Here is a 224,499-nt window from a genome sequence, read left to right as displayed (position 1 = left end):
TTCTAAAACTACAACAAAGATAACACTACTTTGAAACTAATAAGATAAGGAATGGTGGTAGGAGATTATTGAAAGTATTTTCCACAGAGCAGAAAACTGCAGTAAGATCACTGCATTTTGCAACACACAGTAGTCTTGAGTCTGACAAAGTGCTTCGGGCAGCATTCATTGGCATGAGGCACAGTGGTGTGCTCGGAATGTAGTACGTGTATTGTATGTTCAGACCAAGGCTTGGGTGAGGTTGCACAAAGCAGTATGGGGGCACTTGCCAAAACATCGTCATTCCCTTGTGTATTTGATTTTGAATTAAGTTTTGGCCATTGTGAATTCAGAAACCAGTTAGTGCTTATCAGATTTTTAATAGCCCCCACATTTCAGTTTATATGCCTACCAGTGACTAAGTCTTCCTGTCTGCACACAGCCTCCCTGGGATTTGTGATCATTTGTTTCAGCAAGTCTGACTTGACTGAAATGGACTTTTCAGCTAAAGTTAATTTGCATTACTCCAGTGGTTAAGAATGTTGAACACTTGTTCAGATATTTACTGGTCACCTATATTTCTTTGTAAAGAAAATCTGTTATAAACGTCATCTGTCAATAGGAAAGCTGATGACCAATGAACTTAGGCAGGAAATAGGAGATGGGACACTTGCAGGAAGAGAGAAAATTCTGGGAGATAATAAGAGGTGAAAAAGAGACACAGGGAGTGCCATGAGAGACGTGGTGGGAGACAGACCAAGAAAGTGGGCATTAACCTTGGGGGAGGTATGGAGGAGACACTAAGGAAAGAACAGCCCGGGACTAAAGGAGAGGGAACTAATCACATGGTAGCCATAGAATAGTTTAATGGGTTAAGTAAGTTATAAGCTAGTCAAGGAATGAGCCAAAGCTTATGGCCTAGACATTTGATAATAACCAATTAGTTCTCAGAGTCATTATTGATGGGGCCAGAAGAAAAAACAGTTAAAAATTAATTTTGCATTTCTTCCCTTGAAAGCTGTCTAGTCAGCTCATTTTTGGTTGGGTGGTGGCATTCATGTTTTGGAGTCCTTAGTATATTGTGGACCTCAACCCTTGTTCTGCTATATAGTGCCATAGGTTTCTCTTGCTCTGTAGGCTACCTCCTCCTACCAATCATTTCCCTTGCTATGCAGACGCTCTGTAATTTCATGCAGTACCACGTTTTAGTTCTTGGAGTCTGTCTTGGAAGTTCTTGCCTCTGTCTGTGCTTTATGTTGCTTCCAAAGCAGTCTCACATCTTACAGGAAGGTCTTTGGTCTTCCAATATTACTATATTAAATATTACTATATTAGAGTAATATTTGTGCACTGTGAGAGGTGCAGACTTAGTCTCATTATTTCACACATGAATACCCAGCCTTCCTAGCACCATTTGTTGAAGACTCTCCCCCCATCTCTGTTTGATTTTGGTACCGTGCTAAAGATTAGGTGGCTGAAGCTAGGTGGGTTCGTGTGTTTGTTGAGACTTCGCTTGTGGTCTGTTTTAGAGTGCGCTGCTTAGAGGATATGTATCCCATATTTGTTGGGTGGAACATCTTGTGGGTGTTTGGTGCATTTAACCATGAGGTCTTTGTTGACTTTTACTTTGGATGACCTATACAGTGGTGAGCTTGGGGTCTTGAAATACCACTGTGATTTCAGGACCCATGGTGACCTTTTATGCCCACTTGTATATATTTTATGGAATTGGGAACCCCAGCATCTGGTGAGCATATGTTTATAATTGTTGTATCTTGGTAAGATTTTCTTCTGGCTCGTTTTAATTTGAAGTCTGTATAACAAGAAGTCAGAAGAGCTATACACATTCGTTTGGGGGTTTCATTTGATAAGCAGACTTCATCCTGTGATGTTCAGTCTGTATCTTTGCTAGTGAAGGTTTTTGTTTTAGAGACAGCCAGCAGGTGGATCTTGCCTTTCAATCTAGTTGGCATCGGCATGGTCATTGTTGAGACATGTTTACCAGTTGCTTTGATTTTCTTGTTTGCTTTTCTGGTTGGTTGGGCTTTGATTTTTGACTCACTCCCTCTCCCCATCCCTCCTTCCCCATCCCCCCTCCCCTCTCCTCTCCTTTCTTCTCTTCCCTGTTAATATTATGCGTCTGCTGGTTTACCGTGTCAGGCATGATATAGTTCTATCCTAGCTCTCCTTTGCCTTTGTTCATTTGAAGAAACCAATTCTTTCCTGTGCTGTCTTGCTCCTCTGTATGTAATGTCCCTTTAAGTATCTTCAGAAGGGTGGGCCTAGTGGCCATGAACTGCCATAGTTTGTGCTTGCCTTAACCATGTTCCCATTTTTCTGTCAGTTAAAAGGCAGCTGCCCACTCAGCACAGCAAGCAGATGTCACTCTCATGTAGTTGTAACAATAGCCTCGCTGGGTATTACACCCTTAGTTGAGAGTGACTTTTAAGGCTTGAACCATCATTCCAAGCTTTTCTGGTTTTTCTAATTGCTCATTAGAAATCTAATGTTACTTCTTTAGTCAGCGTCTTGATGTTTTCCTCTTGCAGCTTTTAATATTGTTGAAACAGGTTTCGGGGCCCTTGAAAATTGGAGACTGACAGTTGCTCAGGGAGGGGAAGGAAGTGGAGGCCACCTGTCTTACCTTTCCTGTTGTTCATAGTGGTGCTGAGCCTTTTGTGGCGTCTGATGGGTGTCAGAGCTGTCTTTACTTCAGTAGCTTCCCTTCTCCATGAGATCCTGTCCAGAAACTCTCCAGATCCTTCCTACTGGGGTTTCTAATATTACACTAAAGGGTTCTTTCAAGATTTTTAGAGCTAGGGAAGTAGCCAGAATGTTGTGATGTGTACAAGTGTCGGGCCTGACTTCCTATCCACACCTCTTAAATATTGGCCTTCCTGCTCGAGGGGTCAGCTGGAGTTTCCGAGTTGTCAGGTTCCACAGGTTGACCCTGCTGGCCTTGGGCCCAGGCTCTCAGACTCCAGGTTATTCTCAGCTGAAGGTGTCTGCTCCAAGGCACGAAGATCAAGGCTACCTTTTCCTCTTACTTCACTAGCCTGAGCTGAACCTCCCGTCAGTCACCTGCACTTGTTGACTTGTCCATATCTAGCTCTATCATTCTCTATACACCTGTCTCCCGGGGGCTGCTTCACCCAACAGCTCTGACAGAAGAGATGCCACCTTCCTGACCTGTGGTGTCCTTGTTCCCAGCCCCCACGGTAGCTCAGCTTTAAATAATAGGCTCCCATAGGATGGGATTCCTCTTCACTTGCAGACCCATTGGCCAAAGGAATCAGACTCACCAAAACAAAGCCTGACGGTGTGCTGCCAGCCTCTTCACCAGGGCTCCCTGGCTTTCCTTTTTTGACTTCTGATTCTCCCCTTCCAGGAAGCCCTGTCTAGAGGTGTACTTGGCTTGGCTCACACATCGCTCTCTCTTCACTGCTCAGCTGTTCTGGCACCACCTTTGTGGGTTTATTTTTTCCCTCAAAGTTTCACCTTCCTTTGGTATAGTCTGTTTTTCTCATTGTAATTCTTTACTAGGTCCTATGGAAGCAGCATCCAGTCTACTGTTTTACCCAGATAGTCCATGGCGGTACGTGTGCATATGTGTGTTCATGCGTGTGTGTGTGTGTGTGTGTGTGTGTGTGTGTGTGTGTGTGTGTCAGAGTCCTTCCACCAGGTGAGTCTCAGATAGAACTCAGAACTCAGGTTGTCAGACTTGGTGACAAGTGCCTCTACCTGCTGAGCCGTCTCAGTGGCCCATGAGTGGGGTTTCTGATCCAGATTAAAGATATTCCATGTGTGAAGATTTTATTTGTTTTTATTTTATGTGTTCTTACACAGTATACACACAGTACCTGTAGAGTCCAGAAGAGGGTGTCAGATCCCCAGGAGCTGGAGTTAGAGTTGTCAGCTGCCATGTGGGTGCTGAGAATCAAACGCAGGTCCTCACTGGAAGAACTCAGTCACTGTTCGTAACCACTGAGCTGTCCTCTTTAGCCCTAAGATGCACCATTAGTGAAATCCGTGAAAATACTCCTTAATCCATAACACCATTGAATATAAAACATTCTTTGTCTCACCATTCTGTCCACAGTGGTGGTGAAGGGTAGTGAGCAGGTTGTCTGGTAGGTAGACCCTCCGTGCCCACTTGGGTATTGTTGCCAGTAGTGCCGCAGAGACTGTGGGTACACAACTTGAGGGAATCAGTTCCTACCGTGTGGGTTCTGGGAATTGAACTTGGGCCATAGGCTGGCAGCAGGTACCTTTACCTGCTACGCCATCTTTCCAGCCAAAATGGGTTTTTAATAAAGCAAGTGAAAATGTAGATGGTTCTGGTAACTCTACACAGCAGGAGCTCCATGGTGAAGTTAAATGTATTTTGTAATGTAAATCATTTGGTTGCTAGGTATGTTTCCAGTTTCCATGCTGTTCTTTCTGCCTCCCTCCCTGATCCCCTCCTTCTTCCCCTCATCCTAGTTCTGTCTCACCACCTTTGCCGAACACCTGTTGTCTTACAGGCTAGAGATGTGCGTGGCTCGCGATATATAGGCTAGGGGTGCCTACCTACCATGCTTAAGGCCAGATTTGATCCCCACTTGTACTTGGGGAAAGAAGAACAGATTAAGATAGAAAAGGAAGAGGGGGAGAAAGATGAAAAGATATTTATTGGAAAGGAAAACAAAGCATAGGAAAAGGAGAAGTGAGGACAGATACTGATTCCTTAACATGAGCCTTAACAGATGGCGCTCAACACCCTTAGGCTTCTAGGTAGCACCGGGGAGCGGGCACTGCATACTTGGCACAGCCGTGTCAAGCTACTGCCTGAGCTCCTGCTGCTGCTGGAGCTGAGCAGCAAAGACTGATGCGTGGGACGGTCCTGGGTGATAGGATAAGAATCCAATTTGACAGATGTCCAGATCTGAATAGCACCTCTCCCTGGTACCTGGGATTGGGTATCTGGCCCTTTTGGGCTAGATCTACAATGAGACTGGAAGCTTCAACCTGTTGATATTTCAGAATTACTTTTTTTAAAAAAGAAAGATTATTCTGGGTTGAACCTAAAACCTGCTGCTTGCTTGACAAACATTCACTCCTGTGCTTTACAGAGCCCTGTTAGGGATGCTTCACCACAAGAGAGTGTAACCGAATGTCCAGACTCACTTTGTACTTTGTCTCAGAAGAATTAAAGCACAGAATCCATAAACTTGTATTAGCAAGTGTGGTGCGTACAGGAGGTATCTGCGTCTGCTCTGTCTGTCTGTCTGTCTACCCATCTATCTACCTGTCTGTCTACCTATTTGCCTGTCTGTTTGTCTATCTCTATTCCTTCCATCCATCCATCCATCCATCCATCCATCCATCATTCTGTTTCTGTATCCAGAGGGTTTAACTTGGGATCTTAACATCCCATGCAGGGACTCTTAAGCAATATTACAGGCAAAATCATATCTCCTGCTGGATTATTGTTGTTTGTTTGTTTTTTAAATACAGTCTCTCCATGTAACTCAGGCCGGTCTTGAACTTGGTATGTAGCCCATGTTGGCCTGCACTCCAGATCCTCCTGCCTAAGTCTGAATACTGTAATTACAGGCCAGAACCACCAAACTTTGCTAGAATTCCAGCATCATTGGCCCAGTGATGCTGGGCTGCATTTAGGAAGGACCATAATAGGAAATGCTGGTTCTGGCTAGCCCTCCTATCTATGCATATGCAGAACCTAGAGGCACAAAGTTGTCTGTTTGGTTTGGTGGCATGTTGACCTCACTGAGTCACTGGAGCGCTGAGGATGCCTTGGTTAAGACAGCGCCTTGACTCAGCCTTTCCACATGCAAATTAAGGGTAAGGACATTGGCTGTTTAATCTTTCCTTAGGGCAGGTGCAGCCTAAAATAGTCCCTCGCTAGTTGAAGCAGTTGGTGGCTGGGTGTGCTCATCATTTCTGAGGAGTGTAATGGGTCCACATCTCCACCCTTACCCTGGGCACTGTGGAGGTGACAGAGAAGAATCAGGAAGCATCCTGGCAGGGGACCTGGCACCTTCAAAGGGAGTGGAGGAGGAGGGCTGGGAAATGTGGCTTCCCAGATAGATAGACTTCCTGACCTGGATCTTCCCCAGAGAGCAGTGTGTCTTGTGAACTGGCAGAAATGTTGACCAAGTGTTGCCTCACACAGGGCTGAACATGGAGTTGTGCATGGAAGGCAGTAAGTAGCCTGTTTGATGAAACAGTCAGGATGGAGCTGCCAGTGTGGAGCTGACTGCCTTCCAAACCCCAAGGGTCAGCAAAGCCCTTCTAGACCAGGCCCCACCTTGATTTCTATTTCTCGTGGGCCCTGCTTCAGTGAAAGACACATTTCCCTGGAGATCATGTGTTTCCTTAAAACTTTACCCAGTGCAGTGCCAAGCAGGCTTTGCTAGTGTTACTTAGCCCCCGAGGAATCAGGCTGCACTGGGTGAAATAAATGACATGGAGTGTGTCCAGCCCCACCCCACCCCACCCCATGTGCCCAGGCTGCTGTTTGTACTTCTTTGTCCTCTCTAAGACACACTGAGGGACCCGCCCCACGCAGCTCAGTTCCTCCCTTATACCCCCCAGACATGTCTATGAACTAGAGAGCCTCTGGTCAACCCATACATTCACATACAGCCTTGAGAGAGCCACCAGTGTTCAGGTCTATGACTTCTCTGGAGACTGTTCTCTGGCAGCAGAGGTGCTGTGCACTATTTACACCCTGAAGTAAACCCAGAACGTAGGGCAGTAATGATGGTAGGTGATATTAATTCTCCAGTTCTATTACCTCTTCCGGTTTCTCTGGTGGTCTCCACTCTTCCCTAGCGTTCAGGCCCCTGCTCTGCAAAATTCACACGTCATTGTAAGAGGGAGAAAAGGATCAGGATTCTCGGCGGAGGATATTAATAACTCATTAGAGCTGGTTAGACAGAAGGGTCAGTTTTAACAAATATTCCTGTCGTCTTTTTCAATCTACTAAGCCCCACTCCTACATCTCGCTACTCAGTCCAGATAGGAGCTCTGCTAAGGAAGACCAATGAGATCTGGTACTGTCCCTAGCTGAAGCCACCAGCACTCACCCACGGGACCTCCCAGCCGTAAGATACCTTCAGCTTCCCAACAGCATGGCTGCGTAAAGCCAGACAGACCAAGAGACCTCTTGTTGCCAAGGCTTCAGGGCCATACAAGCTCCTGACTCCCGCATCCACTAGGTTAAGCAAGCCACTGGGCCAACCAAGACTGCATCCCTGTGATGCCTAGAAGAGAGGAAAGTCATTCTGTAGGGAGGTGTGTGGATGGGAAGGGAGCTCGAGGCCGATGGAGAACCCAACCACCTCATTGCAGGAACTGCACTGGTTAGGGATGTCCCTGTGAGCTTGGAGATGTAACACAGTGATAGAACTTGCTTGGTGTGCAGGAGACAAGGGCTCTATCCTGAGCACCGGGGGTGGGGTAATGTTGGTTTTTTTCCCCAATTACAGAACCTGTTTGCAGAAGAACTGTGCTTGAAGTTCAAAAGGAAGGAAGCCTCCTGTTTCTGTCCTTTCCCAACTACTGTCTAGCTTATTTATATCACTTGGGGTGGATTTTCCCACAGTGACCCATTCTCCAGTGCCAGCTGGTCAACATGTGACTGAAATCAGCTCAATACTACACCGAGTTGACACAGATCCCAGCAGTCTGCCCCCAGCTTCAAAGCTCAGTGTCAGCTTCTGACTGACTGACTGTAATCAGAGGTTCCCAGAGATGACTCCACTCCCCCCCATGGCCTGAGCATGCAAAGCACACACTATTGAGGTATGTTCCCAGCCCCAGATGCCCATTTATTTTAAAGGCTGCATCACCAGGCCTGATGGCAAGGCCTGTCATCCCAGGTACTTTGGAGGCTGAAGCAGGAAGATCACAAGTTCAAGGGCACTCTGAACTGTAGAACGAGTTCAAGGCCAGCCTGGAAAACGTATACCTTATTTCAAAGTGAAAGAATGGTGGGGTGGTGAGACAGCTTAGACAGTGGTTCTCAACCTGTGGGTTGTGACCGCATTGAAGTTGCATATCAGATATCCTGCATCTCAAATATTTACATTATTATTCATTATAGTAGCAAAATTACAGTTGTGAAAGCAACAAAATAATTTTATGGTTGTGGGTCACCACAACACTGAGGAGCTGTATTAAAGGATGGCCATGTTAGGAAGGTGGAGAACCACTGGCTTAGCACAAAAGATACCTGCTGGCCAACCTGAGTTTGGTCCATAAATTTGAAGGAGAGAACCAACTCCCACAAGTTGTCTTCTGACTGCCACTAGTGTGTTTGTTCACACCCAGTGGGAAGTTACTTTTCAAAAGCTCCGGACATTGCCAGTCCAGCCACAGGGTGATCCCTCAGCATTTAAGGGCCGTGGCACTGCCGCTCTGGAGTTCCTGCCAGCACCCCATGTGCTCATCTGAAGGCTGAACCCTTCCTTTGGGGAGACTCATTCCCTGATCATGAGTCACTAGCTTCTTGGCCCCTGGAAAGTTGACTCAGCCTGCCTACCTCTACCATCCCAGTCGCGGGTTGGGGTGGACCTTCCAGTCTTCCCAGGACCCAGCTCCATACTTCAGGAGTCACTCATTAGCATACTCTGGGGTTCAGAGGGCTTATTATGAATAATTTAGGGAATTCCAAGCATCTTACGAGCTCTGCACTGGGAATGGGGTGATATATGTGTCATTATAAATCACAGTATCACAAAGTGGTTCCTCAAGGTTCCTGAGGCAGGAAAGAAAATAGCAGCTGTCACTGTGAAGCTTACCTCTGGGCTCCATACTTGGCCTCCATACTCCATACTCTGCTGCCCCATACTTGGCCTGAGCTCTGCATTCTGTCCCTGTGCAAACATACTTTTACCCTCCTGAGGTGTGGAGGGGGCTCTGGCATCCACACTTAGAGCCCTCTGGACTCCTACTTCTCTCGGACTTGGCAGGTTGGCTGGGATAGAGACACTTAGGCTGGGTATAAGAAGGCGATGGCTCCTCTGCAGTAGAGTGGCTGGAGACCCATACGAGTAATGCGTGATGTGCTTTCTCAGTGCATCTACTGACACCATGGGTAGCGTTCATATTCGTGTGGTCGTTGGGCAGGAGTCTGTCTGTCTGTCTCAGTCTTCCTGTTGTCGTCATCATTGTTGTCGCCCCCTCCCCCACTTCTTTGAGACAAGGATTCATGTACCTCAGCAGGCTGGGAACTCGCATCCTCTTCCCTCAGCCTCCCAAGTGCTAGAACTAAAGGTACACACCCACTTTCTTTCCTCTCCTCCCTCTCCTCCGCCTTGTTTTAGTTTTTTGGGACAGTGTCTCACTAACTATATAGCTCAGACTAGCCTGGAACTTATAGTCCTCCTGCCTCAGCTTCCTGTGTGTTGGGATCATCTAGCATGCCCATGATGACTTTCTTAAGAAAATAGCCATTTGGCCCAGTAACAGTGACACACCCCTTTAGTCCAGCACTCAGGAGTCAGAGGCAGGTAAATCTCTGGTTCTAGGCCAGCCTGGTCTACAGAGTGAGATCCAGGACAGCCAGAGCTACACAGAGAAACCCTGTTTAGAAAAACAAAAGCAAAGAAGAAGCTATCTGTCATTATACCAAGTTAAATACATAAGGGCAGAGTGGTGACTGATGGGAATGTTCTGGTAAATGACTGGTAGTCTGCCTCTTCTGTCAGGGTTGTGTGATGTGAAAAGCTTACACTAGGTAGGCAAGCTCACCCACTGTCCCCTCAGCACTGAGGTAGCTGAAGAGGGAGGATCTGGGCTTGGATCTGTCTGGGCTATACAGTGAGACCTCCGATGACGCTCAAGATTCAACTGGCAGAGTCAGCAGACCAGCAGCTGGTGGTGCCATTTCTGCTTCAGGGTGGCCTGACAGGCCGTGAGTGGTCCTCACGTGTCTCTGAGGAAGGAATTCCTCAGCCATACCTCCTCAGCTTGTGGTTTGTTTACTCACCCAGGGATGGCAGGGCCTGGCCTCTCCTGGTACTGCAGCTGAGGCAAAGGTGACAAACCCAAGTAGGGGAGGGAGTGTCTGGTTTCCCCAGGTCCAGACACATCAGTCTCCTCCCTGACAGCAGCCTGGTGTAGGAGCCTGGCCTCAGGAGGACAGGCATAGCTCTGTCGAGGTTGTACCCAGGTGTGGGTTCACTCCTTCATTCACTCAGTTTAGACCACTAATTTTACACAATATTATTATTATTATTAATTAAATGCCTAATGTGTCAGGCACTGCCGTATGCACTGGGCTGTAATCTCTAAAAAGCAATTAGTAAAAAGGCTGATGCAGCAGGGCATGGTAGCCCGTTCCTGTACCTTCTTCCCAGGCACAAGAAAAGTATGGAGTAATAGAACCTAAGTTTGATGGTCGTTAGGGGAAGCTCTTGTTCTGAGTGGGTGTGCATGCAGCTCAAGGCAGGTAGGATCTCGGGCAGGTCAGAGTGGGGTGTAAATGACCCAGTTAAGGAGTGTCCCCTGCTGCTGAACTATTCTCTATACTTGCCTAACTTCCATACAAGCCTGATTTTCTTTAAGATTATTTTTTATTTTTAATTATGGCTGTGTGGCGGTGTGTGTGCACATGTGAATGCAGTGTCATTGGAGGCCAGGAGAGGGCGTTGTATCCCCTAGAGCTGGGATTAGAGGCATTTGTGAACTGTCTGATGGGTCCTCTGAGCCAATTCTCTTTAAACTTCATGATATGTTCCGTCTCTGGGCCTCTCCTTCTGTGCATGAGGTACACACCTTGTTAAACTTCTCTTTGCTTTACTCTCAGTCTAATTGTTCTTACAAAGCTCTGCCCATCTAAAAACTGAAGGATAGAGAGAACATACTTTGCAGTTCTTCATGCCTCTAAATTGTGCACTTAACTATGCTTTAATTTCATATGCATTTATTTCACTGTGTTTTTGTTTTGAATAGACATTAAATGTACAAAATAATGAGTTTTGTTATGATACTTCATCCTTATATGTATGTAACCGACTTTGATGATACCTTCCCTCGTCCTTCCCATCCTCCTTGTGGTATCCTCCCCATCCTCCTCTCCTGCAGCAGTGCTCCTCCCCATCCTCCTCTCCTGCAACAGATTACTCCCCATCCTCCTGTCCTGCAGCAGTGCTCCTCCCCATCCTCCTGTCCTGCAGCAGTGCTCCTCCCCATCCTCCTCTCCTGCAACAGATTACTCCCCATCCTCCTCTCCTGCAGCAGTGCTCCTCCCCATCCTCCTCTCCTGCAACAGATTACTCCCCATCCTCCTCTCCTGCAGCAGTGCTCCTCCCCATCCTCCTGTCCTGCAGCAGTGCTCCTCCTCATCCTCCTCTCCTGCAACAGATTACTCCCCATCCTCCTCTCCTGCAGCAGTGCTCCTCCACATCCTCCTCTCCTGCAGCAGTGCTCCTCCCCATCCTCCTCTCCTGCAGCAGAGCTCCTCCCCATCCTCTTCTCCTGCAGCAGAGCTCCTCCCCATCCTCCTGTCCTGCAGCAGTGCTCCTCCCCATCCTCCTCTCCTGCAGCAGTGCTCCTCCCCATCCTCCTGTCCTGCAACAGAGCTCCTCCCCATCCTCTTCTCCTGCAGCAGAGCTCCTCCCTATCCTCCTGTCCTGCAGCAGTGCTCCTCCCCATCCTCCTGTCCTGCAACAGTGCTCCTCCCCGTCCTCCTCTCCTGCAACAGATTCCTCCCCATCCTCCTCTCCTGCAGCAGTGCTCCTCCCCATCCTCCTGTCCTGCAACAGTGCTCCTCCCCATCCTCCTCTCCTGCAACAGATTCCTCCCCATCCTCCTCTCCTGCAGCAGTGCTCCTCCCCATCCTCCTGCCCTGCAGCAGAGCTCCTCCTGCTTTCATCCTTCCCCTCGCAGATCACACACGTCAAAGAAAGCAGCATAATTCATCCCTTCTTTTGTTTATTTATGTGAGAGGTTCTCACTCTATAATCCTGGCTGACCTGGAACTCTCTATGTAGACAAGGCTGGCATCAGGTTTACAGAGCTCCACCTGCTTCTGCCTTCTCAGTACTGGGTTTAAAGGTGCATGCTACCATACCAGGCAGCACTTGTCTTTCCAAATCTGCCTCTTGCATTTGTTTTGTTGTTTTTTGTTTTGGGAGTTCATTTTGTTTTCAGGTTGTTTTTTTTTTTTCCATGAACTTCCTTTAAATAGATAAGGAGCCAAATGAGGTAGGTGAGCTGGAAAGATCAGCAACACCATCAGTCACTAGGGAAATTCAGCGTAGACACACAGTGTGAGTCCATTGTATACATGGTATGGTGACTGCAGGTAACACTGGGGACAGTGTGAACACAAATGTAGAACAAATAAAGCCCTTGAGCACCACTGGCAGGAACAAATGGGCACACCCACCTTGGGAAGCAGTTTTACAGTGAAAATGCGAGCTCATTCCACTGTGTGGCATAGCCAGCAGCCCTAGGCCTGTCGCCATGAGAAATGAAGGCATTCTCCCTCAAGGAGGCAGCACTGAGGCCTGTCAACAGGACCGGGGAGGTAGACTCTGTCAGTAGCCATATTACTAGAGTCCTGGCCAAAGTCTTGGCTGAGGCTCTAGGTGGGTCAACAAAATGAGGTCTGGTCACCTGCCTCAGAAGTTCAAGTGGAAAAAGTGGTGGCTATGGTGGCTAGGAGGAGAGAGCTATTCTCAGGGAGGCTGCGCTGGGAGATAGATTCTAGAGACTGAGTGTTGTCTTTGGGGTGTTGCCCATAGCTGGGAGCTTTGGGAGGTTAGAACACAGGTAAGAGGGGATATGGGAGCTTAGCTCTGATTACCACTTGGAAGTGATGGTTCAGGTATTTGTTGGCCTCAAAGGCATCTCCACTGCTTGGTGGGTAGTTCTGATTTCTGTCACAACTTTCTCTGTCAGACCTGTAATCCTAGAAGTCAGATTAAAGTAACAGAAAGAGAAGCCTAGGAGAATAACATAGAAAGAATGAAGTGGAGTTGGTGACACAGTATCTCTGGTTACTAGGAATAAAACGAGAGTTGAGCGTGACACCATTGTACACCTACTGCAGCAGCTAAAATGAAAAGGAGAAATAGTGTCAAGTGTTGAAGAGAATGGAGAGCAACTGAAAAAGATACACACCAGATGTTTGCATCCTGCACAAATGCAGGCCTGTGCGAGGATAGAGCAGGCTGGAAATTGACTGCAAGTAAGAGAGAACGGATGTCTGAAGGGCACAGAGGTTGAATTCATTGTCTTGACTGTGTTGACTCTTTCACAGGTATGCAGGTCTGTATGTGCATCTGAGCTCATCAAAATGCCCACTTACTCATTTTCTTCTTTCATTGTTCCACTCCAGGGGATTGAACCCAGGGCATCGTGGGTGCGAGGCTGGCACTCTACCACTGAGCTGCAGCCCAGCGCCAAGTATACACTTATATGTAGTTTATTATACTCTAATGAAGCCAAAATAAAAAAATAAAATTTGAATAGATGTGTCTGCAAAGCTGCACTTAATAAGGAAATGAAATCTATTGGGTCCCATGGCAACATAAAGTCTGGCTGTGACTACAACTGGCATGGCCAGAAAAGGCGGGGGTACGGATGGTGTCTGTGGAGGAAGGGACGCCGCACAGGTTAACAGGCTGGAGCGAGCCTGAGATGGAACAGAGTAGTGAGGAAGTACTTCCCCGGGGGCTCCTCTGAAGGACTATCCCTGGCACTTCCTGTCCCTCTGCTTCCTCTCTCCCTTGAGGTGAGCAGTTTTCCTCTGCCATGACATTTCTGCCTTGCCACAGGCCTAAAAGCAACGGAGCCAGATAGCCATGGTTTACCCAGCCCAGAATTCCTTAACAAAATTGACTCGCTGCTGAAGCTACCGCCTCATAGTCTGATCAGCTCTCAGAATGTCACCCTTCCACAGGCTGGGGTCCTAGACTGGATCTCTCTACCTCCTGACTGGACACCATGACTAGCTGTTCACAGCCCTGCTGCTGCGATTTCCTCACTGTGAGTTGTTGTGTGGGCCACTGCGAGCCAAAATAAACCACTTGTTAGCCGATGTGTGCCAGGTGTCTTGCCCCAGCAGCGAGGAAAGAGACTGGTCCAGCACCCCACGCACTTTATTAACCAGAGGGCTCTAGTCCTTGCTCACTCTGTCTAGGAAGATACTCGGATTGCAAACTGGGAAATGAACCGAGGAAGAAGTAGAATCCACTGGAGTGAGTGTCCAGGAAAGAGCAGGGTGGAGATGTGATGGTGGGGTCGGGTGTGACTGTAGGCTCCTGGGACAGGGCCCCTCCTGTACCACTTCCTCTCCTCATTTCAACATCCTGATGGTTAAGAAATGTACCTTCAGCCCACAGGGAAGAAAGAGCAACTCAGCTGCTTGATGACTTGCTTCTGGGCACACAGCTGGTGAAGCCAGCTGGGTGACTTACCCTACAGGTTCTGAGACCCAAGTCCTTGCCCACAAGCTCCCTCTAATCTAAACAAAGTCACCTGATCACATCAGCCTTCACTGAAACACCTCTCCTCACTTACGTTTGTCCCATGACTGTCTTCCCTTGGGAGGAGGCTGCTCTGGGCAGTTCGGAAAGGCTTCCCTGAAGAAGGAGCGTGTGGGTGGAGCCTGTTGGGGGTACAGAGAAATCTCCCCTGTATTCTCTGAGGATCTGCAAGAACTAATTATAAGTTGAGGAATAAATGTATACACATTCAGGAATGTCACAAGGGGAGCTATGCAAGGCCCTGGGTTAGGTGGGCAGCACCAACAGACAACAAAAGGGCCAAGAGTCACCGGGCAGAGAGAAATCAGACAAGTATGGCAGCCACCTATTCCAGGAGGCACAGAGGCTTATGCTTAGCCTGTTTTATGGAAGAGGGGAGAACACAGGTCAGGGAAATGTGGGCCTGGGGTATGGTGTCTGGAGAACTAAGATGGGAAGTGGCTCTCTGTGGAGCCAAAACACAGGACAGCGGGAGCAGGAGAGATGGGAGTCTGTCTAGGATGGACTTCCATCTTCCCATGATTGAAGGTTAGTCCTGTCTGGTTAAGATCCCAGTGAGAGCTGAAGGCCTTGCTGCCTCTCTTTGGCAGATCTTGTCTCAGGAAAGGTCAGTCACACGTGAGCCCTCCTTGGGCTTGGAGAAGAGAAATGGAGGACAGAGGAGCCAAGACTGGAGGAGCTCTTTGCATGTGGTGTTGGCCAGCCTTGAATTCCCTGTGCAGCTGACAATGACCTTGGATTCCTGATCCTTCTGCCTCAACCTGCCACGGGCTGTGATTACAACATACCACTCACCCAGCTCTCTCAGTGATCTATAACCTGTTAGACTTTCAAGGAACCCATAGGGCAGGGTAGGGCAGTGTCTGCACCCCAGCAGCCCTGATGAATGTGAAGGAGGAGGAGGAGCTAGGAAAGGGTGGAGGTAGGAAATGGGAGGAGGGGAAGCTGCTGCAGAGTAGAGAGGAGAGCATGAGAGACTTGGAAGCCAGAGAGCATGGCACCTGAGCTTCAGAGTCCCTAGACTGAGATGGAGGCCAGAGATGGGCGCTGGGCTTCCTCGGGTGCTAGCTTAGAGTGGATAATGTGTGTATGGAAGACCATTGCAGTGACATTGATGATTTGATGATGAGATCCTGCCTGCCAGGCATCTGCCTGTGTGGTTGCCATGGAAACAGACTGCAGATGCAGAAGCCCCAGGTCCAGCCCCTCTTATTAAAGATGATGAGACTCTAAAGGCCAGGGATTTCTGTCTCTGTGAAGGTGGCCTAGAAATCTTCCTTTTGGAATATTGCAGTAGAACATAACAATGTTTCATAGTCAGATTTTAAACAGGTTTTCCTTTCTTTAGTTTTTCGTTTTTAGATAGAGTCTTGTGGCTGACCAGAGAGCTCCGCAGGTTTTGCTGCCCAAACTGATGACGACCTGAGTTCAGTCCCAGGGATCCACGTGGTATAAGGAGAGCAGCTCAAACGTTTTCTGACCGTCACATGTGCACAAGCAGTAAACAGATAAACAATAAAAATTCAAAGGTTACTATGTAACCCAGGTTAGCTTCAGCTTCAGCTTCCTGCTTCCCAAGTTCCAGATCACAGGCGAGATGACACTCAGCCATTTTAACCATTTTTTAAGTCACACAGCACCCTCACATTGCTGTGTGAGCATCCCCGCCCCACTTTCTTCTTACGGATCTGACTCCTCGGGAGCCTAGGGGAAGTGGAATTTTTCAGCATCCGTCCATTTGCCGCTGACTCCTTTCATTCAACATAAAGCCATCAGGGTTCACTCATAGTGGAAGGTTCAATTCCATTCCAGCTAAGCCCAGATAGCATTCAGGGGAACCACATTTTGCACCTCCATTCACTGATGGAGTTGCTGTGAACACGTGTGCTGGAAATGACCTTCATAGATGCCATTTGTTAGTACCTAGTGAAGTGAAGACATTTGCTGATAACCTTTAAGTTATTTATTTGCACGTATGTGCACACATGTATAAGTATACATGTGGAGGTCAGAGGAGAGCTGCCCAGAGTCAGTTCTGTCCTCCTCGACTTTGGGCCGACCCAGAATGCAGAGCAATTGCTGGCTGAGCTTATCACTTACTTTTCTCATCTCTGTGAACTGGATATCTGGCGGGAAGGAACTTGATGGGGGAGGGTGTTCTTGGCTCACAGTCTAAGGAGGATACTGTCCCTCTCTGCAGGACAAATGTGGTGATGTGGTGGCAGACGGGGAGACTGCTGGTCATGCTGCCTCTGCAGCTGGGAACCCGAGAAGGAACAGAGATGGGAGGGAGATATAAGGCCTCAAGGCTTACCCCATCCCAGTGACCCAACTCAGAGACACAATAGTGAGGCACAGAGCCGCCCTTAGGTGCTTCCTGGGAGTCCTTGAGCTTCTGGCATCACTGCCCCAAGGTCAGCTGCTCTGTTGGCCCCTTACAGGAAGCAGGCTCCATGGTGGTGGGAGTGTCCATCTTTGTTAACTAGTGGGTACTGCCTGCCACTCAGAAAACAGCTTGTCAGAGAATGAAGGAGACTGCATTGAGTAGAATCTCATGTGCCCTGAGGCAGTTTTCATATCAAGTGAGGAATAAGCCAGCCTGAGGTGAACCACCTACATCTCATCCCTCACTGGGCTTTCTAGGTCATCCCACAGCTGGTCTCTGGGACCTGATACTGTCTCACAGTCTCTGTCCTCTCCCAGCTGTTTATCTGACCTGGTTTGTGCCCAACACCCTTGCCTCTGGGCCTTTGCTAGCTGCTGCCCAGAGCCACAGCACCAGCCCTCACCCGACCCTTGTGTCTATAGACCTCTTCTGCTTCCTGTCTCTCCTTTGATGCCGCACTGTTATTTCTGCCTACTGCACATCCTGCTGTGGGGAGACTGTCCGCTTGCATTCCTTTCCAGGATCCCCACCAGCCTGAGGGCTGAGACAGGGTATCTTGTTTCTACTCCTGCTGTAGATGGTAGTTCAGCCCCAGCATCAGTGAGCCAGTGGCTGCTTTGGGGTGGGGGTGGGAAGCAGGATCTGCTTTTTCCTCTTTCTTAGGTCTAATGAGCTAATTTTCTTGAAGGACAAAGCCTGGGGTGTTGTTTGCATGTTTTAGGGCACTCGGCCCCATGCTGGGTATGGGGTGTGTGGCATGCAGTCTTTGACGGTTATAGCTTCTTCATTGCCTCTCTGAGTGTAGCCATCTTGGCAGAAGTGAAGATATTCTAAAGAGAACCTTGTGCCCCTCTCCTTTGGCTAGCAGATCATTGAACAATGGGCCACAAGAAATTAGAATTTCCCCAGAAATCTCCTGCGGGGAGAGGGTTGTTAGCCATGGGGAGCATGTCTCTTGGAAGGAGAGTTCACACAGTTCTGGCCACTTGTCAGACCTGCAAGACAGACCAGAGCTGCATGGCCTGATGATTGGTAGGGTCAAACCTTGACCAAGATTGCTTATGCATACCTCTCACCTTCTTAAACCAAAGTCATATCAGGGTTCCAATAATGGGTGTTGGCATTCTGTCTAAGCTCCACCCCCACAGCTGCCTGGCAGCAGCCAGGTATGCTCTGCCCCACAGCTGCCTGACAGCAGCCAGCTGTGCCTGACACCATAGAAGGGGCTGCTGCCCCCTCCTCCCTCTCTTATTCCCTCTCAACCTCTTCCCCCCCTTGCTCTTTGCTCTTCTCTGTCCTTGCCCCCATACCCCCTCCACGTGCCCATGGCCGGCCACCTTTCCTCTCTTCTTCTACTCTTCTCTCATAAACCTCTCCACGTGGAACCATGGTGTTTCAGTGTCTTCTGTCCAGGCATGGGGCGAGATTTAAATCCTAACGATGGGCTTTTATGGGGTGTCACTGAGCCTGGTTAAAAAAAAATAGACGTATTTTTATTCATGTATGTGAGTATCTATATGAGTGTATGTTCTCTGTGTGTGCGTGTGTGTGCACTCACCTGAGGAAGCCACAAGCATTTGGATCCACTGGAGCTCGAGTTAAGGCATCTGTGAGCGCCCTTATGAGGGTGCTGGGAAACTGAACTTGAGCCAAATCCAGGACTCTTGACCCCTGAGCTGGTCTCTCCAGCTGCCTCTTGCTGATTTACATGGTCATGTTGAGTGCATCCCCTTTTTCTGTTTTTCCCTGTTAACTGCATCTTTTAACTGACCCCATTGATGGCCGAGGACAGAGCTTAGCTTGTCAGAGCCCACCAGGCCCCAAACTCTCACCACCATAACTCTGGTAACAGGATAGAAAGCCCAGATGGCATGGCCACTGCCCTCCGTGCTCCTGCCCTCTATGAGTTCCAGCCATCCTGGAATTCAGAATTCTCTACCCTGCAACAAAATACAGCTGACAAGAGAGGGACAGCAATGCCTCTGGCATCTCGGAGGACGCTTCTTGTTTTCAGGGAGGTCGGATGCAGGCTCTCAGCAGCCTTGGCTTTCTGTCCCTGTGAACTCTGTTTAATGTCTCAGCTGGACTTGGCTGAGTGGGAGGCTTCAAGGGGCATGCTCTCTGTTGTCCTGTGTGGGTTTCTGCAGGCTGGGCAGCCTGTCTTCCTGTCTTCCCTGGAAGCTTGCCAGCAGGGGGAGCTGGCCCGTCAACTGCAGAATAGAAAGCAGGCATCAGCACACCGAGTAGGAGGCCAACTGGCCGGACTTTTCTGGTTTAGCTCAGATCTTTTTGTTGTTTGGTTCATCAAAATGGAGATGAGCTTCTACGTGTGACAGTTCGATGTGATACAGGTTGCCTATATTCGTGAGATTTTCCACGTAAATTCACTAAGAGTACCTTTTGTAGCGGGATAGTGGTAGCATTTAATCCCAGCACCCAGAGGCAGACAAATCTCTTGAGTTCAAGGCCAGACTGGTGTACAGATAGAGTTCCAGGACAGCTAGAGCTACACAGAGAAACCCTGTGTCGAAAAACCAACCAACCAAAACCAAGCAAACAAAACCCAAAATCACAATAATGCCAACCCTTTTGAAGGCATTTGTTCTTGTGTTACTATTACATGACCTGAAGCCAAGAGGCTGGGCGCTCCTGCCAGGGATGCAATTCTGTCCCTGGACAAAGAGCTGACTTCTTTTTTTTTTTTTTTTTTTTTAAAGATTTATTTTATTTATTATATAAGTACACTGTAGCTGTCTTCAGACACACCAGAAGAGGGCATCAGATCTCCCTACAGATGGTTGTGAGCCACCATGTGGCCGCTGGGAATCGAACTCATGACCCCTGGAAGAGCAGTCGGGTGCTCCCAACCGCCGAGCCATCTCTCCAGCCCAAGAGCTGACTTCTTGACTTTGGTCCTTTGTGGGCTGGTGTGTGTGTGTGTGTGTGTGTGTGTGTGTGTGTGTGTGTGTGTGTGTGTGTGTGATGTCTGTCTGTATTTGCGTAGGTGCCTGTCTCCATGTGGAGGTCAGAGGTCAAGCTTGGGTCATTCCTCATGGCTTACCCATTTTGTGTTTTGACAGGGTCTCTCACTGCTTTGAGTATCACCACTTAGGCTAGGTCAGTTAGCCAGCAATCCCAGGTCTCTGGAGCTGCGATTACAAACACACACCAGCACATCTGTTTTCTTACAATGTGGGTTCCTGAGGGTGAAACTCAGGTCCTCATGCTTATGAGGCAAGTAGTTTACCAAGGGCCATCTCAGCCCCTGTGGGCTACCTTTTACTATATCCCACAGATAGTTTTTTGAGACTAAGTAGACTCCCACCATAGCCAGTTTTACTTCCTCCGTGCCTCACCTTTGCCTGCTCCTGTCTCCCTGTTAGCCTTTCCACTTTAATGAGAGTTTTAGAGTAACTGCACTTTCTTATTTCTGGATGGTGCTACATCTGGGGCCTTGATCCAGAAAGGCTGTTCTCTGCGCCAGCTGCTCCCTAAAGACAGTACATGTTTGGTTTCATGTTAAAACCAGTTGATCCAAAGTCCATATGCCTTCAGCCAGTGCTCACTGGTAGTTACCCAGCTCTGCCTTAATCATGCCTAGGCCGGACCCTAGGCAGAGGGAACACCCCTGGGCCCCAAGCCCATGCAGCTGCCCATGCAGCTGCCCATGCTTTGCCAGTTCTCAGCATGTGCTGCTGAGTTTCTCACATAACCACAGTAAAGCACTTTGCCTTCATGTCCCTCTCCTCCTGACCCACCCCAGTGTTTGACCCGATGGCCTCGGGTGACATGCCATTGGAGGAAGACCCTTCTTCCCGACAGGCATTTCCTCATTTGTGCCTCCCATGCCACATTAAAACAAGCTTGAGTACAGCCGCCAACAGCTTGTGGCCGGGCTTCAGTTCTGGCCTCAGTAATTCCTGTAGCCTCCTGGTGGTTCCTGGCTCCTGGCCACCCTGACCCCACTTGTTAGCCAGAAGGCAAACCTGCCGTCTGACTCCTGGTTCTTTCTTTTTTCATTTTGCCGACTGACAGCCCAGACGCTATGAGGTGTATGTTAGCCTGACTGTATAGCTTGAGTCTTTAGAAAGGTCTAAGTCTCTGACAGCTGCACCCCAACATTTGGCATCGCCAAAACAACCCCTCCTCTGAGAACAATGCCTTTCTCCTGAGCTTTTGTTTTGGAATGAGTTTTCTTGGCTACTTTCCCTCACCGTAGGGGAAGCCGCTGAGAACCACACTCCAGGCACAGTCATCTTTGCTCAGGATGCTCCTTTCCCTGCAGTCCACAGGCAGGACACCGAAGAGAATGGGCACACTTTGATCAGCACTAGATTCTGATTTAAAACAAAACACCCCTGAGTATAAATGAGAGGGCACCAGCACAAAACTGAAACCATAACACAGAATGTTCAAGTCATGGGAAGAACATTGTAATCTGACCAAAGTCAGAAAATAGAGAGAAAAAAAAGTGCAGTAGGTGTAAAACGTAAAAGAAAATTAGAAATACGCTAACCACACCAGTAATCTCAATAAATGGAAGTGAGTTTAAATGTTTTCTTAAATGTCTCTCTGAAATCCAAGAATATCCGACTGCAGAAGGCATTTCCACTGAAAAATGCCATAGAAAAATTCTATATCAACATGACAGAGTACCTCACAGTATCATGCACCAAAATGTCACATGGTACCCCATATAACCTATAATTGCATTTGTCACTTGGTGGGAGCTGCGTGTGTAGCTCAGAAGAAGAGTGCTTGCCTGCATATGCATAGCTTTGGGTTTTTCCCAGCATGGCAAAAAAATAAAAATAAAGATTTGAAATGTATGAAAAAGATATTTCAAGGAAATCTTAATAAACATATGGATATTATACCAGTCAAAATAGAATTCAAGGTGAAAATATAAAATATGAAATTGAAAATATATTTTTAAAACACTTTTAAAAACTATACATTTTGGGGTTATAGAGATTTATCATTAAAGGACCACAGGTTGCTCTACCAGAGGACCAGGGTTAATATATTCCCAGCACCCCTATTGTGACTGTCACCTATAACTCCAGGTCACAGGTCCAGTGGATCTGATGCCCTCTTCTGGCCGTGGACACCCCTTCATATGCACATACATACATACACATAAATAAAAGCAAAACTAAATCTATTTTTAAAAAGAAGTCAATCACCATATATCAAAGAAAATCTCAATTCTAAAAATGCAAGATGATCACAACAGAACAGCAAGTAAAAAAAAAAAAAATAACGAAAATGTCCAGAGTAATTTATCAAGAAGCCTGTAAGAATTTGTAGTGATTGCTTCTTGTAAAAAGAATTGGAGGTAGACGTGAAATTTTTGTATTTAGCCACACAAATGAGATACTGGCTTGATTTTTTTTTTTTTACTATTGAGTGTATAATTTTGAGTTGTTTAAAATAACAAGTATATAAAACAATAAATGAATATCAAATAAAAGCTCTTACCAACTGATAGGGGTTGGGGAGAGCCTTAAAAATGGATTTCTTAGAAATAAAGTCACAACAGCTGTTACATATCATAAACCTCTGCTCAGGGGCAAAACAGTAGCCAGTTCTGGTATATATATATGGCCTAGAGTGCACAGGTCAGGGGAGAGCACAGCTGCCTCAAATGTAAGGAGAAGGCTCCTGAGAAAAGGTCAGGACAGCACTGAAGTGAGACGGAGCTGTTACTTTCTACTGCAGTGAACAGCCAGGAGAGCTTACTGAGCCACCAGTAAGCCAGTAAAACAGTGTGATCTTCTTGCTCTTTCTTAGGCAGAGGTTAGTGCCTCCTGCTGGTGGGCGTGTTTGGGGAAAAGGCCCTTGCATTATGTTGAGAGGGCAGTAAATTGCTTTATCCAAGAGAGAGCAGTCAGGCTCTGCAGGACAGCCTGTCGTCCATGGACACGTAGCCTCACCGTTAGCTCCTCTAGAGCAAGACTTTCACAGTCGAGTTCAGAAGAGTCTCCATGGAACCTGGGAAAGGCCAAGAACTGGCATGAGAATTGACCAACTCCACTCAAGCTGGGGAGGTGGCCCAGTGGGTAAATCACTTCCTGTGCAAGTGTGACGACTCGAGTTTGGATCCCAGGACCCACACAAAGCAGGACACCACAGTGTATGGGTAATTGCAGAACTCCCAAGGCAAGATGGTAGGCAGCCACAAGGGATTCCCTGGAAGTGTGTGGGCCAGCTAGTCACCAGTAAGCAAGCACTATGTATCACACAGTGTGGAAGGTATGAACCAACCCCAGACTGTGTGATTTTCACACATGCACTGTGACACATATGAACTCACACACATGAGCATGAGTGCACACACACGATGAGAGTGTACAAACAACACTGAAAAGAAACTAGGCCGAAAAACACAGGGGCAGGAGGCACAGAGAAGAGCTTAGCAAGCAGTAGTCATCAGCAGAGCAAACTCTGAATTTGACAACCCTCAGCCAGAGGTTAGGTTATGCTGTCTGCGGCATAATACTCTACGCCTACCACTGACCTCGCCCCGGGGAGATCAGTACCTGGCGAGTTGTGAACCAGGAAGATGAGGTCTCTGCTAGAACACATCTCTGCTGTGGTCGCTCTCCCACCACAGCATACTCGGGAGATACCCCACAGCTAGAACAGCAGTCACCCCAGGGGCTGCAGTCTAGGCGGTGTGGGAGCACAGATGCCTGCACAGCTCCTACACTGCAAAGCTAAGTGTGGCCAGCAGAGGCCACCAGTGTACAAAGAAGGCAAGCCATAAAGAGGAGGCAGCTCCGGGAGCCATCAGACCTGCAGGGTAGAGGCTCAGTACAAGCAAGGACTATACTTTATTACATTAAAACAGCTCATACACGTTTTTATTCTTTATGCTGTTTTATAGCTCAATCTTATCAATGCATTTTTCTTTTTCAAGTTAAAAAAAGATTCCCTTTAAAAATGTTTATTGTATGTATGTAGGTGTTTTGCTTGCATTCATGTCTGTGTGCCACATCCATGCCTGTTGGCTGTGGAGGCCAGAAGAGGACATTTGGAGTTACAGATGGTTGTGAGCTGCCCTGCTGAGAATTGAACCCAAGTCCTCTGGAAGAGCAGCAAGTGGTCTCAACCTTTGAGCCATCTCTTCAGCCCTCACAGTTTTTTTTTTCTTGTTATTGGGCAATTGTTGTTTTTTTTTTTTTTCACTCCATCCCATCCCCCCAATTATTTCTCACATAAGAAAGTTTATTCCAGTCCCTTGCTGCAATGTCTCCAGGGAGTTTCTCCCTCTCACTATCACTTCTAAGACTGTGCAGTTGGGCAGATGTCCGTGTTGAATAGAATCTTAGAGGCCCTCCAATCCCTCAGTGCCTAACTAATATTCATTCTGCGGGCTATTGCAGCTTCACTGCAATCTCCTGGAAGGAACAGTCAAACCCAAGCCAATCCACCTGTGGCTCACACTTTGGACCCGGGTGGCTAGGATAAGAAGTGTGGTACAGCCCAGAGCCTGCCTCCGGCGTGACTGGTTCAACAGATCCGTGGTCAGAACCAGACGGTGAGGCCTGTGGCCCAGGTCTGTTTCTGCAGCTGTCCACACCAGTCACAGCACAAGCTGAGCTTTGCTCTGCCCGTTCAGTGCAAGGCTCACACTGTGAGCAGCTTAGTCACACATCCTGAACACACATCTCTTCTACCTCCTCTTGAGTATTCGGGCTCTTGAATGACTTTGGCCAGCCAACAGCTGAGAAGGCTCGGTCCCACAGCCAGGGTTCAGGGGGTATCCGATCTTCACAGGGCAGACAGCCTCTTCCTCCAGCTGCCCGCTGAAACAGCAGTCATGCTGTAGTGCTGCTGGGTGATGCCTTCTTTAAAACATTTTGCTCCGTCTGCATTTCTCCTTTCTTAAAATTTCATTTACATTCATTATGCATGCCACTGCACTAGGACGGAGGTCAGAGGACAACCTTACAAAGTCAAAGCTGTCCTACTCTGTGGGTCTCAGGGATTGAACTCAGGCCATCAGCCTTGGTGGCAAGCCCTTCTCCCGGCTAAGCTCTCCCTTTTCCTTTCCACTCTATGTTTACAGCTCTTTTGAAGTATCTTGTTAGTTTCATTTTATTTTTAAAGTTCCAGCACTTTTTCATTTCCCTTCTTCCATGGGTGTAATTTTATTTTTTAAACTTTTGGATCACTGGGAAATCCTGTGCTTTTGAAGTATCTTGTTAGTTTCATTTTATTTTTAAAGTTCTAGCACTTTTTCATTTCCCTTCTTCCATGGGTGTAATTTTATTTTTTAAACTTTTGGACCACTGGGAAATCCTGTGTTTCTTTTTTCTTTTTCTGCTTTGCTCATCATTTGCTCTCCAATGCAATCTTCTCTACTCGACTCCCCACCCCTTTTACTTGCTCCCCTGTTGTCTTCCCTTCCTTCTCTCCACGTCTTTCCTTCATCTCATTTACTGTCTCCGAGTTCACTCTAACTTTCTAACTTGACAGCACGTTCTGCATCACCTTAGACATTTCCGGGCTTAGATCGGTTTTGGTCCGCTCGGGGCGCTGACTGATCTCAGTCATTCTGTGTGCTGCAGGGTTTGCGGTTGTTGCTACAATAATTTGCTTTTGTGGCTCTGAGCAGTGTTGAGGAGTCAGCCCTCTAGACTAGACTGCTCAGCAGGAGATTCCCCAAGCAAAGCTGGAAGAGAGACCTCACTAACAAATGTGCAAACCACAGCACAGAAGCACAGGGGAAAGCCAGGTAAAGCCCCAGCCATTGAGTTCAAAGGCACCAAGTAGGCAAGAGACAGAGGGTTCTGAACTTTACTTGTTAGACTGATTGGTGACCCCAGAGATGACAACAGATGGGCTGAATCCAGGACCTACAGAAGATGGTCAGACCAGGACATGGAAGAAAATGTCAGCAAAATGGATGAGAGAGTCATCAGTATGTATGCACAAGTTAGCGGCATGGCAGGAAAAGTCAACAAGGAGTATGAGATTTTGAAAACAAAACAGAAATGTAGGAAATGAAAAACTTGAGGGGAAAAAAAAGCCAAACCAACAAACTCACCCATGGTAGAAAACATGGAACAATCCTGAACCAAGCAGAAGAAAGAACGCCAAGAATGGATGATGGAGTTGAGGAAACATGGAGTTCAAGTGTCAGTATCCAAAAAGAAACTGAGTTGTGATGAACAGACCAAAGGCAGAGACCAGCCAGCAGGAGCAGTGCTACAACCAGAAGGCAGAGCCTGTTCAGTAAAGTCAGAGCAGGCAACTTCCCTAACTACACAGAGTGGATGCCTGGATTTGAGCCCAGATTTGAGCAGAGAGCGGAGTTCAGGTGCCAGTGTGCAAAACTGTGAAGAGCTGGAAGGGAAAGCACAACTCACCTTGTAAACGCTAGGAAGGCAGGCCAGTGGCACGCTCAGCCTGCAGAGCACTCTGGCCACACCAAAGTCTCTCTTCTCTAGCACCCATGGTAGGAGAGAGCTGACATCAGAAAGTTATCTTCTGGTGCACACACACACACACACACACACACACACACACACACACACACACACACAAATGAGGATGAGAGAGAATGAGCCTCTCCTTTCACCTTATGGATTCTGGAGCTCAAACTCAGGACATCAGGCATGACAAATACCTTTACCAGCTGAGTCATCTTGCCAGCCTTGTTTTTCTAGTTTTTTTTTTTCATTAACAGAACAGGGTCTCATTGTGTTGCCAAGGCTAGACTTGAACTCTTGAGCACCATTGATCTTCCTGACTCCTCAGGTGTGGAGATCTGGGCAAGCACCCCATGCCTGGCCTGTGGGGAACGTCTTGCCTTAACAGTGTACATTGTTTTCCATCCATGGGCCAGTGTCAGCGCACTCTCATTTGAGGTTCGTAGTTGACATTAGGTCCATGCTGCGCTACATACATAGGTTCACTGGGTCTTGACATGGTTCATCACTGCAGTGCCATACAGCGTTTCACTGCCCTAAAACCCCCTGCGGTGCACCTGCCATGTTGACATCTCACCTCAAGGCCCTGCTGAGCCTTGATACTTTATTGTTCCATAATTTTGCCCTTCTGGATAGTCCTGATGGGCCTCACACATTGTAGGGTTTACCCATTCACCTCCCCCTTTTATTGATACAAATGCACCTCTGTAAGCATCTGTGTACAGCTTTTGTGTGGACATGGTTTCCAGCAAATGTTTCCAAGGGTGACTCCTGAATCGTGGCCCGACTGTTTAGTTTTGTACAGAGCCACTGAGCTGTCTTCAGGCCTGCGTTCATCCGTCCAAGCAAGCAGCAATGAGAGCTGCCGCCGCCCCACCCTCATTTGTGACCGTGAGATCCTTGGATGTCAGCCATTCTAAGAGGTGTGCCCCGTCCCTGCTTGGCTTCCATCTGTGCCTGCCTCCCTAGTGACACGTGATGTCTCACATCTGCTCTGCGCACGTTTGCCATCTGCCAGTCCTCATAAGATGTGCGGCCCAGGTGACAGCTGGGGGCCCCTGGCCCCTCAAGAGTCAGATAAGATTTATTAAGTGCAGTATTTCAGACCTGCGAGAGGGCTAATGCCTCCTGGAGACAAATGAAGGCTAGGAGAAGCTTCTAGAAGTGGAGGCATTTCCCTCTTCCGGTTTCTATGGAGCATAGAGTGCCCTCCAGTCTACATCACGTGCCTTGGTGAGGCGATCTCCAGTAGGCACTACTTACTACTACTATTACTTGGAAAGTGAAAATGCTGAGAGAGATCATTCCATCTTACAAACAGGCAGCAGAGTGGGACAGGAGCTCAGGCCATTGTCACTCAGCCCTAAGGGCCTTAGGCTGGCAGAGTCCACCGCTTGGGGGAAACTGCTGACGCTGGTAAGTATTGCAGCCACCATTTGGCTTCCTTCTTTCTTTTCTTCCTTCCTTCGTTCCTTCGATCACTCATTCCTTCCTCCCTCCTTCCTTCCCTTCCTTTCTTTTTAAAAAATATTTGTTTCTTTATTTCGTATGAGGACAGGCGTTGTGAGAGCCAGAGGACAGCTTTCAAGAGTCCGCTCCCCTTCCACCCTGTGGGTTCTGGGGGGTCAAGCTCAGGTAAGCAGCCTTGGGGGCCACTGCCCTTACCTGATGACCGCAGCTGACCTTGCCAGCTCCTCGTTTTTATTTTCTTTTAAGACTGGATCTTGCCCAGGTGCTCCTCAAGCTCTATCCTCCTGCCTCCGGCCACTGCATGCTGGTATTACAGGCTTAGGCCTCCACACCTGGCTTGTGTTGCAAAGGCCTTTAACTTGTCTGAGCTGTGCACACAGTCAGGAAGTAGGAACAGGGTCTCACTGCATCTAGGAGCTTGGTTCCAGGCAGAGCTGGAGTCTGGGGTCTCCCCAGTCTCTCTGGTGGGGCTCTGGAAAGATTTGGCATCCAGCAGTTCAGGAAGACTCAGCATCCGCCAGCCATGTGTGATTGTCAGACACTGAACCACCGCAGATAGCAGATTTTAAAACTTCTCACGTTTTGACAACTTGAGTCCGTGATGCCCTCCATGTGTGGGCCAGCTGCCGTCAGATAATAACACCCCCTGAGGAGAGTGCCCTCCCCATACACATCAGCCATGCCTGCCCTTCCTCTATGGGGCTCTTACACTTGAGGCCACCATTCTTCTAGCCTAACCACTCATTCACATGTGCCAAGCCTGCCCCATGCCTGCCTGCCTCTCCAAGTTTCCCCTCTGCCTCCCAACCCACCTCATGGCTGCTCTGCGTGGCAGTGGGGGGCACCTTCTTGCTGGGGACTGCAAATAGCAACCAGATCCCTATCTGTTGACCCACTCCTGGTTATTTTTGTTTGTTTTTATTTTTGTTTTTAAAGGTGATCTCATATAGCACAGGCTGGCCTCAAACTTGTGGGATAGTGAGAATGACTTTGAACTTCTGATCCTCCTGCTTCCACCTCCAGGTGTTGGAATTAGATGTGTGCACTACCATGTCTAGTTTACATGGTTCTGGGGCTCAAACCAGGGCCTTGTATGCTAGGCAGTACTCTACCACTGAGCTATATCCTAGCCCAAATCAACATATCTTAGAACAGCGAGCGTGGTGTATTTAACCCTCACCCAGGCGGGCAATTTCCAGAAATACGGCAGTGTGACCCTTACTGGAGGCTGTGACCTGGGTTATGCCATAGGCCCTTGTGCTGAAAGGCAGACTGTGAAGACCAGAAGACCAGTATGTCTTCTGTGAGATAATTTTTGGGATCTCCAAGATATCCTTTTTCCACTTCTGAAATTCCATAAAGAATTCATGCCACCTTATGCAGTGCTTGGCAGAAGTGAACATACCCCAGCAATCTACCTAAAGATGGGTCCAGACAAAGCCTAGAATCTGAGCCAAAATTTCCCCTAGAGCCCCAGGAGAATCTAGGGAGGCAAGTCAAGACATGAAGACACCATCATCTGCATTGGAGTGAGGACCAGAAGGTGCTTAGTTCTCATGCCTTGCAGGGAAAGCTGTGGGGCTCTTGTGGACATGGATAGACAACAGCCAAGTTTACACTTGGACTCCACAGTGAAATTCACTCTTATTCACTGTTGACAATGCAGCCCTCTCCCTTTCAGCTTTTTTCCTATTCAGATCCTCCAAGAATAGAATGCGGTGGTGCCTCGTGCCTCTGTGTGTGTGTGTGTCTGTCTGTCTGAGTATCTGTGTTTCTTTAATATGTGGTCTTCTGTTACCTGTTCATGTCTCTTACCCTTACTTGGGCCCCCCATCCATCTGGCCTGCTTAATGCTGCATATATAACCATGCCAAGCTCCTGACAGTGCTAAACCCCACAGCCTGTGTAGGCTCCAGTCTCTGCAGCAACAGTCTAGCTCTGCCACTCCAGCAATCGCCATTGTGGACAACACATTGGCATTGAGCAGCCCTGGTCCAATAAAACTTTATAGGGTACTGAAGTCGCTCAGTGCTAAGGCACTTGCCCGGCAGATGCTAAGACCCCGAGTTCAGTCCTTAACACCACAAAATAAACAAAGCTTTACTTACGGACATCGAAAGCCAAACTTCATAAAATTTCCACAGACCACAAAATATTCTTTTGTATTCTAGCAATTCAGAAATGTGGAAAACTTCCTTAGCCCATGGGATGGGCAAAGGGGCAGTCGGTTGGGTTGGACTGCACGACCCCTTGACTTTCTGCCAACTCTTTGGTTTCTAACCCTCTCCTATTTCTTCTCTTCTCCCCTCCCCCTGCCTTGGAGAGCTGATCTCACTGAGGCGAGAGATACAAGAGAATCAATAAGCCAGTGCTACTGTGTGGTGGGAGCTTGCAGAACAAGCCCTCAAGTGGAGGCTGGGAAGGCATGGTCCATACCCTGCAGCCATGGTGGGTGTTCTGGGTTCACATGGCTGAGCTAGAGGAACCCGCAGACTCCTGCTTGGTCTGCTTTCCTTTCCAAGAGCAGGCCTTTATTTCCTGACTAGTTTTCCTGGAAATACTTCATAATAAACCACTTAAAAAGTCCTTCTCCTCATGGTCTCTGTTATGGTTTGAGTGTGCAGTATCCCCCATAGACTCGTGTGCTTGGACACTTGGTTCTTGGCTGGTCTGGAGAGGTTGTGAAACCTCACTGCACAAAGTGGGGCACCTGTTGGGGCCTGCAGTGTTTATCGCTGGGGCTTACTTCCTGCCCTATTTTCTGATGGTGACAAGATGTGACCTGTTGTCCCATGGTCTTGCTGCCATCCCTTCCCTCCAGAATGGCTCAGTGTGTCTTCCTTTTTCATTTGCGTCAAGGTGCTGGAGAAATGACTCAGTGGTCATGAGCATGTACTGCTCTTGCAAAGGACCCAAGTTCAGGTCCCAGCATCCACATTTGGCAGCCTGTACTCCCAACTGCCTATACTCCAGTTCCAGGGGAATATGATCGCTCTGGCCTTTGTGGACCCCTGCATTTATGTGCACATATACATGGTTAAAAATAAATCTATAAAAAGAATTAAAACAAAACTTGAAATAGTAAACAAAAACATCCCCCTTTCCTCATTAATTTATTTATTTACTTTTCATTCAGATTGCTGTCCCCTCTCCTCCTGCCCCGCCCCCCCCCCCCACAGAGTCCCTACTTCCGTCCCCACCATCCCTTCTCCTATGAGAGAGTAGAAGCCTTCACTGGGTATCCCCCACTCCCGCCATATCAAGTCTCTTCAGGACTAGGTGCATCCTCTCCCATTGAGGTCAGACAAGACAGCCGAAGTTAGGGGAGTAGATGCTACAGACAGACAACAGCCTTAGTCTCTGCTCCAGTTGCTGGGGGCCCCATATGAAGATCCAGCTACCCATCTGTTACATATATGATGGTAGGGTAGGGTAGGTTTAGCCCGTGATCCCTCTTTGGTGATTCAGTCTCTGAGAGCCCCCAAGGGTTCATGATAGTTGATTCTCTCAGTATTCTGTGGAGCCCCTATCCCGTTTGGGGTCCTTAGTCATTCCCCCAACTCTTCCATAAGTCCCCAAGCTCCATCCGGTGTCTGGCTGTGAGTCTCTGCATCTGTTTTAGTCAGCTGCTGGAGCCTCTCAGAGGGCAGTCATGCTAGGCTGTCTGCAAGCATAACCGAGTATCATTAATAGTGTCAGAGATTGGTGCTTGCCCATGGGATGGGTCTCAAGTTGGGCTGGTGATTGTTGGCCATTCCCTTAGTTTCTGCTGCATCTTTTTCCCTGCATTTTTTTTTGTAGACAAGAAAAATGCATCTATTAAAAAATAAACAGGGGGTTGGGGATTTAGCTCAGTGGTAGAGCGCTTGCCTAGGAAGCGCAAGGGCCTGAGTTCGGTCCCCAGCTCCGAAAAAAAAGAACCAAAAAAAAAAATAAATAAAATAAACAGGATTATGAATTTTGCAGGCAAATGGATGGAACTAGAAAATATTTCTGAGTGAGGTAACCCAGAGCTAAAAGTATATACATGGTATGTATTTACTTATAAGTGGATATTAGCTCTAACTTTAGAGCTAATACTCTTATACTTTAAGAGACCCACGTGACACTCCACCTACCTGAAGGGGATAAACAATAAGGAAGGCCCAAAAGAGGGCTAGAATCTCACTTTAGAAGGGGGAATAAAACAGTCATAGGAGGCAGGTGGAGGGAGGAAACTGGGTGGGAGAGGGGAAGGGAGGGGGGTTGCTCAGGATCAGGTGTAGGGAGAGACAGGACAGAGGGCCAGAAGAGTGAATGGAGAGCTCCAGACAGCAGGCGTGTGTGTGTGTGTGTGTGTGTGTGTATGTATGTATGTGTGTGTGTTGGTGTGTGTGTGTGTGTGTGTGTGTGTGTGTGTGTGTGTGTTGGAGTGGCGGTGTCTCTAGGATATGTCAGGACCTGGATGAGGGAGGCCCCCAGGAGTCTGAGGCGACTTTAGCTGAGACTTACAGCAGTGGTGATTTGGAACCTTCTGTAGCCAGGCAGGAGCCCCAGGGAGAAATAAGGACACCAACCCATCCATAAAAACTTTCTACCCCCAAATATTCCCCCTTTTAAAGTTTTTGTCACACCAACAAGAAAGGGAACTAACATAGTCCCCATGGGGAATCCAACATGAAACAGATCTGAAGGGGTGACTGTGTCTCTGTGTTGTGGCAGTTTGAATGCCATGTGGACACACGAAACATCCCTGGATCCTGAAGGGGTGGAAAACTAGGACTTAGCCTCACAAGTTAGGACGGCTGCGCAGTCTAAGACACTGCATTCAGGAGTGAGACCTGGACCTTTAGGGAAAGACGGGGGGAGCAATGCAGAGGTGCTGGACTAGTCAGGGTTTCAGAACCAACAGAGTGTGTGCATGTCATAAAAGGTGATTTATTAGATTGGTTTATGTCCTCAATGGTCCCAATCTGATACTGAAGGCCTGGCAGTTCCCTGAGAGGTGGTGCTATGTTGGAATATTGAAGAAACTGGAGGCCAGTGTTAGTTGACTACCCCAGCCATTGTCATACTCAGAAGATGGGGCCTTGCATACTGTCTGTGGACACTGCCATCCTCCCATGTCTCCACGATGCCAGCCTGTTGAAGGATGCCACTCACAATTGGGGGGAGTGTCTTTTCTTCCAATTACTGTCCCATGTGTCAGTTGTCTCCAGAAACACCCCTAGAGACAGACATTCAAAAGTGAATGTCCATCGTGTTAGATATTAATTCAGTCACATTGGCATCCAAGACCAACCAAGCAATGTCAGGGAAAAAAGTGGGCATGAGGAGGAAGAGACGATCCCAGAGGCTCTGACAGCAGTTTCTAAGGGTGTTGGTCTCTGGGTGATGTGGGGACACCAGAATGGGAAGAATGTGAAGCTAGACGGTGGTATGAAAGGCTTTCTTGACTACGATAGTGGGAATAAATATGGGAGTGGAGGTAGACACAGGAAGAGGCTGACACCAATATTGTAAAAGGAAACAGGTTAATGAGCCTCCATAGAGGGGATGGAAGATGGCCGGATGCTGCACACGTAGAAGTGACAGGGCTCCTGAAGACGGATATGGAATGTGAAGAAAGACGGGTCTTGGGTGACAACCAGAAGATGTAACAGGAGACAGCATGGTGACAGTGGTTCATTTTACGTGTAGGTCTGGCTGGGCCATGAGATGCCTAGGTGGCTGGTCAGACATCATCTCTAGAGCTTCTGTGGAGAACCTCAGGAAGAGATTAGGATTTGAATCAGTAGACAGCAAAGGTTCAAGTCACCCATGGGGGGACACCATCCACTAAGCCAAGAGACCCAAACAGAACACAAAGGCAGAGGAAGGGTGGATTCACACTCTGCTGGAGCTGAGATGTCCATTTTCCCTTGTCCTCTGACTTCTGTTGACTGACACCATTGGCTCTTCTGGGTCTCTGTCTCTCAGGAGTCCTTCCTGCCACATGGGTCACATCTTTCAGATGATGAGACCTTTCCTACATGTTGACATGTCTGATACGGTTTCTATGTATCCCCTAAACGGCTCGCACTGAAAGCTGAGCTACCTACCGGTGATGGTGCTACTGAAAGATGGTTGGATCCTGAGGTCCATCGACAAGTTCAGAGCAAAATGGGCTCTTAGAAGGTTAAGGTTGGAAGGAATGACTCAATGAGGCCCCAACTCTAAGGTTGTGTCTGGTTCCTAGAGCCTTCCCCTAGCATTCTCCCTGGCCCCTGTAGCTGTGACACAAACAACTCACTCTAGCTTTCCTGCTGAGGCTCTGCCTCACAAAGGCCAGAAACAAAGAAGCCAAGTGACTTCAGACTGAAACCATGAATCAAAATAATTTCTCCTCAAAATTGATTTCTCCAAGGATTTTTTTTTTCCTCAGTAAGAAAAAACTGTGACAATGCCCCAAACCAAAGCCATGCCTTTCACCCCAGTCCTGGTCCTCACTAACCACCAGCAGCACTGGTGGGATCCTGTGGCTGCCCTTCAGTCTCCTGTCCCTCAGCCCCATACCCACTTGACCCGCATGTCCTGTCAGTGGGAGCTCACAAGTCTTCGCAGTTCATTTGCATCTCCCTACAGCCACCGCCCACAAAGAGCAGTCATCTAGTCATCCTCATGACCTGAGCGGCTTGTGGAAAGTGGGACCTCATCATGCTGTTGTGGTCTGTTCCTTCCAGAGCAGGCAACACCCCATCATGGTCTCTGCCCCTTTACGCTGAGTTGACTGGTGCCCCCTGCTTTTCCAGTCTCTGATACCACAGGCCTTGTGCACATTCTGGATCCTCCTGCTGCATCCTGTCCAGGTCTCCATTCTCGGGAAGCTCAATATTCATACATGGGCCCCAACATGGCTTATCAAGGAAGCTGACTCTGACAGGGAGAAAGCCCCTAGCACAGCTTCTTCCTCCCATTGGGGCACAGGCCATAGTCATAGTTCCATGTGGCGTGTGGCACTTCTTCAGTGCACATGTCAGCATTAGCCTGCATTCCTGCAACTGCGTGGCAGTTCATACACTGTCAGCCTGTCCTAGGTGTTGAGAAGTCTGTAGATGAGTGAGTGAATGCCTGCCCAAACCACTTCCTGGAAGGACCTCCCACAAGGTGGGTGCTTCCGGCTGCCTTGTTCTTACACTGGCAGTAAGATGCAGAAGATGAACAATGGGAAAACACGAGTAACCCTGAAGTCAGATGAATCCTGCTCAGCTCTGCGGCAGAGCATGGCTTTTGGCTTTCTGTCTCCAGCACGCAGCTGCATCTCTAGCAAGCTGTGTCTTAACATTTTCCTGAGAAAGCTCTGGGTCTTCCACATGCCACGTGGACAGTCTTTCAGTTTGAATTTCTGCACTAGACCACATGACTGACAGAAAGTCCCTGAATTTGGCTCTGCCAGCCTTCCTTCACATATGGATGATGTGGGCATTTGACAACTCCGATGGGAATCCGGGTCCTCCAGGAACTGGCAGCAGTGTCCTTCAGGACTGGACCTATGGGCCAGTAAACCGCCTGCTAAGTACTCCAAAGACTTTGGGGCAAGTCCGTCAAGGTGGGTTGGGGAATTAAGAAAGATGAAACTTAGGTGCTTCTGGTCTGTGGCCTCTCCTCTGAGAATCCCTTGTTAAAGAAGCGTCTAGCTTTAGTACCATCTCCATAAGAGCTCAGTAGAACAGGAGCACCTCACGAGATACGGCTAAGTAAGATGGCCTTCTTGGAACTGGCTGCCTGCCGCAGAGAATATCTAGTACATAACGAACAGGTCAATTTGGAGGCCAAGTGCAGTGAGAGCTGACCTGATCGTGGCTTCTCGATGCACACAGAGGCACAGCAAGCTGACATGCCACAGGGGACAGGCTAAAGTATAGTAGGCAAGAAGCCATGTGACCCTGATAAGGTAGGGTTCTTAGCCTCAGTCCATATTTCCTTCCAGTAGATTGTAATTTATCCCTAAGCTTGTTCCTTCTGCAGAGGCAGAGATGGGGGAGGGGGGTACGACAAGAGATAGTCTAAAGGGTAAAACAAACATCAGATCTCTCCACTGGCCGGAAGTCAGTATGAGAATGGAAAGGAGGAAAAACTGTGATTGGCTGGGTGTTAATTCTAGCCCCTTGCTGGAGACTGCTTACATGTCACCTGTTCTTTGAAAGAAAAGAACATTTATGCAGCAAATTTTATTATCTCCATCCACTGGATAAGGAAACAGGCTCAGAGAGGTACCTTGTCACTGACAGGTAGGTGCTGCAGAAGTGGGTATAGGATTACCAGAGGGAGCAAAGATGGCAGCCACACTGCCTCTCGCCTTCAACACCTACCTGCAGTGAGCCATTGTCTCCCTAGCCAAGAAAGCAGCAGCATGTGGTCTGCCTAGTTTAAGCCCGTTCACCACGTGTCCACACTGCAAAATGCATCATAGATGTCACCCCCGAGGAAAATCCCTCCTGTGCCTTCAGCCATGTCTTATTTCCCCCTGTGACATGACAGGGTGAAATTAACATTGTAACCTTTCTAGGTAGATGTCTATCTCACCCATCACCAAGGCCGGGAAGTCTGTGCTCAGGGTCACAGGGGGCTGGCACATTTCCCAGGAAGGGGAAGTGGCAGCTAATGGAGTATGGGGAGAAAGAAGATGTGTTTTCTGGCTGTGAGGCAGCAGATGTTTTGTGCCCCTGCCCTTTCCTTATTTGCAGGCTCCTACTTTGGGCACCACATTGTCTCAGGAGCCACGCCAGGCGGATGGTGCTTGAAGCTGCCCTTCTGTATGCATAGCACATGCATGGTTTCCATGGGAACATCTTAGAAGGAGGATGCTACATTTCCAGCTCTTGGTGGCCTTGGATAAACAATGGTGTTGGATGTTGCTGAGAAGTCCAGAACCTTCCTTCTGCCTCCTCTAGCAATATCTCTAAGCACCCCCTGAACCGTACGAAAATCAGCTGAAATGGAAAATCAGGTCCATTAACCTCTTACTAGGTAGGATAAAACTTCATGTTTATTTAATAGCTTCCTCCCTGCACCCCCGTGTGTGTGTGTGTGTGTGTGTGTGTGTGTGTGTGTGTGTGTGTCTAAACCATGTCCATCAAGCTGGTTTATGAATACAAAGGATCTGAGGACCTTCATCCTGGTGAGGGGCTGCTGAGGTTTTTCTCGGTATTGGGGGGGGGGCCCTGCCTCTCTCTGGTGTGTCATCTCTGCAGGTGCCTTAGCATTGTTAATGCCAGAGCTTGATCAGTTTGGTCCTCAGCTCTCCAGCCCGCTCACTCGCTCACTGTCTCTCGCTCACACAGCCCTCTATTCGTGAGACACATCCATTCCGTGCTAGGTGCTGTAAGGCCACCTGAGAACACAGAGGACACACATGGACACGCTACGGCTGCCTTTCTTGTTGGAAGCAGTCAGTCCAGGAAAACCAGCTGAAAGCATGGGTGTAAGAATCTAGGGGCGCAGGGGCTGTGGGTACAGGACAGATATTCTCTAACGTAAGGAAACTAGTTAGAGACCATGGCGATGTTTGACCCTAAGGCCAGGAGGGTGACCTGTGCTCTGTGGAAGCAGTTCACAAAGGACTTGAGAGTAAAGTGCCTTACTTACTTTTCCTACTGGGACAGAGTATCTGTCAAAAGAGTCTATTTTGGATCACACTTTGAGGGGACATCATGGTAGTGGGGCCTGAGGTAGCTGGTCACATTGTATGTGTGGAGGAAGCAGACAGAGATGACTGTTCAGCCTACTTTCTCCTTTATTTATTAGGGAACATAACCCATGCAACAGTGTAGCCTATATTTAGAGTGGATCTCCCCACCATAGCTAACTGAGTTTAGGTAATTCCATATCATAACTGTTCTGGCTAATAATGTCTTGAGAAAGAATGCTGTGCTCTCTCTGGCCCACAACCTTAATTTCCTTTGGGTATCACTCAGTAGTGGGGTCTGATGGGTGGGTGGATTGTGTGCATATTTGTTTTGGTATTAGGGATAGAACCCAGGCTTTATGCATGCTAGGCAAGTACTCAACCAGTGAGCCATATCCCCAGCGTGGAGGCCCCGCCAGTCTGTTTGCCATGATGGTTATCAGTCCCGCATACATGCATTTTCTCCACGTTCTTACCCAGAATTATTTTTCCAATAATAGGCCATCCTTACAGTTACAGGCCAGTATTTCGTTGTGTTTGCTTTTAGACTTTCTTAACTTTCTAATCATGTGCACAGATGCTTTCCGAGTCCAAAGGGGACTCAGATCCTTGGAGTTGGACTTTCAGGTGGTTATGAGCTACCAGCACATGGTGCTGGGAGTGAACAGGGTTTTCTGGAAGAGCAGTGCCTGGTCTTTACTGCTGAGCCATCTTTCCAACCCCTTCATTTCCCTGAGGACGAATGATATAGAACACCCTTTATCTGTTGGTTCACCATTTGCCTCTCTTTTAAAGAACATCTGCTCCCATTTTAAAATCAGGTAGAATCCTCCCCCTTTTTCTTTTTCTGAGTCCCTTATATATTTTTATTATCAACCCTGGACCAATCTTTTCTCAAAGGGATATGTGAACAATGAGTGCCCAGATCTGCTGTCCTAATCTGATCCCAGGTAAAGTCCTAGGCCCTCAGTGATGAATGTCTGGGGTCTCAGAGTCTGTCCATTTAGAACGCATGTGCACACCAAAGAGGGCCTCTGCATGGGGCTCAGCCAACACTGCACACTGGCTTCTGTGGTCTCTCATTTCCTGAGTGTTTGCCTGCTTCCCCAGTCAGCTTGCTGGCCCTCCAAGGGCTACAGAGCTCGCCTGACTTTAGCATAGCAACAGAGTCTAGCACAGGGCTGAGAACGGAGGTGGGCCTTGGGAACACTTTCTAGTTTAGAGAGGAGGCCTCCTTTGCTCTTTCATCATGGGTGCTGTGTGCCCCCCCCCGCACCCCACAAGCCCCTGAGCATTGCAGTTGGAAGGGACCAGCTCACCCTCAGGGTGACTTCCATCAGATGAGAGCTTTCCTCCCCTCCCCCATCACCCATCACTGTTCATGTCACAAACTGAAGACAAAGCCACGTTTAGCAAATCCCCGCAGCAGTCCCACTCTGACACCTCCCGCACAGAAAAGCATTTGACAACTGGTTCCTATGGCAACGGGCTTTCTTTGAAATAATTTCTTGTTCACTGTGTGAACCCCCCCCACTTGCTCTTCTTGAGAGTAAATGGCCAGTGTTGAAAATGTGACAAGGAGAGAATATTCTGCTAGCAAAGCTAGTGGTGAAGGTGGGGGGGTGGGGACTCTGACTGGCCTAGAGAAAGGGCTCATACAGGTTACTGTCCTTGGAGCTACGCTGGTGCTCAGCAACCGGGTTAAAGTCTACCAAAAGCGAAGTCTCCAGAAAGCTGACAGCAGCATTAACAGGCGCTATTTAGAGCAACACTGAAGTGTGGCGCACTCTAATTTTGGAGAAGAGCCATTTTCACACGTTCTGAGCAACAGTGCCTGTCCTGGAAGCTAATGGCTCCCCTTCCTGTTGCTTGCCAACCTCAGCACACAGGCAAGGTTCTGTTCTTCACAGGGGAGTTGACCTTGCCCCTCATCTTTGTCCCTATGGTGCCAAGCAGCAGAAGACCAAACTTCAGTTCTGTTATGGACTGAACTGCATAAACCCCATCCTGTGTTCAAACCCTGGCCACCCAGTACAACTGCATATAACCGTGTGTGGTGAGCTGCCGGGGTTTTGAAGAGGCGATTAAGATACACTGAAACTGATAGGATGAGCCCTGATCCAGTATGACCAGGGACCTCAGAAGAGAAGATCAGAACACACAGAGACCCTGGGGACATATGTGCACAGCGAATGACCAAGTAAGCACAGAGGGGAGGACAGCTGTCTTAGAAGAGATCCTGTAACATCGTGTTTCAGGTCAGGCAGGGGCTACAGCTTACCTAGCACGCTTGCTTTGATCTCCAGCACTACATAAAAGCAGGCGTGGGATGCACACCAGTAATCCCAGCACTTGGAAGATGGAGGCAGGGGGAATCAGAGGTCCAAGGTCATTCCTAGGTTATATAGCAAGTTTGAGGCCAGCATGGGCTGCAGGAATGCTATCTAGTTGTTTTTTTAAAGCTAGACTGTCATAAACCACTAACATTTATTTCTCAAGCTTTTATAGGCTGCAAAATCCAAGATCAAGGTGCTAGCTGATTCAGCTATCAGTGAAGGTGCACTTTCTGGTTCATAGATGGCATCATCCCATGGTGTCCCCAGAGGACAGAAGGGCCAAGGGTGCTCTCCAGGGTTTCTTTTATAAAAGCCACTAATCCAATCCACGATGCTTCTACCTTCCTGACTTTGTTACCTCCTAAGGACCCCACATTCAAATTAATGCCACTATACTGAACGTTTGAATGGAAGAGTAAGTGAATGAATTTTTTTTCCTCCTCCTCCCCTTCCTCCTCCCCCCCCCCCCCCGCCCTCTTCTTTTGGGAAATGATCCTAAGTAGCCTGGGGCTGGCCTTTAACTTGCTACATACCCTAGGCCCTTGAATTCCTGGTCCTTCTTCCTCCAGCTCCCAGTGTTGAGATTACAGGCATGTGCCACCATACTGATCCTTGGAATTTCAACATAGAAGTTTGGGCAGAGGCTCAAACGTTTAGTCTTTGATAGTGCACAGTAAAGAGAGTAGGCTCAGCAGAAAGCGACTCTGCTGACCCCTTATCTTAGGCTTCCACCCTCCAGAATTGTAGGAGAATAAATGCTTCGTGTGGAAGCCCCTCTGTGGTGTTTCGTTACATCTGTCTAAGGGAAATAATGCAGCTTCCCCAGAAGCCACAGTCTCCATTTTCCAGACCAGCGTGTGGGACCATGTCTGTGGTCATTTTTACTTTTGAGTCCCTCTCAGGAATGGACAGTTTCTACCAGGCACTGGGAAAACCCATGGCCTTTGCCTCCTGATGTTCTGTGGCTTGATGTACTGAAAGGCCTTGTCCCATGAGATGCTCACTGTATTTAATGAAGCCACTTGCAGTCACCCTGCTGCTGACTACAATTTCATGATGCCTCTTAGTGATATGGGGCCGTGTGCTTGAGCACCTTCTACACACCTACCTCGCCACACTGTTATCATTATCTATCCCACACTGTTATCATTATCTATCCCATGTGGGGTCCCCTGAGACTGCGAACCACCTTGGTTTTCTTTGTATCTCAATCACCGGCTGATGTTGAATAAATATTTCTGAATAAATCAATATATTTCAACTAAGGGATGTTTTAAAAAGAAGACAAAGGCTTATTTGGTGAATTTGCCCAGCTAGGGTCATAGACCATGAACATTCAGGGCATATCCTTTTGTGGAGAGAAACCAGAGGTGAACTCCTAGGTGTTCCAGAGGCCATCACAGCACAGGGCTCATTTGCATTTGCAAGTATTCACCTCTTTCTTTCTTTACCCCAGTCTCCCCCTTTTTATTCACTTCTTTCCTCCCTTCCTTCTCTCCAGCAGGAATCTCTGCAGGTCCCACTGTCTGCAGCTTTGAGCCCAGAGCCGACATAGCATCAGCATTCAGCACATTTTTAGAAATGAAGTAATGAATAAATGAAAGCAGAAACCATTCTTAATTCCTACTTCTGGCGCTCAAAGCCTTCCACAATCTGGTCTCTTCGTCTCCACTGCTCTGAGATGTAACCCTTTATGGCTCATCTCTGACGTGTTTACAAAGACATAGGTAGCTTGGAGCTCAGCTCGGGCCCAGGGTCTGCTGCTCCACCCCCACTGTTTTATGTGCTGAGGTTGAACTCAAGCCTCATGCGTACTGAGCGCATACGTGTCCCAGCTCCACTCCAGTCCACTTGCTCCCCTGTTGCCCATCATCTTTGAGTCTAATCAACCCTCCCTCTCTTGAGGCTGGAAGGAGTAGGCAACAGAAGAGATTGGAAAGAGCCTTCAGTGTGGGCTTCATGTTAGAAAGAAAACCTGGAGAGAAAGAAACAGAGGTTCGCTCCTTTGCCAACCACCATAGCCATGACTTAGGGTGAATCCCACAGCTTGAAATCCCTCCAGTTTTGTGCTGGGATTTCAGAGTAGATAGTAAGTTGCTTTCTGACCCGAACACTGAACATACATTAGCCCATGGTCTGCTGTCAATTTGTGTAGAGCACCCAATCCCTCTTCTTTCCTTCTGGTGCAGGAGCCAGAAACACAGTTCACCTTGTATATCCTCTGCTTTCCTCTCCAGTGTTCTTACCTGTCAGCTTTTAATGTGTTATTTATTTACTGAGAGACAGAGTCCTGTGAATCCCAGGCTGACCTCAAATTTACTGTGTAGGAGAGGCTGACCCAGAATATCTGATCCTCCTGCTTCTGTCTTCAGAGTGTCAGGACCACAGGCTCTGCCACTCTGATCGGTTTCTGTGCTACTGGGGACCAAGCCCAGAGCTCCTGCATGCTGGGTAAGCACTTACCAACATGGCCAGCCCAGTACTATTTTTATGCTTTCAAACCTGAAGGGTGGACTTTTACTTTGCCTATAATGGATTTAGAAGTAAGACTTGTCTTATTTCTGTAAACATGAACATACTGGGCAAAAGACAGGGGAAGGTGTTTTCTGGCCCAAGACAGCAGGCAGTGTTGGATTGTGACTCCTGATAGGAAGGAACACAAGCCTCATCTGTGCATTCGCTGTGGCCTGAAGACCCCCATCTTGACCATGGTGAAGGCTGGAGGTATCCAGTACAGACAATGGTATCTATTTCTGACTTAAAGGAGCACCCAGGGCACTGGATTTCCCAGGAAAGTGTAGGAGAACAGGAAGCTATGTAGGAAACAGAGCTTGGAGCATCCACTCAGGAGCTATGCACGTTCTGAGAGAACAATCAAGACTCTGAAAATGGTCATTCGTGCATAGGATAAATTTTCTTTACCAGACAAACCAGGGGAACTGAGGAGGGTTTCCCACTGAAAGCTGAGTGTGGGACTGGAGCTCACATGGGCTGATGATATTTGAAATGTGACTGGCCAGAAGAGGGAAACCTCTTCAAACATCTTCATTGCTCAGTTGAGACTATACAAGGATCATGTACAAATAGTAGACTAGTACTATATTAGCAGTGAGACTATTACTGTTAGTAGTAAGACGACTACTACTATTACTGCTACTACTATTACCATAATGATTAGTAATTAATCCCGTTTATCTCATTCTAATTCACCTTAAAAACAAACCACAAAAGGTTGAAGCTGTTTCACAAATAATTTAACCGTAAACTAGAACTAACCTCAACATTCTTTAGAGGAAGAAAACAACCCAAACACGTAACCTGGCGTTTACAGTGACCAGTGTCACTCCCAGGCCAGTCAGGGTTCAAAAATGGAAGTACATAGAAAATGAGAATTGACTTACGTAAATGTGAGAGGCTCATTAAGCAGACTCAAAGTCTATAGGGTAAAAAGTCATGGATCAGTCATGAGTGTGCTGCAAAGACAAGTGAGAGAAGAGACTCAGCACTCAGGAGAGGTCTGAATTATCTTCCCTTTCCCTTTTTCTTTCTCCTCCCTCCTCCTTTCCTCCTTCCTCCCTCTCTCTCTCTCTCTCTCTCTCTCTCTCTCTCTCTCTCTCTCTCTCTCTTCCTCTCTTCAGGCTCTCACTGTGTATCCCTGGCTGGCCTTGAACTCACAGAGATCCACATGTCTCTGCCTTCCAAGTGCCCAGATCCTCCTTTAAAGACTTTCAACTGTGGCTGGATAGTAAGCCAAATTGTTAAGGTTGTGTACTGCTCTTCCAAAGGACCACAGTTCAGTTCCTAGCACCTTACAACAATTTATCACTCCCATTCTGGGGACGGAGGTCCTTCTCTGGGGTCACATACAGACATGCATATGCACATAATTAAAAATAAAAAGTTAAAATCATTGGAAAGACTGCCAGCTGATTAAGTCAGGCAGGCATACTTTAAATAAACTTCATTTCAGTAACTTGAAAACTGACATGTGTGAGGTTCTGAATTTGATCCCAACACTGCAAAAACAATCAGACTAAAATGAACTTAACTGGGAACAGTGAATTATGGACGTCGATGACACATGAAACAATCTCCAAATCTGCACATCAGCTTGTATCTGTTCACTACTGGGAAGGGACCCGTGCTGCAGAATGGCTTCTCCCTCCTCCTGTGCTTAGCTCAGACAGAGTAACTTTTGTACTTCACCTGTGATGGTTTGCCTGTGCTTGGCCCAGGGAGTGGCACTTTTAGAAGGTGTGGCCTTGTTGGAGGAAGTGTGTCACTGTCCGGGTGGGCTTGGAGACCTCCTCCTAGCTGCCTGGGGATAATCAGTCCGCTCTGGCTTCCTTCTGGTGATGATGGAGAACTCAGCTCCTCCCACACCATGCCTGCCTGGATGCTGCCATGCTTCCGCCTTGATAATGGACTGAACCTCTGAACCTGTAAGTCAGCCCCAATTAAATGTTGTCCTTTATAAAACTTATATTGGTCATGGTGTCTGTTCACAGCAATAAGGCCCTAACTAAGACATCACCCAAACCAGAAACACACTAGAAAGGGAATTCTGGGCTGCGGTGGGGCTCAGTGGTACAACATTGCCTGGGCATGCTCAGGCCCTGGGTTTGACCTAAGATTGTGGCGACAACCTAGAAAAGGAATCTGGGGCCACAGTTAGTGCAAGCGACACATCACCAAGTCAGCGCATCCCACATCTCACAGAAGACCATGCAGACATACAATAGAGCTGAGAAATGGAACCAGGGTCGGGAGCAAAGGGGAATAGACCGAGACTTGCATTAGCAGGGAAGGGTGTTAGAGGGGCATCAGAGTATGTTCTAGAATCCAGAGGAAACTGTGAGGATAGTAAGTGGATAGTGGGGAGCATGATGAGTAGCCGAGAGCGATGTTGGAGTGGGAACAGAATATCAGGACCAAGAAGTTCTCTAGGCTTCATTTCAGATTATGTTCCACAGCATAGCAACAACAGAAGCAAGGTCAGTGAGGTGGAAGACCCAGCAATAGCAACTGCCCAGGGCACACACAGAGAACGGGAGAGGAAGAAAGGAGCACTTCCCCTCGGGGATACTAGAACAGTGTCAAGCTGCAGGAACTGGGCATGACTGGCATCTCCTAACAAGGGCAACATCAGATAGTTATCTAAAGAGGAAAATATTTTCCAAACTTGATGAAAACTACAATCTTGATGTTCAAGAAACCAGTGAACACTAAGCAAGCTGTTAAAAGTCACACCAAGGTGTGTCTAACTTAGTGAAAACAAGTTAGGAAAAGAAATTCTAGAAAAATTTCAACTAGATAAAGACACAAGGTGTACAAAAGGATAAAAACTAGAACTGCACATATTTTTTCAGAAACAGTACAAGCAGAAGGATAAAACAATCTTTGGTGTTCAGAATTTTAAAAATTTTTGGTTGTAGCTGGGCATGGTGGCACATGCCTTTAAGCCCAGCAGTTGGGAGGCAGAGGCAGGCGGCAGATCTCTGAGTTTGAGGCCAGCCTAGTCTACAGAGCAAGTTTCAGGACAGCCAGGGCTACACAGAGAAACCCCATGTCTAAAAATTTTTAAAGGACAAAAAAAGAGAAAGTTTTAATTAATTAAATTTGTGGGATGAGGTATGTCTTTTGCCTTAGCATACATGTAGAGGGCAGGAAACTGCTTGCAGCAGTTCACTCTGTCCTTCCATCATATGCAAGTTGGGGACCAAACTCTGGCCACCAGGCTTGGCTGCAAGCACCTGCGGAGGTCTGACCTGTTGCTATGCATCATTGAGGAGGTCTGACCTGTTGCTATGCGTCATGATGCTAAGTGCATCCACCTCCGCCCCCTTCCCAGACCTGGTTGCCCTATCTGCACATAAGCCCAAGTGACATTTTGTGACCTTGTCCCCAAGTTATTTCTGGTTGGCGAATAAAGATGTCTACAGCCTATAGCTGGGCATAATTGAGATAGGCGAGGTTTGGTGTTCCTGGCGTTGGGGTGGGAGGAGAGGAGACAGCGGAGAGAGGAGAAAGAGATACCATGGGTTAGGAATCAAGAAAGCATGGCCAAGAGGGATTTGGTGTTCAGAGCAGCCCGGAAAAAACATAGTAAGTAATAAATAACTTGGCGTTATTGTTCGGAAAGTAGATTCTAATAGCATAGAGGGTGGATATCTGCCCAGCTCCAGTGCTGATTAAGGCTTATTGTAAATAATAAAAGATGTGTGTCTTTTATCCAGGGACTGGATTTAAAAAAAAGCCCCAGACTGAGATGAAATATTTTCTACAATAAGTAACCCGACCTGCTGAGTCATGTTACCAGCCCACACAGAGAACTTTCAAAAAGCCAACCTGGAACAACTCTGTATCCGGGGAAGATATCCTTAAACAATGGAGAGAAGTCAGATTCCACACAAACAGGCTGTGCTGAATCTTCGCCACAGTCTGTGAGGAGTTATCGAAAGAGTCTCTTGGCAGAGAGAACTGGAAATATTAAAGTAAGGGTAAATCTGAGGCACATTTGCTCGCATTTTCCAAGTCCTCAGAAAAAATCAACAACGCCAGAACACTTCCATTTCCAGCTATGGAGTCTGGTAGATTTACAGGCACACACGGATGGGCAAGTGTGGGAAAAGCATATTAAGGAATTCAGTATGAAGATACTGAACAATAGGCAAAAAAGCCTGTGATCTCCCAGACGGGATAACAGCGATAAGAGCCCTCCCCGGCTACTCCAGATTAGCGACTGGAGGGAACTTCAGCCACAGTGATGAGGAGGGGCTGGCACAGGCTGGCAATCCTGGCACTTGGGAGGTGGAGGCAGGGTAAAAGCAAAGTGCATGGAGGATAGAGATGATTTTTCAAAGCACATGAGATAGTTATAAAAATGAAGCAACAAAATATTAAAAACAAAATATTTATGTTTGCCAGATGTGGCGGTGCAGAAGGATTTCTATGCTTGGGGCCATCCAGGGCTGTATAGTGAGGTCCTGTCTCAAACAAGAAAACGTATCCATTCACTGCATTGCAACTACTTAGAACTATCTTAAATGATGAGGTGTAATACTGTTCTGTCCCCCCACTGAACACATATTTAATAAAGAAGACTACACAATATTTAACAGGCTAGAGAGACAGTTCAGCATTCAAGAGGGTTTGCAGCTCTTGCAAAGAACACAACTTCAGTTCCCAGCACCCATTTTGACCACCTGTCAAACTGTAGCTCCAGTTCCGGGGTGTCTGGTGCCCTCTTCTGGCTTCTGCGGGCACTGCACTCACGTGCATATGCCTGTTCACACAGACAAAGACAAACAAGTACAGACAAGAATTTTAAAACACATACAAATATATAAAAAATACACACATTATTTGATTACACACACCTCTAATGAGAAACTGGAGAGTGTTGCTCAGTAATAGAGTGCTTGCCTAGCAGCTGTGATATCCCAGGTTCCATCTTCAGTATTGCCAAGGAATTAAAAGGGAGATATAACAAATCCTGGTACCTCGACATACATTTCTGTGCTTAAATATATTCATGAAAGACAGATGATAAAGCCCAGGGTTGTGATGAAGCTCAGTGTTGTGAAACCCTGGGTCACTGTGATGGTGTGTATATGCTTGGCTGAGGGAGTGGCACTGTTTGCAGGTGTGACCTTGTTGAAGTAGGTATAGTCTTGTTGAAGGAAGTGTGTCACTGTGGGTGTGAGCTTTAAGACCCTCATCCTAGCTGCCTGGAAGCCAGTCTGCTCCTGTTTGCCTTTGGAACAAGATGTTGAACTCTTAGCCTGCCTGGGCACTGCCATGCTCCCTCCTTGATGATACTGGACTGAGCCTCTGACCCTGTAAGCCAGCCCCAATTAAATGCTGTCTTTTATAAGAGTTGCCTTGGTCATGGCGTCTGTTCACAGCAGTAAGACCCTAACTAAGTCAGTCTTATACCCAGCATTTAAAAATAAAAAGACAAGGAATTGTCCTAAAAAATCTAGAAATGAAGTAGTGTGTTAATTATAAGCCTGATGAAAGGAAAGACAGAATGAAACTCAGAGTGGAAGTTAGTGCAGGGAAGATGATGATGAGACTGAAAGGGCTGGTTCTCCACAAAACATCAACAAAATAGCTAAACTTATGGAAAATGAAGAGAGAGGAGGGGTGGAGCGGGGAAGAGACTCAGAATGGAAACAAAGCTGTAGCCATAAAGTATTAACATTTTAAAACAAGAAAAGGAGACTGACAAGTGTATGTCTTTCCATTTGGAAACCTGTAAAAATGGTAAAACAAAAATCTGAATGATCAAAATTGGTCCTGAAGGACATGGAAAATCCTGAATGGTCCAGTAGCCATTAAAGAATCCATTCTGTAGGCCTCCTCCCAGTGTTAGATTGCTCCCCTGGCAAGCACCTCCGTGTCTCTCCCAGCTTCAGATGACTCTGAAGGCACATTTCACTGAATCCTCTGAGCTAATAGTCTTCCTTACCCGATGTCTTAATAGCATTATTGCCTGTCTTTTGCCTGCATGTGCTGTTATTATGTGATATTAGCAGTTGTTTCTACTATCATCCTTCTGTGTAAATACCATTTCCCCATGGCTGCTTCGAGGGTTCTTTATGTGCTTATGTGGATGGATGGGTGAGTGCCACAGCCTGCAGTGGGCATCGGAGGACAGCTGGAGAAGTGGGCTCTCTCTTTCTAGCACATGGATTCTGGGGCTTGGACTCGGGTCTTCTGGCTTGTTGGCAAACCACCCTTCCTTGCTGAGCAGTCTCATTGACCCTGTTCTTACGTTTTCTTGTGGTCTCTGGCTCTCTTCTGTTTTAAACTTGTTATTTGAGTTGTTCTTAATGTGTGTGCAGGATGTGTGTAGGAGTCCTTATGCCACAGTACATGTGTGGAGTTCAGAGGACAGCTTTGTAGAGTCAGTGCTCTTTTCCCATCATGAGTTCTCTGGATGGAGCTCAGGCTGTCACACTTGTGTGGTTGTCACTTTACCCACAGAGACATCTCCATGATCCCTGCCTCTCCCCTCATTCTTCAACGCATATCAAGTCCCATTCCTATCCCTGGGCTGGGCCTGGGTGCCTTTTCCACTGGAGACACTTAGCTTAGGTCTGTATAACCTGCTCACTCCAGAAAAACAGTCCAGCCCCTCCTGGGGAAGAGGAAGCAGCTGTGTCAACCTCCCTCCTTAAACAGAAGCTTCTAAATTGATCCAAATTATGAGCCACTGGAATGTTTTTTTTTTCTCAAAGATTAATTTGTTTTCATTTGATGTGCGTGGTTATCTTTCCTACATGTTTGTATGCCGTGTGTGTGCAGTGATCTCCAAGACCAGAAGAGGGGCATCAGATCTGATGGCACTGGAGTTAAGAGATGGCTGTGAGCCACCACGTGAATGCTGGAAACTGAACCTGAGTCCCCTGCTACTCTAGTTGGTCCTCTTAAGTGTCGAGCATCTCTCCCGTCACTGGAATACATTTTAGATTATTTCATCTATAACTTTGAAGCATGAAAGGACTTGGGAACTGTGATGGTTTGCATATGCTTGGCCCAGGGAGTGGCATTATTAGAAGGTGTGGCCTTTTTGGAGAAGTGTGTCACTGTGGGGGTGGGCTTGAAGACCCTCCTCCTAGATGCCTAAGGATGCTCAGTCTGTTCCTGGCTTCCTTCGGGTGAAGATGTAGAACTCAGCTCCTCCTGTACCATGCCTGCCCGGATGCTGTGATGCTGCCATGCTCCCGCCTTGATGATAATGGACTGAACCTCTGAACCTGTAAGCCAGCCCCAATTAAATATTGTCCTTTATAAAACTCATGTTGATCATGGTGTCTGTTCACAGCAATAAGAGCCCAAGACAGGGACCGGCTCAGACTCCATGATACATTATCCTGATTCCATTGTCTTTCTTTTGTTTAGTAACAATACAAAATGGGCTTTTGTGACAATGTCTGTTCAAGAAAGCTTTTGTTTCGGTAATAAAGTTTGTTTGGAAAGACCCATGAACACTGCTAGAGATTTGCACTGGGCAGACTTTCTGGAGGAGGGACAGGTCTGAGCAGGATGGGGTGGGGGGTGTACAACCTTCCCTTCCCTTTCTGTGGTGCCTCTCACAGTGACTTCCAGCCCAGCCCAGCTCATCCCACTGCATAGTTCGTAGCCTTTGCCACCCCTCCCCCTTAATAAGTATGATCTTTAAGGGGAGGAGTGTGGCTGGGGGAGTCTCAGCTGCTGTTGAAAAAAGTCCAGACAACTAATAGGCACTCCCAGCTGGTGTATTGAAAGCAAGATGGAAACCCTACACCTTTCCTTACAGGGACATTGATTTGGGTTTGTGCTCCTGAAGTTTCACTAATCTTTATAAAGATGACCATCTGCAATGTCAAGGAGTATTTGGACATGGAAAGGAACGATGTCACAGAGTCAGAGAGGCCTGGACCAGGGCAACACTCTCTCTCTCTCTCTCTCTCTCTCTCTCTCTCTCTCTCTCTCTCTCTCTCTCTGTGTGTGTGTGTGTTCGTGCACATGCACGCAAGATAGGTATTTACAGTATCCAACAATTCTGTGGGTGGAGTCCTTTTAATAATACTTGTCTGTGTCAGATCCTCTTTCTTCACTCCTGTTTCAAGCTCTACCTGTTCCCAGCAGCAGCTTCTGACCCCCCTGCCTTACCCAGGCTTACAGAACTGTCTTAGACACAGCTTAAAGTAATTTTTATTTTCTTTTTGCTTTGGATAACACCCATCCAGATAATTAGGTCTAAGTGGATAGTGGGTGGTGAGGGAGAGAGATGAACACATACTAGAAAGAAATGAGTATCTTTTTTGAGTAGAGCCTAGATGATACGGCATGGGCCCACGGGAATGCTGCTAACCTTCTAGTCTCTTTTGGAGTAGAAGGGACAGAGCAGCTTTTTACTGGGGCTACAAGGTCTGTAGAATCCTGGGAACAAGACAAGGGTTCAGTTAAAGATATGGTGACAGGCATTCAGTCAAGACTCTGCTGGTCTTGGCCACTTGTCTAGCAAACCATGGGATATCCAGAAGATCTGCTGAACATACTAGATATTTGATAAAATTGATAGGCTGATAACTCCAGTCTTGCGTGGAGTTAGGGAAGCAGAAGCCTGCAGGATACACAAGCCTGATGTGGTTGTGGGCGACAGATGACATCAGTGTTCTGAAGCATTCAGGAAGCCGATGGGCTGGTCTGCAGTTTGCATCAGGAACACCTACTCAAAAGGAAAGTGATCTCGAAATCAATGGTTCCGGAATCTTGGAATGCTCCATCCTTAAGGGTTAGGCGTGGGGATAGGACATGAGATGGAGGAATTTGCTCAAATGATGGGAGCAGAGAACCTCTCGGGGCGCTCACCACTCATGGACTGCTCCCCGTGTATCTAGCACAAAATGGGATGCTCTCCCAATGCACCTCAGAGAGGTGAAGCAACTTTAAGGCCTCCAAAGGCAAGAGCCGATTTCTCTGTATAGATCTACATGGAAAAGCTGATTCCATCTCCAAATGAGAGAGTCCACCTCTAGTTATCTCACCCATGGCCGAGCTCAGGCTGAAGAGCTAGTCTGAGACTTTACTTTCCTGAGCAAGTGAGTTGATCCATTTCTGGTCCTGTGCATTGATAAGGAAATCAATGGTGGGTGGGCAGAGCTGTTTTGTTCCTGGAGACAGCACACGAGTACTTACTCTAGGTCCCTGTGCTCAGGTTTTCTTGCCTAGAAGAGTTAAAGACCTTTTCTTTTACTTAACGATTTATTGATTTATTTAAGTTTTATTTATTATGTTTTTATTTGGTTTTTCAAGACGAGAGCTTCTCTGTGTAGCTGTCCCAGAACTCACTCTGCAGACCAGGCTGGCCTCAAACTCAGAGCACTGTCTCTGCCTCCCGAGTTTTGGGATCAAAGGCATGCGCCACCACCTCCTGGCTTAAAGATTCATTTTTAAGTGCGTGTGAATACCGTGTACATGCTGGTACCCTGAGAGGCCAGAAGAAGGTGTTAGATCCTTTGGAATTGGAGTTACAGGTACTTATGAGCCACCCTATGTAGGTGCTAGAAACTGAGCTCAGGTTCTCTGGAAGATCAGCAAGTGCCCTAAACCACAGTCACCTCTCCAGCCCCTTCAGTCTGCTTTGGTTTTGTTTTTTAGTAACGAAGCTCCTTCGATCACTCAGACATAGAGGAATCAGAAAATAACTCAGGATCTCACTCACTCAGATTTATTTGGTAACTTCACAGTGGTAACATTTAACTCTGAAGTCTGTTGGTAAATACAACGGCAAAGCCATTCCCAGGAACACAAGACCACACGGCATCAGCATAGAATGGTCAGGGACAATCACAGTGCTGTGGCTGGACAGTGTTGAGAAATATAGTTTCGAGAGATAAACCATCACAGATGATGACTTTAAAAAAAATACCACTCTTACAACTTCTTATTCTTCAATTAAACTCACCCACAACCCAGAAGAACAGGTCATTGTTTCAAAGTTAAGTCAACTAATTACCAACCACTTCTGGAACACTTACCAAAAGTATGGACAACCAGCTGTTGCACACTGATTTCCAAAAAGAACCAACATGCTTTCTGACTGCAGGAGCATCATGACTGCAACAGAAGTCTGTTACATTGTGACCTGTTTCCACCCGAGAACAGTCAGGAGACCATGCATTGAGCTGACAACTATCACAAAAATACCATTTGATCCTAATGGCAGCCCATTTTTTAGATAAGGAAACTGACGTTCAAAGAAGCTAAACAACTTGCTTATGGTGCACAGGGATCTACCACAGGCTGTACATTAGCTGTGCCTGAGCTCTGTCTGGCATGTTAACTAAGCAGCATTTGTGTATGGTGCCCTAGTGCACTTGACTTGGCACACACATGCTCACGATGCTAGCTGTTCAAGGCTGTGCACAGCCACAGGCTGGTTGGAATGTGCACACCATTGCCAGCAGGCAGCTTTGTTCTGCAGCCATGGGTGAGTCTGGAAACAAAAGCAAGCCTGGTGAACACTGACATCCTGAGACCTGATACTAGCGCACTTGATACTGCCTGCTGGGTGTTCGAGACTTAAGGAGTTTAAAATACACTTGCCTAAAAATCAATCCTCTACAGAACTGAGAAAACACACTGGAGTGACACACAACGAAGGGTGGATTCCTAAAGTCTTGTTCGGGTATCACTTCTGAGCACTTTTGGTGCTGAGACCATTTAACTCAGTAGAGCTTTGCTTCTTTCTTGTTGTGAGGTGTGTCACAAGCACTGCCCCTCCTCCACACACACACACATGCATGCAAGCACACACACACACCCTATAACGAGTAGATTGCTGCACACAGGATATATGTGTTTCACGTAAGTTGTTGTTGTTGTTTTAAATAAGGTCAGTTTATCCTTCTGTGGTATGAGTAAACATTGGTCTACTTGGCGTGGTTTTAAAAAATTACATGAATGTGTGTGTGTATGTGTGTGTGTGTGTGTGTGTGTGTGTGTGTGTGTGTGTGTGTGGTGTGTAATGACAGCTTGCAGGAAGTGGTTTTCTTCTTCTATCCCATGGGTTATGGGGATCAAAACTGCCCGGAAGAAGGAATAGAGAAAAGGAAGAGAGAAGCCACTGTTTTTGAGTAGGTAGAAGGTAAGCATGTAGCCACATGGAGAAAGAGAAACAGCCCAGAATACTAGAGAGTGTGTACTTAAACCTGGGCCAGTGCCAAAGCAGAAAACGAAAAGGAAAAAGTGAAAATGACATTTCATGGTGGTTCTGTAGTGGCTGTATAGATAGCAGGGATTCTGGGAAGGAAAAGTATATGACCTCATTAAAGGGATAGTTATTCTTCCCATCTCATTAGCATAGAGAAGGTGAATCTGCCTTCCTGATGGGCAGTCCACTAGCCAGGCGATGAACCTGTCCAACTGGATTAACTCATGCTGTGGTTAGCCTGCAATGGTATGTCTCTGCTTAGACCATTCTTCTGACCAGAAGGCAACGGTTTTCTCTGAATGAGATTCAGAAGAGCCCTGACTAAGGCTACTGTAAATTCTCCCCTCTGATGAGGTAACCCTAAAATCATTTAGGAGATGGGCTAAAATTGGGGAACAGATATAAGCCATTTTATCATGAAAAAAATCTATGGACCTAATTCTACAGCTATCCACAAATGGATTAGTGTCTGGCTAAAGGTCCCACCCTCAAGTGTAACCCTTAGGAAGGGGACAGGACCAGAGAACCAGGGATACATTGGGAATGCCTAGAAACTGCCCGGCCTGTTTCTTTCCTTCCTAAGGTTTTGTTTTTATTTTATGTGTCTGGTCTGCATGTATGTGTATGTGCCACATGTGTGCAGTGCTTAAAGAGACCAGAAGAAGAGGTTGAATCCCCTGAAACAAGAGTTATTGATAGTTGGGAACCACCGCATGGGTACTGGGATCCCTTCAAAAGAGTAGCAAGTGTGTTTAGTTGCTGACGAGTAGCTCTTCAGCCCCTGCCTGGCCAGTTTCTATCTCCTGTTCACATTATCACTCCGTCTGAAGAGACTGACAAGCAACTTGACCAACCAAGCTGTCTGGCCAACCCTTGTGTAGGAAACTAAGATTCAGGAGTTTTAGGTATTGGAACTTAGTCTTGTATTTTTTTTTTTTTTAACAATCTAGTTAGAGTCCCTCAAACTCCAGGTTTTTTTTTTTTTTTTACCTCAGAAAGAAAAACAAGATGGAGCTCTAGTGGTAGTATATTCCTCTAATCCCAGAACTCCAAACTTGGAAGGCTGAGGCAGGAAGAATACCAGTTCAAGGCCAGCCTGGGCTATAAGGTGAGAACCTATCAAAACCAAAGAAAAAGGAAAAACAAAAAACCCCAAAACCTTCATTCCTAATGCTTGACTTCAGTCCTGCACTTTAAAGCAAAGTGCACTAGAATGGGATTAGCCTTGTCAAGCATTACCAGATCAGAAATGGAGTAGGGATGTCTGTCAGTTGTTCCTTGAATTGTCCCAGCGGCCAGAGCCCTCCCTTTCCCCTGGCTCCTCTCTGCTCTCGTGTTCAAAGTAGGCCTCTTCTTCTTCCTCCTCACGGACCACCTTCATCAGCTGCAAAAACGTGGGCAGTGGGCCCTGATCCTTCAGCTCCCGTAGCCTGCACCAAAGAACGTTGCTAAGGTTGGCTCCAGCCATGACCTGCTCCAGACGTACCTGGTCAGCAATGTTCCGGGGGATGGCCCTTTTTTCCACAGCTCTCCGGAGCAGAGTCTCCAGCCGGAGCACATAGGCTGAGATTTTCTCTCCTTCTTGCTGATAGGTTTTTAGGTATTTGACCTGTGAGGTTCTACGGCTCTCCATGCTCCCAAACACCTGCTTAAAGGCCTCCAGACATTCTTCTGCACTGATAGAAGGGTTGTCTGCTTGTACTATGTGCATGAGGTCCAGGGCAGGGCCACGGAGGCTCTCTGTCACCCACCTTTTCTTTTCTGTCTCAGGGATGGGCCACTCTTTGGCTATCTCAGTGGCCTGTTCCAACCAAACCTCAAAGGGCTCCTCCTCTGGGGCAGCTACTGTGCTCCCAGAGAATACTCTCAGCTTACAGTACCTCACAGGCAACAGAGGCCTCTGGGCGTGAACCATTGCCTGCCCTACCAAGTGGGCCAATAACTCGGGGGATGTGCAGGGTGTGGTGGCTGGAGACACTCCCTCATGCTTCAGGGCTCGGAACATCCCTGCGACCGTCTGCCCTTCTTTTTCTAGAAAGAGGTTCAGTCTTTGGAGAAACTCAGTGTCCTGATTAGGGGTCTTGAAGATCACTTTCCAGACACCTCCCTTTCCCTGCACCTCACTGGGAACCACAGACATATCCGTGTCCTCCATAAGTTCTAGTAAGACAGCACTGGTATTGTCTTGCTTCTGGAGTATTTTGCCCAGTAGCCGGTAGCTGCCCACACACTTCAGCGCCTCCTGTAGGACTGTCTGGACCTCAAGCTCACCACAGTTCACAGGAATGCCAATCACCAGCAGGGACTTCTGGACATCCACACCCATGATCTTGCACCACTCCTCCAGCAGGGCCACTGCCATTGTCCCAGGGTGTGCTTTTGCACTTGGTCTCCAAGCTGCTCAAAGTCTTGTGGACCAAATGCCTTGTCTCTTCACCCAGTAGCAAGAACCAGACGCTCCCTGTCTGTCTTCAGACCCACAGCAAGGCTGATGGTAGGTAAGGTGGGCTGTTGCTCTGCAGTACGTTTGCTGCTGTTTCCGAGGGTTTGTTGTAGCTGTGTGGTGTTGACTCTGGTCACTGTGAGGCACCTGGAACAACAGTCTCCTGGTTTCTGTCACCTCACCTCTCTCTCTAATCAGTGGGTAGGTGGTGTCCACTCTAGCACCCGACGCTGGGGACTCACACAGCAGGAAGCAAGGACTCCTAGGGAAACAGAGACTCACTTTATACATAGCCCTCTATGTCCCAGGGTACACCCACACTCTAGTGTGGGGTGAAACTAGGAGTGGACCAAGGGCTCTAACTCCCACTGTGCTTGTGCCTACCCCACTCTGGTGAATCCCCTTTTTTGCCGACTGTACTTTTTCCCTGTGTGGACCAGATAAAATCCAGTCTTTCCACCCTGAAAACCCCATCAGTGAGCAGGATTCAAGACCTTCACCCTTCATCAAAAGGATGAATTAGCAGATGTAGTAAAATACCTGTTTATGTGTTCCAGAATGTTCTTCAAGAGTCAAGGAGCCACGTACTCAGCTTCCAGATCAGGAAGATGTCACACACCTCTATACAGTAGTATACATGTGTCTTACCTTCAGCCAAGTCAAGCTGTCCTGTTATACAAACATGAATAACATGTTTTTAGGCCTAAAATCTAGTAACAAAGATTAATGCCCTTATTAAAGACGTAACAGTTCAGTAAAGGATGAAAGAAATGACCGTCCTCTGAATTTAAAGGAGCAACCTAAACAGGACAGTGTCACTACACTTCTTTGAAGAAAGAGTTGTTCAGGGGATGCTCCTCAGTTAGCAGAGTGCTTGCCTGGAAGAAGCCTTTAGGCAGCCTAGAGTCCAATTTCAGCACCATACAAATTGAGCAATCATTGGTAATACATCCCTGTAATCCCCACACTGGAAAGCTGGAGACAGGAGGATCAGGAGTTTCAGATCATTCTTAGCCACAGGGAGTGTGAGCCAGTGTGGGCTACATGAGAACCATCTTTAAAAACAAATCCAACCGAATTGTGTTTGGTGGCACTCCCAGCATTTGTGAAGTTGAGGCAGGAGGATTGCAAGTTTGAAGTGAATCTAGGCTACATAGAGACATCATGTCTCAAAAGAAGACACAAACAAAACTAAACAGAATCCATTCAAACACTTAAGACTAACTAAACATGGGTATAGCAGAGAAAATTCAAATCTCAGAAAAAGAAGTACACTTTGGAGTTACAAGTCAGTCCTCTTCAGGTTTTGTGTCTAGCCAGACTTTTTCAAGGGCCACACATGGAAAGTCACCCATCCAACTCCCCCTGTGGTGCTTTGAATGAGAATGGGCCCCATGAGCTCATGTATTCAAATGCTTGGTCCTTAGCTTGTGGAACTGTTTGAGAAGGATTTCGGAGGCGGTGCATCACTGACAGTGGGCTTTAAGATTTCAAAAGTCCATACCATTCCCATGGTCAATCTCTGTCCCATGCTTGTGGATCAGATATAAGCTCTCAGCTACTGCTCCAGCACTGTACCTCCCTGTCTGCCATACTCCTGGCCAGCATGGATATGAATTTCCCCTCCGAGACTGGAAGCCCCCATTAAACGCTTTCTTCTATAAGTTGCCTTGGTCATGGTGCTTTAGCAAAGAAATAGAAAGGTAACTAAGATGTTTAAATTTAACAGTCATTTAAATTTGACTGGGCCATTGAGAAAAAGACAAAAGGCAGAAAACATATTCACCACTAAGTGATGTGTGCCCCATCCTTGCTTTGAAGGGCTGGGGAGAACTAGAAGTGTAAAAGGGGATGCTCCCAGTGACAGTGTGACCCCTTAGCCACGAGGATGCCTTCAGAGAAGCAGCTTCCTAATTGGCTAAAAGTCACAGAGTGCCAACACTAGACTGTGCGTTCTTATGGGGCCCATGTGGTATGCTACCTGATATGTTGTAATTTGGAGCTTGGCCGTGCCTCTCAGACACTTGTAGAGGGTATGTTAGGGTGCTACAACCATCCCCCTTTGGCCTGGACATTTCCCATGACTCTGAAGGAGGCCATATGCCATAGATGCTGGCCTTAACTATGGCAGCAGTAGGAGCAGATCCACTCTTCCTGGAAGGTGCTGAAGACTGGGCCTCTGTGCCAAAACTGGGAGAGCAAGGTGCTACCTCACCCTGTGTCTGACAGAATGGGGGCCCAGAACTTCAGACCAACCCAGGCCTGAGATCTCCTTGTAAAATATGGGAATGAACTTCCTCCCCATATTCATTCGCTTGGAGTCACTTGGAGGAATGAGAGATGAAATGAGCACTGCAGGGGTAAGACTGTAGCTCAGTTGGTCGAGTGCTTGTCACTATGCACAAAGCCTTGAGTCGGATCCCCAGCACTGTGCAAACCAGACATCGTGGCGTATGCCCATTACCCCAGCACTTAGGTAGTGAAGGTAGGTGGATCAGAAGTTTAACTCACTAGGCTACATAGGGAGTTTGAGGCCAGCCTGGGGTTACATAAAGGACCTTTTCTCAGAAAGAGCAAAAACAAAAGAGACATACCAGGCAATGGTGTCATGTGCCTTTAATCCTAGCATTTGGAAGGCAGAGGCAGGTAGAACTCCGTGAGTGAGTTCCAGGCTAGCCTGGTCTACAGGGTAAGTTCCAGGACAGCCAGGGTTTTTACACAGAGAAATCCTATCTTGAAAAACTGAAACAAAACAGAAAACGAACAAACAAGAAAGAAAAACACAGCCAACCAATGGCACTGGATGCCCAGATCCAGAAAAAAATTGTCACGTGAAAATCCACTAGTCTTAAAGGCCCCACGTGTCTGGAGAGACTGCTCAGTGGTTAAAAGCACAGGTTTGGTTCCTAGCACCCACATGTTGGCTTACTCTGTGACTTCAATCCCAGGGCATCTGGCACTTTCGTCTGGCCTTCAACAGCCCCGGGCATGTACACGGTGCATGTGCATATATTCCAGCAAGATACATACATACATAAAATGAAAGTTAATCAAAAATAATTTTAAAACCATAAGTGAAACACCCTTAATGTACAAAGAGCCACTAAGGAAATATTCGGGTATGGAGGAAGAATGCAAGGATTTTGTATTTTTCTTACTAAAGGGGCCTACAGGATAACCTGTTGAAGGAACCAGGCTGGGGGGGGGGGGCAGAATTACCGGGTAGTTCAATTAGACACATGACCATAGGCATAAGGCCTCCTACACTGGTGTTCTAACTTGGAAGGCAGAGAGGTTGAAAGACCTCACCTCAGGACTTTTAGTGCAGCATTGACAATTCCAGTGGAAAATTTCTATTAAAATGTCAAGCACATCTGGTGCTAAGGTCCATCGGCTCTCCTCCCATGGAGTCCTTTCAGCTCCTACAGGATGGTGTGGGGCGTGTGTGTGGTGTGTGTGTGTGTGTGTGTGTGTGTGTGTGTGTGTGAGAGAGAGAGAGAGAGAGAGAGAGAGAGAGAGAGAGAAGAGAGAGAGAAGAGAGAGAGACTCCATCCATCAAGCTATCTCCAGCAACAGGGGGCGTTGGTATCCGCATGCAATCGTTCCCTAAGCTAAGGCTGACAATGGGTCTGATTTCTTGGTCACAACGCCCTGTGAGAACATGCTGCAGTAAACTGCCTCTCCTAGACCAAACCCATCCATCTTCGTGAGCATGCTCAGATCTCCATCCAGAACCCCTAAAGGATGGGCAACACTTCTTCAGGTTTCAGCCACTCGGGAAAAACGGGAGGGGCTTTAAAGCACTCCAGGAGATGGGACTAAGCCTCGAACCTGGCGGCTGTGGCTGAACCGTGTGCATGCACACACACTCCAAATCCCCACACTTTGGCTGCCCCACAATTCACAACATGTAACCTTCCCCAAAACAGCGGTCTACCTCTACCCTCCATACAGACTACTGCGGCCCCTAGAGAAGGATCATCGGGCAAACTCGCGGGGCCTCTGGCGCAGCGTGCAACAGGGGCTAGGGGAGCCAGACAGGCGACTTGAAAAGCAAGATGAGTCCGAGTGTGCTTCGGTCTGCTTAGACCCCAACCATTTTGGGTGGGAGTGAGGGTAACCAGGGTGTGTGTGGGGGGTGGGGGGGTGGGAGATATCAAATCCCGGACTCGTTGAACCCTTCCTGAGTCAATGGGCTACCTGCAGGACATGGCCCTTTCAGATAATGTTGAGGGTTCCCAGTCTCTATGCTGAGGCTCAATCCACAGCCTGCATTCTTTACTATTCCCTCTAGCACTACAGGGTTGCTGCTCCCCCCACCCCCACCCCCCACCCCCGGTCATCGCTTCCATTTGCTACGTCCCTCTGCTTTTTTGCCCCCGCCATGTTGTGAGCCCCACCTCCCAACCACAGCGTCTGCAAGCGGGAAGAACATTCTCCTTTCCTTTTGCTTCTTGCAGTGCACGCCTCGGCCCCTAGATCGTAGGTAAACTTAAGCATTGGTGCCAGAATACTTGGATGCCCTTGCTGTTTCCAGGGTCACCCCTCCCCAGCTTCCCAGAGCCTGCCGGCTTGGCCCTTGGCTCCCCCAACCCTCAGCCCTCACCGAGGCTAGGTGAGCTCCAGGGCCACCTTAGCAATGCAGTGAGGCAGGTTGGGGAGTGGGACTCTGGGCCAGGATCTGCTCTTTCCGGTCTTTGCCCAGCTGTATCTCTCGGACACTCACCCTGGCGCCGAGAGCGGTTTCTCCGGCGGCTGCTGTGCGTCCATTAGCGGGTGGAGTGGCCGCTTCACTTCCGGAGCGCGGGCTTAGGGCGCCCCCCACCCCTTCGTACCCTCCCTTCTCCGTCTCCTCCTTCTGGGTCCCCTCCCTTCTTGTCCCCTCCCTTCTGATCGCGCGTTCCGCCCGCCCCGCCCCTCCCCGCGCTGCCGGGAACTGGCATCCTCTGCCGCAGCGACCGCCCAGCTCAGATCCAACTTTGCTCGGAGGTGGCGTGGCGGCGCCGGGGGGCGTGGGCAGGGAGGGAGAAAGCCGGGTCAGGAGGAGGGACTGCGAGGGGTGGGTCGCCGGTTCGCCAGCCCTCCATCCTTTCTGTGCACCTTGCGGTAGGCAGGGAGTAGCAGCCGCGGCAGCAGCAAGAGGCTAGTGCACACCCAACCAGGGAGACTTAGGGAACCACGGACGGACGGACAGACAGACAGAACCTTCCCTAGCGCACCCCCAGCCATGGCCGAGAGAAAGCAATCTGGGAAGGCAGCAGAGGACGAAGAGGTCCCTGCCTTTTTTAAAAACCTGGGTTCGGGCAGTCCGAAGCCGCGGCAGAAATTCTGCGGCATGTTCTGCCCCGTGGAAGGATCCTCGGAGAACAAGACCATCGATTTCGACTCGCTTTCAGTGGGCCGGGGCTCGGGGCAGGTGGTGGCTCAGCAGCGGGATGTCGCCCACTTGGGCCCGGACCCGCACCGGCAGAGCCGGCGTGCCAGCGGGGAGCCATCTGTTGAATCGGGCCGGAAGGTGGAGATCCGGCGGGCCTCGGGCAAGGAAGCTCTGCAGAACATCTACGATCAGGTTGGTATGGGGGGTGGGTGGGAACAGAGTGCGGGGCTGCACCCTGGCTTGTCGCGGAGGACCGAGCATCCCCGCGTGGCAGCCAGCACGCGGCGCCAAGAGCTCTGCCTCCCGCATCTGCACGCGCACCGCGCCCTGCCCACCCCTTCACCGCGCAGGGTGCGGCGAGGCACGGGTTCGCCAGTGGGCGTCTGAGCGCCCACAAAGGCTGCCCTCATCTTCTTGTGCCTGGGAGGTGGGAGACCCGCGTCAGGGACCAGCTGATCCCCGGGCTGGAGGCGTCGAGTGGCGATTGGGGTGGACCACTGTGCTGTTCTTAAATCCTCCCGGGCGGCATCCGATTGCAGCTGCGTCTCAGTGCCCCACCCTTTTTTGATGCAGCTCAAAGAGAGCAGTGCAAGGCTGCAGTGAAGGCTAGAGGGCTCCCTTGGGGTCTGTAGGGACTGGGGCTTACATGGCTACTCTGTGTGGCAAGGTCTCCGCCTTGAGTGCACTCAGCACCATGGTTCTGAGCTCGGAGGTCAGGACCACGGCCAGCGCCCGGAGCCTCTAACCATTGCCTGGACTGTATTCTGCAGCCAGTGAAGAGCCTGGGAGGCTGTGATGTCACCGAGGAAAGCTAAATAGTCCATGTGGAGAACAAAGTTCTGCTAAGTGTCTCGGCAAGGGCTTCCCAGAGCGCTTCCCCAGCGCTGCTTGGGAGGCACTTTGGGAATGGGGAGAGACCGCACGGATTATATTCAAAGAGCCAAAAAGGAAAGGAAAAATGAGGGTGGGGAGGGGAGGACTCACATTTGAAGACAAGACTCCCCGATTGTGTTAATGGCGAGACAAAGAAGGCTAGCTTGGTTATCCTTCGTCATGGGAAATGTTTGACATGCTCCAGTAATTCCCAGCAGTGCACGTTTCAAGTCCAGGGGTCTTTTCACACACATTTCCTTCAGTTTCAGGGTGACGTTTATGCTAGTATAACATTTTTTTCACAGCTTTAATGCCTCAACTGATCGTTTACAGTGCATATGTCTTACACGTTGCTGCTTCAGTCCCATGCTCGTGGTGAAGATAAGAAACCAGTCTATGAATGACTTTATATTGAATCCTGTGTGCCCTCCCTTCTAGGGCAGGAGGAAGGTTAGTCCTAAAGGCGCTTCCTTTCAGACAGCCACTGGAGAAGTTGGGGATGGTCTGCACATGCTCACTGGGGGCTTGCCCAGCATTCAGGTTGTATGCTACAGAGAAAGCCTCCGGGAACAGCTCTGGGGGCAATGATTGGGGAAACCTCCCCCTTTCCTGACACAGCAGAGTGTTCCAGCTTTTGACTCTCCTAGGATCACTTCTCACCAAAGGAGGTGGCAGGGGTGGAGAGACTATTTCCTTTTATTTTTGAAAGATGAAGCAAGTAATCATTTATTTTACACCCATTCATCTTCTAATTTTTATATTTATATTTCACTAAGAGGCAACTGGAATCTAAATCCAAAAGGCTTGCTTTTTTTTTTCAGGTGGTCAATTGAAGTAAATGTTTCTTTTTTTTCTTTTTTCCTTTTCTTTCTTTCTTTTCTTTTCTTTTCTTTTTTTTTTTAAGATGGAGTCTCACTCTGTAGTCCAGGCTGGACTTGAATTCATGACAATCCCAGTATCTCTTGGGCGGTGGCATTATAGATTTGAGCCACCATGATTACCAGTTTGCTCTGTTTGTCTCTCTGTCTGTCTGTCTATCTATCTATCTATCTATCTACCTACCTACCTACCTACCTACCTATCTTTCCTTTTCTTTCTTTTGTGGTGCTGAGGCCTGAACTCAATGGCTGTGCTTGCTAAACAAGTGTTGTATCGCTGAGCTACAACCTTAACCATATATTTCAATGTTGTACTAAAAGCTGGGTAAGTATAAAATGAGTCCGTATGGGAGTATGTTGGTGACAACCAACATCACATAACACTGAGTTTGAGTGAGCACTCTCAAGTAGGCAAGGTGTGAGGGTCATCCCAACAGCCTGGAAGGAGCAGGACCACACCTGGAGAATCTGTAAGAGAACATGCAAAGGTGGCAAATGAGGTGACCTCAGTGCCACAAAGGCAGCATGTTAATATTCTAGCCTGAAAGGCTGGAGAATCAGGAGCAATTGTTGGAACACACCCTAAATTTACAGAAACTCTAAATTGCAAAGCTGAGGCACTTGGAAGGGAGGGGGCAATTTGCAGACAAAAGCACCAGACCAGATCCTTAGGTAGTTTTAACCCTGGAAAGCCATCTCTTCTCAGCTTCCTGGTCATTAGTTCTAGACATTGCTTCTGGCTCGGCTGCCTTTCTACAACCCTCTCTGGTTCATTTATCACAAAAGGAGCATTCCTGCGGGGTTTTGTCATTCATAACCAGGGACATTTACCCAGCTTGGTGCTTACAGTATATGAATTTTTCATGTTTCACAAGAGGCTGTGCATATATGTATAATGATGGTGACTTCTGAGAGCTCAGCTGGTTCACTCTTTTGACAGAATTAGTGATTATTGCTTGTATTTAGCACATGACAAGGTGTCTTCAAGCTTTTGGAGCATTCTTCTAGAAGCCCTGGCACAGAGAAGAGTAGATGGAGTGGGTTATGTTCCCTTCTATCTTGAACCTGTGCTTGTAAGGAATCTTAAGGGCGGTCAGAGTTGCTGAGTTTACTGGCACACACCTTTCATCCACACCGTGGAGGCAGATGCAGGTGGAGGTGCAGGTGGAGATGCAGGTGGAGGCAGATGCAGGTGGACCTTGATGAGTTCAAGAGCAGCTTGAACTACACAGTGAGCTATAGGTCAGCCAGAGCTGCATGGCAAAATATTGTCTCAAAAAAAAAAAAAGAAGCAGCAATTTGCTCATTTTCCACACCCCACCATGAATCCCACTGTTCTAGAAAGGCTTAGAAAGGGCCAGAACAGGGTCCTCAGCCACATCACTACATCACTTCTGGGAGATGAAAGGGGCTGGTGGATATATTCCCAAGGATGATGAAGCACCATGTGCAGTGTGAGCAGCCCATAACCAGAAAGCACTAGGAGTGGTTTGCCCTGACAGAGCCAATGGAGGGGTTGAGACTAAGGAAAGCTTCTTCTGTCTTGTTGCTTCTTTTTCCCATGTGTTTCCCAGGGGCCAGTTTGGGATGCAATGAAATTATATTGATTCCTAGCTGGGAAGGACCTGAGCCTTTTAGGATAAAGAACAAAAGGACAGCTGTTTTAGAGTGTTTGTAAGCCTCACACCACTGTAACAGAAAAACTGAACTGGGGTACTTATGAAATAAATAAAGATAGATTTGTTCAATCTCATGGTTCCAGAAGTTCAGGTCCAAGATCAGTTGCCTTATGGGTTTGGCAATGGGGGCAGACATGGGAACGAGGGGGGGAGAGAGAGAGAGAGAGAGAGAGAGAGAGAGAGAGAGAATGAATAATCCCCCATACCCACAATGACATTGGGACTTCCTATGAAATCCTACTTCTTAAAGATCTGTAGCACCTCCCCAGGGATCCAGACTTCACACACATACCTTTGGAGGACATTTAGTGCTTAACCACTGCACTTGTCAGTGAACATGGATCTTTGAGCTCCATCCACCCTTTCTCCTGGAATCCCTGTTTTCCATTATTCCATTAGGTCAGAATAATCCTCTCATCCTAGGATACTGTATCCTGAGCCTTTTTCAAGGATCTTTCACCCCATTTAACCATGAGCAACCTGTGCAGACTGCTACCAAGCTGGGGAAGTAACTGTCCCCTGGTCTAGGACAGGAACCAGTGAGTGGGCTCTGCAGAGCTCTGCTGAGCTTGGCAGCATCATGATGTGGCTCAAAAGTGTTCCATAAGATATTTACAGGAAACTTAAATCCCACTGTAGTGCCGTCTTAGGAAGCAAGGCCAATGGGCGCACCCTACCCTTACATTGTCAACATTGATGACACAAGGACCTGAGACTCTTGAGTTGTGTAGCATTTCCTCTTTGCCCATATGATGCTTTCTACCATGTCATATGGCAATGATGAAGGCTTATGGTGTAATCTTAGACTTCTCAGCCTCTGGATTCAAGCACCAAATGTAATTCTCAATCAGGACTTGGAAAATGGAATGGTTTAGTCAATAAAGTGCTTGCTGCACAAGCATGAGGACCTGAGCTGATCCTCAGTGCCAACAGAAAAACATGAGTGTGGGTGAGCATCATGGTGTATACCTTTAATCCTAACACTTGGGAGGCAGAGGCAGGCAGATCAGCTCTGTGAGTTCAAGACCAGCCTGGTCTTTAATATGTTCCAGAACAGCCTTAGCTACATAGTGAGATGGTGTCTCAAAAAAAAAAAAAGTAGTGGTTTATGGTGGTGTGTGCTTGCAATCTCAGAGCTGGGGAGACACCGCTGGGAAGATGTGTCTCATGGGCAGCACCCTAGTCAAAGGAGTAATCCCTGCGGCCCAGGAAGAGACTTTGTCTCAAAAGACAAGATGGATGTCCCCAGGAAGAATACCTAGGGTCAACCTCTGGCTTTCGCACACATGTACATACATGTACAGCACCACATACATAATTATGCATGCATATCTGCACATATGCATACAAGTAAATATATAATAGAATAAAATAAAGGACAAGGAAAATGTCCTTGTTATAAGTTATCCAATGTATGTATTCTTTACAGTAGCATAAATTGGATTGAGACAATGACCACACCTATACAATGCCTTTTAATATTCCCTTCCATTCTAGGTCCACATCTCTTCTCCCCAAGTTGACTATCCCTCAGCTTTAGGTCCCCATTGACCCATGACAGCCTCCCTACCCCATTCTCTCTACTCCTTTTTCCTCTCAAGGGCACTGTGTTTTAAATTCCTTCTCTTCCCGTTTGTTCTTGCTTCTTCCATTCAACATCCCCAAATGTTGGCTACAGAGGAATCCTGGTGGTTCAACCTGCACCTCCGTGTACTTGGCTAATACCCAAGTTGTCCCTTGAGATTCTTGTGTGAGAATGGATGTGTGGTGGAAGTTTGGCTGGGAGCCTAGATCCAGGTCAGTAACTTGAAACTCTTAGTGGTCCTCCTGCCTCAGCCTCCCCAGTGCTGTCACTACTTCCAACTTTTGACATGACTTCTGAGGGTCAGCTTGCAAGGTCAGCACTTAACCAACTGAACCATCTCCCAGTCTTTTTCTTTTTTAATGCTTAACAGTAATTTTATAATTTTTAAAATTACAACACATCATTAATAAAAAGCTTGTTCAGTTAGTAGATGTGCAATTAACTAATTAATTGTAAGAGGAAGAAGTAGGATTCGCCAGCCTTGAACTTGAGGCCAAAGTTGAAGAACAGCCTGCTGGTGAAGCAACCACAGCTATCTCTCCAGTGTAGCTCAGGAGGAAGGCTATTACCATTGGCCCACCACCAGCAAGACCTGCCCCAACCGTTTGAAAATTGAGCAGTGTACAGATTCCATGCTACAGGAATTAAGGCTGGGCTGAGCCACCATTGTAACCAAGACAACAGTTTTCAGGTGTCCTTTGACGCAACAATATCTTTCTAATTCCTTGAGAAAAGAGGGAAAGTCAGAATTGACCATTGTCTGAGCACTATAGGTGCTGTCTTTACCTTGAAGGCCAGAGCTCAAATGAGACTTCATCATTTAAGCAGGAAGAAAGGGCTTCACCCCTGAACCTCAGTTGGCAGTCCTGTGACTAGGGTAGAGGCCTCTACTCTTGGTCACACTCTAGCCCTAGCCTTGTGGCTAGCCAGATGTTCTGGCACATGCCTGCAGTCCCAGAACTTGGGAAGTGGAAGCAGGAGAATGAGGAGTTCAAGGCCAGCCTTGACCACATAGTAAGTATGAATGTAACCTGGGATTTTTCAAGCCGGTGAGGTGTTTCACGGGTAAATGCACTTTTCTGAGTTCAAGCCCTAGAACCACACACATGGGAGGGAAATCCAAACTCCTCCACGTTGTCACCTGAGTCCCATGTTACTATGGCTTACACACTTGCTCAACATTAAATAAATAAATACGATTTAAAGGTTTTTAAATGATCTTATCTTAAACAAACCCTAGTTCTTTGGCTTATGACATTAATATATTTCAAAACTAGGAATATGCTCCGAAAAGAGAAATGGACAAGTTCTTAAAGAAAACAAACAACCTCTCTCCAACCCCACCCATTACTTATGAATCATGCCTTGACTCTCGACTGTGACCTTCCACTGTTGAGTCTCCGTGGCAGCTTGTTGCATCCACATGACTTCAAAATCTTGCCTTTGATAGATGTGTTGTCACCATGTTGAAAATCAGGAAGGGGAGATTCACTGCTGTCTATTTACCTGACCATGAAGGCCTTGTTAATCTGGGAAGTGCATGGACAGGGCTTAGAATGGAGCTGTCCTAACCGCCCTGTGAGTCTTCCGATGCGTTCTGCAGCTCAGTTCTGTGGACAGTGGTGTCATGAACTTCAAGGTGTGAGACAGTTCTCTTGGCAGAGTCCTTACATCCCATTGAGCACCAAAGCTTTACGGTGCAGGTCCAGGGGCAATGCTTGGTGCTTTCTGTTTTGTTAATCCTACACTGGTTTTATGAAGCCTGTGCTATTGTGGCCTTTAGTTTCTAATGGCGGTATCTGAAATTCAAAGCAACTCCCAATGGAGTACAAAGGGTGGCATTTGAACCCGGGACTAGGCAACTGAGAACTTCCTAATCACTAAGATGCATTGAGCTGCTTCTGTCCCCAGCTCTTTGAGACAGTCTCTCACTGTGTAGCCCTAGCTGGCCTGGAATTTACTGTGTAGACTAGACTACCCTTGAACTCCTGGTGATCCTCCTGTCCCTGCATCCTAAGTGCTGGGGGTAAAGGTGTATACCGTCATGCCCGGCTCTGAGCTACTGTTTTTGTTCTTCATTTCTTACCCATCTAAAAAATAATAGTTACTGCAAAAATAGTCTGAGTGACAACATTTCTTTTACTAGTCACTCTCCAATGTCATTTATCAAATGGATTATTGATTTGTCTTTATGAATGTGCCTATAATGGATGATATTCTGTCCATTTATTTTAAACACCAGAAATATCTTCAACTACCCCTGGGACACAAGCCAGGACTGAACAGCATGAATGACAACCCCTTTCTAAGATTAGACACTGGATGACAGTCTGCCCTTTCTAGTTGTTGTCAATCATAGTCTAAGGGCAGCTGGGACCGCTGTAACAGATTACTACAGACTAGGCTTCTCGAACACCAGGCATTTATTCTCACAGCTTGAACAAGATTAAGCTCTTGAAGTCCAAGATTAAGATGCTTGCAGATGCCCTACCAGGGGAGAAGTGCTCCATATTCCTCACGCGGTGGAGCAGGCTCTCTGTCTGTTACAAGAACATTCATCTCACTGGGCAGTTCCACCTTTATGATCTAATGTCTTCCAGAAGTCTCATCTTGTGAAGCAGTCTTGCAGATTAGGGTTTAACACGTGGATTGTTGAGGGACTCAAACATGTAATCCTTAGCAGTCATGACTGATAAGTGAGCGGCAAGGGAATTGTTGACATTTGAGTTTTTTTAACCAATGAGAAGTATGTTGGCATAGGCCGAAAGCCACACCCAGGTGGTTCAGTGAAAAGGTCAGAGCCTTGCAGTTGAGGGAGAGAACCTGACACTGAAGGGCCTGGGTAGCCTTGAGGGGAGAAAGCGTGGCCTTGAACAGTCAAGCCTGGTGTAGAGGAGAAGCATGCCTTGAAGATGCTTCTAGGTTTGCTTTTGAACAAATACACACGACACATGTGGGTTTGGGTTCCCAGAGAGACCTGCCTACTAGTGAGAAGGCTGCATGAAGGGCCCTCTGCAACCTCAGAGCTGTGTGACCCACGGTCATGACCTCGTGTTGCCACTGAGTGGGCCTCTGTCTCTAAGGCTTCTTATCCGTCCCCACTAACAGCCATGCCATTCCTAGCTGCTTTTTATAGCATGCAAGTTGCATTTTTACTCTTCAGTGGATGCCACCCAAACGGCCCAATTCCAAATGCTTTCATCACCCTCAAACTAAACCCTGTGCCCAGTAAGTGGACACTTCCATTAGACCCTCTGCCAACCATGGATCTGCTTTTATGTCTCCGTGGATTTGCCTATTCTGCACGCTTCTGTGTTCACAGAGTCAAACCGTGTGTGGCCGTTTGTTTCTTCCTTCTCTTAGTGAGTTCAGCATTGTTAAGGTTCATGTTGTAGTGTGCAGGGGGCTTTATGCCTTTTACTGGCTGAATAATAGGCCTCATTTTGCATGCTTTCCCATTTGTTCCTTAATGGGCATTGGGGACATTTCTGCTGGGTGTTTGTTTGTTTGTTTGTTTGTTTTGGCAATTTTGAATGAATTGGTGAGTCGCATTCTTCTCAAAGTAGAACCCATTCTCCAGTTTTTGGAGTTCTACCTAGGAGTGGAGCTCCAGGGCTCTGTGGTAATTCTGGGTTAGCTATTTTAGGAACATCCACACTCCTTTACATTTTAGGTCTACCCAAGTGTGAGAGTTTCCATGCCTGTGTAGTCTCTCCAACACTGGTCATTTCTCTCTTTCTGTGGAATCTCTTGGTGGTTTTATTCCCATTCCCAATAACATACTGTTGTGTTTGCTGGGTGTTCCATTGCCTGCTTTTAAGTTTGACTCCTTGTCTTGTTGTTGAGTGATATGAATTCTTTATATATTCTGGATCCTGCCTCTTCATTGGATGGATAGAGGCTGTTGTTCAGTGTTAGTTCTGGCCAACAAACCTAGGACTTTGCACATGACAGTCAAGCTCCCTATCCCTCAGCTGTCCCTTCAACCCTGGTGTATGGTTTCTGATAATATTTTCTTCCTTTCCTGGGTTATTTTTTACTTTTTGAAGGTTTGTTTATTTTATGTGCATGCATGTGCTTGTGTCTCTGGGTTTATGTTCATGTGTGCAGGTGACCTTGAGGTTAGACCTCCTGGAACTGGAATTCGAGATGGTGGTTGGTTGTAAGCTGCCCAGCATGTTTGCTGGGAGCCAAGCTTTGGTCCTCTGGAAGAGCAACCAAGCCATCTTGACTTCTGAGCCATTTCTCCAGCCCCACTTTTAAACCTTTTTCAAAAATAGTGTTCTTGGAAGCACACAAGTTTTAATTTTAATCAAGTCCAACTTATCTCTCTCTTCTTGCTTCTGGTTTTGCTGCATCATCCTTTGCTGTCCTCAGGACTACAGAACTGCCTGATACCAATCTCTGGGGAGCCCCTCCTGCAATCACATTCAAATCACTAAGTCCTCAGGGAGCCTTGAAATTCATTTACAATAGCTGGGTGCCCCAGTGATGTGTGTTTTTGCTCTGCAAAATGAGCCTTCCACCTTCTGGCCCTGCTCATATAAAGAAGACTCCTTCATTATCCCTGCATATATGAGCATCTAATTACATAATATATGAAAATATTTAATACATACAATAGATTAATAAAACTGAAATATTAATGTGTGTGCATAAACTATACACCTAATAATATGGAGAAAGACTGCTTTCCAAACAAACAACTGTGGAATACCAGGGGTGGAGCTGAGGAAGCTGGAGGATGAACAAGAGGAATTTAAAACTATTCAATTTGGAAAACTGCATCCAATCATTTTTTCTATTGAAGTAAAACACATATAACACAAAATCCATCATTGTAATGACGTCAGTTTGCAGTGATAGTTAGAAGCACATTTGTTTATTCCTCAGAACTCCTTGCAGTTTGCAAATCTGAGTGTTTCTGGACTGGCAGCCCTAACGTACCGCTGGTCTGCACAAATCTCAGCACCGTAGGCGTGTCCTAACTGGGAGTACGTCACATTCCTGTAACTTGCTGCTTTCACTCACCCCGACAATCTCAGGGGACACTCGTGTTATGATGTGGATGGAGCTGCCCTCTTCTGTCTGAACACTAACTACCTCACTGCTAAGACTACACGCTTTCTCTCCTGGTGCTAGGATCACAGTCAGGGCCCTGCCTGTGCTAGGTAGGTACCCACCACCAAGCCACACCCCCAGCCTCAAACCATATTTTGTTTATCCAGTCACGGACCTGTCAACATGACAGATGGTCTCGTTATGAATATGGTATCCAAAGTGTCTCTTTGTGCTTCTGGTTTTAGTTCTGACTCTCTACCCAGAGGTGGAATTGCTGGATCATTTGCTAACACTGCTATACTTACAATTTTCATTTTTTTATAAGACAGGGTCTCATAGAGTCCATAATGAACTTCGGACTCACTATGTAGCTGAAGATGGCCTTGAACTTGGGGATCCTCCCGCCTTTACACTCTGAGTGCTGAAATTACAAGCACACAGCATCACATCCAGTGTTTGCAGCTGGGGATTGAACCCGAGACTTGGTGTGTGCTGGGCAAACACAATTGTGCCATGTCCCCAGCCCTGCTTCAATTTTAAAAGATATTTATTATTATTAAAATAAACCTACTTGGTCTGTATGGGCATTTTGCTTGTCCACATGTCTGCACTATGAGCATGCCTCGTGCCCTTGGAGGCCAGAAGAGGGTGTCTGAACCCCTGGGATTGGAGTTATAGGTGGTTGTAAGATACGGTTTGGGTACTGGGAATCGAATCCAGGTCCCTTAAAGAACAGTCAATGAAGTTAATGGATGAACCATCTCTCCAGGCCTTTATTATTTTTCAGATGCTTATCTGTCTGTGTGTCTTTCTGTATGTGGGTATGTCCATGTGAGTGCAGTGCCCAAAGAGACCAGAAACAACAGATCTTTAGATCTAGAAGTTAAGTTTTGGGTGGGTCCACTCAATACCTGTGTTACGAACCAAGTTTAGGGCCTCTGCAAGAGGAGTAGATGCTCCCAACTGTTGAGCTGTCTATGTAACCCCTGTTCTTAGTGAGACCACCAATGGTTTCCACAGGAGGTATGCTGTTTTGTCTTAGTAGCAGGTAAAAGGCTACTAAGTATAGCTTTTAAAAAAATCTTCTCCCTCCTTTTTCTTCTTCCTCTTCTTCCTGTTCTTCCCCTTCCTCCTCCTCGTTTGAAACAAAGACTCATGGTGTCATCAACTCTAGCCCCAAACTCTTGGGCCCAAGTGATCCTCCTGAATCAGCTTCCCCAGCAGGTGGGAGTACAGCTGTGCACAAAGACATCCAGTGGTTTTGGTTTTGTTCTGATAGTAGCTATCCTGTGGGTATGGCATGGCATCTCATTGCTGGTTTGATCTCCATTTCCTTAATGACTTGAATGGCAGTGTCATCAACTTTTCACCTGCTTCCTGGTCATTTGTATATGTTCTCTGGAGAGATCTCTTTTCACTGCTGTGGCAGTTTTTGAGTTAGATTGAACAATTACTATGTTATAGAAATGTGTCCATGTACCTAGTATTAGTGACCATTTAACAGACACACGATTGGCAAACATTTTCACCTCTTCTATGACTTTCTTGTGCACATGTTGATTATGTACTTTGGTGAAAGGAAGCTTTAAAGACAATTTTGATTTTGGAAGCTACATGACAAGAAGACCTTAGATGACACTGATAAAGGCAGTGGTCAGGTTTGAATGCCAACTTTCTGTAGCATAGAATCTCCTGGAAGGAGAGCCTTAATGAGGGATTATCTAGATGTGGTTGGCTTGTGAGCACGTCTTTGGGGGTGTCATGATTGTTAATAGATGTAGGAGGACCCAACCCATTATAGGCAGGACCATCTCCTTTGCAGAGGGAGTCCCTTCCTCTCTTGCTCTCCCTCTCCCTCTAAGGTCTCAGATAGCCCGTGCTGGCCTTGGCCTAGCTATGTGGTTGAAGGTGATCCCGAACTTCTGTCCTGATACCTTTCACTTCCCAGGTGCACACCATGCCTGACATACAGTTTTCATCTCCATAGAATGTTAAGATCAGGATTGGTGTGGGAGAGCCTATTCTCTAGTGTTTTTTCTGTTTCTATTTCAGAACAATCTTTTATCTTCAGTTGTGAGTCAGAGTCCATCCTTACCCTTTTCCCCTTCGTGTCCCATCTCCCTTCAAGGCCTACGTGAGATTTCTGTTCACGTAGAGCTTCCCTGAGCTTGTCCATCAGCAGAGAACTCCGCCATCACCACTCAGAAGCCATGGCCGCACGCCAGCAAAGACAGCTTTAGAATGGCATTCTTTTTACTGTTCACGTAGAGCTTCCCTGAGCTTGTCCATCAGCAGAGAACTCCGCCATCACCACTCAGAAGCCATGGCCGCACGCCAGCAAAGACAGCTTTAGAATGGCATTCTTTTTACAATAACCTCTGTGGTATTTTTGGTTGCTCCTAAGTGGGTATAGTTTGAAGTTGCATGGAACACTCAGTAACTAGTCCCTGAATAGAATTGTCCAGGTTTAAAAGCTTCTAGAGCAATATGGAAACATTGTGAAGCTTTCCAGGCCGCCTCAGTCAGTCAGCAATAGAAAACCCGCAACCACAAAGCAAGTTGATAGGAAAGGGTTTATTGGGCTTATGTATCCACATTGTAGCATATCGCTGAAGGAAGCCAGGGGAGGAGCTCCTGGGGGCAGGAGCTGATGCAGAGGCCATGGAGGGGTGCTGCTTACTGGCTTGCTCTACATGGCTTGTTCAGCCTGCTTTCCTATAGAACTAGACCATCTTCCCAGGACTGGCACCATCTACAATGAGCTGGGATCTCCCTCAGTGATCACTGATTAAGAAAATGCCCTACAGGCTGGTCCACAACTGGATCTTATGGAAAATCTCCTTTTCTCAATGAAGATTTTGTCCTCTCTGTTGACTATAGTTTGTGTCATGTTGACATAAATCTAGCTAGCACACAGGACAGATATGTCTGGCCACACCCCCTCCAACCTTTCAAACTCAGTCTGAAAATAATGGGTTTCATAATGACATTGTCATCCATATGTACCGTGTCACCCTGCTTATATTCATGTTCCCGCTCCTCTTTCTGGCTTCTAGATGTTTTTAGGATAGCTAAATTATAAAATCAACGATAAAGCCTACAAATGCAATTCCCTTACATAAATGATGTATGTGCATAAAACCTGGTTCACACCAGCTGTAAATGAACTGCAGTGCCTGTGACAGCTTCAATTGTCGTAATGTACTATTTAGGGGGTCCTGCAAAGAAGGCCACGCCATAGGTGTTCTGTGCTGACTTGGCCACCTTAGCTTTACCTACATGGTATACATGCTGAGTCATACTCTGTGTCCCAGGGTAAGGACAGTTAACACTATTATAGATAGTGTCAGGTGGCCCTCGTATGTAACCGTCCATTTCAGCTTTTTAAAATTAGACCTTTATTTATTTATTCTCTGTGTGTTCCCACATGTATGGTCACCTATGCCAAGGCATGTGAGCATTGGGGGTCAGAGGCCAGAGACTTGGTTCTCTCCTTCTACTATGTGTGTCCTGAGGGTTGAACTCAGGTGGTTAGAGTTGGTGAAGGTCACTTTTAAACTGCTGACCATCTAACAGACCCTCGGACTGGTCATTTAGATTCCCAAGAGCCATTCCTGAGGAGACCCTTCTCCCATGGCTTCATCCCAACATTTGACAGGAAACTTTAAATACTTGCCAGTAATATGGGATAATGAACTCTTGTAATTTTCTTTTCATAAAAAGACTTATTTTAGTGCTTTATTTATGGGTTCATCTGTGTGTGTGTATGCGTGTGTGTGCATGTGTGCGTGTGAGTGTGTGCGTGTGTGTATGTGTGTGTGTGTATGTGTGTGTGTGTGTGTGTGCGTGTGCGTGCGCATGTGTGTGTATGTGCCCATAGAGGCTGGATCCCTCAGAGTTGGAGTTACACATGTTTGTGAGATGGGGGTGCTGGGATCTGAATTTGCATCCTGTGATAGAGCAGCAAACACTTAAGTGCTGAGCATCTCTCCAGCATCTCTTGTGAATTTTGTTTGCCTTTTGCCTGGTGCCTGTGAGTTGAGGATCTTTTCATATGTCGCTTGGTTACTCATGGACTCTCTATTGTGAACTGCACATTTATAACCAGATTCCATTTTCCCAGGGAGAAGACAATTGTCTTTCTATGTTGGTTTGTAAGAGCTGTGCATATATTTTGGGTACCACAGCCCACTCTTCAGCCCACTCCAATGTGGCTAGTGTCCTTACCCTGTCAAGGCCGCAGTACTCCCAAGTGGTGAATTCAGCAGCCCTGACCTGCCATTATCTTATTGGATAGCCTGGTATAGTGTGACCGTGCAGTACTGGTTAATTTCCTCATTGCTGTGACATAATCCCTAACAAAGCAATGTAAGGAAGAAAGGGACTTGTTTTGACTCACAGTCTGGGGTACAGCCCATCACAGCAGGGCAGGCATGGAAGCAGGAGTTTGAGGTAACTGGTCACATCGCATCCACAGTCAGGAAGCAGAAAGAATCTCCCAGTGCATGGGAAATGGTACTCCCATTCAGGGTGGGCCCCACTTAAACCTTTGAGGAGATGTTCTCACAGACAACCTCCCTCCTCTTTCATGGGTGTGGGAAACGAAGAAAGAGGAGCGAGACCCAACAGAAGAACTGGTGGGATTTATTGGGGGGCTGGCATTTTGAGAAACCTCCTGAAATAAGAAGTCCTTCACAGCTGGAGACCTGCCGGACAGAAAGGTGGGCCACCACCCATCCATAGAGGACAGGGGACTTCATCTGGGTTGGGATGAGGACACATGTCTAAGTGGGTTCCTGAGCCAGCAACCTTTGGAAGGTGACAGCAGCAAGGCCTTTATGGTGACTCAGCTTGGTTCATTGCTTAGCTCTGGCCAACATACGCTGGGTGTGACTTTGTAGAGGGAAAAGCAGGTAAGCAGGAAGGCTTGGAGTGGTGTAAGGTGCTCATTAATGTGCTGTTGGGCGATTGGATGTGTGAAGCTTTCAGTTTGGTGTTGGCAAGCTTGGAGCCAGCATTCCAGTCTGAATAAAGAAGAGAAGGACCCAGGGAGTAGTGTGCAACCTCACCTCCAACCACTTTATACCTTTTAGAAACATGATCCTGACTTCCACCAAGCCACACAATCCATCTTCTGCCGGCTCTGTCTCTTCTATTTCCCTGCCTGTCAACCTCTCAGACCTTTGGGTCTCAGGGTTTCTTTACATCTTTAAAAGTTATTGAGGGCTTTTTCCACACTTCATATCAGAAAGTAAGACTTGGAACTAAGAAAGAATATTTATTCATTTATTAAAAATAATCATAGCCAAACAAGAAGGCCAAATAAGCCAAAGAAGAAGAATACATTCATTAAAATAAATAATCAACAATATGTTGAATTATTTAAATAATAATACTAGAAATAGTATTTGAAATGAAAATTGCTACAGTGTCCTACCATCGTGCCAACTTCATCCTCTCTATCTTCTCTGGATGCAGGCTTACAGCTGTTTAGAAACTGAGAGACAGATGCTATTGCTATCCTGGGAAAAGATCGGAGGGCCCTCAAACATTACCAACAGAACTACCAGAGGGAATAGGGTGTGGCCCAGGAGGCTCCCTCACTGAGAAGGTCTGAGTTGTATGAAGACTTGAAGGAGTTAGCTAGGAAGCTCCAGAGAGGAGTCCTAGGCAGAAGGAAGATTATCTCAAGGAAGAAGTCTTTAGAATACTTGAGCTTTAGAGGGCCTGTGTGTCTGTCGAGGGGAATGAGCTGTTGGGAATTGCATGGACAGAGGAATAGACAGAGTTTTGTTGGACATCCTAAAAATCCCGACTTTGATTCTTCTGGAAGTGGGAAGCCAATGCAGGAGACTGGCACAATAGACATGAGGTTCTCATAGGGCTTCTGTGGACAATGGTGGAAGCAGGAGGCTCTGTAACAGAACACCTATGAGATGGTGGTGACCTGGACCTGTGGGGAAGAGGGCATGGGCTCCAGATGCAGTAAATCCTGGAGTGGAAGAAGGTGAGAAAGAGCAGGAGGGTGTGGTGGTCTCTCTGTTCCTCGTTTGGATAAAGTGAGATTCAGAGCCACAGGAAGCAGGATAGGGGAGGGGTAGCCCGAAGAGAGCAGATTGATTTTGCTATGGACATTTTGAGTGTGAGGAGCATTTATGTGGGTTTTACATACTGGCTTTAAGTGTGGGAGGATGATTTCAAAGCCAAGGATAGCTCCAGAATGAGAGCAGTCAAATAGCAATCTTAATGTGTGTGCATCAAGAAGGGAAGAAAAAGAAATTCACTTAGTACAAAAATTTAAATTCAGGGCTGGAGACATGGCTCAGCAGTTAAAAGCATCGACTGCTCTTCCAGAGGTCCTGAATTCAATTCCCAGCAACCAAACGGTGGCTCACAACCATCTGTAATGGGATCTGATGCCCTCTTCTAGTGTGTCAGAAGATAGTGACAGTGTACTCGTATACATAAAGTAAATTAATTTTAAAAATGCCAAGGCTTGGGGCTGGGGATTTAGCTCAGTGGTAGAGCGCTTACCTAGGAAGCGCAAGGCCCTGGGTTCGGTCCCCAGCTCCGAAAAAAAAAAAAATGCCAAGGCTTTAAATGAAAGGCTAAGCTTAAGTAAAGTCAGAACTATCTTCCAGGCCTGTCTCAGGCCTTACATTACTGTAATGGAGTAGCTGAGGCTACATAGCATTTGTTTTACATTGTCTCTTGAGATAGGGCTTCTCTGTGTACCCCTGGCTGTCCTGGAACTCACTCCATAGTCCAGACTGGCCTTGAACTCAGAGATCTGCCTGGCTCTGCCTCCCAGGCCACCACCACTTGGCCTCATGTAACATATTTTTAAATTTGTCTGTTTGCTGGCATTTTTGTTTAGCTATTTGTTCAGTGAGTCAAGGTTGTCCTTGAATTTACTGTATCCCAGAGGCCGGCCTCAAACTTCTGATCCGTTTCTCCATACCTCCCAAGTGTTAGGATTACAGGCAAATGCCTACCACATCTGACTTGAGAGACTTATGAAAGAACACCTTCTTTCTCTTAGTTCTGGAAGCTGGAAGTCAAACTGACCCTTAGCTAGGTGTCAGTGTCTGCTGAGGGCCCTCCTGCTGTGCCGTCACAGAATGGCAAAGTGACCTCTATAGAGTTAGCCCTGGCTAACAAAACAAATGATTGTCACCAGACATCAACACCTTCATGAATGTGGGGCTCTCTCTCTTCAGTACTGCTGCATTGGGATGGGGGGGTTAATTCTCATCAACTTTGGGGACACACACTCAGGCCACAAGAGAGACAGAAAACAAAAAAGGAAATGCAGAAGGAGTTATGGAAGCTGGTGGTGGAGGCTAAGAGAGAACATAGGACTGGTCCAGTGTAGGTTAGTGGAAGACTCTCCAAGGAAGTTTAGGAATTGCCTACTGATCTGCCATAACATTCAGGACACAATCCCAGGAGCCATTTGGAGACTGAAATGGAGAAGGATGGGGTATGGAAGGGCTACCAGGAGCCCTGGACAGAATAATCACCCAGAGTTAGCACAGGCTGGATGAGTACTGCCAGTACTGAGGGAAACATGCCATCCTTAGTTGGAGGGAGGGAGGGACAGTGCTGGAGAGACCTGAAGCAAATCGTTGAAAGCACAGAGTGCAAGAGATACTGAAAGTATCTGAGGCAGAGTAGGATGAAGTAGGAGGCTCCACTGACTGACTGGCTGCTCTGTGTGGGGCTTAGTTAGAACTGTCTCCACAGAGCACAAGGGTGATGGCAGCTGTCATGTGCTCAGAGTAGGGGCAGGGAGAGACTTTCGTGGGCACTGGGGAAGGCAGGTAGGTTGTCAGGGAAGGTCCTATGCATTCGTGTATTCTTTTCTTTGGGGGAGAAGATGGGATTCTTCGTCATGTTTTATAGTGAGGAGAGATCTTGGACACATTAGATAGTAATAGACGTACCAGTAGTGGACAGGACACTGGGGATGAAGATATAGCCCCCTGACAAGGAGGAGTCTGCTTCTACTGCAGAGATAGGCACAGCTCTGAGGATGAAGAAGGCATGGCGGGGGGTGGAGTCGGAGGACAGAACACTCAAGTTGCATCTTTTTTGGTCCCATCTTTCTGTAAAGAAGAAGGGTAGGGACTCCTTCAATGGCGAGTTAGAGCAGAATGGCTTCTAGAGATAGCTGAGTTTTGGCAAAAAGCATGTTTCAATTGAGATATAATCCACAAACCTTAAAATTATCCTTGAGTGCTAGTTTTTAAAGATTATTTCCTTATTCCTTGAATATATAACTTTTCCTCTTAATATCTATCTATCTATCTATCTATCTATCTATCTATCTATCTATCTATCTATCTATCTATATCTACCTATTAAGATAGGGTCTCTCTATGCAGCCATGGATATCCTGTAACTCTCCAGGTAGACCAGGCTTACCTCAAACTTGTACCTGTCCCTACCTCTCAAGTGCTGGGATTAAAGGTGTGCACCATCATGCCTGGTCTCCCTTTGAGATATTTAAATTAGCACACAAGGCATGAGTTATTATGACATCTTCAAGCAAAGTAAGGCTTAATGATTCTCCTTTCACATCTCTGATCCCTCCAATGCCTGCCTCATGTACCCCCCTACACTGTCTCTTTCATGTCCATGGTTTATTTCCACCCCTGACCCTTCTCTATTGCCTACTTCCATCATCTCTTGGTTTCCTTAATAGTTTTCTTGGCTTTATCCACATTTATACCCTTCTGTGTATTATGGTATGGGAACAAAATATGAGGAAAAACATATGGTTTTGTCTTTTGGGGGTTGGGTCATGTCAATATTATACTTCCCAGACCTAGCCATTTTCCTTCAAATGTCAGAATTTTATTTTCCTTACAGAAATGGATACAACTATATTCTTTACAGCTGACTGCCATTTAACTGTGTAGATGAATTTTCAGTGTTCTTTCATTAGTAGATGGGCATCAAGATGGTTTCCAGTTCCTCGCTGTCACAGAGCAGCAATGAACACAAAGATGTATCACTGCAATAAGATATGGAGTCCTTTGTCTATCAAACTAACCTCTTTTACTTGTGTGGCTCAGTAGTTTTATATATAAATTATATATAAATATATAATAATTTATAGTATACACACAAACACCCCCACACCACACAAATACCCACACACTATTTTTTGAGACAGTGTTTCTCTGTGTACCTCTGACAGTCCTAGAACTCTCTCAGTAGACAAGGTTGTCCTGGAACTTACAGAGATCCACCTGCCTCTGCTTCCTCAGTGCTGAAATTAAAGGCGTGCAACTACTGTCTTAGTTAGGGTTTTACTGTTGTGAACAGACACCAGGACCAAGGCAACTCTTATAAAGAACAGCATGTAATTAGGACTGGTTTATAGGTTCAGAGGTTCATTCAGTCCATTATCATCAAGGCAGGAACATGGCAGTGTTCAGGCAGACATGGGACTGGAGGAGCTGAGAGTTTCACTTCTTTTTCTAAAGGCAACTAGGAGAAGACTGGCTTCTAGGCAACTAGGATGAGGGTCTTAAAGCTCACACCCACAGCGACACACCTACTCCAACAAGGCCACATCTACTACAAGGCCTCACCCACTCCAACAAAGCCACACTTCCTACTCCCTGGGCCAAGCATATGCAAACCATCACAACTACCACCACTGGGTCAGCGTTTTACTATTTTCATAAGCTGTAATCACTATCAAATATTTACTAAGCATTTCCTCTGACCCCTACCAAAAGGTCTGTTTAAAAACCCTCCTTCCTCTATTGGTGCCTTGGACAGTTTCTAATTTCCTCTTTGCTACTGTGGATTTGTTCATTCTTGAGTGTTTCTTTTTGTTGTTGTTGTTTGTTTGTTTTTTAATGAAAAATACATGATGTAGCCTTTAATGAAGAGCTTCTCTGTGAGTATAATGTTTCAAAGGTCACCTGTTGGGGATTTGATATGTGTTTTTATGGGAATTTGTACATCCGCTGTGGGTCCCTGTCAACAGTTGGTTTTTTTTTTTTTTTCTTGATGGTCAATTAAAGAGCTAATGGCTGGGCAGGGGACAGAGGTGGGACTTTGAGGCTTTCTGGAGAGGAAACGCTGGTCAGAGAGAAGGAGAATCTCCAGGGCAGAAGGAAGGAAGAGGATACAAGCATGAGAGCTGTAGAAGACAGAAAACCAACCGTGTAAGAATCAGGGAAGAGTAGCCCCAGGGGCCACTCCCCTGAGTGGGTCTGGGATAGCAGAGGTAAAGTATAAATTTTAGAAAATAATAACTCAAGAATACCGGAGGAGAGTGTGTTAGCCACATGGAGGTTCAGGAGTGGCCCAACCATTGAGCTAGCTTAGGGCATATTAAAAATAATGCTACACATTTATGTCTTTCATTTGGGGACTCTAGAACACTGGGGCGGGCGGAATGGTGCTGCTCCAGCTGGGAAGTAAGAAATGGATTACTCCTTCACTGCCCATGCAATGTGTGTCACTAGTCCATTGCTTCCTTCAGGGAGCATCTACATTGTGTGAACATACATGACAGAGTTTGGTCTGAGAACTCCGTTGCCAAGTATATGGTGGTTTGAACAAGAAAGTCCCATAGACTCGTGTATTCGAATGCTTAGTCACCAGGGAGTGGCACTGTTTGAAAGGATTAGAAGTATTAGGAGGTGTAGCCTTGTTGGAGTAGGTGTACTTTGTTGGAGGAAGTGTGTCATTGGGGGTGGACTCTGAGGTTTCAAAAGTGCACCCCATCCCCAGTTAGTGCTTGAGCTCCCTCCCTGATTCTCTTCCCCCCTTCCCCTGTCCCCATGGATGTGGATTAGAGATGCAAGCTCTTAGCTAGTGCTCTAGTGCTGTGTGCTTGCCTGCCTGCTCTCATGTAAACTACCATGATGATATAGTACTGTTCCTCTGAAACTATAGAAACTATAAGCAAGCCCCCACTTAGTTGCTTTTAAAGAAAATAAGTGTGGTTGTAGTATCTCCTCACAGCCATAGAGCAATGACTAAGATACCACGTGAACTTGTGACGTTGCCGTTGTAGGAATATTATAGAGCAGTATTCCTATGAGCAACTCTTCCTCACTACTTAGGATTAGAACAGTGTGAAAGATGGCCTGATTTGGGCTGGTAGAACCAGGTAGTACAGAATCATGGCTTTAAAATTGAGCATTTACTTCCCATGGTTGTGCAGCCTGGATGTCTCAGACCAGATACCATGACTGGGTTCTGGTGACGCCATTCTTCCTGATTGCAGGCAGTCAGCTTCTTGTATGCTGACACAGCAGTTAGAGTACATGCTGGCTGTATATTCTCTTTTTTAACACGAGAGTGTTAACTCCATTCAGGAGGGCTCAATCCTCATGAAATAATGACCTACCAAAGCCCTCCCTATTAATACCATTACACGAGGGTTGGATTCCAATAAAATAGGAATCTGAGGGACAAACATTAAGTTTATAATATTAGAGTTGTTTGGGGAGAAATAAATGTATAATACTTGAAGTTTTTAGGTAAGGAGCTGAAATACAGTAAAAACTCCTACAATCCCAGTGCTGGGGAAGCCGAGGCAGGAGAATTATGACTTTGAGGACAGCCTGGGTGACATTGTGATACCCTGTGTCAAAAAAGAAAACAAGGATAAGGAAAAGCTAGCTTTTACCCCTGATTTATTTATTTATTTGTTTATTTATCTATCATGTCTGTATGTGTATTGTATATGGGTAAAGGCCTGCCATCATTGTGGAAATCAGAAGACAGCTTGTGGGAGTTAATTCTCTCCTTTTATCATGTGGATGCTGGAAATAAAACAGGTCATCGAGCTTGGTGGTAAGTGCCTTTACCCACTGACCCATCTCATTGGCACCTGTACTGTGTTTGTGTGGTTTTTTTTTTTTGGTCTGTTTATGCAAAACAGAATATAAGATTTGGATTTCAGTTTCAGTGTAGAGGCACACAGACCATTTTATGAATTTGGGTAGAAATCAGTTATTTATTTACATGAGCTAGCCAGATGAGATTATTAACTTCCCAACATTGCTGTGAAGTGAACGTGCCAGCATTGGCTGCCAGCACACGCTGTCAACCAGAGGAATGTGGTTGGTGCCCAGTGCTACGTCCTTGTAGCACAGCTACATGCTCAGTGATTTCTCCCCATCTGAATTATACATGCTGTGTGAGTTGTAGTTTTAAAAAGTAAATTTTAGGTGGGTTGGGTATGAACAATGGATTTATGAAAGGGAGAAAATTATGTCTGAACAAGGGGGGGTTTGGAATTAAACCTAATAAAAGCAGTAGAGAAACAAAATCCAGTTAACATGAAATAGAGAAACGTGGTAGCTGTGATTCTGAGTATAGCCGAGTGGATGAACAACACAGAAGATGAGAGCTAGGAAGATGTAGTTGTCTCTGAACCTGGACCATGGGGCTCTGGGGATTGGGTGTAAAATCGGTAAACTCAATTATCTTTACAACTGAGTATGTGAGGGCTGGGATCCGGATCTGTAAAGAATACAGTTTTGATTGGCTCTCTTTCTTTTTTTTCTGTTTCCATTTCTTTCATTTGTCTGAGACAGGCTTTCTCTGTGTAGCCCTGGCTGTCCTGGAACTCCAGAGTGATAGTCCAAACTGGCCTTGAACTCAGGAATCCACCTGCCTCTGCCTCCTGAGTGCTAGGATTAAAGGCTCAGGCCACCACCCAGCTGGTTCTTTTTCTTTAGCCCAGGCAGGGTTTGAACTCACAACCTTCCTATCATCTCTATCATCAACCTCGGTGTTGAGATTACATGTAATTACCATCATGCCTGTGATCACATGTAATTACCATCATGCCTGTGATCACATGTAATTACCATCATGCCTGTGATCACATGTAATAACCATCATGCCTGTGATCACATGTAATTACCATCATGCCTGTGATCACATGTAATTACCATCATGCCTGTGATCACATGTAATTACCATCATGCCTGTGATCACATGTAATTACCATCATGCCTGTGATTACATGTAATTACCATCATGCCTGTGATTACATGTAATTACCATCATGCCTGTGATCACATGTAATTACCATCATGCCTGTGATCACATGTAATTACCATCATGCCTGTGATCACATGCATCTTAATGCTTGCTTACAAAGATTTCTGTGGGGCTGCATATGTGATGCCACCTTAGCTGTAAAGGCATGAGGACCCGAGTTTGATCTGCAGAATCCATAGTTTAGGGGGCTTTTTGGTTTTGCTTGTTTGTTTTGTTTGTTTTAAAAAGCCAGGCATGGTGGGAACAGGCCCGAAATCCCAAGAGACCAGTGGATCCCTGGCCAGGCCGATTGGCTGGAGACCCTATCTCAAAAATCAAGGTGGACAGCTCCCGAAAATATGACAGTTAAGGTTGTCTTCTGACTGTTACACACATGTGCACACGCATGTACCTGTGCACATATGAACACATGCGTATGAATAAATAAGAAATTCTTTTTGTGGAAAACTTTGTTTTTGACAAAGAGTTTATTTTGACTTGAAGTTCCAGAATACAAGAGGCCAAAGTGGTGGGAAGGCGTGGCATGCTGGCAGAAGCTGGGAGCTGGATGGTTATGTTTTCTTTATATATAATTTAAAACACTTAAATTTGAGTATATTTTGTTCATATTCTTCCTCTTTCCCAAGCTTGTCCAGATCTTCTCCTGCTCCCCGCCCATCCATGTTTAAGTTCCTCATCAAAACTGAAACCAAAACCCCAATATAACAACAAAACACCCCAAATCTAGAAAATGAAATACATTATTACCCAAAAGGAAAACACAAAACAACAACAACAACAACAACAACAACAACAACAACAACAACAACACAGGCCAGTGAGAGATCCTATTGCAAAAATCAAAATGGACATCTCCTAAAAAATGATAGCTAAAGTTGCCTACTGGCCACTACACACACCCGCACACACCTTCACACACCTGCACGCGCGCGCGCGCACACACACACACACACACACACACACACACACACACACACACACTGTGGAGTCCATTATGTGCTGGTCAATTTCTCCTCAACACGAGGCCTGCCCTGGAATAGTTGATATTACCCAGTGTCACTCCATTGGAGAAATAGGATTTTCCCTCTCCAACAGGTACACATGACAGTTCAGTTGTCAACTTTTAACTTTGTTGCCTGGTATTCATTCATTCACTCATTCATCCACTCACTCGTTTTTTAAAAATGTAGCAATATAAAATATGATAAGAGAAAACAAAAGCTAACAGATCAGAGTTGGATGGAACAAACCAACGGAAGGACAAGAGCCCAAGAGAGGGCACAGGAATCAGAGACCCATTCGTTCACTCCCACAGGGCTCCTGTGAAAATGCGAACCGGAGCCGTAGTATAAGCAGAGAGGATCTGGCACTGACCCTCACAGGCTGTGTGCACACTGCTGTCGTCTCTGTGAGTTCATGAGCTTTGCTCATGTTTACTCGTGATGCCCATTTCCTGGCCTCCTCCATCCACCTTGGCTCTTACATTTTCTCTGCCTTCTCTTTCCCTGAGCTCTGATGGGAGAGATTGGATGGAGGCATCCCACTTAGGCCTGAGGGTTCCAAGGTCTAGTTGTGGGTCTCTGTATTTGTTTCCATCTGCTGCAGGGGAAGCTTCTCTGATGATGGCTGAAAAGGGCACTGATTTATGAGTGTGGCAGAATATACCATTAGCAGCCATTTTATCACTGTCTTCTTTTTCCTTCTCCCGAGTTTTAGACCAGTGTTATTTGGCTTTACTCTAGGTCCTTGGGCTATCCATTCTCAGGTTCTTAGTCACTCATTGAGTGTTGGGTATGGGTTCCATCTCATGGGTTGGGCCTTAAGTCAGATCAGTTAGTGATTGGTTCTCCCACAGCACCCCTCCCCCCCATTGCCCTAGCATATCTTACAGGCAGGACACTGTTGTAGATAGGGGTTTGTGGCTGTTTTGGTGCTTACTTTTCTCTTTCCATAGCATGCAGAACCTTTCTGTACCGAACACACTGGAAGATAGTGGTGAAGATTCTGTGTGGCTTGACATCTCCCCATTCTAGGACTTGCGTAGGACTGGTCTTCAGCGTCAGTTTCTGGAGAGCAACCTATAGTCTTGGCAACACCTGGCCTTTTTGCTGATTCCCATGGGACCCATGGAAAGATGTTTTAAATTAACTTTCTAATGAGCAACTTAAATAAACTGAGGGGGGGGGGCAAGACAGGGTTTCTCTGTGTAGCCCCCGGCTGGCTTAGAACTTGCTTTGTAGACCAGTCTGACCTTGAACTCAGAGATCCGTTGGCCTCTGCCTCCCAAGTGCTAGGATTGAAGGCAGGAGCCACCATCTCCCGGCTACCTAAATAAATATTTCATTATTAAATTAAGGGTTATAGAAATCCTAGGTCATTCTTGTTGATCTCATAACTGTTGTATAAATATTTAGATAATTAGGGCCAGGTCTCAAGATCTGGGGGAGGAACCTTTATCCACTGAACCATTTTGATGACTCACCTAGTAGGTTTTTGGTCTGTTTATACACAAGGGACTGTGTTTTTCTCTTAGCTTCCCTGATTGCTGACCTTTTACTACATTTCATCCATCTGCTCCCCTCCCCGCCCCCCCCCCCGCTTTGCCCAACTATATGTTTTTTCTGCATCACTTGAGAAGCTGCTGATCTGTTGCTCCAGCATTGTTTAATACTTCAGTGTGCACTCCCCCAAACACAAGATCATTCTCCTCTTGACCAAACTAAACCATCAAAACCAGAAACTCAAGACTGACCAGGTCCCACCGAGACTCTGTTAACATTATTACACTGTTGTTCACTGACGTCCTTTGGTGAGTCCACTGTCCAAGGCAACATTTACACTCAGTTCTCATGCCTCTCTGCTATTTTCAACCTGGAATAATTCATCTTTGCCTGGCCCTTTGACTCCAGTACCTAATGGAGATTACAGGTCACTTAATTTGTAGCCTGCCATTTAGGTGAAATGTATCAGGTGTCTCTTTCTAATCTATGTGCTTATCTTTAAAGTGATTCCAGGTCTCCTCCAAGACCTTCCCGTATCTTGGGGTATAAGATGTCAGTGTGTTCAATTACTAGCCAGTTTGCCATCACTGGCTGTGGTGGGGCTGCCAGATACAGTTGTAAAATTAATTAGTAAACATATGCTTATTGAGGAAGTGTGTCACCAGCAAGATAGCATGCTAGGATGTCCCGGTGATCAATGTCCCAACACAGAAACGACAAGCAGAGGACTGAGTGTAGGAAATCTGGAAGAGTTCTAGGGCACAGCAAAGGAAGAAGTTGAAGGACAAATGAGGGCTGAGGAAGACCGCAGAGAAAAGTGTAGCAAACACGAGAACCTGTGCCATCCCCTCCCGATACACACTCTAGCATTGTGTCTGCTCTGAGTATCCTCATGCTTTGTAGGTCAGCATTACCATGGCAGTTCATGTGGCTATGAACCCAACCTAGAATGGTCTTGTTGACTGAAACTTTGACATACAGACAGAAGGAGATGACGAGGTCTCTAATGCCACAGTGAATATCTTGACTCAAAGAGTTGAGGCCTTCTTAGACTCTTCCCCAAACCAAAAAACAGGGGACACTTTGCCATCCATTTCATGAATCTTGACAGTTTGCCTTGATTTCAAAACTAGGCAGACACTACTAGAAAAAAAAAAAGTCATCAGACCAACATTCCTAATGAACACAGATACTTACCAGCACCCTCAACCAAATTTAACCTCACTTGGTTGCACAGAACAACAAGGTAGGGGTTGCTTTGGGACTTCAGGGAGACTTTACCTCAGGCAGACCAACCTACAGCACACAGGCAAGGTGAAAATAAAGCCCATAGAGCCATCTGAGGAAATGAAAAAACAGCCTCTCCCAGAGTCCAACAGTTGTTCATTAATGAAAGTCTCAGTCAAGCAGGCATAGAATGTCTTAAAGCTGGGCAGTGCTGGTACATACCTTTAATTCCAGCTCTCTGGAGACAGAGGCAGGTGGGTCTCTGAGTTGGAGGACAGCCTGGTTTACAGAGCAAGTTCCAGGACAACCAGAGCAGACAGAGAAACCCTATCTGTGAAAACAAACAAAAAACAAACAAAGCAAAAAAGATGTTGAAGGTATCTTAGTTACTGTTCTACTGTTGTGAAGAGACACCATGACTAAGGCAAGTCTTAGAAAAGAAAGCATTTAGTTGGGGACTGGCTTACAGTTATCACTGAAACACCTCTTCCAATGAAGCCGGTCCTCCTCATCCTTCCCAAACAGTTCGACTAAATGGCCACCAAGCATTCAAATATATGAGCCTGTGAGGGCTATTCTCATTCAAACCACCACAGAAGGATTCTGCCTCATCACATGTACACTCACATCTGGGGCAGGGCGGAAGCTGAGTGAGCACGGAACCCTTGCTATGAATGCTTGAGGGCCTTAGTTTGAACCACTAGCACCCATATTACGAAATCCATTCATGCATGACTGTGTGTCTAACACCAGCATCATGGAGGGTGGAGACAGGAGGATTGCTGGAGTAAGTTGGCTGCCAACCTAGCTTTAGCTTCAGTGGGAGATTTAGCCTCAAGGGAATAAGGTGGAAAATGATAGGACAGGACCTCCGGCTCTCTCCCTGAGTCTTCTTCTACCTACGAATATGTGTGTACACATCACAGACAGCTAGCTGGGGGCTTCCAAAGCCATAACGAATGGAGAAATCTAAAAATATTCCTTTGAGTTTGGTAGCAAAGCAAGAATGCCCCATGCCTTTTGAAGACAATTTTTTTTCCTTTTTTTTTCGGAGCTGGGGACCGAACCCAGGGCCTTGCGCTTGCTAGGCAAGCACTCTACCACTGAGCTAAATCCCCAACCCCTTGAAGACAATTTGACAAGGAAAAGAAGGAAAAGATGACTGTATTACTCTGGGTTCTCTAGAATAACAGAGCTAGTGGATAAATTGTCTGTCTGCCTGTCTATCTATCTATCTATCTATCTATCTATCTATCTATCTATCAAATCATCTACCCATCCCTATATGTTTATCATCCCACTGAGCTATCTTATGGTCCATTTCCCCTCACATCTTAATTTTTTTAAAAAGACTTTTTTTTTGAGACAAAGTCTTATTATATAGTCTAAGTTAGTCTCAAACTTGTGATCCTTCTGCTCAGCCTCTCTAATTCTGGTATTACAAGCATGGATCACATGCCTGACTTCAGTCTTGTTCTGGTATGCCACAAAGTATCCTTAAAAGGAAATTTAGAAAACAATCTCTATTTGTATGGGCCATGGAACAATACAGTATGTCCAGATACATATGACTGAAGAAGTGAAAGATGTGTGTGTTGTGGTGTTAAAAATAGCAAACTATTCATAAAGGAATTAAGGAAGACAAAGATGGGCTGGAGAGATGGCTCAGCGGTTAAGAGCACTGACTGCTCTTCCAGAGGTCCTGAGTTCAATCCCCAGAAACCACATGGTGGCTCACAACCATCTGTAACGGGATCTGATGCCCTCTTCTGGTGTGTCTCACAGTGTACTCACATATATAAAATAAATAAATAAAATTAAAAAAGAGGTCAAAGATAAATGGAAAGAAATTCCATGCTTATTTAAAAACTTAATATGTTCTTAGCAGGGAAGATGACTTAGTGGTTAAAATGCTTGATCCCCCCAGGAATATGAGGACTGGAGTTCAGATCCCCAGAAATCCAGATAAATGTTGAGTGGGTGTGACCAGCCTGTAACCACAGCCTCTGAAGGTGAAAATGGGATCTCCAGAGCAGGCTGGCCAGAGGGACTGGCCCAATCCGTGAGCTCTGGCCTTGACTGAGAGACCTTAATGCATAGGGTAAAGAGCAATGGAGGGTGAGTCCTTTACATGCGCACACACAAATGTGTACTCACATGTGTACTCACACACATGCAAGAACATGTGTACACACATAAAAACAGAAAAAAAGGAAAACAAACTATCCACATTACCAAACTAGCAACAGCTTAGCGTTTCCTTCAGATCCCCTTGGCCCATTTTACAGAAATAGAAACCAGTCTTAACTAATTCGGAACCACCAAGGAGCAGGACTCATCTAAGTGATTTTGAGCAAGAAGAACAGATCTGGAGGCATCAAAGTTCCTGACTTCAAAATATATAGTGGTAAATACAGGGTAGTAATGGCGTAACGACGGAGGCACAAACCAATACTACATACACAGTGCTCAAAAATCAAGTCATGTCTTATGGACATGAAGGCCTGTGGTGGAGTACTTGCCTAGAAGCATGAAGGGCAGGTTTCAGTGCCAGCAATGTAAACAACAAAATCTCCCAAACCAACCTTTATTTACAAAATGAAACGAGCTGGTGGTGCTGTTCAAAGGTGTGAACCTTTGACAACAACAAAACAAAACTGAAAAAGGAAAAAAGCTACCCACCCTATGTGGTCAGCTAATCCTTGTGGAAGACGCTAAGAACTCACATGGGAGGTCAGACGGCAACAGTGTGCACAGCAGCTGCACCTCTCATTTATTCCATGGCAGGAATCAAAAGCAGAACAACCAAGTCGGAACACAGTTAAGCAATTATTTTTTTTTTACAAAATTAAATAAGCTCTTGCTAGGTGGTCCAGGGACCCTACCCCTTGACAGGATGAAACATATGTCCAGACAAAAACTCTGAATGGAAATGTTTACAGCAGCTTTGGTCATAATTGCAAAACCTTGGAAGCCACCAGGATGTCTTTCTTTTTCAAAGATTTGTTTTTTATATTATCTTAATGTGTATGTGTGTTTGCCTGCATGAGTTTATGTGCATGCAGCATGCAGTACTCTCGGAGTACAAGAGGCCACCAGATCCCCTGGAACAGGAGTTACAGGTGGTGGTGAGCCACCATGTGAATACTGGGAACCGAACCTGGGTTTTCGCAAGACTAGTAATCTTCTTAACCGCTGAGTGCTCTCTAGTCCCCAAGATGGATGTCTTTCAATAGAGGAGCAGATTAGCAGTTTATCCACCTGATAGGATAATTACTGATAAAACTAAATGAGCTATCAGGCTGTGAAAAGGCAGGGACAACCCTATCCATGTATTGCTGAATGGAAAAAGCCAATTTTGAAAGGCTACCTGGTGTATGACTCTGAGGATATGATGTTCTCGAAGAACCAAAGCAAGAAGATTGGTTGCCAAAGGTGTGCTTGTGTGTGTGTGTGTGTGTGTGTGTGTGTGTGTGTGTGTGCACGCCTGTAGACTGTAGAGGACTTTATAGGGCCATGAAACAATTCTATATGATGTTGTACTGATGGATGCATGTCACTGATCTTAATAACCCATACACTGTATGTTCAAGTGTAAACTTGCTGGATATGGGAGTGTATGCCTATAATCCTAGCACTTGAGAGGTAAAGGCAGAGGATCGAGAGTTCAAATACATTCTCAGCTACATGGTGAGTTGGAGGCCAACCTATACCATATGCCATCCTGTCTCAAGTTCCCAACACCGCAATGAAGAGTGAACTCTAACATGAGCTATGTTTTTGAATTAATAACGTGTCACAGTCGGCTATGCTGACTCTCACCTATAACCCCAGCACTTGGAAGAATAGAGATAGGAAGATCACCACCAGTTTGAGGCTAGTTTGAGCTACAGAATAAATTCCAGGTCAGCCTGGTCTCAGAATGAGACCTTGCCTCAGTTATATCTACTTAGGTTTGCTGGTGGTAGCACATTTATTACAGGACATAAGATGCTAGCGTGTTAATAGGAAGAGAAACTGTATCTGTGGGGAGGACATATGGGACACTTGCTACTTTCTGCTCATTTTTTCCCTGTGAATTTAAGTGCTCTCAAATCAAGTTTATTGAGTTTTAAAACTGGGATCGTAATATATAATAGCACACTGTATCTTGCCTTTTTTAATTTTGTAATATGCGTGGACACTAAAAGGCTAGTGGTTGCCTGGCAACACTTGGGAGGCAGAGGCAGGAGGATCTCTGTGAATTTGAGGCCAGCTTGGTCTACAGAGTGAGTTCCAGGACAGCTAGGGCTACACAGGGAAACTCTGTCTTGAAAAAAACAAAAACAAATGAACAAAAAACAAACAAAAAGCTAATAGTTGATGAAAGAAAGTATGTAAAGACAGCAGTTAGGTGTCACAGCCAGGTCCCTTAGTGTAAAGTCTACAAAGCAATCCTGAGGTTGACCAGTTGCTGACTCTGTTCAATCTCCTTCAGTGGAGCAGGGGACGAAGCCCGTTGTCATGGCTTGAGAATCTAATAGGAATGGAAACCGAGGATGTAAGCACCATGGGAATAGACTACACTTTGCCAGAGTGGAGCCATGAACAAAGGGCAGTGACGGGGCAATAGCTGCTGAGGACACAGAGCCCAGGCTGGTGAGAGCGTGGGAGCATGTCCCCAAGTTCAGGGAAGCAAAAAGGTAGAGAGGAAGAGGCTGACATCCAGGAGAGAGAAGGAATGAGAATAAATACAAATTCTGGAATAATCCTCAGTTGAACAACCTCTTCCCCTCTGACTGTAGGGAAGAGGAGACCTGTGCTCTTGAAGCAGTGGTGCACACCTGTGATCCAGCACTTGAGTGTCTAAGGCAGAAGGACCAAGAGTCCAAGGCAAACTGAGCTATAATGGTGAAATCCTGTCTCAAAAAAGACCAAGTTGGCAAGGGATAAAGGGTAGGTGTGTGTGATTCCGTCCCAGGAACTAGGTACTCTCCAGTCTGCATTACTTTCTTGGTGAGCACTGGCCTTGTTAGGTAGATAGTGAATTCCCCAGGGCCAAGACTGAGCATGAGCCACAAAAATGGTCAAGTTCCGTTAGGTCCTGAGAGAGATGGGGGCAGGGTGACAGAATCAAGGACATCCATCAGACTGAGTAACAGAAGTATGCTGTGCAGACATTGGACCATGGGGTCCACCTGGGAATGAAGGGATTCTTTTACTCTTGGTGACATATTGAGGGAATGAGGTTCAGACAGCTCTGAGAATGGTCAAAGTCACTGAGGTCAAGAGAATGAAGGAGAGAGGGGGACAGAAGGAGAAGGCATTGAGGAAGAAGGGGAGGAGACAGAATGTATATGTATGGATTCCATACAGATCTGAATTCTAGACACTGTGATAGCAGTCAGTGTAGCAAGAATTTTGCTGCTATAACAAACAGACCTCAGGTTTTATGACTTAAGCATAGGAGTGATTGGTAAGTGCCTCAGGTGGGTATTTACATGAAAGTCAGTTTAATTTGGGTGAAATAAATCTAAAAAACAAAACAAAATGAAACCAAATCTCAATCTCTCTAGCTATATCATAGGCCTCCCAGCCACATGGGGTGAGAATTACCTTGGTTGGGCACAGCAAGTATAACATGTCTCTGGTGCTGCAAAATGTCTATTGGCAAAACATCGCTCCCTGATTAGAAGGGGTGTGAGAGGCAGACTGTCTCAGTCCAGGAGAGGTTTGCTCTCAGACATGGCCACATTCTGCCAGTGTTGCTTTGTGAAGCGTTGCTGTGGGGCCATCTGATAAGACTGAAGGTCAGGGGAAGCAACTCTTGCAGAGGCTCTGCTTCCTTGCATGCGTGTAAACGCGGGCCAGCTTCTGGTTATTCAGTGTCTGGTGAACAGTGGAGATTTTAGAATGTTGTTGGGCCAGTGGGGGGGGATTTCTCCATCTGATTTGGTCCACTGTGCCCCGAAAGTACAAATAGATATACCCACTGTGCATCTAGATCTCCCCATGCCTTTGAGGTAAACATTATTCTTCCAGTGGGAAGGAACACTAAGCACTTTCTCATTTAAACTCCGATATTCGTCTGTGCTGGTTCTCATGACAGGAAGTCCAGGGCTGTCTGGAGAAACTGGTTTCAATGGGGGGGTGGGTGGGGGAATAAGGCAGGAAAGGGATGGATGGATTTGGGGAATGTGGGGAAGTGTTTTGGAGTAGGGGGTCGAGGATAGAAATCAATGAAGACAGAGATGGTAGGTAGATCAACCACACCTTCCTTGCATACAACGCAGGGCCTGGGGTCTACAATCAAGTTCTTTATCGTGAAGACAACAGGTCTGCTGAACTATGGGGTTCTTGGATTTGAGTATTTCTCTTGTTCCAGCAGGAAGCTGTGCCTTACTGGAGGCCTCTTTGTGCCTTCCTTTCTCCATCTATATGATAGGATGCAAAGATACACCTCGTAGGGCTTGTGGGAAGATGAAAGAATTGTATGGGGTGTGTGTGTGTGTGTGTGTGTGTGTGTGTGTGTGTGTGTGTATGTGTGTGTTTTAAATATTGAGTTTTAATTTTGCCAATCTGGGGATCAAATTCAGGACCTTTCATTTTTGGGGAAAACTCTCCCACTGAGCCATACCTGCACATGGAATATGTGTTCAAGCTCTCAGCACCAGGACTGTATCAGTCTGTGCTCCATAGACGCCGGTTCCTACCTCAGTAGCTTCACAGCAGCGCTGCAGCGGACTGGATGGATGGTGGAAAGCACACAATTTGAAAGCTGGCGGTAATAGTTAGCCCTGTTTTGTACAATGAAAGTGCAGGCCACGTGGCACTTTGGGGAGCAGAGGGAGCTCAGTAGGGGTAAAACTTCCTGCTAGCTCATGCTTTTTTGGTTTCCTCTTTCAGAAATAGAAGGTTTGGTTCTGTGGCTTAGTGCACAGAGGAGAATAATCTTGCTGAACTAGGCCGTGGGAGACTCAGGCTCTGAGGGTGGAGGCAGGACCAGATAATTCTGGTGAGCAGACAGGCTCATGTCTCCTGGACAAGTAACATAAAGGCTCTCTCCTAGTGTGAAGCCCACTGCTCCAAGATAAAGGAGCGAACTATATGCATACTCTTCATTGGCCACCAGGGGGAAGACTTGAGTCAGGAAGGCCGGCTAGTTCTGTGTGTCTCCAGAGACGCCAAGGACAATCTGTATTCACACGTTTGGGGAGCAGCATGTATAATTCAGACCTTTGGGTGGTATGTGTGCTAACTGGAGGCTGGAAGAGAAAGCTTGATTGTTTGCTTCTATGGAGTACCCTGATTTCCTCTGTGCCCCAATACCCGTCTTGGACTCATGTAGTCACGGGATCTTCAGGACCCTTTCAGAGCCCACAGGGGACAGTTCACTTAGGCCCAGTTCTGGTAAAAGCAGTGTATGACTGTCTTGATGATCCTCACCGGCCCCACCCAAAAGATGCATCCTCGGATGGTGGTAGCCATGCTGGTGTCATGTGTGGCTGCTTAGCTGTCCTTTGGCAATCTGTGCCCTTTGGGGTTCCATAGTCAAAAAAGCAATCACTATTGCCTGCACCCATCTGCAGCAGAGCATTTGGTTTTGGCACTGCTGGATCACTGCTCCTTCTCTTGGCTGCTGTGTCATCCTAAGCTCTGCAGACCGCATCGGAGGCTGCTGGCCTCCGTGGCTCAGGGATTTGTGGTTTTCTTCTTGGCCACATCTAGGTTCCGATCTTCCCGTCAGCATTTTGTTTCTGAGTGTCCCTTCCCTGTGACATTCTCAACGTTGTGCTTCTGCACACAGTGCCTCAGAAGCAGAAATGGTTACTTTAGCTTTCCACAGGGTAGGAAAATGAAACTAAGAACCTTGGAGGGCTGGGCCTGGACAGAGATCATACTGGGCAAACTCCTGAGGAACTGAGAGCATCTGGTCACCCTGGAGCATCAGAATGACAGACTTCGGCTCACCGCCCCACTTCCTGGTATAAGCATCTTATAAAGCCCCCGTGGGTGTTCTCTCTGCTCCACCCATCTCCACAGACATCTTTTCAAAACGTAGAGCCCTCTTGCTACATTCTTTATAAGGGTGAGCCATCAGAAAGACTTTGTCACAGGTTCTTAGCTCTGTGAGTGCAAAAGAAAGAAAAAAGAGAGAGAGAAAGAAAGAAAGGAAGGAAGGAAGGAAGGAAGGAGCTATCTTTCCCTTAGGGGCTCGGTGCTGAGTTGCATCACACAGTATTTGGACATTGGACAAAGGTTTGGGGTAAAGGAGGGAGAATGAAGAATGATGGAGAGGAGGAACAGCTTCAGAGGATGAGGGCGTGGCTACACAAGAGGGTGTTTGCTGAGCAAGCACAAGGCCCTGGGTTAGAGCCCTTCTTCGACTACTCTTCTCCAAAATAGGACATCAGAAAATATAGACATGGGAATATTTTTCTAGGGGCTCCTTGTATGATTCTGAGGTTCACCTCAAGATTAATGAGGTTCCCCATTACATGCAGTTTGCTAGGAGGAACAGCATAAATCGTAGGCAGCTTTTCTTCCCTGTCCCCTCTTCCCACAAGAATAAGCTTTGCCAACAGAATCCTGCTGAGGTTCCAAGGACCTGAGGGGCAGAGGAGCTGTGTGGCTGGAACCAAGACCCAGCACAGTGACAGTGCCAAAGAAAGACCAAGTCTGATGTGTTTTCTGGCATGGTGGTAATGTGGAAAAGCCTTTTGGTTTTACCTTAACAATGAAGCGACAAAGCCAACTTATTCATGTACCAATCATTAGCATATGCTGTGGGTCAGGCAGTGTGCTGTACAGCATCTACTCTGAATAAAAGCTCGACCAAACAAAAAACCAGAAGTAAAAGAAAAGGAAGCACACTGTGCTTTCCTGCCCTTTTTTATTTTGAGATACAGTCTTGGTAAGTTGGTCAGACCAGCAGTGAATCCTGAGTTTCTCCTGCTTCAGCTTCCTGAGTAGCTGCGGTTACATGGCTATGCCACCAGGCCCAGCTAAAGGCCACTGGGCTCTGAGCAGGCTAGGCAAGCACTCTACTATTGGGATGTATTCTTTTCTTCTCTGCTAGGAGAGGTTTACTTTGAAGCTCTGGGTGGGGACTGTGTGGGAGTCCAGGGGGATGGGCATGTAGTGGAGGCTGAAGTCAGTCTCTGACAGGTCTCCTCAAATCTCCCCTCAGCTTATTCTTCAAGACCGGCTGCCTGGGGTCTTGTCTCACAGAGACACCAGTGCATGCCCTCTCCTGGTGCTCGGTGAGGAATTGTAGGGAAGTGGGTTCTGGAAGGGACTGAATGCAGAATAGACAGATTCATCCTTGTTGTCGAGCATTTAATCTTTAAACACACAGAAGTCTGACTGGAGGCTGGCTCCAATATCCTATTCCCAGATAATGACTTCCTAGGGATTGTCCATTGAGTGTCTTTAAAGAAGAGCTATCAAATACAGCTCATCCTAACCGATCACTCGGTGCAGATGCTTCATTCCCTTTTTATTTTCCTGCACTGAACTGAGCAGTAAGTTTGCTGAGATATGACGATTACAAGTACTTTCCTTCATTAATTAAAGTTGTGTTTTTTTTTTTTTTTCTTTTCTGGGGCCTTCTATGTGCTCTTAAGCTCTAGTTAGAGCAGATAAATCAGTTTTAACCTTCTGTCTCTGGACATTTATGGGCAGAAATGTCAATTACCATGGGTTAAGACCCTTGTATATATGGCTGTAGGAAGGGGTTTGACACTAATAAGATGGATAGATAGGACAAAACAAAATATTCCTTAGCAAATTAGTAAATAACAAGATGTGTTTAAAGCCATTAAGATCGGGAGCAGGAAAGTGCAACAAAAACAAACAATGTAACTAGAGGCAATTTGGTCTAAATTAATTGGAATCTCATTAACCTTGCCTGACAAGTAGTTACTCTTCCCTGTGATTTAATAGGGCCCTCCTCCTGCTGACGTCTAGCTGAACCTTACAGTGAGCTTTCCTGGTAGGTCTTGCTTTATTTTCATCTATCCATCTGTTTGTCCATCCATCCATCCATCCATCCATCCATCCATCCATCCATCCATCCATCCGCCCACTCAGCTGTCTATGTATGTAATTGCTCAGGCGGGTCTTGATCCTTCTTTCTCTGCATCCTGAGTGCTTATATGAGGATTACAGCGCCTATCTAGTTGCTGACGCCAGTGCTTAGGTATCAGCTTGGCCAGCTAGTGCACATTGTTCAGTTGGAACAAGATATGGGGACTGGCCTCTGTTTTCAAAATGCACAGCTTTAATCGGAACTTGAACGAACTGATTAAAGTGAAGACTGCCTCATACCCCTCCCTCAGGGACTGTTAAATTTTTAAGGCAGGGATTGAAATTTACATCTCCTTTGAAACTAGAAAGGCAGAAGACCCCTACCTTGGCCAGGTGAACAAAAGACAACAAACAAACAAACAAACGAACAACAAAAAGACTGGGAAACCCAGAATAATTCTGTCTTAGAGCTGGCTAATTCTTGTTTAGGTGTGAACCAGTTAAACAGATAACTCCTTTTGCAAAAAGGTGCCCAATGTCCTAGATTAAGCAGTGTCCACATGCATTCTTTGATCTCAAGGTGAGAAGGTCAAAGCCATGCCTCAGCAGAAGTTCTGTCATCTGTCTGGAGAACCTTCCCTTGACATTGTTAGGATACAGCCTGGTTTGATACAGTCAAAGGCTCCCAGGTCTATTTTACCACTAGGGTCATTAAGGGAGGCTTAGTGACTAGAGCTTATGTTTCTCCATGACTCAGTTTCCTCTTCTGTGGGATATAACCTCTCCTATTACTTGTTATAGCTCCTTCATAACCATTTTGTTGCTTCTGGCCTCAGGATGTCCCAACAGTTTTTCCTCCCTAGATTTGCACGCGCCGCAACCACACAAAGGAGTCAGTCTTAGCATGCTAGCCAGGAGGGCGGCCAGGGTGTTAAACTGGGGCTTTTTTGCCCCACAGGAGCTGGCCTCCATCTCCTATTCTTGATAGCGGGCAGTCACAAAAAACCGTTCCGGGTTAGGGGTGGGGGTGGGGCGTCCGGTGCCCGGCAGCCCAAGACCTTCCCGGATGCTGTCCTTGTTCCTCCAGCCGGCAGTCTCCTGCCGCAGCAGCCGCTGCAGGGCGGAGGCCGCGCCTGGCGAACAGGGCGGGGGAAGCCGCGGTGCAGTCGCGCGCTCGCCGCTAGCGAGGCCATTGGCTCTGCGCAGTCACCCCACGCGGGGCTGCAGCGGCCGCCTCCGCGGATTGGCGCGCGGGCAGGCGTGTGCATGCCGCCCGGGCTGTACCGAAGCCCCTTAGTCGCGGGCTTGCGCCCCCTCCTCACCCTCCCGGGATGATCACCCCTCCATTGTGCCCTGCATTGCAGATGAAGCATCTGGGGCCGCTGCCAGCCTCAGTCCCTGCTCGCCCGCCGGGGCACACAGAAAGGGCGCGAAAGGCGCGCTCCCAGCTCGGGCGCACGCACCGCGCCCTGCGCGCACTGCAGCAGTTGCTGCCTGGGCGCTGAGCCCCGCCCCGCCCTTCTTATTTGCATATCCCACGATTCGGACCAATCAGTGAGCGTCTCTCGCGAAGCGGATGGCTTTTGCCTGGGAGGAAAGGGAGTGGCTGGCGGCGCATGCGCGGTGGGGGCCGACTGGAACCAAGGCTTTTATTGCTGTAGTTTATTTCCACCCCCTTCCCTCCTGTTCTCTCTCCCTCTCTTTCTTTTTTCCGCCCTAGCTGGATCTGTGTTGGAGGAGAGAAAAAGAGACAGAGGATTGCATCTGTCTCTTATAGTTTTGAAATCTCCTAATAGCAAGACCAGCTAAGGGATTGTACCTTTTTCCTACAAATATAAATATATATATATTTTAAACCAAGTCTTTTTTTCCGGCTCTCTTTGCTTTAAAGCTGTCCTCTTGAAATTACTTCCCCCCGCCCCCCGGAGAGATGTCTTATCAGGGGAAGAAAAATATTCCACGCATCACGGTAAGTTTGGTACTTGGGAAAGGCGAGCAACCTATTGTGACATAGAATATCTAAGAAATGCATTTTAAAGAGACTCAACTTTTCCTTCTTGTTGCCAACGGAGGCGATGGTGGTGAAGGTGGGGGTTGGGGACTAGAGATGTAATAACAGTTATAAGGCAGGCAATTTGCAAGGCACTGAAATAGGCGCGAGAGTGCATGGAGGTAGCCTTGGGTAGCGCGCCAGATCCGCTGTATCTTTCATTGTCAGCACGAGATGCTGCAGCGCTGCCCGCGGGGTGCAAGCAAATGGATGCCAGATTGAATATGCATGGTCGACGCTCTGATATTGTTCTCCGGCTGCGTGCGGCGAGGCTGGGATCCGGGAGCTTGGTGGTGGGGAACTGGGATAAAAGATCCTCCCGTGTCTTCCGCCCTCTCCAGAAAGAGCTTTCTGGAGCCTTCCTCCTGTGAGAAAGAGCGAGTTACAGCCTGGAGGCGTCATGACAGGGAGGGATGCTGGAAAGGGCAGGGTGTACCGGGATGATGCGGAGGGAAGGGAGGATCGGGACTCGATGATGAGCAGAGAAGGGCAGGAGCTTTTTGTGGACGCGGAGGACCCTAGGAACCCTCTGGTTTGAGGCTGGGGTCTTGGCAGGATTTCCTTTCCGGCTCCCGTTCTCATCTTTTCTGCTCCTTCCGCCACCAGGGAGGCGGCCGTGGTGGCGCATACAAAGCGGTCTGGGCGGGTGGGCGCTGGGGACAGCAGCGAGCAAGCTCACGGAGGTAATGGCGCTGGCTGCGATTGGCGCAGATGGCCTGGCCGGTTCCAGACAATGATCGTCGTGGCCGAGGTGCAGTCCTCTTTCAGGGCCTCTATCCGGGACAAACACCTCTGCGAGGAATTCACGATGTTCCGGGATGCAGAGGGTGGTGCCCTGCCTCCCCCGCCCCCTCGCATCTTTTACTGAAAAAAAAAAAAACAAAACAAAAAAACAAAAAAACAAACAAACCTCACCGATCTAATTTTCTACATCCTCGAAGGAGATCCCAGGCAGGGAGGATCGCCAAGAAAATTCATTGTTATATAATGCTAGGACCCAGGGTTACGCAGATTCAAAGGCATCTCAAATAGGGAAGATGGGTTTTAAGGCCGGATTTGAGAAGGAGCTTTTGCTCTGCTTGTCTCTGGGGCCTTGGGACCCTGGCCTCTTTTTCCTTGGTGCACAAGGACACACCCATCTGCAGAAGTAGGAACTGTTGCCCAGAGGAGGGGGCGTGTGCCTGGGGCTTTTAGCTTGGGCTGAGTTGTTCTTAGGAGAGGGTGGGTACTAGCCTTTTCTCAAGGCACCCCATCTCCCAACCCCCGCCCGCAAATCTTCGGTACCAGATCCCAAAGGGCTGACACACCGGAGGCAATGGTAAATGTTCACCGCGCTGAAGAATGGCATATGGGCAGTGGGGGGTTGGGAGATCTCTACCAAACCTCACGATTTGCTGTTTTCGTGCACGATCAAGACAAAATTGTTTTGACAGTATGGAAGGGAAAAGAGGCAACCGACAAGACCACTTTTTAAAAGAGCGCCCCCTCCATCCTTTAAAGTTATCTAGGTCTGTGCCCTAGGACCTATTGGCTCTCTCCCTCTGTCACTGTGGCCAGCCTCTTACGTAAGAAGCCTTCTAGAAGGCTCTAGATTGAACAGACTATAATTCCGACCTCTTCTCCCGCCCGTTGACTGGGGGATTCACAGTTATGTTTTGCTACAGGTACTGCTGTGAGGAAGGGGAGGTGGTAAAGGGCAGGACTTCTTGCCTCCTAGACAACAGACAATCCCCTCAGGGGAGAAAAGGAGGGATCCTTGCAGGCTTAAGCTCACTGAGCCTCAGTTTCCCCACGGTAATAGAATTTTGCTCCATTCACTTCTGAGAGGTTCCAAGGCTCTGATAGCATGATATAAAGATTAGGTTTAATAAAGATTTTTGGTTAACCCTCTGCATGTTGACTGTTTTCAAGGGCTTTCCCAGTCCCTTCACCTGAATGGATGACCCTACAGTGTAAAACTAAACTGATCTTGCTTCTCAGTGTAACAGAAACAAAAAATATTTTCCAAGCTCAATAGTGGCTACATTTGTGTGTAACTGTATCTTGTTTTCTTTGTTCTGTAGCAGTATATGGATACTTTAAGGAAACTATAATTTCCTTTTCTTGGTAGTTGCAAAATGCAAGTAACACTCGCTGAGATTAGTTCTGGGTTAACTGTTACGAAGATGAGTGCTGTTCTGAAAGGAGCAGCGTAATAAACGGGCACTGTTTGTACAGTGTATATCTCTTCTGAAATAATAAACCCGTACATCCACCCAGCCCGAGCTGGTGACACTGCATACATCCCGCCCACGAGATTTTGGATAGCTGTGCATCAGAACAAAGCCTTTCTTCTTTTACACACACTAGGCTTTCTCAGTTGGATTATCGTTTAATATTTTTTTTTAACCTAACAGTGGATCAACCATCTGTAGTGGTATTAGACTTAAAATCCCCCGTGTCTCTAATTGATCATGAAGCTCTGTTCTTTACCTGTTAAATGGGTGTGTGTTTTTAGAGTCCTTCCCTTGCACTTGCTGTGATTCACCCCACAGATAAATGAGCATGGAGTGGATGGGCCGAGCTGAAGACTTGCTGTGGCCGGTGATCCTGTGTTTGTGTAGCATATGCTATGACAACAGACTTTTGGTCCGTTTTCCATCCCCCCAACCAAAACTTTGCCAAGACATGACTTTCCTAAATGTGGGTGGAATTTTCTTTAATTATTTATTTTGTAAAAGATGAGGTTTAGCCAAAAGTAATTTCAGAAGCATTGTCTTCTTTTGCTGAGATGCTCTGTAATTGCCCTTTTGCTTTCAGGTCTGAATTGTTCTTTAAAAGGTGGTTGTTTGTCAGGGGTGAGCATTGCCAGTGGCTTCTGATGAATCAGGCAACGAACAGCTTGCCTCCAGTAGGTTCACCTTGGTTAAGGTACCTTCCAAAAATCAATGTGCCCTTTACCTCCCTCTCCTCAGGAATGACTGATGCTTCTAGGGCAGTTATGCGTCTGACTTTGTTCCCCTCTCTGTTACAGAGCGATCGTCTTCTGATCAAAGGTGGCAAGATTGTGAATGATGACCAGTCCTTCTATGCAGACATATACATGGAAGATGGGTTGATCAAGTAAGTACAATTCATGGCTATGGGAAGGTATATATGTGCAGGCGCGCGCACACACACACACACACACACACACACACACACACACACACACACGAGTGTTCCTGAGCTTCAGCTCCTTTCATGTAAATAGTCTCAAGCTTTGATGACTCCAAGAGTCACTGGGCTTGAGCTGGGAATGTTGTAACGTTGGTAGAATGTGCATCTGGCATTGGTCAGGCACTGCCAAAAACCCCAAAGTGACCAATTTAGCATATTTTAAGCTTGTTTTTAACAGTGGTAATTAATAAATTTGGGAATTCAGATTCGGAGAATTCCAAGTCATGGCACACACAAACACCCAGGTCTTATGTAATTTACTATTTTTAACAGAGGCGACACAACAGCCTCTTGTTGCCAGCTCCTATTCTTGGTTTGTGAGAAGCTCCACTGTAGTTATATGGGATGGAGTACTCAGGCATAGGATATAAATGTGAATGCAGCCTGTCCTGTTAAGATGTATATCTGCTTGCTTAGTCAGGAAGGGTCACAGGACACTGAGTTAATTACCAGCAACTCAGACAAATGATTGCCTAATCCTGGAAGGATTTTAGATTTTATTTCTTTATTTTTTTAAGTTTTTTCCTTATAGATTTATTTTATGTATATGAATATGCTTCTTCTATGTATGTCTGTGCACCATGTCTGTGCCTGTTGTGTCTTTGAAAGTCAGAAGAGGGCATTGGATCCTGTGAAACAGGATGGTTGTGAGCCGCCTTCTGGATGCTGGGAATTGAACCTGTGTCCTCTGGAGGAGAAGCAAGTGCTCTGAAGAAGCCATGTCTCCAGCCCTACGTTTCAATTCTTGAAGTGGTTCCCAGCACAAGTCAGGCCACCCGGTGTTGCTTGTGCACTGGGTTCTGAGTTTGGGTATCCTGGGACTCTGGAGGGTAAATTGAACAGAGGACAACAATATCTTTATGCCTTTCCTCTGGGGACAGCTCACAGGCTCTGGAGAGAGAGCACAGCTGCTCAAAGACAAACATCATGCCGAGTGACATCTTTTAAATAAGCAGTGTTCCTCAAACTCCAGCAGCAAGTGAGTCTGGAGGAGGGTGAGCTGGGCTGGCTCTGATTGCTTGGAAGCTCACACCCTGACTTATGAAGCCAAAATGGGTCTTAACGTTTCCATAGTTAATGCTTTCTCCATGTGTGTTTGTCTGTAACAGTCCCAGCTCTGAGCAATCACAGGCTATGACTTTCTTATTCCTTTGGCATCCCAATCATAGGAGAGCATGATGGGTCTGGCTGAGGGACACTGGCCTGGAGTGGAGCAGCCCGATGCTATTTTTAGTATAGTTCATTTGTCTGAAAAATTCAACTCCTCCTTGATTAATTTTTCTTTTTAAAAATTGGTGAAAAGATGAGGTAAAATTAAAAAAAAAATTTTTTAAAAATTGGATGATGAGATCTTGACTCAAAAATAAAGCCCTACAGCCAGGTGTAGCGGCACACACTTTTAATCCACACCTAGGAGGTGTAGACAGGTTGTTTGTGTGAGTTTGAGGTTAACTTGGTCTACATAGTAAGTACCAGGACAGCCGGGGCTCTGTAGAGAGACACGGTCTCAAACAACACAACCCAGCACAGAAAATCCTCACAAACAAACAAAAGCTGCCACAAATCCCCCTCCCCCAATGGATGTGATTCGTGTCCCCACCATCGTCATATTTGTTTTCCTACCTTTATCTGAAGCCATAGCACCTGCTTCCACATTGCAGTTGCTGGAATTACAATGCTATACTTTTTCCTTTTCTGTTTTTCCCCTTGTTTTGCTCTCTCTCCCTCTCCACTTGTCCACCTCCGTTTTTCCCACAATGAAAAGGAAAATAGGGCAAACAGATGTTGGGAAAGAGAGTGGGCTCTAGAGGGAATTGTTATTGGAAAACCAGCTGAATGGGGGCTGTCAGGAGAATGTTAATACAAGTGTTTTGGGGGCTTTGTCATAGTCTTAGAGGTTTCTGATGACTTGTCACCAAATGGGGAGTTTGCTGCCCCGTGTCAGTTCCGTTTAGGCACAGGGACCTCATTCTTTAGTTCTATAGTTCAGGTGGGCTAGGAGCTCACTCTGTAGCCAAGGCTGATTTTGAACTAGACACAATCCTCATGCCAGCCTTTCAAGTGCTCGGATAATATGAGCCCTTCTGCCTAGTTTCCTAGTTCATTCTGCATCTGCTTATGAGGATGAGGAATGGGTGGGGCTCCCATAAAAGATTATAGCAATGACCCAAAAAGTGCTCATCGTGCAGTGAAGGTGTGCTTATAGCTTAATGAAGACAGATAGATGTCAGACCCGATTTGATCCCACCTTTCCCTGGCACCTCTCTCACCACCTCTGCTTTCTTAGGCAAATAGGAGAAAACCTGATTGTGCCAGGAGGGGTGAAGACCATCGAAGCCCACTCCAGAATGGTGATCCCTGGAGGAATTGACGTGCACACTCGCTTCCAGATGCCAGACCAGGGAATGACATCAGCTGATGACTTCTTCCAGGGAACCAAGGCAGCCCTGGCCGGAGGAACCACCATGATCAGTAAGGCTTGGACACCATCTCCTTTAACCTGAATTGGGGCAGTGTGGAAATGAGTCTGTCACTAGAATCTGCCGTTGGTGAACTGATCAGAGCTTTGACTTAACCAATAGGGAGGCCACTAAGAGTGAACTGTCTTATTTCCGGAGCCCTAATTTCTGCTAAACTTCACTGCTACAGTTGAGCTTGAGGACGGGCTTGGGGGAATTGTAGAGACGGGAGGAGGCCTGGTTGCTTTACCAGCTTTGACACTTTTGTCCTTCTTCACTTCAAAATGTGCCTGGCTTGTGAAAATATGGCATTTGAAGTCATAAATATTAGATTATAAAAATTCTAAGGATTCTTCTCAGAATGAAGACAGAATAAAGGAAGGGTTTTCTGTTTGTTAGTTTTTCAGACAAGGTCTTAGGTAGCCCAGGTTGGCTGCAATCCCTCTATGCTGTACCTGAGGCTAGTTCCTGATCTTCTCCCTTCATCTTCTGCTTCCCACATGCTGGGATGATAGGCATATGCTACCATACTCAGATGCATTGGAGTGTTCGCCTGAAAGCTCCGTTCCAATGATAGGAAGCCGTCAAGGGAGTGCTTTCTAGCCTGCTCTGGACACTGAATGAGTTAGGCTACTGTGCTCAGAACAAGAGACACTGATAGGAGTTGTCCATGAGATAGGAACGCTGTAGGCACCCACAGTGGTGCCCTTTTACGTCATCCCTCTCAGGGTTTTGTGTTCTTGGTTCAACCAAGTCTAAAGTGTATTCAGCAGACACAGCAGCTGTGTTCACGCTTCGCCCGTGAGTGATTTGATTCCAGTGTGCCTTTTGACTGGTGGGTCGGGGGAGGTGGGGCAGCTGCATAGTGGCCTATCAGAGTCCTTTGTTAGAAAGGGGATTTTATCCAAAGGCAGAAGTCAGTACTCAGTACTGTGGGGCTGGGATCAACACTGAAAGAAAGAGCCTCACAGTTTGTGCTTTTGAAGCCTGTCTTTCGGGGTGCTTTTCAGTGATGACTGTGGCTTTCGGGATCCTATCATTTCTCTGAAACCAGATGAACAATGTCCTGTGTCCCCTGCATTTTAAATTGTACCCAGCTCCCTGGTGTTCCTGCCATCCTGGTTTTCAATCTGAAGTGTTGGGAAGACAGCCCTCTGTTCCCAGACAGACCCTCCAGGGCAGGTCCTTGCTGCCCTGTTTTGCTCCAGACTTGGGGTGATGTTCTTGGGAGAGCCCTTCATGGACACCCCTACCTTAGCTTGCTGGTCTTTTTGGCTGCTCGGGACTCTACTGGCTGAGTGGTCACTTCCTGAGCCCCCACCCCTTTTTCTGAGTATCAAGAACCAAAAGAAACCCAGACCACTCAGACATCAGCTAGAAAGGCCAAGTCAGGGAGGTAGCCTGCCTCAGCCTTGAGTTGAGGTGGACGCCCGAGGCCTATGCTTTGGTCTCTGAGGATTAGAATTCCACAAACAACATTTCCCCAGGGGGTGGTTGGTTACAGGAAGCATCACCATGCCTCTGTGACAAAAAGTACCCATCACTAGGAATCAGGAGTCTAGGGATTGGGTCTCTTTTCAGCACGAACTTGCTGGGCATTAGATCTTATCTGTACAATAAGTATTTACATAGCTAATAAAACGTCCTTCCCATTCTTACACTGGCAATGCACTAAATACATATATAATTTATATAAATTTATGTACAAATATAATTATGTATAAATATATTTATGTGTAAGTTATGTATAAATATATTTAAACATAAACATAAGTATATGTCTGTTTTCCTGTAGCCACCTGTCCTTTGCTCTGCAGGTGCAGAAGGGCTTGTTTCCTCTCAGATTCATCTAGAAACCAGAGGAGAGCCTGACACGCACCATCTATCACTTCCTCCTGTCTCTGCCATTGCTCCTTCTCTCCTTGCGCTTGACTTGAGCCACAGCTCCAGTCTGCTGCAGCTTGTCCCCTCCCAACCCTCCCCTGCGGCAGGCCATATCCCTTCTTGCTACCCTGACGTCTCTTTGGCCTTCTCACTCCCTCACTCAGCACCTGTGGGCTTCCTTCCTTTCCTAGGTGGAGGCATCGTCCTCTTTGATGGCCACTAGGGGAGAGGGTGCAATGGCTGGCTCTGTTTCTTTGGATGGGATGTGGTAGTGCTAATGGGGGTTCAAGATGCAGTCCGTTTAGTTTAATAGCAAGGTGGTTTGATGAACAATCCTAGAACAAGGGCCGAGCACATCTCTCAGCAATAGCACTTGGCGTATTCAAGGTCCTGAGTTTGAATCACAGGTTGTAAATCCTGGGTAGAACCACACCTTGCAGAAGGTGGAGAGGGGGAAAGTCTGAGTGAGGGTGATCAGGTGGGCCCCGAGTTGTCACACCCAGCCTCTGTCAAATTTGGTGAAAAATGCCATGACTCTTGCAAAAATCATCATGGCTGCCAATGAGGACAGGGTTCCCAGCAGCTCACTGCCTTTCCCCAGGAGAGGAGCGGTAATGATGCAGGTGAGAAGTCGGGGTGTTTTCTCTGTATTCTGCTTTCTGGGTGCACATACATTCTTCTTGGCTAAAGTGTGTGGCTGAAGCTTGCTCTGCCGGGCAGGGGCATAGCTTCATGTAACTCAGTGCCTGCTTCTTTAGAGCCCCTGGCTTCCTGAATACACATTGAGCCAGAAGGGGAGCTTTGGGTGTTTTCGGTTGCAAAGGTGATGAGCTTCTGCCTATGGTGGAAACAGCCGTTGGGTAGATTGGCACAGAGACTGCCTGCCCCCTTCCCTCTCTTTCTCATACCTCCTCTAATCTAATCCCTGTCAGCTGTACAGCTGGGCGAATCTTCACCTCTCTCCTTGCTGGCTTTGGTTTTCCTGTCCCTGGAGGTTCTTTTTCCACCTGGCAAGGCTCTAGTTGCTGAAGAAAATGCAGCCGAATGTTCCCGTGTAAAGAAGGTGACACATCACCAGATTACTAGCAGAGAGTGTTGTTACCGTAAAGGCAAGCTGCTGTTGGGTCTTACACAATGGGATCTTTGTGAGGGACCCAGTGTGGGGTGGTAGGATGCCCTTTGCCCTTTCCATCCAGGGATGGGTGGGCAGAGACCCCAGACATTGCCTGCTGGCGGCATCCAGACTGGCCCCACGGTCATGGTGGTGGCTGGAGGTGGCTGCTTGTGGGGGTGACTGGAATGCTGCTTTGGAAAATGGGGATTGGTTCTGTGACCCCCACAAGGATACTAACATTTGAGAGCACACTGTCTCTTATGTAAGAGTGGCATAGTATTTACATGTCTCCTACACACGACTTCCTGGAGACTTTGAATAACCTCTAAATTATTCATAGCTCCCAGTACAATATAAATGCTGGGGGGAAAATTGTTGCCATGCTGTGTTGTTTCAGGGTGTGTTCTAGTTTGCTTTCCTGTGACTGTGGTACACTGGACGACCAAAAGCATCTTGTGGAGGAAAGGGGTTATGTCAACTTACACTTCCAGGTCACAGTCCATCTTTGAGAGAAGTCAGGGCAGGCACTCAAGCAGAAGCTCTGGGGGAATGCTGCTTCCTGCTCCTTTCGGATGGTGTTTAACTAACTTCCTTACATAGCTCAGGCCTGCCTACTTAGGGATGGTGCTGCCCACAGTGGGCTGGGCCCTCTCACATTAATCATTGGCCACAGGCCAATCTGATGGAGGCAATTCTCTAGTTGAGGCTCTTTCTCCCCAGGGGATTCTATGTTGTCAAGTTTGCAACAAAATAGCCAGTACAAGACTTGATGACAAGAAAAGTCCACCCATGTTCAGTAAGATGAAAAAAAGGGGAAAAAAAGGACCCGGAATTAGTTGACTTATCAGATTTACTGTGTGGATACAGAGTGCAACTCTCTGAAGCCTTTGCTGGCTTCTCAGGCCAAATCTCCAAGGACAGAAGTTGCTGTTGCTGACCTAAGTTCAAGGCTTTTCCTGGAGGTATGGAACCTGGGCTCAGTGCACCCAGTGACTCCTCTGCTGTGTCCCCAGTGCCCAATTCCAGAGCATTGCCTCATGGTCACGCTGGCTTGTTTCCCAGAGCCTTCTTGGATCTTTGGTCATTCCAGTGCATTTTGTCTCTATAGCCAGCCGATTTCAACGTTTCCTTTCTGTTCCTGTAATTTGGCCACAGCCCTCTGTGGCTGGAATCTTTCTCTCCAGGCTTTGCTCTTGCTATCTCCTTCCTCTGAGTCCTTCAGTGGGCCCCTCCTGCTCAGAGAAGGCAACCCACGTTGTCTGCACTGCGGTGCTAACCTGCTACCCAGCCTCGACTCCCATTAACTTCTTGACTGGCCTTCCATCTGCCTGTGAGAATCCTCACTTCCTCTGAGGTTGACCTTAGGTGCCCCCTGCCTGCAGACTATAACTTCTGTATCCTGGCAAAAGATGGACTTTTATCTCATACTTTGTGACACTTTGTTTCTTGTAGTGAGTCCATTGAGATACTTAGTTTTGTTTCCAAGTTTCCCACCCAACCAGTGTTAGTGCTAAGAGGGATGGATGAGCCAGCTGGCTGGCTGAGTAAATAAAAGAAAACTCCGAGGAGACTTGAGTGATACTGTGTGACCACTAGGTATGTTTCAAAGACATTTGCGCATCTAGTGCTCACTTTGATGACAATGGCAGTTTTAGTCACCCCAACCAACACCAGTGCTGTGGTCAGCTCTGCTATCATCTGGGCGTGTAAGCCTGTGGTTGTGCACTAGGAAGGTTCTTTCCCTGAGCTGTTCTTGTGCCTGAGCCGGAGACTCTCTTGATGGTCCCATGGCAAAGAGAACTTTCTCTCTGAGGACAGTAGCTGTAGGGGAAGTCACATGTCCCTAGAGACCTCGATGGACCCAGAAGCCTTTCCCAGATGCTTTGGGCCTGTCCTTGGTCTTTCTGTGGATGGAGGAAACTTGAGAGGACGTGGCTCAGGAATGCCACTGTGGTATATCCATTGCTTGTCATTTGTTCATCCATGTGGCATTTGGGTTTGCTCCCCGCCTGTGGCCGGCCTACGTGTGAACACACAGTGTAATCTGGATGTGTCTGTAATGGATACTTTGATTATTCCCTTTGTAGTGCTCATTTGATTCTGGTTAGAAAGTGTTTATAAAACGCCCAACCACATCACACTGAAGCTTCTAAGTCCAGGACCTAAGTTGTCACCACAAAATCTGCCTGTGGTCTGGTGATTAGAAAGCCACGTTATCCAATGTACTGTCTGAGTGGCACACCCTGCTCCCTCTCAGCTTCTTATCTGTCCCAAGTTTCACATGGATTAAGTCACATGATTCACCTAAGGACGTGAAGGCCTTTTCTAGACCTGCTCAGGTGTCACTGGGTGGCTGGACTGGAACGTTTCGTCCATGGCTGGGCCAATCACTTGATACCTGTTGCAGAGGACAGTAGTGAGAGAAGTATCCTGGGGGAGAGCAGAAGTCTTCCCAGTGGTCTAGCCATCGTGTCTCAAATGGAGTCTCTCTTGAAGGGGCCCAGAGTGTTGGGCTTGACCAGCCTGCTGGATAGGATATTGGAATTCATTCATTAGGCTATTCCTGTATGCCTTGCTAGATCTATTTCAGGGTGTTGTAGGAATTACCACGATTCACCAGGGTGTCTTTCTTGTATCCTCTTTTGATCTGGCAGACAGCCTTAAAGATCAATCCCCCTTAGGAAAGGATGATCTCCATCTTCCTAGATCTCAGTCTCTACTCTGTTCATAGAAATTACACACAGATCTGGGAGAGTCTCAGTTTTTAAATGCTACCAAAACTCCCCAGTTTTCCCTAGAGTTTTCAGACTGTTGGGAACCTTCCATCAGTTCCATTAGTGAGAATGACGATTGGAGCCAGGAGTTAGTGATGGGGCTGCAGGGAACATGTTGGGGCTGGGGCTACAGCCAGGTCTCCCCAACCTTCAAATGTGAACAAGTGACAGGCTTCTATGATTCAGTGTCCCAGCCTCAGAGTTCCTGTTAGTAGTTAAGAGCCTCGGCCACCCAGATCCCGTGTTCTATATCCTGGCTGAGTAAATGGGGCAGACGCTTCTGGAGGGCCGGGCTGAGCTCTGACCATTTCTGCCTATCACTTTTTGGGAGTTGGCTACTCTGGCTTGACTCCTGCACTTTGTGTTACTGTGGTCCTGGACAGCCCGTTGTCGCCCATCTGACAGAGGACCAATAAGAGCAGTTCTAGTGGGGATGGTGGATATTGATGGGCTGTGGAAGACCTGGCTCCTTGCCTCCATTTTCTCTTTCTCCGGTTGGTAGCTGTCCCTTCCACAGATTCTGGACCCTCCTAGAGTTTGGAGAAGGGCAGCATGGAAATCACACCCTTCCCTGAATGCCTGCATTCTTCACTACCTACCTTCTATAGTGTGGGGATGCAGCTGGCCCTGGTTAGCTTCCATACTGAGTCATAGGGTAGAAGGGTTTCCTTCTGAAATGGACAAGGAATGTGTAGTCACATCAGAAACTTCACTCTACTTAGTGGTCAACAGATACCTTTCCTCCCCTCAACATGGCCTGAGGCCTTGCACTGTTTAATCATTTAAAGTGCTTACTATGCAAGCATGAGGACCTGAGTTCATTTCCTAGAACTTGTACAAAACAAAAGGAGAAGAGGAAGAAGGAAGAGGAGGAAGAGGAGGAGGAGGAGAGGAAGAGGAAAAGGAAGAAGAGGAAGAGGAGGAGGAGGAAGAAGGAAAGGTGGAAGAGAAGGAAGAAGAGGAAGAGGAGGAGGAGGGAGAGGAGGAGGAAGAAAAAGAGGAAGAGGAGGAAGAAGAGGAAGAGGAGGAGGAGGGAGAGGAGGAGGAGGAAGAAGAGGAAAGGTGGAAGAAGAGGAGAAGGAAGAAGAGGAAGAGGAGGAGGAGGAAGAGGAGGAGGAAGAGGAGGAGGAGGAAGAAGAGGAAAAGGTGGAAGAGGAGGAGAAGGAAGAAGAGGAAGAGGAGGAGGGAGAGGAGGAGGAGGAGGAAGAAGAGGAAAGGTGGAAGAAGAGGAGAAGGAAGAAGAGGAAGAAGAGGAGGAGGAAGAGGAGGAGGAAGAGGAGGAGGAAGAGGAGGAGGAGGAAGAGGAGGAGGAGGAAGAAGAGGAAAAGGTGGAAGAGGAGGAGAAGGAAGAAGAGGAAGAGGAGGAGGAGGGAGAGGAGGAGGAGGAAGAAGAGGAAAGGTGGAAGAAGAGGAGAAGGAAGAAGAGGAAGAGGAGGAGGAGGAAGAGGAGGAGGAAGAGGAGGAAGAGGAGGAGGAAGAGGAGGAGGAAGCAGCAGCAGCAGCTGGGTGTGGTTGGAAGGTTCATACTTGTAATCTCAGTACAGAGGAGACTGGGCAATTCCTGGGGTTTGCTGACCAGTGAGCTGAACCTGCTTGAGCTGCCCAAGGCCAGTGAGAGACTCCATCTTAAAAGCCAAAACACCCCCCCACCCAAACCACACACACAGACACATGCATACCACAAACCACACACGCAACACCACACACACACACACACACACACACACACACACACACACACACAGGATCCAGAAGTTCCCTTTGTCTTCTGTGTTGGCTACTTTCCAGTCACCATAATAAAATACTGTGACCAGTGCAGCTTAAAGGAGGAACATCTTATTTTGTTTTATGGGTCCAGAGAAATAGTGTCCATAGTGGTGAGGCCTGGCAGTAAACAGGCATGGTGGCAGGAGAAAAACTCCTCAGTCATCAGCACAAAGCAGAGAGAGCAAACTGGAAGTGGCCTGAGGATTTCAGTTATGAAAGCCACACCCCAGAGACATAGTTCCTCCAGCAAGGTTGTAACACTTAAACCTACCCAAACAGCATCACCAGCAGGGGACCAAATGTTCAGATACCTGTGACTGTGGGGAACATTTCTCATCCACTGTAGCTTGCATACACACCTGCTCAAGCAGAACACACACACACACACACACACACACACACACAGAGAGACAGAGACAGAGAGAGAGAGAGAGAGACAGAGAGTGCTGCTCATGTAGGATATACACACACACACACACACAAACAATAAATGGTGCACAATACTTAAAAAGTAAAACTGAATGCCTTGGGGAGTGGTTGGCCAGGAGATGTGTTTTTTCCTTCTGGTTAATAGCTCTGGCCCTAAGTCCTTCCCTCGAAACTCTGTATCTCCCATTCTTTACCTCTTTGAGTAGCCGTTTTTCCCATTTCTTCCCAAGCAATGATACAATCCCTTATTTCTTTGGGTTTTAAGGGCTCTGCCTCAGATTTGCTGCCATTGTTGGGTGAAGTTGTTCATTTTGATTCCTTGCCACTAGTAAATCTCACTGCTGTGGCTGATGATAAAGGGGGGTTATAATGAGTAGAAATTAGAGTTCTTTCTGGCTAACCCATTTGGGAGACAGCCCTTTCAGAATGTGACTGAATGTTCCCCTAATGATAGAGCAGATGCTGCCTGAAGTTGGGTCATGGTGGTCCAGGCCTCTCCAGCAAAGAGAATTTTGTAGTGATCTCTGGCCAACACTGAAGAGTATAACTGCACATTCAGACCCCCTGGGGAGTGTTCTTTTTAACTGCAGGCACAGACTTTTCTGATCTATTTCTAGGTGGGTTTAGTATTTTGAGTTTGGAAATTTCCAGCATCTAAGATCTTGTCTCAACAGCTGGGCTTCTGGTGAAATGGGGTGAATGAATGCTCACAGAAGTCTGTAGAAGCTCTGTTTCCTGCTCTACCCTCGCCTCTTTGCAAGGGGAGGGGCTTCAATGCTATGAGCAGGTTGGGGGTGTGGCTTCAAGAATCTTAGGAAACCACTAGGACTGAACCTCCAGGTTCAGTTGCTGTCCTTGGTGTCTAAAAGATTTTGCTTGGCTTCTCCCCCAGCACTAGTTAGGACTGGGAGTGAGTGGGATAGGCACTGAGCAGGGAAGGGGGTAGGAGTTGGGATAAGAGAAGCACATGACAGAAGTGCCTCGCCTTGTGACTGCCATCCCCAGCCCATGGGCCACCCGCTGTGCCGTGCTTCTGCTGGAAGCCTATGTCTTAGATTGACTCAGTAGTGTTTATGACCAAGTCTCCCTCTAATGATAGGTCAGAGCTGGAGTCCTTGCTTGTGGGGAGCCTGTGTGCAAGAAATCAAACGATCTTGGTAATGACATAGAATCAGGGTACTCCGGGCAACCATTGAGATCTATCCTAGCTCCGCTCTTGTGGCTAGGTGGAACACATTGGGTCACTTCAGAGGATGTCAGCTTCACATGACAGGCAGTATCAGGAAAGCACCAAGAACCGGATCTGAGCTGGTTTTCCCTTGTAGTACTTACTGGATGTTTGGAAGCCACCGTCCTAATGTCTTCCTAGGTAGCAATTTTACATCTGTGAGAATGCCAAGGCTGCTCTCTCTCATGCTTATGTACAGAATCAGTGAGAATGTGGATTTTCTTTAAACCATGATATTTAAAAATGGTTGCTGTGATATTTCTGCTGTGTGTGACTCTCATGTAGTTTATTCATCTTTATCTGTCAGTCTATCCAGTGTCTCTAAGCTATGTATTCATAGCTGTCTATGTCTACCTATTGCCTGTCTATATTTACATGTCTTTTTCTCTGTCATCTATGCTATCATATATCTGCCACTTATCTTAATCTGTCATCTACTGTCTGTCTATCTATCTATCTATCTATCTATCTATCTATCTATCTATCTATTCTCTGTGTGTATATATATATGTGTATATATATATATATGTAGGTATCTGTCATCTATTGAATCTATAGGGAAATTGTGTTCTCTCTCTCTCTCTCCCTCTCTCTCTCTCTCGACCTACTTACCTACCTACCTTGGGCTACTATGACAAAATATCATATGGGGCAGTTTACAAACCACAGAAATCTACTTCTTACAGTTGTGGTTGCTGGGGAGTCCAGCATCAAGACACTAGCAGATTGGTGCCTTGTGAGGGCCTGCTTTATGAGTTACAATGTGTCTTCACTTGCTGGAAATTATTGTGTGTGAGTGTGTGGGGGGGGGGCGCAGTTCATGGACTTTTTTAGTGAAAATCCTAAGTCCATTCAGGACTTCCATGATCTAACCACCTCCCAAAGCCCCACCTCCTAATGCTATCCTCCTAGGGGTTGGGATTTCAACATAAGAATTTGGGGGGGGCACTACTGTTCTTCAGGTCATAGTTCACTCTGTGTCCCATCCATCTACCTCCTGTCTGTCTCTTCTGTCTGTCTGTCATCTATTCATCTTTAATTAATCTGTCACATATGTATCAGTCTAATGTATATATTGGCATCTCTGTAATTTACTGCAGTATTAAATGTGTCTACCTATTTATAATCTATCGAATTACCCCTCTGTGTGTCTTGTCTGTCATTCATCTAACCTGTCTCTCCCATCAGTCATCTGTCTGTCTCTTCTGAATGGAGGATGCAGTCACCTACTGCTTGAATGTGTGCTGTGACACAGTATTTGATAAGATCAGGAAGAGTTCAAAGTCTGTTTTGTGTTTAGGCCTATGTAAAGCAGTTCCTCTTTTGAACACAACAAGAAAAAAAAAAACGATTACAAACTAAAGTAAAAAATGTAACTTTTTCTTTTTTCCATTCAGGGGTCTAGATTTTCTTGTCAGTAAATCTGGTTTTGTAGATGTAATTTGTGCCCCTAGGACACTGTTCTCACTAGATCTCAGTTCTCAGTTGTCTTTGGAACTTAAAGGAGGCCAGGGCTGTGCCTCTTCTGAGCTGCTGTGCACACTGAGCCCTGTTGCTTTCATGGTGGACCTGTTACTCGGTCTGCCTCGTAGTGTCCATCCCATCCTGAGCTGGCACTAGCATCCTCTGCTCGACTGTCCTGTACTGCAGCTTGGTGAGGATCCTAGGGTACAGCAGAGTCCTTCCTCTGCCAGCCTTAGTGACAGATCCTTTCTGGTGGGTATTTTGACTAAGGAACCATTTAGTCATATAGGGCCTACAACTCAGGGAAGTGGACTTGGGAAGGGCGTGACAGAAAGCAGAGCTCTGTCTCCTCTGGGTGGACACTGTGAGCTGTGTCTTCCTGTCTCATAGCATCAAACCAGCCGGTGACACCATGACTCCCATGGCGCCATGAGTGGTTGGTTCAGGAAGATGCTTATGGCTGACACCTCTCCTGTTCCCCTTTAGCTGGTTATCCCTACTGTCATTAAATCACAACGGATAAAAGCCAGGCTGAATATAGCCACAATTAAACCTGGGAGAGTATTCAGAGCCACCCTGACACCTAACTGTGTTGGGGAAAGAGGTGTGGGCAGTTAATAATTTTGGAGGACAAGAAAGTTTTGCTTCAGGGTTTGACCTGGGAACCTAACAGGAAGTCACAGCTTAAGTGGTCTTGGTCATGTGTTAGGTCATTTTGTGCAACTATGTGGAACTTCTTTCTCTAAGGGCAAACAAACATTTAAGGTCCTGTCTGATGGGTACACTTCGATTTACATCCTGTTAATGTGACATCGGGGCAATGGTGCAAGCCAGACGGATCAAGCGAAGGAAGGCATGTGTGGACTATTAAGGTGCTCCCTGTTTTGATCCCTTGTCCTCTGATGAACTCTGCCAATGACCTCACAGATGCTTTCTGGACCCCTCCATAGACATCCAGCAGAAGTCAAGGACAGGATTCTGTCCATTCCAAGACCCAGGAAGAAACTTTATTTGCAGGTACAGATTATTGATTCTGTGCTCTGGGAATCTGCAAACCCTGGGTCCTCATTTCTGGTCCTGTCCTCCTTTTGACCTTGAAGGTCAAGAGCTGATTATCCAGCTGGGACTGGAGGAATGGGAGGAAGCCCAGCTTCATGACTCTGAGCCTAGATAAGGTTCTGATCCAAGCTCTGAGGCTGCGCAGGTTGGAGTTAGAGTCGTGTGGCAAGGAAGCTAGGCTGCCAGCCCCAGAGGTCCGCATATCTCCCCATCTCCGGGTGCTGGGATTGTCAACGAACACCATCATGCCCAAATTTTCTACTGGGGATTGATCTCAGGTCTTCATGTTTGTGAGACAAGCACTTAATCAACTAAGCTGTTTCCTCAGCCCGAAGGGTTTGTTTTGTTTGTTTAACAACTAGAATGTGCATGAATGCCACAGGAGCCCTGGCATAATACCTACCAACTTTGAGTGTGTCCTCAGGGTCAGGCTTCTGTCCACTCCCCTGATTCCTCAGCAACCAGAAGGTTCTAGTGTTCAGGGTTTATCCTGCATTTCCAACCAACCATCTCTTCTAAGTGCCTTTGCCTTTTCTGTAATAGAGAGAGAGACAACGACCAGTTATTGTACATCTCCCTCTAAGAGGGAGGCTGCAGCCATGGGGAGAGGCTTGCCCACCACGGTGGTCTGCAGGGTGCCTCTGGTCTCCCCACAGAAGCCCTGACTCCATGACCTAGATTTCTCTTGCATTCCTAAAGGCTATTTGGACAGGAGTCCCCAGTAGTGACTTAAGTCATGAATTCACCAGCCTAAGTGAAATCGCACTTGGGATGTTCAATGTCAGGTTGAGCCAACTGCCCTCAGAGGCTCCTTGACCTTGTCTGGGCTCCTCTTTCCCAAGTCTCAGTGAGGTTTATCAGCTCAGCCCTCCCCATACCTGCTGGTGAAACAAACAACCCAGGAATGTGGTGTTTTGCTGATGGGGGTGGGGAAGGAGAATCCACAAGGCCTGGGCTTGGGGCTGTTGCTCTCAGCATTGTTTTTCCCTTTGTGTAGCTAACCCAGGATTCACCAAGGAAACATGAGGTGCAGTGGAAAGAATTTGAGGCCTTTATCTCTCAAGGATGCATCTTCTTTGAAGGAATCAGGAGACCTTAGTTCTGGGATAGACTGCTGCTTATTAGCTCCAGCAAGAAGCTCCCCACGACTGCCTAACTTCCCTGGCTTATTGGAGGCCCTTCATGTCTCCTGGCATTTAGGAGAGGGTTCAGAGTGTGGTTGATTAGACAGAACTGGGCATGAGTGGGGGAGGAGGGCGAGCTACAGGGGTGGAGGGTGGTAGCCCATCAGCTTCCCTTCTGACAATGCAACTGGTTTATAAGATTGTCTGACTCTTGGCAGATTTAGGGGTTAAATTTGCTTTGTGAACTGATTTCTGTGTTGTTGAGAATTGTTTTTCCACCCATTCCTCATGCTTAAAGTGCTCCTCACTGTCCTGAAGTGGCTTTTGTTCTGTTTGTTCCAGAGACACATTCTTGTCACCTGATTTTTTTTTTTTTTCTTTCTCTTGTTAAGAGCATTCAGCCGTGGATACTGGAGACTTCTTGTGTTCTGCCACTTTCTATGGCTCTAATTAAATAGCACAGACTAGGTCATTTAAAAAGAACAGAGGGTTTGGGGCTCATTGGTAAGAGTCTAGAAAGTCCAGGAACACGCGATGGCATATGGAGAGGGTAGTAGGGCTAGGGCAAAGCGCCCAGGAGGTGCTACGTGGCATGGTGTGGTCACGCTTGGTCTCTCCTCCTCTTATACAATCACTAATGTCATCATGGGGGCCCATTCTCCTCGCTCTAACCACTTCCTGAAGTCCTTGCCTCTGATACACCATTGACATAAGAATCTAGGATGAAAATTTAAGCACATTAACTTTGGGGAGCTCAGTGAGCTTTGAGGTACCTGTTCAAATCATAGCAGCGCTTGCTCCCACTCCCACCATCCATAGAAACAGCTTTTCTGTCTTCCTTTGAAGATGGGATTTGCTTTCCTGAGCTCTGTGCTCCCCGAGGCAGTACAGCCCGAGTGCCATGTCTTTCACCACTCTGGTGGGACATCTCTCCTGTGAGACACAGCCTCCAGCTCAGAAGGAGAGTCAGCTATCCTAGATCATAAGGGAAAGTACTTATAAGTCTCGACTGTGACACCCGTGTTGTTCTGTCCCTTGAGGATATAGTGAGCTGGATGCCAGACTTACATTACAGTCTTCATTACAGTCATTTCTTACATGGTGCTTGAAGAAAGGGGGCTTGGCCTTATGCCATGGCTGAGGTCACCTGTGTCTTTCCCTATCCCCCACACAAAAACTATGAATACATTTTCTGTCTGTATGGATTTGCTTATTTTGGGCACTTCATATAAATAGACTCATAATCCCAGTGCTTTGTACGTGGCTTTCTTCCTTCAGTGTATTGTTCTCAGGGTTTACCTATGCTGTGCCCTGTGCTCCGATCCCCACCCCCAGTGCTAGGCCATGCACTTGCTCAGTTGACAACTTGGGTTTTGAACCCTGATGTGATAAATTCAAGGTGGTAGATAGAAAACAGGTGGATTATTGGAACTCAGGGTCACCCTAGGAATGTTGCCTGCACAGACAAAGAAAATACAGTTCCTGAGGTATTTCTTCAGTGCATTCCTTAAATATTCAAAGGGACTGATGGAAGAAAATATTTGCTAGAAAGAGAAGTTTATTGAAGTGATCAGTTTGAAAATAGGTACTAAGGCTAAAAGCTTCTATAATAAGCCATTAATGACCAATGGGAAAAATATAATTTAAGTATCCTTTTTACAGTAGCAACAGAAAATTAAAGATTTTAAGAATATAATGCTATATATGCTACCTAAGAAAAAGGTTTAGTAAGTGGAAAGAAATGCATCATTCATAGAAAAACTGTATGGTGTAAAGAAAGATTATTCTGCAATTGCTTGCTGTAGACTCAAAATATCAAAAGGCGGCCCCGGGGAGATGGCTCAGTTAAGATATATTGTGCCTGCGAAGGACCCGAGCTCAGTCGCCAGCGCCTATGTTTGGTGGCTCTCATCTGCAGGCAACTCCAGGGCATCCAACACCCTCTCTGTGTACATCAGAATTCATGTGCAGGCACTCTATCCCTCCAGATGGATGGACACACACATGCACATGCGCGCAGGTACACACAGACACACACACACACACACACACACACACATAATTAAAAATAAAAATCTTAAAAGAAATCTCCAAAGGGGTGTGTGCGTGCGTGCGTGCGTGCGTGTGTGTGTGTGTGTGTGTGTGTGTGTGTCTGTCTGTCTGTCTGTCTGTCTGAAGGTCAGGTGGGAGATTAAAATAGGTGGTAAGAGACAAGAATATTCTAAAAGGTCATGATAGAGACAGGAGATTACAATTCGGTAGATACTAAAAGAAGCTACAAAAAGGTCATAGTAAAGATAGTATAGCAGTGCTACTCATTGTACCAAGTCAACCACAATGACCAAAGCTACTGGTTAAGTAAAGTAGGTTACTTCCTCTCTAGGAAAAGGTAGTGTGTAGCCACCACAGACTTCTGTGGAAAACTGCTCCTCATGTGGCTGGATGTCTTCACAGTGTGTCTATGGGAGGGAGACAGTCTGGTCTGTGTGGTCAGTTGGATGTTGCTTTTTCTTTTTGGTCCTGGGTGTTGAACCCAAGACCTTGTACCTGTTAAGCGTATTTACTAATTAATTACAAACACCAACCCCCTTTACCATAAATATTACTTTACTAATTTAAATGTAATTAGTGTGTGTGTGTGTGTGTGTGTGTGTGTGTGTGTGTGTGTGTGTGAACTTCATAGCATGATATGAGGTCAGAGGAAAAGTTGAAGGAGGTGGTTCTCTCTTTCAACCATGTGGACCTGGGGACTGATAGCCATTAGGCTTGGCAACAAGTGTCTACCTGCTGAGTCATCTTAGCAGCCCTGGTTAACTGATTTTTATTTTATTTGTTTGCTATCAGATCTCTTCCTGTTGCCTAGAATGGTCTTAAAACCATTCATAGGCTCAAGAGAGCTTCTGCCTCACCTCCTGAATTCTAGGGCTATAGGCAAACAGCATTGTGCCTAGTGGATTCTTCCCTCCCCCTTCATTTTAAAGAGAGAGATTTGGTGAGGAATAATTTATGTATGGCACTATTTTAACACCATATTTAAATTATATGTATGTGTGTATGGATGGGTAAGAAGGTGATATAGACATTCATAAAAATAACAGACCATTGAGTATTTTCTTCAGCCAGTTGGATGGATTGCGTCCGTGGTTCCCCAAGCTTTCAGTTTTCAGGTACTTGGGAGCTGTGCTTCGCATCTGGGTTGCCCTGTTATTCCTGACAATGGGTAACTGGTAGAACGCACTGTGAGCCTGCATTATTGTGAGCACACGCTTGTGTTTATTATGTGTGATGGGTGTCACCTGGATGCTAAGCTTTGGCTCCTTATCAGGCTTCCACAGCCTTGTCAAGCGCTGTCCAGATTGGCTCCTGGTCAGTCTTTCTAACCAACTGGGGACAAAACACGCACACCAAACCGTCATCCCCAGTGGAAGAGGGAGACACTGGCCAGTGCAGTGACTGTGTCAGGCTCCAGTGAGGCGGTGATACGGTTTGTGCTGTACTTTTGAATCCAGTCCAGGTTCCTAGGAAGAAAACACCCCTCCCCACCCCCCCACCCCCCCTTTTGGCTTTAAATTGAGCCCAGTCAACAGATGACCTCACCGAGTCTTCCTTCCCTGCTGGACTTCGTTTGGAGGGGATGTAAGAGGCATTGTGCAATGTTGGAACAAACAGTGGAGGCCGGCTTTTTTTGTTTTTGTTTCTTAGTTTAGCTCCAAGCCCAGAAAACCAATCTATTCCTGACTGTACAGGGAGCCGTCCAGCAGCTTTTGTGTAGGGGTGGGATGTTTGCCTAAGTACCGTTGGGCTCCCGTGCACCCTGTGGCTAGTATTTCAACTATGTGCTCTTTCCTTTATGGTAACCATGCATTGTCCATAAGTTATGTCTTCACACATAGGCCTGAGCTACTCTTTGTTTCAATCCGTGTTGTCTCAGACGAGTTACTGTCATCAGGTCCTATAGTGTTTCTCTGTGGACATCCAGGGACAAGTAAACATGACACTTCTTGTTGACTGGCACATTGTTCTTTCCTGCTATTGTCTGGCCTTTTGGGCGTCTAGGAGGATTTGGACCCAGCTTTGCATAAGTAAATGTGTGTGTTACCGTTAGTCCCTGCTAAGCGGAAGTCTGAATCCACAAGTGTGTCCTTGGATTGTCTTCTGGACCAGGGACCTGTGCAGTGAAAACTGAGTTGATTCCATTCTTTGTACATAGAAGCCTCATAGCATGTGGCTGGCCTTTCTCTCCTTCTTTCTTCCCCTCTCTTTCTTTCCTTCCTTCCTTTCCTTTCCTCTCTCTTCCTTTCCTTTCCTTCATTCTTCTTTCTCTTAGGATGTTCCATCATGCCCCATAATCTCTTATTTTTGGCAAGCCAGCACCAACTGTGTGGCTCTGTAGCCCAGGGCAACTGAAAACTGAGACAAACAGAGGAAGTGTCATGAATGACATATTTCTCCAGCCACCTCATCTGGCCAGCCCAGACACATAGCCCTGTCTCAGTACTCATGGTTGTTGGTGCTCACAGCTCAATCTGCCCAGGGAGGGTTGACCTAGCCTTGTGTGGAAAATCTTTAGGTCGTCCTCAGTCCCCAGACTTATCATGTCTCTTGATTCTTTCTGTAATTTGCTCATCGTCTGGAATTTATTTCTGGCAGACTGTGGTGAAAATTGGGAAGTGTCTTCTATTTCCTGTAAGCAACCCAAAGGCCTCTTTGTTGCTCAAACACAGGCCTTATGTGCATGCACGAACTTCCATATGCGTGCATGTACGTTCACTCATGGGCATATGAGCACACACACACACACACACACACACACACACACACACACACACACACACACGCACACGGGAAAGGGAAAGAACCAGGCATCCAGCCAGCCTGGGCTTCCTGTGTCTCTCGGGGTTTGAAAGTAAGCATTGCTATAGCATTGTCAAAGCTTACTGTGAGTGGGACTGATGTTTGGGGAGATCTCTGGGAAGCTCTGGGATCGGGTTGCTTTGTTTTTTATTGGCATGACAGAGAACCCTGCTAATGAGGCCAGTTTGCTATCTGCCCTGATTGGCAGCTTTCCCCACATCTGAGTCCTCTTAACATTGGAAGTGAGTTTACCTGATCCGAACACTTTCCATATAGGAATGCTTTGTTTTGTTTTGTTTTGCTTTGTTTTGTATCCTGGTGTCCCTGTGGTAATGGGTAGTGCAGGGAATTTCCTTAGGAAATGAGAAGTCTCCTTTTCTGACAGCCCTCAAGAGGATCTCTCTGACTTACCCGCTTGCCCTGTAAATAGGACAGCTTCGTCTAGTTCTTTGGGTCTTGGTCTGTTTCTGCAGAAGCCTGTCCCTCTGAGGGGATGATTCATAGTTTCAAGTCTTTCTTGTGGTGCCGTGGCCTTGGCCTTCCCTCGAACGGCCTTTATCCAGTTCCTCCCCACACCCTGTTCTTCCCTGATGAAACTCCCTGCTCTCAGCCACCCTCCTTCCCATCCCTTCTCTTGTTGCTGGGTGTGTGTGGCTGGTCTCCCCGAGAGGAGCTTTACCCTTTGAAGATCACAGTACTGGCTGAGAATCGCACAAAACAGCTTCCTGTTCTCCCGGGTTCCATGCTATTTCACAACAGCCCTATGTGCAGTAATTAGAATGAAGTCTATTTTTACAGATAAGAAAACTAAGGTCCAGAGAGGGTCAAGGACCCCGAGGTTCTACAACCAGATGAGAGAAGTGGTACTGGGCTGCGAACCCAGACACTGTGGTTTCTGTCTCCCTCCTAGATGCTCTTTTTATGCCTCTATTGCAGATGGGGAAGTTGAGGCACTGAGGAGTTAAATCACTTGCTCAGTTTTCTGGACCTCATTTCTAGGGCCACGACTCAAGGCCAGACCCGTGACTTGTCATGTCCCTTTTTCTTGCAAGCTCTTGGACAGCTAGAACGCTGGTCCCCAGACATTTCTTTGAATGAGCAAATATTTCATTCCATCATTTCAGGTGAGTGAGTCCCTGTGGTCTGACGGAGGATGTGAGAGCTGGCGGGTTGGAGGGCTTGCAGTGTCTGAGAGCAGGGTGCTGGCAGGGCTGGGCAGTCACTTCTCCAGAAGAGCTAGAGGAATTCCAGGCTCGACACACCCTTTGGAGTCAGAGTGTTCCTCTCTCCACTGAGGGGACGTAAGCTGCTGTCAATGTGGCTTTTGTTCAGAGTCTGATCCAACATCCTTGTCTAATGACAGGAAACAGGAACCTCACCCCTCCCTCAGCCAGTGACTTCAACATTTCTTGGAGAAAACCTGCGCAGCTCGGGCAGAGCCTGCAGCCTTCCAAGTGGACGGGTTTGGCTAGGGTGTTTGTTCACCTATGGCTCTCCTTGCTCTCTCCCGCAGGCCACAGTTGTCCTCCTGCTGCAGGCATGTTGTTTTGATGAATTGTCTGTGCTATGACATGAGCATGGGGTAGAGAGGAGACAGCTTTTCTCAGGGCTGGGAGCTAAGGCCTGGGGCTGTCCTACCGCGTGGCCTTCGAGGTGCCGTCTGATGTCAGTGTTAGCTGGGAATTGCCCTGGGTGCAGGTTGGTAGCTGAAGGAGGGCCGGACAGGAGTTGGAATTAAAATGGCAAAAGTGGCCACTGGTCCAGGCTTCATGAGACTAGGAGTCTGTGTATGCAGCATGGTCTACTAGACCCTCCATGGCTTCCTCTGTCCTCCTAGATAGGTCTTGGAAAGCGGCCAGTTTTCTAAAACAAAGGCAGCTGGGAAGGGTGAAGGGGGTGTGGTGTTTGCCCCTTTAAATAGCAAACATGTTAATTGAATACTAGCGTTATCTGGAGTCCATGGAGAGGCAGAGTGAAGCCATTTTGATCATCTGGATTGAGAGCTTTAGTCTATCCATGCCATGCTGACTTCAGCATCCTCTCCAGGGAGGACTTCCAAGTAGGGGACCAGTTAGGGTCATGAGTGTGTTCCTGAGAACATTGTGCATCACTAGAGGGATGGACACCCACCTCCAAGGATGATTTTCATTAGAACATGGACCAAGAAGATGGTAGCCCAGCATGCTCTTACGATAAAGTGAAGCTTCCTCCACCCAAGTAAATAGGAGCATGGCTGTGATTATACCCTCATTAAATATATGTATCTGCATGACAGATTAGGATGAATAGCTATTAAAAGGTGGTAGGATTATGGGTAACATTTTCCTCTATTACAGTGTAAAAGAAAAAAGAGAGATTCAGGGTTCAGACCTGAGTTAAACTCCAAAACTATTACGTCTGGTTATTCAGCTTTTAAAAAATTATTGTTTTATTTAAAAAATCATACACATATTTATTTAGTGTTTGGGGGTGTGTGCATGCACGGTGAGGGAGTGCCACAGTGTGGAGGTAGGAAGATAACCTCTTCTTTCTCTCCTCTACCATGTGGTTCTGGACAGCAAACCTCAGATCATTAGGTTTGGGGCAGGCACTTCCACTCACTAAGCCATCTTGACAGCCCTGATTAGGTAACTTTTAAAACTTGCCCAGAACCAGGATTTTTTTAAAGTGGTAGGTGGTCCTGGTGAACTTTTGACATCCTGATTTTAGTTGCAAAATCTTTCCAGGGAGAGCCTACCTAGCTAGCTCATGTCAGTTGGCTTCTTGATCATATGTAAAAGTCTTTGAAGGGCCTCTGTGGTTAACCTTGGCTTCTGCAGATGCACTGTCAGGGCTCAAGGTTTTTGGGGTGTGTGTGTGTGTGTGTGTGTGTGTGTGTGTGTGTGTGTGTTCACCTGTGTATGTGCATGGAGACCAGGGATTGATATCAAATGGCTTCTCCATTGCTCTCCAGCTTGTTTTATGAAGTGGTCTCTCATCGCACCTAGAATTCACTGTTTTAACTTGACAAGCTGGTCAGCAAGTCCCAGGGACATGTCTGTTGCTGTGCTGGGATTACGTTGCATGCTTGCATTTTAGTGGGTGCTGGAATCTGGACTCCGGTCCTCATACTTGTACAGTAAGTGTTTTGCCCACTTTGCCCATTGATCCATCTCCCCAGCCACATGGCTTGTCGTAGACACAGTTCTGTTGCTGTGGAGAGACATGGTGGTCAAGATATCTTATAAAGAAAACATTTGATTGAAGGCTTGCTTACCGTGTCAGTGGGTTAGTCAGTTGTCATCATGGCAGGAAGCATCGGAGCAGGCAGACAGTCACTGGAGCAGAGCCTGAGAGTTTATATCTGATACACAACCATGAGGCATCTAGAGAGGGCAGGGCGGGGAAGGGGGTTGAGCTCAAGTACTAACTGGGGATGGTGTGACTTTTGAAATCTTAAAGCCCACCCCTACGGTGGCATTCTTCCTCCCACAGCCCAGACCAATCCTTCCCAAACAGTTCCACCAACTGCAGATCAAGCATTCAAGATAAATACTTGAGCCTGGGGAGGAGGGGGTCACTGTCATTCAAACTACCTCTTGGCTCATGGTTTGATAAAACTTTCAGATATTTAAACCATGTTCAACCTTTATGAGCAAATGAGCTCAAGTCATGGAGCCCTTGAAAGTCAGTAAAGCTGCTTGTAGTGGAGGGGGTCATTCTGGGCCTTCTCTTCCGGTGCTCGACCCATGCCTGGTAGTCGAGTCTAGTGGGCCTGCTCCTTGGACCCTGGCCTCTTGCTGTCTGCAGATGGTCTAAGGGCTCTCACCCCCTCCATGTCTTCTCTCACCCCTCTGGATCTGCTTTTGATGACTCAGGGAATTACTGGTCATCAATTGGCTCATCACTTTAAGGGATTTGCAATGACCCTTTGTTACAGCCCACTGATTTCATTAGCTTGGCCTTTGATCTAGGTTACCAGGAGCATGGGGTGAGTTGCAAGGAGGAACAGGTATGAGGGGCTGACATTCGTTGCTCTTATCATGATGCCCCCCAATCGACATTCACCCACACAAGGGGGATATTTGCCTTTTGATCCTGGGGTTCCATTTAGAGCCACGTGCTTTGGTGAACCTGCACATGCTTGGAAGGCAGACAAGGGTGTGGGAAGGGGCAATCACTCTGCAGCACCGAAGATGCTTGTTGCTGGAGGCTGGAGGAAAGCAAGCTGCTTCACATTCCCAGTTTGCATGGATTACCATTCTGTGGTATGATAAACCCCCGTGACCCAAGCAACTTATGGAAGAAAGAATTTTATTTTGGTTTACAGTTCAGAAACAGAGTCCATAATGGAGGTGGGGGTGGTGGTGGTGGGGCATGGTAGCAGGCTGCTGGGGCCGGAGACAGAGAGAAAGATCATATCTCCACCCACATGCAGGAAGCAGAGAGGGTGTAGAAATGGAGTGAAGCTAAGAACTGTCAAAGTGATCCACTTCACTCAGCTAGGTCCTACCTCCTAGTTCCAAACCTCCCCAAGCAGTGACACCAACTAAGGACCAAATGTACAAATACCTGGGCTTCTAGGGGGCATTTCTCATGCCAATTACTATAGCAGATAGGCAACGTGGTGGGGTGTGTGTCCCCTGCTGTGCCTGGAGAGCCATATACCCACCCTGCCTGCCTACACTGAGTATCAATCAAAGGAAGGTACAGGACACCACTTTGTGGGCAAACTGTCACTGTCTTCAGACACACAGAAGGGGGCTTCAGATCCCATTACAGACGGTTGTGAGCCTCCATGTGGTTGCTGGGAATTGAACTCAGGACCTCTGGAAGAGCAGTCACTGCTGTTAACCGCTGAGTCATCTCTCCAGCCCCATGACATCGATTTGTGATGAGCTCAACACAGGATGCCCATGAGTTGATAGGATTGCTGTGAAATAAACACAAGCTGAGGTGTCACACAGTCACAGGTGTCACACTGTCACAGGTGTCACACTGTCACAGGTGTCACACGGTCACAGGTTCATGGTCCCCTCCTCACCGGTGGTGGGTGATGGCTGGAGAGGACAGGGGGTGTTTCTTGAATCAGGGGCTGTGAATGTGTGTGCAAAGCGGGAGGTGCCTTTCTCAGGGCTTTAGCATTGGACATCACTGAGCTGGCAGTGCTGACCGTCTTTCTGCCTTGCTCCCAATGTCCATCTCTGGTTGGTCTCTAGAGTCATTTTCCTGCAGCTTGTAAAAAATTGGTCACTTCCTCCCACCAGGCACAACCCATGGGAAGGGAGGTTCGGTGGGTGGACTTTGGAGGCAGGCAGCTCCATGTATCTTGTGACAGGGAGTTCCCTTGGTGAGGTGGGGACCATCACTAGTGTCTCCCACTTAAGCTGTTTACTGGAGATGGGGGAGATGGGGGGGATGGGGTGGATTTTGCCCGATACTGAAGAGGGAGCCATCCCTCAGCACCACTGTCTGGCAAGTGCTAGGACCAAGACAGGCTCTGAGGGAGACTGAAGATAGATGAAGGTCAGGGGAGAGGGGAGGAAGTAGGGAGTCACAGGTAGCGGCCCACTGTTCAGCTGTTCCGACCACCTACCGAGAACCTATCAGAAATAGGAATGGAAGACAAAATTTCGAGAACTTGGATATAGGGTGAAGAGCGTGAGTCATCTTTCTGCACCATTTTTAAAAACTGCATGTGAAGGCTTGGGGGAGATGGCCCAGTGGGTAAAGTACTTGTCCTGTGAGAGTGTGGGTTCCCAGCCTCCATATAATGAGGTAAACATGGCGGCCCACCCCTAATCCCAGCACTTGGGAGGTGGAAATGGAAGCCCCAGGCTGGCTGGCTTGCTGTCCAAACTGGTGAGTTCTGGGTTCAGACGGAGGAGCCTGCCTCAGCGTAGAGTGATTGAGCAAGACATCTGACCTCAACATGGATGTAGATACATGTGAACACACCCACCCACCCACCACCACCACGCAACACACAAATAAAAACTGATTTGAGCCTACAAGGATCTTAAAAGAAAAAATAAAAAATTTGATGCTGCAAATTTCAGAGGGATTTTGTATTTGGGGTTTTCAAGTCACCATTTGTTTCTTTGTCTCTTTAAGATTTTGCTCACGTCCCAAAAGCATTAAGTATGGGCTAGCAGAGCCGCTGCGGGTCCTAACGAGGAATAAAGTGCTGACTCATGGCAGTGGCTGCTTCAGGATGGGTGGAAGGAAGCAGCAGGGGAGACACAGAAGACCACACTGTGTGCACTTCTGCTTTATGCTAAGTGACAGGGATCAGATTAGTGGTTGCTTTGGCTGGGGCTAATGAGTAGGAAGGGAAGGGACTGCAATGGTCCTTCACTTTTTTTGTGGGGAGGTGTTTTAGAATGAGATGTGACGATGCTAGTATAGAAAGGTGAATACACTAAAAATGTCGGGCTGTGCCCTTAACTGGGCGAATTTTGTGTTATATCTATTCAGTAAAGCTCCTAAAAAGAAGCAGGAGCCTTTGATGGGTTTTATAGAAATAGTACAAGCAATAATACAGGTCCAGCACCCTTTATCTGAAGTGCTTGGGACTGGAAAAGTTCTTTCAGAGTAAGGTAATTGGATATTATTTTGAAGATGGGGCCCAGGTCTAAAGATGAAATTCCTGTGTAATACTAATTATTGACCTTATGTAATATCCAAGGGCTTTTTTTTTTTTTTTGAGACACAGTCTCATGTATCCTGTATCCCCAGGCTGGCTTTTAGCTTGCTTCGTTCCATCAACTTCCTCTAGCTCCTAAATGCTGGGCATACCGACCTAATTTTTTTTCAGTACTGGGCATGAGCATGTTAGTAAAGTCATCTACCAACCAAGCTCCTTCCCTAGCCCCTTGAGAGCAATTCTGTACAATTCATTAACATGCCTGCAATGTGAGGTCAGTGTGGAACTTTCCGTATGTGGCATGATATTTAAGATTCGGGAACATTTTGGATTTAGGACTTTCAGAATTAAGAGCTGACCACTTGAAGTCGGTCATTCTCTGGAAATCCTGGGATTTCCATGGAAGGCACATCCAGATTCAGGCCACGGTCGCAGAGCATGCTCTTAGCTGTCATACAGCAGGTGAATGGGTGCCTACGCTCTCTGTGGCAATGCTCTGAGGAGGGAAGAAAAGCTGGCGCATTCGAGGCATTTCACAGAGATTTTTTCCCTTATGAGCCCTCCTCAGCTCTGTGTGGAGGGGAGCTTTGTGCCTGTTTAGTAGACAAAGCCAGGAAATCCCAAAAAGCAACTGCAAGGAAGGCTACCAGAGGAAATAGACCCAGGTCTTGGGGCGCTTTGACCCTAATGTTCACCCCTTGCCATTGCTGGCTGCTGGTGGGTGGCTGTGACTTTCTCACAGGGCCAGCTAGCCCAGGATGGTCACCACACAGATGTCTTTGAGTGATTCTTTCCAGATCGCATCCTCAGCGAGGACCGGCGGTCCCTCCGGAAATTATTCTGACCTTCTGCCCTGTTCCCGAGGAACAGCTCTTCCCTGGAGACCTTCCATGGAAGGAAAGTGGTGGGAAAGCTTAGGGAACACAGGCCCTTCAGGGACATGTTTGCAAGTGACATTAACTTAGAGAAAACATGTTTGTCTCTCAGACATGCTGGGCATCATGTGGCTTCCTAATCAGATACTAGCTTCGGATGAGGACGGAAGGCCTAGCCTTGTAACCAGGGAACCTGGCTGTGTTTTGATGGTGGCATTACCACTGTGTGGTGAACAGGCCCCTCGTAGGCCCGAGTAGGTGGGAGTGGAAGGAGGGGCAAATGGAAAAACAGTCTACACTCAGCCAGATTTAGAATGGCTGCTTATCAGAAACTTCCTTCCCCAGGCCACCGCATGGACCCATGATCCATGGGCAAGGAGTGAGGCCATGAATGGGTGTGTACACCCAAGGGGCTTCTCATGTCCCTTGAGGATGGAGAAGCATGGCGTCACATTGTCTGAGTGGGTCCTGTTACTGGTCTGAAGGTGTCCCTGGCCACTGTCCCTACTGCCTTTTGGAGGGGCGAGTCGGGGCTGAGCCACAGCCTGCTCCTTGCTTGAGCTGCCCTGAGGAGCAAGCACCCTGTAGACTTAGCTTCCTTAGGTAGAGAAAGAAATCAGACAGACCTTGTGGAAAGAAGTGTGCTGCTGAAAGGAATGGTTTTCTCTCACAAAAATCAAAGGCCCAACCATGAAGTTCAGTCGTTCATAGAGGTCTTGCCTACCATGCATAAGACACTAGGTTTGATGTCCAGCACTGGGGGTGGGGGATAGGAATATTCGTGTGTTTAATGGTCAGGAACTTTTACCACCAAATCTTAAAACATAGTGTTTTAGTTAGGGTTTTACTGCTGTGAACAGACACCATGACCAAGGCAACTCTTATAAGGACATTTAATTGGGGCTGGCTTACAGGTCCAGAGGTTCAGTCCAGTATCATCAAGGTGGGAGCAGGGCAGCATCCAGGCAGGCATGGCTCAGGCAGAGCTGAGAGTTCTACATCTTCATCTGAAGACTGCTAGTGGAAGGCTGACTTCCAGGCAGCTAGGATGAGGGTCTTAAAGCCCCACCCACAGTGACACACCTACTCCAACAGGTCCACATCTATTCCAACAGGGCCATATACCTTCTCCCTGGGCTGAGCATATACAAACCATCACACATAGGACTTTAAAGGGTATCATGGGGGTTGGAGAGATGGCTCCATGTTTAATAAGCACTTGCTGTTCTAGAGAACCTAGGTTTGGTTCTCAGTCCCCTCACAGGCACCTAACTCCAGTTCCAGGGGTCCAGTGCTCTCTTCTGGTTTCTGTGGGCCAGACTTTCGTGGAAGGCACCATACACATAAACTGAAAATAAGTCTTAAAGAAGAGTATCTCAGAGCAACTCGGTTTCCTACTGACAGGATAAATGGAATGAAAAGAACCAGTCTAGGGACAGAGCGTGTTCTTTATTCTCTGAGATGGGCAAACCAAAACATTCACTGTGGAGGTGTAAATTATTTTATCCAATCCTATATTAAGAGACTTGAAATAATCGTCATACTCCCTGGGATGAGCATTATTAGTCCAGACTGAGACGTGTTGCATTCAGTGTCCTCCTGAGAAATGACTGGACTGTTGGTCCCTAAGGAAGGAGGAGATCTGTTCCATGTCAAGCTTCCTGGGTGTGGGCCTGACATGAAGTCCAGCTGATATGTGAGGCTCTCAAAAATGGTGTTTATCTACAGATGCATACACACATAGAAGCAAACATGCATGCATGCATGTATACTTGTGCATAGGTGGAAACATGCATGGATACTAACAAAGCATTTATACAGGTCTGCACATGTGTATATATGAACACACATGCATTTGTATCCGCCTTCACATATATAAACACATAACATGCAGCCTTGTTTTTTATTTCATTTTGTGGTCCACCATTTTTTTCTTCCTTGTCATCTGTTTCTCTTCTTTCTATTTGATGGGATCTTATATTTTAAGGTTTTATTGTGGCTCACATGCCTTTTTTAGGCAGGGTGTCACTACGTGTCTCTGGTTGACTTACTATGTAGCTTAGGCTGGCCCCAAACTTGTCAAGCTCCCCCCATCTTTAACACCTGCATGCTGGGATTGCAGGTGTGTCAGGAAGGACTGGCTTGGGTATCTTTTTAAAGCCACTTTTAAGCTTTTAGGAAGGAGATAGACTATAAATAAGGAAATAGACTAAAATACAAGCAGGAAAGAGATATGAAAAAAAATGTACCCGATTGAGTTGGTTGATTTGAGGGAGGCTGGTGGTGGTAATTGAGTAGATGTGATATTAACTTTACTTAAAATTACTTCTATTTTAGAAAAATCATCTTTGAAGAGGGCCGTTTTCCATTGTGCTCCATGCTTTCTGGTGGAAGGAACATTCCTTGTCCAGCAGGACGGGGCAGGAGGGTCTCTAGGCTTCATTGCAGCCCTCTGGGTCGCATGGGAAAGCTGACCCTGTCACCAGGAAAGCATAGTTGACTCATCGGATCCAAAGAGTCTGTATCTTTGGATTCAGTTAGTTCTGGGTTCAGCCAAACCGCAAATAAAAAAAAGAGTTTGGTAAACATTTCTGGAAAGTTTCAAAATGTAAAAATTGAAATTTACTTTTATGTTAGTACTCATACCAGGTCCTCTCAGGTGGAGTGCTATGTGGCACTGCACTGGGTACTGCAGGTAAACAAGACAGAGAGGGTACAAGGTATAGAGGGAGGGTCTGGAGTGGAGCCCAGGTGTAGCATGCTGGGATCCTGGGATCAATTCTCAGCTTCCCCACAAGAGTACACAGTGGGAGACACACCCTGTGCCAAAATTTATGCAAGGAACTTGGGTATCTATGGATTTTGGTATCCTAGGGGGTGTCAAAAATGTTGCTCACAGATACTGAGGGGCACACCTGAACCCCATTTACATTTTCAACTGGATGAAAGGTGAGGTTTGAGTGCCCAAGGGATGATTACATAGGGCACGCATTGCGCTCCTTCTGTATCTGGACATCTGGGCACTGACCCTGCTCTGAGGAGCTTATGCCTAAGCGCTCTCTCTCTCTCTCTCTCTCTCTCTCTCTCTCTCTCTCTCTCGTGTGTGTGTGTGTGTGTGTGTGTGTGTGTGTGTGTGTTGCTCAGAAACTACTGCAGATGGTAGTGAGACCCAAGATGGTGACAGTCTCATGAGCTTGGTGGGGAGGTGGTACCAGGTAAAGAGCAGACGGCATGGATTTGAGCTCCAGGGGGCACTGCCTGAGCAAGGAATGGAGGGTGGTCTTTAACAGGGCGAGTCAAAGGAGTAAGAAGCCTACCGGGTGGCCATGGTGGTGACCATGCTGGGGACAAGAGAGTATGATGGAGACTGGACACATCTGTTGGGTCGCATCTAGCTGGGCTCAGGGGAAATGCTTGAGTCTGCCCTTCCTGGCGGATGTGCATGGGGACTGCAGCTGCAGATAGAGGGTATTACAAGGTCTGTGTGGCAGTCTGGGAACAGAGGTTGGAGGAGAGTGAGGGGTGACAGCTGTAGCCACGAACAGTCTAGAGTGCTTGCTGTTAACAAAGTGATATTTTTGTTGTTGGGGGAGTGGGAGGGGGGAGTGGGGAGCACAGTTTAGGGAGAAAAATTGGAATTTTCTTGACAGAGTTTCTAGGGAAGGATTTTGCTTAAAGCCTCCATCAGCTGACACCATGTTCTAGATACTAGGCAGCAATGGGTCCCTTCACTACGTAGCAGGTTCTTTATGCCTCTGCCTGGGAAGACCCCAGTGAGTGAGAGGTGCAAAAAGAATTCATTCAAAAGAACTTAGAAGCAGGTTTTAAAATATGTTTATTTGAATTGTCATCTAGTAATGACGTGGGCTTACAGGGTACAGTGTGACATTCAATACAAGTATGTAATTTATAATGATCTGCCAAGGGTAACTGCTGTATCTCATGACTGTTTCTCTGATATGTATGAAGCCCAGTGAAGCCAATCACAACTTAGTTGTATCTTCCCGTTTTGGTGAGTATAGGAAATCTAATATTTCATTTGAAAGAATAGCTCCTGGCTTCAGGTGTCTAGAGACCTGAACCCTTTTTCCTTATTGTTACATGAATTTGATTGAACAAACAATATGATTGGACAACTCATTTTAGTGCTTTCCTCTGTGTGTGCAGAAGATGGGTGGCAATAGTTCCACAAAACCTCATGTCATCAAGGAAACCAGGCAAGAGCCCTCCAGGAACCTATGAGAGATTATAGCATATGCAAAGGCCCTGGGGTGAGAGGAACTAGCCTGATGTAACGACTGAGATGGCCTGCAGATAAAGAGTATATGGCAGAGACTCCACAGGGCTGGGTTGTGGAGGTTAGTCAGGATCTCACAGAGCTCGTTGGGAACTTGAAACAGTGTCTGCAACATGAGAGGAAGGCACTGGAGGATTTAGACTGAGGAGCAATGTAAGGTTGATAGACTTTCTGTCTATGTGGGATCTTCATAACAAAGTCTGTAGGAAATACAATCCCCTTTAAACACAGCACCGAGACTTAGGGCGGCAGAGTAACGTACCCAAGGGTACCTACAGGTGACCACCGGAGCCCGGGAACAAACTGAGCAGGTTCAGTCCGTGCCCATTTGTCCAAAGTATCAGCTGACCTCAGTAATGATATTACAGCAAGCTCAGCTTCAAAATGCTTTGAACTCTTAAGATGAGAGATTGTCCTTCAATTATGGAGTGGAATTACACTGGAGAAACCTGAGTGGCCAGGAGTGAGTGGGCCTGCTGGGTGTTTTGGAAAGGCCCATTGTGCATGGCTCCACTCCAGCCTCTCGGAGGCCCGGCTGTCTACTGGGGCGTCTCACAGCAGCTAGCAGCACAAAGAAGGGTTTGGCTCCTCTAGCTGGCCCTCTGACCCTGCCGTTGTCCGTAAGGACTCGTTGTCCTCGGAATGTGCCCCAGGTCTCAGATAAATCAGATCTGAGTGGTTCATTCGTGGTTTCACTTGCCGACTGTCCAGTGCCAAGTTTTTCCCGGTTGGGTACTCAGTTGACTTAAGTGCATTCCTAGACCTTGTTGGAGAGAGCACTGTCTCCAGTGGGAACCCAGGGGGCTCGGTTCTGGGTTCAAGTGGGTAAACACCTGCTCATGAGTTTCTTATGATGATGAATGGCAAATGTCTGTTTCTTCCCAGTCGACCATGTTGTTCCTGAGCCCGGGACAAGCCTATTGGCAGCCTTTGATCAGTGGAGGGAGTGGGCGGACAGCAAGTCCTGCTGTGACTATTCGCTGCACGTGGACATCACGGAGTGGCACAAGGGCATCCAGGAGGAGATGGAAGCTCTGGTGAAGGACCACGGTAGGTCATGCTTTGTTCTAACCCAATGCCCTCCTTGTGCAAGCAGATGGGTGGGCACTTGGGGCTACAGCTCATGCTGACTGTAGGGGCCCTAGCCCAGCCTAGCATGGGAGCAGGAACCTTTATGACAGCACAGTGTGGCTTTCCCCTGGGGTGCCTTCTTGGTTAAGAGCATCCTAGAGATTACTGAGGGACTGGTATCAAGGAGTGATTAGTCCTCTAAGGCCCAGTGAGGCAGTAGTGTTGGTCTTTGGAGTTTTGAGACAAACATATCACACAAATCTGGACGATTGAGGCCAGCTGAGGAGGTGTTGAGCCTTCAAACCTGAGACAACGTGATGGGCTTTTTCTGCTTCAGAGAATCCTAGGAATTGGGTGGGGAAGGGTTCACAGGAAAGCCAGAGGGGTCTTCATTTACCTTGGGGTGCCCCAGGACTCCTATCCACACGAGTTGTTATGGGGTGCTTAGGAAGTGGAGCGGAACCACATGGTTTTCCTGGGTCCCCTTCAGTTTGCTATGGATTAGGTCCCAGGAGTCACTCTTTGATATCTCAGGGTCTTGATTTGTGGGGAAGTTTACTAACTTTGTTCTTAGAGGTTCAGAGACAGAAATAATATATGCTGTGAGTCTAAAGGCAAATCTCTAGGCGTGGGAACAGATAGGGGAAACTTCTACGGAGGCACTACAAAAGGCTCTGGAATGGGAAGCCAGCCTGTCACAGACTATGTGACCTTGGGCAATTGATGTAAACTTTGAATTCTGATATTTTGAAAATCTGTCTGGGAATACTGCAGTAAGATGGAGTGCCTTCCTAACATGGAGGGCACCTTTCTAACACTCTTGGCCCTGAAAAGCCTTTTCTTTTTTTTTTAAGCTCAAGGATCATTTTAATAGAGTTTAAAAGGAAAAACAAAACAAAGCAAAACAAAAAACAAACCCCAATGGCAGGTACATAGCCTGGAGGAGGGAGGGAGAAAGACAAGAGAAAGAGAAATGACCATGTTGTTTGAGTTAAGCTGGCATGAGGTCAGCGACACGGCAGACAAGCAGCCATCAGGCAAGGATGGGAACTGGAGAAGCAGCGAATGCCAGAGTGTTAGAGAAAGCTCAATTTGAAAAGGGGAAGGAAGGGAGGGGGAGGGGGAGGAGGTGGGGGAGGAGGGGGAGAGGGAGGAGGGGGAGGAGGAGGAGGAGGAGGGGGAGAAGAAGAGAAAGAAGAAGAAGAAGAGAAAGAAGAAGAAGAAATTACTCTTCCCTGAGTAATTCAGAAAATTGGGCAGCTGTCTGAAGCCTCGGGGCTATGAGGAGCCTGGAGCCTGCTACACTAGGGAGTAGAGATATAGGACAGAAAGCACACTGCCTCATTTAAAGGTTCATTATTCCTTCCATCTTTTTAGCGTGACCTAAGGTGGACCTGCCTTCCAGAGGGGTGGTCCCTTGGCCAGGTGATTCATGCTCAAGGGCGGTGACAACTATTCATCTCCATCCAGAAGTAGATTTCATTTTAAAGAGAGGAGGCAACAGCTTTCCCCTAATGACCAATCTGTGTTATTGTAAACTCCTACCTCCCAAGAAGTGACCCTAAAATCACTTAGGAACCAAACCAGGGTCTACAGCCTCCAGACACACTTCTGGCATTTTTGGCCTCCAGCTAGAACCATTCTCACATCTTGAGAATCCCCAGATGCTGGTGGATTTTAACTTTCAATCCTTAGGGCCAGTCTATCCCAAATCAGGGCAGGTGGGTTACCATAGCAACCGTTGCCTGGCATGAAGTGAAGAACCGGGATGCCCGGAGGCCTCCAGCGTCCCCAGGTGGCTTGAATTAAGCTCCAAGGCTCCCCGAGGTTGTCAAGATGATTGTTTAGAATTGTGATGGATCTTGGAAAGGGATATTTTGGTCTGGTGCCTTGGAAGGCAAGAACTCCAAGATGCTAGGATGGACAGCTGTTTGCTAAACTAATGGATTTTCCCCCCCTTATTTAAAAAAAGCTTCATAGAAACCAGCGTGGCTTGCCAAGGAAAAGACAATTTCCATGGCCAGAAGTTTGTAATTCATTTTCTTGTCTAAGTCGGAATAAATGCTTTGAGAAAGTTTTTTTTTGAAGAAAAAAGTGTAATAAATGATATACACACAGCATTAGATTATTTTAAAAATACTTTAAAAAACTTTTTCATTTATTTTATGCATATGAGTGTTTTTGCCTGTATGTAGATCTGTGCACCATGTGGGCGCCTGGTACCTGCAGAAGCCAGAAGAGCCTATTAGATCCCCCTGGGACTGGAGTGACAGACAGTTGTGAGCCACTAGTGAGTGGGTGCTAGGAACCAAACCTGGATCCGCTGGACGTGCAGCCAGTGCTGACCCTCCGAGCTGCCCTTAGCCTAAAATACACAATTTGAGTCACTTCTAAGAGTGCGGGTTAGTGGATTCACCCGGCCTTCACCTTGTGTTTGATCCTTCAGTAGGGGCCTCTGAGATGGATCGATAGGGAGTGCTGCCAAGCTTGATGACCTGAATTTGATTCTCAGTGTCTGCATGGTGGAAGCAGAGAACTGACTCCCCACAAGTTCTCTTCTAATCTCCATGTGCATGCTGTGGCATAGGCACATTCACACACACACACACACACACACACACACACACACACACACACATTCATACACTCACACATTCACACACTCACTCATACACACACATTCACACACACATTCATACACTCACACACACATTCATACACTCACACACACATTCACACACTCACACACACATTCACACACACATTCATATATTCACACACACATTCATATTCACACACACATTCATACACTCACACACACATTTACACACTCACACACCCTCATACACACATTCATATACTCACACACATTCACACACACATTCATACACTCACACACATTCACACACACATTCATATATTCACACACACATTCATATACTCACACACATTCACACACACATTCATACACTCACACACACATTTACACACTCACACACCCTCATACACACATTCATATACTCACACACACATTCACACACACATTCATACACTCACACACATTCACACACACATTCATACATTCACACACATTCACACACACATTCATACACTCACACACATTCATACACTCACACACACATTCATACACCACACACATTCACACACTCACACACACACATTCACACACACATTCATATATTCACACACACATTCATATACTCACACACATTCACACACACATTCATACACTCACACACACATTTACACACACACACCCTCATACACACATTCATATACTCACACACACATTCACACACACATTCATACACTCACACACACATTCACACACACATTCATACACTCACACACACATTCACACACTCACACACACATTCACACACACATTCATATACTCACACACACATTCACACACACACACACACACACTCACTGATACCCAAATTCTCATATACACATACACACCCATAGAACTATACACATACACAACACCATACTCTCCACCTCTAGGATGTTTCATCTTGCTAAAATGAAAATCCATCTCCACAGTTTCTCCTTCCCCTCACTCCAGCCCAGGTATCCCCATCCTACCCTCTCTGTGACACTAACCACTCCACATCCATCTTGTACACGGGGTTTTTCAGCACCTGCCTTTGGGACTGATGTTTTTACCTAGCAGGATGACTTCTGTGTTTGTCCCTGTTGTCCCATGCAGCCAAATGTTGTTCCAGCTTCACAGAGACTGTTTGGTGTATCTGCTCATCCACTGGTGCTTACCAGGTGGCAAGAGTGGGGGTTCCACCTTCTGATTATTGGGGTTACCATACTACAGACAGGAGTCTGTACTGTTAAGTAGATATGGAGGGCGAGCTTTTAATTTTGATAGATCTGTAAAGTTCCCAAACAGGAAAATCCTAAGAACCCTAAAAACAATTTCCAGAAATTCTGTTCCTAGCTTCTCATTTGCTTTGTCATTCTGTCTGTTGTCTGTCTGTCTGTTGTCTGTCTGTCTGTTGTCTGCCTGTCTGTCTGTCTCTGTCATGCTTTTCTTCTTTTATTCTGTGGTGCTGAGGATTAAATCCAGGGCTTCATTGTGCCAGGCAAGCACTCCATACTGAGCTCTATACGTAGCACTTTCTGGTTTGTATTTTCTAAGCTTTACACAGCCTTGAACTCACCCTGTAGCTTAGACAGGCCTTGAACTATGATCCTCCAGTTTCAGCTCCACAAGTAGCTGGGATGACAGGCATGTGGCTGTGCCATTGTCCTCATGGTGTCCATCTCCTTCTCTCTTCTTGATGAACACAGATGTGCACATGTGCACACACATGTATGAACAGCATTATCACTTTCTTCCTTCTAGAGTGTTTGCTTTGGGTTTGTGTATTTAAAGTCACGTGTCTACCTCTCTTCTTTGTCACCAGGGGTAAACTCCTTCCTCGTGTACATGGCTTTCAAAGATCGGTTCCAGCTGACGGATTCCCAGGTGAGAAAGTCAGCCTTTCTGAGTAGTCTCCTGACTTCTGTTTGCTCTGTTCACGGCTTCTTTCTTCCATGTCTGGACAGCTCACTCATAGCTTAGTGGGACATGGATGGCAGGTTTGGGGTTTAATGAAATTGGTCTTTGATGGGGACTTGTCTGGCGTTAAACCGTAACCTCTAATCAGGATACTGTGAGGCCTAGTGGTAGTGCCTTGGTCACACTGGTGCAGAGCTGGGTGTTATCCTTGCATTTCATACCCTACTCCTGTCCTGTTGGTTGGGTTGCCTCTCTGAGTCTGAGTGACCAGAAGCAGTTCTCTTGAGCCGATTGCCAAACTAGGCCTTCCAGAGCAACCTGGGTACCAATTCTCCCCTACCCAGGGGATTTCCTTTGACCAGGAAGATGCAGGTTTGGGTCTCTGAGCTTGTCCCCCTCTTCCTCAGATCTATGAAGTACTGAGCGTGATCCGGGATATTGGTGCCATAGCTCAAGTCCATGCAGAGAATGGTGACATCATTGCAGAGGTAAGGGACCCTTCCTTTCACATTTTCTTCATCTCATGGAACGCAAGCTCAAGAATGTAGGACAGCTTTGGAAGCTGAACACCCGTGTGGAAATCTAGAGGGCCTTATGGTCTGGTACTAGGGCTCTTTCAGTGAGCTCCTGCTAATGTTGTTAAAGCATATTGCTGGTTCCCTTTATAGAAAGGCCCCTTCTCTTGGCACTGCAGTGTAGCTCTTCTGGATAGAGTTGAGGAACATTCTAGTCACACCTGGATATCATCATGTACTGTGCTGTGGGCTAGAAGTGGCTTGGCTCTCAGCTCCCCAAGGGAGGCTGAATATGTTGAAGAGCTCTAGAGGATCTGTCTTGCTCAACTGGGACTGCGGTTAGTGTAGTGACCCCTTCTCTTCCTGAGGTCTGGCATGACACTGGGTATCCAGCAGGGCCTACTGTACTTCTTGCTAGGGAGCTTTTTGTCCAGGTCTCTTGACATCAGCCACCTTCTCTGACCACTTGGCTTTCTATATACACATTACAGGAACAGCAGAGGATCCTGGATCTGGGCATCACAGGCCCCGAGGGACACGTGCTGAGCCGGCCAGAGGAGGTGAACAGCTGGGACTGGGAAATGTGACTTGGTGTCTTTCAGATTCTGTGCAGGGCCCCTTCCCCTCCACCCTGTACCTGTTAAACGTGGGGCTTTTTGGATGTACACTGGTCTTTCAAAGAAATGTGTGTGCATGTGCATGCATGCACTTACCCATCAACATTACCACCAGGCCCCAAAACATAGGATGGAACCACACCCAAAAGTAGGATGTTCTTTTACGTTGCTAAAACGCACATGTTGAGTCCTTGCTGCAGCACTCTTAGTCGGCCCTAGTGGACAGAGCCATTGAAACCGTACACAGGATTAGGCCAGACTGAAAAGCACAAGGTTACCACACTGAACTGTGGAGCTTGTAAGTCAGAAGGCTGCAGGTATCATGTATTGGGAGTCAGAGCTTCCACCACAAGTGTTTTAACCTTATGTGCTTTTCAGAGGCTGGTCCTTCAGTAAAGGTAAAAACGGCCTGTGGAACAGCAGTCTTACAGCTCTGAGGGAAGAAGATGATGGAGGAGTTCTGCAAGGAACCTTCTAGACTATAAAGATGTATTAGAGGCAAGGGGAGACCCTCTGGGACCTGGGCTGGTGGAGGTTCAACATTTAAGGCATCCCTTCCAAAGACAGGTCAGAGGGGGATGTTTGGTACGTGGTCTGTGAAGGAGATGGGGCCACCAGAAACCCGAGCTTGGCCAAACAAAGCACAGAAACAGGGAGAATGCCCATGCGGCTACCAGGAGAGAGCGATCAGAGAGCCACTGTTGCGGTTGACTATGTAAGCAGTTACATCAATTTGTATGCAGCTCAGCACAGGAGCCTTCTCTTTGACCATTGTCTCACAAAATTAGAGTGCTGAGTGACCAGTTATGGACTGAGCCCAAGGCTCAGCAGGGCTTAGGATCATGGTGGGAGGAGGCTTTTCAGGTGATAGGGAGGAGCCCAACTTACACCAGGCACTGAGTTCGATAATGCTCTGAGTAATTTCACCCCATGTCAGTCCTACTGGTAGGAGGGATGGAGGGAAGGAGGGAGGGAAAGAGACAGGAAGAATAGTTAGGACTCCAAGCCCTTCACCCTTGCTGTTTTTCCTGATGATAGTTGTTTAGTCTGTCAAGCTGAGTCTTCCGTGTGTTAAACTCGAGGGGGTGACACAGAGAATCAAACATGGAGCCATTCTGAAAGGACTTGGCTGTACGGCTCACTTAGGAAGAAACCCCCAGCACACAGGAGACAGCATTAAATAATGATTTAACTCCGTGTAGTGTCAGGGTCTTGCCCATCAGTAGCACCACGATGACCAGCTTGTGTTTGAACTCCTGCAGCTTCCTGCCACTGTGAGCTGCTCTTCACCACCTACCCTGTGGGCGGGCGACTCAGTAGGATTTGCCCAGGGTTTTAGCTAAGAAGATGGGGGAAGGGGAGACTGGTAAGGATGTCAGGTTCTAGGGACCACCTGTCTGAGGTGCTGCAGGGCGATTGACACATGTTCTGATCACAGCAGTACTTGGCCATATGTGGCAGTGGGACGAGGAGGGGATGGTCCCCACTGAGACGTTCAATGAGCTAGTGACACAGTGGCAGATGGGAAGTATGTATGTAGGCCAGAATGTGACTGGCTACTAGCAATGGGCCTAGCTGTTAGAGCCTGATGTCAAAGAAAAAAGTGGACCTTCAAATCTGTACAGCAAAGCCGTCAGAGACACAAGACCGTCCCGCCTGGGCCTCACAGGATGTATGTCCAGGGTGTGTAGCTTGTCACGGCAGAGGGGCTGTCCAGAGATCGTCTGGATTCTGCTAAGGATAGGTCATTTCCCTGTGGTGTTTGCTCTGGCCCATCTACAAAATCACACAGACAACTCCCAGATGTTCAAGATCTCTATAATGAGAAGAGGTTTTATTTTTAAGCTATTTATTTATTTATTCATTCATTTATTTTTACACTCCAGATTTTATTCCCCTCCTGCCCCCCCCCCCCCCCACACACACTTTAAGCTATCATACCCTTTCTACAAGATGTAGAGATTTTGGTCAGGGCTCAGTGCACATATAGCAGTATCTGTTGCGTTATCAGAGGCAGAGGCTAGACTGTTCTGGCTGGAGAGTGGAGAGGGAGGTTTAAATACTCTCTTCTTCCAGAGAGCTAGCATTTTAGTTGGGCCTCTGTCCAACTTCAGGCCACTCTGTGGGGCCAGATGGAGCCTGGATTCCATTCACAGTGTGTATGCAAATCTAGACAGACCCCTGGGACCGGGATTCTTCCTCACCAGTCTTAGAGGCAGCCAGTCCCATTCGGCTTTTTAATTAGAGGCACTGTACACCCTGCCGTACTGAGGGCAGGCTTGCAGCTCCCAGACTTTATTTATAGCCTGTCTGTCCTTTTGTAAAGGGTCTGTGCTGGGAAGTCAGTAGAGCTCTTTCTGGCATCCCTGTGAAGTGTTGAGCATCTTGGCATCCTCTTCATTCACACTTCAGAGACTTCTGAGCTGACAGCCCAGCAGGAGGCTCCAGGGAGGGGGAGGAGGGCAGGGAGCAGGAGGGAGGCTCCCTTCAACTTTCCCTGGAGAGGGAGATGGTTCCATGTTTGGTGAGTGTTTCTGAGGGCCGGCTGGTTGCTTTCCTGTAGATCTGTAGACTCTCTTCACACAGAAGCTGGGTGTGAATGAAGGCCAGTCTCCATCACTGGGATGAGAGCATTGAGAGTAGCAACAGACCCCAGCCCTGTCGTGCTCCAGTGGAAACTGGACTAGCCAAGGCAACTCTGTAGGTGTGTGGCTATCTCCTGTGAAGAGTGACCGCCTGGCTTTTTAAGATACATTAATGAGATGAAGCCATTTCTGTGTGCAGCAATGGGTTTCGAGCCTCTGCTTGGGGATGTTGGGAGTGGGGTAGTCTGGTGGATAGAGAAAGAGTAAGACTGTCTCCCTTCTTACCTTTAGGAGTTTACACCACAGTGTTTTCTTAGGACTTGGCAGTGGCCTTTTGGGATCCGGTGTGGATCAGTTTCACCTGTTACGATAAACACACGTTATTGTACATAAGATGTACCTCTGTAACAAGGGGGCTTTCCTGGCTGTGTATTCAGTAGACATGATGTGGAGTCTGAAATTCCATTCCCTGAGGCTCAGATATAGAGTCAAAAGTTCCACTTGGGCAGTTCTTCATCTGTGCTGAAGGTCGTATCAGGCTGTGGCTGGCCAGACATACTCTTGGGGGAACATGGTGGAGCCCAACTCTATTCTCAACCCCTATGAAGCTAGTTTTGTTTTGTGGGTGACGCTGGCTTGGCCAACTCGGCTCTAGAGTCACAAACATTGAGTGTCTTCACTCCGGATCATAAGAGCAGAATGAATATCTACATTGAGATCAGCCAGGGGCTGGGTATTCTCAAATGTGAGCAAGTGAGATGGTTACCAGAATGTGGGGTTACCAGAGTCTTTGCCCCTAACAAGACTAGGCCCTAGCAGCCCTAGCAAGCATTGGCTTGACCATCCACAGGCTAATTAGAAAAACAAGCAGCAGGGCTGGAGAGATGGCTCAGCAGTTAAGAGCACTGACTGCTCTTCCAGAAGTCCTGAGTTCAATTCCCAGCAATCACATGGTGGCTCACAACCATCTGTAATGGGATCCAGTGCCCTCTTCTGGTGTGTCTGAAGATAGCTACAGTGTACACATACGCATAAAATAAATAAAAAAGGAAAAAAAAAGAAAGGAAAACAAGAAGTGGTGAACAGCAGAGAAAGAGGCTGGTTCCGCATAGTTACAGTAGGAAGAGGAACAGAGATCCAGTGGTTTCCTCAGAGTCCTGACATAAAGTTCAGATTTAACGAGTAGACTGCTGGTCACGGTGGTACACTTGGTGGCTCTGATGAAGACACGAGGAAGTATGATCAGGAGTTCCTGCTAGCTTGGGTCTTTTATGGCCTGGAGATATGGCTCCGTAGTTAAGAGCGCTGGAGAGCTCACACCGCTCTTGCAAAGGACCCAGTTTTCGTTCTCAGCATCTATGGTGGGCAGCTTACAACTGTCTGCACCTCCAGCTCTGGGAATAGTCAATGCCACTGATCTCCATAGGCACCAGCGTGCATGTGCACAGACCTAAGAACAAAGCAATGAGAGCTTTTTAGAGAGAAAGCACAAAAGCACGCTTAGACAAACAGTCCACGTCATGGTGCGGTCCCTCCCACCCATCTCTGCCTTGGCCTTCGCTCTCCTGGAAGGTGTTCTGTGTCCTCAGAACTGTGTGAGCTGTCTTTCCTGGAGACAAGTTTCTCCTCTGGCGGGCACCCAGCTTCAGGCTCTTCCTTCTCCCACTGTGAAATTTCTCCTCAGAAAACTCCTTTCTTAGAGGCCATTGTTTCAGTTCTTTGATAACTAAAGGGAGTCACAAAAGTTATCTTCAGAATATCTTGTTTTCTGCCAGTATTCACCCATGGTGGTTACAACCCACTTGGCTAGGTCCTAGCACAGAGTTACTGTGGGTCTAGTTGGAGCCTGCGCATCTTTCTCCTGGATGCCACGTAGGAAAGAGCCTTGGGAATCCGCGTGTGTCTGTTGGCGAATAAGGACAAAGATGGGCATGAGGGTAGGCGGGGTTTTCATGCTTATCTGCCCTCCCATAGGTCGAGGCTGAAGCTGTGAACCGGTCCATCACCATTGCCAATCAGACCAACTGCCCGCTGTATGTCACCAAGGTGATGAGCAAGAGTGCTGCTGAAGTCATCGCCCAGGCACGGAAGAAGGGTGAGCCTCGAGGGCCTTTCAGACGTACCCTGGGCAGGTGGAGGGAAGGCGGCGGCTCATGGAGGAGGCTCTTTTTCCGACCCTCATGCCAACTGGGCCACTTTGATCAGGTTCCAGCATTAACCTAATTGCAGCCCAGCAGAGCGGGCAGCGCTAGTTTCCTCCCTTTGTTCCGTGGCTGTGGCCTTGTTCGTATCTATTTAAAGCCAAGGCCACGTGGGCAGGTATCCTCCTCTTTGTGTAAGTTGATTTTTCAGTTTGATTCTGTGTAAACAAACTAGTTACATACATAGGTTACATCACTTTTCACTGGCTACACAACTGGCTACATTCGCCTCTGGGGAATGCTATTGTGCAAACTGGCTACATTCCCCTCTGGGGAATGCTACTGTGCAAAGTGTGTCTTCCTTGGGCGGGGATTTCTACCTGGAATCAGTCAGAAGCTTGTGTGGGACACACGTGTTTATTCACCTCAAATTACTCGTTGCAGGTATACTGTGGATGTATACCGAGTGAAGCCCCTTCTCCCGAGACAGGTCTTGGAAGCTAATTTACTAAGTGTGGCTTCCAGCACTTTCCCTGAGGGAGCATCTGTTTCATTATGCATAAGCGTCCGTTGCCACCTGCCGCACTATACCAGGTTGGCTAACCATACTTCGTGCTTTATGTATGCTTAGGGCGTCAAGCACAGCATAGAGAGCTGGAAGTCATAGCATTGGCCTTGATGGGAACCTTGTCCTGATCTGAAGTGAGCATTGCAAGGGGATCCCTATCTTCCTTCTTGCCTCCACAACCTGCTTGTGTATCTTTCCATCTCCATTTATCTGCTTTTCTCCCTGGCTCACTGGTGCCTCTGCCTCTCTCTGCCTCTGCCATTTGGCCCGTAGGTTGTTTGTACTTTGCTGCGTGATCCTCCTGAATCAGTAAGGGCTGTGGGATGTTTTCAATGATGGGTGACTTGGTACAAGCTCCAGAAGAAATTGCTCAGTGACGACTCAGTCAGCCTGCCCCAAGAGACAGTGGCTTCCAGAACATTCCAGTAATTTCTGGCTCTTGCTCTTTGGAACTTTCTGGGACTCAGTTTTGACCAGTTGCTATTAATTTTTGAGAGCCTGCCCTCTCCTGGATGCTTGAAGAATCTGCCTTTTATTTAGTATTAGCAGCAATGGCAGCAGCATTTTGATGTTTTGAGACATGGTTCATATAGCCCAGGCTGGCCTGGAACAGCCTGTGTGGCTCACCATGGAGCTTCTGACCCCATTCCCTCCACATCCTGGGTGCTGGGAGCACAGGTGTGTACTACCAGGCCATACTGGGAATGGCATCCAGAATCTGTTCAAAATTTGCTTTGCGTTATTTTCTGAAGAGACCCTGTAGGTGTTGACTGAAGTCTGTGGTCCTCTATCATCCAGGCACACTTTTAAGGTGGCTGGGTGTTCAGCTTCAGCAGTGAACACCCTTCCTGGTACTTCCTTTCAATGTAGCACAGGCATAGTGGGTTCCGTGTCTGAAAATGGGACCATGGCGGGTAGCTAATTTTGTGTATTTTACTGGTCATTCAGCACCTATGTGATTAATGAGAAATTAGTTAAGGGAAACAGTCACATGATTTTAGATTCCTGTGGCCTTCCTGCCCAAAGTGTAAAATACCATAGGCTGGCCTTGGCAGAGGGCGGGTGTCAGCCCCTTGACAGACCACAGCTAGGGCAGAATTGTGAGCAGCAATTCAGCGGCACCCATGCTCTCTCCCAAGCCTCTGGCCACCCCTGAAGGGTGGGGCTAACACGTGCTTGTGTGGCATACAGTTTCACTTCGGCATGCTACCTCAGAGTTGTTTCTTTTAACTTTTGAGTCTGCTCAGAAAGGGAAACAATTCAGTCAGTTCTGTTCCAGAACCTTCCAGCTGTGCCCACACCATGCTTCTCAGGGTTGCCCTGCCATCCTTCAAAGTCACTGGGGAATTCCACTGTCTTCCAGTGCTAACAAGAGCAGCAGATGGCTCTGGCCCTCCAGAGAGCTGTGAGGGAGGCTCTTGCCACCCAGTTGGGATTTCCAAACATCCTCAGGATGCAGTCTGGGCGCAGCCTTTGTCTTTTGTTTCCCTCTGAAGCTCAGAGCTTGGGAAGAGTAAAGCTAAGCTTGATGACTGGGCCTCTAACTTCAGGCTTCAAAGCTCCCTCTTAATGTTTGACCAACTCACCTTTCCTCTTGGAGGTTATTTTGGTAGAGGAAATTCTGTGTTCTGTACGGGTTAGGACTTAGTTCAGGGAGAACCTGGACCCTGACCGTCAGCATAGACCCAGGTAATAAGAAACAGGTATTCTCAGACAATGAAGAAGGAGACAGTGGCAGGCTGTATTAGGATTCATTCCTTGGAATTAATAACACTGTTCAGAAGCAGACCCTGTTCATGGGACTTTGGCTGTATAACTTACTATCACTTATCTGTTTCTCACTTCCAGAGGGAAGGAAGTGGTAGTTACTCTTCTCACAGGGGGACACTTGTATTTAAATGAGATACTGAGAGTAGAGATGTGTCCAGTAATCAGGCGTCCTTGCCGCTGAAGGATGTAAAGTGATGGTTTAACCTGGAGGGTGTTCAATATGCCAAGCCAAGGCAGAGACGTCCACATATTTTTCCTATGTGATGCTTCAGGCCTCAATGCCAGGAACAAAATGTGGTCTTGACCTCCAGCATCTGCCCTTGGAGGGAGGATGAGGGGGAGCAGAAAGGCACAGGGGAGTGGTCTGTGCTGTTGTGGCCAAGCAGGGCTAGCATATAGGAGAGAGAGCCTGTGAGGTTCAGGCTGTGGGAAGGACTCAGAACAGCAGTTATCTTAGTAAACATTGGCTGGCTCTTCTTTCCATGTGCGTTACATTTCCTTACACACCCACAGACCCTCTGGTCCTGTGTCCAAGGTGGGAGACATTAGGGCGGATAGCGAAATGGGATGGATGTTAAAGTATGGGGTGAGATGTCTGTGAGGACTGTAACTGCATGCCAGCTAGACCCAGCTCAATGGCAGCCTGTATTTTCTGAGTGACCCATGGCTACCTTGTTCTGTACCATACAACAGCACACCACTTTACTAACCTCACTGTGTACAGAGGGAAATGAAACACAGCCAAGACTGGAATATACTAGCCAGATTTTAATTTTTCCTGAATGTTCTTATTTTCTCTTTCATTATTGTGCATTATTGGGATTTGAACCCAGGGCCTTGCACATGCCAGACAAGTGTTCTTTTTCTGCACTCTATCCTGGTACCTCATCTTACTTTGTATTTTGGGACAAGGACTCTATGTTGCCCAGGCTGGCCATGAACTTGTAATTCTCCTGTCTCAGCATCCTGAAGAGCAAGGATTACAGGCCTGTGCCATCAAGTCCTGACTTGGGTTTTAGTCTTAAGAAGAATCTGGACAGTGGTTGATTTGGTCAGCTTGTGCCACAGAAGAGGAATTAAAATGCAGAAAATGAACATGTTGTTGCCAGTCATTCAGCTTGTGGGAAGAAATGGGCATGATTCCAGACACCTGCCATCTGTTTGTCCTGTGTGTCCAAGGTGGGGACTTCTCCCTCCACCCTTTCTCAGGCTGCCTTTTGTTCACACAAGGAGCCTTCCTTGTGTGGCAACAGAGGCCTTCCTGAGGGAATGCTGACCTATGGGCAGTACCTGCTGATGTCACTCATGGACTCTCCTTCCCTACCCTTAAAACTAAGGAGTAGCCACATTCAAAGAACCATGGCTATGGAGGGACACTAAATCCAAAGCCAAGATAAGACTTCTGTTGATCTACAGGTCAATGGGATGTTGAACATCATGAAAATCTCATGGTCGTGTCATATATGAAGATCAATTCACCTTGGGGATGAGACCTTGAGGTTGAACTAATTAATTTAACACATAGTATTCTTGAACCAGACTTGAGATTGAGGGTGTCAGGTGGATTGGGTTGTGAATGTCATAAACTCCCAGCAGAGTCCACTAGCCAGAGAAACAGCCCATTGAAGGATGGGGAGGGGACAGACAGACAGAGGTGGATTTATTGCAAGGCATGGGCTCATGCGGTAATGCTGCTGGAGTAGAAATCTTTAGGGAGGGCTGGAGACTAGGTAAGAGACGACGGTGCCCCTCACATCGTCTGAAGGCTGTGTGGGGACAGAATGCACTTCCTAGTCACTGCTCCCATTTGAACAGCATGTGTCCCAGAGGCTGGGAATTCAGATTGCATTGTAATTCAGCCCAGTGGGATAAGATCCTGGGTTTTATTTTCAGCCACCTGTGCTCTCTGTCTGTAACACATTCTCTGGCTCTTTCAGGGCAGATAGAGCTGGGAATTTGAATCCTTAAATTCATTCTTTCCAACCATTTTGTCTAGCACTATTAAAGGCAACCAACCAGTGTCTTTCTGTTAATTTGATTTTTAGAAATGTCCCCTGGCATCAAATACAACACCAGACCCTTGCCTCATACAAGTATTTGACTCAAGGCTCCCAGTGATGCCTTGTGTATTTTATCACATCATTGTGGTGTAGATTACATATGTTTTCCTTACTATAAGAAGAATCATTAGAACCAATGAATTACCTCACAGTAGAGAATCAATTCTAGGAACTCAGAAAATGTATCCTGAATATTTTATTTCCTATCTCCTGAGATGTATATGCCTATGATGCCAGCACAGGGATAGGGATTAATATCATGAGAAGTCTGATCATGAAACTACGAGGGATTATTCTAAGGCTAGGTAAACAGAGGCATAAAGGTAGGATTGTTAGTTTAAGGCCAGGCTGGGCTATATATTAGCATGATCCTGACTCAACAAACAAACAAAACAAAACCAAAACAAACAAAAACAGAGCTAGGGAGAAGATAGAGTTGCAAACAAGCACAGGGACCTGAATTTGTCTCCTAGAATCCACGTAAAGAAAGTTGTGTGTGATGTATACCTGTAATGCGAGTGTTGGGGAGGCAGATCTCTGGCCTCACTGGCCAGCCAGTTTAGCTTACTTATAGAGATCCAGATACACTGTCTTCTAGATGGGCAGCTTCCTACCCCACGTGTATTATATGCACGTGCGCACACGCGCACGCACACACACACACACACATGCACACATACACCCTCACACACGCATGTATGTATGCATGCACAGTTTGTTGCTATAGAATGGAACCATCCTTGCTCTCAGATCTGCATAGATCTCAGGCAGTTGGGGTTGTGGCCGGAGCACTTTAAGAAAAAGACCAGAGATGTGGGTCTGCCTGCCTCATTTCCCTGGGTTTCCGTGACTGTGCCTTGAGTTCCCTACATGTGATTTTCCATTGCTCTTGCTTGGGATTTGTCCTGCTTCTCGTTCACGGGAGATGACGAGCTGTTGGAGCCTGAAGCTGTCAAACATTTCCCAACCCCAGCTTGCAGTTAGCCAGTCTTCATGAATGTGTTCAGCCCTGGGGCTGGTTATGAGTAAACATTACCCTCCCCATTCTCCCCCATCCCCTGCATTCTTTGCCTGACTAGTGTGCCTTCCAGAGTCTGGCTTGGGGTCACATCTTTCAGTTTAGACTTTCCCTGGAGAAGAGACTCATGAAACTACAACAGCCGCCAAGAAAGCATCAGCAGTGTATTTAGAGAAGCATAAAAAGGACCAATTAAGCTGTTCGTGGTTTATTATTAGTAGTGGTAATGATTGCTGGCACACAGCAGCTCACTGGGGTCTGTGGTCTGACTGAGCTCTGCAAGCCAGTCCAGGGCTCCCTCCAGCCAGGGTTTATAGGAAGAGGAGCCTATGGTAAGGCACTGAGCCACTGAAGTGAGAGTGTGTGTGTGTGTGTGTGTGTGTGTGTGTGTGTGTGTGTGTGTGTGTGTGTTGGGTATAGAGACCAGCGTCTGAACCATACTCTCCTGAAAGTGGGAGGCCTTGGACATGATGGGCCCCTTCCTAATTTGTGGAGCTAAAAAAGTAGAAATAAAGGCGTGTAAGGGCCTCTGATTCCCTCAGGAGGGTTAGCTGGAGCAAAGCAGGAGCTGGAGACATTGCTCAGCTTTTGCAGAAGACCGGACAGAGGTCAGTTCCTAGCACCCACATTGGATTCCTTACAGCCACTTGTAACTCCATGGGGGTCTAACGTTCTCTTCTGGCTGCCCACACTCATTTCTCCGTATTTGTGTGCGCACGCACACACACAAATAAAATTTAAAAAAATTTTTTGAATAGAGCAAAACAAGGAGGCCATAGTTTTGGACACCCTCATTCTTCCCAGGTCTCTGCGTGACTCCAGCTTGGGTTGGGACCTCACTCTGTCTAAGGAAGGAAGGTCCCCAGTGATCTTGGAAGCTCTGAACTATCCTGGGGTTTCCAGAGGCCGAAGGCTTTTGCTACAGTAGCAGAGAGCAGGGAATCCAGCCCTTGTCAAGTAACGCCCCTCCCACTCGGATCTTAGGTGAAGCCCATCTGTTTCTAGTACCAGCCTCCTTCAGTCAGATTTCCAAAGCTGGGATGGAGCTGCAGACTCAGTGACAAGATAGAGGATGGCAAATTCCAGGGCATTCTGGGAATGCAGATTTCCCACATAGCTGAGCTGTTGATTTCTCCTCCGAGCACCATTGCTCTTCTGAATTTTTTATGGTAACCAAACCTGTATACCCTGCGGGCTGCAGGTGCCGTGTGCTCAGGTGGGCAGTGGGCAGCAGGACTCTCAAGCCCGGCTGGATCGGGGGTTAGATTTCACCAGATGTGTTGCTGGAAGTTCCTGCAAGAACTGCTGCTGCCCTGCTCTGCCGCTGCATCTCAGACTGGCCTGAGGTACTGCTGACAGCTGACCTCAGCTTTATGAGGTCTTTTTTCATTTGCTTGTACAAACTTCTACTGAGAGAGTCAGGAATGCTGGGTTCCTCTCCTGGCACTTTCTTTTAGGGATTTCCTTCTGGGCATGCTTGCCCCCAGTTCTAGAAGCCCTCCTCCTGCTTGGAGACTGTTACAGGCTGGCCTATGGATGGGAGGCAGCTGCGTCTGTGGCTTCCCAACATCCTCTCACTGAACAGCTACTTCTTTGTGACATTCCTGAGGCAGGAGGGGGCAGCTCCCTGGAGCCAGTTTTGAGTGTCTGGGCAAAGAGGGTGTTGTGGAATAGTATCCAGTGATAAGCTTTTGCAAGGACTGAAGAGGAAGGGAGACACATTCCTGACTGAGAAGGGTTTGGCCTTGAGGGCTGTGTGTTTGGAGAAGAAAGAAGCTTGGCTGGGTGACAGAGGAGAGGCAGTTGGATTTGGATAACCTGAGGGAAAGTTCCAGCTCTCTGGTCTTTAATTAGTTGAATGTTAAGAGCACTGAGTGGGCTTCACACATGTTCGTTAAGTGCCTACTGTGTGCAGGTAGAAAAATGATTATTGTGTCTCCATCAAGAGTCAAAAAGTTCAAAAGTGGGTGAATGTTTGGGCGTAGAACACAATGCCTAGGGGTGCCATGATGTCTGGGCCGTTAAAGGGGAGGCTGAAAGGCCAGGCCTGATGGCACTCTTCTGTAATCTCAGCTCTCTGGAGTCTGGGGAGGGGGATGAGAAGTTCAAGGTCATACTCTGCTACTTACATAGTGGGTTCAAGGCCAGCCTCGGCTAGGTAAAAGAGAAGCGCCTAGCTTTGAATCATGAGAGATATGGATGTTCAGGGAATAGATGGGTTTTCGTTTGTTTTAAACCTGGAAGACATGGCGTAAGAGGTTCTTAGATGGGGTGTGGAGGAGAATGGTATGTGGAGGGTGTTCTGTGAAGAAAGCTCTGCTGCGTCACAGAGTGTGGTTGGGGAGCCGAGGAAGCAAGCACAAACCTAAAACCTGCTGGAATGCGTAGGAGGGGGAGGAGGCCTGGTCAAGAGAGGAAGGCATTTAAGGAACACAGGACTGACAGCCGCCAGTGTAAGTCGTCCCCGCTTGTGTGGCCTACTCTGAATGGACAGAGAAGACACCGTTTGAACTTCAGGGGAGTTGATATCTTCTCCTGGACATTGTAGAGAGTTGTCCTGGGCTTCTGAAGATTCTGAAACTCCAGTGGCCTACCATAGATTCTCATAAAGTCAAATGCCACTCTGATGGATGCCACTGAGGGCAACTTACTCATCTGGGCGTCTCTGGAAGATCCTGGCACTGCTCTGTGATACCTGGGCTCTGTGATTTTATTTGTGACTTCTGTTCCCTCTCTAGAATTAGACATGATAAAGGGCAGGGGCTTCAGGTATGAGCAGGGAGGCCAACTTCTGCATAGGAAGGTTAAACCCGTTCATCATCCAAAGTGGAAGATTCTGGATGGTTCTGAGGCTTTCATTTTGGAGGAAACTACCTGAGTTGGAGATCGTGGCATGTAACATGTATAATGTTTAGGATTGCCTCAGGAGAGGGTGGAGTCCACAGAGGAGGGCATCTTAGGACATCTAGCTGAGTGGCCTTGATTGCCTAGGGTTCTGGATTTCAGTCATCAGTGTTGTCACCTGTGAGGTGAGGCTGTATTCTCAAGAAGGGAGTGTTGGAGCCTTCTATAGTGCCAAGCATGTCCTGATGCCCGCTAAGAGTGGTCTCTTGTTCTTAGTGTGTCAGACTGAGCCACCTGTGTTCTGTTTCTCAGGAACTGTGGTGTATGGTGAGCCCATCACTGCCAGCCTGGGGACTGATGGCTCTCATTATTGGAGCAAGAACTGGGCCAAGGCCGCTGCCTTTGTCACCTCTCCACCCTTGAGCCCCGACCCAACCACTCCAGACTTTCTCAACTCATTGCTGTCCTGGTGAGTTCTGTTGACTTGCTCACATCCACACTCTGGATCTCCTCAGACCAAAATGAATCCATCGGTGACAACATGGTGGCTGGGAACAGGCTTAAAAACAGACCCCTGTTGACGAAAGTTAGGGTCACTAAGTGAGAACAAGGGATTATTTTGTTGCCTTCTTGGCTGGGACTTCCTGATATAAACCTGGGTCATTCTGACCAGCCAGCTGAAGAATCTGAGGGAGTGCTAGTATGGTTGGTGAGACATCACCTGTGAAATACCTCACTAAATAGATGGAAGTTTGTTGCCCTGCAAGGAAGCTTTATATCATGTGTTTCCTTCCAGTGGAGACCTCCAGGTCACTGGCAGTGCCCACTGTACCTTCAACACTGCCCAGAAGGCTGTGGGGAAGGATAACTTCACCTTGATTCCAGAGGGCACCAATGGCACTGAGGAGCGGATGTCTGTCATTTGGGATAAAGCTGTGGTAAGGACTGATGGCCTTCCTCGTGGCTGGCCCAGGCATGTCCCTGTCTCTGGATGTGAGGCTAATGTTGGCCAGTTGAGAGCATTCTAGAAATTAGAACTTGGAAGATGGTATTTCTCCTGTATGGAAATCAAGACGATTCCTAAAAGCTGATTTCCTTCTAAATATTATACCCAAGTCCTGCATCGAGGAGGAAATAGCTTCTTTAGTCCCTTGGTGACCTTCCCAGTCAACAGTCCTCACTCCATTTTCTTGAAGAGTGTATTTGGTGTTCATACCCACCATGGGCTTCTGCTCAACCTGTTTTGGACAGATACTGACCTTGGGGGTTTGGAATCTTTCTCCTCCTCAGTTTGAAAAGGCAATAACAGATTTTCTGATTCTTAATGAATTCTTTACATTGTGTGAGTGCAAATCACCTTGTGTCAGAGGCAAGCTACAGCAAATGGGGAATGTCTTCAGGTTTTGCCAGCACTCATGTGCACAACATGTCAGCATGTAGGTGACATTAGCATCTCACACAGCTTCACAGCCTGTCAAAGCAATTCCTGATATATCATGCTTCATTCTTAAATCCACAGGAGAAATAAGAAACTTATTTTTATCTCCTTTCCCCCTGACCTGAGACAGGGTCTCACTATGTGGCCTGGATTGGCCTAAAACTAGCAATGTAGACTAGGCTGGTCTCCAATTTACAGAGATCCACCTTCCTCTGCCTCCTCAGTGCTGGGATGAGAGGTGGGACCACCACACTCAGTAAAATGCTTGATTTTCCCCCCTCTGAGATAGGGTTTATCTGTGTAACTTCCCTGGCTGTCCTAGAACTCACTATGTTGACCAGGCTGGATCTCACAGAGATCCACCTGCTTCTGCCTTCCCAGTGCTGGGATTAAAGGAGTGTTAAAGACTGTGAATACATGTTAACATTCCTAATGTAAAGATTACAACATCTGACACAGTAGATGGCACTCCTCAGCCGGTTTTAGGAGTAGAAGCCCAAAACATTACTGAGTTGGTGAATTTTGTCTTTGCTATTTGATAATTTCTTTGGTTGCTGATTGGAATGAATTTTTTTAATATGCTTTTTGGCCATTTAATTTTTTTCTTCTTTTTTAGTGCACATTCATTTCCTTGGTCTCTTATGTTTAGAATGGAAGGATTTCAGGAAATGATTGGCCAATACCTTGGAAAGCCGGATGCTGGGCTGAGACTTACTGACTAGAAGCCCAGACATGTTGGGAACTTTGGTGGAAGGGAAATCTCAGGGTGCATTGCATGTCAACATGTGATCCTTTATGACTGTTCTACTTCAGCTTTCTAACCCCACGTGTGTGTGTGTGTGTGTGTGTGTGTGTGTGTGTGTGTGTGTGTGTGTGTATACATACATACATATATGCTTTGCCCCTCAGGTCACTGGGAAGATGGACGAGAACCAGTTTGTGGCTGTGACTAGCACCAACGCAGCCAAAGTCTTCAATCTTTACCCACGGAAAGGTCGTATCTCCGTGGGATCTGACGCAGACTTGGTCATCTGGGACCCTGACAGTGTGAAGACCATCTCTGCCAAGACGCACAACAGTGTAAGGCTTGCCTTGTCATGAGTAGACATGTGTGTTGCAGGGACCAAGAGACAGGGCCAGTCCAGGGATTCAGGAAGGACCTCAATTGGACAGGAGTAAAGTTTCCCAGGATGTGTTGTTAACTTGCAGTGTCCCAAGGGCCAGAATATCCCTTTTACTTTCTTTATTGAGATCTATAAGACTAAGACTCTTGGCAATGTTTCAGAGACAATAGCCTCTGTCCTTACACCTTCAAGGTTCCTAGAGGAGAGGATTTTAGCCCCTGGATTGTGACACCTTTGTGGGTTGAATGACCCTTTGACACGGTTCATATATCAGATACTTAATTACGGTTCATAACAGTAGCACACTACAGTTATGAAGTAGCAGTAAAAATAATTGTATGGTTGGGGTCACCACAACAGTAATATGTTGTCTCAGCATTAAGAAGGTTGAGAGCCACTGGCTCAGAAGCTTCTAGAAGTCAGGCACCACTCCATTGTCATGGTTTGGGCAGCACCTTGTGTCCTGTGCTTACTGCAAGGGACCTAGCTAGAGCAGCCAAGTGTCTGCTCCCGAGGCAGCCATTGGGCAGTGTCACTTCCTGTCAGTCCTCTCTCAGGAGTGATTGACAGCTATGCTTCTTGTTCTAAAGGAAATTGGCTTCTCTTTTCATAGAAGAAATAATGCAGGCGGTGGGTCACAGTTTAGGAACTATAGAATTTGGGGAAGCTCTTGGTCACAGAGCTGGGAGATGTTAGTACTCATTAGTCTGTTAGCATCCTGGTGTTTCCAACTGAGAGCCAGGGATTCGGGTGTTCTGAGATTTTGTGGACTCAGTGAGCCTAAAGCAAGGCTGTCAGACACCAGCAGCTCCTCACAATCTCAAATTCTGATGTTCCGGGTGGGGCATGCTGGGCTCAGTGCCAGCTTCTTTGGTACCTGTGGGTGCCTCCATGGTGGGTACTTCATGGGGAGACTGCTGGACTCCATCTTTATAGCTGGTTTTGCCCTGCTGGTTCAGCACAGCCTTAGTGCCAAGCCTGCTTTAACTTGTATATCCATCTTGGGCTCCTCAGTGGCGTCCTCAGGGCTGACCTTTCTGTGCGTACGTCTATCATTTCATAATCCCACTATTCATCGGACCTTCTCACTAAAGGGTCTGCTGTGATTATCTCAAGCAGGAAGATAAATAACCGAGAGGTGCAGAGAGCTTAAGTGACCAGTCTAACGTTACATAGTGATCTTGCGGTTGAGCCAGAATTAGAAGCCTTAATTTTTCAACATTCTTCCATACCAGACTGCATATGCATGCGTAGGGTAGGGTGGGGAAAGTGCCCTCCCCAGAGGGAATAAAAAGGGATGCCAAGGCTCATCAAAGACACAGGTGGCTGGGCTGCTATGTGGCTTTGGGACCTCCCTGCCTAGACGGGCAAGAGAGCAGGGAGGAGTGAGGGTTTGTGGGGACTGGTTGCCACTTGCATGACATTTTTATGTCACCCTGTTCTGGGCAGTATCCCGTGTGGCTCTGCCAGGCACCTCATTGTCTCCCCCTGCTGTAGGGGCTGGCATTAAGCACGCCTGTGTGACACTGCCCATTTGGTGAAGTACAAATGAGATTCTAGGTTCCGGCTTCAGTGTGAAAAATCTAACTTCCATATTGCTAATCCTCCGTTAGGGTTTGCACTGTAAGTTTTGGAAACTCACGTGGGTGAAGTTAAAATGCCCATGCTTAGTGGTGGTGCGGCCCTCCCACCTCAGCCACTGACAGGAAGTCTGAGATCCCATCTTTGAACATCTTTAAATCACTTAGAGCAGAGGTTCTCGACCCATAGATCAAGACCCCTTTGGGGGCGTGTCCGATGACCCTTTCACAGGGGTTGTATGTCTGCTATCCTACATATTAGATACTTACACTACAATTCACAACTAGCAGAATTACAGTTACGAAGTGGCAACAAAAATAATTTTACAGTTGGGGGTCAGCACAACATGAGGAACTGTATTAAGTGTCACAGCCTTAGGAAGGTCGAGAACCACTGACTTAGAGTCATGGCATTGGTTCCCTCTGTATTTTAAGGGAGAGGGAACATGGCTCCAAAAGCCGTACCGTCAGCTCCTTCCTAGACCACTAGCCCCAGCTCGTGTGTTATCCAAGACCTCGGGTGCCAGGGGCCAGTGCTCATGCAAAGGGAAGGGATCAGCCAGCAGTGGACAGGGGACTGGGTGCTTTTGTGACAGTATCCTTTCATAGGTTAGGCATGTCAGAGAAGTATCTAAGGCCACTCCATTGATAGATGGCAGACCTGGCATGACAGGGCCAAGGTCAAGGCTGTGTTTGGGATGGATCATTAGTTTAGGAAGTGATAGGGAAGTGGTAGGCTTCACCTTGATCTTAGAGGATGTTTATCCCTTCCCAAGGTCATTTCGGAGGAGACAGGATCCTCTCACCAAGGTTCTTTTTTGTGTCATTGCCACATATGTCTGGGGAGGGTGGCACCAAGGAAACATAAGTTCTCAGGCAGGCTTTAAGTGACACAATCCACTGTTATTCAGCACCCATCTTTCGCCATCTCCAAGACAAAACTGATCGTGAGAGATCGTGAGAGATGTTGTGAAGGACAACCCTTGAGATGCGGTCTCTAGTTTGGGACTGGGTAAAAAAAGTGCAGAGCTGGCATGTTCTTCATATGGGATCAGGGCGATGGAGATCTGTCCTTGGGGAGATCATGTGAACCATCCCAGCACGCCTCTGCTTCAACATTAAGGAAGGTCCCCCAAGACTCTGAACTGAAGGCTAGCACTCATATAGCCTTGAGGTTTAAATTCCCACTGCCGTCAAACCGGGCAGGTTTGACAGCCTTGAGCTGAAAATGGGCTGTGGGATACCTCAGAGGTGATGCATCCCAGGTACCCCAGGTACTTGAGTACCCCCTGGAGGACCCGGCTCCCTTTGGCTACCGTGCTCGTACACAGATGGGAGATGTGATGGCGCCCAGAGTCTTTCAGTCCTTGTGAGGAGCCACTTGCTAGCAGCTGCGCCTCTCCACTTTTGTTTACAGCAATCCCATGATTCTCTGTGCCGCTCTGAGCCGCTCTGGCAACAGTCACGGCAGTGCTACTTTCCTCCATTCTGCTCAGCCACGCGTCCTTTCTCTGTCCTCTCCAGCCGCTGCACCGAGCGGAGATGACCTGTGACCCGGGTGTTGGTGTGGCTCTGCCCTCTCACAGAACCTCAAGGGCAGTGGTTCTCAACATTCCTAATGCTGGGACTCTTAGCTACAATTCCTCATGTTGTGGTGACTCCCACAGCCATCAAGTTGTTTTGGTTGCTCCTTCATAGCTGTAATTTTGCTGCTGTTATGAGTCCTAGTGTAAACATCTGTGTTTTCTGATGGTCTCAGGTTACCCTTCTGAAAGGGATCTTGACCCACAGGTTGAGAACCACTGCTCTAGGTTTTTTCTTTCCCCTCCCTTGGCAGGAGTTTTCCCAGAAGCACATGCTCTGTGCCACATGTTACTCTCCAGCTGTAGCCATTTGTGCCTGCAGACAGTCATAGGAAAGAGCCGTAGGCATTCAGCCTGAGCTGAGCCAGAGTTAGGGACACTACTCTGACTTATGGAGCATTCTGTGTCAGAAAGTCTCTTGTTTTTCTGTTGCTTCTGACTGACAGATGCACAGGCAGGCAAACCGCCTGTTTCCTGAGAGGGTGTGCCAAATTGCCTGTTTTCACTCTCAGTGACATGAGCCCCTAAACATGGGTGGGTCGATTAGGAAACTAAACCTCAAGCCTGTCACGGGCTTATTGTCTTTATGTACCACCAGTTGGGGAGGCTTGGTTTAACCACAGGCTGCTTACAGACTGGAAATCCAGGCAGGTCCATGAGAAAATGGCCTCATTTCACAATTAAGTTTGGTCCTTGTTCAGAGGCACGCCTTGGGAATTCAGTCTGCTCAGGGGAGACTTGGTGCAAATGGGAAGACCCCCCACCCCACCCCATTATTGTTTCTCTTTTCCCTTCTTTGTATAGTACTGTGGATGAATCCAGGCTCCTGTGCATTCTAAGGGTTCAATCACTAAGTTCTACCACTGAGACACACATCTCCATTCTACTTTGACCTAAATCACTCCACTAAATCACCCAGACTGGCCTTGAACACATTATATAGCTAAAGGCAGGGCCTTGACCTGCGATCTTATTATCCCAGAATCCTGGGTTTATAGGTCTTCCCCACAAGACCCACCTGGAATAATTAAGTATTCACACATACTCTCTCTCTCTCTCTCTCTCTCTCTCTCTCACACACACACACACACACACACACGCACATGCACACGTACACGCGCACACACAATTATTCTCTTCAGCTGTTTTCCCCCTCAGATTTGGAGATGTGGGTGAGATAGTCCACATTCTAGGCAGAGAAATCAAGTGTTCCTGGGGTGGCCAGCAAGGACAGCCTTCTTCTCTGGGGTTTGTCAGTAAACTCCATCAGTCCAGTCCAGGACTGTTCTGAGCGGCTTGTCTCCTCCGCAGGCTCTTGAGTACAACATCTTTGAAGGCATGGAGTGTCGGGGCTCCCCACTGGTGGTCATCAGCCAGGGCAAGATTGTCCTGGAGGACGGCACGTTGCATGTCACGGAAGGCTCAGGACGCTACATTCCCCGGAAGCCCTTCCCTGACTTTGTGTACAAACGCATCAAGGCAAGGAGCAGGGTGAGTGCTTTTGCTAACTTTTAAACATCACGGGTTGAGTTCCACTCCACAGATGGCCATTAGGCACATGAGTCAGAATACTGAGATGGGGGACATGAGGATCAGGAAAACCTGACATTTTCATCCGGAAGGTTAACTGCCCCTGGACGAGTCAAGGATGATCAGAGCTTTGTTGCAGAGTGTGGGGTAAGGAGCCAGAGGAGGGAAGAACGGCTCTCGAGTCATGGAGGACAATGATGTGGAAGATGTCAGTTGGGTTTTGAAGGCTGAGTAAGAGTTTCTCAAGCCAAAGGGTGGAGATAAAGACACTAGAAGACGGATACGATCTGTGGTGTACAGTGTATTCAGGGCAGGGTGAACAGTGCATGGCTGGTGGTCAGGAACTGCGAGGTGGAGAGGGAGTGGAGCTTTAAGGGAAATAAGAGAGGAGTGCTATTGGGAAGACACCTTCATTCTGAAAATGACACAAGACCCTTTTCACAGTACGACCGGGGGCTTCTTGGAGGGTTCAAAGGTGATGTTGACGTAGTGGGGAAAGTTATAAGAAACCAGTTGAGTAACTTGTTGTAGGGGAGTCACCTTGGGAGAGCTTTTGGCCTAGAACTTTGGGGGCTGGTTGCACATCTGTCTCTGTTGTACCTATCCATACTGGGGAGGGGCTTATCCCCACACATCACAGGCCCGTCTTGGCTACCATTCTATCACACTGAGAAGGTGCAGGGAAGATGTCCTCTGTGAACATGACATAGGCTGTGGGACGATTGTGTGTTTCAGCTGGCTGAGCTGAGGGGGGTCCCTCGTGGCCTGTATGATGGACCCGTATGCGAGGTGTCTGTGACGCCCAAGACGGTCACTCCGGCCTCATCAGCTAAGACATCCCCTGCCAAGCAGCAGGCGCCACCTGTTCGGAACCTGCACCAGTCTGGTTTCAGCTTGTCTGGTACGGCTGGGGGGGTAAGGTGGGGGGTGGGGGGCGTTCTAGGTAGGTTCAGCAAGCTTTGTGGAGCCATTCCGAGGCTTTTGGCTCCACCACTGCAGAGACGGAAAGACTATACATGACAACGGAGTTTCAGCATCTTCTGATGGGCCATGTGGTGCTGAGACACTCCCCGTGGGTGACCCCTTTCAGACTGAAGGGACAATCCTTGATCTGTCACGTCCATTGTTAAAGAGGAACTGTGCTGGATGAGTGTGGAGCCTGGAGTTTCAGCAGCCTCACCTTGCTCAGGCCTTCTGTGTCACAGCAGAGCCCCCTGTAGAGTTGTTGTGACAGCCACACCTCAGTGAGTGGAGAAGAGTAGATTTCTGTCTTGGAAAGTTCTGCCCCTCTTTCTCCTGGCCCATAACAGGTCCTTTCCACTCTCCACTTCCTTAGCTTTAGACAGATATCTAAGGCCTTGTGACCTGTGAACAGCATAGTTCATTACAGACTTTCCTTTTCTTGTCCCATCTGCCGGATTTTAGAAAATACCATTTGTGCCGGTGATGAACGAGGACCGTGTCATGGTGCTTTGGGTTGGCAGACAGGCCCTGTTGTCCTAAAGTGTGAGATTGGTCACAATGTGTATCATCTACGAATCGTTCACATAGACAGCACAGGTTGCCAGTCCGTTATGTAAAAGAAATGGTTGGGACTGGAAGCTAGTCTGCCTCTTTAAAAACTGGAAAAATATGTAGATAATGAACCCTATGTTGTGACTAAGACCCAAGTCCAAGCACAAAGTGTGGGCAGGGATAGATGGCTCAGCAGTTAAGAATGAACTCCGATCTTGTTGGGGACCCAAGTTTGTTCCCAGCCCCCATGTCAGCCAGCTTACAACCACTTGGAACTCTAGCTCCAGGGGATTTAGCGCCCTCTTCTGGACTCCGCAGGCACTGCACTTATGTGTATAACTTCCCCGCACTCATACATGTAAATACACATAATTAAAAATAGAAATAAAATCTTAAAAAGCCAGCATGCCATGCATCTGTGTTTCATATGCATATGACACAGTCTTGGAGGGGATTTGATACAGGATTTTTAGTACCTCAAGTTTGACTACAGTTAGTCATATCAGGTCAAGTGTGGAATCTTCCACTGGTCACATCCTGTCAACCCTAAAATAGTTGTAGAGTTTAGAGCATTCTGGGTTTGGGAATTTCAGGTCTGGGATTCTTTACCTGAACCATCCATACTCCTCCTGAGTGAGAGGCATGTGTCAGAAAAGCCATATTCACTAGTACTTTGCATCAAATTTATACTTGCCCAGGGAGAGATGACCTGTAGGCTGCAGGCAGGTCCTCCTACTTCCTGTAGTTTGAACTTACCGTAGTTAGTGAGGTTTGGAGAAAGGGGTGGGGATATGTGTGCTTGGCTCAGCTTTTCCCCCAGGAGTGTTCCTGGGCTTACCGCAAGAGTCTGATTTTATTTCTGAAGACCCTCACACTCTTTTTTTTTTTTGTCTCTTCCCTCTTCTCTAGGTGCTCAGATTGACGACAACATTCCCCGCCGCACCACCCAGCGCATTGTGGCACCCCCTGGTGGCCGCGCCAACATCACCAGCCTGGGCTAAAGCTCCTAGGCCTGCAGGCCACGTGGGGATGGGGGATGGGACACCTGAGGACATTCTGAGACTTCCTTCCTTCCAATTTTTTTTTCCTTTTTTTGAGAGAGCCTGTGATAGTTGCTGTGGGCAGCCAGTTCCTGGGGCTTCCTCTTGGGCCCCCTGCACTCGGTCTCCCCTGGAGTTTCTGAATTCGCTCACCCAAGTCCCTACACAGTCATGAACACCACACCCAAGCCCAGCCACCCACCCCACACTGAGCTGCATCCAACATGCAGACATGCGCCACCATGCAGATCCCAGCAAGGGTGCCCTTATCACATCCTTGGCTGTGCAGTCAGCACCTTCCTGTCACGGGGAAGATTTAGTGAATTACCCTGAGCTGCCTTCTTTTCTTTTGAAAAATTTTTAAAAATGGTTTTCTTTGTGGGACTGGGGAGGGATGGGGGGGTGGGAGTGTTTTTTTTTTTAATACTAAATTGAAAGTCTGATTCAATATTAATCCTTGGGTCTTGAACTGGACATCCTAATGATGCAATTACTTAACCATTAAGCTGATTCCGAGGCTGGCAGGCTACCGCCGCCCCTCTGGAAAGGTTCCATGTGTCTGTATCACCCATCCCTTACTCTTCCGGGTCAGCTGTTGAGAAGAGACTGGTTTTCTTCTTTGGCCTAGATTTTGCAACAGATTAGACCTTTTGAAGGTTCTCTACCATTTTTCTGTGTCTCCGGTCTGTTCTGGCTTTTTCTTCTGCACTCTTGGAGAGATTTAGATGTTGGTCTCCTGGTTTGTGTTTCTTCGAGACAATGTGCTTTTTTCCCTGGCTTTTTGTTTGTTCTCAAAGCCAGGCATCTGAATTTGGCCTCAGACACAGCCTGAGTGGACCCTAGTTTTGACCCCCACTCCATAGTTTTGTGCTAGCCTGGTGTCTGTTTAAGATTGGTGCTAGCTGATTCCCGTCACTAGGAGGTGGCTGAGCTTGAGGCTTGCCAGACACAGGGATGGTCCTGATTATGTCACCAATATTGTCACATGTGGGCCCAGAATAGAGTCACTTGTGGTGGAAAGAGATGGGGGGAAGAATTAGACTGTAGGAGTAACAGTCTCCAGTTAAATCTGTAAACCCAGTTCCCAAGCTCACATGAGACAACCAAACTGGGACCAGTCTCTCTGTGGAGGAGCCCTGCCCAGCCTTCGCCAGGAAGCGTTTTTGGGGATTCTAGAATGTTGGGATTTCTCATTGTGTGAGTGTGGTGGTCGGAGGAACATTCTTTTTCTTTACAGTTTTTTTTTCAAAAGGTCTAACATGATGGGGGAAGGCTTTGCAAAGGTAGAAATCTTTGGGATAATTAGACTTCAAGTCTTTTTACAAGAGGGGCAACCCTATTTTAGGAAATAATATGTTGTGGGAAGAAAACTATACAAATGGAACCGCATGACCCGCTTTAGAGATCATGTCGCCTCTTAGAGACCATGTCACCTCATATCTATCACCCTTCCTCTTCCTGTTATAGTGACAGGCTTTCACTAGCTGGCTTCTTTCTGTATTTGCTGATGTCTGTCATACTCCTTTCCAGATGTGTTTACAGGTCCCTGTAAGCAGTGTTAGGTCTGTAGGCTTTTATGAATCCAATCTGCTTGTGTAAAACAGAGCATCAAAAATTAGCGATACTTTGAGTGTCCACACATTTTGTCTTTGGGGTTAAGGGTCGGTATTTTGGGTTTGTTGTTAATTTTCATTGTTATAAAGGTAAATTGCACTTTTAAAAATTGGTTGACTTAATATATTTGCTCTTTTTTTTCTTACCTGCGCTTAGAGAGGAAATTTGAACATTGGAAAACACATTTTTTTTATTTTATTTTATTTTTTATTTTTTTTGGTTCATTCCTTTGGATTTTGAGAAACTTGCAGCTCTTCAGTATTCACTCCCGATGTTTCTTGTACGGGGCCGCGGGCCTCTTGGTTGTTTTCGAGCATTTTCTTAAAAAAAAAGAAACAAGACAAACACAACAGTTTTAAACCGGAAGATTTCCGCAGTCCGTGTAAGCATGTTTACCTGTTGGTTTGCTTTCTGTGTCTGTGAAATGAATGTCATGTGTAAATGCTAACCTAAGGCAACAGCGTCTCAGAACTGAGTGACTGCAGTGACTTGATGCTCTACATCATTGTAGAATTTACTGCTAGACGGTTTTAACCCTTGAACCTGTGATTGTGACCCACGAGGGGGGACCTTTCAGTGCTAAAGCTGATCATGTGTGTAGCCAGAAAGGTACTTCTTTCTTTTTTCTTTTTCAAATTTTTGTTTTATATTTTGTAACCACTGTCTTAATGGCAAGATAATTATGGTAAAATACAAGTCTCGTGTTTATTATTCCTTAAGAAGTCTGTGTTATATGACCACGGAACACCCAATAAAGCAGAGTGTGGTTGTTTCAGAGGTGTGTCTATATTCCTACAGTGTGTCAGCTTCCCCTCTGAAGTGATGCCTGGGGAAGCCCTAGCTTGGGTTAGCCTTGGACTGTGGACCAGCCCAGGAGTGCTCACCCCCATGCCACAGGTTCCTATGGGTATCCTGGCTACGGGATGATGTCTTAGTCCAGGAGATGCCAGACCTGGGGGATATAAGGGTAATGGAGACTGAGGATCAGTGTCTTAAAACCCCATCCCAGCAAGGCCACCAGGAGGGCCAAGCCAAATTTGAGCCTGGGGTTCGAGTGGGACCACATGGGGCAAGGTTGGGTTTCAGTGGAGATGATGGGCTTGCTTCTCACATGTTTACCCTGGGAAATCGTCTGACTATGTGGGTGCAGGGGAGAAAAGAGATTGTCGAGAGTGTCCTGACACTTCCGTGGAGGTTCTGTCAAAACCGGTACCCTCAGCTCAGGGCGAAGGATGCTGGTGGGGGTGAGAGTCATGCTGGGTTTCTGGGTATCAGTTTGCAGATCCTTCCTTTGGGTGGTATTGGTTTGAATGAAGAAGGTGTGTGGTTTGGGCACCCTGTGTCTATCATATGTTAGGACTGGTTTAACCCCAACTTCACAACATCTGATCATTATCACACTATTTATTATTGTCTAAACTTTATATGAGGCAACATGCAGAATTACATAGGCCTAGCCTGGTGGTTCACTGGGGCAAATGCCAAACACTCAGGAGGCTGAGGCAAAACTGGGTGACATAATAAGATCATCCCTTTAGAAAAAAAAAAAACAGTGAAAAGAAAAAGATGATGTCATCATTAGAGCAAGAAAGTGCAAGAAGCCCCAGTGGCTTAGGCCAAGAGATACCTGCTTGGATCCTTTACACCCCTCAGCATGATCTACTATGGCCAGTTACAACATTGACCCTGGGTAAGGGTGAAATAAAAGAGACTGGATTCAGAAGGAAAGGCCTGGGCTCCTCTGGGAACCATAATGCAGAGTGTAGGACTGGCTTTGTGATCAAGAAAGTCAAATGTATGTGGGAAAGGGGAGCACGAACTCTTCCTCAGCCATGAGGAACCTGTGGGAGAACAACAAAGATCTCGGGTCCATCCCATCATCCCCTAGACTCCATCCATACCAAGAAGGGCCGGTGCACCCTGTAGCTTACAAGTCTACAGTCCCCTCAACCTTTTGGAGGTCGGTTTTTGCAGGATAGACTCCAGAGAGGCCCATGCAGGCACTGGGAGTTGGATCTACTTGAGCAGGGACTTAAAGTGATCCAGGTACCCTAGTTTGAAGTCCATGCTCTGACTGGTAGTGTCTGATCCACTATCTCCTATTAACGCCTCTTGAATGGCACAAGGTGAGCTGGAGGAGGCTGAGTCTGAAGGTGGACCAGGTAGCTGGTGGGATGGTTAAGTCCAGCCAGCTATGTTACTATTGGTATATTTTAGCCTAGACACATGCATGAAAGCCCAAGGAAGCCAGAAGGGCAAAGTTAGGAATGTCTGGGGCATGCCTTGCTTGGAAGACATGCTTAAGTCTCACACTGCCCTGAGCAGAAGGCTCCATCCTCAGGCAAGGTTCTGTAGCATGCATTCTGTTAGAAGAGCAAGGCTGCCTCTTCTCCCTTCGGCTGTGATGAGATCCCCTCTATGACGCTACTGAGCAGGAGTTGTTTAGGAAACATAGCTCTTCGTATGGGATCTGGCAATGATTTCCTGGCTCACTCCTTTGCTTTCCTTGCCCTTTGGGGAAGCACAAGTCAGGAGAGAAGTATGGATGCAGCAGAGAGGTGCAAAGGGACACCAGGAAAGCCCAGCAACAGTGTCCCCAATGCCTCTCCTAAAAACTAAGCATCAAGAAATGATTGGTAGTCATACAAGGTCTTTGGTAGATTGCAGAGACTGTTGGAGATGGTATCCATTGTTTCCAGACAATCTGTTGGTTAAAGTCACAAGGCTGACAGCTAACATTCTCTATGACACACCAGAGAGTGCTGTCACTGTGCTGTGTAAGAGCTTTGTGCCCATTAACTGACCTAATCTTTGTAAAAAATCATGAAGAAGGTGCCATTGTGCTGGCAAATAGATGAGGAGGTACAGCTCAGAGTCAAGTCAGTGTGTGCGTGTGTGTGTGTGTGTGTGTGTGTGTGTGTGTGTGTGTGTGTATATATATTCATGTAATATAAGATGGTTATTACTAATAATATATTTATACAATATATTATATTGTATAATAATTATTAATATTATAATGTATAATATATTTATAATTTAATATTGCAAAAATGCCCAAGAAGGCCAGAAGAAGGTATCAGATCCCTTGGAACTAAAGTTACAGTTGATTGTGAGTCACCATGCAGGAGGTGCTGGGAGCCATACCTGGGTCCTCTGTAAGAACAACAAGTTCTCTTAACCACTTAACCACTGAGCCATCTCTCCACTCTTCAAATACATTTGCCTTTTGGAAGCACTGTTTCCCTAGGTATCTCAGCCTAGCCTTGAACCCATGATTCTTCTTCCTCAGTTTCCTAGATGCTGAAATTACAGGCACATGGCATTCCATCGAATCCAGAACCTGTACAGAAAAGAAAATTGGAAAATGCAGACTGGATTTTCTAGATGTAAAGCCTCAGAAGTGACTCATTGAGAGAGAGAGAGAGAGAGAGAGAGAGAGAGAGAGAGAGAGAGAGAGAGAGAGAGAAGAGAGAACGCAATATAAAGTGATAAAGTGGTCAATGGAACAGATCCATAATAATACGGAAAACACACCCCTCTGGCTACCCTTCCGAGAAGCACTCAAGGAGGGAAAGGCTGCATCATAATGCACAGAGCGAGCAACAGGTGTATCTCCAATCGCCATTAACCAGGATCTCTTCTGAGAATGTTCCTGCTTGGAAGGGTTGGGGTGAGAGGGTGGAGAGCATCCTGCGTGTCATCCAGTGTGAGGAAAACATGGGCCAGCATAGAGTGTGTAGGATGACCATACCGTACACATTCACACATATGTAGATGCTAGTTAAGAGACCAGACAGTGTGTGCTACACACAAAAGTCCAGGGAAAGGGCGGTCTAGGAGATGATGAGAATTGTCAGTAAAGTAGTGTTTTGAAGATGTCCAGTTTCATAAAGACGCTTTGGGAAAAAGTGTGTTGGGATGGTAGGAAAGGACCGATGTATGTATATACACAAGTTACACGTAATTAATTCTTACCAGAACCTTGGGCTGTAAGTAAAATAATGTCTGTGAGAATTCTTCGCAAAAACAATCTTTTGAAAAGGGCAAAGTGACCTAGATACTAAATGCATTGTTAGTGGATTAAGCCTTGGTACCAGGATAAGGCTGGTGCCATGGGGTGACAGATGAGGGGAGCTATGAGCACTGGGAAAGGGCTGGGGTCAGAGGGTGTCAGACAAATGGAGCTCTGAGAACCAGGAGGGGGTTGGAACCCCCTGAGTGACAGACAAGGAAAGCCCTGAGCACTGGGAGAGAGCCAGTGCCTACAGGAGGTAAAAGATGATGAGGGCCCAGAGCTCCAGGGTTTTCCTGAAGCTGGAGGAAGCCCAGCTTTAGCTCAAGGCTACACTCAGTTTGAGGGCTCATGAGAGGAACACTGTAAGGGCTGAGGAAGAGCAAGCGCCAGGGTTTATAAAGTCTTGTGAGTAAATAATGCATGACAGACTCATGTGATGAGCTTTGACTGTTAAGCCTCATTGCTGTTACCGACACAGAACCTAGCTTTGTCCGAACGAACCCATCATTCCACACAAGACCTTCAGCCATCTCGGCACGTTCAATAGGAAGAGATGGAGGGCAGAGAAGACAGCTATGGAGTCCACCAGCCATGACCTTGCCTATGGCCAATTGGGACTTAGTTCATTGCTATGTGATCAAATGCTAAATTCTGTATCCCAAGATCTGGTGGCCCAAAGATGGGCAGATTCTCAAGTATAAAGCAACTATCCCCAATTGGTTAATAAAAGTAGCTGGGCAGAGGGGACAAAGGTTCCCCAGGCTTGCGGTCTCATGTAGGGACCACAGGGGAGAGAAGAGGGAGGAAGAAGGAAATCACCACGGGGTAATGTGGACCGTGAGCATCTGGCTATGAAGGCTGGTCTTACGAAGCAGGGGCAGCACAAATAGGAGAGATGCCAGTATCTATGGGCATTCTGTCAGGGAAGCAGACAAGATAGCTTAGAGGGTTAATATCTGTCCATCTGTAAGGCTTTAAGGCTTGTTATAAATCTGAAAGGTCTCTGTGTCTTTTGGAAAATAGTTGGTTAAAGAATAACTGCTACCATAATGATTTCCTGTATTAATTAATATAAACAGAATATTACTGATCATGTTACAAGGGACTGCGAATTTTGGGTTTATCTTCTTTGTCCTAGGTTCTAATACACACACACACACACACACACACACACACACACACACACACACACACACACACAATTGATCATGCTCTGGACACACTTAAAATCTTTGTTTCCCTTTACACTTCTCACAAAAGGGAAAAGGGGAAAAGGTCCATTTGAATGATAGTGTTTCATTTCTGGTAAGGCTGGCCAGTAATCACACTCCCTACTAGCAAGAGTGTTTAAGCTCACATCTAGTACCAAGCTGGAAGAGGTGTGTGTGTGTGTGTGTGTGTGTGTGTGTGTGTGTGTGTGTGTGTACATGTGTGTGTACATGTGTGTACATGTGCGTGTGTGTGTGTGTGTGTGTGTGTGTGTGTGTGTGTACTAGGTCTTACCTTCAGTGAGCTATGGACCTTCTAACAGGTCATGTGATGGTTAATCCTCGTTGTCAACTTGACAGGATTTGGAATCATCTAGAAGACAGACCCCGGGGGCTCTCTGTGCAGGCATCTATTTTCCTGGAGATCTATCTGAAGTGGGAGTCCCCAAGCTCAACTGTGAGTGAAATGGTCCTGTGAACTGGGAGCTCAGACTGGAGGGAAAGGTGGAAGGCGACTGGCGCCAGGGTTCATTGCTCTCTGCTTCCTGGAGCAAGCACCATATGACCAGCTGCTTCCTGCTCTCTCGTCATGCCCTCCCTCCCTGTCACCACAAACTGTACCCTCAAACCATAAGCCCCAATAAACCTGTTTTCTCCCGTAAGTTGAATTTTTTCAGGTGTTCTATTACAGAACAGTTACTAAAGAAGGCCCCTCCCAGTACCACCACCTTTATACAATGACTGCTGGGGGCAGTCACCACGCCATTCAAGCCATGGATGGCATCATGGTTACATAGAATGATCTCCCTGCTACTAAATCCAAGGGCTGTTTCCATCTGTCTCTTGACTGACTTCCCTCTGTGCTGGATTGTTGTGGTGGCCTTGCCTTATTTTCTTATGATGTGTTCTCTGCTATTCGACATTTCTTGGTGGCCGCCTTCTCCAGATTTTGGTATTTAGAACCAAAGCTGGAGGATCTGTCATGTGGGCCTTTTATGTCACTGCACTTCACCCTGTGTGCCTAGGCAAGCTGCTGCACATTCAGTTCTTATGTGCTACATATTCTCAAGAAGCCATGATCTGAAAACAAAACAAAACCCAAAACCAAAAACAAAACAAAATCCTTGAAGACAAGGCCAAAGTTGTGTATCTGACATTTCCTTAAACTTCACTTCACAGTTTATGATCACCACAAATGCAATTATTCTCCATTTCACCCATCTGTCTCAGTGTTCAGTGTTTCATAACCCAGAACCCACAGGGCCTTTAGTTATTTCAGGCCGAGAATCAAGTGGTCAACACTCCCAGCTGCCCTTCACCCACTGAGTAAACATCTGCCCTGCCCGTTAGTTCTGCTGTATCAGCAGCTCTCACCTTGCCAGCAGCTCTTCATCCCACGGTTACTCTCTTCTCCCCTTTGCTTTTGTCCTAAGTACCGTCATCACCTTGACCTGCCCACAATGCAGCCCCTCTTCCAGGGAGGCTCCGCTTCCTAATGGTTCTCTGCTTCCTGGCTGGGAACATACTCTCCCACTCCTGTTGCCATGCCTCTGCCACCATGATGGACTGTAACCTCCACCTGGGAACAATATAACCTTCCATTGTATGTCACTTACTGAATGTTATTGTCCAGCAATGGGAATAATTGCTAAAATAAGGAGATATCCCCCGCCACCACCTTTTGACTTTAACCCAAACAGTACCTCTAATACTAACCAGAATGCTGTCCAGACCTTAAAAAGCAAACAACAAAAAACAAGTCAAAACCAAACCAAACCAACCAACCAACCACCACCTCTACCACCAAACCTTACTGTGGCAATTGGTTACAAGGTTTCACTTAAACATTCCTCCACAGAACCACAGTAGCCAGCTTGTCTGGGAAAACCAGTCAAAACAGAAATTAAGTTCTGTGAAAGGAATAAGAAAAAGACACAAAACCAACTGGACAAGAGGGGACTCACTCAGTTTGCTGTCTCTAGTCCCCAAGCCTACATGTCGCTGATTCCTTCTGCAAGATGTTTATCTTGAGTAAAATGACGTTTACCTCAATTGAGTTCAGAACATTTTTGAGGCAGCTCTTGTTATTAGATGACGAATATAAGGAAGGTGATAGTCTCCAGGAGCTCAGTAAAAAGTGGACATAGGTTTGACATCAACATTTCACAATGGTTTCATATAACCCTGAGATTCATCATAGCCCGTTTTTCTCACTGCACGACTACTGTAGTCTCTCCCTCCCAGAATCCAGTGAGTGCCCTTAGGGTTGCTTCAGCAGCCTGGGCTGGCTACACCACTGGAGAAAACATCTCTGGTTGGCAAGATGGCTCAGTAGTTACAGGCACCTGTACAAACCTGGCATCTGAGTTTCATCACCTGAAGCCACAGAAAGACGGAGAGAGAACTGACCCCAGAATTCACCTCTGCCCTGCACACTCGAGTCGTGCAGCCATCCCCCCACCCCAAATTAGTGAATAGATAAATAAAACAAAAGACAGTGTCTCTCCTCCAAGGAAGTCACCAACTGCCAGCAGAGCCTCAGGGAAGCGTGGGGCTTTATGAACCCCTTCCCTTCCACACTGGGTGCTGACTGACTCAATACTGTATGGGTTTGTGCAGAAAGTCACAGCTGCTGCTTGTTCAAGAGTGTAAAAGCTGTGGTATGCCGCGAGGACAAAACCTCACCACTCCACCGCGACTCCCAGCTCTTAGACTCTTTCTGCCTTTCTTCCACAGTTTTGCTGAGCCATGGAGCAGGGGAGCTTGATGTTCCATTTCTTGCTGAGCGTTCAACAGATCTGCTTACTTTTAGCACTTTGACCAGTTATGGGTCTCTACGGGAGCCATCTCCCGCAGCCAAAGCAGACAGCAGAACTAATTTATGGGCTTGAAATACATATTTAGAAGGTAATTTGGACAGGTACATCATGTCCATTTAGCAATAAACAGCAGCAGTTTCCCCACTAAAGTCCAGGTTTCTAGTACCACACATGTATGAGTTTCTGTGGAATGGACCACAAATACAATTGTAAAGTAGCTGGTTACTCTCAAACCAGCCATGCTTGGCACTACCCCTGCACTAGTGGGCACATCTTGCCGGGCAGGCCAACAGTATAGCACCCCAAATCCACTAACGGTCTAGAGAAACCGTTAGTGGCAATTCTACCCCAGTGGCCTCCATCGAACCTTCTGGCACCTTTGACAAGCAGCTACCTCTGCTCCAGCTTAGCTTCTCAATGTCTCGCAAGGTAAGGGTGCCCTTCACTTGCTTAGTTCCACTCCATCTCCGATATTCAGTGTTGTTATCAACTACACAGGATCTAGAACTATCCAGTAGATTATGACCTCTGGCCATGCCTACAGAGATTTATCTTTATCACGTTAATTGACCAGGGAAGACCTAGGCTAAAAGTAGGCAGCACCAATCCACTCTTTTTCAATTGCTGTTAGTCTACATGCATCCACCTTTTCTCAGTGCTGTTAGTCTACATGCATCCACCTTTTCTCAGTGCTGTTAGTCTACATGTATCCACCTTTTCTCAGTGCTGTTAGTCTACATGTATCCACCTTTTATCAGTGCTGTTAGTCTACATGCATCCACCTTTTCTCAGTGCTGTTAGTCTACATGTATCCACCTTTTCTCAATGCTGTTAGTCTACATGTATCCACCTTTTCTCAATGCTGTTAGTCTACATGTATCCATTAGTCTACAAGTATCCACCTTTTCTCAGTGCTGTTAGTCTACATGTATCCACCTTTTCTCAGTGCTGTTAGTCTACATGTATCCACCTTTTCTCAGTGCTGTTAGTCTACATGTATCCACCTTTTCTCAGTGCTATTAGTCTACAAGTATCCACCTTTTCTCAGTGCTGTTAGTCTACATGTATCCACCTTTCCTCAGTGCTGTTAGTCTACATGTATCCACCTTTTCTCAGTGCTGTTAGTCTACATGTATCCACCTTTTCTCAGTGCTGTTAGTCTACATGTATCCACCTTTTCTCCATGCTGTTAGTCTACATGCATCCACCTTTTCTCAGTGCTGTTAGTCTACATATATCCACCTTTTCTCAATGCTGTTGGTCTAAACGCATCCACCTTTTCTCAGTGCTGTTAGTCTACATGCATCCACCTTTTCTGTGTTCCTTTTGCCATGTTATTTTATTACAGACAAAGAAACCAACACACTACCTTCTGCCCAGGTAAAAAGTATCTTCTGGCATTTTACTGCTTTGGTTTATGCTTGTGAAGCAGCCCACCCAGGAGATGATATGTGCATTTTTTCCCTATGTTGTAGGTGTTTTGCTCTGAGGAATGGAGAGATCCATCTTAAATGATGGGCAAAGGTTTTGTTCAATGTCATTCACTAGCTCAAGTGTTTAGAGCTTGGCAGGATGAATGCAATGCCCTAAAGTTAGAGAAGGGGGAGGCTTGGGTTAGGGGCTTGAGAAAAACAAGAAAAGTCTCCACTGAAGGAAGCACACCAGAGAGGAAGATGAAGGGTGAGGCCAAAGGTGTTATCGTTTGCTGACTCGGTGAGATGAGTTATTGCTTGTAGTAGGCTCTGGGACCTTGGAACCAGTTACACATCTCTATGGATGTCTACCACATAGTGTCTGCTTGAAATGCCCTCCTCTGTTCCTGTTTGTCTTAGTGGATAATATACTACATCCTGACCAAACTTTCCTCTCCCTCCTCCTCTCAGCCTCCCCTGACCTCCCTTCTCCCCAGGTCCACTCCTCCTCTGTTTCTTTTAAAAAGGGGGGGGGGAGGTAGGCCTCCTAGGGATATCAACCAAACATGGGGTAACAAGTTACAATAAGACCAGATACAAACCCTTTTATTAGGGATGGGGAAGATAAGCCAATAGGAAGAAAAGGGTCCCAAGACCAGGCAATAGTCAGAGGCACTCTGCTTCCACTGTTAGGAGTCCTACAAGAACACTAAACTATACATGTATTTTTTAAAAAAATTGTTTTTATTTTATGTGTATATGTGAGTGCCTGCATATGTGTATGAATACTCCATGTGTGCTGGTGTTCAGAGAGGTCAGAAGATGATATCAGAATTAGAATTACAGGGCTATAAGCTACTCAGTGTGGGTGCTGGCATCGGAATCCAGGTTCTTCGTAGGGGCATTGAAGGTTATTAACTGCTAAGCCCTCTCTCCAACTTAAGTCTTATAGTTCCAGTAAAAGACAAAGTTTGAAATGCATGGGTCCTATCTTGGACTTTTTTTGCTAGCCTTGAGACGATGAAGAAGACAGTGTGTGTGGTGGTTTGAGTGGCACTATTAGGTGTGGCCTTGTTGGAGTAGGTGCGACCTTGTTAGAGGAAGTGTGTTACTGTGGGGGTGGGCTCTGAGACCCTCCTCCTAGTTGCTAGTCTTCCCCTAGCAGCCTTCAGATCAAGATATAGAACTTTAGCCCCTCCTGCACCATGCCTGCCTGGATGCTGCCATGCTCCTGCCTTGATAATGGACTGAACCTCTGCACCTGTAAGCCAGTTCCAGTTAAATGTTGTCTTTTCTAAGAGTTGCCTTGGTCATGGTGTCTCATCACAGCAATGGAAACCCTAAACATGGATGAGCGTGGGCTCTGTGGCCATGCAGGGATATGTATTTGTAAAGGATGTGTTTTCAGGCAAATGCTGGTCCCCAGCAACCCTAAGAGGTTAGAGTGTGTCACTGGCTATAATATGCCAATTAGAGAGGTATGCAATGATAGAAACCCGGTGGGAGATCTATTCCTGTGGTCACTGTGGAAGAGGAACACATTTAGGAGTTCAGTGTTGCTCCAAGTCTCTCGTCAAGGTTCTGAAAGATGGTTTTAAGCTTAGAAGAATCAGGGCAGGGGGCAAGAGGTGTACATGGTTGAACAGTCGCTGTCATGGCATCGTCTGACTGGCCACGGTTCCAGTTCAGGTCCTGCAAAATGGTTGAAAGGAGTCCCAATGTTTGTCATCACTTAGGGGGACCAGTCTATCTCTTAGGAGATGCTTATTTCAGGGTGCAGCCTCGATATACTGGTCGGCTGTCCTCTGGGAAGCTGTACAGGGCAGTCTGTCTTGAGAAGTTCAAGGTGACTGAAGGTTTAGGATGATAACTGATCTCTGCATTTTCAGACTTGAAGGGGGATGAAATGGGGCTAGACAGACACTCCTTAGGTGATTGACTTATCCGTGTGCAGGGCTCGGCAGGTAGCCCCAAAGTAAAAAGAGTCAGACAGCGACTTGCATCCTGCATTTGGAACCTGGTTAGGAGTCAGTGCTTTGTACTAAAACCAGGTCTGCATCTCTGCTCATTGACAGTGGAGCTCTGAGCTGAGTGCGTCAGCTGTCCATGGAAGCTCTCGGCTTTTCCCTCTGAAGGGCCGTGGCCATATAAGGTCCAGATGAGTTGGCTTATAAAATCTACCAGGATCCATGCCAGGCATAGGAAGTTTCCTGGAGCACCATTAACTTTTGCTACCCTGGTCTAGCGGGTGTTAGCAGTAACATGATCTCATTTTATTTTATATGTGACTATCAGATCCTTGAGGATAGAAACATGTTGTTTTCCTTGCCCATAACACTTAACAGTTTCTTCCACTAACAGGTGCTAAGTGTCCAGGGGTCGCCTTATAAAACATAGGGTTGTATTGAAAAACAGAAATATTGGCACGTCCCACATTTCCAGAATGAGCATCCTAGCTCTCAGGGTCATCCTAAGAACAACAAGCCCGGGGCTGGAGAGATGGCTCAGCGGTTAAGAGCACTGACTGCTCTTCCAGAGGTCCTGAGTTCAATTCCCAGCAACCACATGGTGGCTTACAACCATCTGGGATCCAGTGGGATCTGATGCCCTCTTCTGGTGTGTCTGAAGACAGCTACAGTGTGCTCACATACATGAAATAAATAAAATCTTTAAAAAAAAAAAAAAAGAACAACAAGCCCTTTGCCTGGTGTCCTTAGCTCCATTTTCATGGAGACCTGGTGGACAGAAGTCAGAGTTGTTGATTAGGGAATTCAGAACAAATCCCTCGGTTGTGCAGTGTGTGCAGTTGCCCCTTAGATGGCAGCATTGCACGAGCCTGAGAAGCAGACAGCCAGCATGCTAGAGGCACGCCTGAGCTTTCTGAGGCTCTGGAGCCAGCAGTGCCTAGGTGTGGGATCAAAAAACAAACACCCCACCCCAAACAAACAAACAAACAAACAAACAACAAAAAACGACCCCGGGCGTTCAGGGAGGTGGTATGACCCAGAAGTAGGTTGTTCAGCTAAGAAGTCGCCGAGTACTAGTCGTTTGGCCCAGAGTCTCAGATGGTCTCCAGGCAATAAGCTTGTTCTCTAACAGGGTGCAGGCACTGTTACTAAGAACTTAAGTGTGGGCCAATGGGGAGGATTGGGAAAGAGTTGGGGAAAAACATGACCAAAAATATATGGAAAAAAATGTTAAATACCAAAAAAAAGTTAAGAACTGGTGATGTTCTGTGGTCAGATACTCTCTCTTCCCTCCCTCCTTCCCTTTCTCCCTCCTTCCATCTGTTTCTCTATCCCCCCATTTCCCCTTAGTCTCCTCCTCTCCCTCCCCAATCTTCCCCCCCTCCTTTCTCAGTCTTCCTGGTATCTCTTCCCCTATTCTTTTTCCTTCTCTTCCCTTCCCTTCCTCCCTCCTTAGTCTTTCTCCTTCCCTCCCTCCCCCTTTCTTATCTTCCCTCCCAGTATCTTTCCTGTTCTGTTGGTCTGAACTGGGTTCTCACACTTGCGTGGCACACGGTTTACCAATGAACCATCTCTTTAGTCTCCTAACGTTCTTCACTTGTTTATCTCGGTCACCTAGCTGAGGAAGTGGTTTCCATATGTTTTTAAAAATAAAATTACTGTACTTCATTTCTTTGAACAATATGTTTTTGAAATGAGGGTGGGTAGGGTTTTGTGTCTTAACAGAGTGGATCATGTACATTTTAATGCACTGACAGTAAATGTCCTTTCAGATTTATCTAATTTATTATTTATTAATTTAATGTTATTCTAAGGTACATTGTATACATAGTCTTATGACTTAATGTTTAGAACATAGTGCTATTTAATTTTTAATTTTGTTTACATTTTATGTTTTTAAGAGTTATTTTAGAAAGATATTGTGTAAATTTGGTTTTGTCATGGAATATCTTGGTTTCTCCATCTATGTTAATTGAGAGTTTTGCAGGATACAGTAACCTGGGCTGGCATTTGTGTTCTCTTAGGGTCTGTATGACATCAGTCCAGGATCTTCTGGCCTTCATAGTTTCTGGCGAGAAGTCTGGTGTGATTCTGATAGGTCTGCCTGTATATGTTACTTGACCTTTTTCCCTTACTGCTTTTAATATTCTTTCTTTATTTTGTGCATTTGGTGTTTTGACTATTATGTGACGGGAGGTGTTTCTTTTCTGGTCCAATCTATTTGGAGTTCTGTAGGCATCTTGTATGCCTATGGGTATCTCTTTTTTTAGGTTAGGGAAGTTTTCTTCTATGATTTTGTTGAAGATATTTACTGGTCCTTTGAGCTGGGAGTCTTCACTCTCTTCTATACCTATTATCCTTAGGTTTGATCTTCTCATTGAGTCCTGGATTTCCTGTATGTTTTGGACCAGTAGCTTTTTCCGCTTTACATTATCTTTGACAGTTGAGTCAATGATTTCTATGGAATCTTCTGCTCCTGAGATTCTCTCTTCCATCTCTTGAATTCTGTTGGTGAGGCTTGTATCTACAGCTCCTTGTCTCTTCTTTTGGTTTTCTATATCCAGGGTTGTTTCCATGTGTTCTTTCTTGATTGCTTCTATTTCCATTTTTAATTCCTTCAACTGTTTGATTGTGTTTTCCTGGAATTCTTTCAGGGATTTTTGCGATTCCTCTCTGTAGTCTTCTACTTGTTTATTAATGTTTTCCTGTGTTTCCCTAAGTGTGTTCATGTCTTTCTTGAAGCCCTCCAGCATCATGATCAAATATGATTTTGAAACTAGATCTTGCTTTTCTGGTGTGTTTGGATATTCCATGTTTGTTTTGGTGGGAGAATTGGGCTCCGATGATGGCATGTAGTCTTGGTTTCTGTTGCTTGGGTTCCTGCGCTTGCCTCTCGCCATCAGATTATCTCTAGTGTTACTTTGTTCTGCTATTTCTGACAGTGGCTAGACTGTCCTATAAGCCTGTGTGTCAGGAGTGCTGTAGACCTGTTTTCCTCTCTTTCAGTCAGTTATGGGGACAGAGTGTTCTGCTTTCGGGCGTGTAGTTTTTCCTCTCTACAGGTCTTCAGCTGTTCCTGTGGGCCTGTGTCTTGAGTTCACCAGGCAGCTCTCTTGCAGCAGACAAGTTGGTCTTACCTGTGGTCCCGAGGCTCAAGTTTGCTCGCGGGGTGCTGCCCAAGGGCTCTCTGCGGCGGCAGCAACCAGGAAGACATTGTTGGTGGGATTGCAAACTGGTACAACCATTCTGGAAATCAGTCTGGAGGATCCTCAGAAAATTGGACATTGAACTGCCTGAGGATCCAGCTATACCTCTCTTGGGCATATACCCAAAAGATTCCCCAACATATAAAAAAGACACGTGCTCCACTATGTTCATTGCAGCCTTATTTATAATAGCCAGAAGCTGGAAAGAACCCAGATGCCCTTCAACAGAGGAATGGATACAGAAAATGTGGTACATCTACACAATGGAATATTACTCAGCTATCAAAAACAACGACTTTATGAAATTCGTAGGCAAATGGCTGGAACTGGAAAATATCATCCTGAGTGAGCTAACCCAAACACAGAAAGACATACATGGTATGCACTCACTGATAAGTGGCTATTAGCCCAAATGCTTGAATTACCCTAAATGCCTAGAACAAATGAAACTCAAGACAGATGATCAAAATGTGAATGGTTCACTCCTTCTTTAAAAGGGGAACAAGAATACCCTTGGCAGGGAAGAGAGAGGCAAAGATTAAAACAGAGACTGAAGGAACACCCATTCAGAGTCTGCCTCACATGTGGCCCATGCATATACAGCCATCCAATTAGACAAGATGGATGAAGCAAAGAAGTGCAGACCGACAGGAGCCGGATGTAGATCGCTCCTGAGAGACACAGCCAGAATACAGCAAATACAGAGGCGAATACCAGCAGCAAACCACTGAACTGAGAATAGGACCCCCGTTGAAGGAATCAGAGAAAGAACTGGAAGAGCTTGAAGGGGCTCGAGACCCCATATGTACAACAATGCCAAGCAACCAGAGCTTCCAGGGACTAAGCCACTACCTAAAGACTATACATGGACTGACCCTGGACTCTGACCCCATAGGTAGCAATGAATATCCTAGTAAGAGCACCAGTGGAAGGGGAAGCCCTGGGTCCTGCTAAGACTGAACCCCCAGTGAACTAGACTGTTGGGGGGAGGGGGACAATGGGGGGAGGGTGGGGAGGGGAACACCGATAAGAAAGGGGAGGGGGGAGGGGGATGTTTGCCCGGAAACTGGGAAAGGGAATAACACTCGAAATGTATATAAGAAATACTCGAGTTAATAATAAAAAAAATAAAATAAAATAAAATTAAAAAAAAAGAAAACATGAAAAAAAGAAAACATGAAAAAAAGAAAAAAAAAGAGTTATTTTATGTGTATGAATTTTTTTTGGCCTGGATTTTTTATGTGCAGCACACGCATGTAATGTCTGTGGCGGCCAGAAGAGGGAGTCGGTTCCCCTGAACTGAAGTTAAGGTGGTTGTGAGCTGCCATTTTGAGGCTGCGAACTGACCCAGGTCCCCTGTAGGAGAAGCAAATATTCTTTTTGGTTTGTTTGCTTTTTATGAGACAGGATTTCTCTGTGTTGCCCTGGCTGACCTGGAATTCTCTCTGTAGACCAGACTGGGCTTGAACTCACAGTGATCTGCAAAAGCAAATGTTCTTAACCACTGAGCTAGCTCCTCAGCACCCTTATTTAGTGGTGGTGGTGGTGGTGTACGTGCACGCGCTTGCATGCATATACATACACGTGTGAAGGTCAAAGGACAACCCTAAAAGCTGGCTCTCTCCTTCCACCATGTAGGTTCCAGGAGTGGAATTCAGGTCATCAGTCCTGAGGGCAGCATCCTTATCTGCTGAGCCATCTCTCTGGCTCTGTATGTTATCTCTGAATACCGATCTTATAGCCGTGCTAGTCTTCCATTACCTTTCTCCAAGCCCTCCTGGAAACATGTAGACTATCATGTAGGTTGTCTGCAAATGAAGATGTTTTTACTTCTTTTTGGCAATGGTGCTGTTTCAGCCTTATCACACTGACCGCATTTCCTAGAACAGTATGGGTCAGAAGTGGATGGAAAGCTTATACACAAAGCATTCGGGCTGTGTGGATTCCCAGTATCTTTTGTAGACTATGCTTAATAGAGTGTAGATTCATTATAACTTTTTGTAGACTATATTTACAGTGTGGATTCACTGTATCTTTTCTTCTTTTAATTTAATTTATTTATATGAGTACACTATACCTGTCTTCAGACACACCAGAAGAGGGCATAGGACAGCCACCATGTGGTTGCTGGGAATTTGAACTCAGAACCTTTAGAAGAGCAGTCCATGCTCTTAACTGCTGAGTCATCTCTCTAGCCCCTAACTGTGTCTTTTGTAGAGTGCACCTTACAGTGGGGAGTCACTGTATCTTTTGTAGAGTGTATTTTACAGTCCAGATTCAATGAATCTTTTGTAGAGTACACCATGGTTTATAAAGATGAGGGTTTCCCTCCACCTACTGCCTTCTAAGAATTTTTTTAAAATTGGTAATAGACTTTGGATTTTATCCAATATATTTTCTTTATCTATTGAGATGAATTTTTAAAAATTTGTAATATGGTGACTCTAAAGATTTGATTTTCAAATGTCAAACCAACTGTGCATTACTGGATAAACCAATTTTGGTCATGGTGTAGCATCCTTCTCTTACATTATTTGGTTCAAGCCACTAAACTTTTTAGAATTTTTGCATCTACTTAGGAAGATCATAGAATTCAGTGGTAATGTCTTGGGCGTTGTTGTCAATGTAGTGTTGAGTTCATAGCATATCAGGTTATCAGATTTTCCTTCCCATTGTTTGAAAGAGCACATGCAGACTTGGTGTGATTTCTTCTTTCTGGAGTTCAGTTTGTGGGAAGGCCTTTTAGGAAGTACCGTCTTCCAAAAAAAACCTAAAATTTTTATAAATAAAACTTATGTTTACAAATGAAACTCCTGTTCACTTGACCCCAAGGCTTTAGTAAGTTTGCTTCTTAGCTCCCAGTGAGGGGGAGGTCCACAGATCTTTCCAGTGTGATTTCTGTATGGCTAGAGAACATGCTTACTATGACTTAAGCTCCATGTTTTATGTTTTATGGCCCTAAGGATGGCCCATTATATTGTGTCCCCAGCGTTCTGGAGAGGAGATGTCTGTGTTGATGGGTGGAATGTTGTATGAGTGATGGCAGGTCAAGCCGTCAGCAATTGAAACCTCCTAAGACCCACTGTCCACTGTGTTAGGTGAGAACTATTTAGTCTAGACTATTAGGACAACGCCATGAAGAAGCCAGCAGCAATTTCCCCGCCTCTCCCCTTGTTAGGAGCCTATCACTGCAATATTCCCTAAAGTCGGTTTCTATAAAGTGCTTTCTGGTGGGCCACCTTATGGAAACATTGTCCTGTATGACAGATGGGCAGGGGACACGGTGGTGTTACAACGTGTGACCACATTTGGTAATCTCATGCAATACAGTAATCTCATTTGTATGATTAATTATGCCCTGGATTCACAGAGATTTTCTTTTCATTTTAAGACAATATAATTTGGATTAGTGAGATGTTCCAGTGTATAACATCACTTGTTGCCAAGCCTGCCAACCCGAGTTTGATCCCCACAGTCCATATGGTGGAAGGAGAGAAACAGCACATACTTGCTTTGGCATGAATGCCCACCCCCAAATAAATAAATGTAAAGATTTTAGTAAACATAAAAATGTTAGTTTTTTTTTTTTAAAGAAGAGATGCTTAATTTCAACAAATCCTATTGGAAGAACTGTCTAGCTTTTTATTCACGAAAGAGATAAACTCTGACTGAATGTGTTGCTTGGTTGTGTGAATTTGACACAAATGTAGTCACCTGGGAAGAGGGAAGATAAACTCTGACTGAATGTGTTGCTTGGTTGTGTGAATTTGACACAAATGTAGTCACCTGGGATGAGGAATTGGCTCTCTCAGATTGGCCTATAAGTAAGTCTTGGAATGCATTTCCTTAATTAATGATATATGTAGGAGGGCTCAGCTGACTGTGGGCAATGCCACCCCTAGGAATGTGGTCCTGGATTGAATAAGAGAAGCAAACTGAGGGTCTCTAACAACTGGAGTGGAGAGGGAGCTGTCCCTGAATTTGTTGCCTGCCTGTAGATCTTGCTCCCTTAACTGAGACACTTGTCTGGGCTCAGTGGGAGAAGATGTGCCTAGTTCTGCAGAGACTTGATGGGCCAGGGTGGGGTGCTAGGGAGAGCCTTCCCCCTTTCAGAGAAGAAGGGGATGCGGGGTGGAGAAAGGGACTATGGGGGTGGGGCAGGGAGGATGTGAGACAGTGATTGGATGTAAAGTGAATAAATAAATTAATTAATGAAAAAAAGAGAAGCAAACTTAGCAAGCCAGTAAGCAGTGTTCCTCTGTAATCCCTGCTAATGTTCCTGCCTTGGCTTTCCTGGATGATGTAATGTATGCAACCTGTAAGCCAAGTAAACCTTTTTCTTTTCCCATGTTGGTTTTTGTCCGTGTTGGTTACAGTAACAGAAAAGCAAACTAGATCATAGCATCGACATTACTTACAGGACCAAATTGATACCTTGTTTCCATTTTCATTTTGAGCAGTGTTTACACCTGGACTTGCTCTAAGTATCTTCTGATGCATATGCTAGCCTCCTGTCTATACAGCAGCCTGTTAAATCAGCGCGGGCCTGTGTCCATATGCTCTGTGCTGCACAGTGATTTACTAACACAGCGGAAGAATTGTCTATTTGAAAGTCTAGAGGGACTCACCCATAAAATTGTCAGAGCCTGGAGCTGTTACTGGTTATAAACATGTCCAATTAAAGGAGCGTTTGATTTATTTCATATATGAAGAGTGAAAAAAAGAGTTGAAAGTTGGGCATGTTGAAGAGGTCTCCTTAAGATAATCAAGCCCCCTGACAATTATAAGAAAACATGGATGTCCTTTGTTCTCTGGCTTGGGGCTGTCACATGCCCCTAGCCTCAGCTTCTGTTTGGGGAATGGAGAGTAGATCTGGCTGCACAAAATTGTGAGCGCACATAATGCCACTGAAAGGAACATCTAGAAGTGGTTAAGATGGAAACTCTTCGACCGTACGGATCCTCCTGTACTGAGTGAAAAGCAGCCGGGGGAACCACGTCTACAAAGCCAATAAAAGGAGCAGTGATGGGTGACTCAAGGGGGAGGGGAAGGAAGGAGAAGTGGAAAAGGAACTCTAAGGAGGTGTCTTAGGGTTTCTGTTGCTTTCATGAAACAGCGTGACCAAACGCAAGTTGGGGAGAAAAGGGATTATTTGGCTTACACTTCCATATCGTTGTTCATTATTGAAGGAAGTCAAGCCCGGCGGGACCTTGGAGGCAGGAGCTGATGCGGAAGCCATGAGGGGTAGGTGCTGCTTACTGGCTTGCTCCCATGGCTCGCTCAGACTGTTTTCTTATAGAACCGGGGACTACGGCCCAGGGATGGCACCACTGGTTGGGAAAATGTCCTACAGCTGGATCTCATGGAGGCATTTCCTCAGCTGAGGCTCTTTCTCTGATGACTCTAGCCTGTGTCGTTGACACAAACCAGCCAGTACAGTTGGTAAAATGATTCTGCCATGGAGATAAACGGCATCCAGTGTTCGGAAAACAGCTTGGAGTGAAGTGTACCTTACATGGGTTTTAGTGACAATAATACATTAATATTAATCACCCACCGCAACATACACCACATCACTGCAAGATGCGAGTAGTGGGAAACAGAAGGAGGTAGAAGACACCTTCTACACGTCTTGCTTATTTTTTCTGCAAACTTAAAACTTCTTTTTTTTTTTTAATTAACTTGAGTATTTCTTATTTACATTTCGAATGTTATTCCCTTTCCCGGTTTCCGGGCAAACATCCCCCTAACCCCTCCCCCTCCCCCTTAAAACTTCTTGAAAGCAAACCCTATTAATTTTTATTTAAGAAGCTGCCAGAAGAAGAAACATGAGCACAGAACAAATGTAAAAATTTTGGCACAAGAGGATGGTGGAGGAAGGCCCAAAGGAAAAAAAATCTAGGTAAAGATTTATTATTATTATTATTATTATTATTATTATCATCATCATCATCATCATCATTATTATTATTGTCATCATCGTTGTCATCGTTGTTTTTGAAAATAAAATTTAAAATATATATGCAGGATTCTTCAGACATGAACTACTGAGAGAATGTATTGATAGTACTCTCACTCTGCAGAAGTGTCAAAGCAAATCCTTTAGATGGGAAGAAAATGATACCGGATGGAAATATGAATGGAGATAGTTGGGAGGGGCACCTCAAAAATAAAAGACTGAGTGGGGTGTTCCAAAGGCTCGCACTAGGCTGGATTCAGGGACGCATGGGGTAGGCCAAGCGGACCTGAGCTGGTTTAGATCAGTGGTTCTTGACCTTCCTAATGCTGTGCTCCTTTCATACAGTTCCTCATGTCCTGGTGACTCCCAACCATAAAATTATTTTCATTGCTACTTTGTAACTATAATTTTGCAACTGTTATGAATCATAAAGTAAAATAGTTTTGGAGATAGAGGTTTGTCAAAGGGGTTGTGACCCACGAGTGAGACTTGCTGGTTTAGATGTTAGCTGGTTTAGATGTCAGGTAAGCTAAGGCATTGCTGTGAGTGGGCTGCTCAGCCTGGGCTCGCACAGCAGTGTTGTGGATGGTTCTCATGTTAATTCAGCTCCCCAAATTACATAGGAACTGGCGCGTCTGCCTGTAAGACATTGAGGGTCCTTACCCCTGTGCTTTGATTGGTGAAATAAAGTTGTCTGTGGCCAATGGCTGGGCAGGGAGACAGAGGCAGGACTTTCAATTTCTTGGGCAAGAGAGGAGGAGAAAGAAGAGTTTTTAGAATGGCCATGATAGTGAAGCACAGAGATTAGATTTGAGGGAGCAGGAGAGAAAGCATACATGCATGCATCCATCCTTCCATCCATCCATCCTGATTTGGTCTGGGGTAGCAGAGATGACATATAGATTTTAGAAAGTAATAATTCAGGATTATTAGAGGGGAGAGTGTGCTAGCCACAGGGAGGCTTGGAAGTGCCCATTGAGCTGTTTAAGGTATTTAAAATATAAGGATGTATATGTGTGTCTTTCGGGAATCCAGAGCATTTGGTGAGCTGTAGCAAGAAGTGCATGTTACCACTGGGGAGTTCAGAATGGATTGACAACTTACACTATTTCATAACAATATCCTGACTCAGTAGCCTCATATTCAACTCTTTTCTCAGTGTCTGTAGGCTAAATATTCAAGGTCAATATTCTATTTCTGGTGAATGGATATTTTATTTATTTACATTACAAATGTTATCCCCTTTTCCGGTTTCCTATCCCCTCCCCATCCCCCTGTTTCTATGGGGGTGCTCCCCCACCTACCCTCCCACTCCTACCTCATTGTCCTGGCATTCCCCTACATGGGGGCATCGAGCCTTCACAGGACCAAGGACCTCTCCTGGTGAGGACTGTCTGTCTGGTGTGGATGTGGCTGCTTTCTGTCTGTGTACTTCTATAGACTTTCCTGGACACACATCTTTGGTGTCTCTTCTTTAAAAACATGACTTATTGTTATATTTATTAATTAGTTTATGTGAGCGCATGCATATAGGTGTGTGCATGTGTGTGTCCAGTGTACATATGAAAGTAAGAGGACAACTTGTTCAAGCCAGTGTTTCCTTTCATCATGGGGACCAGGATTTGAACTCAGGTTATCAGGCTTGGTATCAGACATCTTACCCACTCAGTCATTTTCCTGGCCCCCGCTTTTTTTTTATGAATAACAACAGAGTAAAAAGAGTTCTAGGATGACCCATGAATCGTAACTACTACGTCTTTAGATAGAAAATCTCAAAATACAACCGCTTGGGAGTTAGAATGTCAATACTACAATTTTGAAGAAGTGAGTCTGAGGCAGGAGGATTGCTCTGAATTCCAGGCCAGCCTGGGCTATATATTGAGTCACAGTCTACTTTCTACTACCGCATGAAAGGTGTACTTTAGAAGAACATTTTTGGGCATGGTTTTATTAGTACATGAGTACTGGCCGTATTTCATCAAGAAGGAAACATAAGGGCCCTGTGTGCTGCTGTCTCTCTCATGCAGGGAATGCTGTGGTTAGCATTTAGAACATGGGTTCCAGGCTAGGCTCTTTCCACTAAGGCACACTGCCACATGCTCCTTACAGGGAATTCTTTGTCTATCTCAGTCCACTCAGCACAGAAGACCTGGTAAAGACTTGGGTCCCAGTTCTGTCTAGAAATGTATTCTTCTGGAGTGGGGTCTTAGCATGAGGGGCCGTGACCGAAGTACTCAAACTATTAGTTTGATGAGGTCTCCATAATAAGACACCACAGACTAGGCTAAGGAACAGAAACACAGGCCAACAAAATGGTTCAGTGGGTAAAACTCTTGTTCCTAAGCCTGATGACCTGAGTTTGATCTCTGGGGTTCATATGGTGGAATGAGAAGACCAACTTCAGAAACTTGTTCCCTGACATCCACATGTGCTGTGGCACACAACCATTCCTACGTGAGTAAATAAAAATGCAATAAAAACCCACAGGAAATTATTTTATCATATCTCCAGAGAGTCTAGTCTGAAGCTGAGGCCCTGGCTGGGTGGGATTCTTTTGAGTCTCCCTAACTGTACATGGCTTGGGTACCGATCTCTTTCTTCTGCCTATGCCTGTTTGCTTCATCGGCTAAGGACACTAGACATCTTCGATTAGGGCCCATCCCAAAGATCTCACTTTAGCATTAAGCAGCCACAGTCAGAGGGGCTGAGAGTTGGGTCTTCAAAAGACAGTTTGGGTGGTTCAATCCAAAGCTATTCAGTCTGCGGTGTGCTCTGCATCCTGACCAGCAGAGGGCGCTGATGTCTGCCTTGACGTTTCCGAGAATGAGTCAGAGGAGCATTTTTGGAGAAAGCTTCTGAGAGCCCAGATTGCTTCTCTTATGTCCACCCGAGTTTCTTTGTGTACCCTACTTCTTTACAAATGGTAAGGAGTAAAAAAATCATAGTATTTGTGTGTGTGTGTGTGTGTGTGTGAGAGAGAGAGAGAGAGAGAGAGAGAGAGAGAGAGAAGAGAGAGAGGAGAGAGAGAAAAGAGAGAGAGAGAAAAGAGGGAGAGAGAGAGAGAGAGAGGGAGAGAAAGAGAGAGGGGGGAGAAGAGAGAGGCGAGAGAGAGAGAGAGAGAGAGAGAGAGAGAGAGAGAGAGAGAGAGAGAGAGAAGAGAGAGAGGGGGAGAGAAGAGAGAGGAGAGAGAGAGAGAGAGAGAGAGAGAGAGAGAGAGAGAGAGAGAGAGAGAACACGTTCATACAGGCCAGAGGTTTATGCTGTGTGTCCTTTTTAATAGCTCTCCTCCTTCTTTTTGGGAACCTGCTCCCCACTGAGCCTGCACGTCACAGATTAGGTTAGGCTGGTTAGCCAGAGATTGCTGTGGGCCCGCATGTGTCGCCGCCATTCTAGCACAGGGTTATGGATAAGTGGTGATGACTCACCATTTACACAGGTGCTGGGCATCCAGACCCAGGTTCTCACGTTTGCTTGGCCAGCACTTGACCGACTGAGTCATCACCCTGCATTCTATAAATAAGAGCTTCTGATGTAGTAAAATTCGTCTGCTGTCTTTGAACCCTGCAATGGCCTTTTCTGTTTCCAGAAAACATTTCTCCCTAGATAACTATCTCTCTCAGGATTCTGTTTACGCTCTTTTCCAGCAATTCACACTCTGTCTCCGCCCACCTGGCAATTACCCGCACGTTACATAAATTGGCCCCCTTACCTATCGTTGCGTGTGGGAGGTAGTCTGCTCTGGGTACATACTGTACCGTGCCTCTGCAAAGGACAGAGGCTTATGAGGTCCTGTCACGGCGGGACTTCAGTACTGGAAGACAGATAGGGAAGCCCCCGTGAGCGTGCCCACCAAAGCAACCACTTTCCTTTTGCAGATGGCTTCTCACTATAGTTGTATGCTTATGTGTTTTACTTCTTTATCTGCGAGGATCCAAGTAAGAAAGCACAGATGATGTATGTTGTGGACATTGATTCCATACAGAGAGCAGGCTGCACATGAAACTGTAAAAGTAAAGGAGAGAAGAGGGTAAGGGTGTAAGAAACTGGGAGCTTGGAGGATGCCCTCTGTGCAACCAGGACTGACACCATCCACATGGTCCATACCAGGTACATGAGATAGCATGTAATGTCATGCAATGTCATGTGTAATATAATGCAATGCAGGCCCTGGAAGTTGGAAAGTGTCTAGAGGCTGAAGTAACTTCGGCCACTATGATGAAGGGTCATTACTACACAGGGCTGGCAGGAAGGAGGGGGCAGAATCCTTCTCCTTCCAGTTGATCTCCCTCTACTGCCTCCTACTGGCAGAAGCTAGCAGCAAGTCCACTGACAGGGGAAATAGCATTTGCAGGGGTTGAGTTCTTACCTTGTAAAGCCCAGGATAGAAGGGAGGTTTTGGCGATGAAGGTAGTAGCTTAACGCCATAAGGTACCACTTTCTTGGCATCCACATTTACGTGTGAACATCCAAATATCCACAGTAGTAACTGCTACGTTTTGGCCTCATCAGGTGACACTGGCTACATAAGTGCCAGGCTCTCCCCGTAAAAGACAAAGAGGCTGAAGTAGCTCCCCATGGACAAGAATGGAGCAATATGAAATACAAAAGGAGTAAGTGCAATTTGAAGTAGCCAATAGATAACTTATTTTTTTTCCTTTTGAGGTTCTGTCCAACTATGTAACCTGGGCTAACCCGAATAGATTATGTACACCAGGCTGGCCTGGAACTCACAGAGCTCCACTTGTTTCTGCCTCTTAAGTGCTGGGACAAAAGTCATGCAGCACTGTGCATTTGTGTGACTCTTCCTGGGGAGATGTGGGCAAATGTGCTCACTCACCCTGGATGATAGCCACTGTCATCAGCAAAGACACCGCTGAAGTCCACCTCGATGAACTAAGGAGAGCATTGGGCTCACTTAGGGGAATATGAATGAGAGGTTATGTACAGGAACAGTAATGACCCAAGGACAGCTACGTCACCAAAAACCCTCCCCAGCATGGGTGACAGATCACAAAGTTGGGGACCTGTAGCACACTGCACAGCCTGCAGGCAGCTCAAAAGGTTGGAGAGTGTCTCTTCCTGGCACTTAATATGTCTGAGACTCTTCTGGGTGGCGTGGGTGGTCTCTGTCACTTCTGGGCAGCTCAGCTTCTCCCAGAGTGTCTCCTGCTTCTGTTCACTCGGGGAAGGAAGGGCCTAGACAATTGTCATTTTCAGGGACTTCCTGAAACCATTGAATTGTTTACTTTGAGATGAGTGAGCTTCCTTGAAGGATGGAATGTTTACCTTCCTTTAGAACATCCCTTGTCTTTTTTTTTCTTTTTTTCAGAGCTGGGGACCGAACCCAGGGCCTTGCGCTTGCTAGGCAAGCGCTCTACCACTGAGCTAAATCCCCAACCCCAACATCCCATGTCTTAATGAGATTCCCTCCAATATGGGAGATTTTCTCCTGGAGGAACTGTCTGTATAATACACAATTGATTTACTTTTTAATGACAACCCGAAACACAGATGAAGGCCTACTGAGAGACGGGTGATTAGTAGATGTAAATATAGCTCTCCTTGTTTGTCTGTTTCAATTTCCCTGCATAAGTGCACACTCATGGATGCCCAAGGTTGATGTTAGGAATCATCCCCCATCACTCTTCCACTTTGTTAGCTGAGGCTGGACCTCTCCATCAAATCCACAGCTTGCTACTGTGTCTAGTCTCCTTGTCAACTCGCTCTGGGAACTCCTTGTCTCCTCCTTCCTGAGCCTGTAATTACACACCTTTTTGGCATCTATCTGAGTCCTTACGCTTTGGTCATGTGGTAAGTGCTTTAACAGATGAGCCATCTCCCAGCCCATGGCAGCTCTTCTTACAGAGCAATTCCTGATGGCATTTGTGGACACTGGCCACCTCTTGAGAGGAAGCATACCATTCTCTCTATCCCATCTTTTAAGGTTGATTTGGACTTTGTGACTCACTTCGAATGAATACACAGAGAAAAGGAAACAGTGGCAACTTGGCAGTGGTAAAGCTGGTGCACATGACTTTAACCAGAGGATGAAGGGTAACATCTATCACTAGTGATACCATGTGGCAGCTCTGTCCCCTGTGATAATGGTCTGACAGGAAGGACACTTGGTGGCATTCTTTCTTAAATCCACAACTGCAGGAGACAACATCCAAGTTTAAACACGAAGGAAAAAACAACAGAAAATCCTTAACTGAGGGACGTCTTTCAAAATTTATGATGATTTCCCTTTGTCATTGTCAAGATCATGAAAAGCAAATGGGGCTGAGAGACTGAGGAGATGTGACAACAGAAGCCACATTCTGGATTGAATCCTAGAATATTAATGAAGGAGCATTGAAACAGGAGTCAAGCTTGAGGGTTAGTTACTAGCAATGGACCAACACTGGGTTCTTGGTTTGAAAAATGTCCTCCAGCAATGAAAGGTGTTGACATTAGGGGACACCTGGTGAAAGACACAGGTACACAGGCTCTCTCTACTATCTGAATTATATCCTAACACAAGAACGTTCCTGCCCAAACAATCTTCTTTCTAGCCTATTTTATCTTCCTCCTTTCAGCTCAGAACCTAAGCTGGTTGAGGTTTTGGTTATCTGGTAGTGTCTTATTCCTGCACAAACATTATGACCAAGAAGCAAGTTGGGGAGGAAAATGTTTATTCAGCTTACACTTTCCACATTGCTGTTCATCACCAAAGGAGGTCAGGACTGGAACTCAAGCAGGTCAGGAAATAGGAACTGATGCAGAGGCCATGGAGGGATGTTACTTACTGGCTTGCTTCCTCTGGCTTGCTCAGCTTGCTCTCTTATAGAACCCAAGACCTCCAGCCCAGGGATGGCACTACCCACAGTGGGTCCTCCCACCTTGATCACTAGTTGAGAAAATGCCTTTCAACTGGATCTCATGGAGGCATTTCCTCAAGGGAGGCTCCTTTCTCTGTGATAACTCCAGCTTGTGTCAAGTTGACACACATAATTGGTCAGTATAGGGAGCATGACCTACATCTTGATTCCTAATGGATCCAAATTCTTAGTAGCTAGACAATCCACAGAACTACTAGCTTCAAGAAGTATCCTTTTCTCTTCTTTATATAGCAGTAATCCAGTTACCTGAAATCAGCCATCAGAACCCTTCCTCATTAGTTGAGAAGACACAAGGACCTCAACAAGACCAAGGGTGCTTGTAATGTAACTATTGTATTTGTCCCTTGTAGAAGAACTCTTTCCCTGAGAACTAACATCTCCAACTTAACTAGATAGCAATGGATACCTGGAGTTCTGCAAGGTGACAACCAGTGCTAATGGTGAAGGAGGTTAACTTCATCTCATCCAGTTAATCTTGGGATCAGGTCTAAGCATGATGAAAGGACGCAGTAGTCTACTAGTTTAAGTATAAAGTGCTTCCTATGAGAAAGAACCACTTAGGATATCCTTTAAGTGACATCATACCTGAGCCTTCAGGAAAACATTCTACTGGGCCATTGGATTCTCATGGGCCTGCCATTTCTAGGGCTAAGCTCTTCATTAGACCATCAAGGGCATGATCCCATTATTATACTTCTATTGCATTACATAAACACATACATATTCATACCAGTGAAGTATTTGTGTACAGAGAGTAATTCATTTCTACATTATGAGGTTAAAATCATGACTCCTTTTTGTGGGAGAGGTCAAGACCAATTAATGACAACCAGATAACTGCTGATCTCCCCAGGGAGAAGTCCCATGCATGATTCATTGTCCAATGTTGGTCTTTGTGTTGAGGGCTTAAACAGCAATGGTAGCTAGACCAGCTTCACTGGAAAGAAGCTCCCATTAACAGATACTTGTAGTACCTCCACCCCTAGTATTAAAGCCTCTTCTGTATGCTAGGCAACTGGGCAAGTGTCTGTTCACACCTGCCTAACCACCCAGAGCCTCTGTTGTGGAGGAAACCCAGTCACATGTGTACATGTCTCCACATCTATCAGTATTCACAGAGCCACCCTCATATCTGGTTGCTAATCTCCCAGTCCTGTTCTCTCCAAGTCCCTGACCAACTGCTGTGACATTGTCTCCTCTTCCAAAATCAGTTGAAGTCTCTGCTCTGACTACCTCTTCTCAGAAGACAGATAGTGTGTTGACTGAAGTTCTCTTCTGTCTTTCAGAGCACCACTGAGTGGGCTATTAGCCCATTTCCTGTTCCTGTATTGCTTGGAACCATCCACCAGCAGGGCCAGAGTCCATTTCTCTCTTCAGTCAATGGCTGAGAAGGAATCCCCATTAGGTGTCTGTGGTCATTAGTATTTGTCAACTTGAAGCAAACTAAAGGCATTCAGCTAGAGAAAGCCTCAATTAAGAAGCTACCTCTATCAGATTATCTTGTAGGCAAGTCTATGAGGCTTGGGGGGTGCTTTCTTGATTAATAATTGATGTGGGATGGTCCAGACCACTGTAGTCAGTGTTACCCTTGGGTAGGTGGTCCTGGATTGCATAAAAGAATGAAATTGGAGTCAACCAAAAAGAACATAGTAAGCAGCACTCCTCTGTGGCCTTTGCTTTAGTCTCCAGGCTACTGTCTTGAGTTTCTGCCCTGTTTTCCCTCAGTGATGGACTATAAGCTGTAAGCCAAAACAAATCCATAGTGTTCCTTAGGAAGATAGAAAATAGAATAGGCTGGTTTTATAGGTTGGCTTGAGGCAGGGAATGCAAAGATGAGGGTTGGGTATTGGTGAGACCGAGGCATCTGCATGGGTGTGCTGTGTCTTTGAAACTGCTCAGCTTGGATTCAGAATATCATTAGTACGCATAAACATACATCTCGGAACTTGAAATTCCTAGCCCTGGGAGGTACCGTGTCCTACCACATCCCATTCAAAATGGCAGCTCAGGCACACACAGCCCAGGGTGAGCCATGGTCAGGTGTTCAGTATTTAGCAGGCCCAGCTATAATCTTGGAGTCATTTCTGCAGTGGAGAATGTTTAGCTGACAGCCAGGACAGTGCTCTGTTCTGAAGCCTCCCAGCCCTGCAGGATGCTGCCGTCACTGAAGCAAGTCAGAATCTTTGAACAATCCTGCTGGTTTCCATGGAGATTTCATGCATCATGGAGATTCTGGGTCATAAGGCCCAAGCGACAGAGCAGTTTGCTTTGGGGTCCTAGCTTTCCATAGTCACTTCCTTATTGCCAGTGCCCATTTGGGTGAGTAAATGGGTCAGAACTGCACATTTTATTTTATTTCGGTTATTTGAGGCAGAATATCATGCAGCTCAAGCTGGTCTTGAACTCTGAAGCTGCGGATGATGCCTGTGGTCTGCAACTTGGGACACAGTATAGTTGGAGGTTTACTGTCCTAGCAGAGCAAGGGCGATGGACTCAGTCTTTCCTGACAGCAGCAGCTCTTGCTCTGTGTGCCAGTGTGGAATCCTGTCCTTGTAACATGCACCATGTGGCAACATTCTAGTTGTTCACTCAGGGCGTGGGGAAATGAGTAGTCATTTCCTTGTACCTTTTGGGTTCACTGTAATCTGGACTTGAGCTGAAACCCGGTTTGCAGGTTGATTGACACAGCCCCCTTCCCTTGTGATGATTATTAGATCATTAAGATGATTTGGGTCCTTAGGAATCAGATGAATTCTGAGGTGGTGTTGATAATCCCCTAAAGGTCCAGGCATTCTCCGAGTAGGGACAGTTGGTCTCATTCCCAAGTTGATTGGATTTGAAATCAATTAGGAGACACACCTCTGAGGGGGTGTGAGGGGACTCTGGGGTTATTTTTTCAGAGTGGGCTGAGTGTGGGAAACCTTTCCTCCAGAGAGGGTGGCCCTTTCTGACAGTATTCAGACATAAAGTAATTCAAGGGGAAAGCATTGGTGTTTTGTCTGCTTAACGTCACTTCTTGCTATTGACTCATCTGTCCTGTTGCCATCCTCTGCTGACACTGGGACCAAGATTCCTGGGTCTTCCAAAGGTATCTACTTATACATGTGTACCACAGATGTACAGTCAGGCATGCAGTGCCTGAAGAGGGTTCTGGATCCGCTGGAACTGGAGTTGCAGTGTTTGCAGTCAGACTCTTCATGGTCGTTACTCTTCGTGCTCCCCATTGTTCCCGGTAATCCTCACAACACACCAACTACTGCCTCCCAAGCATGGAGCTTAGCTCCATACAAAGCTGCAGTAATTCTGCCTGTCCACAGGATAAACCAGTGGGGCTTATTAGTATTTGGATGTTCTGGAGTGGTAAGCATCTGAGTCTAAAAATCTATCCTTTAGTGGAGACAGCAGTGCTGGGTGCCTGAGCTAATATCTGTCAACCTGGTGGCTGACGATTCCTCAGATGGCATGCACACACTTCTAGTTTACCGTAGCAGGCACTTCACCTTTTCAAATTTGACTTCCAGCAGTAGCCTTCTAGAAAGGAGTCCTTTCCATGGTGATGGACTAGTGAGCTAACTTCTGTACTTGAGCTCTCTTTTGCCCTGGAGCACATCTCAGGCTTTTCTATGGACTCACTTTAGTTAAGACTTGTGGCCAAAGAAAATATGCCAATGTCTTCATCTGAGAAGCCACAGAAATCAGAAGGTGTGTGTGTGCGCACCTGCACGAGTAACCATCTTGGATGTTGGTCCTTGACCTCTACCCTGTTTAAGACATGATCTGTGGTTCACTGTGTATGCTGAGCTGATGGTCCTGTGGGCTTCTAGGCTTGCTCCTGATTCTACCTTCCAAACCTTGCTCCAGGAGCCCTGGGATTAATAGATTTGTGCAACCATACCTGTATTTATGTAGGTTCTGGGAATCAGAACCTGAGTCCTCATGCTTCTGTAGCAAGTGCTTTGGCTTCTGAGCCATTGTCTCAGTCCTGGAAGGTCTGATGCTTTGAGGGGATTTGAATGAAGGAGCTGAAGGGTGCTTTCCAATGCTTGAATGATAACCCAGAGCTTTGAAGCTGGCTCTCCAATGCATGGCAACATCTTTGGATGCTGATTGACCAGCACTGTGACCACCCTTTTTATATCTGCCACTGGGATCAAAACAAGAAGAAAATGCCTCTGGATCATGGGAAGCAAAAAAAAAAAAAAAAAAAAAAAAAAAAAAAAAAAAAAGGAAAAGCAATTAGTGGAAGTAGAAATGGAGTCACCAATGTTAATGCTTTGAGTACAGTTCTTGGATGATGATGGTGACAGTTGCAAGATCCTAGCTATGTAACCTAACTATGTGTCTCTGTAGCTATGAAAGGACATTTTTCTTGCTATAAGGTCACACACAGCACTGTTCCCCGTCTATTAGTGGAGATAGACCCTCAGAAGGTAAAGGTCTGGCAGGTCCTCTGCAGCACTGAGGTGAATGGGTCAGCCCTCCTCTTGCAGCTTTTGCATGAAGGTCCTGGGTCCCTTCTGCAAAACCCAGATGGTTTATAAGACCTAGAGTTGCATCAATGTCTGGGCTGAGTTTTCTGAACCCGAGAGAATCAAATTGTTTAACTTCTAGTGCCCACGTCACCCCTAGAAGTAGATGGAGAATAAAGTCTGGCAGTAATCTACCTCCTTTCATTCAATACAGCATGTAAGTAGCACAAGCTGGTCACAGATCATGTCTGTCTAGGTTGGATGCAATCTTATGAAGACATTTCCAGTACTGCCTGTGGTAGGATGGATTTTTAATTTTTTTCTGTCAGAAAATGGATAACCTTGTCACTCATTTTGAAGACTTTAAAAGCACAAAGAGTTTTGCAATCCCCATGGCATCAGGAAGGGAGTACAAAGAGTTTAAGCTTTGGTCCCATTCCTGGGTGAGGTGAGTTTTTATCTGGATGCCTCCGTGAAGGCTTATCATCCCAGCTCTAAGTGTAGGAAGTTCTCCTGCCTAATGGCTATGGTTGGGGTGTTAGAGAGGCCAAAAAACTGCAGGTGAGTTGTTTGCTTTTGTGAATTCTCAGGTGGGACTTCATGTCCAGTTCTAGGAAATAGCTTTCTCTGTAACCTCTTGTAAGGACTTGAGCAAGCCAGGATGTGTGTTCAAGTCAGAGTGGCTGCAGTTTGAATGAACAACTACCTCCTCCTCTTTCTCAACGGTAAGCCTCTTGCCTTACCCATCCTCACAGTTGAAGGAGTATCAACGATATCAACATTAGCAAGCTAAGGTGCTCTGTTACACAGGCTAAAAGGGTGTGTGAGTCCTACCTCACTCTTGGGCACACATGCTTCTGATAAGAATGAGTACCAGCTTGATGCCCATCAGTGGGTGAATGGATGAAGGAGATATGGTGCTAGTTCCCCATGGGGTTTTATGTAGCTGTGAATCAGAGTGAAATGTTGTCATTTGCAGAAAGACAGAAGACATTGGGGAACATTCTGTCATGTGAATAAAGTCAGAAAGACAAATAGTTCACAGTTTCTGTTGTGTGCATCAGAATCTAGACTTATGTATAAACACACACACACATGTGACATGTAAGTAGAGAGAGCACTATTAGGAAGGAGAAAGGGGATTTGGAGGAGGGAAAGAATAAGAGCAAATAATGGAGGAAAGAAAGTCCAGATATCACGTTCGTTTTCATATGTGGAATCTGTCTGTCTGTCTACCAATCAATCATCTTTTTGTCTGTCTACACATAAGTGTAAAGGGAGTTGTTTAGAGACAAGAAGGGAAGCAGCAGGTAGGAGAGGGGGGTCAAGAAGAGGTAGTGTGGGATCAATAAGCACTGTACATGATGATGTCATAGTGGAACCCATCTATTATTTTGTATACTAACAAAAATTAATACAGAAAAACTCCATGAGTCTTGTCATGGCGCCTCTCACCAAAATTAGAGCTGACGATAGTCAAGTGTACAGATTGACCTATATTTGCTCTTGGGCTGTGTTGTGTGGGGTTTTCAAAGATATATAAAGAGATAGCTATTCAGCCCAGACAGAGAGGGCCCCAACAGAGCAAAGGATTCCATTCCAGGTCATCTTGGTGGACCAATGAGTCTGTTGAGGTTACTCACAGAAGTGTGGGTGGCTAAAGGGAGATGTACCACTAGGAAGTCCCTGTGTGGCTTATGGGCAGATACACCATGAGAGGTCCCACTATAGACTGCTGTTCACCTCTAATGTATTGGAGATTAGACGCTTGGGCAGGAGAGAGTCCCATGAGGCTCTTATGAAGGCCTCGTGTAAGACTCATCACCCTCCCTCTTCCCTCTATGGAAGCATTACTAGTCAGTGGGCCCAGTGCCGTGACGTCCTCACAGCTATTTGGTTCTTGATGGTGATGATCATATCCAGCATGGAGGAAATGGTCACATTACAGACTGCTTCTTTGGAGTGTCCAAGGAGGGACTGGTGTGAATCCTGTGACATTTACATTAAACACACACACACACACACACACACACACACACACACACACACACACACACACAGACATGGTGTATTAGTTAGGGTTTTTTACTGCTGTGAACAGACACCATGACCAAAGCAAGTCTTATAAGGATAATATTTAATTGTGGCTGACTCACAGGTTCAGAGGCTCAGTCTATTATCATCAAGGCAGGAGCATGGCAATATCCAGGCAGGCATGGTGCAGGAGGAGCTGAGAATTCTATATCTTCACCTGAAGGAAACCAGGAACAGACTGAGCATTTTCAGGTAGCTTGGAGGAGGTCTCCAAGCCCACCCCAACAATGACAGACTTCCTCCAACAAGTCCACAGCTTCTAATAGTGCCAATCTCTGGCCAAAGCCTATGCAAACCATCACATATGGTGTTTCTAGGTATTCATGGAGATAATCTATGACTTTCTCTGTCATAGATGCATAGACACAAGAGACATTTAGTTTTATTTATTTTTATGTTTTTTTAAAAAAGATTTATTTGTTTTATTTATATGAGTACATGGTCACTAACTTTAGACACACCAGAAGAGAGCATTGGATCCTATTACAGATGGTTGTGGGCCACCATGTGGTTGCTGGGAATTGAACACAGTACCTCTAGAAGTGTAGATAGTGCTCTTAACCACTGCGCTATCTCTCCAGCCCTATTTTTACATTTTGAAATGACTTATTTTATGTATGTATTTGTATATGACATATGCACAAATTCCTGTAGGTGTATGAATGTGTAGGTGGGTGCATTTATGTGTCTGCATGCACCTATGAAGTTCAGAGGTCAATGTTCAGTGTCTTCTTCACTTGAGCTCCACCTTTTAAGTTAAATTTAATTGCTTTTAAAAGACAGGGTCTCATGGATCTCAGGCGAGCTTGGAAGTGACTACGTAGCCAGTTAGAACTTGAACTCCTGATCCTCCTGCCTCAGGCACCTTCTGGAGTGTTGGGATTATAGTTGGGCAGCACCATGTCTGGTTTTCCACCTTCTCTCATTGATTATCCCCTCACCTGCGCTGGCTGGACAGTGAACCCCGTGGGTCTGACCATCTTCCCACTCCCACCACTCCAACTGTGTCTCACCACACTTGGCTTTTTTTCTTCCTGTGGTGCTGGGCATCTGAACTCCTCCTGATTACACAGTAGGCATCCCACTGACTGGGCCACCATCGCAGCCAAGTTTCACACTTACTTCATCAAACACCTCAGTACACACTACAGTCTCACATCCTGAAGCAAGAGGCGATAGCTCTCAGCTGCACTTTCCTCTGACTGCGGTGGTGGGCAGCATGGCTCTCAGCTGACTTTCCTCTGACTGTGGTGGTGGGCAGCATGGCTCTCAGCTGCACTTTCCTCTGACTGTGGTGGTGGGCAGCATGGCTCTCAGCTGCACTTTCCCTGACTGCGGTGGTGGGCAGCATGGCTCTCAGCTGCACTTTCCTCTGACTGCGGTGGTGGGCAGCATGGCTCTCAGCCGACTTTCCTCTGACTGTGGTGGTGGGCAGCATGGCTCTCAGCTGCACTTTCCTCTGACTGTGGTGGTGGGCAGCATGGCTCTCAGCTGCATTTTCCTCTGACTGCGGTGGTGGGCAGCATGGCTCTCAGCTGCACTTTCCTCTGACTGCGGTGGTGGGCAGCATGGCTCTCAGCTGCACTTTCCTCTGACTGCGGTGGTGGGCAGCATGCAAATAGCGATTCTGGCCCCAAGACTCGAGCTGAGATCCTGAGGACTGTTTTGGTTTTTTGGTTTTTTCTTTCTAAGAACTCATTCAAATTGATTCAGATCTACTTCCTGTAAACAAATTATATCTTGATGGTGAGATTTGCAGGTGCCCCAACAAAGTATCCGTTGTTCAGTGGCAAGCAGTTTAGTAGCAGCTGAAATAGTAGTAGCCAGATAGAGGCCTCTGATGTGTCCAGTACCACACTCCAAGAGTTCGCAGTGGTTTCCTGGAAAATGTCAAGGAATCAAACCAGCTACATGCTCCTACCTCCTATTTTTAAGAAGAAAGTAGAGTGGTGCTATTTCTCTGAGCTGGGGGAAGAAAAAGAAGAGTCAGTAAAATGACATTCCGGTTTTGCTCAAGAACAGGGTTTTGACAGCCTGGACCAGCCCTTGCTGCCATTGCCTACCATGTGCGTTTAGTCGTCCAGATGTGGACTTGGTTATCCTGAGAACTTAGAGGATTCTTCACTTACATTTGCTCCTGTCCTTTCAGGAGATGGAAGCTTTGCAGTCAGAGAACAGAGGATGAAGGGAAGGAAGAGTTTGCCCTGGGTATCCATTATTTTTCTCACCTTTGGGGCAAAATATTCAATGGGATAACTTGGGTAGAGGAGAGATACATTTCCCTCACAGTGTTGTGTTAGGGAAGGTGTGGCAGCTGGGGCCTCACTAGCAGTTGGGTTGGTGTGACCTGCAATATCCTGGAAGCAGAGATCCCTTTCTTTCTTTCTTTTTTTAAACAAGAGATGCTATATACTGCCCACTGAGACCAGAAGAGGGTGTCAGAACCCCTGGGGCTAGAGTTACAGGCAGGTGTGAGGCAAACTGGGGTCTAAACTCAGGCCCTCTGCCAAAGCAGTATACTCTCTTAACTGCCACTTATCTAGCCAGCCCACGACTTCCTTCTTTTGTTTCTTTGAAGGAGGAATCTTTCCCATTAGATGCTAAAGTAGTAAAACTGCATTAAATTTGTCCTGGTTGGTCTTGAATGCCTCAGGCGTGCTATGCCTTTTTAAATAAGCAGCGAGACAGAGAATTGGAGATTTTACATTTGAAGTTATTTCAAGAAAGTTAATGACTGTCATTGATATTTTTAGATTTAAAATCAATCTTTGCACTTAAAACCATGTTATAATTAATATGAAAGCCTAGATGTGGTATAGAGGTCATGTGGGGTGTTTTGCTTTGTTTTGTTTTAAATAAAAATTGCTACCTGGCCAACATTTTCTGGTTCCATGTTGGCTCATGGTTTGAGGGGATACAGTCCATCATGGTGAGGAGGGGCTGGAATATATAAATGTAAAACTGCTCACCCTACCCACGCTTCTAGCCAAGCAACATCAGCAGTGTGTCTGGATTATAAACCTCAAGGTCTCCTCTTGCTTCTGGTGACCCACTTCCTCCAGCAATATCCCACCTGTGAAAGCTCCATGACCTCTCAAAACAGAACCACTAGCTGGGGACCAAGTGTCCAAACACATGAGCCTGCAGTGAACACTCCACATTCAGACCAGAACACAAATGCCAGTCTCTTCCTCATACGAGGTCACTGACTCCATGCTGAGGGCCCAGCTTCATCTAAGGTTAATAGTTCCCAATATCATCTTACTGCCAGTACAGATTCAAAATTCTGATGTTGGGGGATACTGACATGTGAGTCTTCACAATTCTTTTACATACAAGGTGTTGGAAGAATGTAGGGGAACCAATTACAGATGATTATTTATTCGTGGTAGGACAGAAGGTATATTTTCTTTGGCCTGCTTGCATTTTGTTTTCAAAGGAAAATGTCCTTTGATGTTAGTGAACACATGGCAGCTCACAAGGCTGGATAATTGCTTCCAAATGTGCATTCTGCATCAAGGTATGAGAGCTTTTTTGTGAATTCCAGGACAAAGAATTTACCAAACACAGCATCCTTTAAAGCAGAAGAAACACTGGCATTTCAAGCCACACAGAGTGCTGCCTCTGGCCTTTGTGGGATTGGGAATCAACCAAGCTTAGCTTTCAGTGCAGGCTGGGGAAGCTTCCTTTACACACATAGAATGTAATTATCAAATGGTCAGGCAATCTATCACCCCAAGTTCATTCTAGGTCGAAGCATAGATCATCTTCTCTCTCATTAAAGGACAAGCAGAAGAGACCACTGGGAATTAACAATTAAGAGAGGCATGAACCAAATCTTTGCTCCAACAGTCTCTCTGTTTCTCTTCTTTCTGCTTTTTCTTAACTCCATCATTTTTAAAAATTAAATTCAGTTCTGAAGTGATGCTCTATATTTCCTTTATAAATGGAATAAACTTAAAGAAATAAGAGCTATAAAGTAACTGGCTATGCTACAAAGTGTCCAGAATCCTAGCACTTGGGAGTCTGAGGCATGCTGTGAGTTTAAGGCCAGTTTGAGCAACACCGTGTGCTCAAATACAGCCTGGGTATTAGTATGATTCTGCGTAAAAAAAGCAGTTTAAAAGAAATTCTACAGAGCTAGGGAAGTTGCAATGAAGTCTATATGAGCTTAAAGAAAGAGAGGCAACTGGGAAATTTGGATGGAGAGCAGTAAAGAACAACATATTCCCCATGGGGTGGCCATCTCTGTGGTGTGAAAGGATAACAGAGGTTACACATTTTCCTAGACACTAAAGCGTATGAACTCAGCACAGAAAGTGACAGTCTAATTTATTAATGGTCAAAGATAAAGCTATAAATCCCTGGATGATGTAACCCAGCTCTGTGGACCAAACGGAATCTTCTCAGCACTGGCATCTCAGCCTCTTATATCTTGTGGTAAGGAATTCTGTGTCAGAATTTGGCTCCCACACTTTCTGGATGACAATCAAAGGCATCTTCCTAAGAGGATCATCCCACGTTGTGGCAGATACTGTAGGCCTCGATGACAACTGAGTTCTTTCTGGCTGGAACACCAAAGACAGCTGAAGGCCATGCCCACTCCCCAGTCAGCATCTTGGGAGCAACTTGCATGAAACTTGATTTCTTGACATGAAGAGTCATACCCATGAAGAGCTGGAGGCCACAGGCTCTCCCTTTGTGGAATTGGGCCTTGCAGAAAGGACAAGGAGATCTATTAATGAACTCGTGTGTTGCAGAAGCCGGGTCCATTCACCTTTTCTTTTGCTTTATTCTGATGCTCGGCTGTTTTACGGCTCAAGTTTCCTCTGCGCTGGAGCTGTGACTGTGGTTCTGTGAGCCTTTTCTCTGCACAGCCTTCAAATTCTCTGAGCCGTGAAGAGAATGCTTGTCTATAGGCCTTCCTGCCAAAACTCTCCTCGCCTTCTGAGTCCGAGGTGAGTCTCATCTTCCTCTCAACACTATTTGTTCAGTCACTGTGATATAGTCTCTACCTGGCCCATTTTATCTCAAACTGTGACAGGTCACAACAGGAGGATCATTCTTCAGAACACTATTCTTTCTTACTTAACTGACTTATTACTAAGAAATCCTCTCTAAGCTCCAGTTGTATGCTGTGTGCTCAAAGGTGGATGCACAGAAGAAGGAAATAAGCCCTCCCCTTGGGGGAGCATCTAGCTGAGAGGCATGAGAAAGTAGAAACAAGCCATCGACAGAGTGATGAAGATGGCCGCAAGGAGCCAAGTGTCTAGAGTGTAAATCACTGGAAAGAAACATGACAGAATGACAGCTTGACATTTGGATATTTTGTCAAGACTTCCCAGGGGTCCAGTTCAAGACATCTCATTTGAATTTTATTTGTGAATGTCTTAGGGCTAGTTAGAAACCAGTCATTTTGTAATGATATAATACACATTATTATATATTATATAATAATATAATGAGATTAACACCTACAACTCAAATTAGTGCAGTATGAAATTACTTACATGAATATCCATGAAGCTACCATTGAGGACAAGCAATTGACTAGTGACCCAAATGTCCTTTTAGAGTGTACGAGAGTATTTCATAGACTTTCTTCCTGCCTGGTACAAAATAAGTTTGTGGTAATATGGCTCTGCATTTCCCTGAACCTGAGTGTCTCTCTACTTTTGTCAGTTCTGAGTATGCTCATCTGTCTACAGGAGAGGACTCATACCCAGAGAGTCACTTCCCTTGTCTGAGGTCATGTGAGCATCTCGAGTTACCTAGGGCTTCTGTCTCAAGTCTGTGTGAATGTAAGCATTTTCTTTTCTTTCTACTATAGGATCCTTCTTCCTTGGGATTCGAACCTTAAAGAAAACTAAACACACTGGGGATCATGGCCTCAAACGTGTCACGTGCAAGGGTTCTGGGGATCACGGACTCAAACGTGTCACGTGCAAGGGTTCTGGGGATCACGGACTCAAACGTGTCACGTGCAAGGGTTCTGGGGATCATGGCCTCAAACGTGTCACGTGCAAGGGTTCTGGGGATCACGGCCTCAAACGTGTCACGTGCAAGGGTTCTGGGGATCATGGCCTCAAACGTGTCACGTGCAAGGGTTCTGGGGATCACGGACTCAAACGTGTCACGTGCAAGGGTTCTGGGGATCATGGACTCAAACGTGTCACGTGCAAGGGTTCTGGGGATCATGGCCTCAAACGTGTCACGTGCAAGGGTTCATCTGGATAGTGCTTTATTCCGAAACTGAGGCTGCTTTTCACTGATTTGCCCCTCACAGTTATTACTCTTTGCATGTCTCATTCTTATGGCAAAAAAAGTTGTCACATTTAATTTTCTCACTTGATTTTTGAGGTTCTGAATGCAAATCGCAGATTGTTCATTCATGTTAGAAATCAGATCTACTCTGAGAGAAAGCAGCATGTTTCCAGAAACCAAATCTACTCTCAAAATCTGAAGACCTCCCACCACCGAAAGATTGACAGCAGAATGAGCCACGGGCTCCTGTGAGCTGTTTCCCTGCCTGTGTTCCACACAAGTCTAGGCTCTGTGATGAGATCCAAGGGTCCCCAAGGAGGGACAGAGTGCCCCTTAAAACTACATGTTCTGTTTCACACATTGGCCTTGCATGTCATATTTATTTTATAGGAAACAGTTACTGAAACTCAATTTGTAAGATGTCTCCCCGGGATCACTCAGCTCCCTGGACACTTCCCCTCTTTTCTGATTCCTCTCTGCCTCTTCTTAGCCTTACACATTAATGCATCATTTTCACACTTCTTATGAGCTCTCTACCTGTAGCAAGGAAGTTCCTCGATGGGCACTTTACTACAGGCTCACCCGGAGAAGACTCGTACAAAGCAGATGTTTCAGAAACCCTCAGTGAAAGACTACAAGCACCCAGCAGCCAAGGCAGCTAAGGCAGCCAAGCTCTGTGTTGCAGCAAGAAAGGACTGGACCCTTCCTGTCACCTGTACCTGGGTTCCATCTCTGTCCATTGGTCAATAAAGAGGAGGGAAGGAGTTGATCAGGGCATATTCATGGGGTGCTGTTTAACCCATCTCTGCCATTGACCCCTAAATTATACACTCTGTGGAGGGTCAGAGACTAAGCCCAGTGGGAGCACATTTTGTGGATTGGATTTTGTGTGTGCCTCATCTATTCCAAGTAGCAGAGAACCAAGTCCTGGAAACAAAAATTGATTTTTCTTTAGCTTCACAGAACCATCAGACAAAAGCTTTCTCGACATGGAAATAGATCCTGTTGCTGAATCCATCAACTCCTCTCCAGCTGCAAGTTAGGGACAGAAGTTCAGCTAGCACCATAGCAGAGAGCGTTCAGGGCTAAAGACAGTTAACACACCTCGAACTGTAGTAAACAAGGAGTCTAGATAGGTATCTTCTCTTTATTGAATCAGTCAACAGAAAACGTTTCACTCTGGGGCATACGTGGTCCCACCCCAGCAACAGTGACAGGAAACTCCTGTAGGTTCATCTGTAGGACACACCGGCCCAAATGGAGACAGAAAGGCATTGAAGGGCTTGTTTGCTTGTTTCAGCGACAGAGGGTTAGAAGATTACAAGAAGAGAATATGCTGCCATAAAGGGAGAGAGTGGGACTAAATAAGTTTGAGCGTTACAACAAAGCGGTTACAGAGGCAGCAGTTCCGTGTGAGGGAGGGAGGGTGAGGGCCTAAGAGGAAGAGTAGATGTGAAGGCAGAAAGGAGGATACTGGGGCGGGGGGAACCAAAGGGCCCATCAAGAGGTGGCAGAATATGGAAAGGTAGAGACGGAGGAGAAGGAATGAAGTACCTGTTAACAGAACAGGGTCATGGTTTCATTGCTGAAGTTAAAAAGTAATTAAAAGAAAGCAGTGGGTCCTGAAGACAGTGACCTGCTGGGTGGGTACACTGGGGTGGAACTCCTGCCCCAACCCTCAGATCGTGGAGGAGGAGCTCAATGTAGGAGAGGGAGGACATCTTGGTGCACTTTCCCATAGCCTCAAGCAGGGCTGGAACAACTGAAATTGAACTGTGGTAAAGTTCCAATTGAACCCGGCTTCAAAGTTTGTTCTATGGCAGATGTGATCACAGAGTTCTAGGAAAATGCCTGGGAAGGTGCCCTCTGTCACCTGATTGTGTGTGTGTGTGTGTGTGTGTGTGTGTGTACAATGGCTGCTATAAAGAAAGCTGTGTCTCAGAACTGAAGCATATGTTAGGAAGGGCTGTGAGCCTAACCACAGTCTTTCTAGTCCTAGAAAGGTCCAGAAAAAGGGCTTTTTGCTATTTTTAAAGTGGTATAATTTAGTGGTAAAAAGAAGCCCTCTCATTTGTGCAATTTGTGAAATGACAAAGTTATAGAAATGGAGAAAAACACAGTTAGGAGTTGAGGAAGAGGCAGAGGAGAGTGGGAGGAGATGATGCTGGAGTTTTTCTGTTCCTTGACTGGATCAGTAGGAATATTCTGCCTGTAACATTGTATTAGTTTCTCAAGACTTTACCGAAGCTGGTAGGACGTAGAGAAGCTAATGGCTCAGCAGGCAAAGGCACTTGAAACCAAGCTTGATGATCTGAACCAGTTCTTGTGAGTTGTTACACACTTATCATGGCACAGGTATACCTATGCCCACTCACACACATACACATACACACACACTATACATACATGTGCACACATATATACATCCACACATACAGACACATTTATATATACACATATACACATATGCACACACATACACATACACACATAAAACACACACACTCACACATATACACACTCACACACATACACACACACTTAAATACATATATGTGCACTCCATAAAGTTTTTTTTCCAAAAAAAGAGAAAGATATATTCATTAGTCAGAATTTTACCAGAGAAACAGAAAGAGAGAAGAGAGAAAGAGAGAGGGTGTGTGTGGTTATTTTCTTCATGGAATTAGTGCAACCAACTCCCTGAAGGCTGAGGCTCTCAAGACCTGCCTTGGCAGGTCTGTTTACACAAGTTCTAGCTGGAGGCTGCAGGCTCTAGACCAGCTTAATGGATGGTTGCTTTGAGGCTGCAGACAGGAAGGAGCTGAGGTTTCAGCCCGATGTCACACAGGAAAGAGAGGCTTCTGTCAGTGGGTGTTTTGTCTGTTTAGGTCTTCAGTTGGTGGGGGGAGTACCACTCATGTGACCCCCTTGGGCACCCTGTGGACAAATCAGATTGACATTTGATGCTGACCCTTGCTTGTTCTGGTCATTTGTACCTTTTCCTCTCCATTTTTAAGGATCCATTTGTTGAATAGTACATTTAGCATGTCTCCAAACACACAGCAATCCTCCTGCCTCCGTCTCCTGAGTGCTATGACTAAAAGCACGAGCCATAAGACCAGGCAGGCCTCTCATGTCTTTAAAACAATGGGTGTTAGCTTTTTAATCATCTGTAGTGATGATGGTCGTACAGTGAATTTGGAAACATAGGGTCCTTCTGTTCTGTGTCTCTTGGGACTACTGGCTTCCTGACTGGGGCGCAGTTTCAGAAACCACAGCCTCCAAGGAAGTCATTTGGAGAAGACAATCACAAAGCCAGTCCCTTGCCCAAGCTGGGGCAGGTGTGTCCTGATTGACAGAAGTTGCTTCTGGGAACTGGACACTGAGCTGCTGACAAAACAGCTTTTTATGTAGAACAAACATTACTCACACTCCTGCTCTTGACCTTGACTGCACTCTGGAAACCTTGAGGGAACTTGGGAAAAATACAGATACCTTGTGTCTACTCAGAAATTATGAATTAATTAGTTTGGATATGACTTAGGCTCAGGGATTTAAAGTAAAATATATTGTCACGTATCCCTCCTCTTCCTTTTCTCCTCTCGCCCCCCTCCTCCTCTTCCTTCTTTTTTACACGTCTTTGCCCTTCCTGAGTTACTCTCCTGCTCCCTTTTCTTGCTGGTCTTTTTCTCTCCCACAATTAATCCCCCTTCTACTTTTATCCCCTCTCATGCAATCTCATGGTATTCTACTCATATTGTTTCCATACCATATCAACCATGTTACACACGCATATGCATGTGCACACACACACACACACACACACACACATCAGGACTCTTTTATTAAATATATATACATATATATATATATAGTAGCTGTTTTCAGACATATATATATATATATATATATATATATATATATATATATATATTAGCTAATTTTCAGATACACCAGAAGAGGGCATCAGATCTTATTTCAAATGGTTGTGAATCACCATGTGGTTGCTGGGATTTGGAAGAGCAGTCAGTGCTCTTAACCACTGAGCCATCTCTCTAGCCCAAAGGAAAGTGCCCAATGTGGGGCTTGAACCCACAACCCTGAGATTAAGAGTTTCATGTTCTACTGACTGAGATAGCTGGGCCCTGTAGGTTTTGCTCTTTCTGGATGTTTATAATATTTACAAATCTGGATTCTACATAAGAGAACCCATGCAAGATTTGTCTTTCTCCCTTGCCACTGCTCTCTCCAGTTTTCCTCCTCCCATTAGACTTTCTTGATACCTATCACAGACAGGATACAGAAGAATTCCAACACCCCAGAGATTTCCTTGGAGTTGACCATTGGAGTCATTGTGGTCATTACCTCAGTAGACATGAGGACTACTGCCTTCTCAACTGAACGAGGAGGGACATTGGATAGCAATAAAAGGACATTCCAAGAGGAGGTCCAGAGCGGCACCCAATGTGGAAACTCGAGGATAAGTCATCTTTCAAAAAAGCATGTGTTGCGAGCTGTTGAAAAGCCAGTCCAGATAGAAGATATCCTAAAATGGGATTGTTCTAAGAACTTAAAAACAGGGAACAAGACTTTCTTGGCAAAACAGAGCATCTGATGACACACGAGAACTTCTAATGGCCATACTTGAGGCTTTGTGCACGGGGAGGAAATAAGACACCATTCATTCAGTGCAAATGAGTGAAGTGATTATTGCCAGATGTCCCCAGGCAGAAACAGGGCTGCAGGCAGAAGGAAGTCATATTGGGAAGTCATTGTTGAGCTAGGACTGCCTTGGTGCCTTGGTGCTGAGTACGGTGCCAGGAGCCAGGTTACCATTGGTGAACATCAGGAAGCCCCAAGGACAAACTCTGAGGGTCCTTACAGCATTCCTTTGGGTCGGGGGATTTGGGGAGATTTGTGTGGAAAGTGCCAACCTTAGCTTTGTCCTCCTTATGAGCTGCCTTCTAGGGCAGGATTTCTCTCCTGTTCTCAGGTGTCCCTTCTTCAACTTCCTAACGGGCTTTCCCCTCTTCTGTCCTGGCCCTGCCACCAGGAAGAACACCAAAACCTGGAGGAGAGTGACTGTGTTGCAAGCCCCAGAGCAAGTCTACATCTACAGGCCATGAATGCTGCTCTGGGGATAGAGGTCCCAGAACACATCCCCATCCACAGGGCCATGAACAAGCTGGGAAGGGGGCACAACATGTCCACGTGTCACAAACACAGATGGGGGGCTCCAGAGTACATCTGCATCTACAAGCCATGAGTGTAACTGGGGGATGGAGGTCCTGAAGTGCATCCCCATCCACAGACCGTGAACAGAGCTCTGGAGAGAAGCTCTGATGGAAGCAGGAGCCGCCTTCACGGGTGATTCCGGGGGCCAGGAATGGGAAAGTGAAACTCCAGTATGTAATTTAACTGCCTCTTTCCAGTTAGTTTGCTGAATACATCTGGAAATTTAGTTATGCTGCAGTTCTGGGCTCACTTAAAAATAGCCTAATTCCAGACCTGAGGCTGCAGAAGTGTCCCTCATGCCCCAGGGATGCTAGCTTGTGGATGGGAGTCGACACTGTCCCACTAAAAAATTGTGAGTAATATTTTGGTTTCCAGGACTCTAGAGTGGTCTGACTTCCTATCTCAAGGCTCTTTATTTGGGGTCAAAGTGTGTTGCTTCACTAAGAAACCAAATTTTCTTTTCTTCTCTCTGTCTCTCTGTCTCTCTGTCTCTCTCTGCCTCTCTGTCTCTGTCTCTGTCTCTGTCTCTGTCTCTGTCTCTCTCTCTCTCTCTCTCTCTCTCTCTCTCTCTCTCTCTCTCTCCTTCTCTGTCTTGTGCTTGCAGGCACATGTGCAGCCGTGTGTGTGCATTTATGTGGAGGCCAGAGCCAAAATCAGGTGTTATTCCTTTGGAGTTGGCTGAGTTGTCTGGCTGACTAGGGAGCCCCAGTGACCCTGCAATCTCTCTGTCCCCATGGCTGGAATTACAAACAGGCAGCGCCATGCTTTTTTCTCCCTAAGTGGGTGGTGGAGATTGAACTCTGGTCCTCATACTTGATCATGTGGGAATGAATGCATTCTCATGCACACATGCTCAGTTTAGAAGCATAGAGCACATGTTTGAAACATTAAAGTGACATACAGGAATACCTTTGGGCATGTTCAGTCAACACTATGAAGTTTTAGTTGAAGATAAAGGAAAAGAAACTTGGAAGGCACAGTGATATGGATTAGTTCCTTGTTTAGCGGCTGATAAGACCTCCTCAATGTCTACCTCAGACTAATGGCTCCCTATTTTGTAATTTGTTTAATACTTTTACCTAATTTAAGAGGAAAAGTTTAAAATTCTTCTTAAAGAGATTTATTTAATTTTTTAATGTTGTGCATGTGTGCATGCAGTGCCCACAGAGGCCAGAAGAGAGCGTAAGAACCCCCCAGCTGGAGTTACAGGCAGTTGTGAATTGCCTAGTGTGGCTGCAAAGAGCAAAACTCAGGTGTTCTGTCTGTCTGTCTGTCTTTAATTTATATCTCAATCACTGCCCGCCAGTTCCCTCATCATACAATCTCTCCTCCCATTAAGTCCCTCTCCACTGAGAGGGTGGAGGACCCCCGTAAGTACCCCCCCTGCCCAGCATCTTCCCACACCAGCACATAAAGTCTCCACAGGACTGGGCACATTCTCTCCCACAGAGGCCAAGCAAGGCAGCCCAGTGAGAGAAGCAACAGCTTTAGGCACAACCCTCTGCTCCAGTTGTTGGGGAAACCACGAAGATGGAGCTGCATATTTGCTACGTATGTGCTTGTGGGGTGCTAGGTCCATCTCATGCATGCTCTTTGGTTGGTGGTCCAGGCTCTGAGAGTCCCCAGAGGTCCAGGTTAGTTGACTCTATTGGTTTTGCTGTGGAGTTCCTGTCCCTTTGAGATGTTGATCCTCCAACTCTTCCATAAGAGCCGTGAGCTCTGGCCAGCATTTGGCTGTGGTGTTCAGTCAGCTGCTGGGTGGAGCCTCTCAGTTAGAGCAACTGCTCTCAACAACTAAGTCATCACTGCAGCCTGGCAATGCTTTTGGCTGTTGTGTGTACTTGAGCTAAATTGCTTTAGAGTAAAATTCGTACCATGCGTTTTAAAAATTTCCCTTTACAGGGACTATTCGGTGTATTTTACCATCCATAACTGAATCAATTCCCTTCTTACTTTGGGGAAAACTCCATTATTGTGAGTGTTGGCAGAGGACAAGACCTCACTAAAAGAAGAGAAAACTTCAGCCTCCTTGTCTTTAAGCCTAACAGAGTCATAATCCAAGCTTAGTCATCCCGGAACACTGGATTTGCAGAGTGATCCTCCACACAGCTCAGGGGGATGTTTGTTCAATTGCTGTGATGGTAGCAGAGAAATCAGATGTAGAGGAATTTTAATCCAACATTATGGCTGCTCTTGCAAGGGATCACACCCAAAGACCCGTGTGGCTGTCTAGAATGCAGACATGCCCTGGATTACAGTATGATGTGGCTGGAATGCAGACATGCCCTTAGTACACATCCTTTAATGTGTAGAAGGAAGCAGCCATGTTTGAAAGTGATTGAGGGGCAGACAGAGTGACAAATGAGAGAAAGATCTGACAGAATGAGTCAGAGATAGGACACACCCAACTCTCACAAGACAGACAAGAATGAGAGGCTACTTAAGAACAGCACACGGGGAGTCTGTTCAGTTGGGTGGAGTTTGGTGCAGTTCTCGTGAGTGACTTCCCTGTAGTGGTGTTGAGTCGGCTGGGAGTCAGTGCAATGGAGTTGAGTTTATGCAGCTCAGTGCAGGTCAGCAGAGGCAGTTGAAGCCAGGGAGTAAAAAGGAGACAGAGGTTTAGAACAAATTGCCAGAGTTAGTTTGAAGCTAAGCAGAACAATTCAGTAAGACGCTGAGAGAAGCTGTATTGAATCAGTCAGTTTGGAGAGGCATTTGGGCCAGAACAGCTGAGTTGAACCAGCCAGCCAGAGTTGAGAAAGATCTAGAAAGGATGAGCTTATTCAGCAGTAAGCCTCCAAGACAACCATTATATCTGGCAAATAAAAGTTTCTTTTGTAGTCATATCTAGAAATGGTGCCCTCATTTGCTGGATACGATGTTCCTTCCAGGATCTATCTGGTAGACCCTACTACTATCCTTCACATTCTCGAGAGTTCTGTGAGCTAGCTGATGCATTCTTAATACATTTCCAGTTAGCAAGGTGTGACTTCTGTTGTCTCAAGCAGAAAACCTTTTCACTTGCATTTCACTCTGTCTAGCACATACTGAGCTCAATTAAGATATATTGACTGTCCTTGGATCCCAGTAAATGATCACTACTGTGATCTTGAGAGAACAGCCAGACTAATGGTCTAAACCGGTATACAGCAACCGTATCACCAGTGAAGACCAAACCAAAGAATGTGCTCAAGGTTTCTGCACAGTCGAGCTGTTGTTCTTTTGAAGCTGACAGCAGTGTGGACCTGTGCAGGTATATGCTATGTGTGAGCTTCCCTGCCAGACTCTTCATTATAAGACAAGTGGGTGATAGGGTCAGCAGGGCGATGGCTGCTTAGCTTTAGAAGTTTGCATTGCTTGTTTATCCCTCACAGTCAGATTTGGAGAGCTGGCATGGTTTGGAGCTTCAGGCTGTCCAAGGTCAAGTGTAGGGTTTGATTTATGCCCTTCTTTGTCAGCTCAGTAGTTGGTCTGTTATTATTTCATGGAACCTAGCCTGGGATTTTTTGTAGCATGTGTGTCTCCTGGGATTTGGCAGAGGACAGAAGAATCCTGAGTTAGAGACTGTCCTCATTAGTATGCCTGTTAACTCCACACAGCCTCAAATCACCTGAGAGGAAAGCCTCAGTTGAGAAATTGTCCATGTCGGATTGGCCTGTGGGCATCCATGTTTATGAGAGACTCTACCGATTGTTAGTTGATGTAGGAGAGTCTAGCCTGCCATGCGCAGTGGTCCCCAGGCAGGTGGTCCTGTAGTACCTGAGAAAGGTAGCTGAGTGCTAGAGAGTCAGCAAGCCAGCCAGAGGGCAGCATCCTCTATGGTTCCTGCTGTTTTTCTCAGCTGTGAAGTGAGCTCCTTGGATGTAAATAATGTGTGGTTACAGCAAGTGGGGCTGCCTTCAATCCTGCTTCAATTCAACCCCTGCCTCAAGTGTCCTGTCCTGATGTCTCTCAGTGGGGACTGTCACCTGGAATGCTGAGCTAAGCAAACTCTTTTCTCCCCTCCCATGCTTTTGGTCAGTGGTTTTTGTTTTTGTTTTTGTTTTTGTTTTTGTTTTTGTTTTTGTTTTTGTTTTTTTAATCACGGCCATAGTAATGAAGTTAGAGCAGAAGCAAAGGATGCTGGGGCATTTTGTACATCCTACACAATGACGAGCTACTTTTCTCAACTGAAAGCAGGATGAAGCTATGCATCTTTGTAAGCTAACTTGCCAACTCTGGAAAATTCCTGCATTGCATTCTACAGGGACTTTAACATATGTATTTGTGTTAGTTTTCAGTCAGGGCCTCCTGTGAAGTAACCTTGATGAGATTCAGAATTGGCTGCAGAAACCAACCTCTGAACATGTCCGAGTGAAAGGTTTTAGATTGGGTTGAGGTGGGAAGACCCAACCCAAATTCCTGTGTCACCATGCCATAGGCTGGGGCTGGTGTCTTGGAATAGATAATAGATAGGAAAAGTGCCTCTCAGGTAAAACGTACAAGGTGTTTATTCCTCAGCCAAATATTATCAAGGAAGCATCTTTGGAGAAGCTGGGCTTAATTGATATCGCAAAAGGTGAAGAAACTGCAGAGAAAATGTTGTAAGGGAGGACATGGGAGAGGAGCTGGCCTCGCTGCATGGCAGGCTGTCGAACATTCCAGTAGGGGACTCAATGTAGAAGAAAAGAGAAGGAAGGTTTAAAGATTAACATGTGGGGGTTGGGGATTTAGCTCAGTGGTAGAGCTCTTGCCTAGCAAGTGCAAGGCCCTGGGTTCAGTCCCCAGCTCCGAAAAAAAAGAAAAAGAAAAAAAAAAAGAAAAAAAAAGATTAACATGTGGCTGAGGTCAGCTTGCTGTGGGGGCACCAAGAAAAGGCTAAGGTGCCTGCTAGGATTCTTGGAGGCTGTACGTTGGTACTAGAGAGCTGCTTTTCAAACACTCGGGGAGAATTAAATGTGTGTGCTTTAGGGTTTGCCTGTACAGTGTCACTCATGGGATCATTGTTCAGCGGATCCCAATGGGTAGTGTTGCTTGGGGGAGGTTATGGGACCTCACAGGCAAAGGAAGGTCATTGGAGGTGGGGCTTTCAGGGTACAGCCTGTCCCCACTTTCCTGATCCACTGAGATGCAAGGAGTCTCATGTTCCTGCCACCAGGCATCCAATGTCCCTACAATGTGGTGGGTTGAAGCTGTGCCTAAAGTAGGTCCTCCTGCCTCAAGTTGCTTTTCTCAGGCATTTTATCCCAGGGATGACACAAATGAATCAAACACCGAGGAGAACGGACTCATGGGTATTTCTCCTTTAGAGATGCATCCACTCAGCTCTTGAGAATATGACTACATTTAGAAGAAGAGACTTTGTGGTTGTTAAGATCTTATGGCACTTACCCTAAATTAGAAGGGGCTCCGAGTGTAATAACATGTGTCCTTGTAAGTAAATTAAGACACAAACAGAATCAGAGAGTTGAACTGTACAGAGACAGAAGCAACACTGCCATGGTGCAGTTACAAGCCAAGGAATGCAAGATTGCTGGCACTGGGCAGAATATAGCAGGGGTCCCAGAAGGGACTTCCCCTCGGGGACTCTCTCTCATCCACCATGAGAAGCTGACAGCTCAATCTTGCACAGGTGGTATTCAGGCTGGAGTTCATAAGTGCCATTCTGGTCACACCTTGATCTCAGATATCAGGACTTTAAAATCGTGACAGCATGTATATCCATTGCTTTATGCTGTCACGTTTGTGGTATTTTCTCACTGAAGTCTCAGGAAGCTAGAATATTGGGGCATGTAGGGTCAGGAGTCTAGAGATGGGGCAGCTGGCTCCTTGTGGGCAGTTTTGACGCCCAAGTTATTTCTTTCCCCACCATTACCTCATTGGATTCTGGAGTTCTCCTTTATCAAGCAGGAGCTCCATCTACAAGATATGAATGCTTGTTAGTGTTTCACTACCCATCAAAGCTTATGCTGAAGTTTAATTCCCATTGTGAGACATTCAGAAGAGAAACTTAGCCTTCAGTGGGATATATGTATCACCCCCTCTTCCATGCTCAAGTTGCAGGAGAGGGGGGCTAGAAGGGGTGCTGTGAAACACTGCCTTTGAGCCATGGCATGACCACTACAACTCACAGTAGCTGTGGTTACCTGTCCAAGACCCAGACCATCAATATTGCAGCATGGATGGGGATGCCCACGCACAAGGGAAGAATACCCTACCCACACACTTGCAACAAATCCTAATTAAACTCAGTGAGTCATTAAACAGACATAAAAACTGGGAAGGGGAGCATGTGTTGAACAAAGAAGGGGTTCAGAGGGAGTGGGATAGGGAATGGGGGGAGACCATGGTCCAAGTATACTATATACTTTTATATACTAGGTACCTAGGTGAAATTCTCTAAGAATAAATACAATATTATTTAAGAAAAGAAATGAGACCTTTAAAGGTAATTAGGTCATGAGACAGAACCCTTATTAATAAGTTAATTCCTTCACGGTCTAATGTATTAATGATTAGTGCATTGTCTGGATATAGTGCATGTTACAGAAACTGGTTTGATTTTATTACTTGATTTTATCCCTCTCCGCACCTCATCTCCTAATCCACCAGCAAAAATGCCACCACTATGGGCAGGCTCTTGACCTTGCATCTCCCAATCTGTTGAACCCCGAGCTGACTAAACTTTTATTCTTTATAAACTATTCAGTCTCTGGTAAATGGATACAGCAACAAAAATGAACTATAATGAACATTACTGGTTGAAAAAATTTTTTTCAATAGGTTGGAATTTTTAAGCATCATGGACTCTGAATCCCAGTGGAAAAGTTTAAATGTTAAAAAAATAAATTAGTGAGGTTATATTCATCCTTCTCAGATGAGTCCCCAAGGACTTGCCCTATACACTGGGTATTTTATTCCCTCTTTATTTCTGGTGTGGCCTAACCTCTTAATCATTCTTAAAGAACTGGCTTGGCTCCTGATAAGCTGGGAAGGATACTTTGTGGAGTGAGATAGGGAATCTGACCCTACAATTTAAAGTGACCTAGGCTAGTGTTGATAATAACTATAACAACTAAGTTTTGGAGGTCTAGGGATTTTAAGCATTCACAAACATCACTTATTTTACACACAGTGACCTTGTGAGGTATATTGTCACCCATGTAGCCATAGTACAAAAGAAACACCTAAGCTTTGGGAAGTTAAGAAACTGGGTGTGATCTCACAGTTGGCAAAGGGATTTTTAGAATAGGAACCCAAGTTTGAATCTAAATCCTTAGCTAAATCTTGATACCTCATAATCCTCTTTTCCCACCATGGATAACAGCGTCATCAACATTGTGGTGTTTAATGTCAGAAATGCTACCTTTAGTTTGGGTGAGTTTTGATTGCACACAAGCCCACGCAGTGTGGTCATAACTGAGACCAAGATCCAGAGTATGTCAATAAGGATTTTCTCTAACACATTAGCTTCTGCAAGGAAAAGATGGGTCAGTACAGGGAGTGTTTAATAACTTTCATTTTTCTTTTAAGAGCAAAGAGTTTCTAGGAAAAATAACATTGCAAAGGTTGAGGCTGATTGCTCTGAGAAGTGAGGGAAAGCTTGATTTATGGGGAGAGGCACAGAAAATGTGGTACCTGAATGACAATGAGGAACTGAAGCAAGGAGGCTTGTCAGACTGTGCTCAATGCTTGTTTGTGTGAGCCCTGGCCAGGGATAGCTGAAGAGAATTGTTGAGTCACCCAGGAAGAGTGAGACTGACATTTGAAAGAAGACTAGAAAAACACAGGATGGGAAGGAGATTGTGAGCTCTTCTTTAGCATTAGAGCCCACTCAACTATTTACACAATCGATGGATAGTTTTGATCTCTTTCTGTGCACTAGGCTTTGTATTAGATGAGAAGACAAAGAGATTCTAACAGACACGACCAAGTGGAGCTCATAGTTTATTGAGACATACTAACTAAATTCAGCCAGCCCTCAAAATCCACGAGTCCTATATACATGGTCTGACCAACTGTGGATCAGGCATATTTGGAGGTCTGGGGAGACAATTTGGAAGGCAAAACACTCTTTGCACAAGAAGAAGGACCTGAGTTCAGAACCCCAGTAGCTATGTAAAATTCTGATGCTATAGGACGTACCTGTAACCTCAGTGCAGATAGGGCAGGGGCAGGCAAATCCCAGGAGCTTGATGACAGGCTAATCCAGCCAACATGGTGAACTCCAGGTTCAGTGGGGGACCTTGCCTCACAAATAAGGCAGAGAGTGACAGGGGAAAAGCACTTGGCATGTACTTCTGGTCTCTACAGGCACCTACATGGGTTAGCAATCTTCCTCCCAACATGAACACCCCGTGCATATACACACACATAGTAAAAAATGGGGAAACATTTATCAGTTCTATAAATGTACAGGCTTTCTCTTGTCACCAAGCTTTATACAATAGAGCAGTTCTCGCATGTGGGTTGCTATTCCTTCAAGGGTTGAATGACCCTTTCACAGGGGCTAGATATTAGATATATTACATATCAGATATTTTTACATTATGATTCATAACAGTAGTGAAATTGCAGTTATGAAGTAGCAATGGAGTAGTTTAATGGTTGGGGGTCACCACAACACAAAGAACTGTAATAAATGGTTGCAGCTTTAGAAAGTGTTAGGTTTCAGACCTGCAGTGCCTATTTAATATAATGGCAGACCTGACCTCCAGGTTCTCCCAGCATTCCTCATCCCCTACCTGTTACAAGATATGGCTGGCATAAGCTGCTCCCTACCCTGGACTTTTCAATCTAGGGGCTGGGCTTCCTCTCCCCCAGAGGCTGTTCCTTATACAATTCAGGCATTTTGCTCTCTTTGTCTCTCTGTCTCTCTATCTCTGTCTCTGTTTCTCTCTCTCTCTCTCTCTCTCTCTCTCTCTCTCTCTCTCTCTCTCTCTCTGTGTGTGTGTGTGTGTGTGTGCGCGCGCGCATGCTCCCCTTTCCCCTCCCCCATCTCCCTGTTTGCTTGGCTATTTCCCTAACTCTGTTTATTGGAACCAGTGAACCTGCCGGAGAGCTCCCCCAAATAAACCTGCTTTCTGACTCTCAATTCGGCTACAATCGGCTTATGTCATTGGCAGTTGAAAGTCACTGCAATGGAATGTAACAGTGATCTGTTTACATAGCATTGTACTCTGTGCTTTAAGTAATACAGAGCTGATTTGATGTGTACAAGAAGATGTGTAGAGCTAACACACACATGCTATGCTCTTGTAGAGAAGGGACTTGAACACATCTGGGTTTTGGTATATCCAAGATGGTACATCATGGAGTCAGTACCTCCCAGACACAGATACATATTTATAAATCACACTTTTACTTAATAATCTCATAAGCACTGCAAGAAAGTGGGGGCTGCTATTAGAGTACATACACAGAAGATCTGACGGAGCCTTGGCATCTGGGAGGGGAGAAGCCTAAGGAAGAGAAGAAAGAGGTTAGAGAGATGGAGAAACTTTCCCAGTAGGGAGGCAGGAGGCACAGTTGAAGAAGCAGAGGCAGTTGTTGGAGAGGGCAGAGGAGTCCAGCTGAGGGCTGGTGAGGAGGGGATTGTGTGCAGAGAACATGGTGCTGTCAGTTTTAAGCAGAGAGGAATGCAACTGACTCCATAGAGAAGCAGGGAACATTTTAGCCCAGTTCTTGTTTGTCAGGATAATTTGTCACTTTCTCAGTTTTGTCCTTTTTGATTGAATGCCTTAGAGACCCTCCTAGAAACATCTGTGGACAAACTAGAGCATGAGGCTTCTAGATGTTGGCAAGTCCCCTTCTCCTGAAGCACAGTTGACACCCACACTGTTGGATATAAAAAGACAGAGCCAGGAATCTGTGTTGGGTGCTCTAGAGTTTCCCTAGTCCCCAACAACCCCACCAGTCACTGAATGCTTTAGTGTTTGGCAAATTCCCATCAGGAGAGACTAGGTACCTGAGGTAGAATTAATTTTAATTTTTAAAGGTACCTGAGGTAGAATACCTTTAATTTTTAAAGGACCATCAGGTGCCATTAGAGGTGAGCCATCAATCTGAGGGCCTGGCCAGTGTCAAATGGCTTATCTCTATGTGCTCTCCCCAGAGAAGCAGGTAGAGTTGGCTCCAAATGGAAGAGAATGCAAATTCAAGGGCCCCAGCAGATGTGGCTCAGATAAAGAGACAGGTAGCATTTATCACTGTCTCTTTATTCCCTTCTAATCCTGATCCTTAACCCAGCTGACAGATGGCACTCCAGAAGAATAGGTTTTAAGTGGCCTGAGGGTTTATCTTGAATGTCAACTTGATTGGATTGAGAGATGCCTTAGGAGATTTGTAAAGCACATTCTGGGTTGTGCCTGTGAGGGCTTTGCAAGATGACTGGATTATAGGGTGCTCACATAACTTGTGTTTTAACCTTTGGATGGCTAAAAAAATTTGAACAGGTTATTGGTATTTGGTCAGATGTAAAAAGTTTGTGTGAGTGTGTAAGTATGTCTGAGTGTGTGTGTGTGTGTGTGTGTGTGTGTGTGTGTGTGTGTTAAAAGGGTGAATCTTGGTCCTAACTCTTCCTTGCTATTTCTTTCTGCGTCTTGGTTGCTATGGAGCAAGCAGTCTCTGCCACATACTCCTACCATCATGATGTTCAGTCTCACCTCAGGCTGAGCAACAGATCCAGCCGACTGTGGACTGAAGCCGCAAACTCAAACAGCCTTCGTTTTCTGTAATTGACATTCTCAGGTATTTACCTAATGTGTGGGTATTGCTCTGATAAGGAAATAGAAAGCTCCCTGCTTCCACTATGCATATGGAGGAAGTGGACAAATGTCAGGAGTGGGTTCTATCTATTCACTGTGACTCTGCAATAGAACTTAGATTATCTGCTGCTCCAAAAATCACCATTACACACTGAGCTATCTTGCCAGCTCTGGAGAACGATTCTTAGGATTGACACATGGAGTTTGTGTTATTAAAGTATATTCTGGAGGTGGCTGTGAAGTACCAGTGACACGGGGGTCAAGAGGAAGGCAAAGATTGAAATTGGTGTCTTAAGTCTTTTGTTATTTAGAAGAGATGGAATCACTATTAAAATGACCCACAAACTAAGGGGACTACAGTTTACATCACTACAAGTCATAAGTATTTGTGACTTTTTCCAGTGTCTCTTTATGAGAGATTCATTTGTTTCTCTAGCTTGTAGATCCCCGTAGGGAGAGAGTGAAGTGTGGAATGAGTGTGTGTTGCTTTACATGGACTGGCCATGACAAAGACTAAGGTTTCAGATACACAGGAAATAGTCACTTTTCCTTCAGGTTAGCCTTGGAAAGGCAAAGCCTCCCGCTGGTCCAAGTGTGAGTGTTTACAAGTGTTTGGCCGGGGTGCATGAAAGCAAACAACCGCAGCTTCCTTCTCAGGATGTGCACCTCCTTAGGATACCTCTTCCTCTTTAGGATGTGTACATCCTGAGACTGCTTACCTACAGATACCTCTTAGTCCTCCTAGCAGGACCAACCACAGCCCCTCCCCCCCTTTTTTTGGTTCTTTTTTTTTTTTTTTTTTTTTTTTTTTGGTTCTTTTTTTTCTCTGAGCTGGGGACCGAACTCAGGGCCTTGTGCTTCCTAGGCAAGCGCTCTACCACTGAGCTAAATCCCCAACCCCACCCCTTGCCCCTTTAATGAATGCTGTTACACTGTTGGTACCACTTCATCAAGGTGTGTTCAGCCCACCTTACCCCAGCTTTTCTGTATGCATGTCTGTCTTTTCTTTATTCCTAAAATTGCCTTGGCAAAACTCAGGCTAGAGGAGCACAGAAGTTTGGAGAAGCATGGCCTATGGGCAGCTAGAGCTAGTGGGGTCTTATTTTAGAGGTACAGTCTTAGTGTATAATAGCCTGGCTCTGGAGAATGCAGGCTTCAGACCCAGGCACCTGGCATGTCCTCTGTATGGAAGACCCTTGGCACATCAAGGAATTTGGAGACATTGAGACCATGAATTAGTTTTCTATTGCTATGGTAAAATACCATGACCAAGGCAACTTATACAAAGAGGAAGGTTTATTTTGGGCTTACGGTACTAGAAGGATAAGAGGCCATCAGCACTATAGTAGGAAAGGTCCTTGTGTTCACGGTAAGCTCTGAGAACCTGAAGTGTTAAGCACACAGGAGTTAACACAGAGTTCGAGTGAGGAGATACATAGCCTGAAATCTCCCAGAAGGCTGGGAGAAGATGTGGTTAACAGCCTGATCTTAGGGGTTGGGGATTTAGCTCAGTGGTAGAGCGCTTGCCTAGGAAGCGCAAGGCCCTGGGTTCGGACCCCAGCTCCGGAAAAAAAAAAAGAACCAAAGGAAAAAAAAAACAAAAAAAAACAGCCTGATCTTTACTTAGCTTACATTGTTCCTCAAGGAGATTTATGTGTGCTTTACTGTGCACAAGGAATTGAGTTATCCCCAGGAAAGTTTTCACCAAATTGTGCTGTGC

The 224,499-nt window shown here is 46.5% G+C and overlaps 2 protein-coding genes and 1 long non-coding RNA gene across 4 annotated transcripts; 2 read left to right on the top strand and 1 right to left on the bottom strand.

Moving 5' to 3' along the window:
* Nucleotides 1–36,484: 36,484 nt before the first annotated feature.
* Nucleotides 36,485–49,564, top strand: LOC148001006 (uncharacterized). The gene is made up of 2 exons (XR_015638892.1): nucleotides 36,485–36,767; nucleotides 49,074–49,564. It is a non-coding gene; the product is annotated as an uncharacterized LOC148001006 (long non-coding RNA).
* A 3,605-nt stretch (nucleotides 49,565–53,169) lies between these two features.
* On the bottom strand, nucleotides 53,170–60,725 carry Pnma2 (PNMA family member 2). Its single transcript, NM_001107272.1, is given in 3 exon segments — nucleotides 53,170–56,174; nucleotides 56,453–56,581; nucleotides 60,639–60,725. A coding segment is annotated over 1 exon segment (1,095 nt). The 5' UTR covers nucleotides 55,832–56,174; nucleotides 56,453–56,581; nucleotides 60,639–60,725; the 3' UTR covers nucleotides 53,170–54,736.
* A 279-nt stretch (nucleotides 60,726–61,004) lies between these two features.
* On the top strand, nucleotides 61,005–167,279 carry Dpysl2 (dihydropyrimidinase-like 2). Of its 2 annotated transcripts, none has more exons than XM_087585015.1 (14): nucleotides 61,005–61,481; nucleotides 103,212–103,300; nucleotides 105,684–105,868; nucleotides 136,235–136,399; nucleotides 140,866–140,927; nucleotides 141,368–141,448; nucleotides 141,967–142,035; nucleotides 146,652–146,772; nucleotides 155,391–155,547; nucleotides 155,875–156,016; nucleotides 157,426–157,596; nucleotides 162,115–162,294; nucleotides 163,069–163,234; nucleotides 164,758–167,277. In XM_087585015.1, the coding sequence occupies exons 1-14, from the start codon at nucleotides 61,140–61,142 to the stop codon at nucleotides 164,847–164,849; spliced, it is 2,022 nt and encodes a 673-aa protein (XP_087441141.1). In that variant the 5' UTR covers nucleotides 61,005–61,139; the 3' UTR covers nucleotides 164,850–167,277.
* The last annotated feature ends 57,220 nt before the right edge of the window (nucleotides 167,280–224,499 follow it).

The sequence above is a fragment of the Rattus norvegicus genome, chromosome 15 (assembly GCF_021556685.1).
Source record: "Rattus norvegicus strain SHRSP/BbbUtx chromosome 15, alternate assembly SHRSP_T2T, whole genome shotgun sequence".
NCBI lineage: Eukaryota > Metazoa > Chordata > Mammalia > Rodentia > Muridae > Rattus > Rattus norvegicus.
The sequence above is the reverse complement of the archived record's forward strand: the minus strand, read 5'-3'. Positions and strand labels throughout refer to the sequence as shown.

Excerpts from the sequence above, each read along its gene's own strand:
- Dpysl2 (XM_087585015.1), top strand. The coding sequence starts at position 61,140 with ATGGCCGAGAGAAAGCAATCTGGGAAGGCAGCAGAGGACGAAGAGGTC. Across the intron at positions 141,449-141,966 it reads ATGGTGACATCATTGCAGAG|GAACAGCAGAGGATCCTGGA; the intron begins GTAAGGGACCCT and ends TACACATTACAG. Across the intron at positions 156,017-157,425 it reads TCATTTGGGATAAAGCTGTG|GTCACTGGGAAGATGGACGA; the intron begins GTAAGGACTGAT and ends TTTGCCCCTCAG.